Raw genomic sequence first — 288358 nt, 5'->3', positions numbered from 1 at the left:
TTAAAAATATTGTGGTCAAATACATGTAACATAGAAATATACCTTCTTGTAAGAGCAGGACATGTTGAAGTGAATGTTTTCTTTTAAAGATACAGCATGACTAAGCCCCATACGAATGTATTCTATATGTGTAGGTATGTGTAACCTCCACATGAAGTGATGCCGGATGTCCCAGACTGAGTTGAAGTCCTCTTGTTTGTGTCTTTTCTACCCTCGTTGTGTCTTGTGCAGACCTTATTTCGCTGTGTCATAATTGTTGATTTTCTTCTATGTTTTTCCCCAGTAGATCTGGAAATCCTTGAGGGAAGAGCTTATGACTCCAATATTGTCTTACCTTTAGTGCCTGCTACAGTGGTTGGTGCAAAGTAGGCACTTAATAAACCAGCAAAGGACTGAATTTGAGGCACAAGATAGTGTTCATAAAGTGTCATATTTTTCCATTTTATTTATTGATACTCTATATACTTTAAACCAGAAAGTGGAAATATTTTTAAAATTTATTTTTTGCTCTGCTGGATCTTCATTGCTGTACAGGCTTTTTCTAGTTGCGGCAAGTGGGGGTACTCTCTAGTTGTGTGCAGGCTTCTCGTTGCAATGCCTTCTCTTGTTGGAGAGCACAGGTTCTAGGCACACAGGCCTCAGTAGTTCTTACACAGGGGCTTAGTTGCCCTGAGGCATGTGGAGTTTTCCCAGACCAGGGATCGGAACCCGTGTCCCCTGCATTGACAAGTAGATTCCTAGCCACTGGACCACAAAGGAAGTCCAAAATATTCTTTATTTCAAAATATAAGCTCATAAAAGACAGAGTTTATTAATATACTAATATTGTTAGAATATAAATACTGTATCTGTAGTATCAACATCCTATACATAAATCCATTTATTTGTAACTAATCATAGACAGACAGCACAGTATCATCAGGAGTGAGGATGCCTCCATTTGCAAGTGCCTGCAATGTCAGGAGATTTTCTTCTCTAAAGAGCAATGGAATCTGGAATTAGACCATCTATCCTTTTATTTTCTAGCTATAGGACCTTGAGCAGGTCACGTAACCTCTCTTAGTTCAGTTTTCTCATTTGTAAAATGGGAAAATAAGTGTACCATCTCTTTGGATTTTGAACTAAATTTATACACATGAAGTCCTTAGAACCAGCATCTGGCACATCATCAGGGTTTGGTAAGTGTTAATCCTGTTAATATTAATTAGGTTTTTGTCTTAGAGTTTGCAGCATTCTCCCAAAGTTAATTGTCAGTGACCAACCCAGAAAACTTTACTGTCTGAGTAATGTATTCACTTCTGCTTTGTAGGAGAGGAGATGATAGAGTTGTATTGAAAATGAAGGACACATTTAACTGGTGTTCAGTTGAAATTTTTTTTTTTCCCAGTTGAAAATCTTTGAAGGAGAAATTAAGTCACTTCTTCTGTAATGTTAAGGTTTAAAGAAAAAGTGTTTTTTCATATTTTTGGCATCGTGTGACAGTGGTAGATTGAGTTTAATATATTTTTTAAAATAGGGGGGATTTAAATGACAAGACTTTTGGAGCTTTAAGTGAAAATTTAAGTTTAAAGAAGTTTAAAAAACTTGTGAACTTTAGATCACAGAGCTATGGTGTTCAGATTTGAATGTATTTATCTTGAGATATATTGTTGGGTTTAGATGTGTAGATGTGAAAGAGAAAGTCGCTAAGTCGTGCCCAACTCTTTTTGATCCTATAGACTATAGCCCGCCAGGCTCCTCTGTCCATGGGATTCTCCAGGCAAGAATACTGGAATGGGTTGCCATTGCCTTCTCCAGGGGATCCTCCCAACCCAGGGATCGAACCCAGGTCTCCTGCATTGCAGGCAGATACTTTTACCCTCTGAGCCACCAGGGAAGCCAAAGTAATACAGTGAAATTGTCATAACATTTTACACAATTAGACGTGACCAGGTATTGAAAAAAAAAACCTACAATAATATTATCAAAACAAAAGAATCTCTAGAAGGATGCCATCTGGAAGAATAAATATTCGAAAGTGTTTTTCTTTATGTTGAAATTTAGTATTTTAGAATGTAATAATTTGGGAAAGTAAGATGCTTTTGTAGAATGACTGTTTGCTGAATTGAAAACAATGCCTTTTGGACTTAGTTTTCCCCAACACAGATGCTAAAAATAGGAGGAACAATTTGGCCCATCCTGTCTTAGCTTCTGCCTCATGTCACCACTGTGGCCCTTGCTGTTTTGAACAGAGGCTGTTTTGAGTCTATTTTTAGTTAATCAGAACCGTGAGGGTAGGAAATACTGCGTCAGAATAGTTCCAGGGAAACCTCTATTTATTTTACCTTTTTTATCCTTTAAAAATTTTATTATTGGTTTGTTTTTTTTTTTTTGGCTGTGCCACGTGGCTTGCATGATCTTAGTTCCTCGACCAGGGGATAGAACCCCAGGCATCCTGAAGTGGAACCCTGGCCCTCAGGAGTGAAAGTACTGAGTCCTACCCATTGGCCCACCAAGGAATTCCTGGGAAACCTCTATTTTAATGTCATTTGTGAAATAAGAACTGAAACAGTCAAGACAAGAAAAACTAGGAATGAACTTTCATGATCAGTATGTTTGGGTGTGAGTTGTGGTTTAGGACACAAGTTGAGGAATTGGAAGTTCCTTTTTATGCTTTTGGGTTTTTTCTGTCTGTGACATCTAGGAAAGCAATTCTTTTTAAGCAAAAGACCCTTAACTTTAGAGAGAGTATACCAGTCTTGTGTGCTTATATATAAAGTAGAGTAAGCAAAGAGAAAAACGTTTAATAATATTTTGGTGTGTGGCACTATTTTTAGTTTTTGTCTCATATGTTCTTCTTGTGATAAAAGTGAGGTCACATCTCTTAATAGATTAATTAGGCTTTCATACCTGTGATTGCTCAAAGCCATTCTTTAGGAGGAAGTCTCCAGTCCAGATATTCTCAGGGTCCTCAGGTTGCTAAACCAGTTCAGAGCCACCACCATGGTGGAAGGTGGCCAATCCACTGAAGAGCTTCGTCTCCTACTGAGAGTGTTGCTGTGTGGCCGCCCAGAGCACTGCCCCGGCATGGCTGTTTCGTCGCTCCCCAGCAGGTCTTTAAGATGGGAAGTCAGGACAGGTTCTGCCAATCCTTTTCCAGCTCATGTCATGGGTGGACCTGCCCCTTCTCCTTCCTCCACTCCCCCCTCTCCCTTAATAGTCCACAGGCTATTTCACAAAGTCTTCATTCTTCTTCTTCCTTTTTTTCAAACCTGTGTTTCTGGAATGGTACTGGGGAGGGAATGGGGAAGGCAGCACAGTGGAAATCTTTCTTCTTTGGAAAACTTCCTTCAAGCCCTTATTGCAGTGAGTCAGGACATTTGTGCTATGTTTATAACACGGAGGAGAACATCTGAATTTAACATCGCAGGCTGAACTTGGCACCCAGATTTAAAGTGGCTTTGTGATTTTTCTAAAAGCTGTGTGTGTGTGCTTTCTCAGAGGCAATATTATTTTTCGAATAATAGTAAATTTCATGTGCAGTGCATTTTCTAGTGTATTTCATTTATGCTTTCATTAATTCACCAAATATTTAAAGGGTACCCGCTATGTGCCAGGGCCTTCCCAGGTGGCACTCTGGCTCAGTAGTTATGACTCCTGGGCTTGGTTGCCCCATGGCATGTGGGATCTCAGTTCCCCAATCAGGGATCAAACCCACATCTGCAATGGAAGGCAGATTCTTAACCACTGGACCACCAGGAAAGTCCCCAAATCACTTTTGTTACCATGTCTTAAAGGTAGCTGCCCTGGGATTTGCAGCCCATGCAGGAGATGTAAGACCTAGTGCTCTGTTTCATGGTGGTGTATGCCATCTAGAAGCTGACAGCTCTCAAATTGTCATCCTAACCTGCCCTCTGCCCCACACATCAGATTATGTATCTTCATGCCAACTCCATCTGCCTGCTTGTTCATAATCTTGTGTCTTAAAAGAACTATTTAATCTCTCCCCACCTCCATTCTTCTTACTGTCTTTACTTTGTAAACTGATGTAATAAATTGCTTGGGCCCAAAACTTCAGTGTCATCTTTGCCCCCTCTAGTTTTATCCTCCCCTTCACCTAGATTTAAAATAGCTTTATATTTTTTCCCCCAAAACCGTATGTGTTCTTTTTCAAAGGTAATAACTTTATTCCATAAACAGTATATACCCCACCATTTCTCCCATCAGTAGTGTGTATAATCAGCACCTCCTGTGAGGTTGAACTCTGTTTTCAAAGTATACCCACTAATTGACCACCCGCCATCGTCTTCACAGCTATCCACCCTAGTCCAAATCATCATCCATCTTCCCATAGATTATTCCAGTAGCCTCCTGAGTAGTCTCTGCCTACTTTCATTCTCCTCTACAGTTTATTCTCCCCAGCAGCCAAACTAGCAATTTTAAAATGTAGGTCAAATCATGTTCTTTTTCTGATCACAAAACCCCCTGGTGGCTCCCCACAGCCAGTCCTCTTACATTGGCCCTCAAAGCCTGCCTCTTACCTCCGAAAACCTCATCTCCTGCTCTTCCTCCCCTTGCTCATTCTGCTGTAACCACACTGCCCTTGTTGACCTTGGACTTGGCATGCACAGTTGCACCCCACTTCCCAGAGACCCACATGGCTTGCTTCCTCCCTCCCTTCAGGTGTTTTCATGTGTCCCCCTTTATCAGAGAGGCTTCTCAATCCACCTTATGTAAAAATTATGTTGCCCTCTCCCTAGCATGCCTGACTGTCCCTCCTCTGCTTTATTTTTCTCTAATGGTGCTCATAACCACTTGGCATCCTTTTTGTCCATTTGACTGCTGTCCTTTGGACCACCACTAGAATCTTAGTTCCACGAGAGCAGGGACTGTTCTGTTTATTGGGGTACTTGATGAATGAGGTTGAAGGAGGAGTATCTGAAGAGGAGTCAGTATCAGAAGTCTGAAACACTGTCTGGGCTTTGAATATTCAGTGAAATATTCTTGTGTGTGGCTTCAGTACTCCCTTCCCTCTGTGTATTTATTTCTCCTTTTGTCCTGGGTATAAAGACATGTTATGTGTCAGGAAGTTTCCTGGTAGCTCCGATGGTAAAGAATCTGCTTGCAATGCAGAAGACCCACGTTTGATCCCTGGGTCAGGAAGATCCCCTGGAGAAGGGAATGGCTACCCACTCCAATATTCTGGCCTGGAGAATTCCATGCACAGAGGAGCCTGGCAGGTTACAGTCCATGGGGTTGCAAAGAGTCAGACACAACTGAACAATTAACACATGTGCCTGGCACTATGCTCACTGCTGGGGATACAGTGGTAAACAAGTAGACATGATTTTCTTAAGGAGCTTCTGTTCTACTAGGGAAGTTAAGACAGTGAATAAGAAATAAGCAAGATATTTTGGACCGTGAAGGTTGCTAGAAAGATGTGACCAGAATATGAAATGAATGTGGTAGGGAGGGCTGTGCTCAATAGGATGGTCAAGGAAGTCCTCCAGGAGGTGACATTTAAGCTGAGAATGGAAGGAAGAGAAAGAGCCAGGTGGGTCAAGAATTAGGGAAAGTGCTCCTAGAATAAAGGAATTCGCGAGTGGCCAGAGGCAAGACAGTAGAAATGGAAATGGCAGCACACTCCAGTATTCTTGCTTAGAAAATCCCATGGACAGAGAAGCCGGGCGGGCCGCAGTCCATGAGGTCGTAAAAGAGTCAGGCACAGCAACTAAACAGCAAGAGGCAAGGTAGAGCTGAGATGATCTAGGAACTGTCCGAGGGCCAGAGTAGGACACCGTGACCCTGGAGGAGCACTCTGTAGAACATGGTAAGGATCTGGGTTTTATTCCAGGTTCAGTATGACTGGCTTATTTCACTCAACGTAACGTCTTTGGGGCTCATCCGTGTTGCAGCATGTGTCAGAATTTCCTTCCTTTTAAAAGCAATCCATTTATGTGTAGACCATGTTTTATTTATCTGTTTATCTGTTGATAGCACCTGGGTTGCTTCCACCTTTTGCAAATAATTCTGCTATGAACATGGGTAAACAAATAGCTGTTTGAGTCCCCGCTTTCAGGTCTTTTGGGTATATACCTAAAAGTGCAATTACTGGATCATATGGTAATTAGATTTTTAATTTCTTAAGGAACTGCCATTCTGTTTTCCATAGTGGCTGCACCATTTTACATTCTTACCAACAGTGTGCAAGTGTTCCAATTCCTTTATACCCTTGCTCGCAGTTGTTATTTTATGTCTTTTTGGTTTGATAGTAGCCATCCTAAGGTGCCTGTGAGGTGTTAGCTCAGAGACCCTGTCTCTTGTGCTTTTAATTTGCATTTCAGAAATCTAAAGCTTTGACGGGCTTCCCACGTGACGCTAGTGGTAAAGAACTCACCTACCAGTGCAGGAGACAGAAGAGACTCAAGTTCGATCTCTGGGTCGAGAAGACTCCCCTGGAGAAGGGAGTGGCAACCCACTCCAGTATTCTTGCCTGGAGAATCCTTTTGACAGAGGAGCCTGGCAGGCTACAGTCCATAGGGTCACAAAGAGTTGGACACAACTGAAGCGACTTAGCACTCACAAAGCTTTGAAAGTGTTTGTGTGCATGCTGTTTCTCAGTCCTGTGTGACTCTTTGCAGTCCTGTTAACTGTTGCCCACCAGGCCGGATTGGACCCAGGTAGATCCATTAAGAAGCTTTTGCAGAGGTCCTGGTAAGAGAGGGTGGTGGCCTGGAGAAGATGGTGGCAGAGGAGCTGAGAACAGAAAGTAGACTCATGTGGAAGGAGCAGGACTTGGTGGTAAATAGTTAGGGTTGAGGAGATGAAGGGAAGCTGAACACAGACCCTGTCTCTCTGGCTTGCTCACTGGGCTGGGAACAGTTTGGGGCAGGGGTGTTTTCTGGTCCACCTCCCCCATCCACTCCAGTGAAGTGTTCATGAGAGAACAACTTTGTTAGTTTCTTGAAGTTTTTCTTTCTTTTTATTTTTAAGACAAATATTCTTATTTCTGTTAAACTGGATATACAATTATTGTTGCTAGGCAACCAACGTTTAACATATATATAACTGCAATTTAATTTCATGTTAGCAAGACACAGCTGTTGAAAAGATAACTTTGGGTGGATCTAATCACAGTAATAAATAATTTATAGGGAATTCCCGGTGGGCCATTGTTTAGGACTCCATGCTTTTTACTGCTGAGAGCATGGGTTTGAGCCCTGGTCAGGGAACTAAGTTCCTACAAACTGTGTGGTGGGGCCAAAAAATAAATAATAATTTCTACTTTTTTTTTTTTTTAACTTTCTTACAGGGGTCATGGGCTTCTCTTGTGGCTCAGCTGGTAAAGAATCTGCCTGCAATGCAGGAAATCTGGGTTTGATTCCTGGGTTGGAAAGATCCCCTGGAGAAGGGAAAGGCTACCCACTCCAGTATTCTGGCCTGGAGAATTCCGTGGACTGTCTATGGGGTCACTAAGAGTCAGACACGACTAAGTGACTTTCACTTTTACACAGGGGTCATATTCATTAAAGCCCTAGAGGCTAATTTTGCCTTGACCTTCGCTAGTACAGAAGTGACTCTTGATTTGTTTCCTTTCATTACAGAAGCAAATTTTGTTTTTTTAAGTTGCCTGAGAGGGAGAAGTTATATTACACCCCTACCAGTTAATGCACTAAGTGAACAGCAAACTGATCCTCTCCTCATTATTTCCTGGGAAATTAATACAGCAGAACATGTCAGAAAAGCACATGGCATGTGCTCAGTCACGTCCAATTCTTTGTGACCCCATGGACTGCAGCCTGCCAGGCTTCTCTGTTCACGGGATTTCCCAGGCAAGAATACTGGAGTGGATTGCCACTTCTTGCTCCAGGGCCTGGTGTAGGATAGGCAACTTGACTTCCTTTTCGTGTTTAGTTTTATTTCAGAGTGCTAACTTTGTAAACTGATGGCAGTGGGTTCTGAGGGGGGTGAAAACTCAGTGGGAATGAATATTACTGCTTTTAAAACAGTGGTTAAGCTTTGGTGATTATTAACTTTTTCAGCTAACGTGAATGAAATTTTCTGCTGACAAGTAACACTAGTCACTGGGCTCTTTGCAGTGCTCCATCACTGAGTTTTTCATCACAGAACTGGTGACAACTTCCACTTCCAGTCCTCCGATGAGGACTGGTGATGACTTCTGCTTTTCCCCTCCCCTGTCCAGTTCTGGCTGGTAAGCACTTATAGAGACCGGATGCCAAGCTAGGTTTTAGAGCGATAAAGATAAGTGAGCAAGAGGCAGCCAGGGAAGTGTAACCATTCTCAGAGGTTTTGGTCTCAGGTCTTCTTTACACTTTTAGAAAATATTGAGGCTCCCAATGATTTTTTGTTTAGGTGGTTTATATACATCAGTATTTTACCATATTAGTTTGGTAAGAGTACCTGGAGAAGAGAAGGGCTACCCACTCCAGTATTCTGGCCTGGAGAAATCCATGGACTGTATAGTTCATGGGGTCACAAAGAGTCATACATAACTGAGCGACTTTCACTTCACTTCAGAGAAGTGAAAACTGAGAAATTTAGAAAAATATTTATTAATTCTTTAAAAAATTAATAAAAGCCATGATATGTCAGTAGCAGAAAATGAAGAGGAACTGAAGAGCCTCTTGTTAAAGGTGGTAAGAGGAGAGTGAAAAATCTGGCTTAAAACTCAGCATTCAAAACACTGAGATCATGGCATCCGGCCCCATTGCTTCATGGCAAATAGAAGGGGTAAAAGTGGAAGTAGTGACAGATTTTATTTTCTAGGGCTGCAAAATCACTGCAGACAGTGATTGCAGCCATGAAATTAAAAAGAAAGCTTGTTTTCCTTGGAAGGAAAGTTTGACAAACCTAGATAGCATATTAAAAAGCAGAAACATCACTTGCAAACAAAGGTTTGTATGGTCAAAGCTATGGTTTTTTCCTTTAGTCATGTACAGATGTGAGAGTTGGATCATAAAGAAGGCTGAGTGCTGAAGAACTGATGCTTTCAAATTGTTGGCTGGAGAAGAATTGAGAGTCTCTTGGACAGCAAGGAGATAAACCAGTTGATCCTAAAGGAAATCAACGCTCAATATTCACTGGAATGACTGATGCTGAAGTTGAAGCTCTAGTACTTTGGCCACCTGATCGGAAGAGCTGACTCATTGGAAGGGACCCTGATGCTGGGAAAGACTGAAGGCAAAAGGAGAAGAGAGAAGCAGAGGTTGAGATGGTTTGATAGCATTACCGACTCAATGGTAATTTGAGCAAACTCCAGGAGATGGTGAAGGACAGGGAAGCCTGGCATGCTGCAGTCCATGGGGTCACAAAGAATTGGACTTGGTGACTGAACAAACAACAGCAGTGTTAATATCAATAACATGTTTTTAAATGAAAATAACTGACTTCCTACTTTTGCATTCCAGTCCCTTATGATGAAAAGGACATCTTTTTTTGGTGTTAGTTCTAGAAAATCTTGTCGGTCGTCATAAAACCGTTCAACTTCAGCTTCTTCGGCATTAGTGCTTGGGGCATAGACTTGAATTACTGTGATGTTGAATGGTTTGCCCTGGAAATGAACAGAGTCATTCTGTCATTTTTGAGATTACACCTAAGTACTACATTTTGGAGTCTTGTTGACTATGAGGGTTACTCCATTTCTTCTAAGCGATTCTTGCCCACAGTAGTAGGTATAATGGTCATCCGAATTAAATTCACCCAATCTAGTCCATTTTCATTCACTGATTCCTAAAATGTCGATGTTCACTCTTGCCATCTCCTGTTTGACCACTTCCAATTGACCTTGATTCATGGACCTAACTTTCCAGGTTCCTCTGCAATATTGTTCTTTACAGCATCAGACTTCATCACCAGTCACATCCACAACTGGGCATTGTTTTTGCTATGGCTCTGTGTCTTCATTCTTTCTGGAATTATTTCTCCACTCTTCTTCAGTAGCATATTGGGCACCTACCGACCTGGGGAGTTCATCTTTCAGTGTCATATCTTTTTGCCTTTTCATACTGTTGATGGTGTTCTCCAGGCAAGAATACTGAAGTGGTTTTCCATTCCCTTTTTCAGTGGACCACGTTTTGTCAGAACTGTCCACCATGACCCGTCCATCTTGGGTGGCCCTACACGGCATGGCTCATAGTTTCATTGAGTTAGACAAGGCTGTGGTCCATGTGATCAGCTTGGTTAGTTTTCTGTGATTGTTGTTTCATTCATATGTGGCTCAGATCATGAACTCCTTATTGCAAAATTCAGACTTAAATTGAAGAAAATAGGGAAAGCCACTAGACCATTCGGGTATGCCTAAATCAAATCACTTATGATTATACAGTGAAAGTGACAGATAGATTCAAGGGATTAGATCTGATCAGAGTGCCTGAAGAACTATGGACAGAAGTTCGTGACATTATACAGGAAGCAGTGATCAAGACCATCCCCAAGAAAAACAAATGCAAAAAGGCAAAAGGGTCATCTGAGGAGGCCTTACAAATAGCTGAGAAAAGAAGAGAAGCTAAAGGCAAAAGAGAAAAGGATAGATACATTCATCTGAATGTAGAGTTCTAAAGAACAGCAAGGAGAGATAAGAAAGCCTTCCTCAGTGATCAGTGCAAAGAAATAGAGGAAAACAATAGAATGGGAAAGACTAGAGATCTCTTCAAGAAAATTAGAGATACCAAGGGAATATTTCATGGAAAGATGGTCACAATAAAGGACAAAAATGGTGTGGACCTAACGGAAGCAGAAGATATTAGGAAAAAGTGGCAAGAATACACAGAAGAACTGTACAAAAAAGATATTAATGACCCAGATAACCATGATGGTGGGCCATAGGAAGCATCACTACAAACAAAGCTAGTGATGAGGTGATGGAATTCCAGCTGAGCTATTTCAGGTCCTAAAAGATGATGTTGTGAAAGTGCTGCACTCAATATGCCAGCAAATTTGGAAAACTCGGCAGTGGCTTCAGGATTGGAAAAGGTCAGTTTTCATTCCAATCCCAAAGAAAGGCAGTGCCAAAGAATGTTCAGACTACCACATAATTGCACTTATTTTACATGGTATCAAAGTTTTAAATTACATGCTCGAAATTCTCCAAGCTTATCTTTAACAGTGCCTGAACTGAGAACTTCCAGATGTTCAAGCTGGATTTAGAAAAGGCACAGAGGAATCAGAGATCAAATAGCCAACATCATTTGGATCCTCAAAGAAGCAAGAGAGTTCCAGAAAAACATCTGCTTCTGCTTTATTGACTACACCAAAGCCTTTGACAGTGTGGTTCACAACAAATTATAGAAAATTCTTCAGGAGATGTGAATACCAGAGCACCTTACCTGCCTCCTGAGAAATCTGTATGCAGGTTAAGAGGCAACAGTTAAAACTGGACATGGAACAACAGACTGGTTCCAAATTGGGAAAGGAGTATGTCAAGGCTGTATATTGTCACCCTGTTTATTTAACTTATATGCAGAGTACATCATGAGAAATGCTGGTCTGGATGAAGCACAAGCTGAAATCAAGATTGCTGGGAGAAATACCAATAACCTCAGATATGCAGATGACACCACCCTTATGGCAGAAAGTGAAGAGGAACTAGAGAGCCTCTTGATGAACGTGAAAAAGGAAAGTGAAAAAGCTGGTTTAAAACTCATCATACAAAAACCAAGATCATGGCATCTGGTCCCATCACTTCATGGCACATAGATGGGAAACAGCGGAAACAGAGACTTTATTTGCTTGGGCTCCCAAATCACTGCAGACAGTGACCGCAGCCATGAAATTAAAAGATAGCTGTTCCTTGGAAGAAAAGCTATGACAAACCTTGACAGTGTCTCTGCTTTTTAAAGCAGAGACATTACTTTGCTGACAAAGGTCTGCCTAGTCAAAGCTATGGTTTTTCCAGTGGTCATGTATGGATGTGAGAGTTGGACCATAAAGAAAGCTGAGTGCAGAAGAATTGATGCTTTTGAACTGTGGCGTTGGAGAAGACTCTTGAGAGTCCCTTGGACAGCAAGAAGATCCAACCAGTCCATCCAAAAGGAAATCGGTCCTGAATATTCATTGGAAGGACATGCTGAAGCTGAAGCTCAGCATGAATACGTTGGCTACCTGATGCAAAGAACTGACTCATTGGAGAAGACCGTGATGCTGAGAAAGACTGAAGGCAGGAGGAGAAGGGGATGACAGAGCAGGAGATGGGTGGATGGCATCACTGACCCGATGAACATGAGTTTAAGCAAACTCTAGGAGTTGGTGAAGGACAGGGAAGCCTGGCGTGCTGTAGTCCATGGGGTCACAAAGAGTCAGAGACGTCTGAGTGACTGAACTGAACTGTACGAAAATAACTACGTTTTCCAGAACAAATTCAGTGACACTGTTTTTACTTTCGCAATTCTCTTAAATGTCTAATTTAATGGAAGACAGCTGGAATCTCATTAACTTTTTTATCTAATTTGCTGTAGCACACTTGTCATGTAGCCTCTGGAAAACTCCACTTGACACAGGGGAATGAGAGTGAAAAAGGCAAATGCCTTAATGTTTGGCTTCACAGACCCTCTGAAAGCGTTTTTGAGACCCCTGGATATGGCCAGCTTTAGTGATAGGAGCACAGACACTAAAGCTAGATTTTAGTGAGTTCAGATTCCAGCTTTGCCACTGACCCGTTAGGCAAGACATCTAACCTGTCTGTACCTCAGTTTGCTCATATACAAAATGTACATAGGTACCTGCTTCAGTGGGTTATTATGAGGATTAAATAGTAAGGTGTAAAGTACTGAAAACATTACTAGAAGCATCAGTTTTTATTTAAATAAATAAGCCCTGTTAATAATTCTTTTCATCAAGGAATTTAATCTAGTTAAGGAGATAGTTGAAAAACCAAACAACTTCAGGATTTTGTATAAATTCCTTGATAGATACATTTATAGGAGAGGCTTCTCAACTTTGGGGCCAAGAGTCAGGACATTCCTGTTGTCTAAACCATGGAAGGTGCAGATTTCCACCAATGTTAGAATGAATTATAAATTCTTACTTCAGACAGTGTCCATCCCCATTAACATTTGCTGTAATTTAACTTTTTTATCTTCCTTATTCATAATGGAAAGAGTGTGAGCAGCCTAATTGGTTTGCTTCTCTGATGCCCACTTAGAGCCAGAAACTTTATCATAATTGTCAGATATGCCCACTGTGTGGGAGGGCCGGTGCTCAGAGTTCATTGCCTGATTATGAATTAATGACAGTCAAAATGTGGGAGAACCATTTCTGTGATCCACTGGGCTTCTGTGGTACATATTTGTAATCACTTGGTAACTCTGGGATATAATTGTAAGGAGGAAATTATAGATAATATTTTTATTGAAAGTTAAACCTAATCATTTTGTTCTTAAAAATGAGAGTAAAATCTCTTAATGTAACTTTTGTTATTTTCTCATTGTTTTAGGGAATTATATTGGATATTTATTATATTTTTAAACTTTAAACTTTTTATTTTGCATTGGGATATAGCCAGTTAATTAACAGTGTTGTGGTAGTTTGAGATGAACATCTAAGGGACTCAGCCAGACACAGTGTATATTTGTTTTCAATTCTATTTAAAATGACCAAGTCTGTGGATTTTATTACAATAACAAGGAGCTGTAATGTGTTGAAAAGTTTAGTATGCTTATTGTAAATTCACAGTGTCACTCAAGAAGGTTTGATAAACAGCTGGTAAAAAAATTAAGATGCAATTTTTAAAAAGTTAGTTGGTAACTTATAAAAATACTGCCACACAGAGTTATCGTTTGTCTCAAATGAGTCCTTTTTTCTCAAGGCATGTTTAGTTTTTAATGCTCAGGTATGGTTATTGATAACGTTAATATTGTTATTCTCATGCAGAGTTGTTTCTGCTGTTTTTCACAGAATCCTCTTTCCCCCTCATTGTAGATCCGACGGAGGCGCCTTGCACGACTTGCTGGTGGACAGACCTCCCAGCCTACCACCCCTCTCACTTCTCCCCAGAGGGAGAACCCCCCCGGGCCTCCTATAGCAGCATCAGCTCCAGGCCCCTCCCAGAGCCTTGGTCTCAACGTCCACAACATGACCCCCGCTACCTCCCCCATTGGTGCATCAGGTAAGCCTCACCTTCATACCTGGGAGCTTTCTGTTACAGTTGTGACATTTCCACGCCAGGATAAAATGAACAGCAACTTTTAAAAATCCTGCAAGCAGTGGTTCAAAGATTAAGGTCATTACAGTGTGTTTTGTTAACGTCTGTTCATTTTGATGTTTTGACAGTGATGTGTTGAAGCTGACTGTTTTCTGTAACTTTCATGCTTTTTTTCAGACAAGGCCAGGTCTTTGTCTCTGATGGCAAGCAGCTTAAGACTAAATTTGGTTCTGCAGATTTTATGACTTTGGTTGATACTTTTTTTTTTAAGATAAAATATTCTGCAAATGCAAGATTGAAATAATGGTCAGAATAATGCCTCTGATTATGGATTTCATTGTCTTCATTCTATATTGTCATAGACCCTTTTCTCTAAACTTTCAGGGTATGTAAAGTTCGCCTGGGGAATTCCCTGATAGTCCAGTGGTTAGGACTGTGTACTCTCACTGCTGAGGGCCTGGGTTCAACACCTGGTCAGGGACATAAGATCCCATAAGCCTTGCAATATGGCCAAAAAGAAAATAAAATAGAATGAAAGTTTGAACTCTTAACTACAGAAGTATTAATATAAATGAGCCATAATAAGTTCACCTGATATGATGTCTTATAACTGTCTCATTGATAGTTTAACTGTTGTAGAAGTTAATTTCTTTATAATTAACGAGCTCATGGTTGATATCCATGGTTGTCTTTGTTGGGAAATGTATCTTTTAAGATATCTGTCTTTTTGCTAAGTGAACTTTTCTATCAAATGTAATAATTATTGACTTTATAATTATTATAATAGTTAAGATTCCAAGTAGGAAAAAGCAGGTGCTAAGAGACCTGCATTGATCATCATATCATCTAATAATGTAATATCTGATTGTCAGCTCTGCTCTTGTTTAATGCACTGTCACCTCTGAACAATCCATCTTCATGATCTAGGATAACTTGTCGATTAAAAGTTATCTGCGGAGTTTCTGTTACTACAACTCTCGTTAGGCATCATTGTAGGCCCCTCCTAAGGCAAATATAAATGCTTCTATGTAAATCTGCTACTTATTAAATGAGAGAGGCTCAGGCCAAAACATGTTAGTAATAAACGATGCCTGTGTCTGAAATGTTTCCTGGTTACACTGCTTAGAGAAGCTGTGGTGATCTACTAGGAGAAAGGTTCAGGATTCCAATTGTGTTTTCTCCTTTTTCTGCCTTTGCCTATGGTGCCACCGGCAGTGCTGCTTGTCTCACCATGATCAGACCCCACCTGGGATGCTGGAAAGTGTCCAGGGAGGAGCTTGTGGGATGGGGAGGGACTTAAAAACTTCGCTGCATCAGCAAAGTGTCCTGGGGACTTGGAACCCTGCCTGCTCTCAGCAGGCTCCTGCTGCTCCTTGCTACAGCAGGTCGTCTTGGCATGCCCCTTAGGCCCGCTCATGTCAGCCACCCTGTCTCCTCCTGTCCTCATGCCTCGTCTCCCAGTCTCTAATCCTTATGTGGCTTGTCACATGTACCTTTCCTTCCCCACGTCCCTAAATTCTGAAAGCCTTGTGCCCAGCCACCAGCAAAATCACACTGTGTCAGCGTCCCTTCCCCTTAGTGCTCTCACTGGATCTGACCTCTTTCTCCATTGCTTTCTCGTTTCTTCTTCTAGACCATTCCTCTACCCTGAAAACACATTGGTTTGAATCTTGTGTCACCTAACAGTATTCTCCACTTCTCTTCCTTGTTGAGGCTTATATTCCAAAGCCTGCTCACCCACAGGACTCGTTATGTCCGCTATTTTTCTGTCCAGCACTGTTTCTGTCTTAATTTGTGATGATTTCATTAGCTGTGTGGGATGATCCTTCCAGAACTCCGACCTCTCTGTTTCTTGAGCTCCTCCCCTTCAGTGACCTTTCCTTCCCTCTGACTCCAGCCACTCACTGCCACGGTCAGACTCTAGATTTTTCAGTCTCAGCGACTTTCTGACCACCACCTTTGGCTTTTTAGCTCACCCCTCTGGGCCCAAATCCTCAGTGTTCCCTCAGGGCTACAGTCCGTTGACCCATCACCTTTTTACTTTCCTCGTGTTCCCCCTCCTCGTGTCCTTACTTCCCTCCTCAACCTGCGGAAATTTCATGGCCAGTCACTGCTGTCACTCCTTCTCTGGCCTCTCTCTCGCTGTCTTCGTCCCTTAAAGTATGATCCTCGTCTTAAGTCCCAGTCCCCTCCTGTTCTTGGTCTCTTGCTGTGAAATAGGGCTAGAGAAAAACCATACTAGCAGTCTCATTTCAGAGCCATCATCACAAACTCAAGTGGGCCCTTAATACTAGTGAGTAATTGTGCGGTATTTCCTGTTCCCTCTCCCACAGTCTGTTTCAGTCTGTTTCATACCTTCTCTAATCTGTAACACCTCTTCTCCATGTACACTCTTGGCTGTGGCTCAGCTTCCAGTTTTGTGGAGAGAACAGACGCAGGCAGAAGGGAACCTACCTCCTTCAGCTTTGATCCTGCCTCCACTACCAACCAGTATGTGCGGCCAGTTTTTGTCATAGTTGAACTGTCCCTGCCCTTGCTGCCGTCTGTACCCTGGATCCCATCTCCTCTCACTGCCCAGAGCCATTGCTACAGCAGTTCCTGTCGTCTCTTCTGCTTCATCTGGTTCTCCATCTCAAGTGGAAGCCTTTTATTTTTGTTTAAACAGCCATTGTACATGCTGTTCCTTCTCGCATCATGGGAGTAAATGAAAAAGAACTCTCTTGATCTCATATCCCCTGCTGACTTCCACCCCACTTCTCTGCACCCATTCACAACAGAATTTCTAGAATGAGTTGTCTATCTTTAGTCTCCTCTTTCTGTCCTTGGACCTTGCTGAGTCGAATCCCATCAGGTGAGGCCTCCTGTGGTCAGCTCTGAGTCACCGTCTGGTCTGACCTGTCAGCTCCTTCCATGTGGCTTTGGTCTTCTTCTTGAAACACTCTCTCTTCAGCTTCAGAGCATTACACTCCTGATTTTCATCCTGTCTCCATCTGTTCCTTCTTAGTTCTTTGTATGAGTCTTTTTCATTTTCCAAGCTTCTAAAGGTCAGGGTTCAAGGGCTCAATATTTAACCTCTTTTCCTCTCTATCTCTATGCTTTATTCTCTTATTAATTTTATCCAGTTTCCTGGGTTTGATTAGTATTTCTAATTTAACGAAGTTGGTACCTGTTAGTACCGGAGTTGGCCTGTTCTTTGAACTTCAGTGTGAAGTTCATCTGATACACGTCTCACAGTTAACACATTCAAAATCAAGTTCGTGATATTTCCTTACATCTTATTTTGTCTTAGAACCCTATCTCAGTAAATAATAACTCATTTTTTTTTCTAGTTGCTTAAGCTTAAAATGGGCATCCCTGGTGGCTCAGATGGTAATGAATCGACCTGCAGTGGAGGAGACCTGGGTTCAATCCCTGGCTAGGGAAGATCCCCTGGAGAAGGGAATGGCAACCCACTCCAGTATTCTTGTCTGGAGAATTCCATAGACAGCGGAGCCTGGTGGGCTATGTAGTTTGTGGGCTTGCAAAGAGTTGGACACGACTGAGTGACTAACACTTCACTCTTCTTCAAGCTTAAAACATTCTCTCTTCTTTTTACCTCATATTCTAGGTTGAGAGTCAGCAAATTCTTTCTTTAAAGGGCCAGTTAGTAAATATTTTTGGCTCTTCAGGCTGTGCAGTCTCTGTCACAAACATTCTTCTCTGCCCCCTAGCACAAAACAGCCATAGACTTTGTGTCAACTGATGAGCATTGCTGTGTTTCAATAAAACTTTATTTACAAAAATAAGTAAGTGTGGCCTGTGGACTGAGGTTTGCTGACCTCTGTCCTAGGTCCATCAGCAAAATTTAGAACCAGACTCAATTCTCACCACCTCTTCTCATCTCACCGCCTCTCCTGCTACTGCCCAGGTTCAAGGCACTTGCGTATCTCGCCTAGACTACTAGAGTGGGCTCTAGACGTGTCTCTCTGTGCCTTCCCTGGCTTTACCTCAGTCTGTTGTTCATGCAGAGCCAGACTGGTTTCCACTGAAGCAAGACTAAAGCACTGCAAAGCATTATTCTTTTCAGCAAGGAGGATAGTTATTGTCACAACAGTAACCAACAGACTTGGGCAACTCTGAATGGTTCATTCTTGGCAGATGCACCTCTATGCTGTTAAGTCACCATTGTGTTTCTCGTAATCATCATTATTCACAATCACAAACAGGTAGATATTGTTAGCCATACTCTTGGCAGATTGGATAAACAGATTTTCAGGAAGTGAAGTGAAAGTCACTCAGTGGTGTCTGATTCTTTGCAACCCCATGGATTATATACAGTTCATGGAATTCTCCAGGACAGAATGCTGGAGTGGGTAACCTTTCCCATCTCCAGGGGATCTTCTCAACCCAGGGATCGAACCGAGGTCTCCTGCATTGCAGGTGGATTCTTTACTAGCTGAGCCACAAGGAAAGCCCAGATTTTCAGGAACTTACTTAATAGATTTAAGTGAAACAGAAAATAAACCCCTCCTAAGACAGGTCACATCATCTTCTGTTGTCTTCTGGCCTCAATCGAAATGAAAGTCAGAGTCCTTACCTCGACCTGGGGCTGCATGAGGTCCTGCCCTGAACCTGTCCTCGTCTCTCTTTGCCCTTCTTCCTCCTTCAGCTACAAATGTGCTGGCTTCCCCTCTGTTCCTGGGACATTCCAGACATGGTTCCTGTTTGTGTTTGTTTTTGTGTGTCTGTGTGTGTTAGTTGCTCAATCCTGTCTAACTCTTTGAGACCCCATGAGCTGTAACCCGCCAGGTTCCTCTGTCCATGGGATTCTCCAGGCAAGAATACTAGAGTGGGTTGCCATTCCTTTCTCCAGATCTTCCCAACCCAGGGACTGAACCCGGGTCTCTGGCATTGCATGTGGATTCTTTACTGACTGAGCCACCAGGAAAACCATGGTACCTGCTGGGGGTTTTTATGTTTGCTGTTTCTTTGCCTAGAATGCTTATACCCTAAAATCCACACGGCATTTTCCTTCTACTCTTCATATGTTTACCCAAATGTCACTTTTTCAAAAAGGCCACCTTGTCTACACTTGATCTTAGCCAAAAGGCTGGGAAGCGATGACCACCTTGTCTAAACGTTCATCCTGTATCTGACATAGACACTTTTTCCTCGAGCTCTTGTTGCCCGCCAACATAGCATGTGTATTACTTGTTGTTCTTCAGTCATGTTCGACTCTTGCGATCCCATGGACTGCAGCACACCAGGTTTTTCTGTCCTTCACTGTCTCCTAGAGTTTGCTCAGATTCATGTTCATTGAGTCAGTGATGCCGTCCAACCATCTCATCCTCTGTCGTCACCTTCTCCTCCTGCCTTCAATCTTTCTCAGCATCATGGTCTTTTCTAATGAGTCAGCTCTTTGCATCAGGTGGCCAAAGTATTGGAGCTTCAGCTTTAGCATCAGTCCCTCCAATGTATATTCAGGATTGATTTCCTTTAGGATTGACAGGTTGGATCTCCTTGCAGTCCAAGGGACTCTCAAGAGTCTTCCTCAACACCACAGTTCAAAAGCATCAGTTTTCTGGTGCTCAGCTTTATGGTCCATCTCTCACATCCATACTTGACTACTGAAAAAACCATTGCTTTGACTAGGCGCACCTTTGTCAGCAAAGTAATGTCTCTGCTTCTTAATATGCTGTCTAGGTTTGTCATAGCTTTTCTTCCAAGGAGCAAGCGTCTTTTAATTTCATGGCTGCAATCACCATCTGTAGTAATTTTGGAGTCCTGGGAAATAGAATCCCTCACTGTTTCCAGTACTTGTAGTGTATCCTGTTTTCTCTGCTTCCTTTCCTAGTGTGAGCTCCATGGGGGCAGGGACTTGTGTGCATTTTATTCATGAAAACAGTGTGAGTAGTTTCCATGAGGATGATGATGCCTTGTGCTTACCCTCTGTGGTCCTAGATGACAAACATAGGGCCAGTTGGTAGCTTTATTATCCATTGAGTGTGAAGGGAAGACTTCTGTTCCAGAATGAAGTGCTTCTTGGACAAATACTCGGTTGGCTGCCACCCGTGGTAAAAGGTTCTGATCCGGTAGTGACCAGGCAGTTATTCTGCAGTCTTCTTATTGCTTAACCCTTGGATTGCAAGGAGATCCAACCAGTCAATCCTAAAGGACATAAACCCTGAATATTCATTTGAAGGGCTGATGCTGCAGCTCCAGTGCTTTGTCCTCCTAATGCAAAGAGTCAATTCATTGGAAAAGACCCTGATGCTGGGAAAGATTGAAGGGGGCGTCAGAGGATGAGATGGTTGGAATGACTCAATGGACATGAGTTTGAGCAAACTCTAGGAGATAGTGAAGGACAGGGAGGCCTGACATGCTACAGTCCATGGGTTTGCAAAGATTCGGACGCAACTAAGTGACTGAACAACAATTTCTTAATCAGGGTGCTTTCAGTACAAGTGACAGAAGCAAGGGTTCGGAAGTTGGTTGTGAGTCCTGTGGTTGCTTCTCCCATCTGGCCCCAGCTTCTGCAGTGCCACCTACCTTTAATTAGTTTCCTGAGGCCATCATAGCAAAGTATCCAAAATTTGATGACTTAAAACAATAGAAATTGTCCTCTCACAGTTCTGGAGATTAGAAGTCTGATGTCAAGGTGTCGGCAGGGCTGTGCTCCCTCTGAAGGTTGGAAGGAAGAATCCTTGCCTCTTCTCACTTCAGTTGGTTGCTGGCACTCCTTGTTTTTCTTGGCTTGTGGCAGCATCACTCCAGCCTCTACTTCAGGCTTCTTGTGCCCATGCCTCTGTGTGGCTGTGTTCAAGGTTCCCTCCTGTTTTGGGGTGAAGGGACTGCACTACATGACTTGTAGTAGCTTCCCAGGTGGTACTAGTGGTAAAGAACCTGCCTGCCATTGCAGGAGACGTAAGAGACTTGGGTTCCACCTATGGTCAGAAAGATCCCCTGGAGAAAGGAGGGAATGGCAACCCACTCCAGTATTCTTGCCTGGAGAATCCCACGGACAGAGGAGCCTGGCAGGCTGCAGTCCATGGGGTTGCAAAGAGTTAGACACGATTGAAGCAACCTAGCACACAATATAATGTTGCTTCTGCCTGTCTTAAAGCTTTATAAACATGATGAATGTTTTTCTCACACATGATAGCTGTTTTTTTGGTCATCATCATTGATAATGTTGCATTTACATTTGAGCGTATCCAGTGTTTACTTAGGGCTGTTGCAGGTCAAACACAGTGCTTGGTTATGGAAGCACAGAGATGGAGAGAGACTCATTTTCTTTCCTGGAAGCGCTTACAGTCCAGCAGTGGCGAAAATGTTCTTTAGTTTCCTTTTAAAAATCTGTGCTTGTTAAATTCCTGGGACGAGAGACTGGTTTTCTTGGTTCCTTCCCCCATCTTGAGATCGTTCTATGATTACCTAGTCTTCAGAAATTCTTAGCCCTCTGGGGCTTTTATAGTCTTGTTTTGGAATTATGCTTATCTCCCCTCTGTTCCCTCTGTTGTTTACCCATCGGACATCTTGAACATGTCCAATAAAGCCTCACCCTCCCTGGCTGTCATGACCTCTCCCAAGCTGTGGTCATTCTTGCTCAAGAGTTCCCCTGTGAATCCTTTATCAAACAAGTTCCATCTTGACAGAATGATTAGGTCTGGTGGAGCAAGTTCTCTCGTTGCCTTTTTTGTCCCTAGTCCTGTGTTTCTTAACTGTTGTCATTCCATTGCCCTTTGGCAAACTGGGGATAGCCTTCTCAAAAAATACTTTTAAATGCATGTATCATTAAAACATGAAGGTATACGAAGGAGACCAATTATATTCAAATATAGTTATGAGAATAGTTTTAAAAATTATGATACCCATACTTTATGTGTTCCTCAATGAAGGACTTCAAATAAAATATCTGGAAGCTAGTCCGAGAGCTACTGTCATTTTGACCCCCTCAGTTGTGTCTCCCTGTGTGTGTGGTCAAGATCTTCTGCTCTGGAAGCAGAAATGAGCAGCCAGGGCCTGTTAGGAACAACCAAGAAGCCGTTTGGCTGGCCTCCCGGCTGGTTCCGAGGACTGGGTTAGAGACAGAGTCTCTTTTCTCTAACTGCTAGTCTTTAATCTGCTTAGTAATAACCTACATTCTTTTTTAGCATGATTCTTGCAAATGGCCTTTGTCATGCTTCCACTTGTGCATATGAACACGTGTTTAATGCTTTCTACCTGCAGGCACTGTCTTAGGAGCCAGGGCTGCAGAGATGGGCAAGTCTCAGTTAATGCATGCAGAAGGGCTCACTGTCTAGTGGGAGGAGGTGGGCCTGTGAAGGGTCCTCCATGACAGGGAGGCCCACAGTCGCTCCCTTAGGCTCATGACTGTGGTGTTTAATTTGTAATTATGATTATTAGGTAATTTTGGGTTGAAAAACCCAAATGAACTTTTTGGCCAACCCAATATGATATATTTTATGTATATTTTTAGTTATTCCATTTTTTTAAATAAAATTACTTTTTAGATTTATTGAAAAGTTACACACACACTGAGAGTCCCCTTATGTCCTTCACCCATTTTCCCCTAATGTTAATATCTGGTACATTTATCAAAACTAACATTATCCTTAGTATTTTATTATCAACTAAACACAAGTGTCCTTAGTCTCATTTAGTCTGTGACAGTTTTCCAGCCTTTTTGTGTTTTTCATGATTTTAGCAGTGGTGAAGAGTACTCTGTAGAATTTCCTCACTTTGGCTTTATCTTGGTGTTTTTCTCATGATTAGACTGGGATTTGGGTATAGGAGGAAGACTGTCGTAAAGGTGAAGTTTCTCATCAGGCATCTCTGGTGATGTTGATCTTCATTCACCTCCCCATTAAACTGGGGTTCACAAGGTCTCTCCACTCCTTTTCCAAACTCGTTTCTTTGGAATTGAATTCCTAAGTTCAGCCCAATTCCTAAGTTTTACATCCTGGAGGGGCAAGTATGTACATATATTTTAAATTCTTCTATAAGGGACATTTGTCCAGTTATTTATTTAATCCTTATTTACATCAGCATGCTCAGCATGCTAAGTTGATTCAGTTGTGTCCAACTCTTTGGAGTCCCATGGACTGTAGTGCTCCAGGCTCCTCTGTCCATGAGATTTCCCAGGTAAGAATACTGGAGCGGGCTGCCAGGCCCTCCTCCAAGGGATCTTCCTGATCCAGGGATCAAACCCACATCTTGTGTCTCCTGTGTTGGCAGGTGGGTTCCTTACCATTTGCATTACCTGAGAAGCCCACATCAGCATGAACTCATGTATATTTATTTTATTCTTTTGAGCTGTAATTCATATTGCTATATCATTTATTTCTGCAATTTTTAAAAATGCAAGTTGTTCCAGTTTTGGCCATTGGGAACTCTTTCATGTTGACTTCTTTGCTGACATGCTTATCCTTTTAGGTTTTTGAGTACTGTCTTTCTGGCATTTGTAAAACACTCCAGGCTCATCTTATATTTTCTCTGCCCCAGCCATAGAATCAGCCATTTCTTCTCAGAGCAGTCATGGTCTTTTGATTCCAGATGTATGATTCTCTGCATGATTAGTTCTATGGAATATTCAGAACAAATTATAAATGTCATATTTAGAACCAGTCAAAAATATCATATTTAGAACCAGTCATAAATATGAAGATCAAAGCAATTTTCCAATTTGAGTTGTTGGTTTTCTTGTCCCAAGATTTTCGATATTACTGTTTTACTTTACAGGTTTGAAATTCCATTTCATTTGTGTTTATTCATGAGAACAAACTTGTTTCACCAGAAAATTAGCTGATGATCAGATATGTCATTCTGCTTTATGTAATAGAATATGTTCATTTTAATTCATGTTGGGGGTGATGTTCATATTGGCCAATTAAGATAGAACTATACTTTGTATGTTTCATGAATGTTAACCAGTTAGCTAAGTTCATTGTCAAGGTCTGTGTAAAATGCTTTAGAATTTTGATTAGCAGTGGAATGAATGATTCCTTTTATAACATTAATGTCTTTTCAAGTTTTCTTTTTTAATTTTAGAAGGTATACAACATATATAGCTTTGGTTTAAAGTAGCTGTGATTGAAGACCTGTTCAGCAGTGTGGGGTAAAGCAAACTGCAGCATTTTCTGTGGAGTGAGAAGTCCTGAGTTTTAATCTTTGTTCTATTTCTGACTTGCTGAAGTTCCTAAGGGAAGTCTTAGACTTAGTGGATCTCAGTATTCTTATCTGTAAAAGAGGATTGGGCAAAAGCTTTAAAGTCACCTCACCCCGCTTCCCTTCCTTTTTAATAGCTCGATTGAGGATTTAAGGCTCATTTTGGTGACCCAGTGCTTTCTTTTTCAATTAAAAAATTTTTTTTTTATTGGAGGATAATTTTTCTCCGATAATTGTGTTGGTTTCTGCTGTACTACAACGGGAGTCAGTCCTGGGTATCTATGTATACCCCCTCCCCCTTGAACCTTCCTCCCAGCCTTCGCCCTCCTCCCCAGCCCTCCCGGTTACTGCAGAGTGCTGGGCTGGGCTCCCTGTGCTGTGCAGCAGCTTCTTGCTAGCTGCCTGTTTTACACACGGTAGCGTATGTGTCCTCGCTGCTCTCAGTTCGTCCCACCGTCTCCTTTCCCCGCTGTGTCCGCAAGTCTGTTCTCTGCATCTCTATTCCTGCCCTGCAAACAGGTTCATCAGTACCATTTTTCTAGATTCCATACATATGCATTAATATACTGTATTTGTGTTTCTCTTTCTGACTTACATCACTCTGTATAACAGCCTGTAGGTTCATGTACTTCAGTTCAGCTGACTCACATTTGTTCCTTTTCATGGCTGAGTGTGCTGCTTTTTATACTAGGGTTGAGCAAGCTTGTGCATTTGTGTGTGTGTGTCTAAAATCCTGGAACAGATCTAGTGTTATAGCTTGAAAGTAGTTAATCTGGTCTAGTGTGTACCTGAAAGGGAACGTCACTCAGGAAATGCTACAATATTCGTAGGAAACACTTACAGAAATAAAAATCCTTATTATTTACTTTTTTGTAGAAACAAATTCATAGTTTACTTTTAACAAGTTCTCATTATTCATAAAAATTGGGGAAAGCTGCCATCTTCAAAGGCTGTAGTTCATATTTTATTAAGTACATGTGGTTTCCTCCATTCTGTTATGTACACTTGTACTTTTTAAAGATTTGTTTTTTAGTTGCCATGTAGAAATTTTACTCATCTTCTAAGAAAGAATCAGAGGAGTTTATGTCTGTATTTTAGTTCTTTAGTGTCTGGCTTTATGGAGATGAAGACTGTGGGGAAAAAAAAATTTGCATTCCTTGAAATGGGCTCCCTGACAGCCATCCCTCAAGTTAGAAGGGGAAAAGAGTGAAGATAACAAAAGACTTGTATGATTAGAAGATAAAGTAGTATTTTGTGCTATTGTTTTGATTTTAGTTATAGTATTTGATTTATATTGCTTCTAAATTAAGTCAGAGACCTTCCTTTTTAATTTTTATTTATTTATTTATTTGATTTTGGTTGCACTGAGTCTTTGTTGCTGTCCAAGGGCTTTCTCTAACTGTGGTGAGCAGGAGCTACTCTTTGCTGTGATGTTCGGGCTTCTCATTGCATTGGCTTCTCTTGCTGTGGAGAACAGGCTACAGGGCCTTCGGGTTTCAGTAGTTGCAGCACACGGGCTTAGGTGCCCCACAGCATGTGCAGTCTTCCAGGACCAGGGATCGAAACCACATCCCCTGCGTTGACAGGTAAATTCTTAACCACTCGACCACCAGGGAAGTCTGAGACATTCAGTTTTTTAAGTTTTAAGACAGCAGTGGGGTCCCTCCTAGATTCTAGATGGTATGTAGAGATTGGGGAGCATTAGCAAACATAAATTCTGGGGCAGATTTGCCCTGTTTGACACTTATGAATGTCATGTGAAAGGTTCAGGGAAAAAAATCAGATGATATTCTTGTCTTATAAAAATAGTGCAAATAGATTGTATTATGCCATATGGTATACTCTGACACTCTATATGAGTATAGGATTATTATACTCATAGTATATCATAGTACTCATGGTACACTGGATTATAAGTACAGTGTTTTAAACAACTCACTGTAATTATTAGTTTAATTTTAGAACTGATTTTTATAAAGTGGAGATTTAAAGGCTGCTAAATTGATATCCCATAAAAATTGTTGAACTTTATTATTTTATTAAAAAGTTGTCAGGTAAAATGATATTCTCTTAAGAACATTGTTGATACTCTGTTATTTGCTCCTTCAATAAAGATCTGTTGGGAATTTATTTTGGATTGTTGTTGTTCAGTCACTCAGTCATGTCTGACTCTTTGCCACCCCATGGACTGTAGCATGGCAGGCTTGACTATCCTTCACTGTCTCCCAGAGTTTGCTCAGACTCATGTCCATTGAATTGGTGATGCTTATAGTTGAATTAATTATTTAAAGTTTTACAATATTCTCTAAGCTTATTTCAGAATTCTCTCTACATCAGATGATTTTAATGTTTTACTGAAATCTACTTCTGAATAGTTAGTTCTAGAAGGTCTTGTAGGTCTTCATAGAACTGTTCAACTTCAGCTTCTTCAGCATTACTGGTTGGGGCATATATTTCTTTATGAAAGTGAAAGAGGCAAGTGAAAAAGTTAGCTTAAATCTCAACTTTCAGAAAACTTAAGATCATGGCTTCTGGTCCCATCACTTCATGGCAAATAGATGGGGAAACAGTGGAAATAGTGGCTGACTTTATTTTTCTGGGCTCCAAAATCACTGCAGATGGTGACTGCAGCCATGAAATTAAAAGACACCTACTCCTTGGAAGGAAAGCTATGACCAACCTAGACAGCATATTAAAAAGCAGAGACATTACTTTGTCAACAAAGGTCCGTCTAGTCAAGGCTATGGTTTTTCCAGTGGTCATGTATGGATGTGAGAGTTGGACTATAATGAAAGCTGAGCACCGAAGAATTGATGCTTTTGAACTGTGGTGTTGGAGAAGACTCTTGAGAGTCCCTTGGACTGCAAGGAGATCCAACCAGTCCATCCTAAAGGAGATCAGTCCTGGGTGTTCATTGGAGGGACTGATGTTGAAGCTGAAACTCCAATACTTTGGCCACCTGATACGAAGAGCTGACTCATTTGAAAAGACCTTGATGCTGGGAAAGATTGAGGGCAGGAGAAGAAGGTGATGACAGAGGATGAGATGGTTGGATAGCATCACTGACTCAATGGACATGGGTTTGGGTGGACTCCAGGAGTTGGTGATGGCCAGGGAGGTCTGGCGTGCTACAGTTCATGGGGTCGCAAAGAGTCGGACACGACTGAGCCACTGAACTGAACTTATGACTAATAAAGATTTAGTTTCTCTTTCCCTTCTGAGTCCTGAAAAAGTTTTAATAAACAGATACATGTTAAAACCCTGCTATCAGGAGTGGGTAAAGTCTTCAAAGAAGAGAGATATGAAAGAGTAGTAAGTGGATTTTCTTGGGATGCTAGGAGGGTTAACATTTTAATCCACTTGAAAGTTGTTTCACCTACAAGTGATAACTCAAGTTGTTTTGTTTTTTAAAACATGAGCCATTTTCCTTTCAGTAATATAGTATGCATTGCCTGAAAATGCCTGGGTGAGCTTTTTTTTTGTAGAAAGATTAAACTCATGGAGTTAAAGTAAATTTTGAAATTCTATGAACAACCTGGTTTTGAAGATTTTGATAGGAACACCATGGCCCTGTGTGCCTGGCTGTGGTTCACTGCACTCTAGGCTCTGTGAGGTCAGGGATGGCAGGATGTTTGTTTTTCCCAAGCTATTGCAAGATAAGATGTTCAGTCAATAAATGGGTTGATCTGTATTTAAGGAAATGGCTTAGATGGATCTATTTGTTCATTTTTAATATCTTCTTATGAAAATTTGAAGTGCCCAGCAAAGTAGAAGGAACTTGGCACTGAATGCTTATATAGTAAGTGCCCTACACACAACCCTTCAAGTTGGGAACTTGCAAAGAGCCAAACATGAGTTTGCATGTTCAGTCACATAAGTTGGTTAACATGTCTGGTGTACATTGTCACGGGTGTGCATCCTCCACAAATGGTTGTGCTTTTGTGTATTTTACTGTACAGTACGGTGTAGAGTACAGCAGTACTGTATCTATTTAAGCTCAGGATGTCTGGAAACAAGCATAAAAGCAGCAGTGATGTAGCTGGTACTAGTGTACTTTTCAAGGTACTATTGAGATTAAAAATGTTTGATTTCTTGTGTTTGTTTTTTATGTATTCTTTGTGTGAAAACTATTACAAATCTATTACAGTACAGTACTATATGGCTCGTTATGTTAGGCTAACTTTGTTGTACTTAAAAACAAACTGGGCTTAATGAGTGCATTCTGGGAACAGAGCGTGTTCATATGTAGGGGACTTACTGTATACCTATCGCCTAGATTCTACCATTATCATTTTACTCTGCTTGCTTTATCACTCATCTCTCCGTCTGTCTTCCTATCCATTCAGTAACGTATCTTATTTTTGGTCCATTTCAAGGCTATTTCTGGACTGTCATGAAAACTCATTTGTACTCAGGGCCCATTGTCTGAATTAATGAAAGAGAAGGTGATGAGGAGTCAGTTTTAGGTATCAGATGTAGCTGTTGTTACTGACCTCATATGATACTTATTGATAAACTGGTTTCCACTGATGTTGCTATGACTTTAATGTCACTTCGGTCTTCAGTACAGTCTTGATAGAAATTCCTTAGCGGACAGCTTTCTCGATGGTATGAATGCCGATTGTGTGTGTTTACTGTTGCCGTTACAAGCAGCTTTAATGTTATCTCACGTGAGACTTCCTCTTTTATGTCTCTTTTGGTTAGGAGTAGCGCATCGAAGCCAGAGCAGTGAGGGAGTCAGTTCTCTCAGCAGCTCGCCCTCCAATAGCCTTGAAACGCAGTCCCAGTCTCTCTCACGTTCCCAGAGCATGGATATCGATGGAGTCTCTTGTGAGAAAAGGTAAAGTAAGCCAGTTTTCCAATAAGTTGCTTTACTGATAGAAAGGGAAAGGTCCATTCACTTTTGTGTTTAGTCCAGTAGTCTCAAATGCCAGCCCAGAGGTCCATGCCAGCCCTTAGCTTGATTAGCACTCAGTTTATTAAACTGAAGGGTCTTTGTATTATTCTGAAGTGATCTTTATACCTTTTTTAAGTTTGGGTGCTGAAATGTCTTTTATGAAATATTGGTACAGGTGGTTAAAAAAAAATTTTTTTTAATGTCTTTATTTTGTAAGTACAAAGGTGGCAAACATAGATCAGCCCTTAAAAATTTCTTCAAAGATTTACTACTTGGTAAAATTTTTTTTTTTAACTTGGTAAAAAAATTTTTTTTAACAGTTTGAAAGGATGTAGGCAGGTAAGCAAATGTTCTAGGAGCTCCATGAGGATCAGGGTGCCCTGGAGTAGAGCCATCCTGTGTTGCACAGGTGTGCAGGTATGCTGTGAGTAGATGACAGAGTGGCTGAGGGGTTGATTCCCTTACTCCTTGGACAGCCAGACCCCCACGACGTGGCTCCTCTGCCTTCACGCAGCCCCCTCTGTTTCTGTTAGTGGGCCAGGCAGATAACATTTTCTAGGTGTGTTAGAATACTGGGGTGTTGTGCACTTTAGGTTGGGATGAGGAGCCAGATCAGAGATCACCCTACTTTAGGCAAGAATTCAGAAAGGACTACACTGCCAGGAAAAAGATCAAGTAGAAAAAAATCAACCACATAGGGGAAAAACAATTGTGTTCTTACTACCTTTGCTCTGAGTGGATGAATTTTTTAAAACTCAAGTCAACTCTGTAATTTCATGGCCAGTGGGTAATTTTCATGTGGGTTTAACACCTAAATTTACACTTAACTGTTGTAGTCTGAAAAACCTCAGGCTAAGAACTGTCATATACAGTGGACCTTTTCATGTCTTTAAGCATCTAGCAGAAACAAACAAATTATCCAAGTGTTCAGAGAATTTCCTTAGAAAAATTTCTAAGAAATATGAACTCATGGTCAAAAATTAAAGCACACTCAGCGACTCTCTCTCTTGAGTCTGCCCGTGTGTCTATCCACACGTAGTCCTTCTGTTAATAAATACTTTACTTATTTCACTTTAAAGAAAAAAAAAAGCATACTAGAAAAAAGCCACCACATGTAAGAGTCTGTAGAATCAGTAACAATAGAATTATTAACCTAGACTCATTGGGGTTTTGGAATTGTCAAACAGAGAACATAAAATTTGTATTAACTAAATTTTAAAAAAGACTGAAAATGTGAATAAGAGGCAAGCACCTATAAAAACAACCAAGCGCATTTGAAAAAGAACCGAATATAATTTCTAAAAATGAAAAGATAGTAATACACAGTGGGTTAAGATACCTAAAGAGAAAATTAACAAATGCAATGATAGAGCTGAAGAACTTACCTAGAGTGTACCACAAAGAGAAAGAGAGATGAAAAATATGAAGGATGTTTAGAAATACAGAGCACAAGAGGACACAAATTTAATATATAGCTAACAGAAGTATCAAAAGGAGAGGGCAGGCACACTGGGAGATTTCTCACCTCTCTCCTTGTTCCATTGTTTCTTCCTCTGCTGATTTGAAAGCCATTATCAAAATGATAAATGGCTGAGAGTTGATAAATATTTGAACCTTCAGGTTCAGGAAGCCCTATAACTTGTGAGCAAGGTAAAGAAAAGGAAATTTGTATCTAGACATTTTATAGTTAACTTGCAGAAAACCAAAGACAAAGACATTAAAAGCAGCCAAGAGAAACGAGAGATTATCTACAAAAGGACGATAGTTAGATATCTCAGTGATGGAGGGCAGAGGACTATGGAATCAGTGTTAAGTGCTGAGAGAAAGTAACTGTCAGCTGGGAACTGTGTGTATTTGTGGAACTGTCTTTTAAGAGGAGGGGAGAAATAAAGATACTTATAGATATAAAAAACAAATGTGAACAACTGATGGTCTGCCACAAGAAGACCCCAAATTTTAACAGATGCATTTAAGAAGGAAAATGTATATGGCTGATTCACTTTGCTGTGCAGTAGAAACTAACACAACATTGTAAAGCAGCTATACGCTAATAAAAATTAATTTTTTAAAATGCTACAAGGATATATTGTACAGCACAGGGAATACAGCAAATTACTCTGTAATAACTCTAAATGTGGTATAACCTTTAAAACTTGGAAATCACAACATGGTACACCTGTAATTTACATAATACTGTGTACCAACTATACTTCAAGAAAAAAAAAATTTTTTTTCTCTAAAAAAAAAAAAAAAGGAAAATGAACTCAAGACTAATTGTCTGAGATGCAAGGAGGAAAGATGAGTTAAGAAAAATAATAAATATGTGCTAAATCTGAACACTGATGGTTTAAGACAGTAATAACAGTGTATGAAATAATGGAGAGAGAAGTAAATAATCTGATCTTAACACACTAGCAACAGAATAGCAATAGTAGATAAAGCTGGAAGGGGAGTGATTGTCTACTTGGGAGAGGGGTAAAGATAGTGGCAAGCTCTTAGACTTTGAGTTAAGAATACTTCATAAAATTTCAAGAATAACCACTGAAGGAATAGAAAGAGTGTATTTTCTAACCAGTAAAGGGAAAATATGAAACAAGGTTGGGGAGGGGAGGGAATTTAAGTCAATTCAAAGAAAAGGAAGAAAGAAACACAAATTTTTAAAAGAGGCAAACAGCACAAAATAAGATGGTTATAAAAGAAATGAAAATGTCAATAGTCACCGTAAGTCACAATGAAATGTCATAGACTGGATTAAAAACAGAATATAACCCCAGGTTTCTTTTTGTTTACTGAAGGTAACACTGAAACACTAGTGTTACCTGAAACACTAGATTAGAGAAAGCATGAAACTGAAAGAAAGGGAAAAATATACTAGGCAAATACTAAACAAAATGGGGATAAGTGTATTAATAAATTAAACTTTAAGTTACAAAATATTACTAGAAGTAAGCACTGTATAATGATAAATGTTTAGTTTACCAGCAGGATATAACAGTTTTCAAAATATTTATATGTACTTAGTAATATAATAACATATAATAAAGCAAATCTTGATAGAACTAGAGGATATTGACACATACCTAATATAATGGGAGATTTTTAACATATCTCTTTCAGCCATCAATAGAGCAAAGAGAATGAACAGCAGTAAGCACATGGACAAATTAAATAACACAGCTAACAAGCTTAATCTAATGAAGGATACCGAGCTTTGCAGTCTACAATTAGAGAATACACTTTTTTTTCTGATACTCATCAACCAGAAGAGTTCAGGAGTCAGAATCATACTGATAATGTTTTCTAACATTAGGTTAGATAATTCATGTAGGGTTAAAAAAAAAAATCATAAATCTGAAAATTAAAAAAAAAACAGCATGCTTCTAAATACAGGTCAAAGAAGAAATCATGATGGAAATCTGAACTGAACGATAACAAATATTATATACCGTCATTTCTGTGTCACAGTTAATGGGGTCCTTGCAAGAGACTATAAAGCTATATATATATATATATATAAGTTAAGTTGCTCAGTCGTGTCCGACTCTTTGCGACCCCCTGAACTGTAGCCTACCAGGCTTCTCTGTCCATGGGATTCTCCAGGCAAGAATACTGGAGTGGGTTGCCATTTCCTTCTCCAGGGGATCTTCCCGACCCAGGGATCGAACCCAGGTCTCCTGCATTGCAGGCAGGCACTTTAACCTCTGAGCTACCAGGGAAGGTTCATATATATATATATATATATATATATATATATATATATATATATACACATATATATATATATAAAATACTGAAAAAGAAAAAGAATATAAGTAAATACTTGGAATTAAACCCCATTTCTTGGGATATGTTTCCCCTGAATATGTGCGTGGCTTGCTGCTGCTGCTGCAAAGTCGCTTCAGTCATGTCCGACTCTGTGCGACCCCATAGATGGCAGCCCACCAGGCTTCCTCATCCCTGGGATTCTCCAGGCAAGAACACTGGAGTTGGTTGCCATTTCCTTCTCCAATGCATGATAGTGAAAAGTGAAAGTGAAGGCGCTCAGTCGTGTCCGACTCTTAGTGACCCCATGGACTGCAGCCTACCAGGCTCCTCTGTCCATGGGATTTTCCAGGCAAGAGTACTGGGGTGGGGTGCCATTGCCTTTTCCAGTGCATGGCTTACCTCCTTCCTATTTTTGCCTAGGTAGTATTTCAGCGAGGTGACCTCATTTAAATGGGAGAGCCCTGCCTTCTCAATTATCTTTTCCTTGCTCTTTTTCCTTTAATTTTTATATAGCATTTATATATACTCTATGCTTTGCTTATTATATTTATTATCTTTCTCCCTTTAATTGGAACGGAAGTTCCATGGCACAGAAAATTTTTTTGGTCTCTCGTCTGTTGGCATCTCAAATACCTAGAACAGTGCCTGCCTAGGCTGGGCACTCAGTAATGCTTGTTACTGAAAAAGAGAACTCTGTGAGAATGTAAATATGCAGGATGCAGATCAGTTTGAAAATCTGGATAAAATCAGACTCCTCAAAGATCACAATTCTCCCAAAATTGGCTTAGAAAGAGAGAATCTGAATAATAATAAAAAAAAGTTAAATCGAATCAGTATTTTACAGTTTTTCCAAAGAAAGCATCTTGCTCATATGATCTTATGGGTACTCCCACCATCCCAACTTTGCACACATTTTTCAGATAATCTTTAAACTTCCCAAGTCCATTTATGAGGCTCATATGACCTTCATATACAAAACCAGACAATACTAATATCAAAGAAGAAAATTAATTACACGGTAATCAATAAAATTGGTAAAAATTGCATGGTTATGAACATATTTGGAAAACTCTGAAGACATTGGCAAATCAAATAGTGCATCACATAGAAAGCAGGCAAAACATCTCCGGGTCTGGTCCGGGTGTCAGGATGGTGGTTACTGTGGGTTAGCATGGTTGTTATTGAAAGGGTCCTGGGGGGGGGGGCCTTTGGGGTGCTGGAAATGTTCTGTTGCTTGATCTGGGTGCTGATTACAGTAGTATGTTTCCTTAGTGAAACTTTATTCAGCCAAACACATACCATCTGTGCACATTTCTGTATAGATAATTCCATTAAAAGATTAGTTAAAAAAATAATATAGCATGACTTCCCTGGTGACTCAGACGGTAAAGCGTCTGTCTACAATGCGGGAGACCTGGGTTCGATCCCTGGGTTGGGAAGTTCCCTGGAGAAGGAAATGGCAACCCACTCCAGTACTCTTGCCTAGAAAATCCCATGGACAGAGGAGCCTGGTGTCCATGGGGTCGCAAAGAATTGGACACAACTGAGCGACTTCACTTTCACTTTCATGACCAACTTGGGTTTATCTTAGGAATGTAAGGGTGTTTTAACATGAGAAAGTCTATAACTATTATCCACCCCATTGTATATTAAATAGAAAAGCTCAACATCAATTCAAGATAAAAATCCTAGCAAACAGGAGACAGAAAGATGCATCCTTAAACTGTAGGGCACAGACAGAGTTTACCAAGTACTCCATGTGCTCCCCTGAATGCCCAGTTAGATTGGGGCTGAGTAACTAGGTCTGTCCCGTAGACTTGAAGTGACATGCGTCACATCTGGGTGAAGGCAGTTGAGCCGATGTTCCTCCTCCATCCCTCTCTTTTCTTGCTCCAGTGACCTTGGAGGCTGTGTATTGCAGATGGCATAGATTAAAGATGGAGTAAGGATGCTTCACTCTCATCAGACTTTGCGTAAGCAAGAAATAAACCCTTATAGTGTTAAGCCTCTAAGATTGCAGAGTGTATGTGTTATTACACTGTAGCCTCTTATTCTGACTACCATAAAGGACATCTGCTGAAATACTACAACAACTCTCGTACTCAGTGGTGAGAAATTAGAAACATTCTCTTTAAAGTCAGAAATAAGAGCACAGAAGACTGCTATTTCTGCTTCTATTCAACATGGGACCCTACCCAATGCAGTAATTGAAGTTAGGATTGGAGTGCAAGAAATGAAAGTTACTATTTGGAGATAAAATGATTATCAACCTAGGAAGTCCACTACATAAGTAAACAAACAGCTTATGAGAGGTTTATATCTAAAATTAGTTAACATTACTATGCACAAGCAACAAAAAATAAGAAATCTTAGTTTTTAAAAAGGTACCAGTCAAGTCACAATTTTATTTTAAAATATATGGTGCCTAGAGATAAATTTAGCAAACGAAGTGAAAGACTTATGGAGAAAATTAGAAAAGTTTATTGAAAGAAAACCTTAGTTATTTGGAGAGACATCCCTTGTCCAAGGATAGATCCATAGCATAAAGATGTCATTTCTACCCCGTTTGATCTTAAGAGTCAGTAAAGCTCTAGTCAAAACCCCAACAGTATTTTAAAGGAACCTGTCGAGATGATCATTAAGTATGTGTAGAAGAGCACAGGACCAAGAATGGCCAGGACTCTTTTGAGGTAGAAGAGCAAGGTGGAGGCATTGACCTAGCAGACACCAAGGCTTATTAGTGAAGGAGTAGTGAGTATGGCTTAGGGACAGACAGATTGTCTAATGGGGTGGAAATTAGTATCCAGAAAGAGACCTGCACACAGCTGGACTCAGTATGACAACTGGACATATGACATAAGTGGTTTCATATTACTGTAAAAAGAACGGTCCTTTCAATAAATGATGCTAGGACAGTTATTTAATGTGAGAAAAAAAATATATGTACTTAACTAGATTTTGCAATCAGGCTCTGCTTGATTGTGTATCATTTAAAAGTAATATGTATAGAAAATTTCCTCTAATTTTTGTTTTTGAAAGTGAGCCTAAGGAAATGACCACTTGGGAAAAATATTTTCAGTAAGTATGATAGATGGAATGTTTATATCCTAGTATATGAAGAGCTCTTAATAATTATTGAGAAAAAAGATGAATCTTTATTATTTAACTTTCCTGACTGCTCTTGATTGATGTTTTAGAACTTTTCCTCAGGGGATTCCCTGGCGGTCCAGTGGTAGGGCTCGGTGCTTTCACTTCTGAGAGCCTGGGTTTGATCCCTGGTTGGGGAAATAGGATCCTGCAAGCCTTGCGGTGCAGCAAAGATAACTTCCTCAGCCAGCAGCTGTGATATTGGGGTGGGTTTATCAAAGGTAAAAGACTGATTTGTCTTTTATACTTAAAGCATGTCCCAGGTGGATGTGGATTCAGGAATCGAAAATATGGAGGTTGATGAAAATGACCGAAGAGAAAAAAGGAGCCTGAGCGATAAGGTTGGTAAGAGATGAAGCCCTTGCTTCTGTTTTTAGGTACGGTTAATGCCATCCCAGGTGGCACAGGGGTAGAGAATCCACCTGCCAATACAGGAGACGAAAGAGATGTGGGTTCGATCTCTGGGTTGGAAATATCCCCTGGAGCAGGAAATGGCAACCTGCTCCACTCTAGTATGCTTGCCTGGAAAATTTCATGGACAGAGGATCCTGGCAGGCTACAGACCATGGGGTCCCAAAGAGTTGGACATGATCCAGTGACTAAGCACGCACTCGCATGCACAGTATAAATAAGCACTGCTTCATGTCTTGTATCTGTAAAAGTCTGTTAGAGAGGGCCATGCCAAACCAGCAGATCCTATTTAGGTGATTTTTTTTTTTTTTCCTTCTTTTGAAGAAATATGGGTAGCCTTGATCACCCTTAGTGGAAGTATAGCTTAGTCCTTTCACCTGATAAAAATCCTTCAGTTATCTTTGTTTCAGGTGCATTTTTTATCAGTAAATGATAGCAATGAATTTAGAGTTTCTTTGAATTTTTTCTGTTGATTTTTAATTGCTTAAGCGAGTAAGTCATTCTGAGGAAGATGATCAGGAATTAAAGCAAAAATGAGTGGAAACAGGAGGTTTTTTGTTACCGTCTGAACTTGAGTTCCCCATATTTAAAAGAAGACATTTTTGGTTCTTGTGTGTGTGTCATGGTATAGTACTGGCATAGATAATTGCAGCCCTTTCTGTTGAGTAAGTTCTTAGTGTTCAGCAGCTGTATTAGAAGTTGGACTATAGCCTCTTAGTGATGCAGTGCTTTATTTTGTGGTGTTTGAATCTTACAAAGTTCTTTATAGATGTTATTTCTATCTATGGTGGAAAATAGTGAGAAACATTAAAATCTGGAAAAATTTCTAGAGAAAAATCGGTTATATACCTAAAATGTCAACCTGGTCTTTTAGCATTCAGAAAAGGAAATACATGGGACTAATGGGAATAATAAATGGGAAATAAATGATGCATCCTTCATCACATGTCTTCCTTGGCAATTCCTGATACCAGTCCTGCTGTTTTGTATTCCCTGCCATATGATGTGTTATAAGCTCATGAGACCAACAGGTTATAACTTTAAAGTCATAGTAACAAGTTTATTTTTCCTTTAATCAGTAGGTGTATAGTTGTCTGTATTTCTAAAATATCCTTATTTGTGAATGAATTAAATCAGAATTAGGTATTTCTGTTAAAGTCTAACTCACACCTCCTACTGCTTGAAATTAACCCCCAAATCTTCTTCCCCACAAGGAGCCTTCATCAGGTTCTGAAGTGTCTGAAGAGCAGGCCTTACAGCTGGTCTGTAAGATTTTCCGTGTCTCCTGGAAGGACCGGGACAGGGATGTGATCTTCCTTTCTTCTCTTTCTGCACAGTTTAAGCAGAACCCAAAAGAAGGTAGGAATCGGGCTCAACTGTCTCATTTCAGAGCCCTCCGTAGAAAAACAGAACGTGAACTCTTGTCTTTCTCTGCTGTCGACATACCTTGTCTTGCTCTGCAGTTGTATTTCTGATTACAGGGATACTTCTTGATGAAGACTGCTGTTTGTCTACTTTCCACTTACTGATAAATTTTTAAAAAATGATTTCTCCAAAGGAAAACTGTGTATCAGTTAATAGTCTCCATTGTCTCAGGGCTGAAGTTTTTTCCCTTGCAATAAGAAGGTGCTTAGAGAGAGCATTAGGGCCTCTTATATTCCGGGCAGGAGCATGCGGGGTGGTCTGCAGGGATCCTGAGAAGGTGACCGGTACCTGTTGTAAGTGCCTCCCGGGTCATACGTAGACAGTGGAGTAAATGTGCTTGGGTTAAACTGCTTTAGCAAACTAAAACATACTGATATTTTGCAGTGTTTACAGGATTCTATTTTAAGAGGCTATACTAAACCACACTTGAAGTATTAAAACTTGGCAAGAGATCAGCATTGCAGGGCACTCTTCATTCTTCTCTATAGCAGTCTTCTGGAGCACTGGTCCCAGCCTTTTTGATACCAGGGACTGGTTTCATGGGAGACAGTATTTCCACAGATGAAGTTGTGGGGATGGTTTTGGGACCATTCAAGCAAATTACATTTATTTTGCCGCTGCTGATCTGACAAGAGGCAGGGCTAAGGTGGTGATGCGAGTGATGGGGAGTAGCTGTAGACACAGATGAAGCTTCGCTCACTGTCTATTGCACACCTCCTGCTGTGCAGCCCTGTTTCTAAGAGGCCACGGAACATATATCTGTCCGTGGTATGGGGGACCCTGCTTTGGAGTACAGAAAATGGAGGGGAAGTTCATTGGAGTCTTCTTTTGCATTTTACTTGAATACAGCCTCCTTGATGGTGGGATTTTTGTCTGTTTTGCTTCCCCATGTATTCGCAGTGCCTGCCCTTCATAATCCTTCAGTAGATACACTTTAAATGAGTGAATGAATGTCAAGGAGATTGCATTTCCTTTTCCCTGCTACCTATCTTTCACAGCAAACAAAAAAAAATGTCTCTTATGTTCCAGGTAGATGGATAGTTTATTTCTGATTTTACTGGGTTCTTGTTAATTGTGACTGTAGAGTTGAGCTTAGCAACCATGAGTTTCAAAATCCTGCCACTTATTATTGTAAATCTTAGGATTCTCAAATCTATCTGATAATTTTTAGTAACAAATCAGGTAAGATTTACATGGGTTAGACATTTTATTTATTGAGTGATATTTAATATGGGCTTTCCTGGTGGCCCAAGTGGTAAAGAACCCACCTGCCAATGCAGGAGACTCTGGTTCAATCCCTAGGTTGGGAAGATCCCCTGGAGAAGGAAATGGCAACCCATTCCAGCATTCTTGCCTGAGAAATCCCGTGGACAGAGGATCCTGGTAGGCTGCTGTCTATGGGGTCCTAAGAGTCAGACACAACTTAGTGACTTAATAACAACAAAAGACCTATAACAATCGAGACCTGCAAAGAATAAGAAGGAGGCTAGAGAACAGAATCTGCTCCAGAAGGGCAGGTGGCAACTAAATATTAGACCCTTGAACTTTGTACTTCATATTTCCAGTGTGATAAACTAACCTCTGTAGTTGGGAGTAGCTTCTTTTTATAGCTAATATATATCAGCAGTGACCCTCATAGACTGGGCTCCAAAATTTTTTTTTTAATAAGCTTTCTGTTTGAAAACATTTTAGATTTACAGAAAAATTATAGAGCTAGTGCAGGTAGTTCCTAGGCACACATCACTCAGTTTTCCCTAATGTCATCATCTTCCATAATCATAGTATACTTGTCAGAGCTAAGATATTACTGTTACTCCAGAACTTATTTGGACTTCCCCACATTTTCTACTGGCGGCTTTTATTACTCAAGAATCCAGTCCAAAATAGCACATTGCACATCTCTGGCTTATGCTGGCTTATTCAAGGACCGTGTGTATGAAGACCCATGTATAACCTCCTCTTTATTCTGCCTTTCCAACAGTGTTCTCTGATTTTAAGGACTTGATTGGCCAGATTTTAATGGAAGTGCTAATGATGTCTACTCAGACCAGAGATGAAAACCCGTTTGCAAGCTTGACAGCCACCTCTCAGCCAATTGCAGCGACAGCTCGGTCACCAGACAGAAACCTCATGCTGACCACCGGCTCCAACCCAGGAACGAGCCCCATGTTCTGCAGCCTGGGTTCCTTCGGGGCCAGCTCTTTATCTAGGTCAGTGTGGTTCTTTCTGCACATCTCACTGGTGGTAAAATAGCCATGAAGTGCGTAGGAGAAAGGAGCATTCATTCAGGGGCCTGAATCACGCAGATTATGGCATGTCTTATGTTTGGGGGTGTGGTTAACTCACTGAGGAGACATGGTCTTTTCCAGATGGGTCTCTGACTTTCCATGGTTAGGCTGTTGGTAAATAAAATTTTAGAAACAAATAGCTGCATAGAGTATGTTCTTTGGAAAGAAGGCTTTCTCATATTGTAAGTCTGGCTTCTAAATCAGCATGGCAGTTAGATTACAGTTATTTCTATGAGTCTCTAAAAGATCTGTATACTGGAATGCTTAGAGATATGAGATTGTAATTATACAGTTCTTTAAAAACATGCTATTTTCCATTTTAGTTATTTATCTCAAGCGGTTCTTCAATTTTCTCTTCTTTCTTCCCTTTCTCAAATCATTTAGCCTCTATGAGACTAGCCCAGCTCCCAGTACCAGTGTCTGGAGCTCTGTGCCAATGATGAGTCCGCCTCTGGCCGCCCCCTCCCGGGCAGCCAGCCAGGCGGCTGCGCCTCCCGCTTCCTCCCTCTGTCCGCCTGGCCCTGCGGGGACGCCTGCGGGAAGCCAGCCCTCGTCTCCGCGGTACCGGCCCTACACTGTCACCCACCCCTCGGGGTCTGCATCTGCTCCTGCCTCGCGATCCTTGGGCACCTCCATCCTGTCTAGCTCCCCAGGCCTGTCCGCCCCGGCCAGTAGCCCTGAAGCCGTGCCCACCAGCTCCTCCCGACAGAGACCCCCTGGCACAGGACCATCTTTACTCTCCGTCTCCCCTGGTGGGAGTGCCCCCAGCAGACGGCCCTCCTTCCTAAGGAACTCTCCTAGGTATTTATTTACGCAGTAGGAGAGGCGGGTGCGTGTTTGCAGTGCAGGGAAAGGAGATTAACACAGTTTGGAAGAACTGTCATGTGATGCTGACCTCAGTTACCTGTGTTTCTCTGTTTGGGGCTGTTAACCCATGTGTCTAACTAGTTGGGTAGGCTCATGCCCCGAGTCCGTGCTCTGCCAGGGTTCTGTCACATCAGAAAGTATGGGTGGCTCAATTATCAGGCCCTTTCTTCCCCTTCACTTTTCCTCCTGAAAATAAGAAGTCACTCAGTTTTCAAAATCGAGGGCACATATCATTCCTCATAACAAATGAATTTCGGAGACTGTGGCAGCTTATATTTGAGAGCTGGGGCTCACAGAACCACATTTCCACTTTGTGTACTGTTAACTGATCATAGTTGAGATACAGCCAGACCAAGGGGTCGAGTGAGCAGATACCTTACCTCTGGCCAGTAGTTACGCCCTGACACTTTCTTTTCAGCCCCTTAGAAAGAAGCAGTATCCAAACTCCATTAATCCACTGCCCTCCTTCCCATCAAGTGTTTCCTGGCCTTTATATAATGTAGGTGAATTATTTTTCTGCATATCAGTAGACAAAACTTGTAGCCTACGATTTAATTAAAAGGCCAGTGGTTGTAAAAGCTTTCCTCCTCCTTGTTTTCCTTTGTTCCCTGATGACATTTTTTTGCTTTTGTTACGGTAGTATGTACGACAGTCCTTTCTCCTTCCTCTTCCTCGCACTTTCTGGTGACAGTAGTGATGAAGATGAAGAAGATGATGATGATGGTGGTGATGATGAAGGTGGTGGTGGTGGTGATGAGTTTTCTTGTGTCCAGTTTGGGTCCAGGTATCAGAGGAATGGAGTCTTACCTCTGCATGTGCCTAGGTGCTTAGGAACTAACGTTTATAAGTCCTAATTAGAGGCGTGCTCTGAATCCATACAGGGTAGAGTCAAATGAGGTGCCCTGGTGAGTCCAGATGTGAGAAGCTCCACATGTACTCAAGCATTAGGAACTTCTCATGAGGGTAAAGTGGCACGTTTTCATAGTTGTTGCCTGGCAAGTTTGGAGAACAACTTAACGTATAATCATTTGTCAAGAACATGAACAACAGGTTAGACATCAAGTTCACCTGCCCTAAGATCTAAAATAAGAGACCCTTCATTTATTTTATTAGGAGAGTGTTCTTGCGGGCTACCAGATATAAGCAACATGTGCTCTGGGAGGCGTGTTTTCTTATGTACAGTTGCATGGATTGCTGCTTTTCAGGAATGGCGCAGGGGCTGGGACTTGTGTGTGTGTGTGTATGTGCCCCTCTCAGCTCACTCCGGGCCGTCTGTTGAAGAGCACATGGGGTCGTATTCTCTCTTTTATAACTGTGATTCTGCTTTGACTTCTAATCTTTATTTTTTGGCTGTGCTGGGTCTTCGTTTGCTTCAGATCAGCTTTTCACTAGTTGGCAGCGAATAGGGGCTGCTGTCTAGTTGAGGTTCTTAGGCTTCTCACTGTGGTGGCTGCTCTTATTGCGGAGCACAGGCTCGAGGGCTAGAGGGCTTCAGTAGTTGCAGCTTCCAGGCTCTAGAGCACAGGCTTAATAGCGGTTGCACACGGGCTTAGTTGCTGTTCACCATGTGGGCTCTTCCTGGACCAAGGATTGAACTCATGTCACCTGCACTGGCAGGCGAATTCTTTACCATTGAACCACCAAGGAAGCACTCTTCACTGCTAATCTTAAACTTCGCTAATCAGTCACTTCGCTTCCCTGATCCCAGTGAAGCCAGACCCTGTTTGTTTAGACAACCTAGCCTGAGGAATGGCTGCAGAGGCTAAAACAGAGCTCACAATGTTGCTGAAGTTTCACCCCTGAAAACAGAGTGGAAAAGATGGCTTGGACCTTCTAGGTGACTTCGAGCAAAAAAATATAATAGCACCTTCTCTCTAAGCCTCTGATTCATCGTCTTACAATTTTGCTCTTAAATTGAAGTTTCATCTGGACTGAGTTGGTATTTGTGCCCAGCAGTATTCAGAAATAACTCCAAGCTATAAATAGAGATGGTGGTAGGGGTGCGGCACACTACATTCAACTCGACAGTGTTCAGAAAAATCATTAGAGAGGTCTATAAAGAGAGAGAGGGATATTGACACAGGGTTGAATATTGATTTAGGAAGGTTGATAGTTGTATTAGGTTGAATGTTGTATCACTATTTCTCAAGTAAATTTCCCAAAGGTGGAAGTGTCTTTTTCATGTAGATGGCTCAACAGTGAAAAATCCGCCTGCAGTGCAAGAGATACAGGAGACTTGGATTCGATCCCTGGGTCAGGAGGATCCCTAAAGGAGGAGATGGCAGCCCACTCCAGTGCTCTTGCCTGGGAAATCCCGTGGACAGAGGAGCCTGGCGGGTTACAGTCCATGGGGCTGCGGAGTCGGACACAACTGAGCGCGCATGCACAGACACCTTCTCTCATGATCATGGTAGTGCAGCAGCCATCCTAGTTAGGAGTCAGTTCCTATACGTGATAAAAGTGCTTTGTTTTCTGTTTTACTGTAAGGTATCTGTGGGGGAAATACTGTCTCTCCCTTGCCTATTTAATTCCAGCTTTCTCTAACAAAGATATTAGATTACATGCTGCTTTACCTAATTCCTCTCTAGACTTCTAACATCCAGCCTTGTCTCAGATCTAGATTTGACACCTACAAGGAGAAACAAAACTTACTTACTGATTATGTACTCACAGCTGCGAATAGTTATTGAGCATCACGTCCCAGGTGCTCTGTCAGCTGTGTGCATACGTTATTCCTCTGATCCTCACAGCAGGGCCTCTAGTTACTGCAGGGAAATGTGGGCAGGTTCAGGAAGGTGGTGGTTGTTCACTCGCTCAGTCATGCCCGACTCTTTGCGACCCCATGGAGTGCAGCACACCAGGCCTCCCTGTCCTTTACCATCTCCCAGAGCTTGCTCAAACTCATGTCCATTGAGTCAGTGATGCCATCCAACCATCTCATCCTTTGTTGCTCCGTTCTTCTACTATCATCGGTCTTTTCCAGCGTTAGTATCTTTTCCAGTGAGTCAGCTCTTCGCATCAGATGGCCAAAGTATTGGAGCTTCGGCTTCAGCAATAACCTTCAATGAGGTTAGTCTCATAACTAGAAGAAGGCAGAGCTGGAATCCAGATCTCACATGCCACCCAGCATACTGAGTTGCCTCTGACTTCTCTGTGTTTGCCCAGTAGGACTTGGATTATTCTCATTTCTTAGCAGTTATTTCACTGCCCAGAGTTTATGCATGTGTTCTTTTCCTTGGCAAGAAAGTGCCAACATTTTCCTTCTTAATTACAAAATTCCACTCCAGTTGGTTGGCAAGTACTTTGCTGCTGCTGCTGCTGCTGCTGCTGCTGCTGCTGCGTCGTCACTTCAGTCGTGTTCGATTCTGTGCGACCCCATAGACGGCAGCCCACCAGGCTCCCCCGTGCCTGGGATTCTCCAGGCAAGAACGCTGGAGTGGGTTGCCATTTCCTTCTCCAGTGCATGAAAGTGAAAAGTGAAAGTGAAGTCGCTTAGTCGTGTCCGACTCTTAGCGACCTCATGGACTGCAGCCTACCAGGCTCATCCATCCATGGGATTTTCCAGGCAAGAGTACTGGAGTGGGGTGCCATTGCCTTCTCTGGGCAGGTACTTTGCTGGCTGTTAAAATGAAATCTCATCTGTCCAGGTTTTAGAAATTATAAATTCCGAATAGACATCAAAAAGAATGTAAAAGGACAGGGCATAATCATATTTAGCACATGAAACAAATAGAGAAGAACGTGAGAATGCATGTAGGGTCAGAACAGAGAAGTAGCAGAAAAAAGATTCTTAATAATTTGGGTGATCAGCAAAGAGCTTTTTCTTTCCCCCTGTCTAATTGATCTTCTCAGAATTTTATTTACTAGGAAGTAAGCAATTTTAACACCTTCTTCTCATCCAGTAGGGTCAGTGCTGTAGAAACAGCTGCCAACAGGGATTGTATTGGTCTCCCCTTCTGCTGGCCCAGTGCAGTCAAAGGCTTGTTCATCTTTTGAGAGGTAGTTGGGAAATACAGCCCTGTATTAATTCTTTATAGTGGTGATGATAAGGATTAATAAAAGAAAAACAACATTCCTTCTGGAATGTTTCGTAGTACTCTGAAAAAAGCTATATGAGTTATAAGGAGCTACTTCTTGAAGGAATGAAAATAAGTGAAATGAGAGTTTTCTTGTAATAAAGATAACAGAGGAAAAAAGAAGATAAAGTAATTATTCTGAGGAAACGTTTTCTTATTGTTTCCTAGGAAGTTGATGACTAGAAAGACATTTTTCTTTTTCTTCTGTTTATTGGGATTCTTTTTTCATTGCTTAGATATTTCAGTGAAGGAGATTAGATCTTGAACATCATGAGCCTGTGTGAATAGAAAAAGAGTAAACTAGCAAACGGACACAACTGAGTGACTAAGCACAAACTGCCAAACAGTGAAAAATACTGATATTTCTCCTCTTATTTCTACTGGTCATAAGTCAGAATCTTTCCACCATGTCTGTCCTCCAACCTCCAGTGATTCCCTTTCTCCCACAGGGTTAGACCCAAAGCCTAGGACCCTACATCTCCTGTGTATACACATACACATGTATCTCCTGTGTGTACAGACACACACACTGTTCCTGCCTCTCTCTGACATCTATACTCATTTCTTCATAGCACTTCTATATTATTTTTTTAAAAACTACCTCCCCTCAGGGGACTTCCCTGGCAGTCCAGCCTTGGCTTTACAATGCAGGGGTATAAGTTTGATCTCTGGTCAGGGAGCTAAGATGCCACATACCTTGGGACCAAAAAACCAAAACATAAAGCAGAAGCAGTGTTGTAATAAACTCAGTAAATACTGTTTAAAAACCTGTCTGCATTATAGAGGGTGTAGTTGCCACATAAACAGGGTCTTGATCAGTTTCATCAAGGTGCTGCCCCCATGGCCTTCAACAATGCAGACGTTTGTTCAGGGGATTTACATCGCTTACCCCTGCCCAGCTCTCCCTTTCCTTGCATTGAGAAAATATGCCATTCCAAAGTCTGCGTCTTAAAAAGAAAATGTGGAGTGATTATTTCCATCACGGAAGAAAAGGAACTGCCACAGAATCCTTTTAGGAAACTAGGTTTTTTGGTCCATTTAAAATGAGATTCAGTTTGCACAGATCTGATACATATATAAATCTCCAGATGTATTTTCCTTGTGTTTTCAGAAGGATTCCACTGTATTTACATCATGTGAAGTAATTACATTATTCAGTTGGATTGTTGATGTAGTTATCAGAAAATGGTTCCTGTATTCTCCCAGAAGGAGGTATCATTTTCTAGATACCCTTAGGACTTAAACACGGCAGATTTCCAGTGTCATATTCCACATGTCACAGTGGTAAAGGCATCATGAATTTTGTAGCAACATTTTTAGAGAAAAAATGAAATAGTATTTTAAAACATATTTTTTACATGTCTGTTGATAGCATAAATTTAATGTGTTTAAATTGTGCACACCTTTTTCCTCCAGGATCACATTTAGAACCTGAGTTCAGCTCTCTGAGTTTGAATCTAGAGACCCCTGTAAACCAATTTTAACCATTGGCAGTCATGCCCAGCACTGGTGAGACTGACCGACTGCCTTGCTCGCGATCTACTTCAGCATCCTTGACTGATCTCATAGTTTGGAAACTTTGATGAATACTGGGTTTTACTCTGTGTTTACTATTTGGTTAAACTCTTGTTTCATTTCTTTCTTTCTCTTCTCTTGAAAGTCCCCTGGAAGTGTTATTTGGTGCCTGACAGATGATCACAACATACATCAACCTCTTTCAGCTTTGAAAATTCTCTGATAGATTCTGAATGTCTGTCTTTGTCTTGCCTGGCAGTCCTCTGCACACATCATCATGTCTTTTCATGTCTTTGCAAAATGCTTGTGAAGGCATTTTGGTTGACTTTGAGGTGTTCAACTCTAAGTTAAAATGAAAGGGAGTGTGTTGGCTAAGGACCGAGCCCAGTTTCTGTCAGCAGCCACCGTCGATGCATGCTGACTCCCGCTGTTGATCAAGGGCACTGCGTTAGACTGGCTTGTTGCAAACAGCAAGGACCTATTGACATCAAATATAAGATGCTTTCCATTTCAGAAATGAAAACGTGAGAAAGATGGAGCTTATTATCAGGGAAATATTGTTTAAATATTTCATTTTCAACATGAGGAAGGTCTATTTTCATTGCTTCTTTGAGCGCTTCTCAAAGGAAGATGAACCTTAACTGTATATAGCAAATTGTGTATAGCAAACTGTATATAGAAGCTTTTATCAGCAAATTTCATCTTTGGGAAGTGCAGGGAATGGAGTCACGAACCTCAGATGGAAGAGGGAAGGATGGCAGATAGCTTGAGAGCGAGATGGCTGCAGGAAAGACCAAGTATTTTTCCCCCCCTTTCTCCTTCTGTGGTTTCACCATACTTCTTGTATTTATGGGTGGGTTTTTCTGTCTTGTTAGAGGGTTTTTGTTTTTTTGGTTTTTTTTTGCTTTGCTTTATTACCATCCTCATCTTTCTGTTGTCTGGCCAACGAACAGATGCCAGATCTTACATTAATTCATGAAGTGTATCTCTAACTGATGTGAAGGCACAAGAATTAATCGTTTTGGGGTTTTTTTTTGATGTTTCCCACCCTGGACTGCCCGTCTTTGTTTCTGGTGCGGCACTTTGAGGGTGGGTCCCTTATCTGCCCAGTCAGAAGGGTACTGGCTGCTTCTCAACCTCCTGTCCTCTCCTCCCTCTATCAGACTTGCGTAGGAAGTAAGTTGTAGATTTACAGGTCTCTGGCCTGAGAGCCTTGGATTTAAAGCCTTGCCATTGTTTTCATCTTTTCATTTATTTACTCACTTATTTAATTTTTGGCTGCACCTGGTCTTCATTGCTATGGTTGAGCTTTCTCTAGTTGTGGTGAGTGGGGGCTGCCCTTTGTTGGGGTGCTCCGGCCTTCTCATTGCACTGGCTTCTCTTGTTGCCAAGCATGGGCTCTAGAGTGTGTGGGCTTCAGTACTTGCGGCGCATAGCTCAAGTTGCCCCTTGGCATGTGCAGTCCTCCTGGACTAGAGATTGAGCCAATGTCCCCTGAATTGGGAGGCAAATTCTTAAACCCTGGACCACCTGTTTTCATCTTTTTTAAATGAAATATTCCAATACCATTCCAAAGATTCTTTTTTTTTTTTTTTTAATTTAAATTTTATTTTTTTACTTTACAATACTGTATTGGTTTTGCCATGCATTGACATGAATCCACCACAGGTGTACATGAGTTCCCAACCCTGAACCGCTCTCCCACCACCCTCCCCATATCATCTCTCTGGGTCATCCCAGTGCACCATCCCCAAGCATTCTGTATCCTGTATCGAACCTAGACTAGCGATTCATTTCTTACATGATAGTATACGTTTCAATGCCATTCTCCCAAATCCCAAAGATTCTTTATCATCTTTCACATGTAACTTTTTTTGTTGCTGTAGTTAAATTTATATCTTTTCATTCCTCTTCATTTCAAAATTCCTATGCCGTGGTTAATCTTTTTGTATCTTTTATGTCTATCAAATTTGTGAGTTGAACATCACATTTGGTATTTGACCTATTGATAAATCGATCTAAACTTTGTTTTCCTAACAGCTAACCCTTATGATATGGAGAAGGCAATGGCAGCCCACTCCAGTACTCTTGCCTGGAAAATCCCATGGACGGAGGAGCCTAGTAGGCTGCAGTCCATGGGGTCGCTAGGAGTCGGACACGACTGAGTGACTTATATTTCACTTTTCATGCATTGGAAAAGGAAATGGCAACCCACTCCAGTATTCTTGCCTGGAAGATCCCAGGGACAGGGGAGCCTGGTGGGCTGCTGTCTTCGAGGTGGCACAGAGTCGGACGCAACTGAAGCGACTTAGCAGCAGCAGCAGCAACCCTCATGATAATGGTCTCAGAGAATAGTTTTAATAGAAACAGGGCCCTCCCATTGTATCCTGTCTGTATTTGAGAAAGCACCTCCACATGATTTCACTTAACCTCAGTGCAGGTGAGATGGAAGTTCTGGGTTCAAGTAACAAGTACGCAGTAGAGCTGGGGATAGAATGCAAGTTTGGATACTCCTAGCACAGGGTTTTTGTTTTGTTTTGACTAATACTACTTTGTCCCTTTCACTAAACATTTTGGAAAATTTGTATTGATAACAAATATTTTCACGTCTCCTTCTAACTGGACAGTTTTCCTAAGTTCTGGTCCTGTTGCCAAATGCTGCATAAAGGCTTTGAGATGTGTGCTAGACATTAGGAAGGAGGGAGGGGTGTTTTGTCAGTCCCTTGTAACTTCACTCCTAAAGACTTTGCTTGCCTAACAGCACAGGCTGGCTTTAACCTGCAAGTCAGCCCGAGCACAGCTGGCCAGTTGGATTTACATACGTGTGGTATCCCTTCAACTTCCTGGTGCTTAGTACCAGTTCTTAGTCCTCCTGGTTTTGTAAGGTGCTGTTCCTGAAAAGATGAGATGCTGGATTTCTGGACAGACTTTCTTCATAGGTCAATATAATGTTTCCTAAAAAATCTCTGTTGTTGGACTCTGTTGTTGGAGCAGGTGAAGCCAGCAGTCAGCTCCAGGCGCAGGCGCATGGGGTCTGTGCTTTGTCCTGGGTGTGGGGACCCTAACAGGCTTTCTGCTACAGCATTGCGAGCTCTGTCATGTGGTTTACTGAGAACAGATCAAAACCATCCCTTTTCTTTTCTCCAAAGTCTGGGAGCCTCTGGTGGGGCAAGTACTTGGGATTCCTACAGCGACCATTTCACCATTGAAACGTGCAAGGAGACAGACATGCTGAACTACCTCATTGAGTGTTTTGACCGAGTTGGAATAGAGGAAAAAAAAGCACCAAAGGTAATATGAAATAGATTCACTTAAAACCCACAAAACCTGGCTATATATTGGATAAATAATTGTTTTCTAAGCCCTTAATTAGATTCATTTTTTCAATCAGTACAGTGCTTACTGAGCATGTCATAGGCCGGGCACTACAGTAGAAGCTAGGCTGGATTAATGAACCAAACAGATGAAGATCCCAGTGCTTCTGGAGCTCATGTCCTAGTGGAGGGAAGACGTGACAGGGCCAAATGCTACTATCACCAATGACTTAACACTATGATAACTTCTCATAGTCTGTTGTAATCATAATAAAACATTTATAGAGTACCCGTCAACCATCACACACTTTGCTAGGTCTCCATGAACTTAGGTTTTCACAGTTGTTCATTAGGCCGGTGTAATATAAGTATTAAAAAGGGGGTTACCTATAATTGTCCAGAGTCACATAAATTGAGAAGCTGGTTTAAACTCAGAAAGCTACACTTTTTCTACCGTTTCATTCTGAATGAATATCTCATTTCAATCCTGTTTCCTTTTCATTCATTTTTTTTTTCCTTAAATTTTCAGTGACATATAGTGGCTCAGACAGTAAAGATTCTGTCTGTTAATACTGGAGACCCAAGTTCAAGCCCTGGGTGGGAAGATCCCCTAGAGGAGGGCATGGCAACCCACTCCAGTATTCTTGCCTGGAGAATCCTCATGGACAGAGGAGCCTGGTGGGCCACAGTCCATGGAGTCGCAGAGTTGGATATGACTGAGCACCTAACACTTTCACTTTCATAGCTGATTTACAATGTTGTGTTAGTTTCAGGTGTACAGCAAAGTGAACCAGTTATACATACACATATATCCACTCTTTTTTGATTCTTTTCCCATATAAGTCATTAAGAGTATTATGTAGAGTTCCCTGTGCTATACAGTAGGTCCTTATTATTATCTGTTTTACATATAGTGTGTATATGTCAATCCCAGTCTCCCAGTTTATCTCCCTTCCTTCCCCATTCATTTCTAGTTCTCGTTTTCCATTAGAAATTAATCCAGTTCTCTACATGTTAGTTCGTATTTGTGAAGGGCCTCTTAGAGTTTTTTGCACTTAACCTTAGCAAAAGCAAAGAGAGTGGGCCTGTTTTTGTAACCCCTGCGTGGTCACCTCAAGCCTCTGCTTCTTCTCTAACTGTAGGTTTTAGCAGAGGCAGTATGCTTGGATGATGCAGTTAATCTAGTTTGTTCATCATCAATAAAGGAAGAGAAAAAGATGCCTTTTCCTGCACAGCCATCTCTTCTGACTCTTCTGTCAGTTTTTAACTGCATGGGATTATTCTGTTTGTCTTTGTAGTCCTCACCCCGACCTGTCTTTGCAGATGTGCAGCCAGCCAGCAGTCAGCCAGCTTCTGAGCAACATCCGCTCACAGTGCATATCCCACACTGCATTAGTACTCCAGGGGTCCCTCACACAGCCAAGGTATGAGCAACCAATGTGTGCTTGCTGTTTGCAGCGAGAGGGCCTCTCCTTCCGTGGACACAGGCTGCCCAGCCGTGTTGCACCACATTGCCTAGCTCACTTCCTCATCTGTGAAATGAACGGTTGACGAGATGGTCTCTGAGGTCCCTTTGTTTCTCTAAGATACTATGAAAATAAAACATTTCGTGTGCTTTATTGCGATAGATTGTGTTGTTGAAATGTGTTGACATCGGGGTAAGAAATTACTCACTTAGTTTAAAAGCAGCTGATTGAAAGCAGTACAGATACTTGGAAAAAAAATACAGAGCCTCACTTTCCATGTGTCATACAATCAATTTCTGTTATCCAGCAATAAAGAATGATGGTGGAAGAGGTAATATAGGGATCACCCACAATGTCCTACATTATTAATTTTTGTTTGGAGGATCCCATAAAGTTTCAAGTTTAATAAAAGAGTATTTCTGTATTTCATTTCTCTTATGAAAAATATCTGAAGGAAAATTGGCACAGTTGCAGTATTTATTCATTCTGGATCACCTTGTATTATTTTCTGTATCATAACCATTTTTGAAATGTGTCAGAAAAAAGAAAAAAAGATACATATATACTAAAAACACTATCCCCATGGTTAGAGTTAATAAGAGCTTAAAGAAGTCTTCAGCTTGCTAATCTCCCCCCCGCCCTGTATTGGATGAGGCATAAAAGAGACATACAGTACTTTGGTTTTTCTAGTGCTTTATTCTTAAAGGGCCATATGGAGAAAAAGATGCATTCTTTGAAACTTTCTGTAGCTTCTCACTGAAGAGCCCACAACGTGATTGTTCTGACAGTAAAAAGGGTGATCTTTTGCCTCAACTATTGACTATCTATTGTGTGGCCTATTTGGGAGATCTGAAGCTTGACCTGTGATTGTCAGCCGCATGGCATTTTGTGTGTCCTGTAGTTACTGAGTGATGAGTTGATTCATCAGAGCCCTTGACTTTCTGGATCCGCAGGTCCCTGCAGCAGCCGTCCTTCCTAGTGCCGTACATGTTGTGTAGGAACCTCCCGTATGGCTTCATCCAGGAGCTGGTGAGAATCACTCACCAGGATGAAGAAGTGTTCAAGCAGGTAGGTTTTGTGTATTCACTATTGAAACATTTGGCTTAGAAGCTTTTCTGCCAAGGTAGATTTCTAGAGACAGCATATATTGAAATCTTGGGTTCCAGAATTTGAACATACGCACGTTATTTGCTCAGAGAGCGCTCCTCAAGGTTCCTGCCTTGAGATCAGATTGACAGCTGCATTGTTCAAATCATGTGTCCATTTCAGCTCATCAGTCAAGCATCAAAATATTTTAAACACAGTCTGTGCCAAGTACTTTAGGAGGTTAGAAGAAATATAAGGTCCTGTCTCTGATTTCAAGCTTTTAAAACACTACCAAGAGATAGTATAAGACATGATGTGTGTAAGTAGTGTTAAAAATTAATTCTATGAATTTACAAAAAAGATTAATATTAAATCAGAGACCTAGCTGATTTAGCTGATTAGCTCAGCAGCCGTCCACATGTCACATAGAATGTCTTCTTGTTATTGGCCTGGAAATGATATCTCAGATCTTACGGATTACTTCATTCATTAAGTATCCATACGTTTTTTGGTATCCCACTGTGTAAAGTCAAGTGGAAATGAAGATATGCAATATTTAATAATAAAGCTTAATAATAATAATAGCTAATAAACTTAGTCCCAAAGGTTTCTTCCCTGATGGCTTAGCTGGTAAAGAATCCTGTGATGCATGAGACCTGGGTTGGGACGATCCCTTGGAGAAGGGAATGGCTCACCCACTCCAGTATTCTGGCCTGGAGAATTCCATGGACTCCATGAGGTCGCAGAGTCGGACATGACTGAGCAACTTTCACTTCACTTCACTTTAGTAAATTTAGTCTCAAAGGTGTTTTCCAAGGTGAAACTTTGGCATGAATGTTGATTACTGGCCTGTGGCCTCTGTTGTAAAGTAAGCACTTTGCCACAGCAGTTGCACAGAGCTGTTTCCCTTGATGAAAGGGTGTTTATGACTTTCTTACAATTTGCTGTTTGGTGATTTCTTTTTTTGCTTCTAGAAGGAATAAGAGAGACAATAGCTATAAATGATATGATTCTTTTTGGCCTTTTTTAATACCTAATATTATTTGTAACTATTCATCTTAAAGCCTTTGAATTCTCTGGAAGTATGTTTTCAAAATACTAGTAAAAGAAGAATCCAGCAGCGCAATTTCCAGTCGGTGTTGCGTGCTCCATACTTGGAATTTATCGCCTGCAGACACAACTTAGTGACTGAACAACATCTTAGATGATGGTCTTACTGACTTACAGGAATATTTCAGGCATTAGAGATTTCCTCTTCTAGAAAGTTAAGAGAACTCTTGATGAAAATACATAGCTGTATTGGAAGGTTGAAGTGATACATTATGCTTTATGTGTAATATGCTTAAATTAGAATACTTTTGCTTGAAAAGACATCATTTGAAGAATCCAGAGTAGCTTTAACTGTAAAAGCCCAGGGATCAGCTAAAAGAGGTACCTTATACTATTTTATTCATAGAGAAACTTACATAGAAGCTATGAAATGACCTCTTTTTTTTTAGTTGAGGTGAAACTCACGTAATATAAAATCAACCACTAAGGTGCCCCATTCCGTGGCACTCAGTACCTACTCAGTGTTGTGCAGTCTCCGCACACCTGTTTATTTTTAACCACAGAATTCTGATCCCTTGTCTTATCTTCTCTGTCACCATTTGTTTTTCCTCAGGGATGCCTCCAGTGGAGTTGGTGACCTGAAAAACAGCATTTTAGCTTTTTGTCTTGAGATTGTGGTAGATCTGAATTATTAAATCTTTGGATTGAAATTTCATTCTGCCTTTAATGTTTGAGATGTTCACAGATAAACAAATAAACAGTAGCTAGAATTTAGAGTTGGTGATGAACACTTGGAGCATTTTTTATCAGTGCTGGGAGGTATTTATTTGAAAATAGAATTACTTAAAATGGTTAAGTTACACAGACTGTTTGATATTTGAAAAAATATTATGTTTAGTAATATTTTGACTGCTAGTTGTAAATTGTGCCCAAGTTTTACTTAATAGCATTCCTGGGGAAAAAGACTTTTCTAGGTGATCAATAGTGAAATTTATTTTTGGTAATTCTAGAACTACTGTTTGTTTTTTTCCTTTATTTCTTTGGCATTTCCCACCCCTCCACCTCAGCATTACGTCTCCATTTTTAGCTCACTTACGAAAGCACATTACTTCTACCCTGATTGTTTGAGTTGTAAGAACTAGAGTGATCTATCTTCAAGAGATGTGTTGCTATCTCAAGACACTTTCTAACACAGGGCACCTTTTTTTTAATACTGTGCTCCTTAAATGACACAGGTGTTCCAGACAACAGGATGAAATTAGAAGGAAAGAGAATTTTTCAAGTTTTTCTAGTTGCTTTTTAGCAACTCCTTTTTTTGGTTCCTTGATATTCAGACTGTCAGCTGTTGTTTACAACATTATCAGCTTAATGTTATTAATTGTGAATCCCAGTCAGCTCCCTGCATGTGCTGCTCAGTGAGTGTACTGTGGAAGTTAAAGATGGGCTGTGCTGAGCAGATTCTGCAGGGTGTCCCTGTGCCCTCGTATTAATGATGAACTTAAACATTCAGATTTCAGTGCCCTTAGTTCCAACACCAGGTTACTGTATCAGTTACACCTTTATGGAATTAAGGCATTCTAATACAGTTTTCTTTTTTAATTTCAACACTTACCAACCATGTTTTCGTTATACATAATTAAAGTTGAGATAACAGCCATTGTTGGTCTGTTTTTCTTGTTCTCTTCATAATAAACAAGGAAAGATGGAAAGAATTAAATGTAGATATGGGGATAGCAACAAAAAAATTCTTAAAATGTTGACAGAGTTGAGAAAATGCTGGAACATTGAGTCCAGTTTCTTTATAGGCTGTAGATGCTTGGTAATTGGAAACATATGCATTGCTGAGATGTGCAGCGTTTAGTTGATTGGAGCAGGGAGCCCTGCAGAGTCCTAGAGCAAACTCCAAAATTGTGAGTTTCTGTTAAATCCCAGGGAGTCTTGTCAGAGGTTTGGGGTTCACCAAAACCTGTTTCTTCTGGAGGATTCAGCTATATTACTTTAAGATCAGCCTTGCGAAAAGACAAAACAACACCCTGTGGCTGGATTCTAGGCTCCTTTCTATGCAAAACAGCCTTTCTTTGGGGAAGCTGTACAAATTCCTGGACTTGCAGATTTGGCACTTTATTTGACATGCATTTTCTTAAACTTACATTTATGATTTTTTTTTTGTCTTGTAGATCTTTATCCCCATTTTACAAGGCCTGGCTCTTGCTGCCAAAGAGTGCTCCCTGGATAGTGACTACTTTAAATACCCCCTCATGGTAAAGCTTTGTTCTTTTTCCTATAACCCATTCAGTTGATGTTTTTCTTCCAGATGATTTTAACGTCCACTTCTCTTCCAGGTCCTCGATCAGCCTTGTTTTCAAATGTAAAACGTGAAAGCGTTGTATTGGCCATGCATAGTGTTTGTTGGGCAGTGAGATGCATCTGTAAAGACTGTTAGCAGCATGGTACCTATTGCACCATCAGAGTCCTAGACAGGAGTCAGTGATGGAGGCATTTGAATGTTCTTCACCTTAATCATTGGTGATAACCTTCTGATTGTCCTAGCAATGAGCATAATGTATTTGGGATGAAATTTTGTTAATTAGGGGGAAAAATAAAGGAACTAAGACAAATGCAACTAAAAAGAGTTAAACTAAGAAAAGAAATACAATTTTATCTTTATGTAGTGACTTTGTACAGAAAATCACTGAGTGATTTCTCTTGTTCATCTTCCCTATTTTCTGAGGCTGTGCACTTCCTTTCAGACTTTACTTGAAAAACCCAGATCTTCTCAGCTCCTGCAGACACTTAGAGCAAGCGTAAATTGTGGACAGAACTTTCGGCTGGATTCTCACCAAGGGTCTCCACTGTCATGAAAACATTACCACCAGAAAGAAAATAAGAGGCTTTTTTCTTCTCTGAATTCACTTCTTTAAAATTTTGTGAGAAAAGTACTTTGAAGCCTTACTGAATAATTTTCGTTCTAAAAGTATGAAGGAAAAATATCAAAACATTAAATCAGTTAACTCTGGGAATAAATACAACTTTGTGTAAATTAAGGCCTTGTTTAAATTAATGTGTTTCGCTGCTTCTGTTCCTTTTACTCATTCTACTGACTTGATTCCATCTTGCCGTTAATCTTTGCTTCCTGAGGGCCCCCACTGTGCCAGCCAGGGGACACAGGAGCCCATGAGACAAGGCGCCTTTCCACACAATGCTCAGTTTAGTCGCTCAGTCGTGTCCGACTCTGCGACCTCTTGGACTGCAGAACACCAGGCTTCCCTGTCCATCATCAGCTCCCAGAGCTTGCTCAAACTCATGTCCATCGAGTCAGTGATGCCATCCAACCATCTTATCCTCTATTGTCCCCTTCTCCTGCTTTCGGTCTTTCCCAGCATCAGGGTCTTTTCCAGTGAGTCAGTGCTTCACATCAGGTGGGCAAAGTATTGGAGTTTCAGCTTCAGCATCAGTCCTTCCAGTGAATGTTCAGGACTGATTTCCTTTAAGATTGACTGTTTTGATCTCCTTGCAGTCCAAGGGACTCTCAAGAGAGTCTTCTCTAGCACCACATTTCAAAAGTGCTCGTAATCTACTGCAAAAATCAGGACCCCAGCAACACAATCAGATATTACACCAAGGTCAACGTGAACACAAAAATGTATTTATCTATTTCAGAAAATCAAAACTGAGCTAAGAGGCTAAACATTAACACAACAGTGCGGAAGTAGAAAGTGAGGCAGGAAGTCGTGGTCTGAAAAATAATTTTGAATGATTTATGTCAGCGTTCTTCCCACTGCACGTTACTCAGGTTCCCCAAGAAATTCTATGAATCCTCATACATTGTTCTGTCTGTGGCACATAAAAGGAAGTAGAATAATCTGATGATTTGAGTTTAGTGATGAAATCTTTCAGTTCACATGAATTATCACTGTGTTATGTAAATATTCCCTCCTGGAATTGTTGGCTTTTCTGTTGTGGTTTGAATTAGCTTAATGTTTCAGTAAGGAGCTTTTAGTGTCAGATATCAACAAAATGTTCTTCTGGGTTGAAAGACAAAAGCCTCCATTATGACAGACAATAGTTTTATTTTGTGTCATTATTGGTGCTTGTGAAGCAGGAGAGAAAGGGCAGTAATCAGAGTCAGGAAGAGGAAAACCCTTGGAGCTAGGATCAGAAAGAATCACGGTCATTATCCTATAGGTCAGTGGATCCCAGCTTTGCTGTACCGTGGAATCACCTGGGTATCTTTTTAAAAATACCTCTACCTAACGCTCAAGCACTGTGATTTAGTTCTTTGGAGATGTAGTGCGGGTATGTCCTGGCATTGGCCTTTCAGAGGTTTCCCAGGTGATCCTAACAGTGCAGCTGAAGTTGGGAACCTGGCTCCGGGCAAGGCGAACATTTCTTTCTCAGAGATGTGTCCATGCCTGCATGCATTGACTCAGAAGCTTCCAGCGGTTGGTTTAACAGCTTTCATAAAAACGTCCAAATCACAGAGGGAATTAAGATTCACTGTTAAAATGGTTTTAGTATGACTGTGGCATAGTAAGCTGTGTTTATGTGCCTAAAAACTATTTTTCCTGATTCTCTAACATGAGAATGATCGGGTTCCCAAAGGAAAATGTTGAGGTTCTCAAAAAACCAGGGATCTTGAAATCAAAGAATACTTTCAGTTATATTGTGGATCCGGTAACTTAGTAAATTTTAATTGTTTATAACCCTGTTTAATACTGGCAGGACTAGCCATCTAGTGTTATGACACATATCTTTTTGATATAGAAAGATGTTAAATAAAAAAACCATTTAAGAATATACTAATTTATCTCTATGTGTGTATGTTAAAAATATGTCTGGAAAGCTGGTAGCCAAAATAAGAGGTTAATCTCTGAAGGTAAAGTTCATGAGTGATTTTTAGTTTCATTTTTTAACTTCGTTTATCTGAAGTTTTTTTTTTTTTTAACAACAAGCATGTATTTATGCATCAGAAGAGCACTGAAGGTATAGTACTTTGTTGGGAATGCATACATATTTATAGCAGCATTAAAGCTATGTCTCGATACACACGGCAGTCAGTTTAGGATGAAATACACTTAAGTGACCTTTTCTGATCTTGTCTCTAGGCTTTAGGTGAGCTCTGTGAAACCAAGTTTGGAAAGACACACCCTGTGTGCAATTTGGTAAGTGCCACCCCGATGGGCTTGCATGTTTTCAGTGAACACATAGCATAGAGGAGATTCCTTAAGTAATGGTATCTGAAAAATCTCTCTTGAGAGATTTTTTGTGAGATGTGGCTATGAGTCATCCATGCGGGTGACTCTGAACTGCTACATTGTTGTCACACCCATTATTTCCCCGGGGTGATATTATTTACTTTCTTTTGTGATTTTTTAGGGGGTAAGTATTGTGTAGCTAGAATAACACATCCTATTAGAAACATTTCCTTGAGTCCTTTGAACAATGGCTCATTTGAATGATATCAAAGTATATCTTGAAACACAGGAATGAGAAGGATATCTTGTAGGGACTTCTCTGGAGGTCCAGTGGTTAAGAATCCTCCTGTCAATGCAGGGATGCAGGTTCAACCCCTGGTTGGGGAACTAGGATCCCCATGCCGTGGGGTCAAAACAAACAAAAGAAATGGCATCTTGTAAAGATGTAGAGGGTTTTCCTCCATCTGAAATGAGAAAAAATGGATTGGGATCCTAACACATCTGTGACCCTTGTGTTTTTGGAGGTCACATGCCAGCTATTTTGCCGGTGGCTAAGAACCACTGAACAGGCTGGCTGCTTGAAACTCCCTTTGTCTCTAGTTTACCTCCCTTGCTGATTCACTGGCCTCTTCTGTTTTCCTCCCAGGTTGCTTCTTTGCCGTTGTGGTTGCCTAAGTCTTTAAGCCCTGGCTCTGGGAGGGAGCTGCAGAGACTCTCGTACTTGGGGGCTTTCTTCAGCTTCTCCGTCTTTGCAGAAGATGATGTAAGTATAGCAGCCTCTTGCACTTTGCTGCTCTTATGTTCAGATTCCTTCCCAAATGTACGTTATATGTGGATTGGATTTCTGCTTTCTCTTTGCAGGCGAAGGTGGTGGAAAAATATTTCTCAGGGCCCGCCATTACCCTGGAAAACACTCGAGTGGTGAGCCAGTCGCTGCAGCATTACTTGGAGCTGGGAAGGGTAGGTGTTCAGAAAATGAATCCAAAAGATGAATATGTTTTCAGTTCCGGAAGTTAAAAGCAGCACAGTTAGAGGGTAATTGCAGTGTAATTCAGGTAATTTGTTCCTATCCTGGAAAGGAAATAGCAGAGACTATTTTATTAAAGCTGCAACTGCTTCCCTCCTCCACTCCACATTCTGCTTTCATGCCGATCCTCTGGACACAGTAGAATGTGGACTTTTCTCATGTTCTTGTAGTCAGGTTCTTTACAATGAGTGGACGTGGGCGAGGAGAAAAAGTGGGAAGGAGTTTAGCTTTCCTCGAAGTCAGAAAGGAACCGTTTTTTAAACAAAGTTTTCATTTTTTTTCCTTTCCTTATAAAATGAATTTCAGCAAGAGCTTTTCAAGATCCTTCATAGTATCTTGTTAAATGGTGAAACCCGTGAGGCCGCTCTTAGTTACATGGCAGCTGTCGTCAATGCCAATATGAAGAAAGCACAGATGCAGGTAAGATTCCTTAAGACTGCTTTTATTTATTGGTTAAATTCATTCATCTAACTCATTCATTTCCCACCCAGCCTTGTTCTAGGGAATGGAGATACAGAGAGACAAGCTTCCTGCTTTCATGGAACTTATGTTCTATAGGGTCAGTGAATAGACATGTAAATATATCATTTCAGACTGTTGTGGAATCTATGAAGCCAATAAAGGAAGCTAGAGGACTTGAAAGTATCTGTTGGGGCACCAGAAGGAAGGCATGGGAGTGTCCAAGGAGGAGACATTTGATTAAATACTTGGCTGAGAAGGAAGAGCCATCGAGGACTTCTTCCCTGACATCTTAGTGGTTAAGACTCCATGCTTGCATTACAGGGGGTGCAGGGAACCCTGTTGGGGTATCCCTGGTTGGGGAACTGAGAGCCCATATGCTGGAAGTAATGGCCAAAATATGAAATTAATTTTTTAAAAATCCTGCATGCAGATTAAGTTTTAAAAATAGAAAGAAGGAGCTGGCCATCCACAAGGCTGAGAAAAGAGCTTTCGAGATTTGGGTGATGCATGAAGGTAGGAATGAATCAACTTTAGAATGAGCTCCACTTTCAGGCTTTTGTGACCGAAGGATAGTGAATAGGAAAGAAGCTGGGGAGTCATGGGCTGGAGGGGCGGGCCGCCGTACCAAGGAGGATCTTTGGGAAGGAAGCCATCAAGGCTGCTGCCTGGAGGGTGGGCTGACGTAGGACAGGGTACAGGAGCCAGTCCCAGGAGACCCAGTGTAAGGACACAGTTCCTGATGAGGGACTGGTGACTGAGACCACTTCACCAGAGTGGAGAAGTTAAAAGGACATCCTTGCTGTTTTATTCATGAGCAACCTGACATTTCTACTCAGAAGGAAAAACAGAGAAGAGCGTGGACCTGGCATTAGACCACCTTGATTTCCAGCTGGGGCTCCATCATCAGCCAGCAGTGGGACAGTGGTCCTCTGTGCCCCTATCCCCTCATTGCCAAGTGAGGATAGTAACAGTACTGACTCATGGACTTAGTGTATATGAAGCTGTTCGAATTGCACCCAGTGTATCATGAACACTCCACGGATGTTAACTATCATTATTAGAAGTGCTGTATTCATGAAGCAGGACTGCACTAACACTGTCAGCCCGAGAAGCTGTGCGTCTGGTGCTCATAGGAAAACTAGTTCTGATGCTTTTGAGAAGAATAAAGAAGAGAAAGGAGACAGCATTTATTGTGTTTCTCTTTACTGATTTTGAGGATCTTGGGTAAATCATGTAAATTTTCTGACCCTTAGTTTCTTCCTCTGAAATGTGAATGATATATCACTCAGTTCTGAGGGCTGTTGTGGAGATTCAGTGGAGGACACCCCTTCACATACAGCTGTGCTGTGTGGTTAGTCACTCAGTCATGTCCAACTCGTGCAACCTCATAGACTCTAGCCTGCCAGGCTCCTCTGTCCGTGGGATTAACACTCAACAAATCGCACCTACCAGCAGAGCTCTATGACAACGTGGGTGTCCCCTCACTGACTTCAGGATGAAAATCTGCTCTTCTTTCTTATAAAATTGTGCCAGAATTTCTGTTCACGTCATGACTGTTCGGTACTTTCTGTTTCACAGACAGACGATAGGTTGGTGTCAACGGACGGATTCATGCTGAATTTCCTTTGGGTACTGCAGCAACTTAGTACAAAGATCAAGTTAGAGACAGTCGACCCCACGTACATTTTCCACCCAAGGTGTCGGATCACGCTTCCCAACGACGAGACCAGAGTGAATGCAACAATGGAAGACGTGAATGACTGGCTGGCTGAACTTTGTGAGTGATGTGTTCACTGTTAGGTCATGAAAACATCACCCTTCTGTTTTCTTTTAATTAAAAAAAAAAAGAATAGATTACACATCCTATATGAGAAGGATCCATTTGGACTCAGCAGCATTCCACAGTTTAAGTCTGACACCTGCTAGAGCGTCCCTGTCTGTCACCTCCCAACTCCCCGCAACCGCTAACTCCCTCTTGCCCTTGCTCCTGTTCTCCATTCTTAGGGTCAAGTTTCATTGACTCCTGTCCCCCTAAAACTGCTGTTACAGGATTATCAGGAAGAGAGCTTTAATATCTGAATAGCAACTGTGCTATTCCATACAAGTTACATACAAGGAGACTGAGGTTCCAGAAGGTGCCCAGCTCACCTAGGCTGTCAGTCAGCAAATTGCAGCCGCTGCTCAAGTGTTCCGAGCTGAGCTTTGGGCTCTCCTTACTGTAGCACACTCCCTGATCTGAGCTCTTCCTTCCAGGTGTTTAGTTTGGCTGCAGTTTCTCATACCTGTCAGTAGTAAAGGGAGCATGCTCACTCTTTAGGGAAACAGAAATTTAGAAAACAGAGAAGTAGAAATGCGAGAGAAATGGGTAGCATATTTTATGTTGCCAGATACTGGGCTTGAAAGTGATTCCTGAGTAGAGGGAAAAAAATCTGCCTAAATAAGTCCAACACTGGCTTATTTACATGATTTAGTACCATTTTGAGGTTGAACAATGATGTGTTTTTTTAATTTTATATATTTTTTAATTGAAGGATAATTGCTTTACAGAATTTTGTTGTTTTCTGTCAAACATCAACAAGGTCAGCCATAGGTATACATATGACCCCTCCCTTTTGAACCTCCCTCCCATAACAGTGATGTTTGAATAATAGAAATGTTTATATAAAAAAACACCAGGAAGACACATCACAAAAGATCATTAGTGTCCATCTGTGTAAACATTTAATCAGATGGAGCAGAGTACAGGACCATTAAATGTAGCTCACAGGAAATCTGTTTTTCTTAAAATAATACTGTCTAATTTTTAAAAGTGTCCTGAAACTTCTTGAAAATTCAAGGGTAATTTTGTCTTCTTAATTGCACTCTTCGCTAATAGTCATGTGATAGATATTATTGCTGGGATTTTGTGCTTTTTCCTAGATGGAGATCAGCCTCCATTTTCTGAGCCGAAATTCCCTACGGAATGCTTCTTTCTCACCCTGCACGCCCACCACCTCTCAATTCTGCCTAGCTGCCGTCGCTACATCCGCAGACTGCGGGCCATCCGGGAGCTCAATAGGTATGTGTGTGATGCCATGTCCTGAGTCTGCCTGAGTCACCACTCATTCTCATAAGCACGCAGTTCCTTGTGACCAGTAGACTTGAATGTGAGGGGCATGTATGTTACAGTACACCATCTGTCTCTCCTACCACATCCATGGTCCTTGGTTGGCCAGAGTTCTTTACAAGTTAAGTGACCCAGACTTAGATTTCTTAGAGTTCCCAACCCTTGGAATGTGGTTGAGACTTCTGTGAACTTTTTCTAATGGGCACCTTATTATCAGAAGACACTTTAAAGGATCTCTTCGGTCCTAGACATACCCTTCTTTCCCAGGACTGTGAAACAGTAATTCTGGTTTCCCTTAATAAACAAGATCATTTACTCATACCAACATTGTAATTCACTTTTTTGTTGCATGTTGTCCTGTGGCATAAGAAGTCCAAAATGGCCAGATAGTAGCCTCAATTTCCCTTTCATTAACATCATTGTTATTTTTCTTAATCTGAGCATTTCTCTCCATGGATCAACACCTGCGAACAAACCAAAGCCACAGGAACAGGAGGCAGACATTTTTTTGAACAGATCATCTGTAGTAATAATGAAGCAGCCACTTCCACCGTTTGTTTAGTCCAGGAGTGCTGTAGTAGTATCTGTATCTGCCTTGAATTAAAGTAGAATTAATCACTTACTAATTCTGGTCATTACTGGTAGCTTTCTAAAGTGTTTTTTCCCGACACATAGTCGTGCTGTCTGTGCATGATGACTGCTGATGTCATGCTGCACGTGGGCTTTCTGTAGTTGCAGCTAGTAGAGTCTACTCTGTTGTCGCCTGTAGGCTTCTCCTTGCAGCGGCTTTTCTTGTGGAGCACGGGCTCTAGGCTCACAGGCTTCAGCGGTTGCAGCACATGGGCTCAGTAGTGGCAGCTCCTGGACTCTAGAGCACAGGCTCAGTAATTGTGGCTCGTGGGCTTAGTTGCTCCGAGGCATGTGGAATCTTCCAGGCTTCTTGGACCAGGGATCAAACCATGTCCCCTGCATTGACAGGTGGATTCTCATCCACTGTACCACCAGGGAAGTCCTTTTCTTTTCTTTTTCCTGCCTCACTGCCCTGGCTACAGTTTCTACTACAGCCTTGAGTAGAAATATTGATAGCTTTCTTGAAATTGTTTATTCAAGTTAATAGGGGAAGTTTATTGGACATCTTCTGTTACCAGATTAAAGAAATTCCCTTTTATTTTGTGACTTTCTAAAAGTTTTTTGTTCTTAACTGGAGTTGATTTTTATTAAATGCATTTTCCATCTCTTTGAGGAGGTCAGATTTTTTTCCCCCTTTATTTTATTCATGTGGTTGAATTATATCAGTTGGCTTTCTGATATCAAACCAATCTTACATTCTTGGGAAAAAACTCAACTCTGTGTTACTGCTTTTATATTTCATTGGATATTCAGTTGCTAATATTCTGTTTAGGGGTTTTGAGCCTATGTTCAAAAAGAAGATTGACCTATGACTTTATTTCTTACTAAGAATTAAGTGAAGTCTCTCAGTCATGTCCCAACTCTTTGCAACCCCATGGACTGTAGCCCACCAGGCTCCTCTGTCCTTGGAATTCTCTAGGCAAGAATACTGGAGTGGGTTGCCATTTCCTTCTCCAGGGGATCTTCCTGACCCAGGGATCAAACCTGGGTCTCTTGCACTGCAAGCAGACTCTTTACCATCTGAGCCACCAGGGAAGCCCAAAAGTGAGTCCTTCTCAATTTTTTTTTATCAACCTTTTGCTTGCCATGTAGAATGAATTCTGAAATATTCCCTCTTTTTGTATTTTTCGAGGTGTTTATTGTATAAGAATTATTTTTTTCTTTAACGTTTGGAAGCATTGATGAAGCTATCTGGGCTTAGAGCTTTCTTTGTGGGAAGTCTTCTAAGTTAGGTATTTTATTGTTAATAGATATAAGACTGTATAGATTTTCATGTCATCTTGCGTCAGTTTTCCCGTGGTATCTAAAAGTTTCAAAACGCTTAGGCATTAAGTTGTTCATAGTATCTTGACATGTGGATTATATAAAGATAGCTTTTTTTTAAGTTTCAGATTCCTGGAGTATTTGTGCCTTTATCTCTTGTTATTGATTTCTAGCTGATTTCCGCTGTGTACTTTGTACTTTATTGATATCTACTTTGTAGCCAACATTTAAATTAATAAGAGTTCCATAGAAGAAAAGAACTTGCAGGAATTCCCTGGCAATTCAGTGGTCAGAATGACTCACTCTCACTGCCAAGGGCCCAGGTTCAATCTCTGGTCTGGTCAGCGAACTAAGATTCCACAGTGCAGATAATAAAAGTAAAAAGACGAAAACTCACTTTCTGTGTCATTTGTTGCAGTGTTTTACATATATCAATTGAGTCATTTGTTTATGTTTTGTTCAGATTTTCCTTATGTCTGCTGCTTTTATCAGCTTACTATATCAGTTATTGAGAGACTTATAAAAATTTCAAACTGTGTTATGTCTGTTCCTTCATCCTGAAATGGATGGTATCCTGTGGTCCCACCATTCTCACCGACTCTGGAGGATATATTTTCAGTGACCCCATCTGCCACCTGCACTCGCAGCTTACAGGGGGAGTGAGTGCCTTTCAGATGTTGGTGTTTCCCTTACCTGTGTATTTTTCAGTGCTGTGATACAAGAAGTGTCTTCCAGGACATGGTTAGGGCATGTGTGTGTTTTGAGAGGGCGGTTTTCTGAGCTAGTCATATATAGTAAATCTACATTGATATTCCCATCTTCTTATATTTTTAACTCCTTCCTCTGAATTATCTCAAGGAATTCTTGACAACTTCATTTAGCAGAGGTCACTGTGAATTCTAGGTTTTAGACAACCAGCTGGGCACACAGAGCCTGTCCTGGTTACTCAGAATAAGACTGAATCCAGAGCCTCTGGGAGTTGTATTCATGTCGATGAATTTATCCCCACATAGGAGTTTGTTAGCATGATGCTCTATTGCTGATCAAGGATCTTCAGAATCTATTCCCCACTAACTGCTGAATTTCTGTTTCTGCATATGTAGTAGTAGAATAATAGTGTCCTAAAGATTTTCACTGGGCTTCCCAGGTGGTACTAGCGGCAAAGAATTTGCCTGCCAATGCAGGAGATGAAAGACACGGATTTGATCCCTGGGTCATAAAGATCCTCTGCAGTAGGAAACGTAAACTACTCTGGTAGTCTTGTCTGGAAAATCCCATGGACAGAGGAGCCTGTTGGGCTATAGCCCATAGGGTCACGAAGAGTCAGACGTGACTGCATGACTGAGCACACAAAGGTATTTACATCCTGTTCCCCCAGAACCTGAGACTGTGTCACCTTGCATGGTAAAGGAGACTTTTCAGATGTGATTGAATGTGAGATCTTGCGACAGGGAGATTTTCCTGGATTATCTGGGTGGTCCCATTATATCACAAGGGTCCTTTTAAGAGGGAGGCAAGGGGGGGTCAGAGTGAGAAAGGAGATGTGATGACAGAAGCAGACATCAGAGCGGTGTGGGTCCACAAGCCAAAGAGTGCGCACCCCCTCTGGAGGCTGGAAAGAGCAAGGAAGCACTCGCCCCTAGGGCCCCCAGAAGTAATGTATGTCTGCTGACCCACTGGAGATTTCTGGCCTCTGGAATCCTAAGGCTGTACTTGTGTTGTCTCAAGCCAGTAAGTTTGTGATAATTTGTTAGAGCAGCAACAGGAAGCTAATATAACATATTAGCAAGTCTGTTTTTTTTTTTCTTCTAACATAACTGTAATTGGCTCTTAAGGACAGTGATCTCATTCCAGCTGTGGTGGAAGCAATGAAGTATGGTGGGTTGGGACCTTAGGGAAACTGGCATCATCCTGCAGTGTGACCACCTCAGCTACAGTCACCACAGGAGCTGCTGCTGCTCTCAAACATGGCTCAGGGGACTTGGGTGGGGTTGGGTGCTTGGAGTCTCCAGAACCCCTCCGTTTGAATTCTTGGAATCCCGGCCTTCCCTCTGATGTTCAGATAAGAGATCCAGTGAGGTTATGGATGCAGTCTGTGTTCTAATCTGGTGCTCTGTATGGACCAGACTCTGCTTCTTTATGGTCATCCTGGAAACGCCCTGACTCACTAGCTTTTCCTTGAGGTGAGATCTTAAAACCTGGAACCTGTAGTTTCCTCGTGTGAATGCTCCAGTGTCTTCACACATAGCCACTCCATCTCTTCATTCCCAGAAATCAGTAGCGATTGTTCATGCAGCTGTTTTTCCACCGAGAATCTTGGGCCTCCAGTGTTACGTCCTCAAATGCTCACTGAATCTTTACCACTTTGAAAGCAGCCCAGTTGAAGAACTAGTAATCCCAGAGCCTGTTTTCCTTGAGGGTCTGTTATCTGTAACCTCTTCCTGCCAACAATCATACAGCTTATGTTAGCTTCTTTTTGTTGCTCAGATTATCACGACCTTCATGTGTTAAAATAACAAATAACCGTCTTTCTTAGGGTTTTGGGGATCAGAAGTCCTAAAACTGAGGCTGCATTCCTTCTGAGGCTTTAGGGAAGAATCTCTTTTTTTTTTTGCCTTGTCTAGCTGCTGGAGACCCCTTGGCCCACAGCCCCTTCCTCCATTTTCACAGGCCACAGGAGCCTCTTCAGCCTGCTCCCTCTCCAGCCTCTACTTCACTGGTCACCTCTCCTCTTCTCCCTCTTCTCTGACTCCCTCTCCTTCTCTTCACTCAGACCCTTTGTCGACATGGGACCCACCCAGACAATCCAAGATAAGCTCCTCATCTCGAAGTCCAAACCCTTAATCATATTTGCAGGGTTCCTTCTGCCATGTAAGGCAACATATTCGCAGGTCCTTGGGATTGAGCTGTGACGTCTTGGTCATGGTGGTTGGGAAGCTGGGGGGCCGGGGCACTAGCATGTTACTCTGTCTGCCGTTGTCATGTTCCAGCTGTAGACAAAGGAATCCACTTTAGCTGAGGTTAGCAGAAAGAGGGTTATTAAAGGCTGTTACCTGGTGTATTGAAGGAGGCCTGGAAAAGAGGACTCCCAGAGCTCTCCTTTGAACCGGGCCTGCCAGGAAGCTGCTTCAGACTTTAGACTCTGCCAGCATTTCAGCTAAAACCCTTCCACACTGTGCTCCCAGAAGACCCATATGGCCGTCACTTCACTGTGTGTACTTCCGCCTCCAATGAGGGCTCACCTCTTGGTAGGAGCTAGGACATGTGCAGAAGTACTGGCCACAAGGGAGTCTGGGAAATAAATATACTTTTGAAAAATATATCACTGGACTTCCCTGGTGGTACGGTGGATAAGAACCACCTGCCAGTGCAGGGGGCAGACGAAGATTCCATATGCCGTAGAGGAACTAAGCCGGTTTGCCACAACTACTGAAGCCCACGTGCTCTAGAGCCTGTGCTCCTCAACAAGAGAAGTCACCGAAATGAGAAGTTACGCACTGCAGCTAGAGAGCAGCCCCTGCTCGCCGCAACTAGAGTAAAGCCCGCATGTAGCAACGAAGGCCCAGAGCAACCACACATTAAAAAAATATATATGTATCAATGATACGAAAATGTGTATATATCATTGTGTAGTTTTCTACATAATGTTTTGATAGAATGGGTTGAAATGTGTTAAGTGAGCCAGCCTTTAAAATATGCAGCGTATTCCATGATCAGGGAAGGCTCTTCCTCAATGACAGGTGATATTTGAGGAGACATCTTAAAGAGCGTGAAGGAGTAAGTCACAGAGCTAACCTTAGAGAAGAACATTCCAGGCGGAGGGAAAAATGCCTAGTCGAGTTGTCTTTTGCTTTGGGTAATTGAGTAGGCATCATAATCTTGAGTTTTCTGGAGACTTCATTTTCTCCCTCCCAGAAAAACAAGAATATTTCTTTCCAAAAGTAATAATTACTGTATTTCACCAAATCTAAAATGCCATGCACTTTAAGATATTACGTTGGGAACCAATAAAAAAGATGAATGCTGCCAACATAACCATAACTTCCCATCGGTTTTGGTGATGCTTATGTAGTGTGGGCGGCGAGAGGGGATATGTGTCTGAGAGTCAGTGAAGTTGTGAAGATAAATAGGTACAATGGAGATGGATCTGTGTGTCTTCTTTCATTTAACTGTTAGTCTTTAATTTTAGAACTGTGGAAGATCTGAAAAATAATGAAAGCCAATGGAAAGACTCCCCACTGGCAACCAGACACCGTGAGATGCTGAAACGCTGCAAAACTCAGCTTAAGGTCTGTATAGTTAACTGGGTAATTTATGGATCAGCCTCACAATAGGAATTTTCCCACCAGAATATGAGCCTTGAATGAACAGTTTAATGTCCTCATTTTTTCCTCATTATTATTTCCCTCAAGATAAAAATAGTACATTTAAATGCTTGTTGATCGTTTCTATGTATACTTAAATCTCAGGACTGAAAGTGTATACGCCGTGTGCCAGTAATGATAGGAATTCTTAATGGGTTTTATCATCCTTGAACATCATCTCCCTTTCCTCACCTCATGCAAGATGTTCCCCCTCTACTAACCCTGACTCCACACCCAGATACACACACACTCCAGTGTGTCCAGCCACGCATCTTCATGTTTGACAAAGTGGAATTGTGGTAGTGGAAAGCTGTCTTTCCTTTGCCCCTCATTCTTCGTTGAATTGAAAATGATCCATTGTATAGAACCTAACTGTAGACGGGAAGATTTCTGCTTATAAACATGGTGGTGGTGGTTTAGTTGCTAAGTTGTGTCTGACTCTTGCGACCCTATAGACTGTAGCCCACCAGGCTCCTCTGTCCGTGGGATTCTCCAGGCAAGAATACTGGAGTGGGTTGCCATTTCCTTCTCCAGGGGATCTTCCCGACCCAGGAATTGAACCCAGGTCTCCTGCATTGCAGGCAGATGATTTACTGACTGAGCTGTGTGGGAAGCCCTTATAAACATATAAGGAAGCTTATAAACATAGCTAAAACAAACAGTAGCTAAAGTTGTACAAGGGAAGCACAGACAGCAAATGTACTCATTTTTCTGTGTTTATGTTCAGATTACAAAGCTGAATGTTAGCTGTGTTTTCTGTTGATTAATAGGATGATATGTAGAAATTTTACCTGACTTAGATTTCTGGTACAAGTTAAAAATTTCACTTTTATTTACTAATGGAGTAGAAACCTCTTTGAGAAGCAGAATAAACCAGGGACTCTTTTCTGGGGTCTATAGACCCCTTAAGCACTCCAGAGAGAGGTTTCAAGAAGTCTGTAAACTGTTGACATTTATATGTAATGTGTGTGCACGTGGATGTTTAAACTCACAGCGATCCTCTGAGATGGGTGTTAAACCCTGGGTGGACGAGCATTTTGCCCAAGATGAGCATAAGTACTGACCTGGAATTTAGATGTGAATATGTCAGGCTCCTTCTCAGTAACCACCACTGACTTCCAAAGGGTCTCTCTCATCAAGCTTTTCAAATATGACAGTGATGACTTAGTCTTTTCAGCACTAAACTATGCCCAGTGGTTCGCATGGCGCACCTTCTTAGAGCAGAGGAAGCTCTTGAGACACAAACAGCATCTTACAGCCTGTTAGTGCTAATGCTCTGGAAGCCCTAGAGCAGGGGTCCCCAACCTCCAGTATCTAATGCCTAATCTTAGGTGGAGCTGATGTAATAATAAACCTAAAGTGCAAAATAAATGTAATGCACTCGAATCACCCCCAAACCATCCCCACCCCACCACATCCCACTCTGTGGAAAAACTGTCTTCCACGAAACTGGTCCCTGGTGCCCAAAAGGTGGGGGACCGCTTCCCTGGAGCCTAGATTTCCCATCTCCTCGCCCATGCCCTGCCTGTGACCACACATAGGAACTTAGCCACCAGCTAATCTATGAATGGGGTCATACCTGCTTCCACAGAAACTGGTACGATGCAAGGCCTGTGCTGATGCTGGCTTGCTTGATGAGAGCTTTCTGAGAAGATGTCTGAACTTCTACGGCCTTCTCATTCAGCTGCTGCTCCGCCTCCTGGACCCTGCCTACCCGGAGTGAGTTGCTCTGTCTTCCTCCCCCGTCTCCATTCATCCAGGCCGTGTTGTCTTTATTGCTCTACAGAGCTGACACCCAAAACTGTGACGGGGGATAATGTAATCAGGAATGCATTTCCAGATTGTACTTAGATAGACTATGAAAGTAGTAATGTTAATAGCTGTTTTCTCTGAAATTAGTTATAGTAGTGAAGGACTGTCAACACTTCTTAGGTTAATTTTGAGAGAGTGCTTTTTGAAAATTGGCTATAAAATCTTTGATGAAAAAGAAAATCTATGAATCGGAAGTGAAAAGTTGGGATTAACAGGATATTGGGTCCCCCCAAGCACTGGTTCCAGCCTGATCCCTAGTCAGTTCCAAGAATGAACCGAGAACATCATGGATCTCTTTATCATCACCTGGACAGCTCCTCCATACAGCCATTTTTGTTTGGTTTGTTACAATTTTATGGTTATTATGAAATCTCCAGATCATTAATGTTGGGGAGGTTGGCTGAAGCCTGCTGCAGGAATGGAAAATAGTATTTAAAGTAAAAATGTCCCCGATGGTAAGAATTGGAATTCTAAACCAGTTCTGCCAGTCCTCAGAATCTATATTCGTTATTGTTTAGTCTCTTAAGTCGTGTCTAACTCTTTTGTGACTCCATGGACTGTAGCGCACCAGGCTCCTCTGTCCATGGGATTTCTCAGACAAGAATACTGGAGTGGGTTGCCATTTCCTTCTCTAGGGGATCTTCCCGAACCAGGGATCAAACCCAGGTCTCCTGAATTTGCAGATGGGTTCTTTACCACTGAGCCATCAGGGAAGCCTCAAAGTCTATATAGGTATAGATTATGGCATTGATTACAATCATTCATATAAAGAATTGTGGAAAAGAAAGAAGAATATATAAAGCAGATGGCTTCCAAAGAATCAGAAGTTGCATTTTGCCTCTAAATGCGAAAGCAATTTATGTGCAGTGTTAAAGATGAAATTCAAACATATAAAAGCAAAAAAAAAATGTGTAGCCGTATTGTCTTAAAACAGTTTGAGCTGCATAAAATGCCCAAACATGACACTTTTATTTCCTTCACATTTTATTTATTGCATTAACCTTAACAGGAAACCAAGAAAAGGAACAACATTCATGTCCACCTTTTACATCCCCAGCTTCATGATTCCCTGTTCATTTCTGGGTGCAGTTTCTTTGCCTGTGCACTGTTTATTTAGTTGTTTTATAAAATGAGAGCTGTTTCCGAATGAACCACTTATTGTAATTGTAGTGTTCTGATCCTCATAATTTGATGTGTCACTGTTTCACTTTGTAACCTGTACTTTTCTCTCTTTGACAGTGTAACACTGCCTTTAAATTCAGATGTCCCCAAGGTATTTGCAGCATTGCCTGAGTTTTATGTAGAAGATGTTGCTGAATTTTTATTTTTTATTGTACAGTAAGTCCCATTCACATATTGCATATTTCTGATATGTATTTATATTTGATGTACACATTGTATTACAAACCTCCATTTGATGCCATTGAATGCTGCCCAGAGACTGGAAAAATAAATCTAGCTGTGGCACCAAGCCAATTCCAATAATATCTCAAGACAGAAGCAGGATTAACAATGCTAGTAATAATATACTCTGTGAAAATTGAGTTGAATTTTTAATAACTGAGTATGCGTTTCTGAGAAACAGAAGGAGAAAACAGTTTATAAATATCTGAGTGAACATTCAAAGCCAGAAATACCCACATCTGTATTTTGTACCAATATTTTTCTCAACTGTAAAATTAGAGAAAGCTTACAAAGAAATAAGTTGAGTTTATAAGTAGTATTTGAAATCTGAAAAAATAAAAACTCCATCAAAATATTTTTTTAAGTCTTTTTGGTTGTGAAGATCTTTTGTAAAATTATGGTTTAATTGTAGCTTTGGTTTATTTTCTAAGACGTAAATTAATGTAACATGCTGTGGCCAATAGACACAATGGGTTTGAAATCCTACCCAGTTATAATGTGAATAGTCACCTTAAAATCAACAAGTTAAAGGAAATTAATCAACCTGGTTCCTCGACCTTGTCCCCTTCCTCGCCCAGTCAGCAGCATCCACCCACGTTGAGCCTCTCGAAGCTTCACTACCTGTCCTTCTCGCCTCTCTTCAGATACTCTCCTCAGGTGCTTTACGAGCCCTGCACTCAGGATATTGTGATGTTCCTTGTCGTGATGTTGTGTAACCAGAACTACATCCGAAATCCATATCTGGTGGCCAAACTGGTAGAAGTCATGTTCATGACCAACCCTGCTGTTCAGCCACGGACCCAGAAGTTTTTTGAAATGATCGAGAACCATCCCCTCTCCACCAAGTTGTTGGTCCCTTCCCTGATGAAGTTTTATACAGGTAATGTTTCTGGTGTGTACAGGTGGGCAGGATTGTCTAAAACCAGCAGGTGAAGTTGTTCTAAACCTGCTACCTAATCTCCTAGTGTCCACATAGAAGTATCACCTGCTAATCCACCGTCAGCAGTACAAAAACTGTTGGTTATTTTCCGCTCGAGTTGTGGAAACATTACACTGACCACATACTAGTCACTGATAATTCAATGGAATCTATAAAAAGGTAGAGGGGTTACATTGAGACCAAATTGACGTTTTTATCTGAAATTGCCTGACTCGTTTTATGTTTGACTGCGCTAGGTCTTCATCGCTGCACACAGGCTTTCTCTAATTGCAGCAAGTGGGGGCTGCTCTTTACTGCGGTGCTCAGGCTTCTCGTTACAATGGTCCCCTTGTTGTGGAGGGGCTAGGGCACACGGACTTCAGTAGCTTCAAACCCATGTCCCCTGCATTGGTGGTGAATTCTTAGCCACCACCAGGGGAGCCCCACCCGGTTCATTTTAGTTTCTAACTTACAACATTAGTTTTGCAAACAGAGTTTCAAAACTGTGGGTGAAACAGGGAGCTGGTTAAAAGTGCTTATTCTTGGGACCTCCCCCAAACCAACGGAAGGAGGATCTCCGGGAGTCTTCACTGATTCACTAATTCTATACATTTATCGAATGTCTGCTCTTTGCCAGGCACTGTCCTAGGTGCTGGGCAGCACTGGTGAACAAGATGTGAGAACGTATCGGACAGTCTGCAAGGAGGTCTTCCTCTTCTGGTTGAACTATGTTCTGAGTTTCCATTCGTAGTTTGGCTTTTCGACTGCAGATGTATTTTCATAAAGCCAGTTAGTTACCTGTGGGCTGCATTCACCTGTTCTCTACCAAAGGCACATGATTGTACTGATGGGACAGTTTTTCTCCAGTTGTATATTTCTCAGGAAAAGAAGTGTGTGCTGTCTGCCTTCTTACCTTCTATTGAACCTAGCACGCTCTGGGCACTCATTTAGCAGAATATGCTCGCCTTGCTCTTGAAAGAAACCCCAGCCTCCATGAGCACAGTCCCTTGCTGTTCACAGAGGCAGTAGGGGATTGAAAGTTCTTCTGTGTTCAGTGACAGCCATCCCTTCTCAGTTGATCAAGACCTGCTCCTGCTTATTTTGAGATGGTGCCCATACTTCTTTCTGCTTCTAAGGCTCAAGAGTCTGTCTGTCTTCTTCCACTTCGTCACTATTACCTTGTGTCATCTCTTGGAAATTTCTCTCCTTCCCTAATCTACCTGTATCCTCTTGAACCTAAAGAAGTCCACAAACCCCTTGAAGTTTTGTTAACATGCTCACCTTGGCAACAGCAGAGAGCACTCCTGGGTAAAAGGCCCTTGCTTGGTTTGCCTGTCCTTCTCTTACCTCCTATCCCTGGTAGGAGAGAACCATGGGCCATTCAGGTACAATTGGTGCATCAGCTTTTTACAGAACGGGACCCCATATGGTACCCTGCACCGGTCAGGCTTCACTGAATTGAAGGTAATCCTAAATTTCTTTAAAAAAAAAAATGATGAGGTACCTCTTTTCACCTATCAAACTTGAATACCCAGTGTTAAAATGGTTTTAGGAAAATAATCTGCAAAAGCCTATTTCAGCCCTTCTGTCACTAGTATGCAGAATCAATGCTGTGAAACTGAGAATGTAAGTTGGTAAAGCCTTTCTGGACGGCAAATTGGCCATCCACACCAGACACTTGAGTATTCCTATCTGGGGACCTCCCTGGCAGTCCAGTGGAGAAGATTCTTTGCTTCCACTTTGGGCAGCACAGGTTCAATCTCTGGTTGGGGAACTAAGATCCCACATGCTGTGGGGCACAGCCGAAAAATAATAGTAATAAGGAACATTGGAGTAACAGATTATCTGTGTTGGAAGCAGCCATTCTCTGTCCCTGGGGCTGGGGGAACCAAGGGAAAAGGCTTGGGGTTATTGGAATCTGGTTGCTCAAATGATTTCCTAAAGGAAATCAACTCTGAATACTCAGTGGAAGGACTGACAGTGAAGCCGAAGGTCCAATACTTTGGCCACCTGATGGGAAGAGCTGACTCAATGGAAAAGGCCCTGTTACTGGGTAAGATTGAAGGTGAAAGGAGAAGGAGGTGGCAGAGGATGAAATGGTTAGATAGCATCACTGACGCAGTGGACTTGAATCTGAGCAAACTCTGGGAGACAGTGAAGGACAGGAGAGCCTGGTGTGCTGCAGTTCATGGGGTCGCAAAGAGACAGGACTTAGTGACTAAACAATAACAGCAGCAACAAATAGTGAAAGTATTAAAAAGAAATTCCTGCCAGTGGTAGGTCAGTTAAGTAAATTATCATTTATCCATCCAGTGGGTCCATGTGAGCCATAAAAAATAGTGTTAGTTATATTAAATGGTTAAGTAATAAAAAGAAAGTGCCATTAATGGGACAGTTTGTCAACTGTGACCACCTTTTGGTACACAAAAATATATTACAGATAAAAGTGTGGGAAGATATGCACCAGCATGTTAACAGTGAGTTGTTTGTTTTTGAATGGTTAAATTCTGGGTGGTTTTATTTTTCTGTTTTAAAAAGTTATCTAATGTCTTCATTATTCTACAGTAAACTTGTGTTGTTGGTATTGAAAAGACAAGAAAGATTTTAGTTAAATGCATTTTGTACTCAGTGCCCTGGGCTTGTCACTGTGGCTTTGGGATAAAGGACAGGGCTAGGCCTCCTGCCTGTGAGGCCCAGGGTGGGGGCGGGGTGGCAGGGGGGTACCATAAAGATTCCAGGAGTGGGAGGATGGGTGGGTGTCCTTTCTCCCTGGCCACCAACCAGCATGCCCTCTGGCCCTGGGCCACCTCTGTAATCACGAGTAGATGATAAGATGATACCCGTGCTAATAATAACCACTGCTTATTGAATATTTACTGATCCTTTCACTTAATCCCCACAGCAGTCCTCAAGATGGGTGCTATAAATATCTCCCTCTTACAAATGAGGAAACTAAAGCTTAGAAGCATCTAGAAGCTCACTGAAGGTCAGCAGCCAGTGAGTGGCAGCGACCTCAGCAGTTGGGCATTAGCGCAGGTGCTCCACCTGTTCCCCAGGGCCGGCGCCTGGGGAGCCCACAGCGGGCATGGCAGACACTCCCCCACGTGTCCAGCAAATCCACATCAAGTCCTGCTGGTTTAGGTCCTGGCTCCTGAGCACAGCCAGCTCTCAGACATGAATTAGAGCTTGATCTCTAAAACACACTCCTCTTTTACACCCCAGAGAGGGTCTAGCTCAGATAGTGCTTAAGGTCAAATGTTTGTTCCAGAAATAAAACTGAGTTTCAGAATGTGTGTGAGTGTGCTCAGCCGTGTCCAACTCTTTGCAGCCCCAATGGACTGTAGCTCTCCAGACCCTCTGTCCATGGGATTTTCTAGGCAAGACCACTGGAGTGAGTTGCCATTTTCTACTCTAGGGGATCGTCCTGACCCACGGATCAAATCCACATCTCTTACATTGCAGGCACATTCTCTACCACTGAGCCACCAGGGAAACCCATTTTGAAAAGAAGAATATTTTATTTGTACTAGAGCAAAGGTGGTACTTAAGGACTAGCACTCAAAACGTGGCTACTCAGAACCAGGAAGAACACTGATAACCAAGACAACTTCAAGACCATTCCCTTTCCCAAGCTGATCTGAGTCAGCAAAGACAGTGTTAGCCCAAGTAGACTTAATCACCAGCTCAGCAAATACGCATGGAGCTGCTACTACACGTCAACTCCCGTGTTGCCACTTGGGCCTAGCCATGCGAACGCCAAAACCCCTGTCACTGCCAGTTAGGCATTCTGGTGTGAAAACAGATGTGGAACCAATAAATAAGATACAGAGAGTGGGTGTGAGAGGAGGGCCTGGTGCTACGTTTTTTTTGGGGAGATGGGTACTGCACTACTTGGCATATGGGATCTTAGTCCCCCGACCAGCGATTGAACCCACCGCTTCTGCAATGGAAGCGTAAAGTTTTAACTGCTGGACCCCCAGGGAAGTGTCGCCAGCCTGGTGTTACTTTTAAGAAGCACAGTCAGGTCTTCAAGGAGATGACTTTGGAGTGATATTGAGAACAAAACCAAAGAGGGAACCCTGAGAAGATCTCAGCCACAGTGTGGCAGGCAGTGAGAACAGCACACGGAAAGGCCCTGAGGGCCCTGGCGGCTTACTGAATCAAGAAGGCTTGTGAGCAGGAAGCAGAGATCTAGATCTCTGTAGGCTTTCTAGAAATAGGACTTGGGACAGACAAAAAAGGAGAAATACCATATGATATTCCTTATATGTGGAATATAAAAAGAAATGATACAAATGAACTTACAAAACAGAAGCAGACTCACATACTTAGAAAAAGAACTTATGGTTGCCAGTAGGGAAGGACAAAGGGAAGGGATAGTTTGGGAGTTTGGGATGGGCTTGTACACACTGCTTTATTTAAAATGGATAACCAACAAGCTCCTACTGTATAGCATAGGGAACTGTGCTCAATGTTATGTGGCAGCCTGGATGGGAGGGGAGTTTGGGGGAGAGTAGACATATATATGTAGGGCTGAGTCCCTTTGCTGTACATGTGAAAATGTCACAGTATTGTTAATTGGTTATTTTCCAATACTTTTGGCCACCTGATGCGAAGAGCTAACTCATTGGAAAAGTCCCTGAAGCTGGGGAAATTTGAGGGCAAATGCAGAAGGGGGTGACAGAGGATGAGATGATTGGATGGCATCACCGGCTCAATAGATATGAGTTTAAGCAAACTCCAAGAGATAGTGAAGGACAGGAAAGCCTGGCATGCTACAGTCCCTGAGGTCACAGAGTCGGACCCGACTTTGCTACTGAACAACAATACAAAATAAAAGGTTTAAAGTTTGGGGAAAAAAAGAACTAGGACTAGGAACTGGGGATTATATCTTGGACTGATGCAATTTTGAGGGAACATTAGCAATGAGCTTTTTTTAATGTTGGAAGAGATGTATGAGTCCTAAGTTCACGGTCATTACTTAGTCTGTGCTGTGTTCAGGATACAGGACAGGTGTTCTGGGCCATTTAGAGCATAGGCGAGGCTCTGTGTCAGCCCCCTGTGTGTTTCTCCCTTAGACTCCGCTAAGTCAGCCCTCCATACTGCAGTTCACACTTCTATACAGTTAATAAAACAGTGCTTAGTTCAGCTTAAAGAAAGGTGCTTTTAGATCTTCATACTAAGGTACTATCCTTTTATCTTTAACTTTTTTTAAGTCCCTATTAAGTGTTCATTGGGAAATACAGAAGAGAGCAAAGAGAAAATAAAGCTCTTTGATAATGTCTGTGTTCAGAATCTCTGTTAACATTTTGCTCTGTGTCTTTCCAGTCAGCTTGCATCTCGCGCGTGCGAGTGTGTGTATTTGTTAATATGATTGGTCTCAGACTGTATTTTCTTTGCTGGCCTGTGGCTTTATTTGTGTGTGCATGTGTGTGTTCAGTCGTGTCTGACTCTTTTTGATCCCATGGACTGTGGTGAAGGAATTTTCCAGGCAAGAAGACTGAAATGGGTTGCCATCCCCTTCTCCAGGGGATCTTCCCAACCCAGGAATTAAACGTGTGTCTGCTGCATTGACAGACAGATTTATATCACAAATACCTTTTTGCGTTCTCCCTTGGGCGTTGGATTATTTATATTTTCTTCCATATAGATAGTACTTTAATGAATATCCTGGGAGATCAGTCTCTGAACATGTTGTGTTTTTATTCCCACGTGGGTTTGTAGTGTCTTGCATCTTTTCCTTAAGTCCGTTGTCTTTACCTGGCAGTTTTCCCTCTTTTTAAAATTTGTCATGAGTTCAGGAATTTCTCATGCTTAAGCTATTTGTCTTTTTATAGGAAGTTTGATCTTTGTTCCATTTTAAAAGCTACGGGGATCATGATAACTGGTAAATGAATGATGAGTATATAGAGATACATAGAGATTTACTGTGCTTTTCTCTAGTTTGATACATGTTTTAAAATGTCAGTTATACAAAAATAGTTAAAGTGATAGTCACATTCAATAGATATGTTACCCTTAATAAAATTTAACCCAGTTGTTTTTACCCGCTCGGGGAAGTGTTGTGGAGTTCCTATAAACTAGTAACAGTTGGGAGAGGTATGGTAATTCAGCTCTGGTCATTGGTGATGCTAGCCCAGTGATGCCCATCGATTTTCCCAGACCAGTTCATTTTGTTACTGTGTCATTGCCCTCCTTCACTGTGAAGGTCTGTCTTTAAAACCACTTATAATTTCTCTTCTGCCTTAGGTATGAGATAGAAACAAAATTGTATCACATCTCTGATTTTGCAGATTCATATTATTAATGTCATAGCACTAATAGCTGCTTTTAGAAAGGTAAGAAAGTCTATATCCTTCAGTCCCTTGTCTTTCTTCTTCAGACGTTGAGCACACCGGCGCCACCAGTGAGTTCTACGACAAGTTCACCATTCGCTATCATATTAGCACCATTTTTAAAAGCCTTTGGCAAAACATAGCTCACCACGGCACCTTTATGGAGGAGTTCAAGTGAGTATTGGGCCCCTAATCTCACCACTTGCCTTCTTGCAAATCAGAGGGCGAACAGCCACTTAAAAGCTTTCCCAGCTGGTTCTTGTAGACTGTTTGGTTAGTCTCCTCTGAGTTTTCCAGATGGTTCTGCTAAATGTGAGCAGGATTATCAAATTTTCTGTCTGCCAGACTTTGCTGAATTTTAGATTTCTCAAGATACTTTGGGCATAGTATACATGGAGACAGAATCTATTCTGAGATGAAGTGTTGTGTTTTTTGGTCTTTCTTGATTACAGTATTACATGAATTTGCAGAATGGCTGAAATGGGATCTTCTAGCAGTCTTTGAATATGTTGAAATCAAGCTTTAGAGTTAGAAGCGTTAGGAGGACTTCGGGTTCAAAAGCAGCTAGTGTGAAGGCTGTCATTTGAAATGATGTTCTTTGTAGGGAGGGCCTAGACCTTGATGAAGTTTGTCTCATTACCAATCTGAAGTTTCAGTGACTGCTTAAACCTGGACATGAGTAATGCCATCTAAGTTACTTAAAGGTGCAGCAGTGGAGTCACAGACACAGAGAGCAGACTTGTGGACACAGTTGGGAAAGGAGAGGGCGGGACAAGTTGCGAGAGCAGCATTGAAATACATCCACTGGCACGTGTAGAATAGATGGGCAGCGGGAATTTGCTACGTTACGCAGCAAGCTCACATCTTTGACGCAGGGAGCTCAAATTGGGTGCTCTGTGACAGCCTCGAGGGAGGGGGATGAGTGGGAGGTGGGAGGGAGGTTCAAGAGGGAGGGCACATGTATATACCTGTGGCTGATTCATGTTGCTGTATGGCAGAAACCAATACAACATTGTAAAGCAATTATCCTCCAATTAAAAAGAAAAATTTTTAATGTGCTTTAAAAGTAAAAGTAGATGAAAATGTTGATCTCTTGAATTAGTCTTAAGAAGAAATTTTATCCCATCTACTCTGATATTTGCAACTCATATTCAATCCTTGATCAAGCCTAGTTGTCACTTGTTAACTGAATTACCATTTAACAGTGGAAGTATGGCCAGAGGAGTAGCCATTTCTTTGATAGTTTCCTACAAAGAAAGCCCTTTAGGTTAGTTCTTTCTTTCCATGAGCTGCTCTTGTTTTCAGAAGTATATGCCAACAAAAGCTTGCAGTGAGCTTAGGAGACCAGGCGTGCCTACAGCTCAATCTGCATGGTGCTGATTAGGAGTGTTCATTCTGAATTTCCAGTCTCCTGATATTCAGGCCTCTGCCCTTGTTAACAGGTACTTGTCTTCCCAAGGCAAGGCCCTGCTGCCCTCTGATTTCTCAGCAATAGATCCTGAAGAGTAGTTCCTCTTTTCTCTCCTAATCTGACGGGTCCAGAATCTAATAGATGGACCAAGCCATCTCAGCTCACCAGGTTGTCTGTCCATTATAATAGGATTTGCAGGACAGTTCTGAAGATTGGAAGCTTCTGTTTCTATAAAGAACGTTAATATCATACTTTAACTGTATTACAGCTTCCAATTTTTCTTAAGTGTGTCTTTCTTTATAAAAATGATTGATTGTGTCACTAGTTCTCTTATCTCTTATATGTGGGTATTTGTGCTTTCCTTATATCTTGGTGAGCTTGAGCATATTTTTTCTAGCCTGGAAGAGTGTTTTCTCTACTTAAAATTATTTAGGGAATGAGCCAGGGTAGTGCTGGTAACCCACTCTCTGGAGCTGGGGGTGCTGGAAGTCAGCACTTGCTGGTTTTCCAGGGTGTAAGTACTTCCAATGATGCCAGAGTTGAAGCTGCCAAGGGAATTTGCTCACAGAATTCTAGAATGTTATTAGCAATGATTCTGAGGAACCATGCCAGGTGGCTCCAGCACATCACTGGAATGAACTTACACAATTAATATAAAAGAATCACAAAATCTAAGGGGAGATGCGGGGTTCCCAGCATCGAGTTGTGTCAAGGCTGGTGGCTCTGTGCAGCGATGTGGGTAGCACTTGGGTGGAGGCCATTTTTCTCTGGGACCTGCCGCCACATTCGCTGCCAGTAAACGTGTGACTGTGTCCCGTGTAATTGCTTTTCAGTTCTGGGAAGCAGTTTGTCCGCTATATAAACATGCTGATAAACGACACAACGTTCTTGCTCGATGAGAGTCTGGAGTCTCTGAAGCGGATCCACGAAGTGCAGGAGGAGATGAAGAACAAAGAACAGTGGGACCAGCTGCCCCGGGTGAGGACACGGTGCAGGGGCCCAGGCGGAGCCCCGCGCAGACGGCTGCCTCTGCGGGTCTCAAGGCTTACATGCAACTGGCTGGCCAGCACTTGCTATCTCCCTCCTGTGGGCTTTTGGGAAATTCGAGCATGGGTTTTGAGTGGGAGAGACCTTAAGACATGACTTAAAGCCAGACAGTGAGCCGAGAAGTCTTTCAGAATGTGTCCTGGAAACTTCCTCTGCCTTTTTAACTGTAAAGGGCTTTTTAGGGAGAAGAGCTTTTGTTGTTTGAATATGTTGATGAATATTTAGGAAAGTAACTAGGGAATAAATCTCTAGAATTCTGTCTGCTAGAAAAGAATTTGATTTGATCTTCTGTAGACAACTGTGTGAACAACCCTGAAGGACTCTGATAGAGTGTTTTTCCTTTCAATAGATCTTGCTTTTTTTACGTTCAGTTATAAATAGAAAAGAGGCTTGTCTTGCCAGGTTCCATGAGAAATGCTTGCTGTGCTGGCGGCCGCCTACTACCGTCTCCTGACATTTATTGCAGTCGTTTAGGTGGTTCTCTGGTCAGTTACTAGGCCCTTGACAGTTATCGGTTGCCTCATATATTGGCTATTTCTGCTCCTGGTCTTGTTAGATTCAAAATCAGAACTGCTTTCCAGAAAGTAGGGAGAGCTACTTTTTCTTGACTGTAAGCAGCATTCTCAAAATGAAAAAGCTACTGAGGTTCTGAAGGCGTAGAGACAACACTGTCTTGTGGTGGTTCAGTCGCTCTGTCGTTTCCGACTCTGCGTCCCTGTGACTACAGTCCACCATGCCCCTCTGTCCTCAAACGTCGAGTGTTGAAGCACATTAAGGAAGGTTTTCATTCCAAGTATTCTCACAGCTTTGATAAAAATTCTATGTCTTACTCTAGCCAAAGTGCTTCAACTACAGACTTCACCCTTTTGGGGGGCTTCACCCAGAGTCCATGATTTGTGGATTTGTCTGGAGTCCATGCCAACATGCTCCTCAAGCCCCTCTAATTGTATTCGTGAGAGAATGCAGCGGTTGTCGTCTTTTTCCACCCTCTAGATATACTTTGTCCTTCTCATCACTCTCATATTCATTTTTAAACACACCTTAAACTGTCTTGCTCTGGGGCCTCCAAAACCTTCCTCCTCTGCTCTCTGTTTCACACAGGCTGCAGTCAGCCCTGCGCCTGAGCCTCCACAGCCCCAAGTGGCTCTAAGCCATCCTCCGAAGCTTACCAGTCCTTCGACTCCAATCTGGCCCGGTCCCCCAGTCCTTGCTGAATGTGCCAGGGAGACTGATGAGCTCTAGTTGAAAGAGCCCCAGCTTTGGAATCCAGGGCACCTGGGTTTGACCACTGGCACTGCCACTCATTGAGTTCATCGTCTCTGTTTCCTGGCCCGTGAGTCAGAGGTGGTGCCTTCCTTAAGGAAAACTGTGAGGAGAGATGGTGGATGGCAAGGACTGGTTCAGGACCAGCCCGGAGAATGCGCTCAGGATGTGCAGCTTCCCTGGTTTTATTTGCCTTGAGACACTCCTGTCCAAAATGCTGTACTTTCTGCTGTTAGGTATTAAACTCTTACCCATCCTTTGAAAGAGGTCTTGTCCAAATACTCCCTCATAGTGGGCTCCTCATTAGGGGAGCGGCAAAGTCTCACCTTTCTCTCCGCTCCTGTGATGCCCACTTGATGTCGCTCATGATGCCATTGCTGGACCAGCTTACGCTGTCGATGTTGGGATGTGGCTCTGCAGCACATTGTCTTGTCCAAGGCCAGTGCTTATCATAAGAGCTTTTGTTTATGAGGCAACTGAGCACACACTATTGATTTTTTCCTGTGCTAATGGATGGGGAAAGGGCATAAATAATCCCTGACGAATGCTATTTCAGAAATCGGTTCTACTTGGCTTTGAAATCACTTCCTGCCTCCCCTCTCCCTGCCTGCTCCTCCCCAGTGCTCAGACCTCAATTGTCTTCTCTTCTCTTTCCACACACGACTTTCCCTAGGTCGTGTGTTCCTTGGTGAGGGTGCTGGTTGGAGTTTTGACGTAAGAGTAATTCTTAGTCAGGAGAGACTGTTCCAGATGCTGCAGGGCATCTCCAGCTCATGCCCATTCAATGCCAGTGATGTGTCCCTCCTACTTCCAGTTATCAGGCAACCAGAAATACTCCCACACAGTACCTGATGCCCCTAGTTGAAAACAGCTACAGGCCGATCTCATCTATTACAAGGCTTTAACTGTCTGTATTCTAAAGACTCCAAAATGTGCCTCCCAAGCTCGGCTCACTCTTGATTCAGGCTTATATAAGTTGATTCAGGCTTATGTAACCAGCTGTTGACTTGCCTCTGCCCGGGGTCCTAATAGGATCTCCACTTGTGTCCAGAAGTTGTCTTCTGGATCTTCTCTGCCCTGTCTCAGAAAATGAGGACTGCATTCTACTCAGTGCTCTGGCTCAGCACCTGTGGAATCTTCTTCGATTCCTCTTGCTGTCTCAGCAAATGCCGCTAGGCTCTATCTCAAAATATATTCATTGCCTGACCTCTTTCCTCTTCCTCTAGACCACTACCGTCTCTTACCTGGAGAAGACTCCCCTGTGGCCTCTCAGCCCTCACCCTTGCTGATGCCCACTCCAGAAGGATGGTGTTAAAATCTCAGTTGGCTTCTTTTTTTTCCCCTTCAGCCGTGCCTTGCGGCGTGTGTAAATCTTAGTTCCCCAACCAGGAACCAGACCTGTGCCTCCTGGATTTAAGTGCAGAGTCTCCACCACTGGACCACCGGGGACGCCCTCGGTCAACTTCGCATCGCCGCTCTGCTCAGAGCCCTTCCAGGCTTCCCGAGTTCTCCCTGGGCATGCACTATCGGCCCTACCCTTGTCCCTTCACTCCTCTTCCCAGGCTACGCCTGCCTCCTTGCTTCTCCCCCAACCAGCAGGGCCTTTGCACCTCCACCTGGAGTGCTTTTACCCTGGATTTTTGCTGACTCATTTCCTTTAGCTACCTTCTTAAATGTCACCTCCTCAGAGAGGCCTTCCCTGACTACCTTTTCCAGAGTAGCACCCTGACCCCAGCACATTCTTCCTCCTTGCTATCCTGCTTTATTTTTCTTAATCATTATCAGACATATTAGGCATCTGTTTGGGCGAGTGTCTGTTTATTGCTTGTCTCTCTAACTGGAATCTAAGCTCCATGAGGTAGGGAGCCTTCTTGGTCGTATTCTGTGCTCCATCCCCTAACAGAGGCCTGGCCTGTGATTGATAAATGAGCAAGAGAGCCAGACACACACTAAGGTGGTTCTCACTCTGCTGTTCCTCCAATCCCCCTGCTTTACCTTTTTGGTCCTGTCCAGAGGGCCCTGGGCAGGTCATGCAACAATGATGCAGGTTCTCCTGCAGGCACTTTCCCAGGGTGTACAGGTGTGGCTCCATCAGCTGTTGCAGCTATTTTCCCTCCCCCAACACAAAGTGAGCTGGCCTCTGAGCAACTGTAAGAATATAAACCCATCCTGATATTTCTATGTTTTATTCTTGCAGAGCCTTCTCTGCTCCATCTTACTTTACCCATGAGTCAAATCCACCTTGTTATCTCATGTTCCAGCCTCTTGTCAGAGTAGGAGGAGGAGGATGGAGCCTGAGGCAAGCACGCTGACAGTGGCAAAGGTTGACAGCCCGACCGGTGTGGAAAGACATGGTTCAAAAGCTTAGCCATCTCCAGGCCCTTGGTGTCATGGCAAAATCTACAGACTTCAGTGTCAGAACCTAACAGATCTCATGTTTTCAAAATAATGGTGACTAAGTGAAGGTTGTTATTAAGGACAATGCATGTCCTTTATTAGGCCCCAGTGTGTATCAAGTACAACATCACTTATTTCATCCTGCATAGAGGTTGATGGCAACTTCTTTTTGTCATTGAGAAAACTGAGTCTTGTGTACATTAAATCATGTGCCAGGGTCGCCTTCTTCAAAGTCCTAAGAATGTCTGATGCAAAAGGAATAAACGTCAGTAATCTGGAACATTTGCCGTACAGGTGGTTCTATGATTCTCCAAGTCTGTTGGCTGTGTAACACACTTCCCTAGTAATGAGCTGACTGTGTTTTTCCCTTGCACTTGGAGCTTGGTGAGCTGGTGACTAGTACTGAGATGTGTCTGGCATCTGTTCACTGTTCCCCAGGATCAGCAGCAGGCTCGCCAGTCCCAGCTCGCTCAGGACGAGCGCGTTTCACGCTCCTATCTTGCCCTGGCGACGGAGACGGTGGACATGTTCCATATCCTCACCAAGCAGGTCCAGAAGCCGTTCCTGAGACCCGTGAGTAGAACCTTCGGGGTATTTGTTTTGTCTGTTGGATTCAACATTCAGAGCCTATCAACTTAGAACTAAATATAATCGTCATTGAAATTCTGGGTGTTTTAGCATCACAGTCACAGATCAGTTAGATTCTGTCACTGAGTTTGTTCCCAGTTATGCTGATTGAAACGCCCAGCACTCTACTGATACACTGAAGTCTGCAGGCGGTCACTTCTAATTCACTTTCTGCTGAGACAGCACATTGGATTATTAATGTTGAAGCTGTGACATATTTTTATCATTATTGGTTCCTGTGTTTTATTTATAAAAAAAGTATAAAGTGACATCAATTGGAAATTAGAGTTTATTAAGTAGAAATAATCGACAGTGTGTAAGATCTTTGGTTCTCTTCAGTGTAGCTTTGTTACATTCAAGAAGTCAAAGTTGGATGCACAGCACAGCATGTGGGATCTTAGATCCCCAGGGAACAAACCCATGCCCCCTGGCATGGAAACACAGCCTCAGCCACTGGACCTCAGGAAAGTCCCCTCCCTGTTTACGCTTACCTTCAGGATTATCACCACACTCTGGCCTGGGAGCAGCTCACGAGATGGGCCCCCTCCCCTGTCCGCTTTCCATTTCATGTCTTTTCATAAATAGATGTCAGCACAGGAGCAGCAGAACATGAAGCAAACAGTGCATCATTAAAAGCATAAGAACATGGCAACTCATTTAGACAAGGTACTTCAGACACTTGCTTCCCTTAAAGCCTTGCAAATGGAGTTTCTATAAACTTTTTCTGTAAAGGCCAGACAGTGAATAGTTTATATGTTGTGGGCCACACAGTCTGTCTCAGCTACTAACTCTACTGTTGCTGTGTTCCAATGACTGCCTCAACTGAGGCATCAGGCCAGATTTGTCTTACAGCCCGGAATTTGCCAGTCCCTGCTCTAAGTCATGTTGTATTTTATGTTCAGGTGCTCCAAAGGCAGGGCCATGTGATTGTTCAGAGGGTCGGAAACTGTAAAAATTATTCGAGGGACTTCCCCGGTGGTCTGGTGGCCAAGATTCCGAGCTCCTGATGCAGAGAGACCGGTCAGGGAACTGGATCCCCCATGCCCGAACTAAGAGTTCACATGCCTCAACGAATATCGAAGATCCCTTGTGCCACAGCTAAGACCCCACACACCCAAACAGACAAATAAATAAAAAGAAATATTTAAAGATATCATTTGAGACTAAATTATCATAAAGCCTTCTGTTAGCTCCAAATTCTTCATTTTTAAAGGAAATTATTGAAAACTAAGTCTAATATTTTCATGTCAATTAAAATTAATTTTTTTCAAGATCTGCTCACTGGTCGGAGCTGTCCACACACAGAGGTCATGGTCTCTGCCCCCAGTCTTTGCCTCTGCCTGCCATCATCTTTCTTTTTCCTTTGCTATACTCTTTTCACCTTCTTGGCTGGTCAACACAAAACTCTCCCACTTCAGAAAGAAAAATGACCAGTTATATTCTATTCTTAATCACTCTTTTATCTCACAGTTTGTTAATAATTAAATATAGAATACGGTGGGGGAAGGAGGCGCAAGAGGAAGAGGATGTATGTATATGTATAGCTGATTCATGTTGTACAGCAGAAACTGACACAGCGTTGTAAAGCAATTATCCTCCAATTAAAATTTTTTTTAATAATTTAAAAGTTATGGCACCCCACTCCAGTACTCTTGCCTGGAAAATCCCATGGACGGAGGAGCCTGGTAGGCTGCAGTCCATGGGATCACTAAGAGTCGGACACGACTGAGCAACTTTACTTTCCCTTTTCACTTTCATGCATTGGAGAAGGAAATAGCAACCCACTCCAGTGTTCTTGTCTGGAGAATCCCTGGGACGGGGGAGCCTGGTGGGCTGCCATCTATGGGGTCACACACAGTCGGACACGACTGAAGCGACTTAGCAGTAGCATCAAGACATAAAATATTTGGAAATTGTGGATCAAAAATGATAGTGTTTGTAGAATAATAGCATGGATATATTCATCTTAACCCAAGGGATGACATTCCATCATACTTCAATAGAGAATAGTAGATTAAAGAATATATATTTATCAAACAAAAAATACAGAGTACTTTTCTTTATGCAAGAGTAGGTCCTTTAAAAGCCAAGTTTAAGTTGAATTTGTATAGATCCCGTCATTAAATTTAATGAAAACCTTGTTCCTTAAAGAGAAGCCTTCAAGACTCATGGCCACTGTTTAATACTCTCAAAGTGAGATTTTCCCCTCTCAGGTTTCCTTAAAGCAGTGCATGCCCACTTACAGTAGTGCTGTATCATCCAGTGGGGTTATAGCAGGTTACTTCATACTTATCTTCTAGTTGTTTCATTTGTTTTGTTTCACCAGCTTGATTTTAAAACTATTCAAGACAGATTTTATCTTCTCTTTTATATTTCTCTGCTCTTTGCATCTGATAAATGGGAATGGTGCATATTGTCTAAACTGCCAGGAACATTTGAAATTTATAAAAAGATAATACCTAAAATGATGGCTGAAAGAGCAGACACAAACTTTTGTGACTTGTTTCTCAGCAAATTCAAAGTGATTGTTTTTATAATTAAAAACATGAATTTAAAGAAAAGGTTGCTTTTTTTGGTATTTATAAATATTTCATCAGGCTGCAGCATTCTATTAAGCATTAGAATTGTTGGCTTAGAAATGGAGAGTAAAGAGAAGGCTGAATGGAATGTCCTTCTTCAGCTTATATGATGTAGCACAGGTAAGGGATTCTTTGAATGCCTATCCTGCCAATTCCTGGCCCTGAAGTCGCTGAAAGGGGAGTGTTTGGTCCTCCTTATTTGGCTTGACAGCTTGACTTGTCCCATTATCCTGTGATTCCCTAGGAACTTGGACCCCGATTGGCCGCGATGCTGAACTTCAATCTTCAGCAACTCTGTGGCCCGAAGTGCCGTGACCTGAAAGTTGAAAACCCCGAGAAATATGGCTTTGAACCAAAGAAGCTGTTGGACCAACTGACCGATATTTACTTGCAGCTGGACTGTGCCCGGTTCGCTAAAGCCATCGCTGACGACCAGGTCGGTGCCTGGGGGGTGGGCGACTTGAGTTTGCTTCCTTGTGGATGTTCTGGCAGACTCTGTGCACATCCCTCTGTTTCTGGATTTTCCCCACTGGAAATCAAGGAAGGGGACACTTAGCAAAATGTAGCTTTGAAAGTTTTTAGGATGTAAACAAATAACAGCCACAGCGGCAAGGGAAACTTGTCTGGTGTAAATGGAGATGAACGGGTTATTTTGCTTTGGATGTAAAGAGCGGATTTGGCTCTCAGATCCGTTTCCAGTTGAGTTTGCAACCCGTCATGTTAAGGGCCTTGCTTGACAAATCTCTTAAGCTCAAAAGAAACCCTGTTTTCTCAGGGAGTCTCTTTAGCTTCAGTGCTGCTGTTAATTCTGTGGTTCCAGGTTTCAGACCTTGTTTGTTGTTTTTACATCCTTCCCTCCCTTATTCCTTGGGTCCTCGTGATCACATCCATTTTGTGGTTTTCATTTCCACAGCTTCCAATTTAGTCCCAGCAACCCCAGTCCAGCCTTGATTTTTAATTTTTCAGAATCCCCTACAGGGCTTCTCGCTCCACATCCCTCTGTCCTGCAGCACCTTCAGCACCTTAGTAACTAATGGTTATTAACCACATGTCAGGGTTTAACCACCTTTCATGTTTTCACTTGTGACTCTCACAAAATCCTGCGATACAGGTTCCCTTGGATTCCTCGTGCCCTCGGAGGCACACAGAGGTTAGAGAGCCACACGGTTAGCATGGGGCAGAGACAGGGCTCCTCCCCAGTGTCTGCCCTGAGTCCCTGTCCTCAACTTCTCTGCTCTCTGCTTAAAATGCCCCAACGTTCCGTGTTCGTTTCCATCTTTCCATCTTTGTTCACATTGTTTTTCCAGATATTACTCACCTCTCAGGGTAACTGTCACTAGGAATTCCAGAAGGTTTGTTGTTGTTGTTTATTTATTTATTTACTGGCTGCCCTGCATGGCATGTGGGATCTTAGTTCCCTAACCAGGGATCGATCCTGCATCTCCTACATCCCTGCAATGGAAAAAAAATACATATGTCTAAAGCAATTTTTCCGGAAAAAAGTAGTGGTAAAGGAACAGGTTAGGTGTTTGCAGTTATTTTGAGGAGATGCTAAAATGATTCTCCCGTCTGCGACTGTATAATACTGCGTATATTGAGAAATAGAAGATAAATGGTAGTCTTAGGAGGGACAGGAAATGGAAACGCTCACCATGTGAGCTCAGGGCATCTGCCTTGGGCAGCAGGCTGACTAGAACGGGGCCTCACAGCCCAGGCAGACGTCAGGTGTGAGAAGTCCCCAGGGACTCTGCCACTCTTACAGTCAGGGACTCCAAAGGGTCATTAGCCTGCTCCCTCTTCTCCTGGTAGGTTTTACTGTGGCCGCCACAACACAAGAAATTAATTTAACACAAAGTTTGCAGTGTGGATGAATGCAGCATACCCCGTGAGACAGTGAAAACCAAAGGGGTGCCTCCTACTGCCTTCCTGGTTGACCAGTAAACCATCCACACTCCCTGGTAACACCTGTGGATTGTGGTGATGGCCGGTGGTGGCACTCAGGTCTGCTTGAACGTCTCAGTAGCCCTGTTCTTCCAGACCCTTGACACAACCACACAAGTGCTGGTGACACCATGGAGAGAAGAACGCTTTTTAAGTGGGTTTTTTGCTGCGTTGTACAGTATGATGTTTGTCTTGATTTTTGGACACTTTCCATTTATGTTGGCTGTAAGCCAATGACCTGCCAACTGGATTGTTTTGGAAGAGAGTCTGAGTGGCAGGGAGGGGCAGAAGGATGGGAGACGGGAAGGCTCCAGGGAGGTGGTAGCACTTTGTTGTCTGCTTTGGGGGCAGTGCTGTTGATTTGCTCTGCTTCCGTCTGGTGTGTCTTATTTTCCTGGGAAGACAAAAGGAAGAAGAAAGTGGCTGCCGAGCAAGAAAAGAAGCAGAGAGCCTTCCACGTATGAGAGCGGGTGGAAGACAGGTGCCCAGGACAGGTGACAGGAGACACCAGTACAAGGAGCCGTGAGCTTTACACTCATGTCTGAGCAGAGCGCCCCTGGCCAGGGTGGGAGGAAGCGGGGGCAGCTGTGCCCAGAGTCTGGAGAGCCTAGAAGAGAGGTCCTAGCCTGACGTGGGAGCTGTGTCCGGGGCTGCATCTCCCTGTGCTTTCCGGACAGACGGATGGCAATCCGACGCTCCTGGAGCACTGTCTGTTAACACCATGCTTCGTGAAAAAATAATGACAGTGAAGAGCCCACCTGAAATCTCACTTCTCCCATGCACCTTTTTTTAATTGAGGTGAAAGTCACATAACACAAAATGAACCATGTTGAAGTGTACAATCCAGTGGCATTTATTATATTCACAGTGTTGGACAACCCTCCCCTCTCTAGTTACAGAACATTCTATCACTCCCGCAAGGAAGTCTTGTATCCATTCAGTAGCCACTATCCCATCTCACCCCAGCCCCTAGCAACCACTAAACTGCTTTCTGTCTTTATTTTACCTATTTTTATATTTGTCTATTTGCCTATTCTGGATATTTCATACAAGTGGAATGATACAATGTATATAACTTTTTGTGTCTGGCTTCATGTAGCATGTTTTCAAGGTTCGTCTGTGTTATACATGTATCAGTACCTAGTTCCTTTTTTTTTTTTTTTTAACATTTATTTATTTTTGGCTTTGAGCTGTCTTCACTGCCACACACGGGCTTTTCACTAGTTGTGGAGAGCAGGGGCTACTCTCTCATTGCAGTACACAGGCTTCTCATTTCAGTGGCTTCTGTTGCTGCGGAACATAGTGACACGTGGACTTAACGTGTTGCAGCACATGGTCTGTTGAGCGCAGGCTCGTTGGTTGCGACACATGGGGCTTAGTTGCCCTGTGGCTAAGGGATCCTGCTGGCCCAGAGATTGAACCCATGTCTCCTGGTGGCTCAGACTGTGAAGAATTGGCCTACAATGTAGGAGACCAGGGTTTGATCCCTTGGTCGGGAAGATCCCCCGAAGAAGGAAATGTCTGCCCACTCCGGTGTTCTGGCCTGGAGAATTCCATGGACAAAGGAGCCTGGTGGGCTACAGTTGATGGGGCTGCAAAGCAGTCAGACAGAGTATTTGTGTGAATGCCTATTTTCAATTCTTTGGGACATACTTAGGAGTAGAATTTCTGAGTCATATGGTAATTCTGTGTTTAACAGTCGCACAAGCCCACGAGAAGTGTACGAGCGTTCTAATTTCTCCACATCCTCACCAACACTTGCTATTTTCTGGTGTTTTTTTGTTTTGTTTTGTTTTTAATAGACACCCTAGTGGGAGTGAAGTGCTATTTCAATGTAGTTTTGATTTGCATTTCCCTAATGACAAGTGCTTCCTGGCCATTTGTGTATCTTTTTTGGAGAACTCTATATTCAAGTCCTTCATCCATTTTTTTTTTTTCCTCCTTAGCTGCACCAAGTGGCTTGTGAGATCTTAGTTCATCAATCAGGGATTGAACCCAGGCCCTGGGTAGTGAAAGCATGGAGTCCTAAACACTTGACCACCAGGAAATTCCCCTTTATCCATTTTTGAAATTGGATCCTTCCTATTTTGTTCTTTATATATCCTGCGTGAGTTCTTTAATACTTTCTGGATACTAGACCTACATCAGATACATGACTTACAGATATTTTTATATCTAATTTTGTATTCATTCTGTACGATCCTTGAGGTCAAGGACAACATCTTTGCTCCCTCTCCATCTCATCCACGCTGAACTTGAAGCAGCAGCTCAGTAATCTATATTTGTTTGATTAATTGATGCTGCTGCTCTTTGACACTGAATGCCATATCCCCTTATCTTAAGTGCCCTTTGATTTCTGATAATGTTTATCCACTGCTATAGCTTAGAAGTTGACTCAACAGCAGGCACAAGTCAGTCAGTTAAAAACTCAATCATCTTTTTTGGGAGGGTGCCGCGTGGCATGTGGGATCATAGTTCCCCGACCAGGGATTACACCCATATCCCCTACATTGGGAGCACAGAATGTTTAATCACTGTACTGCCAGGAAAATCCAAAATTTCTTTCGAGAAATAGAGTGGGTGATGTTTTCAAGAACACCAGATGGACTGAGGCACTCAAGGTGAATCATCACAGTAGTGTGGACAGCAGCAGCCACCCTGTGCGTTTTTGCCCTTTCAGCATCTGACTGTGAGCTTCTGGCCGTTGATTTCCCTGTGACGTGAAAATCACTCAGTCGTGTTCGACTGTTTGCGACCCCATGGACTGTACAGTCCATGGAGTTCTCCACGCCACAATACTGGAGTGGGTAGCTGTTCCCTTCTCCAGCAGATCCTCCCAACCCAGAAATCAAACTGCAGTCTCCCGCATTGCAGGCAGATTCTTTACTAATTGAGCTATCAAGGAAGCCGTAGGGGATGGGGATGGTGGCTTACCTGGCTCGTAGTAAGTAGATACCAAATAAAGTATCTGTTGAACTAAAGCTAGTGGCTCAGAGGTTAAAGCGTCTGCCTCCAATGCGGGAGACCTGGGTTCGATCCCTGGGTCAGGAAGATCCCCTGGAGAAGGAAATGACAATCCACTCCAGTATTCTTGCCTGGAGAATCCCGTGGACGGAGAAGCCTAGTAGGTTACAGTCCACGGGGTCGCAAAGAGTCAGACACGACTGAGCGACTTCACTTTCACCTTCAAAGTAGTAATTTAGTTTCAGAAAACTATAACTATTATTGCTGTTGCTACTGCTAAGTCGCTTCAGTCGTGTCCAACTCTATGCGACCCCATAGACGGCAGCCCACCAGGCTCCCCTGTCCCTGGGATTCTCCAGGCAAGAACACTGGAATGGATTGCCATTTCCTTCTCCAGTGCATGAAAGTGAAAAGTGAAAGTGAAGTCGTTCAGTCATGTCCGACTCTTAGCAACCCCATGGACTGCAGCCTACCAGGCTCCTCTGTCCATGGGATTTTCCAGGCAAGAGTACTAGAGTAGGGTGCCACTGCCTTCTCCCACTGTTATTGCTAGGCCCAGGCAAAAAGAAAAACACTTGGTCCTTTGATCTTTTCCCACATGGATTGAATAAGGGACATCGGTGTGTATGGAGAGAGAAAGTGAGCATGTGCACTTATTTAGAAACTGAAGTTTAAAAAAGGATAGAAGGAAGACTGAGGGCTTTGAATCCAGCATTCTGAGAAAACGCAAGTACTAAGATGAATTCATCCCACAGATGTATTTTCTTTTGAATCCTCGTTTAGAAATCACAGGTTACTGATTTAATCATTCCCCGCCTATCTTTGTATCACTAAAGTCGCACGTGGCCAGTGTTTTTGCCTAAAAGCCAAATAATGATATACTTTGCTCTTTTGAAATGGCAGTGATTGATATAAATTAGGTACCTGTAGGGTAGATGTTACTACCAGCATTTTACACCCAAAGAGACTGCGGCTAAGGAGAATTAGAGCCTTGCCTAAAACCACACAGTGGGTAGATGGTGAAGCCAGGTTTGAAGCCCAGGGTCACCTGGATCTGTGGTGGGGCTTGCCCTGCAGGTCATCCCTCCCACTCTCACAGGCATAATCCCTGTCTGCTCCCCTCCGCAGAGCCTCTGACATTTAATAGCATTAAACTAAAAGATCTTAAAGAGCCATCAAAGAATGGGAGAAAGCTCCTGTTGATTATGATCTCTGTTTGGGTTGTTTTCACCATGTTTACTTTAGGGAAAAGAACTGAACTATCTACCTCCCCTTGCAGGGTATTGGGTCTCTGTGTGCTGTGCATAGTCCTTCAGTCATGTCCAGCAGCTCTTTGCGACCCATGAACTGTAGCCTGCCAGGCTCCTCTGTCCATGGGGATTCTTCAGGCAAGAACACTGGAGTGGGTTGCCATGCCTTCCTCCAGGGGATCTTCCCAGCCCAGGGATCAAGCCGAGGTCTCCCACATTGCAGGCGGATTCTTTACCATCTGAGTGCCTTACGGCGACTGAACTAGACTAGATTTCCTTTTCTTTTTAATATTAAAATTTTAAGAGAAATGCATGTTTGCTGTAAAAGTAATTAGTTCCTCTGATTTGCCTCAGTCCTAAAGCCCCTTCCAGAAGTAATGACCTTGTACAGTTTGGTTTGGATTACCCCAGGCTTTATGTATTTATAGCCATGTCAAAGTATATTTATATATGCTTATAATTTTAGGGCTTTTTTAGAAAACAGAGCCTACTTTGGATATTTTCTGCAGGTTTCTTTTTTCCATTTATATTTACGTCTCACGTTGTCTTTCCTCGTTTGCAGAGATCCTACAGCAAAGAGTTGTTTGAAGAAGTTATTTCAAAAATGCGGAAGGCGGGAATTAAATCCACCATAGCGATAGAGAAGTTCAAGCTTCTGGCCGAGAAAGTAGAGGAGATTGTGGCTAAGAACGCACGTGCAGAAATTGACTACAGTGATGCCCCAGACGAGTTCAGAGGTGAGTAGAGCCACTTTCTTATACCAAATTCTTTGATTTAACGTGAAACCTGTAACATTAGAAGATGTTCTGTGCTCTGCTTGCTTTTTGAGACTTTTGGTCTGAAATTGAAATTACCGTTGCCTAATTTTAGTTCATATTATAAATGACAAGGGGAAAAAATCCTTAGCCTTATTTCAAACCAGGTAACAGCCCTGGAAATTCTAAGGTCAGCCTTGCCTTTGCAGGCAGGGATTCGTATGTTCGAATAATTGTGAGGAATACAAGGAGGAAGGGTTGATTCTAGCCTGCCACCTTCGCTGCTTGCTGCTGTGTCTGTCTTACTGTCTTTTTTTCTCTAATCTTTCCTCCCAGTAGCTGACAAAAGGGTACTTTCCCCTCTGCAAAAGGCCAAGTATGTGCTTTTATCTAATGCTGATTTCCTTCTAAACTTGGGGACCTGGTCTGGGCCATTTGGTTGCTGCTCTATTTTTCACTGGTAGGAGGGACTTTGTTTTGTATTCTTTATAGGAGGGACTTTGTTTTGTATTCTTTTTCAGTTTTAGGTGCTATTGTTTGATTAGAATTCGCTTTGCTTTGTCTCTGTAGACCCTCTGATGGACACCCTGATGACTGACCCCGTGCGACTGCCCTCTGGCACCATCATGGACCGCTCCATCATCCTGCGGCACTTGCTGAACTCCCCCACGGACCCCTTCAACCGACAGACGCTGACAGAGAGCATGCTGGAACCAGGTAGAAGAGGGCAGAGCTTGAACCACAATGCCTACACCTGTCCCGAGCAATGGGGCCAAAAATCCTGTATCAGAGAGTAACCAAAAGGGGGAAATTTAGCAAATCCAAACACTCCATGGTTTCTGACACCTTGTAATGGAAAAGACACAAAACATTCTTTTCTCTTTTTCACTATAGAATTCCAGTCTTTACTGTTCATGTCCTCTTCGTCAGTCTTCAGTTCCATGAGGGTATAAATGCCCTTTCTTTATCCTGAACTGCAGGCATCATCTCTCAAGAAAAGCCCATCCAGGGCATTAATTCTTTCCTTTTCTTTTCTCAGTGCCAGAACTGAAAGAACAGATTCACGCCTGGATGAGAGAGAAACAGAACAGTGATCACTAAACCACCTGCCTGCCCACCTTCTGCTGGAAACAGCCAGGGCCAGCGAGGCAAACCGGAGCGATGGTGCACATGCTGTTCGAACATTGGAGGCAAAATACACCATGAGCCCACCCAGAGCGACCAAACAGTGGAGACCTGAAAGGACGTGAACAAGAGGAGGAGCCCAATTCCTGTACATATATTTAAGTGACAAACGTGGTCAGAAGCTTGAAGGACACACTTGATGATTGCTTGTGTAGTAGAGCACGTCCTTCATATGTCACAATTCGGGGCTTTTGCAGCAGAAGTCTTTTAGTGATTGATGACGAATGGGTCTGGGCAGCATCCCTTTCATCTTTTTTTCCCCCCCACTAAATCCAGTATCCGTTGATTTTGATTGTGATTAGAGAACCTTGGACATTTTGCTGCTAAAGAATCTCCCCTCTCCTACCCTCTTCCTGATCCTACTTGCACTGCTGTGGATTTTTTTTTTAAGTGAAGCAAAAACAAAAATAAACTCCTTTCCTTGGCCCTCCAAACATATATTCTGTGAGATAACTGTGCCTGCAACAAGTGTTAATCCCGGGATCGTATTTTTATATCATATTCACGTATTTGTTTTTTTAATTGGTGTTAGATGACATGATTAATAAAAGAGGCAAGATATTTTCAGAATTTGAATTTTAGTTTTTATTTTTTTTTCTTTTGAAATGTCCCTTAATTTTTTTTTTCTAATTATTCTAAACAAAATGAAGAGTATCTTATTGCTCTGGTCCTTGTAGTAAGCCCACTATCAGGAATCTGAGGAACAGCTGCAGCAGAGGAAGCATTTAAGTGTATCAGGATTTCATGTCTTATGGTTTGGGTGTTGGGGCGTTGGGTTTTTCTTTTAATGCTCTGTGACATTTCTAAATCTCTACAGTTATTCTATGAGGGTAAATAAATTCCTCAACCCTTGAGTCTCTGAGTTCAAGGCAGGGTTGTTTGTATGGATGTGTCCTGTGGGGCTTGGCCTTACCAAAGCAAAAAAGGGTGCGAGAAATGTGGAAGTATGTCTGCTTGTAAAACACACACACAGACACACACACACACGCACATAAACATAAAAGACTTTTTGTATTATTGCTCCCCACTTACCATACTTGAATTCTTGAATTTCCTTTGGGGTAAAAGAGAATTTTGAAACCATAAAGTGTTTTGAAAAAATGAATTCTACAAAACATACTTTCTTTTCCTTTTCCTTTTTCTCCCCCTGCCACTCCACAGACAATGTCCTCTGTTCAATTCCTAACGCAAACTACAATAAATGGTGATACACATTCAGAAGGCGTCTTCTTTGAGTCTCTTCTTTTTGTGGAAAACAAAGGGGTGGGTGAAGAGCAAGAGCCAAATGTGTTCACATGTGGTGCATGATCTTTACCAGAGCCAGTTGCTATTTTTAAAAGAAACCTCTCCAGTGCGTCAGTCTTGGGGCTCCAGTTGGTTCTCGTGCCACTGTTTGCTTGTTCAAGCGGGTTGTTCGAGCAGGTTGACTTTGCAGTGTTCAGTCTCTTTGGTTCTCAGGTGATTACTCTATTGCAAATATCTTTTCACTGACCTTTAAAATTTTTCTCCTGTGCTAACCATCTCATGAACATTATCTTAGGTACTACAGTTGATAAAACTTTGCCTAACAGCTTGTGAAATAAGAGAACACATTTCTGCAAAATTTGCTGTGTGCCAAGCTCTGCCAAAGCCTATATGTTGATGGTTTCATTTTCTAAGATGATACCCTCATCTTTGTTTTTTTCCAGCAGATCAAAGTGAGGGGTGTGGAGGGGTTAGGTCATTTGCCAAATGTCACCTGTTCAGTTAGGAGAAGAGCAGTTGTCCTGGCTCCAAAGTCCTTGCCGCCCACACCCCCCGCCTCCCCCGCCCACTGCCACTTTTAATGTTATCCTGTTTGTCTATCCTTGGACAGCTATGACAAACCTAGACAGTGTATTTAAAAGCAGAGACATAACTTTGCCAACAAAGGTCTGTATAATCAAAGGTGTGGTTTTTCCAGTAGTCATGTATGATGTGAGAGTTGGATCATAAAGAAGGCTGAATGCCAAAGAATTGATGCTTTTGAACTGTACTGAAGAAGGTTCATGAGAGTTCCTTGGACAATACAAAGATCAAACCAGTCAATCCTAAAGGAAATCAACCCAGAATATTCACTGGAAGGACTGATGCTGAAGCTGAAGCTCCAGTACTTCGGCTACCTGATGTGAGGAGCCGACTCATTAGAAAAGACCCTAATGTTGGGAAAGATTAAAGGCAGGAGGAGAAGGAAGTGACAGAGGACCAGATGGTTGGATGTCATAACCAACTGAATGAACATGAATTTGAGCAAACTGGGAGTTAGTGAAGGACGGGGAAGCCTGGTGTGCTACAGTCCATAGGGTCACAAAGATTCGGACACGACTGAGTGACTGAACAACAATGTCCTTACAACAACAACAGTTCTATCTTGTGAAATGGCTTCTCATATCCCTCTGATGATATTAGTGGTGGCTTTTGGAATTTTGTATTACTGTGTAGTTTCTCTTCCAAGTTCCTTTGGCTTTTGTTTTTCTGTTTTTCGTTTGTTTTTTAATATTTATTTGGCTGTGCCAGGTCTTAGTTGTAGCATGTGAGATCTAGTTCCCTGAGCAGGGATCAAACCCGGACCTCCTGCTTTGGGAGGGTACAGTCTTAGCCACCGCATCACCAGGGAATTCTCCCTTTGGCCTTTGTTTAATCTTTTTTATGTTACAGGATTTCCTCAAACACATAATGCTATTTATCTATCTGTATTAATAGAGTGGACTGAGAATCTGGGTTAACTTTTTGTATGCCAATTGGTAGAACTTCTTCAATAATAGTGCTCACATTTCTTAAGCTTTGCTGGGGATTGCAGCATAAATCATCCCCTTCTGTGTTTTCCTTACTTTGGGGTTAGGTTTCATCTTCCTTTGGTTGTTAAAGTTGTTCATCACTTCTTTTATTTTGGCCGTGCCCTGTGGAGCATGTGGGATCTTAGTTTTCTGACCAAGGGTTTAACCCATGCCCCGGCAATGGAAACGTGGAGTCTTAACCGCTGGACAACCAGTCCTTGTAGCCACGATTCTACCACTTTTGGACTAAATAAACTTTTTCTAAAAAATAGATTCACATTAACAATTTCAGACAACATATATAAAAGAAAGCCAAAACCACCCATAATCCCACCATATAGATGATTCTGTTTATATTTTTTAACCAAGTTTGTATACGCTTATGCCTATACAACTATGATGCATATTGACATCTGTGTCAGTTTTATTTCTCCATCTCGTGAATGTGTGCTATTGTCTTCTCCCCATCCAGATGATAAACTCCTGAGAGGTGCAGGTTCTGTCGTGTTACTTGCGTGCCCCACTCCTTCCCATGGATGTAATACAGTGCTGCTTTACCCATTCAGATGTATTCATCATTTTGAAAATTCAGAATTCGGAGGTTTCAGGGAGCTTCTCTTGGATACAGCATGTCTCCTGCCTCTACTGTCTCTAGAAGGAAGATGTTTGGGATTTCTGTCTTTAGCGTAAGGGTTGCTGTTTTATAGAAACTTGGGATTGCCTGCATTCTGTTCATTATAGATATTAAACTACAAAATATTTTAAAAGTATCAATAGGTCTTGCCTTACAAGGAAGCAGGCCAAATAGGAAGGAGGACTTGAGAATCAGATGAGCAGAAGAGACATGATCCTAAAGAAAAAGATTAAAATAACTTCTTACTCCTTTTGTGACTCACTCCTGTGGGTTTCTAAAAGGAGGAGTTGATAGAATTATCTTTTGGAAAAAGTAGCCAAGCACGTTACTTTGTTCACATTTTGTAACCTTTGGGTTTGGTAAAATAGTACACTTCACAGTGTTGTTACTGAAGTGCTATAGAAAGATAAATAGGCCCTATTTATTCATTGATTTTTGGCTGCACTGGGTCGTCATTACCACAGTGGCTAAAGTTTCTCTAGTGGAGAGTGAGTGAGTGAGAGCTACTCTTTCATTAAGTGGTTCACGGGCTTCACATTACTGTGGCTTCTCTTGTTGCAGAGCACGGGCTCTAGAGCGTGCAAGCTTCCGTAATTGCACATGGAGGCTCAGTCTTTGGCGCATGGAGCTTAGTTGCTCTGCAGTAAATTGGATCTTCCCAGACCAGATCGAATCCGTGTCCCTTGCATCGGCAGGTGAATTCTTAACCACCGAACCACAAGGGGAGTCCCTATAGGTAAGCTTGTTTTGGGGGGGGGTTTCGTTTTATTTGGAGTATGGTTCCTTTACAGTATTGTGATGGTTTTTGCCATACATCAATATGAATTGGCCATAGGTATACATGTGTCCCCTCCATCCTTATCTCCCCTCCCCCCTCCCTCCAGGCTGTCACAGAGCACTGGACTTGGGTACCCTGCATCATACATCAAACTCTCACTGGCTATCCATTTTACGTATGGTGATGTATATGTTTCATTGAAGGAAACAGCCATAGTATGAACCTGATTATTGGGTCAGCTGGCACTGGGCTGAAGGAATCCACCCTTGGTTGATAAATAATGGGCGTTTTATGATCATGTTCTGTGTACAAGCCACCCTCATATATATTAACTCATTAAAATACCAACAGTTGTATAAAGGGTCAGGGAACTGGTGTATGAATCAAGGCCATCTGGGCTTCCGGGTCTGATCCCTTCACCACTCCTGTGTGGCAGTACAGTGGTCCATCAGTATTTTTAGGGGTTTGGTTTCAGGACCCCTGCAGATACCACAGTCTGCACATGCTCAAGTTCCTTATATAAAATGTCGTAGTCTTTGCTTATAATTTTCCCATGTACTTTAAACCATCTCTAAATTACTTACAATATCTAATGTAATATAAATAGTTGTAAATACAATGTAAATAGTTGATAGTCATTCAGTTGTGTCCGACTCTTTGGAACCCCGTGGACTGTAGCCCATCAGGCTCCTCTGTCCTTGGGATTCTCCAGGCAAGAATACTGATGTGGGTAGCCATTCCCTTCTCCAGGGGATCTTATCAACCCAGGGATGGAACCCGGGTCTCATGCGTTGTGGACAGATTCTTTACCGTCTGAGCCACCAGGGAAGCCCTAAATGGTTGATGGCGTGGTACAAATTTAAACTTTGCTTTTGGAACTTTCTAGATTCTTCAAATCATGATTGGTTGAATCTGTACGTGGAACCCAAATATACAGAGGGCCAGTTGTACTTCAGAATGGTCCAAGTTCATAATGGCCAAGGAGATATAGAGAAGCAGCCTAGCATTCCAGAAGGGGCTTTGGCCTTGGGGTCAACTCTAGACTCACCCCTCATTTTATTTTTAAAAGAATGTAAATTTTAATTAAGAGAAGTCCACAACTTAGTTCATCAATTTATTTATTTTGGGGGCTGCAACCAAGACTTCAGCTCCACCATAGGGGATCAAACCTGTGCCCCCTGCAGTGGAAGTGTGGTGTCTTAACCACTGCACCACCAGGGAAGTCCTCAACCTGCATTTTAAATGGTTAAATAACTTTAATCTCACAGCTTTCAATACTAGCTACTCACTCACTGTTGACCCCCTAAATTTGTGTCCCCAGCGTCTCTTCTGTACTGGTGACACTGGACACCTCATGTCTTAAAGGCTCGGAATTGTTGTTCAGTTGCTCAGTTGTGTTTGAATCTTTGCAACCACATGGACTGCAGCATGCCAGGCTTCCCGGAGCTTGCTCAAACTCATGTCCATTGAGTCGGTGATGCCATCCAACCATCTCGTCCTCTGTCATCCCCTTTTCCTCCTGCCTTCAATTGTTCCCAGCTTTAGGGTCTTTTCTAATGAGCTGGCTCTTCATATCAGATGACAAAAGTATTGGAGCTTCAGCTTCACCATCAGTCCTTCTGATGAATATTTAGGACTGATTTCCTTTAGAATTGACTGGTTTGATCTCCTTGCAATCCAAGAGACTCTCAAGAGTCTTCTCTAACATCACAGTTCAAAAGCATCAATTCTTTGGTCCTCAACTTTCTTTACGGTCCAACTCTTAACATCCATACAGAACTACTGGAAAAATCGTAGCTTTGACTAGATGGACCTTTGTCAGTAATGTCTCTGCTTTTTTAAATGCTCTCTAGGTTTGCCTGGCTTCCCTAGTGGCTCAAACAGTAACGAATCAGCCTAAAATGCAGGCGACCAGGGTTTGATCCCTGAGTCCGGAAGATGCTCTGGAGAAGGAAATGGCAACCCACTCCAGTATTCTTGCCTGGAGAATTCCATGGACAGAGGAGCCTGACAGCCTACAGTCCATAGGGTGGCAAAGAGTCGAACATGACTGAGCAACTAACATACACTAGGTTTATCATAGCTTTTCTTCCAAGTAGCAAGTGTCTTTTACTCTCATGGCTGAAGTCACCATCTGCAGTGATTTTGGAGCCCAAGAAAATGAAGTCTGTCGCTGTTTCCATTGTGTCCCCATTTATTTGCCATGAAGCGATGTGATCAGATGCCATGATCTTTGTTTTTTGAATGTTGAGTTTTAAGCTAACTTTTTCACTTTCCTCTTTCGCCTTCATCTAGAGGCTCTTTAGTTCCTCTTCACTTTCTGCCATGAGGGTGGTATCATCTGCATATCTGAATTTATTGATATTTCTCCCTGCAGTCTTGATTCCAGCTTGTGCTTCATCCAGCCTGGCATTTTGCATGATGTACTCTACATATAAGTTAAATAAGCAGTGTGACAATAAACAGCATTGACGTACTCCTTTCCCAATTTGGAACTGGTCCATTGTTCCATGTCCAGTGCTAACTGTTGCTTTTTGACCTGCATACAGATTTCTCAGGAGGCAGGTAAAGTGTCCTAATTAGTCCCATCTCTTTAAGCATTTTCCCCAATTTGTTGTGATCCACATGGTCAAAGGCTTTAGCATAGTCAATGAAGCAGAAGTAGATGTTTTTCTGGAATTTTCTTACTTTTTCTATGATCCAGTGGATGTTGGCAATTTGATCTCTGGTTCCTCTGCCTTTTCTAAATCCAGCTTGAACATCTGAAAGTTCTTGGTTCACGTGCTGTTGAAGCCTAGCTTGGAGAATTTTGAGCATTACTTTGCTAGTGTGTGAAATGAATACAATCATGTGGTAGTTTAAACATTCTTTGGCATTGCCTTTCTTTGGGATTGGAATGAAAACTGATCTTTTCCAAGCCTATGGCCACTATCAAGTTCTCCAAATTTGCTGGCATATTGAGTGCAGCACTTTCACAGCATCATCTTTTAGGATTTGAAATAGCTCAGCTGGAATTCCATCACCTCCACTAGCTTTGTTCCTAGTGATGCTTCCTAAGGCCCACTTGACTTCGCACTCCAGGATGTCTGGCTCTAGGTGAGTGATCACACCACCGTGGTTATCTGGGTCATTAAGATCTCTTTTGTTTAGTTTTGTGTATTCTCGCCACCTCTTCTTAATATCGTCTATGTCTATTAGGTCCATACCGTATCTGTCCTTTATTGTGACCATCTTTGCATGAAATATTCCCTTGATATCTCTAATTTTGTTGAAGAGATCTCTAGTTTTTCCAATTCTATTGTTTTCCTCTGGTTCTTTGCTTTGATCACTGAGGAAGGCTTTATATCTCCTTGCTATTATTTGGAACTCTGCATTCAGATGGGTATATCTTTCCTTTTCTCCTTTGTCTTTCACTTCTCTTCTTTTCTCAGTGATTTGTAAGGCCTCCTCAGACAACCATTTTGCCTTTTTGCATTTCTTTTTCGGGGGGATGATGTTAATCATCGCCTCCTGTACAGTGTTATGAACCTCCATCCATAGTTCTTCAGGTACTCTATCAGATCTAATCCCTGAATCTATTTGTCACTTCCACTGTACAATCTCACCTACTTTGAGGACCTAAATCTTGGTGCTAAACAGATTCAATGGCTTAAAATAGTTATTTTTTTCCCAACGAAACTCTCACACGTTTATTACTAAGCCAAAGCAGTAGTGCAGAAACACTGACACCAAGAGAAAAATTATTTTCCCAATAAAACACATCCAGCCATTGAGATAGTAGTGCTGTTCTCAAAGCGCTGCGGTACATATGCTTGTACTACTTCACATGCAAGGCTCCTTACAGACCCAGCTTGGTTCTTCTCCATTGCCTTCTCTTCGAGTTGTACCTGATGTTATTACCAGTTTTCATTCAAACCCAGTAAGGAATGGGACTATGCTGGTTTTGTTTCTTGGCCAAGAGTCACTTGATCCTGAAAGTCATGTGAGAAGACATGGAGAGGAGCAAATTCAACTGCACATAGGATGACAGAGAAGAGAAGAGAGTGGCTGTGATTTAATGATCATCTGTAATGGTCCTGGCTGTGCTGACTCAGCAAAGCAGTTCTCACTCAGAGACTCTCAGCCCATTGCATTCATAGTGGCTGAGCCTGGGGTCATTGCAAATTCTTCTTGTTCACATCTGGCTGTTGGCTGGGACCCAGCTGGGACTGTTGGCTGGAAGACCTACACGTGGCCTCTCTGGCACTTTTATCTTCACATTCTAGGTTCTAAGAGCTAACACTCCAAGAGGACCAGATAAAAAGTTGGTCTTTTATGACCTAGCAGTCTCAGAAGTCACACACTTCTGCTGCCTTCACGGGCCTGCCTGGGTTTTGGGGAGGCAACACAGACCTCATCTTTCAATGGGAGAAATTCCAATGTCACATTTAAGAACAGTGCGTGGGGACTTCCTTGGCAGTCCAGTGGTTAGGACTCTGTGTTTTCACTTAGCTCCCCAACCAGTGAAAGTGAAAATGTTAGTTGCTCATTTGTGTCCAAGTCTTCACAACCCCATTGACTGTAGCCCGCCAGGCTCCTCTGTTCACGGAATTCCCCAGAAAAGAATACTGGAGTGGGTAGCCATTCCCTTTTCCAGGGCCTTGGTTCAATCCCTGGTTGGGGGACTAGATCCTGCAAGCCACATGGAGCAGCCAAAAATAAACAAGAAAGAAAGAAATATGAACAAACAGTTCAAAATACAAGAAATACCAAAGAATATTGAAAGAAAGGATTGCCTCCTTCTTCCCACCCCAGTCTTCCAGCCTCCCAATACCCCTCCCACCCCTGTTGCCAATTTTCTTTTTCAACAGAAATGGTAGTTCTACACTGTCTGCTTCTTACTTTTTTTCACATTAAATATACTTTGTAATCCTTTTTTTTTTTCTTCCAGCAGCACAAATATTCTATTATTACCAAGTCATCTACTGATAGCACTTGGACTGATTGCAGTCTGGGTTACCTCAAGCAGTGGAGCCGTAAACAACCTTGTAAATACATCATTTTGTATGTGTGCAAACATACGTTGATATATTCCTAGCAATGGAATTAGATAATCAAAGAGTACATAAAATTTCAATTTTACTATAGATAGGGATGTACCATTGACATTCTGACCAGCAGTATATGAAACATCCTTTTGCAAGGTGGTCAGGGAAGGTCTCTCTGATAAAGTATCATTTAAAAATCTTGAAAATGGGAATTCCCTGGCAGTCCAGTGGTTAGGGCTCCCCAGGCAGCGTAGTGGTCCTTGCCAATACAGGAGACACAAGAGACTCAGGTTTGATCCCTGGGTCAAGAAGATCCCCAAGGAGGAGGAAATGGCAACCCACTCCAATACACTTGCCTGGAGAATCCAATGGACAGAGGAACCTGGTGGGCTACAGTCCACAGGGTCACAAAGACTCAGACACGACTGAGTGCAATGAGCGAGTATGCAACACCCCCCCACACACACACACCACACACACACACAGTGGTTAGGACTCCTTGCTTCCACTGCAGGGGGCCCAAGTTTGATCCCTGGTTGGGGAACTAGGATTCCACAAGCCTTGCGGCAAAAAAAAAAAAAAAAAAAACACACCAAACTTTGAAAGTAATGGAAACCTGCAAAGATCTGTGGGAAGAATGGCCCAGTTGGTGGAAACAAACAGATGTGGAAGCTACTACGACAGTTCCTCTTGATATGTTTAAGGAACAGAAAGGAGGCCAGTGTGCTAGAGAGAAGTGAACAAGACTGTAAGTAGTAGATGAGGTTAGAGAAATTGAGAGGACTGGAGAGGTGGTGGCTCCCATGACAGACTGCTGCAAAGACTACACATTTACCTTGAGTGACAACGGCGGCTATCGGAAGGTGTAAGCACAAGAGTGACACCACTCAGCACCCATTTCCTGTTATCCACTTTGGCTACTATGGAAAAAAGGTTGAAGTGGGGATGGGCTTCTGTATTAAAAACACGGAAATGAAAATACCAGGTGGAAGACTCCTGCAGCAGTTCAGGAAAGAGTGATGGGAGCTTAGATCAGGGCAGTGGCAACAGAGGGGTGAAGGTGGAGATTCTGGAAATATTTTGAAGGTAGAGTCAAAGGATTTGCCAATTGCTTGGATGTGAGAATGAGAGAAAAAAAAGGGAATTAAATTTGGCCCTAAATGGGTTTCCCTGATAGCTCAGTTGGTAAAGAACCTGCCTGCAATGCAGGACACCCAGGTTTGATTCCTGGGTCAGAAAGATCTGCTGGAGAAGGAATAGGCTACCCACTCCAGTATTGTTGGGCTTCCCTTGTGGTTCAGCTAGTAAAGAATCTGCCTGCAATGTGGGAGACCTGGGTTTGATCCCTGGGTTGGGAAGATCTGTTGGAGAAGGGTAAGGCTACCCACTCTAGTATTCTGGCCTGGAGAATTCTATGGACTGAATAGTCCATGGGGTCACAAAGAGTCAGACATGACTGAGTGACTTTCACTTTCACTAAATGTTTGATTTGAACAACTTGAGATATGGAGTTTCCATTTACTTACAAGCTGTGCTTAGTCGCTCAGTTGTGTCTGACTTTTTGTGACCCCCTGGACTGTAACCCACCAGGCACCACTGTCCATGGGGATTCTCCAGGCAAGAACACTGGAGTGATTTGCCATGCCCTCCTCCAGGGGATCACATTGCAGGTGGATTCTTTACCATCTGAACCACCAGGGAAGACCAAGAATATTGGAGTGGGTAGTCTATCCTTTCTCCAGGGGAACTTCCCAACCCAGGAGTTGAACCAGGGTCTCTTGTATTGCAGGTGGACTGTTTACCAGCTGAGCTACTTGGGGAAAGACTGAAAGAAGAGGAATGTGTGGATGGGGAAATTCAGTTGCTTCATTTTGGTCACTTTAAATTGAAGGTGACTTTAGTCATCCAAGTGGCTATGTCAAATAGGTACTTGGATAATTGAGCCTAGAGATCATGGCAGAGGTCCAGACTAGAGAAATTATTTGGGGAATCATTCTTATACTTTAAAAATGTTTGATTGTCTTATCTATAAGCTTAGTAAATTTCTTTTGGTTTTAATATTGCACTACAAAAATTAAAATTTTTCTCTGTTATGGTTTTGTGCATGTTAGTTTATTTCCTAATTAGTTTAGCCAAATTTTTTATTTTATTTATTTCTTTTTTTTTTTTTTGACCATGCTGTGCAGCTTGAGGATCTTAGTTCCCTGACCAGAGATTGAACCTGGGTTCCCTGGCACTGGAAGTTCAGACTCCTAACCGGTGGACCACCAGGGAGTTCCCCCTAATTACTTTAGTGTTCATATAGTTTTATAATGGAAAAGATATCTTTTCTATTATATTTTCTAGTTGGATATTATTGTTGTGGAGATACGAGTTTCTGAAGTGTATCTTTTGTCCAGCAATCTTATTTCTATTAGTTGTGGGATTGTGATGGGGTTTCCTATGTAGATAAATGTATCGTCTGCAAATAAAGATAGTTTTGCTCTTCCTTTCCAATTTTTATACAACTCACTTTTCTTATTACATTGGCGACAGCTTTCGGCACCCTGTTGAACGGAAAAAGTCAGGCCAGGCATCTTTTAAAAAATAAATATATTTATTAATTTGGCTGCATTAGGTCTTAATTGCGGCACACAGGCTCTACAGTTTTGGCTCACGGGCTCCAGTGCACGGGCTCAGTAGTTGTGGTAAATGGGCTTAGTTGCCCTCTGGCATGTGGGATTCTAGTTCCCTGACCAGGAATCAAACCCACATCTCCTACACTGGAAGGCAGATTCTTAACCACTGGACCACCAGGGAAGTTCCCAGACTAGGTATCTTTGTTCCAGAATTAAATGGGAGAGCATATAAAAAATTTTGTGTGTATGATTTTTTAAAAATGATTTTATGTATGTGCTTTATTTTTGGCTGCTCTGGTCTTTCTTGCTGATGGGCTTTTCTCTAGTTGCAGCTAGCAGGAGCTACTCTCTAGTTGTGGCCCCTGGGCTCAATGTTTGTGGCACACGGGCTTAGCTGCTCTGTGGGATGTGGGATCTTTCTAGACCAGGGATCGAACCTATGTCCCCCACATTGGCAGGCAGGTTCTTTACCACAGAGCCACCAGGGAAGATCAAGGTGTGTGATTTTTTTTAAGGGAGGTTTTTGGGAGATCATCTGTACAAGCTGTGCCATTTCCTTCTATTTTTTTATTTTAAGAAAATTTCTGGACTTCCCTGGAGATCCAGTGGTTAAGACTCTAGGCTTCCAGTGCAGGGGGCAGAAGTTCAATCCCTGGTCCAGGAACCAAGATCCCATGAATTACTTGGCCAAAAATGAAAAAAAGAAAATTTCTCTGTTAAATAGATACTGAAAATTATCAAGGGTTTTTTTTTTTTCAATTCCTGTGATTTTACATGGAGACTACTATTGCTGAGAATTACACTGTTAAATATTTTTCTCTTAAACCATTCTTGCATTCCCACATGATTAGTTTCAGCTACCTAATATTTTATTTAGAATTTTTGCTCTAACTAGCAAAAATGAAATGACCCTATGTTTTCCTTTTCTACCTTCATTCTCATCCAGTTTTGGAATTAAACAATTTATTGGCATCACAAAATTAGTTGAAGATAGTTTGTTCATTGAATAAATATTTCAAAGCTATTCACTGAGAACCATTATGTGACAAATACTATTCCAAATGCAGGAAAATAAAAATCTTGTCATCATGGAATTTATGTTCTAGGGAAAGAAAACAAATACAAAAAATAAGTAAAATATATAGTATATTCCCTAGTGGCTCAGCAGCAAAGAATCATCCTGCCAATGTAGGAGACACAGGTTCAATCCCTGGGTCGGGAAGATCCCCTGGAGAAGGAAACGGCAACCCCCTCCAGTATTCTTGCCTGGGAAATCCCATGGAACCAGGAGACAGGCAGTCTACCGTCTGCTGCTGCTACTGCTAAGTCACTTCAGTTGTGTCTGACTCTGTGTGACCCCATAAACTGCAGCCCACCAGGCTCCACCATCCCTGGGATTCTCCAGGCAAGAACTCTGGAGTGGGTTGCCAGTTCCTTCTCCAATGCATGAAAGTGAAAAGTGAAAGTGAAGTCGCTCAGTCGTGTCCGACTCTTGGCGACCCCATGGACTGCAGTCTACTGTCTATAAGGTCACAAAAGAGCTGGACACGACTTAACAACTAAACAGCAACATACAGTGCAATGAATGGTGGTAGATGCTAAAAAGAAAAATAAAATAGCAAAGAGGGAGGTGAGTGGGTTCCAGTTTTATTTAGGATGAATAGGCAAGACTCCTGAGATGACATTTGATCTTTCCCCCCCTTTTTTTTTTGTTTGGTTTTCTGGAACAAACTTAGATGCTAGGGATCATATATATTTTGAAAAATTGATGGAATGTTGCTAAAATAATCTAACCCTGGCACTTTTTCACTGTGGGATACAGTTAGGGGTATTAGGGGCATCTAAGGAACCTGTCACTTTCTTTAGTGGTGGTTGTAGATGAAGAGTTCAATATAATATTCCTTTTTATTATATTTGTGTCTGTAGTTAACTTCCCTTTTCATTGTGAATAGTATTTATTTACGTCTCTTTGCTTTTTCTTTATTATTCTTACCAGACATTTCCCTGGTTTATTACTTATTTTTCAAAGAACCAGGTATTACATTTCTTATCAAAGCACAATGTACATATAGAAAAGCACACTTCTACGTCAGGAGCTCCATGCCCCTTCAGGGACCCAACCGTGCAGTCAGCGCCTGACCAAGAAAAGACATCACCAGGATCCCAGAGACCCTTCCTGTTTTATTCCAGTTACCATTCTTCCCGGAGACCCTGAGAGGGACCTCCATCCCGATAACTAACTTTAGGTTAACTTTGTTTATCATGCTTTTGTTCTTAACCTTTTTATGCCCTCTCTGGACTTTGGGTTTACACTTGTTCATTTTCTAGCCTCTTGAGTTGAACGCATATATTTTCTATTTTATTTTCTGGTAAATGTACTTTAAAGTTATAAGTTTTTCTGCAGCGCTGTTTTCTGTAAAAGTAGGTTTATTTATTGGCTGTTCTGGGTCTTCGTTGCTGCCACAGCTTTTCTCTAGTTGCAATGTGTGGGCTTCTCATTTCTGTGGCTTCTCTTGTTGCCGAGCATGGGCTCCAAGGCGCTCGGGCTTCAGTAGTTGTAGCACATGGCCTCAGTTGTTGCGGCTCGAAGGCGCTAGAGCACTGAATAGTTGTGGCCCATAGGCTTAGTTGCCCCACAGCAAGTGGGATCCTCCTGGACCATGGATCCAACCTGTGTCTCCTACACTGACAGATTCTTTACCACTGAGCCATCAGGGAAGCTCTACAGTACTATTTTAACTGTTTTGCACCAACTTGGACATGTAGTGTTTATATTGTTATTCATTTCTGTCTCTTATGATCCCTTTATGATTTTACTTTCAAGTGTTACTTAGCAGTATTTTTAAAACTTGTAGACATGCATCTATAGTGACATTTCGATCAATTTAAAATATATTTCTCATTTTATCGAATTGTGCTCTGAGAACAATTGTCAGAATGATGTTGATTCTTGGAAATCTATCAAGGTTTCTCTGAGACCTTGTATATGATTAAATTTTGTAACTATTCTGTTATCTCAGTGTGTTTTCTCTGAGAAAGAAAAATTTCAGGTGTGAAATTCTGTGTGTACTTATTGTGTGTGTGCTTAGTTGCTCAGTCATGTCTGACTCTTTGTCACCCCATGAACTATAGCCCGCCAGGCTCCACTGTCCTTGGAATTTCCCAGGCAAGAATACTGGAGTGGGTTGACATTTCCCTCTCCAGGGGATCTTCCCGATCCAGTAATTGAGCCCGCATCTCCTGTGGCTCCTGCATTGGCAGGCAGATTCTTTACCACTGCACCACCAGGAAAGCCCATATGTATTTATTACATCTAATTTGTTAATTATGTTATTTAAATTTTCTCTATCTTGGCTAACTCTTTTGTCTGGTTTCTGGGGACTCTGTTTATTCCTCAAACATTTGATAAAATCTCTATTCCCATTGTTGAGTAAAGATTTTATTTCTCTCTGTGGTTTTATTAGTAATTGTTTTATATCTTTTGAAGTTATGGTGTAAGGAAGATAAAATCAGTTTTATATTATCTTGATTATCTTTCTTTTTGCCATCTTTTTGTCTCTTAGGAAGTTTTTGTGTATGTATGTGGACCCTTTTTTTTTTTAAAGAAGTCAGAGGTGGTGTTTTTGGTTGTTATTTAGTTATTTATTTTTGGCTGCACTGGGTCCTCATTGTTTCTCTTTCTCTAGTTTCAGTGAATGGGGGCCTCTCTGTTGTGATGGTTGAGCATCTCCTGGCGTTGACTTCTCTTGTGGCAGAACACAGACTCTAGGCATACAGGCTTCAGTAGTCGTGGAGCACGGGCTTAGATGCCCTATGGCATGTGGAATCTTCCCAGACCAGGGATTGAACCCACACCCCCTGCACTGGCAGGCAGGCTCTTAGCCACTGCACCACCCCGGAAGCCCCATGGACATTTTTGAGAAGAAAGTTGAGCTGGATGCAGTGACTGTGGGAAGGAATAAGCCTTTCTCCTCCCCTGTTCCCTGACTGTTTTCTCCTCTGTGTCTATCTGCTTCTCTTAGGAAATTTTTCATATTAATTTATATCTCGTGTGGGTGTTAGTCGCTCAATCGTGGCCAACTCTTTGCAGCCCCATGGACTGTAGCCCACCTTCCTCCTCTGTCCATGGGATTTTCTGGGCAAGAATATTGGAGTGGGTTGCCTTCTCCAGAGGATCGTCCCAACTCAGGGACTGAACCCAAGTCTCTTGCATTGTGGGCAGACTCTTCACCATCTGAGCCACCAGGGAAAAATCTTATCTAATATTAAAATGGTTTCTATGGTGTTGGTTTGGTTTATAGATTTGCCTAGTATGTCTTTCTTTTTCCTTGTTTTTCTCCCTACCTTTTTATTATGAAATATTAAAACTATTCAGAAAAATCCATAAAACATAGATGTACAACTTAATTATTATAAAGTTTATACTGTGTAACTACATCAAGGCAAAGAAACAGAACATTCCTAGTGTTCCAAAAACCTATTTAGTGCTGGTTCCTCATAACGACACTCTTGGGACTTCCCTGGTGGTCCAGTGGATAAGCCTCCATGTTCCCAATGCACCGGGCCTTTCGTTCAGCTTCTGGTTGGGGAACTAGATCCCACATGCCTCAACTGGGAAAAAAAAAAAAGATTCCACATGTTGCAGTGAAGATAGAGGATTCTATGTGCCACAGCTAAAATCCAGTGCAGCCAAATAAATAAAATTTTTTTTAAAGATAAATACTCTGAAAAAACTCAACATTCCTGACCTCCATCCAAAGGTAAACATTATCTCAGTTTCTAAGACAATCACTTCCTTACTTTCTGGTTTCATCACTGAGGTATGCATCTGTACACACTAGGATTTAATTTTATCTGTCTTTTATATTAATTATTTAATTATATTTAAATTAATTCAATATTAATTTTATATTAGTTTATATAATATAGATCATATAATTTTATATTAATGTATTCATAAATTTAATATACTTATGTATATTAAATTTTTCTTGATATTTCATCATAAAAATAAATGTAGTCAGTATTACTGTATTACCCATGATTCATTCCTTTTCATTGCTATATATATATCACTGTATAAATATACCAAAACATTTTTTATCCGTTTTCCTCTTGATAGACACTTGTAGTTCCAGTTTGGAACTATTACAAATAACTTAGCTGTGAACAGTCTTGAGTAAGTTTCAGGGCCCATTTGATGTTAGATTTTGGATCCTGGAATTTTGTCAAATGCATTTTTCTGCATCCATTGTGATGTTAATGTCATTTTTTATTTTAGGTTGTTAATATGAATTACACTGATGAATTTTTTAAGGTTGAAACTTGCTGTTCTGGGAATAATCTCACTAAGAACATCATGTATTTTTCTTTTTATTTGTTGTTTGACTCAATCTGCTAAAATTTTGTTAAGAGTTTTTACATTTCTTTATATCTAATATTTATATTGGTTTGTAGTTTTTCTTTTCTTGTAATACCTTTTTCTAGTTTTGGTAACACCCTCCTGACTTTTTCTCTGGATTTGGGATGCCAATTTTCAAAGTCACTGTGCTGTATGAAACAGTGATTCAGCATTATCATCTGTGATGCCATTGCTCTCTTTCTCTGTAAATGAATACACATATTTTTGTAACGTTTCCTCTTTTAGTCCCTTCTTGGTGTCTTCTAGTGGGATTTCTCAGTCTGGTCTTCCTACTCACTAACTCCTTCTTTGTATGCATTTTCCTGTTGGATCCTCTATCTCTAATTAGTTTTTAAAAACTGCTTATTTCATTGTGTGTGTGCTCAGTCACTCAGTCACGTCCAGCTCTTTGCAATCTCTTTGGACTGTTGCCTGCCAAGCTATATGCCATGCCATGGACAGAGGTCCATGGAATTCTCTGGGCAAAAATACTGGAGTGAGTTGCCATTTCCTTGTCCAGGGATCGAACCCATGTCTCTTGCATCTCCTGCACTGGCAGACAGATGTTTTATCACTGAGCCACCTGGGAAGCACTTATTTCATTAATTACTACCAAATAGCCCATCTCTTTGAAGATACTTATTATGCCTATTGAAAATTTTTGTTGTGTTTTAGTCCATTAATTCTGCTTCGTCTGATATGAGTGGTTCAGTTTATAGTTTCTGATTTATGTTTTAGCTGTTTTGCTCCTTAGGCGTACATTATTTTCTTATGCGCTCACCTTCCTCTGGGCTCTCTTAGTTACCTGCATGGTAATGGTAGTGTGTAATGAGCAGGAGCTAAAGCTCAAGGTCTAATGTGTGCCCTCCTGGTGAGTATATGTATGTGCACACATGTGTATGCTGGAGGGGTGCATCTAAGAAGGAATAATTGCTGACATTATATTATAGGTCTCATGAGTCCCCATTTGTGATCCCAGCAAGTCACACTGCCCTTTAAGAAAACTCTTCCTGGGAATTCCTTGGTGTTCCAGTGATTAGGACTCAGCACTTTCACCAAGGGTGTCCAGATTCAATCCCTGGTGGGGAAACTAAGATCCCACAACTGTATGGCATGGCCAAAAACACAAAGAAAGAAACCTTTCTGTACCTCTTCCCCAGCACTGTTCTTTTCCAAGAGCCTTTTGCTGTGGTTAGTATCACCTGGTCCTTGAGGAACTGGGGAGGAGAAGGAAATAGTGGGGTCAGGCTTCTGTCTCACAGCCTAACTACCTTGTGTCTCCTCACGGATTTCTGTTTTTGTATAGTTTCTCAGTCTCCACCTCACTTTCTACCCTGGCCTCTCCATGGCTGGGTTCAGTGGTATACATTACACCATCTAATTCATCCAAGAACCCTTCTGGTATTAATAGATAGTACCGTCATCACATGCTATCTGCAGGGGATTAGTTCCAGAACCCCCGGAATACCAAAATCCATGGATGCTCAAGTCTCTTATATAAAATGCTGCAGTGCAGCTGGCCCTCCTTCTCCCTGGATTCCACAACTGTGGATACAGAGGGCTGACTGAATTATCCTCTCGTTTATTCTGGCCTAGAGAATTCCATGGGCGTATATAGTCCATGGGGTCACAAAGAGTTGGACACGACTGAGCGACTTTCACTTTCTGTGTGCTTAGTCACGCAGTTGTATCCAACTCTTTGTGACCCATGGACTGTAGTCCAACAGGCTACCCTCTGCATGGGATTTCTCAGGCAAAAATGCTGGATTGGGTTGCCATTTCTGAACCAGCGTCTCTCGGGTCTCCTGCATTGCATGTAGATTCCTTACCCGCTAAGCCATCAGGGAAGCCCTCCCTCTCATTCTACAGATGAGGAAACTGAGATTCAGAGGAGTTACATTACCTGCCTGCAACCACACAGCTGCTAACTAAAAACACTGAAGCTCATCTATTTCTTCTTGTAAGGTACTCTTTGGAATATTTTGTCTCAAAAAATAAAGAAATATGGGCAAGAGCTTTGCTTCAGTCATTTTGAAGCCCCATGGGATCCTAGGATAAAATAAAGCAACGTCAGTGCTGCTGACAGCACCAGCAGGACACAATCTCCTTTAAATCTTCCCTTCTTTTGTATCGTGTATCACTTTTTATGGTGTTTAAAATTGTTTGTACTCTTTTGTTGAAAGCTAAGCACAATTAATTTTTTGATAAATTGCCACTGATTGAAAGGTAGAAAGTGGACAGGCAAACTAGATTGTGATTAAGAAACAAAAACAAGGGACTTCCCTGGTGGTCCAGTGGTTAAGACTCCACGCTCCCAGTGCAGGGAGCCCAGGTTCAATTCTGGGTCAGGGAACTAGATCCCACATGCTGCAAGAAAGATATTCAGGGTGCAGCAACTAAGACATGGTACAGCCAAATTAAAAAAAAAAACAAAAAACGTGGCATCTCCAGTCCGGTGATAGCTTGAAGCTCTTTTGGTGCAAGGTGTGTGTGTGTGTGTGTGTGAAGGAGAAACAGAGACAGACAGATAGCGAGGGCTGTTGTCAAAACTTGTCTGGTCCCCAGACCTGTCTACTCACTTCACTGCTGGGTTGATAGACTCGGGAGATTATTTCTGTAGCTTTCCATGTCCTTGTAAAACAAGCATGTTACCTGTCAGCATTACATGGATGGCAGAAAATTGCTGATGTAATGACTTAAAAAAAAACAACTTGAGCTCTCAAAAAGAATAGCACATTATGAATAAATAGGGTTAATTTTGAGCCATAAGTACAGAGTCAGTTTTTTCATATAAATACCAAAGATCTAAATGCTTAGCTTCTTCCTCAGAGACACCTTGTCTTGTAGGCTGTACTTTATCATCCTTTCAGACCACAACCTACCTAGTCTGTCTCAGCAATGTGAAAACATTTTTCTTTTCCAGTTGGTTTCTTTTGGATGACTGACAGATACTATAGCAGCCAAGAGGAGCTCATGCTCAGTTCTCTCCATGCTGCCTGTGTTGCGCCCATAAATCTGGGTCAAGAAAAATATTTAATTTAGAGTATTGCAGACCATGGGGCTTCCCATGGTAAAGAATCCACCTACCAGTGCAGGAGACATGGGTTCAATCCCTGGGTTGGGAAAATCCTCTGGAGTAGGAAATCACAATCCACTCCAGTATCCTGGCCTGGAAAATCCCACTGACAGAGGTGCCTGGTGGGCTACAGTCCATGGGGTTACAGAGAGTCGGACATGACTGATCAACTGAGCGTGCATGCCCAATGCATGCACTCACAGACCATATTGCGATTTTGACCATTTACTTAAAAACCTTGAGCATATCCTTTTAAATGGCCAAAAGAGAGGAGAAGGGAGGTAAGAGGAATGACTGGTGAATTTGGCAACACACACTGATGACTATAAGAGGCTCAGAATATCAACTAGAAGTTTAATGAGTGTTAAGAGATGAGGGTCTCGGACTTCTCTGGCTAGTAGACTTCCTGGTCTAGTGGTTAAGAACCTGCCAATGTGGGAGACATAAGAGACTCGGGTTCAGTCCCTGAGTTGGGCAGATCCCTTGGAGGAGGGCATGGCAACTCACTTCAGTATTCTTGCCTGGAGAATCCCATGGACAGAGGAACCTGGTGGGCTATGGTCCATAAGGTCACAAAGAGTTGTACACAACCGAAGTGACTTGGCATGCATGCAGACACTTAAGACTCCACACTTCCAATGCAGGGGGCACAGGTTTGATCCCATGGGTTTAGTCAGGGAACTGAGAACCCACATGCTGTGTGGTATGGCCAAAAAAATTTTTTTAATTAAAAAAAATTATTGAAAAGAGAGATGTTCTCGTTCCTACAGAGAAAAATGTGCGCTCAATGTAGATTAGGGTTAAATTCAAATTGGGGTTTCCCAGGTGGCTCAGTGGTAAAGAATCTACCTCCCAGTGCAGGAGACTCAGGTTTGATCCCTGGATTGGGAAGGTCCCCTGGAGAAGGAAATGGCAACCCACTCCAGTATTCTTGCCTGGAGAATCGTATGGACAGAGGAGTCTGGCGTGCTACAGTCCATGGGGTCACACAGAGTTGGACTTGATGACTAAACAATTTTTCCATTAGCTGATCTGCCTGAGAATTCCAACAGTCGGGAAGGTAGCAAGTGAAAGAAATGAAAATCTAGTTATTAGTCCTTGTGAGTGAAGTGAAAGTTGCTCAATCATGTTCAACTCTTTGTGACCCCTATGGATTTCTCCAGGCCAGAATACTGGAGTGGGTAGCCTTTCCCTTCTCCAGGGGATCTTCCCAACTCTGGGATCGAACCCAGGTCTCCTGCATTGCAGGCAGATTCTTTACCAGCTGAGCCACAAGGGAAGCCCTACTAATCCTTACCCATTTTCCTTTTGAGAAAATTGAAGACAGCATCCCTGTTGAAGGAGGAAAAAGGAAACAAACCTTTAAAAAAGATGAGGCCCCTGTTTCTCTGATTGCAAGTGTGGACTAAGAGGCTGAAATTGCTGCCAAGTAACCTCTTTAGCTATAAACTAAATATATCATCTCTTCTCTTTTTACAAATTGTATCTTCTCGTTGAAGTGCACACATTCTTGGCTATGATGCAGGAATGACCTAATTTCGATGTAAAGTGTGGAGGAGAATGAACTTTTAAAGTCAAGCTTCTAAAGCTGAGATGTTTGCAGCAGAGAGAATGGATTTGGTTGAATCAACCAGAAGGCCACACTGCTTTTAAAGGAATTCCAATTTTCCTTCTTCATTCTTTTTTGATATTTAATATTTCGTCAATGTCTGTTTTACGTATTATAAGGAGTGTACTGTACCATGCTGTGCTGAAGAGCATGAGTTTATTTTTGTTTGTTAAAGATTTATTTATGGCTGGTTCTTTGTTGCTGCTTTCTCTAGTTGCTGCGAGCAGGGGCTACTCTTCATTGCAATGCACCGGCTTCTCATTGCAGTGGCTTCTATTGTCTCAGAGCACAGGCTCTAGAGCACTGGCTTAATAGTTGTGGCACACGGGCTTAGCTGTTTCTCGGCATGTGAAATCTCCCCAGACCAGAAATTGAACCCATGTCTCCTGCATTGGCAGGCAGATTCTTTACCTCTGAGCCACCTGGAAAGCCTGATCACAGCGTTTGGAGCCGGATGTTCATGGATTCTACCACCACTTATTAACTGTGACCATGAATACATTACTTAATCTCTATATGAGTTTTCTGTGGCTGCTATGACAAATTACCATGAACTGGGTAACTTAGAATAGTCAAATTTTATGATCTCATGTTTCTGGAGGCCAGAAGTCCCAAATCAGTATCATTGGCTGAAAAATCAAAGCCTTGGCCAGGCCGTGCTCCTTTTGGAGGTTCTTGCCTCTTCTGGTTTCAGAAGGCTGCCCTCTTGGCTTGTGGCTTCATCATTCCAGTCTTTGCCCCCATGGTTGCACCGCCTTCCCCATTTTTGTATATGTGTGGTGTGTGTATGTATTTTTTTTTGTCATGCCCCCAAAACAGGTGGGATATTAGTTCCCCAACCAGGGATTGAACCTGTGCCCCCTGCAGTGGATTCTTAATCACTGGGCCACCAGGGAAGTCCCCCTGCTTTTGCATGTGTTGTCAAATTTCTGTCCGCCTCTCTCTTATAAGGATACACAGGATTGCATCTAGGGCCCATGTTTGATCATCTTCTCATCTCAAAATCCTAAATTTACATCTACAAAGACCCTGTTTCCATATAAGGTAGTACAGTTTCCAGGGATTGGGATGAGGCATACTTGGGATGCAAACTCCAGGAGATAGTGAAGAACAGGGAAGCCTGGTGTGCTGCAGTCCATGGGGTCACAAAGAGTTGGACAAGACTTAGAGACTAGACGATGAACAAATAGTTGGGACACAACATTCCAGCCTCCACAACCTCTCTCTGAGTTTCCTTGAATGGGAATTTGCAACAGTAAAAGTACCTATTTTATAGACTGTTGTGAAGATCAAACAAAATAACTAATGTGGAATGCTTAATATAGTTCTTGGTTTATAGTAAAGGCACAAGAAATACCAACTCTAGGAATTCCCTCCCTGGTGGTCCAGTGGTTAAGAATCCGCTAAGATCCCCCATGCCATGCAGTGCTGGCAAAAATAAAATCAGCTGTTATCATCACTATCACCATCATCTGTTGAAGTTCTTTGTGTCTGGAGAGGAAAGAAAAAAAAAAAAACACAGTAAGTACAGAAATCCAAGACATTAGAACCTGAATGTTCTTTAGAACTCACCTACTCTAATCACCTTATTTAATCATCAAAAAATAAAGTCTAGAGATATGGACTTGCTCAGGATACCACAGCTAGGATGAAACAGATGTATTTCTTTATAACATTTTTGATACTGTGATTCTATAATCAGTAGATAGGAAAACAAAGGAAAGGAGGAGCAAGATCACTTATAGGGAGAAACAAGAAAAATTCATTAAGCTTGTTTTCAGCTTGATGGGACTATGGCTTTGTTATAATTACTATGACAGCACACGGGACATAGTGCCTTACACTCAGGCTTGTTTTTGGCTGCTCCGCTCAGCCTGAGGAATGTTAGTCCCCTGACTAGCGATTGAAACTTGGCCCTCAGCAGTGAAAGTCCTAATGACTGGACTGCCAGGAAATTCCCTACATTCACATTCCAACTTGATTCGCACAATGTAAAGAGTAAACTAGGTATTATCTTTACTTCCATTTTATTTTTCTTTAGTTTTCGGTTGCCCTAGGTCTTCATTGCTGCCCTCGGGCTTTCTCTAGCTGTGGCAAGGGGGAGCTACTCTTCCTTGCAGTGAGCGGGCTTCTTATTGCAGTGGCTTCTCTTGTTTCGGAGCACAGACTAGGTGCGTGGGCTTCGGTAGTTTGGGCACATAGGCTCAGTAGTTGTAGAGCATGGCCTTACTTGTTTCTCAGCATGTGGAATCTTCCCAGACCAGGGATCAAACCTGTGTCCCCCTGCATTGGCAGGTAGATTCCTATCCACTGCGCCACCAGGGAAGTCTTTTACTCCCATTTTAAAGATGAGGAAAGCAAGGGTTATGTGCTCAAGGACATGCAGCAAGTGACAGAATACAAACATTTAGATTGTAAAGGCCAGGTGCTCTCAGCCCATCCCTGCTTCTTCTTTCCTGTAGATGCTTTCTTTCTGTATGAATTATTTGTTCATCTCAAGTGGCTGTACGCTAAACAAGGGTGAAGTAAAAGTGTTAGTCGCTCAGTTGTGTCTGACTCTTTGTGACTCCCTGGACTCTAGCCAGCCAGGCTCCTCTGTCCAGGTGATTCTCCAGGCAAGAATATTGGAGCGGGTAGCCATTCCCTTCTCCGGGGGATCTTCCCGACTCAGGGACTGAATCCAGATCTCCCTCACTGCCGGCAAAATGTTTACTGTCTGAGCCACCAGAGAAGTCCCTAACGAGGTGCAGTTCCCAGGAGGTGCTGTCTAAGAGCTGGAGCTTTAGGGCAAGCTCTGCCTTCAGGAATGTTTCCTTGGCCTGCGGATTGGGAATGATGGCGAGGAGGGATCATCTGATGTGTCATGACTCTGCTGAGCCCCATTCCCCTGCACTGCACTCCCAGCTCTGTTATGCCTGGATTGTCCCCAGTCCTGTGTCCTAGCATCCCTCCTAGCAGCTCGACTCTCTCTGGAGCTGTAGGGAGCCAGTTTCAGGCTCCATCTTCTTCCCATGTGTTCTGGGGCCATCTGTCCCTGGCACAGCAATTTCCAGAAACAACAATTTGGTTTCTTTAATCATGGCTTTAAGACCAAAGTTAACTGATACAAGGTTGTGCCTAATTAGTAAAAATGCTTGTTACAGAAAAATGATACGTAAACTGCAATTCAGAAGATGGGGAATCTATGCAGAGGATTCTTATTTGGCTGAAATGATGGATCCCCAGTCAGGACCAGGAAAAAGCCAGACACACTGATTACAGCTGACTGTTTTTGTGAAGAGCCAACAGCTGATTAAAACAAAATCTTGCACTAATCACTGGGAACAAAGAGAACATACTAAATTAAAATTTCCCTGAGATGGAGGAGGTGGGAGAGAGACAAAAGAGAGAGGGGATATATGTGTTCATATAGCGGATACACATTGTTGTGCATTAGAAACTAACACAACATTGTAAAGCAATTATACTCCAATTAAAAAAAATTTTAATAAAATTTCCCAGTGTTTTTAGTTTTAACAAAATTATTTGTGCTTGATTCTTGGCATGGATTGTTTGGTATTTACTGTGTGACCCTCAGGGCTGGGGTGATCTCAGCAATAGTGCTAACCTGCAATGTGTTGTATATATTACTTATTAAACTGATATTCATTTCATATTTAAATGAACTGATCATTGGAGAAAAAGCGGGGGAAATCACACCAAATAATTTTGCTGCTGACTTTAACATCTTTAGAAAACGTGTCACTTTTGGGGCCCTACTCAACATGTTTTTGAAATTACTTTTCTAGAATGATGTTTATATGCTGCAGTATGATTCTGACAGCTCTAGACAATAACAGAATTCAGTTTTTGTATTAGTTTGGTTTTTGGAGATAGAAGAAAATCATTTAGATCCAAATGTTATCAGACTGCCAGGTTTTTTTGAGATCTTACATATGCTTTTCAAAATTTTAATCCTTGTCGTAATAAGCCTCACTTCTAGCATTGGAATCTCCCATTTCCAATTTGTTCCCACCAATTTCATTAGCTAAATAAAAAGTCAGGCAGTAGAGCTTGTTAGAATTAGTGGCACAACATATGTAAAGAGACACTGAAGGCAGGCCTGAGGAATTTTCTAGTGGGTAAGATATTTTTAGTTTTATAACATCTATATTTGTTGGTTTTCTTTTCCTTCCTTCTGGATTCTGGGTAGTTGAAGCTATCAACAATAACAACTAAAAATTAAGTCCTCAGCAAACTAGAAGTCTTGCTGTGCTCATTGGTTTCCTGATGTGGTGAACTAACCAGTTCTAAAATATCTTCCTGTTCTGTTTCTCGGATTCCAAATAACCTCAGCATAAGTGGTATCACTGTATGTGAATATTAATAAGTCGAACTCAACTTAATTCTATCTATGAAAAAAAGCAGAGCACTTATTGATTTATCTTGAACTCTATATTTTTGTTATTTAATACAGTGTTTAATATGCCAGTCGCTACTATCGATTGGATGGTTTAGTGAGGCCCTCAGATCAGCCCCGCTGGGGTCGGCCCATGGCCCTGGAGGAGCACTGAGAAGATGGTCGAACTTGACTATATAGAGGAAGTAGAAGTCGTGACAAGGTTTCGTAGGTGAACCTGCGGAAGGATCATTAATGTGGTAATCCTGGGTTGGGAAGATCCCCTGGAAAAGGAAATGGCAAGCCACTCCAGTACTCTTGCCTGGAAAATTCCATGGACAGAGGAGCCTGGTAAGCTACAGTTAATGGGATTGCAAAAAGAGTATCAGTCAGTTCATTTCAGTCGCTCAGTCGTGTCTGACTTTTTGTGACCCCATGAATCGCAGCACGCCAGGCCTCCCTGTCCATCACCAACTCCCAGAGTTTACCCAAACTCATGTCCATCGAATTGGTGATGCCATCCGGCCATCTCATCCTCTGCCGTCCCTTTTTCCTCCTGCCCTCAATCCCTCCCAGCATCAGAGTCTTTTCCAATGAGTCAACTCTTCTCATGAGGTGGCCAAAGTACTGGAGTTTCAGCTTCAGCACCAGTCCTTCCAACGAACACCCAGGACTGATCTCCTTTAGGATGGACTAGTTGGATCTCCTTGGAGTCCAAGGGACTCTCAAGAGTCTTCTCCAACACTATATAGTTCAAAAGCATCAATCCTTCGGCACTCAGCTTTCTTCACAGTCCAACTCTCACATCCATACATGACCACTGGAAAAACCATTGGCAAAGTAATGTCTCTGCTTTTGAATATGCTATCTAGGTTGGTCATAACTTTCCTTCCAAGGAGTAAGCATCTTTAATTTCATGGCTGCAGTCACCATCTGCAGTGATTTTGGAGCCCCCCAAAATAAAGTCCGACACTGTTTCCCCATCTATTTCCCATGAAGTGTTGGGACCAGATGCCATCATCTTCGTTTTCTGAATGAAAACTAAGTTTTCATGCCAACTTTTTTACTCTCCTCTTTCACTTTCATGAAGAGACTTTTTAGTTCCTCTTCACTTTCTGCCATAAGGGTGGTATCATTTGCATGTCTGAAGTTATTGATATTTCTCCCAGCAATCTTGATTCCAGCTTGTGCTTCCTCCAGCCCAGTGTTTCTCATGATGTACTCTGCATAGAACTTAAATAAGCAGGGTGACAATATACAGCCTTGACGTACTCCTTTTCCTATTTGGAACCAGTCTGTTGTTCCATGTCCAGTTCTAACTGTTTCTTCCTGACCTGGTTACAGGTTTCTCAAGAGGCAGGTCAGGTGGTCTGGTATTCCCATCTCTTTCAGAATTTTCCACAGTTTATAGTGATCCACACAGTCAAAGGCTTTGGCATAATCAATAAAGCAGAAATAGATGTTTTTTGGAGCTCTCTTGCTTTTTCGATGATCCAGCAGATGTTGGGAATTTGATCTCTGGTTCCTCTGCCTTTTCTAAAACCAGCTTGAAAAAAATAAATAAATAAAATAAAACCAGCTTGAACATCAGGAAGTTCACGGTTCACGTATTGCTGAAGCCTGGCTTGGAGAATTTTGAGCATTACTTTACTAGCGTGTGAGATGAGTGCAATTGTGCGGTAGTTTGAGCATTCTTTGGCATTGCCTTTCTTTGGGATTGGAATGAAAACTGCCATTTTCCAGTCCTGTGGCCACTGCTGAGTTTTCCACATTTGCTGGCATACTGAGTGCAGCACTTTCACAGCATCATCTTTCAGGATTTGAAATAGCTCAACTGGAATTCTATCACCTCCACTAGCTTTGTTCATAGTGATGCTTCCTAAGGCCCACTTGACTTCACATTTTCCACAATGTCTGGGTCTAGGTGAGTGATCACACCATCATGATTATCCGGGTCATGAAGATCTTTTTTGTACAGTTCTTCTGTGTATTCTTGTCACCTCTTCTTAATATCTTCTGCTTCTGTCAGGTCCATACCATTTCTATCCTTTATCGAGCCCATTTTTGCATGAAATGTTCCCTTGGTATCTCTAATTTTCTTGAAGAGATCTCTAGTCTTTCCCATTCTATTGTTTTCCTCTATTTCTTTGCATTGATCGCTGAGGAAGGCTTTCTTATCTCTTCTTGCTGTTCTTTGGAACTCTGCATTCAGATGCTTATATCTTTCCTTTTCTCCTTTGCTTTTTGCTTCTCTTCTTTTCACAGATATTTGTAAGGCCTTCTCAGACAGCCATTTTGCTTTTTTGCATTTCTTTTCCATGGGGATGGTCTTGATCCCTGTCTCCTGTACAGTGTCACGAATCTCTGTCCATAGTTACACATACTTATATTAGGTAGATGTTGTTGACAGATTAACATTTAAAAGGACTTTATATAAAAACAAAGGTCTTTTCTGCTTCAACACGGCAACCTCCTAAGTCCAAGAATATAAGCAGTTTCTATTTTCCAATGTGCAACACGATCTAAGACTTAAGTACATATGTTACCTGATATTGGTTAAAATAACCAGAAAATAATCTCTTTGTGGACTTGGATAATTCTGCCGAGAACTGCAGTCTGAATTCTCCCAGAAATGAAAATGGGCTCTTCCTAGATTTTTGTCAATGCAAGTGCTGCCATGTGCATGTTTTGAGTGAATATAGACTCAGTCAGGAAGGCCAACTGTTTGGCTAAGAAGCCAGCTGTTTGGCTAAGATGAGGTGGCCTTTTACACTGCAGGCTGTGGGATCATTGCATCTTAAAACCAGGTCAGAAAGAGGATTATGGCTTATGGCCTCCCGCCCACTCAGCCCTTCATACTTGGTCCAGCTGCCACCAGTCAGTCCCTCTGATCCAGGTGCTGACCCAGCCTGCAGAGAATTACCGGTGGGACCACAGCTGGGATGCCTTAGGACAAATACTGCCTTTTTTAAAAAATTGGAGTATAGTGTCTTTACACTGCTGTGTCAGTTTCTACTGTACAGCAAAATGAATCAGGCATACATGTAAATACATCTATCCCCTCTTTTATGGATTTCCTTCCTGTTTCGGTCACCATGGAGCACCGAGTAGAATTCCCTATGCCATATAGTAGGTTCTCATTAGTTATCTATTTTAAACATAGTAGTATACATATTGGAGAAGGCAGTGGCACCCCACTCCAGTTCTCTTGCCTGGAAAATCCCATGGACAGAGGAACCTGGTGCGCTGCAGTCCATAGGGTCGCTAAGAGTCGGACACACTGAGCAACTTCACTTTCACTTTTCACTTGTATGCATTGGAGAAGGAAATGGCAACCCACTCCAGTGTTCTTGCCTGGAGAATCCCAGGGATGGTGGGAGTCTGGTAGGCTTCCATCTATGGGGTCGCACAGAGTTGGACATGACTGAAGCGACTTAGCAGTAGCAGTAGCAGTACACATAGAGCGCTACCCTGGTGGCTCAGTGATAAAGAAGCCACCTGCCATTGTAGAGACATGGGTTCGATCCCTGGGTCTGGAAGATCCCCTGGAGAAGGAAACAGCAATCCACTTCAGTATTCTTGCCCGAGAAATCACAAGGACAGAGGAGGCTGGCGGGCTACAGTCCATGGGGTCGCAAAATGTCAGACATGACTTAGTGACTAAACAACATCTCGATTTTTCAATTTATCCCACCCTGCCCCTCCCCCCTTGCTATCCATATGAAATATTTTGCAACAGGCAGTAAAAAATAGAGACTAACCTTAATGGTACCCATTCATATATACACCATTTAACTCTATCAACATCCTCATCTCAGATCATTTTTTTCCTAAGAAGTAAAATATTACAGGTAGAGTTGATGCTTCCTGTGTCCTGCTTCCTGCTTCTCTTCTCTTTCTTGGGATAACCTATATTCTAAATTTGGTAATTATCATTCTCACATGTATTTTCGACTATCCATGAATATAGTCCTATAGTGTTCTTCTTCATATTTTCAATCTGTATGTATAAATGACATTATACAGCACACTTTTTTTTGCTCAACTTTACGTTTTTAAGATTAGCCATTGTGCTGTTTACCTACTGTTTCTCAGCCCTGTACCTACCCTTCTATAATCTGTATTTCTCAAGCTCCTTTGCTAGTTGGTTTCCCTTTGGGTTCTGCCAGTAAGAGGTATTGAGGTGAGTAGAGAACTCATAGTTTTTCCTTTATTTCCGCCCTTTCTTCTGGTGCTTTTTCCTGCTGCAGCAGCCTCCCTTCCTCACCCCCAGCCCCAGTCTTGGCCCCTCGTCAAGTCTCCTAGCTTTGGTAAGACCCCTCCCCATTTTTGCCTCTCTGAATGCTATGGGTGTAGCACCTACAGTTTCTAGTATCTGATTTATATTATCGTTTGTTTTTTGTTTTCTCTTTGAGCCTGGGAGCATCTGGATAACCATTTCTTCTATTAAATCTCCTGTGTTTGTAATAACCATCATGGTTTCTGTTTCCTGACAGGGTCCTGACTGCTGTAGGTGTGTTGTTAAGTGTAGCTCTGGCTCTTTTGTTTTTACTTCTGCATAGTGTCCTTGCGTATACTCTGTACATCGTACATAGTGATATAATTATCACTACATCACAATTTATTCATCCATTCTCCTGCTGTTAGACATTTCCACTTTTCCTTAGTGCAAACGATATTGCAAACACCATTTTTAAAAAACGTATTTATTTATTTTTGGCTGCACTGGGTCTTCGTTGCTATGCGCGGGGTTTCTCTAGTTGTAGTGCTCCGGCTTCTTTTGTTTCAGCTCGTGGCTTCTAGAGTGCAGGCTTAGTAGTTGTGGCACTTGAGTTTAGTTGCCCTGAAGCATGTTGAATCTTCCCGGACCACGGATCAAATCTGTGTCCCCTGCACTGGCAGGTGGATTCTTAATCACAGAACCACTAGGAAAGTCCCTCAAACACCATTCTTGTACCTGTTTCTTTAGCAACCTATGCAGGAGTTTCTCTAGGAGATATACTAGAAGAGGAATTGCTGGGTTAGAGGACTGTGCTCATTTTCCAATTGTCTGGTTGTTAACAAAAGTTGTACCATTTTACTCCCTGACATTACTTGGTATCACTTTTCATTTCTGGTAATTGGATGGATGTGGTATCTTATTTCCAGCGAGTTACATGTCTTTTCATACCTTCCTCTGTGAATTTTCTGCTTCGTTCCTTAAAAAAAATTTTTTTTGGTCACACTATTTGCACATTTTTTTCCTGGTACATTATTTATATTTTCACATTGATTTGTATTATTGTAAATTGATTTGATTTCTCTGTATATTCTGAATGCTTCGTTGGTGAAATGTGTTACAAATATATTTCTCCAATCTAAGGTTTGTTGTTTTATTGTATTTTTTGTTATATAGGAGTGTTTTTTTAAAAATTATAGTTAAATTCACAGCCTTTGTGATTAGTACTTTTTTTCTTTTTTTGTTTCAAGGTGATAGCAATATTTATATTTCTTACTAAAACATTTAAACCTTTGTTTTTCTGATTCAGGCTTTCAGTCCACGTGAAATTTATTTTTTGTACGGTGTGATGTAAGGGAGCATGTTTTAGCTCGTGGGTTCTAGAGCACAGGTGTAGTAGTTGTAGCACTCAAGTTTAGTTGGTCTGAAGCATGTGGGATCTTTCCGGACCAGGGATCAAACCTGTGTCCCATGCAGTGGCAGGTGGATTCTTAACTACTAGACCATCAGTGGTTTGCTGCTGCTGCTAAGCCGCTTCAGTCGTGTCCGACTCTGTGTGACCCCATAGACTGAAGCCCACCAGGCTCCCCTGTCCCCAGGATTCTCCAGGCAAGAACACTGGGGTGGGTTGCCATTTCCTTCTCCAATGCATGAAAGTGAAAAGTGAAAGTGAAGTCACTCAGTCATGTCCGACTCTTCGCGACCCCATGACTGCAGCCTACCAGGCTCCTCTGTCCATGGGATTTTCCAGGCAAGAGTACTGGAGTGGGGTGCCACTGCCTTCTCCGACCAGTGGTTTACCACATACTAAGCAATTATCCCACATCATTTATAGTTTATCATTTCTCCACTGATTTTTAATGCCAGTGCTGTCATATGTTATATTCCCATATGTGTGTGATCTGTTTCTGGACTCTACTTTGTTCCATTTCTGTATTTGTATATTCTTGTGCCAATGCAACAGAATTCTAATTAGTATGATGTTACAGAAAATCTTGTTAACTTATGAGCAAGTCCCCATACCTCATTCTTTAAAATTGTCATGGATACTCTTGGATATGTTCTAGCATATTAATTTTTTAAAATGGACATAGACTAGATTTATTCTTTGAATTTTACTATCACTTTGTTAAATTCCATAAACAATCCTGTCGAAATATTCATTGAAATGACTAAGTTTATAGATTAACTTAGAAAGAACTGACATGCTAATATTTTCTTCCTGCCCCCAAATAAAGAACACCTCCATCTTTTTAGATCTTCTTTAGTATGTTTCATCATCTAATTTCATACTACCCTGAACACACCTATCTCATCAAATGTGTTTCAAAAATATAGTTGTATAACTTTTTTCCATATGGGTCTTGGTTATCTTTTGTCAACTTACCCTTAAATATTTAATAGTTTTGTTGCTATTTTTAACAGAAGCACTTTAAATCACATTTTCTAGTTAGTCTTTCCTAATGAAAAGGAGTACTTTGGATTTTTTTATATTGATCTTGTATCTAGACACCTTATTAGTTGTGGTAGCATGGCTCTGTGCATAACATTTATAAATCTTTTGATGTTCTTTCCTTGTATTCCAGGGATAACTATTGGGCCATGACTAAATTCAATTTTCTAGTACTATCCGACTTTTGAGAGGTGACTCTGTACAAAATCTGTAACCTGAGAAACTGAAGGTCTCTGCAGAGCGATTTCATTTGTCAGAGGGGCAAAAAGCTTAGGTAGAGCATGCTATTTTGGTCTTGAAACCTAGAACAGTCTTATCTACCTCTCTTGATCCTTCTTTGTGTGCTTTTGCTTAATTTGTCTAGGGCTGATTACTACCACATTCCCTTCACTGTTTCACATTCTTTTTGATTTGAACTCCATTGAGAGCTCAAACAATACTACCATCCAGGTTTTTGTAACTCTCCATGGTGCTTACCTGAGTACTTATGCAAAGAGCTTTTATTTTTTTAATTATGAAAGTATAACACATTTACAGGAAACTTGGAAAATACAGAACAAAGTTACATATAGTTCCACTATATATTATGATATTTTTTAAGTAGATAAATTAAGAGTTTTAGTTGGTATTTCAATATCAAACTCTCAAAAATTAATAAATAGAAAAGAAGGCTATACCAAGTCTGGAAAGTGCTATGAACCAATTTAACAAAATTAAGATTTATACAAGTTTCACACGACAGCAGGATACATGTTCGACTCAAGTTCCCAAAGACTATAAACCAGGAGACGCTGGAACATATGCAGGGATATAACATAAGATGAAAAAATTTCATGGGCTAGAAAGCTGTTTAAATCATACAGTGTCTATTCTCTTGTCACTGTGGAATTATGTTAGAAATCAGTATCAAAAGATATTTGAAAATAACCCACATGTTTTCAAGCACAATGTGTCATTTACCAAGAGAGATCTTTGACTTAAGAGATTTTCTTTTTCTAAGGAAAAGGTTGGTGTCTACTAATGAATCCATGAACTTCTATTAACTCACTGTAATTCTATTTTTGTCATGGCCTTCAGGAAGCTACCAGGTGGGTTTTGTGCTCAGTGGTGGCACATTCCCTTGACTGTATTTTTAAATATTATTTTTCTTTCTATGCATTCCCCTTTTTCAGACAGCCCTTTCCCCTATACAGACTTTATTACTTAAAAAAAATTAACTTTACTCCTACTTTAATGCTATACAGTTTTATTGCTTGTGTGGTTCAGTGTAAGCTATGTCAAATCCTTCTGTGGATAGGTGGAGTTTACATTGTATATGAAAGGTTCAATAGCTGTTGGCTGGATGGCGAGTATGGAGGAGTTTAGCGGTGGTGCAAATCTTCTGAAACCCTTAGTGTAGAAATTTAATTCTGATGTTTTAGCGTCTCTGCTTATACAGAGGCTTTTTAACATCCAATTCTGTATTGAATTCAGCGGAGGGGTGGGGGGAGGAATCAGATTTTATTTTAAATTTCTGCTAGTAAATCAAAAAGTATATCATAACCTTGTAAAATAGTGATGCCTGGCATGATAATTACCCATATTACTGTAGAATTAATATTTTATTAAGTACAGAATTGTACCTCACGTGAACAGCTGTGTACTTTTCTTTAGACCTGAATCTAAATCTGATTTTTAAAAATAGCTAGCAGAGCGCGTGTGTTCTCCGGTTTCTGAATTCCAATAACCCTCCTTTAAGGGAATCTCCCTGGGGGGACCTCGGTTGGTTAACTCCGGGGCGATACAAAGCATTTTGTTCGTTTACTCACGGCCCTTACTCGGTCTCCCAAGGAGACAAGTTGAATGCCCACTAAGTCATGCTTTTCCATTACTCATTCCGCCTTTTTTCCCAAGGTGGCGTGTGGGAGGTGTTGTGCTCGGGCTCGCTAAGAATAGGCCGGTAAGCTTTCTGCGGGATAGTACACTCATCCTTTTGCGTGTTTCAGCTCCGACTGCGCAGTGTTTCGCGGCTTCAGCGTGGTGAGATGTTTTCCAAACGGACAATGACTCCACACTCGGCTGCCTCCCACATTCGTTTCTGCCCCTCCGCAGGCGTCGGGTCCCCACAGTCCCGCCCCGCCCCACTTAGCCTTGCTTTGTCCCCTTACAAGGCGGATCACCGGGTTAGCCCGGAGCGGCTGCTGCCGGCTAACGCCCTTCGGGGGTCACCCGGTAGGGGACTCTGGGCGCCGCCTTCCCCCACCCCGCACCCCCACACACCAGCTCCGGCTTCTGAGCCACCAGGGGGCGCCCAGCCGTCTCCGCCTCTCTCACCGCCCCTTCACCAGCTCCCCCTGCGATTGGCCGGCCGCTCGGAGCTCTGCACCCCGATTGGTCGCTGCCCGCGTCAGTCGCGGGCGCCAAGGCGGACCGAGGTGACGCACGGCGGCCGGGCTTCGGGCGGTGTCCTAGGACGGCGGCAGCAGGCGGAGCTTGGAGAGGACGGACGCTGAGCAGTCTGACGGCGGCGGTCCTGGGAGGTGCCAGCGCGGGGCTGAGCCGCTCTTCGCCGGTTGCCGTGCCCGGGTCTCCTGGACTCCCGCCCTCCGTGGCCCTTGATGCCGGGCTGGCCAGCTGTGTGATGGGGCTGCCGAGCGGCGCCCTGCGGCTCTCGGCGGCCGCTGCTCGCGCTAAGGAACGTCGGTGCCGGGTTCCCCGCGCCCCCGCGAGCCGCGGCTCTTGCTGACCCGGCCCTCCCGCCCGCCTGTCAGTCTGTCCGCAGCGCGGCTGAGGTAAGGCGGGCGGCGGTTGGCACTGCGCCGCCAGCCTGAGAATGGGACCGCCCGGGGGGAGGGGCGGCCAGGCCGGGGTCTGGCGGGGTCCGAGCCGGGGAAGCTCCGGGCCGGGCCGGAGCCGCGAACACTGAGGGCGCTGCCCCAGCGGGGCACCGAGTGGGGCGGGGCGGGGTGGGGGAGTCTCGGCCTCGCGAGTGGGGGACAGTCCCCGGGCCAGCAGCGAGCCCCGGGCTTGGGCCAGCGGCCTGCCGGGTCCCCCGCAGTGGCCCGCACCAGCTCTCCGCCTCCCCTGAGCCGCCAGGTTCCGGCTGTCCCCGGCGGTCAGCCGAGCCGCCGCTGCCCCTCGGTTACCCGGGCTCTCTGCGCACATTACGGCTCTCTCTGCTCCGTGCTGAAGCCACCCTTCTCATTTACCCCCATCCCCTCTCCCCCGTTAGGGTTGGCATCGAGGCTTCGGCTAGGAATGTGGTTGTGCCCTTTTGCCAGATGAAGGCAGGCGCGGGCATCGAGTGGGAGGGGGGAGCCGCTGTCGCAAGGACTGGAGAGAAGCGCGGTGGGAAGGGAGGGGGCTTGCTGGATGCTGGCCATCCGTGGCGGGGGCTGGTGTGGTCTCGGCGGTCGGCAGCCTGGGTTTACTCTGGCAGCCATATTGGGAGGATGATCTGACAAATCCTTTAGGAGCCAAGTCCCGTTGCTGGAAGGCACCGAGTGGCAGCCCTGGCAGCTTTCAGGGTGACTGGCCACACCGAAGCCAAGTTGTGGGGGTTGGGAGGCTGCTCCAGCGAGCTAGTCATTGTTCATGCAACACAAAACATTCCGGGCCCTAAAACCAGAATGGAACTCCGAAATCACTTTTTTTTCCTCCTTGGTGAATCGCTAATTGAGCTTCCAAGGCAAACTGCCTTCAAGATTGCATTCTCTTTGGGGTGAAATGATGCATTTCTGTGTTCATCGTCTATGATCAGGGCTATGGACACAGAGGGATGGTGATGCCTCACTCGTACAGAAGCAGATCTGAGGATTGCTAAGGCCGGTTTACCAGGGTGGAGGCCTGGAATTATCAATAGTACATTGCGACGCCGGATGGATAGATTTTCAGAGTAGCTCAGTATGCACAGGTGAAGTCAACTGGAATATTCTAATGATGGGAGAGGGTTGCAGCAGTATTTTTGAGGACGCAGGTTGTCATGTTTGTGGAATCTCGAGGTGGCTGAAATTAGATTGTCAACAGATCCCTTGCTCACATATCTCTTTACTGTTCTAGGCAGCTGTTGTGGTGATACTGAACATGTTGCTTTGTGTCTTAAATGGGTCTTTCCCAGCCCCCTGAAAGTGTAGTGGCTGGATTCAGATAGCTCTTAAGAGGTGATATCATGGTGGATATTTTATTTAAAGGCTGGCATTTTGTCAGCTTAGCTTAGTCATAGTAAAATCTTAGCTTGTGTTCTCTAAGAAGTGAGGTGATGCTTTCTAATTAACTTGGTATGGCTGTTGGATTATGAGGCAAGTGAAATGGGTAAGGTACCACTTAAGGATGGAATATGAAGAGTGCACACATGTTAGCGTTGTAAAAAAAAGATCTGGATAGGAGCAACAACTGAATTTAGTGTGAGCCTATAGATCTGTCTTTTCCTACATACTAGGTGTGGACAGGTTCTGGAGAATGGCATACCCACCTTTTTTGTTCTGTTGCTTTCATTCAAACTCCCTTTCTTAATGAATAAATTCCTGTCACTTAAGTGGAACTACTTAAACATTTTCAGGTAAGGTTTTCTAAGAAAAGTCTTAACACTTTATTTTTTATTTTTATCATTAAGCTTTTCTTTTGAAACTTGGTTGAAATTTTAAAAAAAATGACTTCAACAGAAACTAGTGTTTTTTGCATCTTATTAATAATGAGAGAAATACAGAATGTCTTGTTTTTAAATTCCATGCCCCAATTAAGAAATATTTCTTAGATGTAAGTTTTTACATTTATTTTATTAGTAAGCAAAATCTGAAGAATGGTGGTTAAATGTAGTCTCAGCATGTGGTAAAGTCAGACCGGACTGGGAGTCTGGGAGGCAAGATTTTGTGCAGCTCCACTGTGATGAATGTTTTTCCAAAGTTTATCCAATCAGGTATGACTTCTGAGCAGACTTTCCTTTTCAAGACCAGATACGAATGCAGTTTTCCTTTTTTCTCTGGTTCCTTTTTCCCACTTTGAATTTGTGCTGGAAATAAACTGCCAGGAGAAGTGCCAACAGAGGCTCTCCAAGGCCAGAGCTTTCTAGCTCACTTCCTGCTATGATCATGTCCTGGGTACAGAGGGAAGGACAACAAAAGGCCCCTGCTTTGTTTGTAAATGCTTCCCAGGGCTCTGAGCACAGCAGGTCTTTCTCAGGAGTAAGGTAGCAGTTTGGTCTTACAAACCCATGTGATATAATTTCACAAGGCTCTAAAGTGAAAGGTATAGCATATTTACTTCATGCTGTTCTCTTTAAAAGGTGGTCTTGCTCGAGCAGATACTGGTGAGTTTCTGGAGTTCATGAAAGCATGTGGATAAATACACGTTTAGAACTTTTTCATCAGCAGAAGGTAAATGAAGCAGATGCTGCTGTGACAGGAAACACCTGCAAAGGATGCTTTGGGCTTTCGACTTGGACTTCTTGATGACTGGCCCAGCCATTCATTTATGCCCACTTTGACAACATTCATTCCCAGTTGAGTGTGTGTAGAGATGTAGTTCTTTACTCAAGGAACTTATGCTTTATCCTGTGTCTGTGGATGTGGTGAGATCAGGTTAACTCCAGCACCTTTCTGTTTTAATACATATGGTTTAGTGTATCACTACCCTTGCCATGGCGGTTTCTATGGTTTTCAATCAGAGCCTCTTTCCTTTCTGTGTTGCAGTGTAATATGTATTACTCAGTCGGTATTTTTGTTTTGTAGTGATTTGTATATTTGTTATAACTCACAAGATTGTAAATGGCTGATTTTAGAATATTTTTTACATTTAATATCAATTGTTTATGCCAAAGTGTATCATTCAATTACACTGTCCTCTACCATTGCTCTATTTGAAGACATTGGTATGTGTCTTAGTTCTTCCTTCCATCCGAATTTCTGACATCATTCTGGCAGATGTCCATAACTGTATAAACAACCACCATCACAACAATAGTGATAGAATAGCTTACTCCTATTGAGCTCTGTCTGTGTGCCAGGCTCTTTTCTAACCATGTTATGTTTACTCACTGAATCTTTATAACAGCCATATAAAATACATACTGTTATCCCCATTTTATAGGTGACACTGAGACAGAGGCTAAATGATTCCCCCAAGGTCACTAGAAGTGGTTAGTGTCCGCTAGGCTGAACTTCCTTTGTAACTACTCTTAACTGTACAATTCCTTAACTTCGGCTCAAAGGTAAGGTTCGTTCTGTTCCACTAACTCATATTGTGGCCGTATCTTGTAACATGTCATCACCTTCAGATCTTAAACTCTGATAACGTACAGCTCTCACGTTAGTAGTCTCTTGCTCTGTGTTCCCTACCTCAGGTCTCTGGTCCTATTGGCCCCTCTCAGATTTTACTTCTTTGTCTGCTGTTTCTCCACTGTCGTTTCCAGGGTGCATTGCCTCAGCCATTTTCTTACTAGTACTTGCAGCGTTTATTTCTTCTCATGCCAGTCTCGAGTCATTCCCATCATCCTTAGCCTCCCTTTTTAACTGTGTCGTGGAGACCCCTCACACAGTGTGGTCTCGGGTCTCCCCTGAGGCTGTCTCTGGTGCCCATCAGAGCGTTTCTGCTCAGTCCCCTCTCCCGCTCTCCACAGTGGCCTTTCTAAAATCTTGACCATTTTAGTTAGGCCTGCTTACTGCTGCACAGTGAGGCAATCTCAAGGGAAAGGTTCCTCTCTTGACTTCCACTCACCCCTGGGGTTGTGTTTTGGATATCATTGCCTTCTTTTCCTTTGGGACTTGCTGTATTGGCTGCTTCCCTTTCCCTCTTCTGCTGTTTCCCCTCAGTTTTCCCCTTGAAAACAGCAGACACAGTCGTACATTAGGGCCTTTACCGTGACTCTTTGTGCTACTTGAAACACTGTTCCCCTGAAATCTGCTTGGCTAATTCCTTCACCTGTTTCAAGTCTTTGCTTGAACTTAAACCTCACTACCTCAGCAAACCTCTCCTGACCTCATTCATGCATCTGCATGGCACCTCTTCCCACCACACTCCTGATCCCCCCAACTTTGCTGTAATTTTCCTCCCTCATAGCACTATCACCTCACATTCTGTGTAACCTACTTTAATGTCCCCTCTGGCCTACTAGGGCTTCCCTTGAGGCTCAACTGGTAAAGATCCACCCGCAATGCGGGAGACCTGGGTTCGATCTCCAGGGTTGGGAAGGTCCCCTGGAGTAGGGAACGGCTACCCACTTCAGTATTTTGGCCTGAAGAATTCCATCAACTGTATAGTCCATGGGGCCGCAAGGAGTCAGACATGACCGAGAGACTTTCACTGCCCTACTAGAATGAAAACATCTCCATGGCAAAGGTGTTTGTCTGTTTTGTTCACTGATTTATCCCAGACTCCTGCAACTGCCTGTCACGTTGTAGGCACCCCATAAATAGCTGTTGAATCAAGGATAGAAACAAAAAAGTCTTTTGTATTAATGAAATGGGGTGGGCAGGGGAAGCATTCTTCGTTCCTGTTCCCTTCTGGCCATCTCTCTGCTCTCAGGTTCTGGAAGCAGTGAGGATACTTGCATTTCCAGTTCTTGCCTCCTCATTACTCCCCAGCCCACCACAGACTGGCTTCCCTGATCCCCCGCTTCACCGACACTGCTGGCGCTCTGATTTCCAGCCCTTTGTTATGATAGCAGGGGGCACGCTGCACGCCTGTGCAGTGCTGGAAGTACTGCTCACTTCACTCCCTCCTTTGTCTGCTTCTGTTTTGTGGGGCTGGTTTCAGTCTTCTGGGCCTTGTGCTTTTCTGGCCACTCACACGCCTATCATTTATTCAACACAAATTTTTGTATAATTTTTAAAGACTGACTTTATTTGTTTTTAAGAACTAGAATTTTGACTACATAACATTTTCATTGTCAAATAACAGATTAAGCATTACAGGAAAGTTTTATTTAGTTATAATTTATATCACTTACTGCTTTGAAAAAGGTTTTGAGCAGCTTACCAGAATACTGTAGATATGATGAGGCTGTTAAAAACAAAAATCTATATGACAGGAGGAAAAAGTAAATATACAAATTACAGCAGTTTGTGTGTGTGTGCATGCATGCTCAGTTGTGTCCGACTCTTTGCAACCCCATGGACTGTAGCCCGCCAGGCTTCTCTGTCTGTGGAATTCTCCAGGCAAGAATACTGGAGTGGGTTGCCATATATTTAAAGTGTATGATATGTTATTGTAACTTAGGCTTGAAACTTTTGAAAGTCAGATAAAAAGGAAAAAGGAAATTTTACAATTTTAAAAAAGTAATCCACCTGCTTTCCACAGTGAGTGTACAACATTAAAATATAACTTAAGTCTTTTCTGTGACTAATGTGGTTCAGGTATATAACTTTATGTAAAGATAAGTCTGAGTATCCCAGCAGAACACTCATTATTTAATAACTCTGGTGAGAACCTGGAATGCTTGTATTCTGTGTTGTCATCTCAATGAAACATACCTATTAAACTTTGGGTAGTGGTTTATCATGTGGCAAGACTGACACATTGTTGCCACACGGAGAAGTCTGACCTGCATTCTTGCACAGCTAAGGAGCTACTTACCAGGCAGGTAGCTGCAAAGGTGTGGTCACAGGCAGATTTCAGACAGAAGCTTGACTCATACCAAATTTGAATTAACCTCTGATTGAAACTTCCATTTCTACATCATAGCCAAGCTGAGTTCATTTTAACCTGGACAGTTACCAGGAGTAGCTGTTGTCATCCACTTTAACAATAGAACTTCAGTGGAATATTGGGTTTTGAGTGACAGAGTTCCCAGTGGATCTGTAAAATAAAAATTATAGGATGTGGTTTTAGTTATTGGATTGAATTGACTTACTAGATAGAGTTTAGTGTTAGCCATCCAAACAGTGAAAAATAAGAAAACAATGAAAAACTTTCATTTAGAATAGTTTATTTTAAGCCATAGGCCATAGGAGCTGTCGTTTCTGGATGGACCTCTTGGATTATGAGAATCAAATCATGTCATCAGTAAAAAGGAAGGTTCTTTTTTTTTTTTTTAATACTTTATTTATTTATCTGGTTGCACCGGGTTGTAGCTGCAGCATGCAGGATCTTTTTTTGTTTGTTTTAGCTGCAGCATGTGGGATCTTACTTCCCCAACCAGGAATCGAACCCAGGCGCCCGAATGCAGGCCCCCTACATTGGGAATGCAGCATTTTAGCCACTGGACCACCAGGGAACTCCCAAAGGAAGGTTCTTAATTGCAGTGACAAGAAGACACGTGTCTAATCTAAAAATTGTTTTGGCTTATTTTCATAAATGGTTAAAACAGTTGGGTAGCCTAATTGAGCTAGTTTAATCTCATTTGAAACTGAAAATCTGATCTGTCAGGAAACTCTTCCTGTGCAGTCTGATTCTTGTCATTGGGTTAGAATGCAGAAAGAAGCTTTCCTAACATATGATCCATTTTGAGCTTTTGCAGCCTGGCTCATGGCTGATTTTTATCCATAGAGTCAAAGACCAAGAATAGATATACATGCATACACAAAATACATATACACACAAAAATGAATTCTTACATTTTGGGGGGCATTTTATCAGTACAGCCTTGGTCAGTAATAGATCCTAAAGCCTGCTTGGTCCTCCTCATGGAAAGTATTCAACCAAGAAGGCACAACTTCCATAATAAGGAAATTCTCACACCTTCCCAAAATAGGCTCATTAGCTGCAGATACTTATTTTGGGGGTGTCCACTTATTCTTTGTTATCATTCATTCTTTTTTTTTTTGGCTGTGTCACTGAGTTCCCTGACCAGGGATTGAACCTGGGTTTCTCGGTAGTAAAAGTGCCCTAATCACTGGACTGCCAGGGAATTCCCTAATTTATTCTTTAAAATGTAATTCAGTAGAAAAGATTATCTTTTAAATAGATTGCTTGTTGATATTCTAAATTTGTGGGAATATAGCAGATTGTGTAAATGTTGAATTTAAAAGATTGCATTTCTTGGTTAAATTCTATTTTTAGTTGTGAAAAACATACTGAATAAAGTAGCAATGTACGCAAGTTAACTGCTGGCTGCAACACAGGGCAGAAAGAAATAAGTAGAAAAATGAGGAGTCAACACAACATTTTTAGGGAACAATGAGATAGAAGGTATGACTTTTAGCTTAGAAAGGGGGATGTTAAGGAAGATATGACTTAATGCTTCCTGTCTCATGGTGGCCTTGACCTTGTCCTCAAAAGATATGGACTTGTAATAGGTTGGAAAGGAGATTGAGCTTCTAAGCATTACATGTTCGGTGTGATAAGGATCTTGGTGAAGAAGGTTTCAAGTTGGACAGTGAAAACTGAGACTGGAGAAAGAGGTTGGATTGTGGAGGCCTATCAATTTTTAGGTTGTTTTCTGAGGCCATGGGAACCAACTGAAGGCTTTTAAGAAGAGGGAATGACATGCATTGACCTCTGTTTAAGGAATATAATCCTGGCTGTTTTCTGTAAAAAAAAAAAGGGGGGGGTAGTGGTATTACAAAACCCAGCCAACCAAAAAACTAAGATTATTTCGTTCTTTGTTCCTTTTGCTGAAAAGTCAGTTTGAGAATTTGTCTTAGGCTCCCAATAATCCGGAGTGCTTCTGAGGGCACGAGAGAATTGCACAAGATCAAAGTTAAGCAATGGGGCAAAAATTTAGAAAAATTCAAATGAAATTAAATCTAAATGTTTTATTATCCCTTTATTGTTAGTGAACGCTTCTGGAATTTTTGCTCCATTAGAAGCTTTATAATGCTTCTAATCATATGTCATAAGGAAGGAAAACTGGTCAGAGGAACAGTCTAGAACTGAGGCTATTAAGAGATTTAGAGTATGTATGGTTGCCTTTCCTACCTGCCTTTGGCTCTTTAAAACTTGGAAGTGTATTTTAATTTTTATTGTTTTCCTATAACTTCCTAAAAATATTCTGTAATTGTTATTTCTCACTGAAATTTAAAACTTGATTTCAGATTTACATAATTGGTAATTTTTTTAAAGGATCAGGAGGTTTTGAAACTAATTCTTTGATGGACATCCATTATAAAAGAGATACTCTTTTTATGTAGGAAAGTAACAAAGTAATACTTGCTATAGCCCGCTTAACTGTAGTTTCTTATTTTACTGTATAAAATTTTAACTTACTTGTGAAGATAGTTGCAATTTTACAACAGGACAGTTAAATCAGAAAAAAAAAACATGTTTAGGTTCAGGTTGTTTGGGGAAAGTAATTTTAAAATGTACATATCGCTTCCAAAGAAGAATGACTGTTAAGCTGTTTTAATTGGGGAGGAGTATGAAATTAATTTTATCCTTTTTCTTTTTCATCAGTCCATCTTTCTCTATTTTGAAACAGCTTGCTTTTTTCTTGATACCGTTCCAACATCAGTTTGTTGATACATGGTTGTTCAGTCACTAAGTCATGTGCAACTCTTTGCGACCCCATAGACTGTGGCACACCCACTCAACCAAAATATTTCGACTCCTGTATTCAAGACCATGTGATATATGGGATTAGAAACATGACTAAAATTCTGTCTTTTCTTCAAGGAACTTTAAGCTGTTTTTCTTCCTTGCTACAAAACAGCTAATTCTGCTCTAGATAAGGTTAATAGTTGAGAAGTATTAAGTGGAGAAACATTTGCCTTTGGTTTACAAGAATTGGAGAATCCATGAAGGCTTTAAAAATAGGTAGCGTATGAGAAAGTCCTGGAAGAAAAATTGGGTTTTGAGAACAGGGGAGGTGGAAGAGTACACTGGGTAAAAGGAGCTTTGGAGCAAAGGCACAGGCACAGAAAAACATGACATGCTCTCAGAAAACCCTCTCGTGGGTGGTTGTTAAGGAATGTGGATGGAAGGCAGTGTTTTGTGGGCTTGTAAAAATAGGTGGTTTATGTTACAGAACACATTGAATGCCAGTGTGGGGAGTTCAGTCGATCCTTGGTAGGCAGTGGAGAAACTTTGAGGATTTTTAAGTGAAGAACCTTGTGCTTCAGGGGTATGACACTGACAGCTTTGCACAGTGTGGATGGAGTAGATGAAAATGGCAGTGTAGTGTAGTGTGGTGGGGATAGGAGGAAGGAGGGGACAAAGTGCTGAGGACAGTTAACAGTCTTGGGTAAGATGTATTCAAGGTGTAAAAGGGGGTGGTATGATGTGATGAGAGAGATTTTATAGGTGAAAGCCATGTAATTTGGCATTGATTAGATGGATAGGGGAAGCAAGCTCTTTGGCCTGTGGGAACAGGAGAATGGTGAGAACACTAAAAGAAATAGAAAAGAGCTGGGGGAGGTGGAAAGATATTTGAGGTTTGGGTGTGTCAAGTTGAATGGAATGCTGGGAGGATAGCTGGGTAGAAGGGTCAAACAACTGATGAAAAGTGTGTGTATGGGGACATTCTATATTAAAGATGTTCGTATTTTGGTTCCTAAGTACTTTATATCGAAAGTCAGCAAGGAGATTTGTTGTTTATAAGTCAGTTAGTAGCATTCAGCACTTCGGTAGGCCCTGGGTAGAACACAAAAGAAGAAAGTTTTTGTTTTTTTTTTTAAATTTAAATATCCACAGTATTCGTTAATTGTCAACATTTGTCTCTTTTACTACTGCCCCCTTGCCCATCATGCTATTTAATTAAAGTTACTGGGTGTCTTGAGCTGTAGAGTTTTCTCCACTCTGGGTTAGGCTGTGATTGTATCTTCTGGGTATTGTTTACATTGTTTCTTTGCTCCACATGTGTCCTATAAATGAGGCTTGATTCTGTGAGTGTTTTTTTTTAAGGGAGTGGGGTAAGAATATGTGCTAGGAGGTACTGTGCGTCTCCTGTTGGAGTGTATCAGGAGGTGTAGGCCACGTTGGTATCCCACTTTTAGTGTTGTTAAGGTTGATGATCCTTTGGTTCAGATTATGTTACCCTAATTCATACAATATAATCTTCCCACGTCAATCAGCCTTTCATTTAAGGCTTTTTTAGTAGATAGTGATGGTGCAGAGAACCTTTTTGTTAGTAGGGGTGGGAAATGATGACTTTCTATTTCTGTCATTTCTTCTGCATTATTAGCTGGACTTTTTCCATAGAAAAGAACTTGCGCTCATTGACTATTTGACTCTCCTGGAACATAGTTTATACAGGATACAGGGACTGGATGCATGCTCCATTCCTTGTTTTATTTGCAGTTTTCAGAATAATGAGATTTTTGGAAGTATTGTTATGAACTTATGAATTTATATATTAAATGTTTTGCAGTCCATATGCAGTGTGCCTGTATGTATGCATGTATTTTTATGCTCCAGTTATCCCGTCTTTGTCCAGTGGGGGCCCCTTTCAGTTGGCAGCTGTGTCTTTTCACCGTGACCCCATTCATCTTTGATTTTATGCTTATGGTCATACTAAATGTTCCAGAATCATCCTGAAATTTCTTGCCCAGACTTGGAATTTGCCAGTTTTTCAAGGAACCTCAGTTTCAAAGAGATTTTGAAGGAATAGTACGTTCACTTTGGGAAGCTATTAAAGAGCATACAAGCTGGAATATAGTCATGTAAAATGATAGCACTGTTCTCACAGTGCATTTGGGGTTGGTTATAAGTGCTGTAGGAAATACCAGTGATTCCTGGAATGTTTGGGTCCTCATTTGAAAGAGGTAAGACTAGAGCTCGGCCATCAGCTAGAGGAGAAAATGAAGGTTCTTGGGGGAGAAATTGTTAGATAGAACACATGAAAGAATGTGTGTGGGAGAGTGAAGGCACTTCACCAGCCACAGAGTACCTTGTCTGGTTTTGTAAGCACTGGGGAGTAAGAAAAGTTTCTTGGATTTGGAAGTGAAATTGAAAGTCATGCTTTAGAAAGGTTAATACTAAAGTAGGGTTAAGCAATTGCATAAAGTTGGGTTCTCAGCTGGAGGTTTACAACATAATTTTTAGAAAATGAAAAAAACAAAAAACAAAACAAACCTAGCCATACCTGGGCCCTATCTCAAAATCTGAAGTCTAGGCTCATTTACTCTTCTAAAGATCCTGTGTTTGTTTTGTGCAAACCCCGTACCCCCATTTAAAGACATGGATTAAAATTAAAAGCTCAAAGATTAGTTTCTCTATTGCATGTATGCTAGGCATGAGGTAGTAAGGACATGGATTAAGGTTAGGGCAGAGGAAATGAGAGGAGGTAAGGGATAGAAAAATGGAAATTTATGTTTTAAAAGTTTTCATGTGGTATTTCATGAATAATGTTACCACTAATGAAAGGATTCAAAGAGAAGGAAGCAAAGATGACTCCTAGGTTTATGGTATGGGGCCAGATAGAAATGGGAAGATTGGCAGAGATTGCTAGTTTTAGGGAGAAGATAATGGGACATATTGAGTGTTGAGATGCTGGCTGTATATTAAAGTGGACTCTGAGGAGTTAAAGTGTGTTCTGGGTCTTGCTTTTTGTGGATGCTTCATTTACTCTCTTGACAGAGTACTCAGCTACTGACTATAGATCATGTTATATAGATTGGAAGAGTTAATAATTTTAAGCTTTCATTTAATAAATTTAATTAAAATAAATGATGTACTAAAAAAAGAACCATCTGTTTATTGTAAAATAAAATGTGAAACAGACTGGAAAAAACATCGCAGCAAATATAAAAATTAATATCAATAAATATTGTAATCATTTAAAACATAAAAAAGTAAACCAGATAAAGGATAATTCTTACAATTGGGAAATATAATTCATTAGTTCATTCCTTCAACAAACATGTAGTGAGCTCTTTCATCAGATACCATTTTAAGTGCTAGTAGACAAGATCTCTGAGCATTCTGGTGGTGGTGTGAGAGACAGACAACAGACGTGTTCCCAAAAGACAAGAAATAAGATGGAGTATTTTTACCTTTTCCTATGGAAAGCATTAGTTGTACAGCTGGAGGTGAGTGTTCTTAACCGTTACTTAATTATGTGGAAAAAACTGGTCAGGACCAAAAATTTGGTCTCTGGTAATTGGACCCGTAAGTATTTTTCTTTTTTAGTTTTTTCTTTTGTTCAGTTCTTCTTGAAGATGTTTATATAACAGAGTACAGATTGAGATCTGTTGTTTCTTGTGGAAATTACTTATGTGGGTTCTTTTCACTGAATAGTGTTCGTTTTGTTCTGTGGGGAGAAAAACTATTCCTCTAGAAAATGTTCAGTTTTCCCTGTGGCTTCATTCAGTAGTGAAATGTAGTGAATTGATTCTGCCATGGGTCAGAGGATAGAACTTGGGTCTCTTGGAACTGTCTCTGATTATTGTACAGGATCGTTGTGAGGGCGAAATGAGATACTTATGAAAGGGGTCATCAAAGTTAAAGGAATTCCTGGATACCTACAGGTAAAGAAGCTAGCTGGAGATTATCTCTGTCCTTTGCTGTTTAAATATACACCGTGTAACTAGATGTTTCAAATTGAAATTAAAATATAAAAAGTTCAGTGCATTTCTTTAAAAGGAAGTAATAAGTTGTTTTGCAGATGGGAAGTTTCTTGTGTAGGAACCCTCTTTAGCAGATAAACATTTTTTTCCATATATTATTGGAAATTGATCCAGAAAAAGAGAGAGTAAATAAGATGTTTGTTATTTTGCAGTTAATATTTTTTATCATTAAGTCTAGGGACTTTTTAGGTATGGTAAAGAGATAATGGAACAGGAAAACAAATTACAGTCTTTAACTTTCTATCTGATAATTTACTGTTGAGAATATAAGATCTGTGGGCTTCCCAGATGGCACAATGCTAAAGAATCTGCCTGCCTATGTAAGAGAATGCGAGTTCAATCCCTGGGTTGGGAAGATCCCATGGAGGAGGAAATGGCAATCCATTCCAGTATTCTCACCTGGAAAATTCCATGGACAGAGGAGCCTAGTAGGCTACAGTCCGTGAGATCACAAAGAGTCAGACAAGACTGGTGACTGATTTATTCATGCACATATACAAGATTTATAGGGAAGAAAAGGGATGAGATTTTTGGAAATGGAAACAAATAATACTAAGATTTAATAGCTCTTCTGCTCAAATTAGCCTTGTTTTCTTTAATTCTGCCTATCTTACATGAACTTTTTTTTCTTTTTTAAAGGAAACTTGAACATAACTTCCTGAGAAGATTTGATTATTTCTGGACTTTGTGTATATAACAAGACCATCAGAATGTCGGGAGCCTCAGTGAAGGTGGCTGTCCGCGTTCGGCCCTTCAATTCTCGAGAGACCAGCAAAGAGTCCAAGTGCATCATCCAGATGCAGGGCAACTCAACCAGTGAGTGCATGTTGTTTTCTGTCAGTCCTGTCTCAGCTTCCTGTCCTTCCCCCCTTTCCTTCTTGCTGTCATCACAGTAAATGAACATGTGGCTAGTAACACTTTGAACTTTGCTGTTCTGAATGTTCCACTGAATGTTTCCCCCTGTGATTTTTGCTGTAGCATATTTGAATATTGGCTGTTTATCTTCTTTACAATTGAGAATTCCCTAGAGAACTGAGTGAAATTAGCTAGTGTTATTAAGTTGAAATCTTAATGATAGTGAAGGTGTAAGCAGTGATGTTTAGTAAATGATGCTGTGAAATATACCTTATTGAGGGTGCAAAATTGCTTTACTTCCTTGGTTTTCAATAGTACTTGAGCTTGCCAAGATGGTCTTAATACTTACACTGCTTCCTTACGATGATTCTTTGAGGTGAACAACAGATGTAGCTAAAGCAGATAATAAACTTGTAAATTATTACTAAAAATGATCAGTCATTGCTTCCTGGTTTGTTTCTCTGAACTGTTCCTTAGGTGAAAAATGACGGAAGCTGGAGTTTTTGGTACTTGCGTTAGTTGCTTGATGTGGGTCTGTAGGCAAACTATTACTTAAATAATGGTAAGTTTTACCATTTTAAAACCTGTAAAAAAAAATAAAAATAAAACCCGTAACTTTGGGATAAAGTAGAATTGTTGTTCTTTCAGACCCAAGTTAATGCTAAATATATGAGGAAATATGCTTATCTGTTTGTGGGCCAGTGTTCTGTGTAGAGGATTCTCCCAGTGGGAAATAAATTTATATGTTATATTTGAGGTATACAATGTGGTGCTTTGACATGTTTATACATTTTAAAATGATCAACACTATCTAATTAGCATATCTATCACTTCTCATAGTTACCTTTTATTTTAAGGTAAGAACACTTGAGATCTACTCTTTCAGCAAATTTTACATAAACATCATTAACCATAGTCACCATGATCCACTTTAAGTCTCCAGAACTTTGTACCCCTCGATCAATGTCTCCTTTCTCCCCCAGCTCCCAGCCATCATTCTCTATTACTGTGAATTTGCCATATATATATATATACACACACACACATATATAACTTTGAACTTTCTTTTGCTAACACATTTTTCTGAACTTGCTAAATAGGACTTGGAACATTCTATTTTTTGAAAAAGGGTCAAATGTTGAAGTCTAAACTGCTGTACCATTGTTTGTGTTTTACATTTCCTTGTCAGTTGTGCCAGTGATTCTGTGAATTATATATCCTATGAATAATTGTAAAAGAAAGATGCAGAATTTGGTATTATTCTCTAATGTTATATTCTTAAATGTCACTCATCGAAGCTATGTTCTTATTTCTATTTCATTTTAAGAATTAAGTTTTACACAGTATATAACTAAATTCTTGCACAGGGCCTTGCTAGCTTTCTCCATATCATTCTGGTTTTAGTATAGGTGCTGCTGAAATGAGCACATTAAATTCTGATTATTGAGCCGCTTGTTTCTTTCTGAAAAATACATTTATTTATAACTTAGTATGGAGGCATTTTTGACTGTTGGTGTTGCCCCTAAATGTCTTGTTATATATCACAAGTTCTTTTAAAGGGTGGACATTAGGAAATTCTGGATCAGGAGCCAGAATTGATTCCAAAAAGGTCTACTTTTCTCTGATCAGTTTTGCATACTGACTATCCAGGAGAAATCCCCAGTGTCATGGAGATGGAGTTTCACTCATGGTTGGGATGTTGTACTTTCTTTGTAGAGTTGGAAATCTTATTAAAACTTTTAAGTAGAGAGTGAGTATTAAAAGATATCCATGAATGCAAAAGTCATATAATAAAAATAAAGGAAAATGCTTACTAGCACAAGTAATAACACTAATGTTTTTCCTTGATGAGTAATCATTTTAGAATTCCCACATCTTACATGGATTATATGTTTTTAGTTTTGTCAAGGTCAAATAGCATTACCTAATTTCCCCCCAATTTTGATTTATTTTTGTGAATAGGTAGGACATTCACAGGGTATGAATTTCAAAAAGTATGAAGAGTATACAGTACAATCATTCCTCTTACCCCATCACATAGGCAACCAGTTCCTCTTTCCAGAAGTAACTTCAAGGGGAGATTTCCTTTGAGAGATGGTTTAATTAGTAGCAGGTGTAATAATAACTTTTCTTTCAGTTTTGACTGTATTGTAAACACACGAATAAAACTTCATATTTATATCTTATCAAATTTTTTTTTTTTGAGATTTTGGCATGAAAGGATATCCAAAAAAGTTAATAGATTTTACTTACTAACAAATATCTACTGTATGTGTAATGATATGCTAAGTATTAAATAGATATAAAAAAGCTAATCTATTGACTGTTCAGAAGTATGTAGCAAAAATAAAATTTTCTGTAGTTCTGGATAGTTACGTGAAATGGATTTGGGTCCACTTGATTTTCTTTGCTTTTTTTTTTTTGATCATCTAGGTTAAAAACCTCACTGAGTTTACTGATGGCTAATAAGGTATTAGTCTTCATTGTATTTAAGATATATGGCTGCCTTTTTTAGTTTATTATTTTGATGGTATAGACAATAATGTTAGTTTGAGGGGAAAAGGTAAAATTACCCAAATACTGATATTCACTCTGGATGAAAGATTTCAAGTGTTTTGACTGGTAGATTGCAAACTGAAGAAGGAAATAAGATTCCTAGTTGAACATTTTCTAAGGATAGGGCCATAAATTTTGGAGTTTTGTTTCCTCATTCTTGTTTGTTTCCTACAGAGATATCTCCTGAATTATTGAAAATATTTGTCTTTTGATAAAATATTCAAGAATAAATGCCTAGTTTTTGTTAAAAGTAATTAATATGGTTAGAATAGACTTGGTAAAAAAAAAAAGTAGACCTGGGCATATTCTTTTACTCCTGTGAAAACCAGCCTTTGGACCAGCTTAAACACCATGCTGAACTACCAATGGTTTTTCCATCATATTTTGTCCACATCCTTTCTAGACAGCAGTCTGAGTGGCTCTGATCTGCCTTGCTCTTTCTCTTCCTCTTTAATACATTAAGCATGCATGCGTGCTCAGTCACTCAGTCATGACCAACTCTTTGCGACCCCTTGGAGCCCTGCCAGGTTCCTCTGTCAATGAAATTTTCCTGGCAAGAAATACTGAAGTCGGTTGCCATTCCTACTCCAGAGGATCTTCCCCACCCAGGAATCTAACCTGTCTCCTGAGTCTCCTGCATTAGCCAGTGGATTCTTCACCACTGTGCCACCTGGGAAGCTCCTGTAACACATTGCCTCTTTGTATTTAAACATTCTCCAGGAGAAATTTGTGACTTTTAAAACAATATTATTCTCCTGAAACAAAAATCCCTCATTAGCCTTAGAAAAAGTAGTGTTAGTTTTCTAGCTGAATGCTTTGTCATGATTTAGTAAGTTTGGGGTAATTTTGGTTCCTCTGAAAGGTGTATTTTCTTCAAAAGCTAATTCACTAATTGTATCAGAGACATTTTCCTCTAGAATTTTTGGCATTTTTCAGTTTTCTACTGTTTTCTATTTTTTTTTCCCCTACAATTTTATATGGCATTTTCTTAGTAATTTGACTACTATGTAATCCAAATAACTTCTGAGTGAGAGATTTTACGTGAGCCAATTTGTTGTATTTAGAAAGTATTAATGGCTTGTTTTTTTAAAAAATTGGGCTTAAGATTGGGAGAGAGCATGGATTTGGAACCTCGAATTGTTGCAATAAATGAAATGAATTTGCTATAGCCACATGTGTTAGCTGCATTAAAAGACTGCTATGCTGGCAAGCTGGCCTGGACTGCTGCTCACGGGGATTAAAGCTGATTGTAGATGGAATACAGTGGAATGTTCCTGCCATAAGGTCTCTTATGAAAAAGCAGAAGAGGGTGAAGAATACTTTAGGGAATGTGCCAGAGTTGAAAACTGAGTAGTGGCTGTTTTATTCAAGCACTTTCTGGTCTCAGAGGGAGTGTTTTCCATGGCACAGATAAAGGTTACTGCCTTGACATTTTGAAGACTAGATTGCATACAAATAGCTTTGTTTAATAATACCCCGTTATATTCTAAGTTTCTCCCACTTTGGAAGCATTTTTTATTGTCTCATTACTTTAAAAAAGAAAAATGGGAGAAAATTAATGCTCTTACTGCTCACATTTATGGTTAGGTTATATTTGTAAATCTGGAGACTTTGAAACTGCATAAATTCCCCTCTGATCTTTGGCTTTGTTTTTAACCATAATAGTCTATCTTTAGTAATTCCCCTTCACATTTTTATTGATCTTCCTGAGCCTAGGGTCTTTTATTAATTTTTTCTGTAGGCCCAGGTATTAAGGTAGGATAAAAGAAATCTTGGGTTTTTAATTTTTTCTGCTGATTACTTACATTGTACATTTTAAAAGGCTTTTTCATTCACACAGGTGCATTTCTAAACCACATGCTGCACATCACAACTGATACAGAGAATGACTTCATGTCCATTAATGAAAATCTGGAATGGGGGAAGGACTGGAACAAAAGGGAGCTTGGAAAGGAAGACTTTTGAAAGGAAGATTTCAAAAGTCTTTTAAAAAAGATTTTAAAAATCTGTGTGCTTTTTCTGGGATAAATTAATAGAACTGCACGAAAATAAATAGGACTTGCCTGGTAGTCCAGCAGTTAAGACTTTGTGCTGCCAGCACAGGGGGCCCGGGTTTGATTCCTGGCCAGGGAATGAGATCAGCTTGGGTACCAGTGGCATTAAACTTAAAAAAAAATTCTGACATGAAACACTTTTCCTGTGGTCCAGACTTGGCGCTAGGCTCCTCCTCACCAAGGGGGACAGCCACACCCTTTCTCTCTGGGTGTGCATCTCTGCCTTTACTCCTAACTGAATAAACCACTTCTCTGCGTGCTCTCCTGCTAGTTGTTGTAGTGTGTCTCTAATAATAGACTTTGTACCTGCAAAAAAAGAGAGAAAGACTTGAAGCTATAGCAGTGACCTTTCATTGTGTGTGTTTGGGATGGAGAAATAAAGGTGCCCCTGACATGGTATTATATTTACTCAGTTGGGGTTGATTGAAACCAGTTTTGCCCTTTAGAATGACTTTTGGAATGAGTTGATAAAGGGAAGGTCCAGGTGCTGCACTGTCTGTTGCCTTCTCACAGTTCTATTTGGTATTCAATGATTTCTCACATGGCAACTTACTAAGCTGACCTTTTTGAAATGTATTCCTGTTTCTTAGGTTTTTCTTATACTGGATAAAGTTTATGGTCTTAAGGAAGGGCATTAGATTGCACCCTTTACTAGATGAGATTAATTTTTCTGTAACTTAGTGAGCACATTTTTTTTCTTTTTAATTGGAGAACAATTGCTTTACAATGTTGTGTTGGTTTCTGCCATACATCAGCATGAATCAGCCGTAGTATGCATGTCTCCTCCTTCTTGAACCTCCCTTCTACCTCCCCGCTCCACACCGCCCTCTAAGTTGTCACAGAGCACCGAGTTGAGCTCACTGTGTTATACAGAAACTTCCCACTAGCTATCTATTTTACCTGATGCTGGGAAAAATTGAGGGCAAGAGGAGAAGGGGATGACAGACGATGGGATGGTTGGATAGCAACACTGACTCAATGGACATGTGTTTGAGCAAACTCAGGGAGAGTGATGGACAGAGAAGCCTGGCATGCTGCAGTTCATGGGGTCGAAAGGAGTCGAACATAACTTAGTGACTGAACAGCAACAACAAATATATATGTTTCAGTCCTACTCTCTCAGTTTGTCCCACCCTCTCCATCCCCCCATGCCCGAAAGTCTGTTCTCTATGGCTGTGTCTCTATTCCTGCCCTGCACATAGGTTCATCAGTGCCATGTTTCTAGATTCCATATATATGCATTAATATACAATACTTGCTTTTATCTTTCTGACTTACTTCACTCTGTATGGGGCTTTCCTTGGGGCCCATCTGATAAAGAATCCACCTGCAATGCGGGAGACCAGGGTTTGATCGCTAGGTTGGGAAGATCCCTTGGAGAAGGGAAAGGCTACCCACTCCAGTATCAGGTGGCAAAGAGTCAGACATGACTGAGCGACTTTCACTTTCTTTCTTTCTTTTCACTGTGTATGACAGGCTCTAGGTTTATCCATCTCAGTAGAACTGATTCAGATTTGTTCTTTTTATGTTTTGTTGTTGTTTAGTCTCTTGTGCCTGACTCTTTGCAAGCCTATGGACTGTTGCCTGGTAGGTTCCTCAGTTTATGGGCTTTCCCAGGCAAAAATACTGGATTGTGTTGCCATTCCCTTCTCTAGGGGTTCTTCCCCACCCACGGATCAAACCTGGGTCTCCTACATTGCAGGCAGATTCTTTACTGTCTCAGCCACCAGGGAAGCTCTTATAGTCAGTAAGAACAAGACCAGGATCTGATTGTGGCTCAGATCAGGAACTCCTTATTGCAAAATTTAGGCTTAAATTGTAGGAAGTAGGAAAAACACTGGACCATTCAGGCATGACCTAAATTAAATCTCTTATGATTATACAATAGAAGTGACAAATAGATTCAAGGGATTAAATCTGATCGAGTGCCTGAAGAACTATGGATGAAGGTTCATAGCATTGTACAGGAAGTGGTGACCAAAACCATCCCAAATAAAAAGAAATGCAAGAAGGCAAAATGATTGTCTGAGGTGGCCTTACAAATTGCTGAGGAAAGAAGGGAAGCAAAAAGCAAAGGAGAAAAGGAAAGATATAGCCAATTGAGTGCAGAGTTCCAGAGAATAGCAAGGAGAGACAAGGAAGCCCTCTTAAGTGAACAGTGCAAAGAAATAGAGGAAAACAATAGAATGGGAAAAACTAGAGATCTCTTCAAGAAGATTGAAGATACCAAGGGAACATTTCATGCAGAGATAGGCACTATAAAGGGCAGAAACGATAAGGACCTAATAGAAGCAGAAGGTATTAAGAAGAGGTGGCAAGAATACACAGAAGAACTGTATTAAAAAGGTCTTAATGACCTGGATAACCACCATGGTGTGGTCACTCACCTAAACCCAGACATCTTGGAGTGTGAAGTCAAGTGGGCCTTAGGAAGCATTACTATGAACAAAGCTAGTAGAAGTGATGGAATTCCAGCTGAGCTTTTTCAAATTCTAAAAGATGATGTCAGCAAATTTGGAAGACTCAACAGTGGCCACAGGACTGAAAAAGGTCAGTTTTCATTCCAGTCCCAAAGAAGAGCAAAGTTAAAACTGCTGTACAATTGTGCTCATTTCACATGCTAGCAAGGTAATGCTCAAAATCCTTCAAGCTAGGCTTCAACAGTATGTGAACTGAGAAATTCCATATGTACAAGCTGGATTTAGAAAAGGCAGAAGAACCAGAGATCAAATTGCTAACATGTCTTGGATCACAGAAAAAGCAAGGGAATTCCAGAAAAACATCTACTTCTGCTTCATTGACTACACCAAAGCTTTTGACTGTGTGGATCACAACAAACTGTGGAATATTCTTAAAGAGATGGGAATACCAGGCGTCCTTACCTGCCTCCCACGAAACCTGTGTGTATGTCAAGAAGCAACAATTAGAACTGGACATGGAACAATGAACTGATTCAAAATTGAGAAAGGAATTCATCAAGACTGTATATTGTCACCCTGCTTATTTAATTTCTAGGCAGAATACATTGTGCAAAATGCTGGGCTGGATGAATCCCAAGCTGGAATCAAGATGGCTGGGAGAAATATCGACAACCTCAGATATGCAGATGATACTACCCTAATGGCAGAAATCGAAGAGGAGCTAAAGAGCCTCTTAATGAAGATGAAAGAGAAGAGTGAAAAAGCTGGCTGGAAACTCAGCATTCCAAAAAATAAGATCGTGGCATCCAGTGCTATCACTTCATGCCAAATAGATGGAGAAAAAGTGAAAACAGTGGTAGATTTTATTTTCTTTGGCTATGAAAATCACTGTGGATGGTGACTGCATCCACAAAATTAAAAGATGCTTATTGTAATTCAACTATTCTTCAATAAAGTATATATATTATGGGGGAAAAAAGGTACTTGCTCCTTGGAAGAAAAGCTATGACAAGCCTAGACATTGTATTAAAAAGCAGAGACATCAATTTGCTGACAAAGGTCCATATAGTCAAAGCTATGGTTTTTCCAGTAGTCATGTACTAATGTGTCAGTTGGACCAGAAAGAAGGCTGAATGCTGAAGAATTGATGCTTTTGAACTGTAGTGCTGGAGAAGACTCTTGAGAGTCTCCCTGGACAGTGTGGAGATCAAACCAGTCAGTCCTACAGGAAATCAACCCTGAATATTCCTTGGAAGGACTGATGCTGAAGCTGAAGCTCCAGTACTTTGGCCACCTGATATGAAGAGCTGACTCATTGGAAAAGACCCTGCTGCTGGGAAAGATTGAAGGCAGGAGGAGACGGGGATAACAGAGGATGAGATGGCTGGATAGTATCATTGACTCAATGAATGTGGGTTTGAGCAAACTCTGGGCGTTAGTGAAGGACAAGGAAGCCTGGTGTGCTGCAGTGCATGGGGTCGCAAAGAGTCGGACACAACTGAGCAACTGAACAAAAACAAAACAGTTTTAAACATGATATCACATTTTAAATTTTTTGCTTGTTTATTTTTTACGCTATGCTGAACCTTCAGTGCTGTTGGGCTTTGCTCTAGTTTTGGCGTTGGGGCTGCTCTCCAGTTGCAGTGCTCGGGCTTCTCTGGTTGCCGAGCACGGGCTCTAGGGCACTCGAACTTCAGTTACTGCAGCACATAGGGCTCAGTAGTTGTGGCTTCCAGACTCTAGTGTACAGGCTCAGTATTTGTGGTGCGTGGGCTTAGTTGCTCTGCAGCATGTGGGATATTCCCAGATCAGAGATCTAACCCATATCTCCTGAATTGGCAGGCGATTCTTTACCACTGAGCCACCAGGGAAGCCCCGTCAGATTGTTTTTTGTGGTTGCCTTTGGTACCTAAATTGTTGTATTCGATGGGAATATACATTTAAAGGCAGACACAGTTGAGCCTGTCATTAAAGGAGGAGGCCATTGGTATTATATATTTGGAATTGCTTTTTATTATAATGTATAATTCAGAGTTCTTTAGTTATCTAAATAAGTTGTTGTCACATCTAGATTGTGAAACAGCAAAAAGGGAAGACTGAAATAAATCTTTTAGGAAACCTGCTGCTTTGCATTTTGCTGTTCTAGTCTTTTGAGGTTGTCTTGATTAAATCCAGACTATCCTTCAGGTGGCCTTTTTATATGCATTTGTTGCCTTTTTCAAAGGGGAAAACAACCATGCCCCTTTTTTTTTTCTCCAATGCCTTCTTTGTGATTCTCGAGAAATATTTTGGAGTTCATTTTTTTGTTTTAGTTCATTTTTGAAAGTCTGTGCCAACATCAGAGTGCTTACTGCTTTTGGTAGCTGCCCAGTGAAGTGTGAAGCACTGCAGTGAGAGCTAGGAAGTCCGGAGAGTGGTTAGAGAGACTGAGAAAGGAAGGGGCTGCTGCTGCCTGTCATCTAATGGGCCAAGTTGATTTTTGGAGATTTAATTTTTGGTCATATATCAGCAACGTGCTTATTTTATGAAAACGTTTCTAGTGGGGTAAGAAGTGTTCTTGGCTGTACTGTGTAGAGATGAATGCATTGTACAATAGGTGGTAAGAAAGATAAGAAAAAGAAATATGAATTAGGTCCTTGAGAGCATCTGTGGGAATTGAGATTTTTGCTATTCAGCAAGCATAGGCTTGGAGACAACTAGGGACCCAGAGTGTGTTTAGTCTGAGAGTTAAGTGATCAAAGCAATGTGGTTACCTTTATGAGGCTTTAGGAGAGAGATCTGAATAATTGAGAGGCAGGGCCAGGAAAGACAGAGAATGCTTGGGAAGCCTCTTTTGTTTTGGCAGAACAGAAAACTGTAGGGCTGGAATTAGCAGAAGCTGTACACATGAGGAAATGATTTAACTACAGTTACTGTTTCCCTGTGACATTGTTCAGGTCTGATTCCAGAGTTCCTTTTGTAGCTGTGAATAAAATAGAGAAGATAAAATTGGTGAAGGGGAAAACAAAAGCAGCTTTTACTTTTTAAATTGCCTTTTAGTGGGGGAAAAACCACCACGATTACCAGTTAACACAATAATAAACATTTAAACTGTGTCAGCCACAGTTAGGCCCTTACAGACTAACTCATTTAATTATCAGAACAGTTCTATGGCAGATATTTTTATTTTCCCCATATCACAGATGAGGGCATGAATTCTGGTTAACTTGCCTGAGGTCTCACATCTAGGACTGAGAGAAATGGAAAATGAACTGGTGCTGTCTGACTCCAGAACCCTCATTTTTTTTCTTTTAATTGAAGTATAGTTAATTTGCCAACATCTGCTGAATCATAGAAAAGGCAAGGGAATTCCAGGAAAACATCTAATTCTACTTCCTTGACTACGCTAAAGCCTTTGTGTGGATCACAGCAAACTGTGGAAAAAAAATTTTTTTTTTTTTTTTGGAAAATTCTTAAAAGAGGTGGGAATACCAGATCACCTTACCTGCCTCCTGAGAAACATGTATGCAGGTCAAGAAGCAACAGTTAGAACTGGACAAGGAACAACAGACTGGTTCCAAGTATGTCAGGGCTGTAGGTTGTCATCTTGCTTATTTAACCTATATGGAGAACACATCATGAGAAATGCTGGGCTGGATGAAGCACAAGCTGGAATCAAGATTGCCAGGAGAAATATCAATAACCTCAAGTGCAGATGACACCACCCTAATGGCAGAGAGTGAAGAGCAACTAAAGAACCTCTTGATGAAGGTGAAAGAGGAGAGTGAAAAAGCTGGCTTGAAACTCAACATTCAAAAAACTAAGATCATGGCATCTGGTCGCATCACTTCATGGTAAATAGATGGGAAAACAATAGAAGCAGTGACAGACTTTATTTTCTTGGGTTTCCAAATCACTGCAGATGCACTGCAGATGGAGACTGCTGCCATGAAATTAAAAGGTTTTTGCTCTTTGGAAGAAAAGCTATGACAAACCTAGACAGTGTATTAAAAAGCAGAGACGTCACTTTGCTGACAAAGGTCCATCTAGTCAAAGCTATGATTTTTCCAGTAGTCATGTATGAATGTGAGAGTTGGACTGTAAAGAAGGCTGAACGCTGAAGAATTGATGCTTTTGAACTATGGTGCTGGAGAAGACTCCTGAGAGTCCCTTGGATTGCAAGGAAATCTGCTCTGAATATTCATTGGAAGTACTGATGCTGAAGCTGAAACTCCAATACTTTGGCCACCTGATGGGAAGAGCCAACTCATTGGAAAAGACCCTGATGCTGGGAAAGACTGATGGCTGGAGAATGGGACGACAGAGGATGAGACGGTTGGATAGCATCACTGACTCAATGGATATGAGTTTGAGCAAACTCTGGGAAATAGTAAAGGACAGGGCATCCTGGAGTGCTGCAGTCCATGGGGTCACAGAGTCCAACACAACTGAACGACTTAGCAGCATAGTTGATTTACAGTGTTAGTTTCTGGTGTACAGCAAAGTGATTCTGATATATATATATATATATATATATATATAAATATATATCTTCTTATATCTATTTTCTTTTTGATATTCTTTTCCATTATGATTTTTTACAGGACATTAAATAGAGTTCCCAATGCTCTGTAGGACCTTGTTGTTCATCTACTTTTATATATAGTGGTTTGTATCTGCTACTCCTGAACTAATTTATCCCTCTTCTACCACCTTTTCCCCTTTGGTAAACATAAGTTTGTTTTCCATGTCTCTGAGTCTGTTTCTGGTTTGTAACTACGTCCATTTGTGTCATATTTTAGATTCCACATATAAGTGCTATCATATGGTATTTTGTTTCTCTTTCTGACTTACTTTTTAATACTCTAAGATTGAGTACATAGTTGACCCTTGAATATCAAGGGGGTTAGGGTGGCGACCCTCTCTCTGCTGTTTAAAATCTGCCTGTAATCTGTAGTTGACCCCTTTGTATCCGTGGTTTGCATCCATGGATTTAACCAACCCTAGATTGTGTAGTACTGTGTATTTACTATTGAAAACAATCCACATATAAGTGGACCCATGCATTTCAAACCTGTGTTGTTCAAGGGTCAGCTGTGTAGTAAACACATACAGTACATTTATCCTATTTTATAAGATTTAAAATCTAATTTTGTTATTTTAAATGATTAGGAAATTTTATGATTGTCGATCTTTTGCTCAAATCTACTTTATGGTAATATACTTTATACCATTTTAATATATTTTGAAAATACACTATTCTAAGTTGGGAAGAAGCTGTTTATGGGGTTTAGTTTTATGGTTTTGGGTATAAATTTAAGAAAAATGCCATATTTCTTAAATTTGGATATAGAAAGCTTTTGGAAATGGAAGTTGGTGCTGAAGGTATCACTGGGATTTTTAACAAGCTCAAAACATGCTGTTTTAGAAAAGTTAATTTAAAGTTACACTGTTGCCACAATGATATGTTAATTGTAGTTGCAGGCAAAATCTTTAATAGTTTGCCAACAACAGTGTAATTGCTACATAGAGACTTTGAGATATTAGATAAACAAATTTATTCTGGAGAATAAAAGGGCTTTTTGAGTACAACTCTTGTTTTGACTGCCTTGTTTTCTAGGACTTAGTAATTAAAACATTATTTCTGCATCTTGATGCTGAAGTAACCAAGTTGGAAAGAAGGCAAGGGAAAAAAGGGGGTTAATTTGGGGGACTTAGCAGTCTTTTAAAAGCTAATTTTGACTTGAAGGGACTCCAAGAAAGAGAAGATGGTCTTATGTTTCATCAATAAACTAAAACCTATAGAACATTTTATGGAAATCATTTTAAAGGCATTTCCATTTATCTTGGATAAGGGTCTTCAGGCCTTTACATGAAAGATGCTACCCTGTTCACTCTTCTCTAGGTCTCCTAAGGTAAGGGATATCAGCAGGAAGAAAAAAAAGTTTGAAGACAAAAGGGGCAAGGTATGAAAGTTGCAGGGGAGGATAAATAAATGTGAAGCTATCTACCCTGTGGACTTGGGGAACATACAGTCAAATCAGACCTTCAGTTCTAAGGCTGCCTTTCTGATTTATGAAGGGAGACTTAAGAAAACAGCCTTGAAGCCAGATGAGATGTGGATGGTGATGGGAGCCAAGGCCCAGAGGTGAGGATGAGCAGAGTGAGTTATGGGGACGTGAGTAGATCGCCTGAACAAAAAAGACTCTTCCTCTGGGGAGTCCAGAAGATGGTTATGATGATAAACACTAATGACAGTAGCTAACATAGCCTGGCTTCCTTTATCTCTTGTCTCTCAGGATCCTGTGCTCTCCTGATTGCCTGCCTTCCTCATGTGCCATTCTCTTCTCTTACCTTATTTCCTGTGTTGAAAGTACACCAGGACTTCGTTTCTTTGATATCTTTTCTGTCTTCAGAGAAGACAGACTCCCTAGATGATTTCATCTAGGCTCAAGGTTTTAAATGTCTCTGAAGTGACAGTAATTCTCAAACTCATTTCTCCAGCCTGAACCCCTTTTTAGAACTCTAGACTTGTCTACCCAACTGCTAACTTAACTGTACTTAAAGGTCTAAGACGTTATCTCAAAATCAGCATGTTTTCAACAGAACCGATTTCCCCTCCTCACCCAGCTAAAGTGGCTCTTCCTTCATTCTTCCGATTCTTTTAGTTTCTTAGACCAGAAATATAGGAGTCACTCTAGTCTTCTCTCTTTTTCTTACAGGCCACGTGTAATTCATCAGTAAATCAATTCTGTTTTCTCTGCTTTAACCATCTCTTCTGAATCTGGTTACTTTTTATGATTTGCACTCTTGTCCAAGAACACTCCAGTAGCTTCCTGTCTTTCTCCTTCTGCTTTTGTTCCTATGCAGTAGCCAGAGTCCTATTTTAGACATGGCTTAAAACTCAACATTCAAAAAACTAAAAGCATGGCATCCAGTTCCATCACTTCATGGCAAATAGATGAGAAAACAATGGAAACAGTGACAGACTTTACTTACTTGGGCTCCAGTATCTCTGTAGATGGTGACTGCAGCCATAAAATTAAAAGATGTTAGCTCTTTGGAAGAAAAACTATGACAAACCTAGACAGTGTATTAAAAAGCAGAGGCTTTACTTTGCCAACAAAAGTCTCTAGTCAAAGCTATGGTTTTTCCAGTAGTCGTGTATGGATATGAGAGTTGGACCATGAAGAAAGCTGAGTGCTAAAGAATTGATGCTTTTGAACTATGGTGTTAGAGAAGACTCTTGAGAGTCCCTTGGACTGCAGGGAGATCCAACCAGTCAGTCCTCAAGGAAATCAGCTCTGAATATTCATTGGAAGGACTGATGCTAAAGCTGAAGCTGCAATACTTTGGCCACCTGATGTGAAGAATGGACTCATTGGAAAAGACCCTGATGCTGGGAAAGATTGAAGACAGAAGGAGAAGGGGGCAACAGAGGATGAGATGGTTGGATGGCATCATGTATTCAATGGACATGAGTTTGAGCAAACTCCAGGAGTTGGTGATGGATAGGGAAGCCTGGCATGCTTCATTCTGTGGGGTTGCAAAGAGTGGGATATGACTGAGTGACTGAACTGAACTGAAACCTCATTGTTTCACCCCTGTGCTTTAAATCCTTTTTTGGTTTCTTGTCACTTTTAGAATATAACTAAAGATTCTCACCTTGACTGTACGATCTGGCTAGCTCTCTGACTTCACAGGTCATTATTGCTTATACTGGTAGTCCTGCAGTGCCCTAAATGTCCTGCAGATCCCTGCTCAAACATCATCTTCTCAGACATGGCAGTCTGCCTATTGTCATCACTCCTCCCACCTCCATTGCCACTTTGTATCTCCTAACTCTTCTTTAATTTTCTTCACCAGGTTATACTATCTCTCTTAGTTAACTGTCTGATTTCCTGGTTAGAATGTAAGCTCCTTCAAGGCAGGAACTGATTTTTCACTGGATACCTTCTTGTGTGGGGCATGGTAGGCACCCAAATATTTGTTAAATGAAAGAATATTGTGAATATTTACTTTATGCTAGGTCCTAAGCTAAAACTCTTGACATTGATTGGTATCCAACAATTCTATAAAGTTAGGCTCTATTATTATACCTAGTTTACAGATAAGAAAATTGGTGCTTACTGTTTATTATGTGCCGAGTTATAGATGAACCCTAGAATGATATTGGATACTCACAGTGGGGTTAGATCAAATCTTCTATAGTATTCTATTTTCTTCACTGTTAAAATATTTAATAATATCTTCTAGAAATATTTTCTAGATCATTATAGGTTTTGATTATTGAATATTGGGTCAAATTGTAAAACAAAATTCCATTTTGGATCAAGAAACACAATGGTTTTGATATAGACCTTTCTTTCTCCTGGCCCCCACAAATGCCACACAGGGGAACTTATGGGTTTCTGATGCCTGATGCAGTTCTCATGGGAGTTTTTATGTAAATGGCAAGCAGAAGTTCCCAAATGTTCTATAGTGGTGGTTGTGTTCTGTGTAATTGGTCTCCGCACTTCCATTCATGCTTTCTTCTAGTCTTTTCTCCATGCTATAGCTCGTCCCCATCACTGTAACCAAGTCACTCTAGTGGCTTCTCATTGGGCAGGGATTCACCCACTCCTTGGAGTCTACTCATGATCCTGAGATTTTAGTGCTTTTCTACTCTTTGCTGCTCACTGCACGTGAACTTCACCTGTTAAACCAGTACCTGCGATTCACATGCTTCTTTTTGCCCCAGGGCTTCTTAGTGCACTTCCCTGGCCTGGGATACACCTTGCCAGAGCCTTGGAGCCAGATGGTCTAAATTCCAGTTCAGGCTCTGGCCTTGGGCAGCTCAGGTGCTCCGAGCGTGAAGTGGAGATGATGATTGCATAAGGTTATTGTGCGGGTTAAATGAGTGAGTCCATGTGATGTGTTAGCACGGTGCTCAGGACATACTAAGTGTTCATGCTCAGTCGTGTCCAACGCTTTGTGGTCCTATGGATTGTAGCCCACCAGACTCCTCTGCCCATGGAATTTTCCAAACAAGAATACTAGATTGCCATTTCCTACTCCAGGAGGTCTTCCTGACCCAGGGATCAAACTCTCGTCTCTTGTGTCTCCTGCATTGGCAGGCAGATTCTTTACCCCTGTTGCCTCCTGGGAAGTGTTAGCTAACATTATCAGCACTGTCTTCTACTTATCCTTCAGCCTGGCTTTCTCTTTGAGCAAGTCAAAGTCTACTGACTACTAAGTGTCTGTTTTTGTATATTTCCTTTTATATATTCCTGTTTATATGTTCTTACAGGACCCAGTGCTTGGGTAGCATGGATCTTGCCAGAATTTGAAAGCAAGTATTTATTTTGTGGGATTGTATGTCTGTCTCCTCCATTGATTCTGAGCTCTGGAAGGGCAGAAAGAACTCTCTTGCTTGCCGTCCCATCCCTAGCCCAGTGCCTGGGACATAGTTTGTATTACATAAATGTGCTCAGTATATGTGCCCAATGAAGAAAGGGCTGCTTAACTTTTCCTTTGTTCAATTAGGATCTTGGAATCTTCTGCAATAACCCTTCCTTTGAGAAAGAGTAATGATAGTATAGAAACTAGCTTTGTTTCAGACTTGGGAGCTCATTGGGTACGCATACGCAGGGCAGGGACCACTGGAAGACAGGCAGAAAAATCAGGAGCATGGGCTTTTCCGGATGGATGCTGTTGGAACAGTACTTTTGTTGAAGGGCTTTGAATGATGCGCCATTCTGGTTGTAGCTGTGATGCTCAACAGTGATTCAGTCACTTCCTGTTGAGTCTCTGCTCTGTGCTGGGCATTGAGCCAGATGCTGAGGCCTCACCCTTCTAATTGAATGTATGTTTCAGGGGAACTACTTGGGAAGGTGGAACTACTTGAATGCAGAGAACTTAGCATTTATTTACATCTCCTAGTGTTTATGATAGGGCAGTGCCTCTAGGGTGTGTGCTTTGTGTGTGAGGTCAAGAATGTGTTTCATACCTACATAAGAAGTCTCAGGCAAGGCAAGCTTATCATGTCTAGACCACAGGAGAAAATTCTGCAGCAATAGATTTCAATGGTAAGATACCTCTGTCTGCCAGGAAATTCTGAATTTCCTGTGAAATACAAACTGTAAGTTGTTGTTTTTAGTGTCTAAGTGGTGTCTGTCTCTTGCAACCCCATGGACTGTAGCCTGCCACACTTCTCTGTTCATGGGATTTCCAGGCAAGAATACTGGAGTGAATTGCCATTTCCTTCTCCAGGGAATCTTCCTGTCTCAGGGATCAAACCTGAATCTCCTGCTTGGCAGCGGGGTTTTTTTTTTTTTTTTTTTTAAATCACTGAACCACCAAAGAAACAATTCTGAAGACCTGGGGAAGAAGAGGGTTTTTCAATACCCATTCCACCCTTGTGCCTCCAGCATATCCTTGCCCTTCCTGCTGTCCTCCATCAGTACTTCTTCCTATGCCTATACTATTTAAAACGTGGTCATTTTTCCTCTTGTTCCTGGTTTACCTACTACTGCTGTTTCTTAGAAACTGTATTTCTGTTATCTGGGTTGAAATTTAGATACCTCCTTCCCAGAGATTAATGATTCTTGCCAAAAGCTGAACACATTGGCTACTCAGGGAGAAGACTCAGGAAGCAAGTGGTGTTCAGAGAGCTACCTTCCAGTTCACACATAAGCATCACCTACTTACCAAGTCAGCACTGTGAGTGATATAGAAAGAGGAGTTATGGTTTCCAGCCACAAAGAAGTGACAACCTATGAGGAAAGGTAAAACTAACAAATTCATTGGCTCTTTGGTATATATTGAGTATCTTCCATGTGTAAGGCACTTTCCTGGTACTAGAGAATAGAGCAGTGTATGAAACAGAAATTCTGGTCTCATGGAACTTACTTTCACCTCAGTGACTCATAGGTCAGGTACTTGTGAGAGCAATGAAGAAAAATCAGGCAGGGTAAGAGGATGGAGAGTGAAGTGAATGCTGATTTAAATTGGATGATCAGAAAAGGGCCCTGTGATAAAATGATGTTCAGTTGGAGACCTGTGTATAATTGGGGGCGTGTGCTGGTCAGATACCAGGAAGAAAGCACTCCTGCAGAGCAGTAAGTATGGAGACCCTGAGATGAGATTGTGTGTCTAGTAAGAAGGCCAGTGGGACTGGAGTGAAGGGTGCCTCCTTGGAGAGGAGGTTGCTGAAGGAGTGGAGTTTTGTTCAGTGTGTGATCGGAGGGTTCCCTGGAGGCTCATCTTGGAGCTGGTCTGGATTGCGTCTGAGAGGTTCATTACCTGCAGCTTGGAGATGAGCCTTTTCAGAGGCCCAAAGGATAAGTGGGGAGTCCAGTTAGGAGGTGTTGCAGTCATCCAGGTGGGAGAGAAAGTGGCTTGCACTAGGATGGTGATAATGGTGGTGGTGACAAGTTGTGGGATTCTCAGTACATTTTCAAAATAGAACTGACAACATAGATGAGATGTGGAGGGTGAGAGAAAAAAGTCATAAGTGATTCCATGATAGTCTACAGGCAATTGCTAGTGGAGGTGGGTCCAGATCTGGAGTACACAGTGTGTCTAGAGAAATCTTGATAAAAGAGGAGGCCTCAGGTGCAGAAGGAATCTTGAAAAGCTGTGTGAAATAATTTTATATGAAATAAAGCACCATGAAGTATATTGCAGCACTTCATAAAATAGAATTATATATAACTCCAGTCCTCAAAATATACCAGGAATCCTTTCCTTGAAGAAGAAGTATTGATTTATCCTAGAGAAAGCCTGTACACTGATGATACTTGACCCCTGGGAGGCATACTATATTTGTAATACCTTTTGCATTGGTGAAGATATGGTTTAAATGTTGAACGTATTCATTAATTGCTATAGTTCCATTCACATGTGAGTGCTTTTAGTTCAGTTCAGTTGCTTAGTCCTGTCAGACTTTTTGCAACCCCAAGGACTGCAGCACACCAGGCTTCCCTGTCCATCACCAACTCCCGGAGTTTGTTCAAACTCATGTCCATCGAGTTGGTGATGCCATACAACCATCTCGTCTTTTGTCGTCCCCTTCTCCTCCTGCCTTTAATCTTTCCCAGCATCAGGGTCTTTTCCAATGAGTCAGCTCTTCACATCAGGTGGCCAAAGCATTGGAGTTTCAGCATCAGCCCTTACAATGAATATTCAGGACTGATTTCCTTTAAGATTGACTAGTTTGATATCCTTGCAGTGCAAGGGACTCTCAAGAGTCTTCTCCAACACCACAGTTCCAAAGCATCAATTCTTCGGTGCTCAGCTTTCTCTTTATGGTCCCACTCTCACATCCATACATGACTACTGGAAAAACCATAGCTTTGACTAGATGGATCTTTGTCGGCAAAGTAATGTCTCTGCTTTTTAATATGCTGCCCAGGTTTGTCATAGCTTTCTTCCAAGGAGCAAGTGTCCTTTAATTTCATGGCTGCAGTCACCATTTGTAGTGTTTTTGGAGCCCGAGAATGAGAGACAAATTAAAAGCCCTGCACACTGTGTTTTGGCTCATTTGACTTTGATACTGGAATCACTGTTCTAAATATTGCCCAGTCTTTTCAGTGATAGAGTTCTCTCTCTATTTGGTGAAAGTTGATAAAATTTATTGTTTTTTTTTTTTTTTAACTACTGGTATTTTACATGTATACTATATAGGTATATACTGTTTTGGGTTTTCTTTTTTGTTGTTTTTCATGAAAATGGTGCAGGATTTAATGAAATTAAAATTATATGTGACCCGTGGAGGACATTCATCTGAGTGCCTGCTTGATGTAGGGCAGCACAGAGGATCCATAAGACATGGTCCATGTACCGAAGGGATTTTTAATGGGGTAGGAGCACCAGAGATTTGATGTAACGTCTCAAGGACTCCAATATAGTATTGATTCATTGACTCTTGCCAAGAAGTTGAATTCTTATATTATGTATTAGCTTATTTTACCAGTAAACTTTTCTCATAGAATATGGGTTATCATACCCATTGAGGGAATTTAAAACAAAATAAAATACTGGTTTGAAAATTAGGATTTGTGTAGTGCTTTCCTCATTTAATCCTGTGAACTAAGTATTACCTCAGTTTTAGAGAGGATACGAAAGTGTAACAACACCCAAGGACATAAGAAAATCTAAAATATTTCTTGTTCTTACTGATGCTGGTCCTCTGACTACAAGTCCTATATCCTTAACACGTGTACTCTCTCCTCGGAGAAGGCAATGGCACCCCACTCCAGTACTCTTGCCCGGAAAATCCCATGGATGGAGGAGCCTGGAAGGCTGCAGTCCATGGGGTTGCTGAGGGTCAGACATGGCTGAGCGACTTCACTTTCACTTTTCACTTTCATGCATTGGAGAAGGAAACGGCAACCCACTCCAGTGTGTTCTTGCCTGGAGAATCCCAGGGATGGGGGAGTCTGGTGGGCTGCCGTCTATGGGGTCGCACAGAGTCGGACACGACTGAAGTAACTTAGCAGTACTTTCTCCTCTCTCCCCTCTTTTATTAATGGTTGGAGACATCCTGTTTCTTAGTCGACTTGAAGTGAGTTAGATTTTAGCTGTTCAGAAAGAAAAATCCTCTGGCAGGTCCTTTCAAAATGTGAATTCATTGTCTATGAGCTCAAGTGCTGTCATTAATGTTTTATCTTTATCACAGTTTTTTCTCTTTACAGAGTTCTGGAGTCTTAAAATTTTTTGCTGGTAAATATTTAATATAGTCAAGATAATATTTAGGTAATATATATGTAAATATAAAGAATAGTATAAAATAACTCTTTAACTGCTGTCCATTCTAATATATAGAAATAACTTATGCCTTCTGAGTCTGCCCACACTCTCCCCCCAATAGGTAACAAGAACATTGAATTTTGCGTTTTTCTAAGGAGTCTTGTTTCTTTTAGCAATTAAAAATTTTTAAATAGTGTGGGTAAATTTCATCTTGCTTGACATAACTGTTAACATAAATGGCTCTTTAAAATTCTGTTTTAATTTATTTATTTATGTTCAAGTAAAGATACTTTTGTTAATAAGGCAGTTATTTAAAAGGCAGTTTGATGTAGAGTATTCAGAAGTAGAAATAAAATGTTCTACATATGAACTTAATCTAATGTTTTAAACCAGTATTACTTCAATAAAATATAAACATTCAGTAGAAATTTGAAAAAGAAAAGGTGTATCTTTTTTATCTTTCTTTGTATACCAAATGCAATACACAGCAAATGTGCCCCCACCCCCGCCAAGGTTTGTTAAATAAATTCATGCATCTGTGTGCTGAGTGGAATACATAATAGCTGGAAAGCAAAAAAAATAGATAAAAATAAAAAGCAGCTTTATTTTGAAGCTGGAAGTTAGGAATATTTATTAGTTTCAGAAGTTTCAAAGATCAGGGAGAAGGGTCTGTTAAGGAAGAGGAAAAGGATTTTGTGTGATTCAAGGAAATTATTCGCTGAAGTAGTTTTTCTTTGCTTTACTACAGAAAGGAGAGCAAAGGGGCAGGATTGGCAGACTTGCCCTTTCTTAAGTTGTTCTTGGTAGATTAGTGTTGCTGGTGAGTAGCCTAAGAGTGGATAAAATATGGCTTAAAGTTTTATGACAGCAGGTGTTCACCATGGTTTTGAATGGTGACGACTACTTCATAGGTCATTTCCTTTATCTTGTGATTTTCCTTTTTGCTGAGCCACTGAAACCTGGACTCTGGTTCACCAAGGATGATGCTGATTTCCGTTTTCTTGGTGGAGTTTCTGTGTGGTCTTTCGGGAACTGTAACTCTCGTAGCTCCTTGCCTCATATGGATGAGGAAAGTTCTGAAGTGCCCATACAGTCTGGGTCTGAGGTGGCCACAAGTGTGCCTGCCCATGCACATGCAGAACCACATGCGTAGAAGGGCCTTACTGTGTTTCCCTTGGTGATCACTGCTTGTGCAGAGTATTTCAGTGGTGGGTGTCTGGGCTCAGGAGCTGGACTTCCCAGATTCACATCCTGAATTGCCGCTAGCTAGCCCTGTGGCCTTGGGTTTTCCTTAACCTCTTTGTGATTTTTGTCAATTGTGAAGTCTCTCAGTTGTGTCCGACTCTTTGTGACCCCGTGGACTGTAGCCCACCAGGCTTCTCTGTCCATGGGATTCTCCAGGCGGGAATATTGGAGTGGGTTGCCATTTCTTTATGGTTTCTTTATAAAATGGAGATAATAAAACATCTGCCTTATTAAGTGATTGGGAGGATTAAATAGGTTTGTGCATAGAAAGTACTTACAGCCAGATTAAGTGTTCCATGAACATTGGCTGCTATTTAAATCTTGCAGGTAGGGCCTTTTGTTTAGAAACATACTTCTTTGCTTAGATTACCATTTGTGTGTGGGGGAGATGTTCTTTCTAGAACCATGTCTCCTTGTCACATGATTATGTGCTGTGAGCCTTATTAACCCTCTGTCAGCATTTGAGGTTGGAACATAAGTGTGGCCATACCCTGTGGAATCCAGTGAGAGAGAACTAAGCACCGTAGCAACTGTTGCTATTTGTGTCCCAAGCAGCAGCTGCCCGGGGGACAGATTTATTTTTTAATCCTGATCTCACTGATAGCTTGGGATGTGGCCCTGCCTTAGAGAAGTGGATTGGTTGAGATGCCTGGTCTTTGAGGCGACTTCATGGCCACATGTTACAAAGATTCTATTCCATGTGAAATATGAGGTAGTAAAGCTTTGTGTATGTGAAGGAAGAAGGAAGGCCAAGCCTCAGTATTCAGTCTAGTCCCTGAAGTATGTGACCGGATTAATTACCCAAGAAATCACTTTTGATGTAAACAGTGATTTCAGAAATAAAACTATCCTTCCAATGAATGCTTCCTTACTAAATGCTTTTCTTAAATAGATAATAAGATCTTTAAAAAGAGTTTGTTTCAAGAAGTGGTTGGATTAATTCAGTAATTTTTCTATATTTTATTTTTAATGTGTTGATATATTTCAAGCCTTAATGAAGTACCTTGAAATGGTCCCATGGCCCATTTCCAGATTTTTTTTCTTCGAACTTACCTAGATTCAGTCACAGAATATTTACTGAATACCTATTATATACCAAGCTCTCTTATAAATCCTCGTGACATCTTGTAAATGTTGTTGGTCTGATTTTTTTTTTTTTGCGTTCTATATATAGACCCTATCAAAAATTTGATTGATTTTGTTTTTCAGTTGTTCTACTGAGATTCAGTTGTATGAGTTTACTGATTATATGTTTTGAGCTTACTGCATAATATCATGTTGAACTAACATTTAATTGAGTGACTTATAAAATCAAAACATTTTCCTCCTGCAGGTATTATTAACCCAAAGAACCCAAAGGAAGCTCCAAAGTCTTTCAGCTTTGACTACTCCTACTGGTCTCACACCTCGGTGAGTGTACCCGTGGTGCAGTGTAGTAGAACATTGTGGGTTTTAAATGGTTTGAAGGAACCTGCAGGTCTACAGGGAAAGCAGAGATTACCAACATCTAGGCAAATGAAGAGTAGGACCTTTTGCAGTGTGCCCTTACTTATTATAGGACCCCAAATCTTGCTGGCTTCTAGTGATTGTTCCTAGAGTTTGCTTCTGCATCTCTATTACACATTTTTGTTGTTGTTGTTGTTGTTTTCCTGTTTTGCATTAGAGTAGATGTTTTAAACTACTGCAAAGCCTAATTGCCAAGGGAAGAGTCAGTGAAAGGGACTGGAAAACATTCTCCAAAAGCTGTGTTTATTGAGAAATAATGGCACTACCTGGAGCGAGTTCAAAGAATTTGTTGTTGCTGCATGTGGGATGCATTTGTTGCAACTTGTTGCATTTGGCATGTGGGCTCTTTCCCAAGCAGGGATCAAAGCCATGTTCCGCTGCATTGGGAACACAGTCTTAACTACTAGACTTCCAGGGAAGTCCCCAAAGAAGTCTTTTTATATGTGGACTTGATCTTTGATTTTCTAGTCACATTTCCCATTTAAGAAAATTTTCTTGGAGCTCCCTATGAATGGAAGAGTGATACTTTCAGGGTTATGGAAAATGAAATATAATCATGTCAGATAATTTCATGTAAATATTTTTATATATGGGTGGCCTGAATGTCTAATAGTACCTGTGTGTGTGTGTTTAATAAGAAAAATAAACTATATATAAGGGGGCACTATTCTGATTTGAAACACTTGTTTATTATAGAAGTAATTAATAAGCATAGGAAAAAGTATGAATGAATGCCATTTATTTTTCCTTTTAATCTTTACAGCCTGAAGATCCCTGTTTTGCATCTCAAAACCGTGTATACAATGATATTGGAAAGGAAATGCTCTTACATGCCTTTGAGGGATATAATGTCTGTATTTTTGCCTATGGGCAGACTGGTGCTGGAAAGTCGTATACAATGATGGGTAAACAAGAAGAAAGCCAGGCTGGCATCATTCCGCAGGTGAAAAACACAGCAACAAAAAACTTCTGTTCATTATTACTCTTAGTCCTTAATTACTTTAACAGTTTTTATTTAGCAAAAATTTACTCAGGGACTATCGTATGCTGGGCACAAAGGTAAATCACCTGCCCCTTTCCTTCAGAGGAGCTCACAGCCTGATGGAAAAGACTGATATGTATTCAGAGTCTCTCTTTATATCCAGTATCATGTTACTTTATCTTTTGAACAGTGTTATCAGCTTCTTTTAAACGTGATGGTAAGTGCCACGTTCTGTTCCGAATCCTAGGAACACTTAGTGAGTGTTGTTGGCCTGATATTTTTCCCCAGTTCATGTTTCTTAACATTATTAGCACCCAGATCACTTTTTAGGAATATGATTATTTTTGTTTTTTGATTGCCTTCTCTTTTATGTTATTAAATTAATTCTATCACTTAAACTTTGAACAGTCTGAGATTTTTTTTTAAGAGCAGTTAGTCTTGATTTTGTATTTTGTTTGGGAACTAAAAAAGTTGTTACATAGGTATATTCTTTTGCTGATAGGTATACTTTGCTAATAGGTATATTCTTTTGCTAATAGGTATACTTCTTTTGCTAATAACAGGAACATGGTTTGCTTTTATTAGTGATATTTTGAATTAATTTTAATATGTCTTTTTACTGTAGGCCTAGCATGGCCATTGCTGTATTCTGAAAATAAAATACATAAGGAGAAATAGCTACTTTTTTTGAAAGGATTAATAAGATTTATACTTTTGAATTCAGCTATATAATTGAAATTATTAAAAAAAGATTAGGCTATTTTCAGAAAAAATTGAAGATACTAGCATACTTTTTTCTGTAAAAAGTATATGTCTGAATTAAGGCATATGTTTGGGAACTGTCCTTTATGTATAGTAATGGTAATAATTACAATACTAGTTAGAGAAAACATTATGAGCACTCATCATGTGCCAGGCACAGGTCTCGGTTCTTTACGATTCTTAGCTCATCTAATCCTCTTCCTGTGACCCTGAGAGGCCAGTGCCCTTGTTTCCCTCATTTACAGATGAGAGAACTGAGGCATGGAGAGAGCGTGTCACCTGCGCATGTGCGTGGCAGATCTAGGATCCACGAGGAGGCAGGGTAGTGCTGGAGTCTTTGCTTTTACTTCTATGTAGTAACTTTTTCAGCAGTAAAATAATCATTTGTAGATTATAGCAAGTAATATGAGTCATTTATTTTATCCCATTACCACACTTAGTTTCTCCTTCTCTTTTGTTTGTTTGTTAATGTAATTCTTGCATGGTTACATATGCATCTCTTTTCCTGATAAAATTTTGGAATATTTTAATGCCAAAGCATGAATTTTTAAAAAGATTAAGTTCTAGAAACTGACACTTACATTTTAAGTTCTGTTTGAACTTCTAGAGAATCATGAACATATAGCTCATTTTTCAAAGGTATGTTGACTGCTTTAATACGAAGCATTTGGCACATGAAAATTCGGTGGATTTTTATTAATTATTCTTATTTAAAGCATCACATATTTTAAGTAAATTAAAGGATAGGGAGATTAAAATTTTACAATTTTCCTGATCTAGAAAAATTAATGTATTCCACCAGAAATGTGACTGTGTAATGGACTGGCCTCTCATAACAGGGGTTGGAATCTTAAGGCAGAGGTAAAGGGGAGAAATTATAGAGTCAAAACTCTTCTTGAAAATACCTTCATTTATTTCCTTCAAATACTGTGTGTTTTCCCTATACATGTATGTGTGTATGTATAAATTTACAATATATATAGTAACTGATAACATATAATAAAATTTATATATCATGATAAATAAGTGTGGAAATTAGTTTAATAGTAGTTTTACTTCTACAGTTATAATGCTCACGGTAGAGTCACAGTTAATTCTAGTATGATATGAAGAGTTGAATTCCCATGAAGCGAAATCAATGACATAACGATAGAAGAGACAATTCTCTTCACCTAAATGTGGCTTTCTTTCTAAGGGAATGTTGAGGTGATATTGTTGAGGGGAAATAGAGATTAGCTGAGAGGAATATTCCAAAATAGAGATTAGCTGAATATTCCAGACTTTCCTTTTATTTCATTCAAAGCATTTACCCTTGATGTTGATGCCATTAACATTTTGAAAAAGAGAAAAAAAATCTTGCTAATTCCTTTAGCACTCATGGGTAAGTTCTGACTTCCGCCTTTCGTTCTGCTCCTACAGTTATGTGAAGAGCTGTTTGAGAAAATCAATGACAACTGTAACGAAGAAATGTCTTACTCTGTAGAGGTGTGTATAGCTGTGGATTAAAAACAGTCCTCAGTGCTCCATTCCCTCAAATGCTACTTTTAAATAGTTCCAAATTATGACAGAGCTATAGATCACTTAACTATTTCCCCACTTCTGTACTTTAAGGCTATTTCTAAAGTTATGGTTAATATGAAGAATGTTGCAATTAAATCTTTGTTCAAAAATCTGTGGCTTATGGTATAGTTTAAATTCAAAGGGTAGGGAACATGACAATATGATTGAAATTTTCGAACTTATAGGTAGTAGAAGAGGATGCCATTTTCTTTCATATTATACAGAGTTCACAGGCCTTTTTAGAGCATAGGGTGGATCCCTGGTTGATATTTTGTTTTTCTTTACATTGGTGGGATCCCTACCCCCTCTCCTGTTTCTCTCCCTTGTTCACTCTGTTTCAGCTGTTTCTGGAACACACCAGAAACATTTCTATCTCAGTGCTTTGTCACTTACATTTCTTTTGGCTGGAAATTTTCTTTCCAGGGTATCTTTTTGACTAAGTTTTAACACTACTAGAAATCTTATTTTCAAGCTTTTGAAGTAATTGTAATCCTCAGTTATTGACATCATACATTAGAAAAAAAGCCCTGTGAATAACTGATTTGTTATTGTTTAGTCACTAAGTTGTGTCTGACTCTTCTGTGACCCCATGAACTATATGTAGCCCACTAGTCTCCTCTGTTCCTGGGATCTCCCAGGCAAGAATATTGAAGTGGGTTGCCATTGCCTTCTCCAGGGGATCTTCCCGACCCAGGGATCAAACCTGCGTCTCCTGCATTGGCAGGCGGATTCTTTACCACTGAGCCTCCCGGGAAGCCCTAATAACTGATTACTAAAAGGGCTTTGCAAGTGGTACTAGTAGTAAAGAATCTGCCTGCCAGGGCAGGAGATGCAAGAGACATAGGTTTGATCCCTGAGTTGGGAAGATCCTTTACCACCAGTACTCAGTTATAACTGTGCTACTGGTGAGAGAATAAAAGGAACTGGAACTATGGCATTTCACATTGTAAAGGCTACTGATCACGAATTGTAGAGCTTTTAATAAAAGATGCAAAAATGAACATATTCCTAGGTGAGCTACATGGAAATTTACTGTGAAAGAGTACGAGACTTGCTGAACCCCAAAAACAAGGGTCATCTGCGTGTGCGTGAACATCCCCTTCTTGGCCCTTACGTGGAGGACCTGTCAAAGTTGGCAGTCACTTCCTACACAGACATTGCTGACCTCATGGACGCTGGGAACAAAGCCAGGTATGGGAGGAAACAGACTCATGATCGAGGTTTTTGGTACATTTTGAGTCCCTTGGTTCCTGGTTAAGGGTTTGAAACCACATTTATAGCTGTGGAAGTTGCTTTTACCGTGGAGTGCTCTGATCCTTTGGCTGTGCTGGGAAAGCAGTGGTCTCAGCATATTAGGTGTTCTTATCCAGCAAGCACACTACTGAACCACATTAGAACTTTGGTTAAGTTCTGTTGTTAGGTTTTGATCAAGTCATGGTAAAATGTTGGTCATCACATGCCTATGGGAGTAATTGGTTTCTGGAATAATTGAGCACTTAATGAACAATAAAGATCAGATACCTTGGTGCTTTCTAAAGGTAGAGCTGCAGTATGAAAAATGATTCTGATGGGGTACCTTTGAAGTTGAAGGTAGCTTGATAGGATCACAAAATGTATTCAGAGCAGTTTTGTGGAAGTGGCAGGCAGTCTTGTAATATGAAGAAGTTTAAAACTATTGCTTGTGATTGTTATGCTTATAATTTGGAGGCTGCTGTCATTTTAACATTCATCTAAGGATTCCATTATCATGTAATCACCTTTATATTTTTTAGGACAGTGGCAGCTACCAACATGAATGAAACAAGTAGCCGTTCCCACGCTGTGTTTACCATTGTCTTCACCCAGAAGAAACATGATACTGAGACCAACCTTTCCACTGAGAAGGTAGGAGAACATCAGTGTCTGGGCTTGAGTTGTGTGGAATGGAGGTTTTCGTAACCCCTTCCTGCTACCTTTGGATTTTGTGGAAGGGAGGAAAGTGCCCTTTTACTTAGTGGAGGGTATCTTATACTTTATGCTTGTCATTTATATTCCACTCTATACCAGTTCCAAGTGTGGGTTTTTAAGTGAAATTGCAAGGTAGAAAATAAGAAACAAACCAAGATACTTGAGTCTCAAAAACTACTCCATGCAAGAGGGTTAAGCAGTTCTGTAGGGAAGAAAATCCTTCCTTTGTTTCTTGATTAGAACCTCTCAATTACCTTACTAACATCTTTGGCATATGTATTTTACTTTTTTGAGCTCTGATAATATTACTGTGGAATTAAACTGTTTAAACAAACAAGATGTGTCTAATTTTTGGGGATAAAAATAACTATACCACATTTTTGATGTTCTTCAAATGCCTGTGCTTGTTAATTTCTCATTTTCTATAGTGGTTGGCTAAATATAGTAAATTGGAATTAAATTGCTTGCTTTGGATCTTGGTTCTTCCATTTTTCAGCAGTGTTATGTTGGGCAAGTCATTTAAACTCTTTGCGCCTCAGTTTCTCTAACTTCATAGAACTGGTAAGGAGGAGTAAGTATTAATGTAGGTTAAGTGCATATATCTAATGCCTGGCACAGCAGAGCCATTTAATAAATGTTAATTTTATTGGCATTACTATTAATAATATACTTATGTTGACTTCTAGTCTGCCTACTTTCCTAAGTAGCATGCAGCTGGATTTTTAAATCTGAAGTTAGTTATTATACTGGCTCTTATGAAAGATCTTGCCTGAGAACTTTGTGAAGTCAATATCATTAAAAACTAAAATCACCTTTTACTTGATGACTTGTTTGTTTTTAGCTGAAGATTATTTTTTAAAAATATACTCTTCATATAAGTAATCAAATAGCTTGACACTGCTTAGCCAGAGGTTCTGTATTAATGTAATTTAGTAGTGTTTTTCTGAATGGCACCAAGGAACATCCTGTGTGAAAGCATTTTTTTCTTTTCTTCCATGATGTCAGCTCTACAACAGTAATGATATTAACCCCATAATCATAGCTTCCTTGACAATCCATTTTGGATACTTTCCTGAAGCATTTTTAAAAAAACAACTTTATTAAGGTATTATTGAAGTACAATAAACCACACACATTTGGAGTATAAAACTGGATCAAATATATATATAGTAAGCCTCCCTCCCCCCATCTGCAAGGGATACTTTCCATGACCCTCAGTGGATGCCAGCAACTGCAGATAGTATCAAAACCCTTATATATGTTGTTTTTTTCTCATACATGTATACTTGTTGTAAAGTTTAATTTGTAAATTAGGGACATTAAGAGAGTAACAATAGCAATAATAAAAATAGGACAATTATAACAGTATACTGTATATTGATATGTAAATGTTGTCTTTCTCACCCTTAAAATATCTTTTTGTACAAGCTTAGTGCCTTTTCCTTCTTAACAAAGCAGTTATCACACAGTGTGGGCATAACTTTTGCAGCCTGAAGTTCAGCAGTGAAAATTAACAGGAATTTCTTTTTCCCTTTTTACAATTTCATGATTAGAAGATTTATTGCTACTGTAGATAGTAGCAACCTCAGCATACACTTAAGAGAAGCTCTGTATTTATATGTCAAAGGTTTCTTTTTGGCATACCTGAATTATCAGTATTACTGCTTTTGTGTTTTGGGACCATTATTAAAATAAGGGTCACTTGCACACCAGAACTGTGATACCCCAAGAGCTAATCTGGTAACTGAGATGGCTACTAAGGTACTGATTAGTGGGATACGCTGGATAAAGGGGTGGTTGCATCCTGGGGGATGGAGTGAGATTTCTTCATGCTACTTAAAATGACACACAACTTAAAACCTATGAATTGTTTGTTTTTGGAATTTTCCATTTAATACTCACCAAAGATCCACTAGAGAAGGGATAGGCTACCTACTCCAGTATTCTTGGGCTTCCCTTGTGGCTCATCTGGTAAAGAATCTGCCTGCAGTAAGGAGGACCTGGGTTCAATCCCTGGGTTGGGAAGATCCCCTGAAGAAGGGAAAGGCTACCCATTCCAGTGTTCTGATCTGGAGAATTCCATGGACTATATAATCCATGGGGTAGCAAAGAGTCGGACACGACTGAGCGACTTTCACATAGTTGACCGTGGATAACTGAAACCATGGGAAGTGAAATGAGATATAAGGAGGGGGCTACTGTACACCTGTGAAACTGGTACCACAGTTCAGATCATGAGAATTTCTGTTAGCCTAAAGAGTTGCCTCATGCTCCTTTGTAATCTCTTCCACTCTCATCCTCAGGCCATCTCTGATTGGCTTTTTGTCACTATAGATTAGTTTATACTTTCCAGAGTTTTATATAAATAGAATCATATGGTATGTATTATTTTCAGCCTGGCTTCTTTCAACTTAGCATAATGGTTTTGAGATTCATCCGTGTTGTTGTATGTATCAGTAGTTCACTCATTTCCATGACTGATTAGTATTCCGTTGTGTAAATATCTCACAGTTTGCTCATTAATTCATCTGTTGATGGGCACTAAATTGTTTCCAGTTTTTTTATCATTACAAATGAAGATGCCATAAACATTTGTGTACATAAAAGTCTTTGTGTGTGTGCTTGTTTTTTGTTTTTCTTGGTAAATAACTAGTAGGATAGTTGAGTCTTACGGTCAGTTTTTGTGCAGATTCTTAAGACTCTGCCAAACTGCTTTCAAAAGCAATCATATCATTTTGCATTCCCATCAACAGTATGAGAATTTTAGTTGCTAAAGCTTTGTTTTTAATATGTCACTTAATGGGTTAATGAGTTTTATGTATTTTTATGACATAGCATTTTAAGATGTGTTTATTCTGAAATTCTTTTAAACCAAGATAATTGCTGTGAACTTTTTTTGCATGCTGTTTAAATTGACTGCCATATATTTGTCTTCCTGTGCCACATATGAGGCCTAATTAATCTTTTTAGTGTTCTCTATGCCTTAATCTTTTAATTTCTTACCTCTAAATGTTTTCTGCTTCTCCCTTGCTTATTTTTTAATTGCCTCAATGTTCTTTACCAGGTCAGTAAAATCAGCTTGGTGGATCTAGCAGGAAGTGAACGAGCTGATTCAACTGGTGCCAAAGGGACTCGATTAAAGGTATTTATTTTATCAAGTAAATAGCCTAGTCAATAAATGCTCTATGACACAGGTTAGCAAGCTATGGCCAGTAGGACAAATCTAGCCCACTGTCTGTTTTCATAGATAAAATTTCCTTGGGACACAGCTGCATCTATTCATGTCTGTGGCTGCTTTCGTGCTATAATGATAGGGTTGAGAAGTTGCAGCAGAGGCTGAGCGGCCCACAAAACCATTGACTCAAGAAATTTTCTGACTTCTGACTTGTAACTTCAGTGCAAGATATGTTACATGATAATAGTTAAGGAGGACTTCGTAGTCAAGGTGAAAATTGAATTGTATTTTGAGGAATGGTTAGAATTTGGTTAGATAGAAGTAAGGGACAATAATTAGAAAACGATACACAAATCCAGAGGTGAGAACAAGCATGGTCTTTTCTAGAGATTTGCTTAACAAGAGGAGAAATTGCACATCAGTGAGTTGTGGGAAGAAGGTGCATCTGTTTTTCAAGCACAGACATCATAATGATAATTGAGGACTGTGAGTTAGGCATGTGGTCTTGGCCTGTCAACAAGTGGAGAGGAGAAAATATTGAGGGTTAAAGAAGGTTTTTAGAACTTGTGGTCATAAATAGAAAACAATGCTAGCATATGGCTAGCTGTATTTTATGTTATCATGTATGATGTGGCAATAGTTCTTTATCATAATTCTTTTATATTTGATATTGATTTCAGGAAGGAGCAAATATTAATAAGTCTCTTACAACTCTGGGTAAAGTCATTTCAGCCTTGGCAGAGGTGGTAAGTGTTACACTTCATTGTAAGGGAAAGTTGGTCTACTCAGCAAATGTTCTTGACTAATATTTTATGATTGCTCATAAAGGGTATTACCTTTTTTCCTTTTATGTAATGTCTTTCTCTTTTTAGAGCTTTTCAGATAAGATAGTAGGTATGGCACACTTTGACTTTGTACTAAAAATAAAAGCGATTAAGGCGAATCAAAGTAAATGTAGATCTGTAAAGGCTAGAATTAAACTAGGTCTTTGCAAAGATCTAAAGTTTGACTGCTTGAGCCTTATTTTGTAGCTCCTGTAAGAGCAAGTATATTTATTGCATATTATTTTCTATGTGATCTTTTCTAAATAGGACACTGTACATTTTGGAGTATTTTGAACAATTTTCCTTGCAAACGCTGTTGATTTGTGGCCCTATAAACTATTTTTAAAATAGTTTTATTTTTTATTTCTTAGAATTAAAACGAAGCCCCATATACAAAAATAGTTAAAACAATTTTTGTATAAGGGGCTTCGTTATTTAGGTTAGAAGCTAAAGAAGTGCTGGTTACTTTATGCTCTAGTACCTCATTTGAATCTCTAAAAAGGATTAAATGTTTTCTTGCTTGTCTCTGAGAAGTGATATTCAATTTACAACTTAAAAAATTTTTTTTAATGACTTAAAATATTTTCTGTTTGGAGGCTTATCCTGTGTTCTCATTCTCTTTTAAATGCTTTTCCCTGTAGGATAATTGCACCAGCAAGGTATGGTGGGGCTTGGTAGAAATGATCTAGCTGTATAATCAGTTGCTGATTTTAAATCCTCAGCAGGATGCTTGCAGGCACAAGTAGGAATGGAAACTTCAAGAAGCATTATATTTGTTTTCTAGCTCTGGAATTTAGAATTGCTATTTAGGGTGACTGTGAATCATGAGACAGCACACCAATACAGAGAGGTTTAAGAAAAATGTAGCTATCATTTCAAGAAGCCAGCTATGTTTTAGAATGGTGCCCATAAAAATTTTATTTTATTACTCTTAGGAGGCATATCGGAGAAGGCAGTGGCACCCCACTCCAGTACTCTTGCCTGGAAAATCCCTTGGATGGAGGAGCCTGATAGGCTGCAGTCCATGGGGTCGCTAAGAGTCGGACACGACTGAGTGACTTCACTTTCATGCATTGGAGAAGGAAATGGCAACCCACTCCAGTGTTCTTGCCTGGAGAATCCCAGGGACTGGGGAGCCTGGTGGGCTGCCATCTATGGGGTTGCACAGAGTTGGACACGACTAAAGTGGCTTAGCAGTAGGAGGCATATAGGTGACTGCCATATAGGTTTTATACCATGAAGAGTCATGGATTATTTACATTATTAAATTTTTTTCTTATTCTTTGGTTATACATAAATTGAAGGCTCTAAGATCAAATTAAATTTCTAACTGTTTTTAACTGTTAAATGTTTCCAGAAAACATTGTTTGCATTCTTATTAATCCAGATACAATAGATTTTTCTTTTCTTCATATTTCTATAGAGATATTCTAAAATTTATTAATACTCTTTTGCATAAATAATAGGGCACTTAACAGTTTGATCTGAATCACGAGTATCATGGGGGAGAGGGGCAGTGTCTGCTTTGAAATATTTTTAAATATATAGATTTGCATATTCTCTAGTTCTATAAAAATAATTTTAAAAGTGCTGGTTTTCTCGGTTTTTGCTTTTTGTTTTGTTCTGTTCATTGGACAGAGCTGCCTGAGACTAAAACATCTCTCTGCTATTTGATATAATGCATGTGTGGATATTCTTCCAATGTCTGATCTAGGTCCTGGAACAATGAAAACTTAAAATTTAGTGATTATTCTAACTTGTCCTGTCCATTTGATCATCTGTTTACATCTGTATCAACCAGAGGAAAAGTTTACAAAGTATTTTTTCCATGATTTCCCTCACTGATCTATGTCACAAAATTTTGCAAATGATCTTTTATAATCTGTTTTATAAAACCCAGTTTAGTACTCTGTGTCTGTGTCGTAAACTGTAACAGGTCAGAAATAAATGTTAATTTTTATATAACAAGCATGATTTTTGGTGAATTAAGATATATCGTTATTTTCAATGGGAAGAGAAACAGGATTATTTCCATCCATACTTAAATAGTATTTTTTAGTGAGGTTAGTGATCTAAGTAAAGCTTGTTATGTAGTGGCTGAAACACTTATTTTTTTAAAAAATTGTGGATGTGAGAACAGGAGATTAATTTGTATGAGAGTGAGCAGAGAAGAAATGGCTAAAGTTCTGGGATATTTTTAAATGGAAAAGATTGAAGTGCTATTTTTACTTCTTCATTTAGCTACTCCTTCTTAGTTTAGCCTAATTGACAGAAATGAATATGGAACATTTTAGAATCTGACACTGCTTACTTATTTTTACAGTTCTGTTGGCAGTCATTGTAATTGGAATACTTTAAATCTTGCAGCATTTTCAGTACTAAGGATAGGCAAAGTGAAGTGTTTAGATGCAGTGGGGAACGGAGAGGATAAACTGAGGTTTCAGGCCCCAAGAATTTCATGTGGAATGAAAGTCCCACTCAGCTATGAATGACCGAGAGGATTAATTCTCCCTAAAGGTCTGTGTAACTTAGAAATATAACCTGCTGTGGGAAATGATATCCTCACAGGTGAATGTGTTTGTGGGTGGAGCTGGATGGGATGTTCAGTCACTAAGATGACTTAGCCTGACTCTTTGCGACCCCATTGACTGCAGCATGCCAGGCTTCCACCTGTCCTCTATCTCTGGGAGTTTGCTCAGGTTCATATCCATTGAGTTGGTGATGCTGTTCAGCCATCTCAAGATGTAGGGGACATGTTTGATGAGATGGAATTCAAGTACCAACTTGCCTACTTCTTTTCCTTCCAACAAATCAGAAGTCAGCTACTTAGTACTGTTTTTCTGAATACCCAGGATTTAGCAAGAATTAGATCATGCTCAATAACCTCAGATATGCAGATGCACCACCCTTATGGCAGAAAGTGAAGAGGAACTGAAGGAGCCTCTTGATGAAAGTGAAAGAGGAGAGTGAAAAAGCTGGCTTAAAACTAAACATTCAAAAAATGAAGATCATGGCATCTGGTCCCATCACCTCATGGCAAATAAATGGGGAAACAATGGAAACAGTGACAGACTTTATTTTCTTGGGCTCGAATATCACTGCAGATGGTGACTGCAGCCATGAAATTAAAAGACGTTTGCTCCTTGGAAGAAAAGCTATGACAAACCTAGAAAGCATATTAAAAAGCAGAGACGTTGCTTTGCTGACAAAGGTCCATCTAGTCAAAGCTATGGTTTTCCCACTAGTCATTTATGAATGTGAGAGTTGGACTAAAAAGAAAGCTGAGTGCCAAAGAATTGATGCTTTTGAACTGTGGTGTTGGAGAAGACTCTTGCGAGTCCCTTGGACTGCAAGGATATCAAAGTAGTCAATCCTAAAGGAAATCAGTCCTGAATATTCATTGGAGGGACTGATGCTGAAGCTCTAGTACTTTGGGCACCTGATGTGAAGAATGGACTCATTGGAAAAGACCCTGATGCTGGGAAAGATTGAAGGCAGGAGGAGAAGGGAATGACAGAGAATGAGATGGTTGGATGGCATCACTGACTCAGTGGACACGAGTTTGAGCAAGCTCCAGGAGTTGGTGATGGACGGGGAAGCCTGGTGTGCTTCAGTCCATGGGGTCACAAACAGTCAGACACGACTTAGTGACTGAACTGAACTGAGGTCATCCTTAGTTTAATATGACCTCAGATTATGCTAGGAATAGATTATTAAACTGCTGTTACCTGGAAGATGCCTATCAGTGAAACCTGGCTTTCCCCTTAGTAACGTCTTTAATTATCACCACACAGTAGTCAGCCAGCAGATGTTGGAGTAGCCAAAGCATTTGCATTGTGTTTTACTTTCAGAGGGTATAATTTCCTTCATCTCAGCACTGGTTTTGCATTGGTGTCTTTTGCTATATCCTGTGATAATGAGATGGGCCATGGAGAGAGCAGTACAAGGAAACTTTTTATAAATGTAGAAACTTTATCTTGCAGTCTCTCTAAATCTCGTGATCTGCAAATTGCATCGCTTTCTTAGACCGTTTCACTTTGACTCCTAATTCTAATGGTCAGATTTATTTTTGACATAATTTCCTTTTAAAGAAACCTAGTATGTTTTACAATGTAATAAGAGTTATGAGATATGCAATAACCACCTTGATGATTTGGTGGTTGACCAGATAAATTTATTAAATGAGTTGCTGCTACACATCCAACCTGGAATGCACAAGATTCATATTTGCCCCTCTGTAAAAGTAAAAATTATTATTTGAGGTTTGCTATTAGATGATATTAAAAAAAATCATTGTTAATTTTGTTAAGTGTGAGAGTGGTCTTATAGTTACTTTTTTCTTTTTTGTTAAGTCTTTCTCTGTTAGAGATATGTACCTGAAGTATTTTTAGGTGAAATGTGGATTTGCTTTAGAGCCCTACACAAGCTATAAATGACAGGATATTAGATAATAGTGTTATATTGGTGTTAAATTTCCTAACTTTGGTTATTGAACTGTGGCTGTGTAAGAGAATGTCCTTGTCTGCTGAAGTGTTTAGGGATAAAAGGGCATAGGGTCTGTAGTTTCCTCCAGAATGGTTCAGAAAGAAAAAAATGTAGGAAAGACTTTCAGTGAAATTGAAATGTGATTGGTGAAATATTGATAATGGTCAGAGCTGCGTGATGGATATATGGTAGTTCATTAGGGTAGTCTCCAAACTGCTGTGAATACTGTAAATTTTTCAGAATAAAATATAATAAATAATTATTTATTGAATGAGCTTTGGGTTTTGTGAAGAACTGAAGCTGTGAGTGTTAAATTTCAACGGTGATGGAAATTTTAGTCTGGTTTGCCTTCCATCTGAATTATTCCTATCTAACAATGCTAAGAAAGGCTAAGGCCATTTCTTTCTGTTTAACAGAGTAAGAAGAAGAAGAAAACTGATTTTATTCCCTACAGAGATTCTGTACTTACTTGGCTGCTTCGAGAAAATCTAGGTATGTAATCATCTTTTTAAAGGTGTGAAATCATCCTTTTGAAGCTGTTTACCAATTATCTTTGTGGTTCGTTTTGCTGTGTGTCTGCTTTTTGAGAAGAATAATCTGTTACTAACTTGAGTGATCTTTCTCTTTTTTCATTTTTACTCTTGATTTAAGTTGGTTGAATTTGCTTACCTTAATTGTATTTATTTATTTATACCAGTTTTTTTTGAGATATAATTGACCATACAGAACTGCATAAATTGAAGGTATGCAGCATAATGATTTGGCTTACATACATTGTGAAATGATTATCACAATAAGTTTAGTGAACATCCATTATCTTGTATAGATTAAACAAATTAAAGAAATAGGAAAATAATTTTTCTTGTGATGAGAACTCAAGATTTACTCTGTCAACAACTTTCATATATAACATGGTTGTCGTTCAGTCGCTTAGCATGTCTGACTCTTTGCAACTCCGTGAACTGCAGCACACCAGGCTTCCCTGTCCTTCATTATCTCCTGGAGCTTGCTCAAACTCATATCCATTGATTTGGTGATGCCATCCAAACATCTCATTCTCTGTCATCCCCTTCTTCTCCTGCCTTCAATCTTTCCCAGCACTGGGGTCTTTTTTAATGTGTTGGCTCTGTGCATCAGGTGGCCAAAGTGTTGGAGCTTCAGCTTCATATATAACGTACTGCAGTGTTAATTATATTTATCGTGTTGTAGATTATATTCCTAGTATTTATTTATCTTATAACTGGAAGTTTGTACCTTTGGACTACATTCATCTAATTTCCCCTCTGCCCTAACCACTGCCGCTGTAACGAGTCTATTCTCTATTTCCATGTTTGTTTGTTTGTTTTTGAAGTATAGTTGAGCTACAGCACTCTGTTAGTTCCTGCTACACAAAAAACAATTTGGTATTTCTATGCATTTCAAACAAATCACCAATAAGTCTACTTAACGGTATGTTACCATACAAAGATGTTATGTAGTTATTCACTGTATGTCCCAGCTGTACATAGCTGTCTTTATATGTGGATTATGTTGAATTATTGATCTAAGTTCATGCATTTTAACAACCCAGCCTTTTTACTGCTCCTCCGACTCATGTTTAATGTTTTAACACCATATTTTATATCTTTTGTTTTGTGTATCCCTTAACTCTTTATTGAGGGTAGAGATGATTTTGCCACTTTCGTCTGTTAACCTTCCTACTTGTTTTATACATGACTGATTTACTACCTTTACTGTATATTTGCCTTTACCAATGAGATTTTTCCTTTTGTAGTTTTCATGTTTTTTTGTGGCCTTTTCTTTTTTACTTAGAGAAGTCCCTTTAACATTTCTTATAAAACTGGTTTGGTGGTGCTGAACTCTTTTAGCTCTTGCTTAAATGTAAAAATTTTGATATCTCCATCAAATCTGAATGAAAGCCTTTCCAGCTAGAGATGATTAGTTGTAGGTTTTTCCCTTTCATCATTTTAAATATGTTGGGCCACTCCCTTCTAGAGAGTTTCTTCTGGAAAGTCAACTGATAGCCTTACAGTAACTTGTTTCTTTTCCCTTGCTGCTTTTAATATTCTCTCCTTATCTTTAATTTTTGCCATTTTAATTACAATGTGTCTAGAGTGATGCTCTTTGGGTTGATCCTGTTTGGGACTCTCTGTGCTTCCTGGATGTCTTTTTCTTCCCCAGGTTAGGGAAGTTTTCATCTATTATATCTTCAAATGTGTTCTCTCCCTCTTCTCCTTGGGCAGCCTTGTGTTTGTACACTTGTTGTTGTACCAGGGGTCTCTTAAACCATCCTCATTTCTTTTTATTCTTTTTTCTGTTCAGCCTTAGTTATTTCCACGATTCCATCTTCCAACTCCCTGATCCATTCCTCTGTATCATCTAATCTACTGTTGATTCCTTCTAGTGTATTATTCATTTCAGTTATTCTTCATTGTTTTTTTTTTGTTCTTCTTTATATTTTCTAACTGTCGTTAAAAACTTCTAACTTGTTATTCTGTTCATTTAGTCTTCTCCCGAGTTCTTTGAACATCTTTACAATCATTACCATGAACTCTCTATTTGGTAGATTGCCTTTTCCACTTAGTTCTTCTAGGGTTTTATCTTGTTCCTTCGTTTTGAACATATTTCTCTGTTGCCTCATTTTGCCTAATTTATTGTTTTTATTTGTGTGTATCAGGTAGGTTGGTTAGGTGTCCTGACCTTGGAGAAGTGGCCTTTTTTAGGACATGTCCTGTGTATCCCAGTGGTGCACTTCGCTCTGGTCACCAGAGCTGTATGCTCTAGGGGTGTCCCATGTTTGGGCAGCATGTGTCCTTCTGTTGTGGCAGGCTGGCTGCTGTGGGAAGTCTGGGAGGTGTGGCTGACCCCTGTTCTGGTTGGTTTCTGGGCCCTGTGTTGTGTGGAGGCTGCCATCCATTGTTGGGTGGGGCTGAGTTCTGGAGTGGGTGGTTCCAAGGCTGGGGCCCTGCTGGCAGTGTGGTCAGTCTGCTGGCAGGCAGGGCCAGTTCCTGACAGGATGCTTGCAGAATCTGGTGTTCCAAAGCTCATGTTGGCATGCCGGTGAGTAGGGCTAGGTCCTAGAGTAGCTGCAGGGTCCAGGGTGTCTTGGAGCTGGTATTGGCCTGCTGGCAGTTGGGACTGGAGCCCAGGACATCCTGGGGCTAGTGCCAGCCTGTTGGTGGGCAGAGCTGGAGCCCAGGTCTCTGACTGTAGGGCCCTAGGGGTCCTTGGGGCTGGGGCTAGTGCCAGTGTGCTGGTGTGGGGTAGGGCGCAGGTCCTGGGCACTCAGGTAGACAGGACTGGGTGGCTGTGGGTTCTGGGGTCTTAAGACAGCAGACCTGTTGGTGGGTAAGGCAAGTCCCAGCACTTATCAGCTAGAGGGAGAATTCCAAAGTGGAACTTTCTGTGCCAGTGTCCTTGTGGTAGAACGAGCTCCCCAAATTGGCTGCCACCAGGGAGCACTCCTGCCTCTTGTCCTCCAGGATCAGCCCAGGGGTCTGACCTAGTCTCCTTTCAGGTTACTGCCTCTGCCCTGGGTCCTGGGGCACGTGAGATTGTGTGTGTGCTCCTTAAGAGTGGAGTCTCTCTTCCCACAGCCCTCTGGCTTTCCCAGAAGTAAGCCCCGCTGGGCTTCAAATCAAACTTTGTGGGGGCTTATCTTTTGGTGCAGGAGCTCATGCGGAGCTTGGACCCCTTGCTCTTTGCAGAGAACCTCTGCAGTTGTCATTATCCTCATTTGTGGCTCAACCACGTGGGGCTGTGGGTCTTGACCGTTCCATATCTCTACCCCACCTACCTGTCTCCTTGTGATTCCTTCTTTAGTTTTAGGACTTTCCTGCTAGTCGTTTGATTTTTCTTACCAATAGTTGCTTTGTAAATAGTTGTTATTTTGTGTGCCTGTGGAAAGAGGTGAGCTCAGGGTCTTCCTGCTCTGCCATCTTAGCTAATAGAGTAACCAGAGTGCTACTTTTAGTGAGCATTTTTAATATCTTTCCTGTGATATTATTGCCCACCTTTAAATCAGGGTTTGCTCCCATGTCTTGTTTACTTTAGGACATGAACTGTGTAGTAGTTGTTTATCTGACCACACACCTGCTTCAAACTGTTGTTCCTTTTTGAAAACCCCATGCTCCTTTGAGAGAGAGGCACGTAATCAGATGTAACTCCTCTTTGCTGATGTTTTTGGATCTTTTATCTGTCGTTCACTGTTCTTTTAGCCCCTTTCCCTCTTTCTTGATAAGGAGGGAGTGATTAGCTGTGTTACATGTTGCTGATGGAAGGAAGTGGCTGAGAATGGCTATTCATGTCACCAGTGACTTTCATATCATTAAGAGTGGCTCTAGTGGAGTGTCTAGGGAAACTGGACACAGTACATCCAGACACCAAGATTTACATGTAACGATGCCTGGCCTGGGGACATTTTAAAAATTTACTGATTAAATCTTAGAATCTGAGGTTTTGCTGTCTGACTGGACACATTCAATGAAGTTTTTTTATAAAACAAGTATGATTTGAGATAATCATGATTCATCTTTTTAGGTGGCAATTCTCGGACTGCAATGGTTGCTGCTCTGAGCCCAGCTGATATCAACTATGATGAAACTTTGAGCACTCTGAGGTACTCCCGTTTGATCTCAATAGTTAATGAAAACACAGTGTTTCCCATAAGTCATCTTGTTAGGCCATGGGTTGTCTTATGCTGTGTGGGTAGTTGCTTGAGTAAACAATGACCCATCCCTTTTATAACAGGGAACACACATACACACATACAAGCCTATTTATACTTTTCAGTTTCATTGAGAAAAGCAGGAACTTTTTCATAGGAAAGATATTAAATTTGCTCTAGTGAGATTTTGGGGGGTAACTTTTAGATAATAGTAAAAACTTCTTAAAATATTTTCTATAGAAAGAAGTGTCCCCTTCTCATGTTTGTCATTATAGAAGTGCTTACTCACATCATAACAAATAATAAAGTTATGAGTACATGTAATATTTTAAAAATTACTGACAGAATGTTCACTAATAGGATAGTTTTGTATGTGATTAGGTTTAATTACATTAATCTGGAATTTTCAACTTTTCTCTCATCAAAAACATTTTTGATATAATGGAAGAAATACTATATAGTCTAATAAGTTAGTTTTGAGATATATTTTGATATTAGTCTCTGATATTTATTTCCTTTGTGATCTTGAGGAAATCACTTAGATTCATTGAAGCCTTTTCCCACATCTTTATAAGGTATAAAAATAATGCTTTCTACATATGTATTTTTACTAAGGCTCATAAAAATGTGTAAACACTCAAGCTGTTTTTAGAAATAATGGTATGTTACTTATGAGAAGTAGAGCATTTAAGGAATGGCAAAAATGTGTCTTCTTTTTGGATCTAGATATGCAGATCGTGCAAAACAAATTAAATGTAATGCTGTTATCAATGAGGACCCCAATGCCAAACTGGTTCGTGAATTAAAGGAGGAGGTGACACGGCTGAAGGACCTTCTTCGTGCTCAGGGGCTGGGAGATATTATTGATAGTAAGTGAATTAAGGACCAGCACAAAATCTATTCCTTTCTAGGGCTCTTAAACTTAGAGTTAAGGAACTTGGTGACAAATAGTTTTTTGGGTTTTTCTTAGCCTTTTAAGAAGTCAATTGAGGGTAGTTCCCTGGTGGCATAGTGGTTAGGATTTTTGGCTTTTACTGCCATGGCCCAGGTTCAATCCTTGGTCAGGGGAACCAAGATCCCACAAGCTGTACAGCACGCCCACCCCAAAAGCTCATTGAAAATGATCTCAGAATTTCTTTTATGTACCCATGTATCAGATTTTGAACTCATGAAATTACTTTTTAAAATGTTATATATCATTACTTATATTTGTTACTGGATTTCTATTTTAGATCAGCAGTGAAGTTTATTAGGAATGTTTATTCTCACTGTGAAGTTAATCACTTCATAAAATTGTTACTTCAATTTTTTGTTTTTTGTGTTTTGGGTTTCTTTGGATTAATGTAGTAGTAATACTGAATATATTTGTAAGAGACCCACCATTCCAGTCTCCTTTCTGATAAGATTTACCTTTGAGTGGTTAAATGCCCCCCAACTCACTCCTTATAAACTTACGAAGGGGCAAATAACCAAATCCTGTCAAGTTCAAGAACTAGACTTCCAGAGAGTCTTACAATGTTGTCTTAAAATGACTCTCTAACCTCAGTGATCTGCCTACAAAATGTCTAATCAGAAGTTCTCCTGAGGGAGTTAACTAGAATATTCAGTATAATGGTATATGAGTTTACTTAATAAAGCATATTTTTATTTTTTGAGTTTCAGATTAATATTATTATTTGGCATTTTAATAAGATTTTCAAGGCCTCTTCTAGTTTAGTTCTTCTTACTGATTAACACCTGAATTTAAATGAATACATACTGTTTGTAAAATGGTAGTATGTTATTCTAAGTGTTAATTATTTTCAGCTTCCCAAATACCAAATACTGCTCTGTTCCCTTTCTATGTCACTACTGAACCTGAACTTTGACCCTTTTTGTATTTTCCCTCTTGCTTACCTTCAGTTGATCCATTGATCGATGATTACTCGGGAAGTGGAGGCAAATGTGTGTATCTCATGTATTGGTGGTTTCCAGTACTCTGACTTGCTACTCTGCCTCTGCTGGCTCAGCCTTAAGATGAGCTTTGCATGTCAGCGATCCTAACAGGGAAATCCCAGACAGAGCATAGTAGATTCAGAAATTATTCCTATTTTTGTACTTTTCCATTAGCAGAGCAGACTTTGCTGAATTTCAGTCTGTGGCTTGAATTAGGTCAAGAGGCTTAAAAACCTCTTGTTGCTTTACTCTTTAGTTTTTCCACTTTAGTTTTGTGTGATTAAATTGAATCCAAACTCATAGATGGTGATGGTAGTGATGACAGCAGCTCACATGTATTGAGTGTTTATAATGTGCCAGGACCTATTCCAGGTATCCTGAATATATTATCTCTTTTAAACCTGTCAGTGACTTGCACAAAGTTCGTTTTTCACCTGTTTTGCCAACGAGGACACTGCTGCCTCAAATGGCTAGTTTGCACTAAATGAGATCCCGTGGTTTCTATGTGGTCAGACTGGATAGTGTAACTAAAAGCCCTCATTTTTAATCATTATGGCACTTTTTTGGCCTCTTGATCCCTCGCGGTCTGATTACTTATTAGAAAAATCCTTTTAAAATAGCTAACTCTGAGCCTTAGTGTATATATAATTGAAAGAAGTCACTTCTAGTTGGCCAAATCTCTGGGCTGGAGTAGCTCTGTGATGTTGGATTAGCACTCACCTGTGCTTATGCCAAGCATATTTCCTCCAGATCTTGGACCTCAGCTTACTTAATGATTAGGTAAACTTTTTTACTCATTCATGAATTACAAATTAAATTTTTTAAAACTTGGGTGTCAAAAATGTGTGCTTGAAATGAGGACTTTTTATAAAGGGATCAGACCTCATTACTCTCTCCATATCTATCACTCTTTTAATCCAACTCATAAATAACTAATAAATAAATGAAGAATCTTGATTTGGGGGTGATTCAGTTTTAGATTTTTGTTGGTTTGTTTGTTTCTGTGGTAGGTCATGTGATAGGGCTTGGCAAACACAGGAGAAGCCCAGTGCAGCCCTGGCTGCTGTCTTGAGTTTCAGCCTCGAAGGCCCTGTAATGTCCTAACCCACAGCGACTCTTGGACTGTAACTGCTCTGTCTGAGATTTCCGAAGCCAGCTGGTTCTGGTGTGGGAAAGACACCCTTTGTTCTTGCTTTTGTGTTGCTGGTGCTGCTGCTGCCAGCTTGTTGCCTCACTTTTTCTGAGCAGTTGTGGCATCTCCCAAAAAGCTATGCATGACTGAGTTTTAATTCTGTGTCCATGCAGGAGAGCAGCCCTGACAACTGAGTTTCCGTTTCGATCGCTGCACTTAATGCCTTATAGGGCTTGCATGTGTCAGCTGGACCTGCCAACCTGTTCTTCCCTACCTTGCTGCTACCACCTGGTGGCTAATTTTTTGCAACATTTCCTACCCCTTCTCCCTTTTAAAATTTGCTTGTTTTCCTATGTTCTATTTTTGCAGATGGTGGTTCTCAAACTGTCTTGAAGCAACCACTGGTTTTAAGGGGATTCAGGAAATGGCTTTGATTAAGTTCACATGGGATAGACTCAGGGAAAACTAATAATATTTTTTCTGACTCTTTGTATTGACTCATATCCTTTAAGGAAAATTTACTTAGTTTTGATATGAATTTTGAGTAGTATAGATTTTCTTACATATAAACATGAGCTAATTTAAAAATAAGAACACACCAGTACCTATGGATTTCCTCTGGTGCCTACTGGAGAAAGATGACTGATGAAGAAAAGTACAAATGGCAATTTAATGAATTTGTTGTTTGTGGCTCTTTTTACCAAAACTAAGTTTAAAAGCAAAATTCAGAATTCTGTTAAAGACTTAAGTAAATGAAAGTATCTCCCTAAAACTTGCATATCATACTAGGAACTCGGCTTCCCCGTGGCTCATGGTCATTCTGTTAGGCAAAGTGAGAGCCTTACTTAAATTAGTAGATAATCAGCTTTAATTTTTGCTTGCTCCAGTAGATGAACGTGAGCTACACCGGATTTAATAATTGGCTCATTGTTCACTCATTGTTCATCCCTGTTGAGGTAATTAGCTCTGAGTTCTTAGCCAGGACTTATACAAGACTCCTGTAGTTTCTGCACTTACCTCTTCTTTTTTTAAAAGCTATATTTAAAAAACCCTTGTTAGCATACAAAGAACACTACTAAGTGCTCAGAGTTTTGTTTTAATGTAACAGTTTCTTGGGAGTTTTTCCTGAGTCCCTTAATATACTGGGCCAGGCTGATGTGTATTGATATTGACAGATAAATGTTAATTTTTTTTCCTTTGCTGTTAGAACTACTGGCAGTTGTGTTAACCTAAGACATTACAGATTTGGAGCTGTGGACAGGATGGAAGGCAGGTAGCCTGGTTGTGTGGGGACAGGGCTTCAGCCGTGTCCTTGGAGGTTCTGTGCCCCTCTACCAGATGCAGTGTTAACCCACACTGGACTTTCTAGTTTCTAAATTTAGGAGTAGTTCTTAACCTCTCCAATGCCAGTATTAAAAACAAAACAGTTATGTTTGAGAACTGCCATCTAGAACAATTACAGCTTGTCTTTGTATCATAACTTGTCTTTGTCTTACCGCTTTAATGCTCTCCTTTCTTACACTGGTGTTCCTTCCTGTCTTTTTCCTTCTGCTGCTCCTTTCCTCTTTTCTACTTTTTCTGCCTTTCCTTCTTTCTATCTCCTAGATCTGAAAGATTTTCAGAACAATAAGCATAGGTACTTGCTAGCCTCTGAGAATCAACGTCCTGGCAATTTTTCCACAGCATCCATGGGGTCCCTTACTTCATCTCCATCTTCCTGCTCACTCAATAGTCAGGTGGGCTTAACATCTGTGACCAGTATTCAGGAGAGAATCATGTCTACACCTGGAGGAGAGGAAGCCATCGAACGGCTGAAGGTAGGTAGTACCTACTCAGACTCAATGGAAGGTATTCTGTGTCATTCTACAAGACAGAGTAAGGATAAGAAACCATTGAGATGTTGGTTCAGGACATGAAAGAACTTTCTGACTCTCAGAAGTGTCCTGAAATTACTGCTTTGTAAGGTGATTAATTTCTTTTCACCAGAATGCTTGAGTCTGACATGGCTAGGCAGGGATGGGAGGGAGAGTTGCATGGGCAGGTCAGAGGTTGGCCAGGCAAGGTAATTGATAAGTAGGTGTGTCCATCTGTCATGTCCATAAGTAGATATGTCCATAGTTTATAAGTCATGGTGAAATCGTTTAGTTAGAAACTTCATTGGAAACTAATTAATTAAACATTTGGTTTCTTTGGAAGATGAAATTCCACAAAGCGCAGAATCTGCTTCTGTTAGTAAAATATGTAATCAAAAGAAGGTTTGCACATTTGAGTAGCTATACCAGCTTTATTCAGAGACACATGAAATTATATTTTCTGGGAGTTCATGGAAAGCCCTGTGATCACTGCAGTGGAAGGGCTGCCCCTCCTGTGCAGGTGCACACAGGTCACGGATATTAGTGCTGGTGCCATGTACTGGAGTCCCATGTGTGCAGGTCACCCGGTATGTCACCCAGCGGCTGACTCTTTGAGGTACTTTCTTGTCTCTCTCCGTGAATATGAATGTTATTCCCCCTCTGTGACTACAAAGAGAGCAGACAGTTGTCACCTGTGGTGCCATCCATCACTTCATCATGACAGCAACACAAATGCCTTTTCTTTCCCTGCTTGTCACTTCCAGGATGAGAGTTTGATCTGTCCCTTGTGGCCTTGGTATTCAAGAGTCCAGGGTGGGAAAAGCAAGGAGGGCAAAGAAACTGTAAGGAGCTGGGGGGTTGCAGCCCTGTACCCAGCGAGCGGTCCTCGTCGCGTGGACTCAGCATTCTTCACCACGGCTGCTCATTCAAGGACCGTGGAGAACAGTGACACACTTTGACAGGTTAACAATAGAAAAAGTTTGCTGAACTTTTTTGCTAAAGGGGAGTTTAGCTTGATAATTGTTGATGCTTTCATTTTGGCTTGCAGATGAGGCTGCAAAAAATGTTGAAGAATTGACTTCTGCCTCTCAAATCAGCCTGCCTTTTCTTTGGCATTTCAGTCACTTCTAACGTAAGGTGCTTCAGAAACAAAAGTAGTGATCTTGCTGCTTCCTTCAGGATTTGTTAGTGGAAAGGGGGGGAATTCTGGAACACCTGACAAAGGGACAGGGAATGAGAAATCTTTTCATTAAATCTTGTAAAGAAAAGGATAATTTCTGCTACTGTAAAATTGACTTTGGAATTTTACTGAAGATGTTAGTGAAGGCCTATGCAAGAATTGTTTTTTGTTTCTGTATTTTATCACGATGGGCATCAGTGACAAAGTTGCTGTGTAGGGTTCTCTTCAGGCCAGTGGCAACATGCAGGGATTCTGTGGAAGGAAGCATTGAATCTGTCATTTGTTATAAAATGTCATTTTTCTTTGGGAATTTGGAGTCTTACTATTTGAATCTTACCTTAATGTACAAACGAGATTACACTTCCTTAAACACTTCTTGATATATAAAAAATTTTCTTCCCAACTGCTTAATGGAACCAACTGAAAATAACGTTGAATATTAGGAGTCAAGATGTGGACCAGATGCTTTAAGTGTTAGATCGCCCAGTATCTTCCAGATAGTTTCCAGGGAATAACACTGCCTTTATTCAAGGAACCCTCTCCCCAGCCTCCGTACTTCCCACCCAAAACAAAACTGTTTTATTGCTTTTAGCAGAAATAAGTTTCTGTGTTTTAATTCTCCTTTAAGCCAATCTAAGTGACATTTCTTTTTTTCACTAGCTTTAGAAAATAGTTTCTTTATGATTTTGCATTCAGTCTTGTTTTTTAATGCAGCATGGTAGTAATGTAAGCACCTTAGTTCTGCTCCTAGTTTGTGAATGGTGAGAAATCCATGTCAGCAGACATGCATTTTAATGCTGCAGGCAGATGACATCCTGTGTTCACAGGGCAAGGCAGTGGTTGTACGATAGAAATGCTTGCAGATTTCTCATTTTGGAGACTGTTTCATTGTTCTGAATGTGAAGGAATGGCATTCCTAAGACATGACACTGTAGGAGAAAAATACTGTAATGGAAAACATTAATGCAGGAGGGTCATTCATTTTCCTAACGTTTTATGTCCCTTTGTTTCTCTTTACTTTTGACTTTTTAAAAAAAGCGTCAGTTGGTAGAATACTTTTACACAGGGCATTACTATTGCTTCATTCATTGAATATTCTGTTTCCATGTGGAAGAGACCCAGGTTATCCATCATAAATACCCTGGGCCCTCTGCACATCTCTGGCAAAGAGAGTAACATGTAACTGCTTTCTGTTTTTAGTTGCACCTCAAAGTGAGTCGACATGTTGTATCCTTGATGTGGATTCCGACTTAAGAAGGTTTTCAATATGTAGCAATGGCTACTAGGTGGTGCCTCTGGTGTTTATTAGTCTGGCATCAGTGTCAGCACTCTGAGTGCCATTGCTCAGGCTTTTAGACTATAAATATCCACAGATATCCATTACAGAAGCACGCAAGGGTAAATGCTGTGCTTGGCAGCCCGAGGGCCCCACACTTGGAGCTGCTCACTCACGAAGCCGGCTGCATTCAGTACAGTAAAACTTCTCTGATGGCTTCAAGGAATGTTCCGCGTAGTAAGCATTTAACTATTTAAATATCTCAATCTAAACTATAATTTTTTTTTTCTGGGGAAATGTTTCTGACTTGTTCTGTGGACTTGTCTGCCATCTTAACTGATCATGATGATTTATTTGTGTTCAGCATTATGAACTGACTTAATAGCCAGTGCTATACAGGTAGCCAGACAGACATGATGTGAGATCAAAGGTAAAAGATGCCTGAGCCCAGCATGCCTGCGAGCTTAAAAAATGATCCTGATGTCACTCTGTTTTTCCAGGATTTTTTAATGTACAGTACCTGTAGGAAAGAAGACCTTTGAAGAGTGTCTCCTTAACTCCTCATTTCTAAAGCATGAATTCCAATTCAGTTTAATCTTAAATTCAACTTATAGAATAAGTTATAGGCAGTGCTGGACCCCCATGTGCCATGCCTGCCCACAGAGTTAATTGGTGACTCAGACTGAAAGCTACTGTCCTATTGGCATCTTTGTTTCATTTATACTAAGTTTGACATTTAGCCTTGAAGAAATAATATTTCTCATGCTTTCTTAATTTATGGTGAGCTATCTCATAGAATATCCTATTTAAAGCCTGTGGATTCTGCCTTAGTTGGAAGAAGAACACACAGGAAACACAGCCATAGACCTGGCTCTGTAAGAAATGTGGCCTGAGGATAGTCACTTAGTTTCTCTGTGTTTCTAGAATGTCTCTGAAATAAGTGACTTTTTCCAGGGCTGAAGTTTTGCTAAATGACACTCAACATTGTTTCCTCAGAGTTAAAAAAAAAAAACTTTCTAGACAACATAAAAGTTGCAGCTTGAAGCTATAATGAAAGAATGAAGGTAGTACCTTCCTCAGCTTACTCCTTAAATCTCTTTTCTACAAGGAGGTCATATTCTGACTTACCCTCTAGGTAGTGAATAAAATTAGAGAGGTCACACCAGAGTTGGCAGCAAGATGGTAAGAGGATTCCTAGACAGTATTGCTTCCTTGGGATTAGTTTACAGTTGCCCCAAAATATCAGAAGAGTAGCTTTGACAGAGCCAGATAAACCTCAGCTCTGACATACACCTTCTCTAAAAATAACCAATTGAAAAAATATGTATTTCAAGCATCTCATGGATCAGTTTGTATTTTATAACTGACATCAGTATGGCTTGTGGACCACAGTATATAAAATAAGCCCTAGTGCAAGTGCTGTGGTTTGGGCATTGTGTTATCCTGTGCCTTTGTTTTTGAAGTTGCCACTTAACGTGAAGGTTTCTATCCAACTCTCTTTAGTAAGCCTGAGACTCTTACAGGTTATGAGGCCTGCTTGTATTGTACTTGCCCTTTGACAGTCATTTGCAGAAGCATTAATGCTACCCTGTTTGAGCTATTGAATAACTTTGATGGTGAGTTAGAGAGGCCATTGACCACTTGGTACTCGGTACCCTTCCTTTCCTGCCCGTCCTCTTTCTGAATTGTGTGCCTTTCTTGGCTGCTGCCCCTCTCTGGTGGCTTGTGGTTCCTCACTTGGCTGTGGAGTGGCCTTTGCACTGCAGATTGTTCATTCCTGTTGGAGGACTGTAGGGATGCCGTCATCCCCTGAGTGTGTTCAGGGATTAATGAGAGCCAGTTCAGATGATTTTTATCTCTGCCCTCCTGCCTTCCACTGTAGGCTGGCTGTAGCTTCTTGCACTTTTGTAACAGACTCATTTCTGAGTACCTGCTACATGGCCCCCTTTCTGTCCACCTCCCTGATGCCCAGGCCTTTTCTGAGCGTTTTAAGTTTTGTTCTTTGTTCGTTGTTGCTCCTCCGCCGCCGCCATTATCATCACCCTCCTCCTCATCATGCCCTCCTCTGTTTCTTCCGGCTCCTGGACTCCTTTGCTTTTGCAGTTGCTTCCATAAACATAAGGACTCAAAAGCAACATAAGTTGCTTCCAGTCTTTACTCTGGGCTTTTACCATGCTCTCTTCCTCATTCCAGAACACCAAGTGCCAGGTGCCTTAGGGTGTTATCGTATTAAATTTTCATAGTTTCTTTCTAAAAACACCAATACAGTATACTAACACATATATATGGAATTTAGGAAGATGGCAATGACGACCCAGTATGCAAGACAGGGAAAGAGACACAGATGTGTATAACGGACTTTTGGACTCAGAGGGAGAGGGAGAGGGTGGGATGATTTGGGAGAATGACATTCTAACATGTATACTATCATGTGAATTGAATCGCCAGTCTATGTCTGACGCAGGATGCAGCATGCTTGGGGCTGGTGCATGGGGATGACCCAGAAAGATGTTATGGGGAGGGAGGTGGGAGGGGGGTTCATGTTTGGGAATGCATGTAAGAATTAAAGATTTTAAAATTTAAAAAATAAAAAACTAAAATAAAAAAATAAATAAAGATAAGAGAAAAAAAATTTTTCATAGTTTCTTTCTATGTAGGTATTAATACTTCTCTACATTAACTGTTCTACTCTTCTACAATTCTACATTAATTATATTAGTAGTCATCTACATTAACTACATTACATTTGCCAGAATGGGCAATGTTCAGTCTACCGTACAATTGTGCTCACTTCACGTCTAGCAGGTAATGCTCAAAATCCTTCAAGCTAGGCTTCAACAGTATGTGAGCTGAGAACTTCCAGATGTTCAAGCTGGATTTAGAAAAGGCAGAGGAACCAGAGATCAAATTGTCAATATCTGTTGGATCATAGAAAAGGCAAGAGAATTCCAGAAAAACATCTACTGCTTCACTGACTATGCTAAAGCCTTTGACTATGCAGATCACAGCAAACTGGGGAAAATTCTCAAAGAGATGGGAATACCAGACCACGTTACCTGCCTCCTGAGAAACCTGTATGCAGGTCAAGAAACAACAGTTAGAACCAGTCATGGAACAACAGACTGGTTCAAAATTGGGAAAGGAGTACGTCAAGGCTGTATATTGTCACCCTGCTTATTTAACTTATATTTAGAGTCAGTACATCATGTGAAATGCTGGGCTGGATGAAGCGCAAGCTGGAATCAAGATTGCCGGGAGAAATATCAATAACCTCAGTTATGCAGATGACACCACCCTTATGGCAGAAGCTAAGAAAGAACTTCATCTGCTTTATGATGGTGAAAGAGAAGGGTGAAAAAGCTGGCTTAAAACTCAACATTCATACAACCTTAAGATCATGGCATCTAGTTCTATCACTTCATGACAAATAGATGGGAAAACAGTGGAAACAGTGAGAGAGTTTATTTTCTTGGATTCCAAAATCACTGCAGATGATGATTGCTGCCATGAAATTAAAAGACGCTTGCTTCTTGGAAGAAAAGTTATGATGAACCTAAACAGCATATTAAAAAGCAGAGACATTACTTTGCCGACCAAGGTCTGTATAGTCAAAGCTATGGTTTTTCCAGTAATCATGTATGGATGTGAGAGTTGAGCCATAAAGAAGGCTGAGCACTGAAGAATTGATGTTTTTTAACTGTGTTGTTGGAGAAGAGTCCCTTGGACTGCAAGGAGATCAGACCAGTCATGCTAAAGGAAATCAACCCTGAATATTCATTTGAAGGGCTGTAGTGAAGTTGAAGCTCCAGCACTTTAACCACCTGATGTGAAGAGCCAACTCACTGGAAAAGACCCTGATGCTGGGAAAGATTGAAGGCAGGAGGAGAAGGGGATGACAGAAGACAAGATGGTTGGAAGGCATCACCGACTCAATGGACATGAGTTTGAGCAAGCTCCAAGAGATGGTGAAGGACAGGGAAGCCTGGCATGCTGCAGTGCATGGGGTTGCAAAGAGTCAGACACAACTGAGTGACTGAGCAACAATTATTAATAGTTATGTTGGGGGATCACAGAGGCTTCATAAAATAGCCTGTTAAATGAATTTGAAATATTTTTTGAGCTATGAAGACTTCTCATCCTGAATCACTACCATTACTGTTACCTTGTCATCATTATCATCTGAGTTTCTAATTTTGTATCCATGACTATCATATTCTCCTGCTTTTTGCATGTGCTCATCTCCCTTTTTGGTATCCCTTCTTCCTCCATTTTTTTTTTTTTTTTTTTGACCTGAACAGTTCCTGCTTGTCCTTCATTCACAATATGAGTATCACTCAGCCTTGACTCATCCACCTTCCGGCAGACCTGTGAGCGCTTCAGTTCCAACAATGAGCAGACTGCCTGCTGTTCTCCTAACATTCCCATCACAGTCCTGCAACATGCTGCTCTAGCTTTGCAGTTGTTCCTGGAAAATGCTAGACATTTCCCACCTATTCCCTCACACACCTGTTCTCTTTCCTTTTGTCTGCTCGTGTAGAACCTTGTCAATGAGCCCAGTTCTGACAGCCCCACTGCAGATTGCTTTCTCCCCCTACATTCTCTTTTTTCTTTGCTTTGTTTTTCTACGAAGCTCTTATCACAGTCTGGCATTCTATAAACTCAACTTATTGATTAAAATGGATTGATTACCTCAGTCTCTCTTCTGGAATATAAGTCTCATGAGAGGTAGGAATTTTGTTCCCTGCTGTATCTTTAGTTACCTAGAACAGGGCTTGGCATGGAATGAGGTTATATATGATTACTGAATGAATGACTAATGGTTACTTCTTTCTCTCCCTAGTATACAGTAAGCTCCTTGAAAACAGGAAACATGTTTTAGTCCTTATGTTTCTGGCACATAATGAATACTCAGCTGGAGATGGAAAATTGTCTCACTAGTGGCTACATGCCTTCAGATGAGATTAATATGAAGCCTTTCTATGTTGGGAATTGGGCTGTGTTCAAGGGAGTACTCGGAGAAAGCAATGGCACCCCACTCCAGTACTCTTGCCTGGAAAATCCCATGGATGGAGGAGCCTGGTAGGCTGCAGTCCATGAGGTCGCTAAGAGTTGGACACAACTGAGCGACTTCACTTTCACTTTTCACTTTCATGCACTGGAGAAGGAAATGGCAACCCACTCCAGTGTTCTTGCCTGGAGAATCCCAGGGACAGAGGAGCCTGGTAGGAGGCCATCTATAGGGTCGCACCGAGTTGGACATGACTGAAGTGACTTAGCAGCAGCAACAGCAGCAAGGGGGTATTATGTTGAAGGGGAGGAAAAATATCTTTCCTTTTACCCTTCTAGGTTCTTGGCTGGGGCTTCTATAACAAAAGGCAGATTAACAAGTGAAAAGCCTACAAATTTATTTAGTATTTGTTTACATGACAGTAGCTCAGTGGTAAAGAATCCTCCTGCCAAATGCAGGAGATGGAGGTTTGATCCCTGAGTTGGGAAGATCCCCTGGAGAAGGAAATGGCAACCTACTCCAGTATTCTTGCCTGGGAAATCCCACAGACAGAGGACCCTGGTGAGATACTGTCCATGACGTCACAGAAGAGTCAGACATGACTTAGTGACTAAACAGCAACAACTGTGACATGGAAGACTTCATAAGGAAATGAAGACCCAAAGAAGTGTTAAACGTGAGCATTTTTATGCTAGGGCTTCCCTGGTCACTCAGACAGTAAAGAATCTGCCTGCAATGAAAGAGACCTGGGTTTGTTCCCTGCATTGGGAAGATCCCCCTGGAGAAGGGAATGGCAACCCAGTCCAGTATTCTTGCCTGGAGAATTGCATGGACAGAGGAGCCTGGCAGGCTCTATGGTCCATGGGTTTGCAAAGGGTTGGACATGACTGAGCGACTAAACATACACACTTGGTGAAGTGTGAAAAGTGGTGGAAAAGTGTGATAGAACAAGGAGGAGGTGAGCTAAGAGTATTGGCACCTCAGAGAGATTGCTGGTTTACTTCCAGAGCTCAGCAGTAAAGCAAATAGCACAATAAAGTGAGTCACATGAATTTTTTGGTTTCCCAGTGCATATAAAAGTTAACTTCACATTATACTGTAGTCTGCTAAGTGTGCTGTAGCTTTATGTCCAAAAAAAACCTATGTGCATACCTTAATTGAAAAATACTTTATTGCTAACAAGTGTTGTCATCTGAACCTTCAGCAGATTGGAGTAGTGACATCAAAGATTACTGATCGCCTGTCACATAACAAATGTAGTAACAGTGAAAATGTTTGGAATATTGCAAGAATTATCAAAGTGTGATAGACATGAAGTGAGCAATTGCTGTTGGAAAAATGGCACCAATAGAATTGCTACATGCAGGGTTGCCACAGACTTTCAATTTGTAAAAAACGCCTAACATGTGAAGTACAATAAAGCCAAGCACAATAAAACAATGTCTGTAGCAACCTGGGAGACTTATCGAGGTTTGTCTGTTCAGATTCTTCTTAGTGTTCCTTCATCTTCTAGAAATAAGAATGCTGCATTCCTCCAGGGGTAGGAAGGTTACATCTCATGAGGGTCTTACGACTAGCTTTAGGAGGTCAGAGATTCCTTCCTGCTTGTACCATTTCTTAAATCACTGGGCTTAAAATAAAAACTCAATGTGCCAAGATATCATATTTTAGTGGAGCATATTCTAAACCCCTTCAATGTTGTGGTGAAATTATAGTGAAACAAAAAGCAATGAACACCTTGCTGCTGCTGCTAAGTCACTTCAGTCGTGTCCTACTCTGTGCGACCCCATAGATGGCAGCCCACTAGGCTCCTCTGTCCTTGGGATTCTCCAGGCAAGAATACTGGAGTGGGTTGCCATTTCCTTCTCCAATGTATGAAAGTGAGAAGTGAAAGTGAAGTCTCTCAGTTGTGCCCGACTCTTAGCAGCTCCATGGATTGCAGCCTACCAGGCTCCTCTGTCCATGGGATTTTCCAGCCAAGAGTACTGGAGTGGGTTGCCATTGCCTTCTCTGAATGAATACCGTAGAGAGCTTTATTCATTTGTAGATGTAGCTGTTAGAAATAGTGCTTTGCATTTGGAGATGTAGTATTACCTTTTCTTCTACACACACACACACACACACACACACACACACACACACGCGCGCATATACCTTCTCTTTCTCTCTCGAGCACTGTAAAGGTATTTTTGTTAGAACTTAAAGGGAATTAATATATCAGGGGCAGGAAAAAAAACCCTCATTGTATTAGATTCTGCCTCAGATCCTCTGTGGGCATCATCTGCTTCTTGGCCTCCTTCCTAGGCACAGAAGGTTAGCTTATAAGACTCTGACACTGTAACTATGGACTTCCTCCTTAGGAATCAGAGAAGATCATTGCTGAGTTGAATGAAACCTGGGAAGAGAAGCTACGTAAAACAGAGGCCATCAGGATGGAAAGGTCAGGAAGTTAAACTCTGCAATGTTTTTAAAATATCTGGGGAATTTGGATTACATTTATAGTAAGAAAAGATAAAATAGAAGTTAAAAACAACCTTTCCTCCCCAAATACAGAACCAACAAACAAAACCTGTGTGAGAATTCTGGCCAGATTCACACTCTGAAAGTGAAATTCAGATATTTGAATGTTCTCTAGGCAGTCTTGTTCTTAGTTACCTACTACATGTTGCTAGGGAGCCATATAAAAATGGAAGATATTGAGGAATGAGTTCTTAATTTGCAAAAAGATTGCCCTTGATAAAGGCCCAGAGGAAAAAAGCTGTTCTGATTATTGTCTTTCAAAGTGATGTTTCCTGAAACCTCTTTGGTAAGAGGTTAGGTAGTTTCAGTTGCCAACTTTTAAAATCTGTGTTTTATCTTAACCTGATTCTCTACCCTAAGAATGAACATGACCTCAAATAATACTTTTTGCTATTGGAATAAATAGATATTTTTTAGGGACTTCCCTGGTGGTGCAGACTTTAAGACTCTGTGCTTCCAATGCAGAGAGCATGGATTCAGTCCCTGGTCAGGGAAATAATAACCCACATGCTCTGTGGCATGGCTAAAATATAATAAGAATAAAATCATTGTTAAAAATATATACATTTTAGTTAATGTTTGTTTCTTGCTTCCTGGAAGATGAGGTAGAAGTGAGCACTAATGTGTTGATAAAGTGAATGTATGAAACAGAATTTTCTTCTTTATTGTAGAGATTTTAAGCTAAAATTGTTAAATCAATGTGATGGTAGGCATGGGAACATGACATTTGAGAAAACCACATTTATAGATAGTATTCCCCATATCAGAGCTACTTTCTGACTGCTTTTGTTGATTTTTAAGAAATGGTTCCTTGAATGAGATATATTGCCTTTAGGGCATATTCCTTTCTTCCTTTTTAAAATATTAATAAACATATTATTTATGAATCATTTTCTGCTTCCAGAGGCAGATGTGACAAAGTTCCTATTTGGGTAAATACAGCTTTACGTAAGACAGGAACATAATTTATTTTGAATGTACTATTTTCTCTTAAAGATAATTTCTGTTTGATGAAGGGATAATAGATTCTTTCACATTTGTGTTACTGACTTTAAACATAGGTAATTGTTTTTGCTTTGCTTGCTTTACCTTCCAATTCATGTTAGACTGATTTACTTGTCATTTTGTTACTGTGATTCTGATGTGCTTGTTGCTCTTTCTAGAGAAGCCTTGTTGGCTGAGATGGGAGTTGCCATTCGGGAAGACGGAGGAACCCTTGGGGTTTTCTCTCCTAAAAAGGTAGGAAACAGTGTTGTGAAGGTGAACCAGACTGAGACACGTTTTGCTTGTCTTGGTCCGTGAGGTACTTCATGTCTTTCAGGGCTGGCTCCTCTTCCTTTTCTTTTAAACCTTGAGACATGGCTTAACTTCTGATGTTTTTTATTTCATCTTACACTGCAAGGCCAACCTGTTTCTCAAATGCTTTCAGAAATGTTTACTGTTTATAGAAATAAAATCCAAGGCAGTAAATCTGTAACTTTTGGTCATTATTCAGTGTGTTTGCTCATCTTAATGGTTGCTTTCTCTTAAATTCCTGGCCTAACCTAGCACATCTTGCCTCAGTTTGGCTGCTTTTTCTATGTAGATTTCCCCACAGGTACCAGCAACCCTGAACTATAACTCTTTGGAAGCAATTTCAGCTGTTCAGGTTTGTGTAGAAAAATACCACTTCAGTTTGCTTCTACACTTTGTGTGACAGCCACTGTCCTGAGTAAAGCAGTTTCTGTGCTCATCCTTCTAGCCTCCTCTGCTCCCTTCTCATTTTATTTTTTTTTAAACTCCAGTAGTTACCCTCCTACTTCTTACATGGTCATAGTTGTTAAGTAGTAGATACCTTTTAGCTAATTAGAAAAACAAGTTTTTTTTTGTTTTTTGTTTTTTTACTAAGTTGCTTTTTAGTTATTAATAGACACTGGGAAGCTATTATGAAATGGTTATTTTGTGTGCTTACTTATCTATTAATAATTGAACATATATTGATGTACATAGCATAAAATTATACTAATAAGAAATGGTCTTTCATTTCAGATGACTTCAGATTGGCTACTGTATAGTTAAACTTCTTCATGCAAGGGTCTGATGGTGGTCTCTCTAGGTTAGCATAGAACAGGGTGTAGAGTTTTCAGTTGGTACTTTTGTTTTATTTGATATGAGATACTCCTGTGGTTTTTGTTAGTATATATTTGGTTAGGTTTTTCCTTTTTTTTTTGTAATAAATTCTGCTGTATTATTTTCATCGAAGAAGATTTTTGTGCTGTACACCTGGAATAGTAATAACAGTATTTTATATGTTTATATTGCCAAAGGTCAGTGATTTTCACAATTTAATAATTTTTCCTTCAGTAAGACACTGTTTTATTCAGATACATTATTTGTGATTTTAGAGTTTTTAGCAGTTACAGGCTTAATAAAATTTAGATTGTGCCTTTGCATATATCTAAAGTTATTTGTTAACATCTTTTAGTGTTACAAACACTACAAAATTTTTGCAACAGCTTAAATAACTTGAATAAGTACTGTGTTATAAACAGCACAGAATTCCAAACTGAGATACCTGTTTCTAGAGCTTTTTCTTACTTGCTTTAACTTTCTAGACTTCTTCAGGAAAGAAAGGGATACCACCAACCACATCCAAATTCAGTTTTAGAACCTGTTTTTGATGTATTAACTTGATTGATAATCCTTACACATGTATGTATCAAATTGACACCTTTTGCAGTCACATTATACAACCTAAATATATGTAGACTGTCATTCATATCCCAAAAGATCTAGGAGAAAGTACTCTTCAGGCTAGAGAAAAAATGAAAACCTGTTCTTGAGGTTCTGGTTTCCTTAGGCCAGTGCTATGCTGGGTTTTCAAGAATGTTGCCCAAGAGGGTTTTGACTTTCTCAAACCAGCTACAGAGACATGTTAGTTGGAAAGATATAAAGGTTTTCCTAAATTTCTTTTAAATGATCTTTTGCACTCCCTTTTCTTAACCTGCTCATCTGACTCTCCTTTCATTTTTCCACATTTGCTGGCACTGTATCTTGAGTAGATTTTGACCCCAAGACCATGTGACTTATTTTTGGATCCCAGTGGGGTATTTTCACCAAAAAAGGTTGGTTTTTAAAAGATTTTAGAAACATTAAGAGTTAGATGAAGAGGATTTTATAAGATGTGTTATTGAATGTCAGTAATTTTTAATTCTTCTTTAAGATAAAGAAGGTTGGTTTTTAAAAGATTTTAGAAACATGAGTTAGATGAAGAGGGTTTTATAAGATGTGTTATTGAATATCAGTAATTTTAATTTCTTCAAGATAAAGACTGACAAACTAAAGACAATAACTGGGACCATGGAAGAACTGATAAAAAGTATAGAGGGAAATGACAGGGGATGTGGGAACATTTTTATGATGTAAATGAAAAATTACATATTTCTTGGCAGTTATAGGGGATGAAAAATAATTTTTCCTTTACCCTTCTGAATTATTGAATGAGAATAAAAGACAGATTAACCAGAGCGGGGTGGGGGGGGAATTTATTTAAACATGTGTACCTCATGTATACATGGGAGAACCCCATGGGAAAATGAGTAACTTGCTAAGATGATTTAGAATTCTGGCTTAAATGCCATTTTAATAGGGAAAGGGACAGGGAGGCAGGCCTCTCAGGGGAGGGTAATTGGCTTTTAGGAAGAGATGAAGGAGCCGTTTGAAGAGCAGATGGGAGATTTGACAAAGTTTTTTGGGTGTGGTGTCAACTTCCACTTTTCTCTCCTGGTTGTTAAGACTCCAGGAGGGGATTTCTAAGTTCCTTTTGGACAATCTGTGTTTAGGCAGGAAAGGGGATTCAGAGGAAGCCTCTCCCTGCCTGTGCTATTGTGTAACAATTCAAAATAATTAGTATGTCAAAGTGGAATATTAGGAGTGGCAAATTCTGCTGCTCTTCAAGAATTTTGAACACTCTTCAAGTGTTGTAAAAAATTATGTTTTTTTTCCCCCCGAGAATCAGCCTGTTCTGATTTTTCTATTGTGTTTTCCATGCTTTGACCTTATTAAGAATGGGATATTGTTCTTTATCCCAGAGCTCATGTTTTTAAATAGAATGCATTAGTGTGGTTTGGGAAGGCCTGAAGAGAGTTATTTTCTGTTTATCATGGAATTGCAACTAAGAATGAAAGGAGTCCTGCTTCTAGGCACCCTGGTAATCTAAGGGGCCATCCAGCCTCCTCTGTGCCCCTGCCACTCTCTCAGCCCTCTCCGTGGTGCTTGTTCCACGCTGATCAGCTCTAACCTTTTTCAGACACCACATCTTGTTAACCTCAATGAGGACCCTCTGATGTCCGAGTGCCTGCTTTATTACATCAAAGATGGAATTACAAGGTACATTTGTTTCTTCTTTTGGTCACTCAGTGCTTTCTTTTCTCTCAGAATGATTGCATAGCTAAAGGGAAGTTGTTTGGTAAAAAATTTCTTTTTATTAATTTGCTGTTTTTCTCATCTGAAATAGTTATAAACTGTCCTCTGTACTCTTTTCAAATCAGTGTTTTAACCAGCTGAATCAATTAGCATGTGTAGTTTTAGAAGACTGTAAGTAAAATTTATCCTCCTAACATCTTATATGAATTTTTTAAGGATATTAGTTTACTGGTATCTTTCTATGATGTTCTGAGTTATTTGGTGTGTGTGCCTCTTCATATCTTTTTCTCATGTAGGGAGGTTGATCATATATGAAAAAAGAGTTTGCAGTTCACAGCCTCTGATTAAAAAAAAAAAAAGCGGTACCTTTTTTGTACGTACCAAAGAATATTCTTTGGGAGAAAGAGGCTCATTGTTTGTGGTGCTTTCTGTGTCTGAATTTCCCTGGGAAACACTTTCCCTTGTGTTCAGGGTTGGCCAAGCAGATGCTGAGCGGCGCCAGGACATCGTGCTGAGTGGGGCTCACATTAAAGAAGAGCATTGTATCTTCCGGAGTGAGAGGAACAACAGCGGAGATGGTGAGAGTTCTCAGCTCAGCTTTTCCAACAACCTTTTCATTCTATATTATGAGAAATCCCCAAGACTTGGTATTCCTTGTCTCTTTCAGTGATACTTTCTTATACAATCTAATATTTGAAAATGAGGGGACCTGGGCTGCTTATGAATGCAGGCATGATCATAGCTACTTTACATGAAAAAAGCCTGGACAAAAGCAGCACTTTTGTTACCGCCAAGAATTGAGTAAGACATAGGCAATTAGGCTTGGTCTTGAATCTTAATTATTTAATAGACGAGTAAGAAGGGAACAGATATCCTGGGTAGTGGGAGATTTGAAGGGCCTCTAGTCTTAATCCAGTACAGTTTATTTATACCTAAAAGGGAAGAAAAAGTCAATCTTGATTTTTGCCCAGGTTATTAATGAAACAATAAACTAATAGTGTTTTTGTGCTATATAATTTCAGTTCAGTTCAGTCGCTCAGTTGTGTCCGACTCTTTGCAACCCCATGAGTCGCAGAACTCCAGGTCTCCCTATCCATCACCAACTCCCGGAGTTTACTCAAACTCATGTCCATCGAGTCGGTGATGCCATCCAGCCATCTCATCCTCTGTTGTCCCCTTCTCCTCCTGCCCCCAATCCCTCCCAGCATCAGGGTCTTTTCCAGTAAGACAACTCTTTGCATGAGGTGGCCAAAGTATTGGAGTTTCAGCTTCAGTATCAGTCCTTCCAGTGAACACTCAGGACTGATCTCCTTTAGGATAGACTGGTTGGATCTCCTTGCAGTCCAAGGGACTCTCAAGAGTCTTCTCCAACACCACAGTTCAAAAGCATCAATTTTTCAGGGCTCAGCTTTCTTCACAGTCCAACTCTCACATCCATACATGACCACTGGAAAAACCATAGCCTTGACTAGATGGACCTTTGTTGGCAAAGTAATGTCTCTGCTTTTGAATATGCTATCTAGGTTGGTCATAACTTTCCTTCCAAGGAGTAAGTGTCTTTTAATTTCATGGCTGCAGTCACCATCTGCAGTGATTTTTGGAGCCCCCCAAAATCAAGTCTGACACAGTTTCCGCTGTTTCCTCATCTATTTCCCATGAAGTGATGGGACTGGTTGCCATGATCTTCATTTTCTGAATGTTGAGCTTTAAGCCAACTTTTTCACTCTCCTCTTTCACTTTCAACAAGAGGCTTTTTAGTTCCTCTTCCCTTTCTGCCATAACGGTGGTGTCATCTACATATCTGAGGTTATTGATCTTTCTCCTGGCAATCTTGATTCCAGCTTGTGCTTCTTCCAGCCCAGCATTTCTCGTGATGTGCTCTGCATAGAAGTTAAATAAGCAGGGTGACAATATGCAGCCTTGATGTACTCCTTTTCCTATTTGCTATATAATTTATTCCTTGCTAATTAAAATATTGGGCTTCCCAGGTGGCTCAGCAATAAAGAACCTCCCTGCCAATGCAGGAGACATGAGTTTGATCCCTGAGTCAGAAAGATTCCTTGGAGAAGGAACTGGCAACCCACTCGAGTATTCTTGCGTAGGAAATCCCATGGAGCCTGGCAGGCTGCAGTCCATGGGTTTGCAAAAGAGTCAGATATGACTTAATGACTGAACAACAATAGCAATCAAAATATTAGCCTTTGGAGACTTCCCTGATGGTACAGGGAAAAAATTCCTTCCCAGATGCTGGGAAAAATTAAGAGCAAGAAGAGAAGGGGGCAACAGAGAATGAGGTGGTTGGATGGAATCACTGACTCAGTGGATATGAGTTTGTGGAAACTCAGGGACGTAGTGTTGGACAGAGAAGCCTGACATGCTGCAGTTCATGATGTCGCAAAGAGTTGGACAGGACTTAGCAGCTGAACAACAACAGCAACAACTGATGGTCCACTGACTGGGACTCCACGCTCCTAGTGTGGGAGCTCAGGTTCCATCCCTGGTCAGAGAACTAGATTTCACCACAGCCAAATAAATAAAATATTTTTTTTAAAAAAGAAACAGTATTAGCTTTTGATCATAATTTTCTGATTATTACCTATATCTCATACTTAAGATTTCTGATGGTTTTCATTTTTATATACTGAACTATCCACGTATCATTGAAACTAACATTTCCTGTCTTCTTCTGAAGTTTCTCAAATTCTTAAGTGAATTTAAGTATGTTTCTATCTGAACCACAGTCCTGGTCCTGGTGCCTTAAAGTGAACAGTTATATAGACACTGAGCCACTTGATTGGTTGCAGAAATCTATGCTAGTCACCTTGAGTCCTCAACTGCTTCCTATTGTTTTCTTCCCATGGTCTGTGATGCTAACATTAGTTTGCATTCCTCTTAGTTATTGTGACTCTGGAGCCCTGTGAACGTTCAGAAACCTACGTAAATGGCAAGAGGGTGACCCAGCCTGTTCAGCTGCGCTCAGGTGAGAGTGGGAGAGGCTTGAAGTCTTCAGAACACATGGCTTGCACAAGCAACTTTTTAATTTTAAAATCTTTGTCTCAGGTTGAAGTGATAGCATTAGGATTTATGTTCTTGTAAAACTCCAAAAACTGCTCTTTGCTTTAGGGAAGGTGAGGCTATTAACCAAGATACAGTACATTTAAAAAGTGATTTCTTAACCCTATTTCTGTTTTGTCCTAGGAAACCGTATCATCATGGGTAAAAACCACGTGTTTCGTTTTAACCACCCGGAGCAAGCACGGGCTGAGCGGGAAAAGACTCCTTCTGCTGAGACCCCCTCTGAGCCTGTGGACTGGACATTTGCCCAGAGAGAGCTTCTGGAAAAACAAGGAATTGATATGAAGCAGGAGATGGAAAAAAGGTAATGTACAGATGCAATGTGGCCCACATGACTTGCACTTCTTTTCAGCATTTAGTAGGATTCCTGAAACAGCTCTGTGATTTTACAGTTTCTTTTCTCTCTTGCTCTTCTTTTCCTTCTAGGCTACAGGAAATGGAGATCCTTTACAAAAAGGAGAAGGAAGAAGCAGATCTTCTCTTGGAGCAGCAGAGACTGGTAGGAGCCCATCCTGCATCCTCCGTTAGGAAAGGGCAGCTTGCTCTCATGTCCCACCTTCCCCGTCCCACAGACGAGCACTCGCCCGTTGCTTCTCCTGCTCTCACTGACACCATGTGCTCTTGTCTCGTGTCCTTCGTGGAGAAGGACCTTCCATCTCCTGGTAGCCTTAGCCTGAAATACTGTCCTTAAAGGTACTACTTCTGTGCCTCTGTGTCTTAAAGTCACATCTTCTATCAAAACCAAGAGCTTTTTGAGGAAATACTGAAAGCTTTTCTGGTAGCCTTGGCCTCTTGATAGTGGTTTCTTAATATGCACCAGGGGTGACTCTCTCAATAATAATTACTCTGAATATTGAATTTGATGGGTGTTTGCCTTGGTTTTGTTTCTGATCACCTGATAGTACTAATTCTCTGCTCTTGGGCTGACTTGGGGATTGTTCTTATGCTGGGTGGACTTTTTTTTTATAAGTTAAACTGTGTCTAAAAGTGTTGCTGCACAGTTGCATGTGTTAATCCTTTTCTGTTCCCTGCATGGAGTCTGAATTCTCAGTAAGGGTCTCCATGGCATGTCGGGTGACAGTGGAAGTAGGGGCTGCCCAGCCAACTCCAAGAGGAGAGAGGGAAGTCTGGGTTCTCTGGGTTGAGAAAGCATTTGTGTGAGTAGCTGAGAAATCAGTTTCAGGTTGCAGCTTGTGATGCTAATGGTGATAGGATTTTATGATGTTAATTGATTTTCTATATTTTATAGAAATTGAATTGCATGAATAAATAAGTTTATCCATTAGTTAGATTTTCATGTTTCAAGCCATCCAGTTTTAGATTACAAAACCCTGGCTATAGGAAGCTTCTAGGCATTCATTTGGTATATATTATTGAGAAAAAGGCATAACAACCTTTGGATACTGTGGATGCAATATAGGAATTTTTAATTTTTTAAGATTGATGGACTTCTTAGAGGTATTAGGGAGAAAGGGGGAACTGGTTGAGGAGGCATTAGTGAGAAAGCTGGGATACTGGTTTCTTCCCTTAGCATAAAATACAGCATATAGAATACCAAGTGTAAACTACAGCATGTAAACCATAGCCTTGCAGCTGTACTGTGCTTTGAAAAAGAGAGGCTGTTGCTAAATGAATCAGAAAAGCCAAGGACTTGTGCAAAATCAGTCTTTTCCAGGGCAGCTCGATTCTCACGCTTGGTAGTGCGTTAACTCAGTTAGTTATCTTGGAAATTATAGTAAAGCCCAGAAAAGAATGGATTGCAAGAATAAATCAAGTGTTTGGGGCAAGATAATAGCAGTGTAATAGATAGAGTCTCTTTAGGAGGCCTCTTTGGCATTTAGTTTGTAATGAAAACACAAAGATTCAACTACAGTGTGATTAAGGGCTTGAAAACTTTGTGACGCATGAAGGAGCCTTTAACAGTAGTGTCTTGTATTTGTATACAGCTTTATAATTTACAGAGAGTTTTAACATCCATCATTTTTCTGATTTCCAAAATAACCCTCTTTAGTTGCTATATATGTAAATAAGGTGACAGATATTTCCTCCGGTTTATAGTTGAGGAAGCAAAGTCCAAAAAAATGCTACCTTACCCATTCTTAACTGATGGGTCTGAGGCTTAAACATGAGTCTTCTGGCTTTCTTTAGTGTTCTGTCCAGAAGAGCAGTGCTTCTCAACATCTTGGGAGTCTTGTAAAATGCTGATGCTGATCCTGTAGGTCTAGGGTAGGACCTGAGATTCTGCATTTCTAAGAAGCTCCCAGGTGATGCCAGTGCTGCTAGGACCATTTGAGTCACTAACCAGGTGTAAACGAATAGTGATGGCTGGTGATCATTCTGTGCTCTGAAATAAAGACAGTGACTATTAATAAACAGAAAGTAAATTCAGATAGTAAAGAATCTGCAATGCAGAAGACCTGAGTTCAGTCCCTGGGGAGGGAATGGCTACCCACTCCAGTATTCTTGCCTGGAGAGTTCCATTGTCAGAGGAGCCTGGTGGGCTACAGTCCATGGGGTTGAAAAGAATCAGACATGACTGAGTGAATTTCACATCAAACCAGATGGCTCCAGGACACATTTAGTTTCCAGAGGACATACTTAGTTTGCAAGTAATCAGGTTCTGATTGTCGATTGCTCTGTATCTGAAAGCAGTCTAGGATTTTAAGAGCAGCTCCTTAAAGCAAGGAGGTTCTTTCCTCTCATAAATCCAACTGTCTGTTCCACTTAAATTTCTCGTCCTCAAAAGGAGTTGATTTCTAACACTTCAGCCTGAGGAATATTTAGCCATTAACAGTACTGAATTAAAAATGTATTTTTATGACCCTATATTAGTCAACCAACAGATATGTTTTGAATGCACCCTATGGATAAATACTGAGAGGATACAAAGAACTTAATACTCAGTAAATGTTTATTATTTATTGTATGTGATTATTTTTGCATAATAACAGCATTACAAAAAATGGAATTCAGGCTCATGAGTTTTTTATTATAATAGTTCCCCCACTGTGTCCCATTGTTACATTGCTGAACATTCTTTTTTAGTTAGTGCTTGATCGTATGCCTGGTCCTTTCTATGCTTGCTTTTTGACACATATTTTGGGCATCTTCTCTCCTTTCTTTTCATAGTCTTCAGGCAGTCTCTTCAGGAGGCCTACCTTCCATTTGATATTTAATCAAAACAGAAGAATCATTTAGTGACATGTGAGTTGGACAGAGCTGAGTAGTTTTTCCAGCCCTGTAATAAATGAATCTAAATATCTTAAAATCTTTTTTTTTTTGACATAAGATAGGATTTGAATCTTGGCACATAAGTTTTGCAAGAGTTTTCAGTATTGTGGCCAGTAGTAAGTGATAGGGGTGATATGTTTGAGCTTTAAAGAGAAACATATTCTACAGAGGCAATATGACCAGTATTATAAAAAGAAAGAAAATTATGGCCACTTGATTTAATTTAGTTCTTTTGAATTTATGTAAACTCATTTAATTATGTTTTATTTTAGAGTTTAAAGGCGTAACTTTTATCACTTAAATATATTAAAGCAATAATTAGAATTGTTATTTCCTTAATTAGGTATTCATTTCATCATTAGGCAATTTTTAAAGAAAAATAAAAGAACCCCAGAGGAAAAAACTGATAGTTAATTATGTAGAAAGAATCAGAGCGAATTTGTGTTATATATAACTCAGTTTTTGCATATATACCAGAAAACCTTTTTAGACATCAGACATACCTTTTTTCTCTAATGTTTATTAATGTCATCATTTATCACTTAAGATTAGATTTTATTACTTAAGATTTTCAAACTAAAAAGGAAAAGGAAAAAATAGTGTAGAGTCTACAAATTTAGCTTTATCTGTTTTTTGTTGCTAAATTTTCAAATGAGTAGGTATTATAAATGGTTTAGTATCTATTTATAGGCAAATGTCAGTAATACAAATCAGTAGTAACATCTCCAAATTCAGGGGCCAAATTATTGCTATTATTGTTAGGGGTTATTTTTCCATTCCCTAGAAAGTAACTGTACATACAGACATAGAAGTCTTTGGTCTAGAGAACAAGATACTATTTATTAGTTTTAATTCTTTATTTTTTCTAAACCTTTCCTAGAGATGATTATGGTAACCATAGCCAAGTCAAAGAGACTATTAAATAAGAACATTTTCATTTACTAGACTACCTTGAACTACCCTTTAGTGAGTAGTTTCTTTTCCCAGTAACTTTTATCTCTTGAATAGAGAGCCTTCCTTAATCTTGTCTGTCATAGGGAGTTCTAAATCCAACCCAGCTTTCATTTAGACCCATGTTACCAAGTTTGCTTGTGTTTGTTAAGAATAATTGGTTATTATCCAAATAGCCATTGAAATTGCTTAGTTGTAAAGTCAGACTGCTGTTTTAAGCCTAAGTAAAGTTGTTTGAAAAAGAGGTAATGGTGCAAAAACAGCTGGAAAGACAGAGAGTTGGAAATAATGTTTTAAATAGCGTAAGCAGAATACATAAGCAGAATATAATCTTTTGTGTTTTACATGTTGATAGAGTTGTCAACTTAAAGTAATATACCTCAAAAAACTAGAAACACCATAGGTTTTCATAGATGAAACAACAGATGTCTAGATTGTATTTATTAAAATATTAGTTTGGCAATTTTGAATAATGTTTAAATGAAAGTATCTTTTCCTAGCTTAGTTTATGTTCTGGAGATTTGTTTCCTAAAATTTTGGTGATAAGGTATTTATTGGTTTAAGTGTGTGGAAAACAAAATAGCAGACTCACTATAAAGATCCTTTTTTATGTGTCCTTATTGTATGGATAACAAACTTTAATTGTCACAAATGAAATAGATCAATTTGTCATGACGCAGGAAAGGAGCAAATCTGATGTGTGCTCCTGGAAAGACTAGTTTCAGAACCCTCTTACCTTCTAGCAAAAAAACAATTTGGTTGATAAGAATCTCTCATGGTCTGCTAATAGGGATTCTTAGCATTTTTAACATCCCTGTTTGACTGCTTCTTTTTCTACTTTCTCATCTTCTAACTTTTTTCTAGGGCTGCTCTTTTTAGTAAAGCTAAACAAAACGTGGCATTCTCCAGCATTACTAACCTTTGTTAATCCGCCTGCTCGTCACATCTTGTATGGCATCTGTGCTCACTCATGGGGGAAAGAGTTTCTGGAAGAAGCAACAGCAATAACCAAGGCAAATGTGGGGAAGTGGCTGCATGGGTGTTAGCATGTGTGGGGTGAAGGTTTTAGTTCATTCTCTTGAGATAGTGGAGATGTTATTGCACACCATTTTGTTAATAACTTCATGTGACCTTACAGTGAGAGACTTTCTCACTGTTTCAGCCCTCCTAAGAAATTTGATTGCAGATTCCATCACTTAAGCCACAAAGTGGAAATTTGGATTAATGTTACTAGGAAAAAAAAAAAGCAAGTCTTCTTGATGATAATCTGCATAAGCATATGTCTTAATAGACTTGCGCATTATCTAGGGTTTTTTGTTTGTTTGTTTTGTTTTTTTTTTTAACTTTTTTGGTTTCATTTTTAAATTTATTAGGGCTTTTTTGCTTGCTTTTTCTTCAATTTGAGTTTCCTTTTTTACATTTTAATTTTGGTTATTTTGGGGCCATTTTTGATTTTGTTTTTCCAAAGGACGCGGATTCTGATAGCGGGGATGATTCTGACAAGAGGTCCTGTGAAGAGAGCTGGAAACTGATTACTTCTCTGAGAGAAAAGCTGCCTCCCAGCAAGCTGCAAACCATTGTTAAAAAATGCGGCCTCCCCAGCAGTGGGAAGAAACGGGAACCAATAAAAATGTATCAGATCCCCCAGAGAAGACGCCTGAGTAAAGACTCCAAGTGGGTCACCATCTCAGATCTTAAGATTCAGGCTGTGAAAGAGATATGCTACGAGGTTGCTCTCAATGATTTTCGGCATAGTCGCCAGGAAATTGAAGCCTTGGCCATTGTTAAGATGAAAGAGCTTTGTGCCATGTATGGGAAGAAAGATCCTAATGAGCGGGACTCCTGGAGGGCAGTGGCCAGGGATGTCTGGGACACCGTCGGTGTAGGGGATGAAAAGATTGAGGACGTAATGGCCAGTAGTAAAGGCGGGACTGATGTGGACGACCTTAAGGTTCATATAGACAAGCTGGAAGATATTTTGCAAGAAGTCAAAAAGCAAAATAACATGAAAGATGAGGAGATAAAAATCTTAAGAAATAAAATGCTCAAAATGGAGAAAGTCTTGCCACTGATTGGGTCTCCAGAACAGAAAACCCAAGGAAACCAAAAATCAAAGGAACCCAGTGGCGCTGGTGCCAGTAGCAAGCCTGAGAATGATGTAAGTAAAGGCGACAGCGGAGACCTTGGGAAAGAAGAGCGTGTCTCCCAGCTGATGAACGGAGACCCAGCTTTTAGACGTGGACGTCTGCGTTGGATGAGGCAAGAGCAAATTCGGTTCAAGAACCTGCAGCAGCAGGAAATAACAAAGCAGCTTCGTCGGCAGAATGTACCTCATCGCTTCATCCCTCCGGAGAACCGGAAGCCTCGGTTTCCGTTTAAGAGCAACCCTAAACACAGAAACTCATGGAGTCCCGGGACACACATCATCATCACAGAAGATGAGGTGATAGAGCTTAGGATTCCCAAAGAGGAAGACGGAAGGAAAGGAAATAAGCCGGAGAACCAAGAAAAGGGGACTAGAGCAGCTTCTAAGGATCCCCAGTTACCATGGGGCCCTCAGGGCACTCGAAGTCAAGATCACATTCAGGTTAGCAAGCAGCACATTAATAATCAACAACAGCCACCTCAGTTACGCTGGAGAAGCAATTCTCTCAATAACGGCCAACCGAAAAGCGCTCGCTGCCAGACGTCTGCTTCCCCAGAAGTGCTCGCCTCCCACAGTGGCCTCCCCACCGCTGACCTGCAGACTTTTCAGGCGAAACGCCGCATGCACCAGCACCGTCAGGCTTACTGTAATTACAGCACTGGAGCTCAGGTGGAGGGCGGTGCAGCCACTTCTTGTCAGAAGCAGACTGACAGACCCAGCCACTGTAGCCAGCTTGTGACACCTCCGAGAATGAGGCGACAGTTCTCGGCACCCAATCTCAAAACTGGTCGGGAAACTACAGTCTAAATTACTGGACAAGCTTGAATTCTTGGTGGAGGAAACAGGCGATGGTAGCTTATGATTTGAGTTGGTTCTAGCCTTGGCCTTGAGTTCTTAGCATTTACATTGTGATTGTAATGTTGTGTTCCTAAAATATGAACTGATTTTGTTGTTAAAACATTAGACACTGGTAAATGTTTCAACACCTCCCTGTTGTTTGTATACCGTGAGTGGGCAGTTTCTGGAATTTTGGACAAAACACTGAGACCTCCCTTGTTTTTCTGAGACTGTCGTCCTCTCTTGGTGCATAGATAATATACTTACTTACCCAGACTGGTCTTGTTTTGGTGTAAGTTTGTTATGTTTTTGTAAAACCTATAAATTTATCTGATATCCAGAAATAACCTGCCTCTTGGTTTATGCAAACATTCTAAAGAGGAATTTGAGATGTTGAATTGAATGTCTATTATTTCCCCATGATTGTTAGACATTAGTTTAAAAATAAGAACATGCAGCTGTGGACACAGCTTTGGATTTCCTATCTATGTCTGTTTCTTTAAATATCATTGGAAGTTTTCATAAGCCAGAACTAAATGTCTTTGGACATATTTTATAGTACACAACTTTGCATCTTCTAGGGAACTTCCACATCTTCTTACTCAGCTGTGTTTTGCATAGAAGTGATTCAGTAGGTTTTTTTCCCTTTTGAATACATCAGTGTATGTATAAATTCTGTCATAATACTGAAATCTTTTAAGTTGGCACCTGCCTGGATTTCTGTTTGTGGTTTGCATTTTGAAGCTTAACATCATTTCTCACACAAATACATACAGAAAGACACTGAACTATTCACCAATGTCACGCCAACAGAAATACCAACAAAATACTCATATGATGCTTTGAGCAGTACATATAAGTTTATTAAGGAGGTTATTTGGTGGAGAGAGGGAAGAGGTGATACATGGGGAGAAGGCTGCAGCCTTTGGCTGTGTGCTGCTTGTTTTCAGTAGGTGATGAAATATTAAAATAAGTTAACTTTGGTCTGATTGAGAATAAAGGAGATGATGTATAATAAACTATTTTTTGGTCAGCAGCAGTAATGCTCACAGATACTCAAGCAAGGAAAGAGACGTCCTGATGAACAGTTACTGTATCAATACCTCATTTTACTATGTTGTGGTCTCAGTTTGCCTCACTGGAGAATCCACTAAAAAAGATGGATTTTGATGGGAAGAAAAGAATAGTTTTCTACATCCTTCATTTCTTGAACTTGTCAGAAACTTTTTTAAGAGGCGATGTGAAGAGCCAGAGATGTCTATGAGATTGCCTGACACCACGTTGTTGAAGATCCCCAAGTCACACTAAGTCACCTGTCAGACGCTTGTCTTCCAGATGGTGTGAAAAATTACATCCAGTATAGCAGTTAATGTTCAAGGAAGCCTCACAGATTGTGGTTATATAGGATGTTTTTCCTTTGTGTGTGGGCACTATGCTTTATTAGAACATTGTTTTTAATCATAGTATTTTTTTTTTCTTTGCTTCTAAGAAAATGCTTTCATAATGCACAAAAAATTGCTTCCAGTTAACTTCGGGGGCTATTTTTGCTTTCATAGCTAGAGCAGTCCTAGTCTTTAGCTGAAGCTTTATGGCAGATTAGACAGGAGTGATGTTTGTAATGAACTGACTTAGTTGAGATGACAGTGTCCTGTACCAGGTGGTTTGAATGTACTTCGTAGGCTACTTCAAATCAGTCACTTCAGTGCATCTTGTGTACTCCCCATTTGTCCTTCTTAGGCATAGTTTTCTATTTCTTTCTTGCAAAAAGTTCATTTTCTAAAACTAATAATAACTCAGCTTTTAACTCTGTATCAAAAGTGGGCTCTCAGTTTTCCAACTTGAGATAACATAGGATAGACCTATGTATTTTCATTTTTATGGTAGCCTTTTTAATCTTCTTATGGACAGGTATCTCCCTTTGGCACTGAGCAATGGAGTGAGTTTCTACTGGTGATCAGGAGGCTGTAGAATGAAAAGAAATACAGTGTTTTCATTCACAAATGTGGGTTGTGGTAGGCACTATACCCACACTTGATATTCCAAAGGATTAGATTTATATTTGTGCTTCATCTGCTGATCCAGGCACCCTGAGATTACTGAAATGTTTAGATATCTAAACTAGCCCTTAATTTCAGATGACCAGAAAGAAATAAACCAAGGTTTGATTGATTGATATCTATGTCCCTTCATGTATTTCAGAGCAGATACTTATTTTAGAAAATAACTATATGAATGAAATTACTTTATTGACTCTCACTAAAGAAGTAACTAGTACCATGATGTTTTTGTGATTGGTTATATTGCTTTGTTTTGTTTTGTTTTTGAATTTGACAGTAGCTGTTCCCAAGCTTAAATCCTACAAGACCAAAGGTAAATGGTCACCACTAAGTCATTATTGTATTACTGAAATATCCCTAGCTGTTATCATGGTGCAGTTTTTTAAGAAAAGTTTGCGCTGTTGAAATTACATAATGATCTGACAATAATAGACGTTGAGTCCTAATCAATTGGTTCAGTTTCACAAATCAAACGACACACTGTGGTATTCTTTGCAGAGTTAGTTTATTTATCTAACAAGTCTAAACCAAAGGGCTTTTCCTTTATTTTTACTTCTAATTCTTTCTGGTGCTTCTCTTTTCACTGGAAATGCATTGAATGGGAATTGTTTATTCCATTGAAGTGACTCGAAGTGACCTCTTGTGCTTTAGGTGCAGATTTATGCTGGGAGAAAAAGGAAACAGGACAAAACACAGTTTGCCCCACCAATGTCTGCATTAAAGGCTGTCAGACTACAGGAAGTTATGTAGGTTTCCCCCGGTCAGCTGCTATGCCCCTGTGCCCTCCTGGTCCTTTGTAGACTTGCCTTAATGATATACGCAAAAGACTGGGAGTAGGGGAAGCTGGCATACCTTAATGAAGATGCCTTCTTAGGTGCAATGCAAAGCAAGTACTTGTTCTATGCTGTCAGAGCCAGAGTCTGTATTATGAACAGTTTTCATAATTGTCCACTTTATGTCTTCTTTATGAGATTTAAAAATCTGCTCTAGATATTTAGTTTGAACCACTGTAGTTTGTGAAGTGTATTGGTTTCCTCCCATCATTACTGTAAAAAGAAGTTGTGAATCTTCTTGTTAATGAACTATGGATTTCTCCCCCAGTTTCTTTTTAAAAAAATGCTTGAAGATTGGTCTTTGAGTGTAAGATCTACCTTTTCAGAAAGGGAGAGTTAGTTTGTAATGTTAAAAAATAAAGTCCTCATTCAATAAAAACTGAAGTTACCTTTTAAGAGTGTGGTTTGTCTCTGATGTGGGAGGAGGGGAGCGGGAAACAGCATGATGCTGATTAAACCTGGGCTTGACTCCTTATTGCTTGTTCATCTGAAGATGGTTACAAACCATATCTTTTTAACAATAATTTTACATGAACTTCATTTGTTTAGAGCTTTTGCTTTTCTTACCCTTTTTGAGTTATCAAAATTCTGTCTTAAATGAGATCTTTAACCCTTATTTTATGCTACCTTTTACTTAAATAAAAGCTTTTCTACTTTTGATGATGAATGAGGATATCAGATATCCCTGTATGATTTCTCTGAGTTTACCTTGAGCTTATTTTTTCTATGTTTTTACTATGTAATTTTGATTTAAAGTTTTCTTTAAATGAAATGGTAAACTTCCCTTCATATATATAGGTAGACATGAAATTTCTAAAAAGCTTTGAGTAGCTCTATTTAACTTTTCTTTTTTTCCTTTAACCATTGCTTTTCTCCACCCAGAGTATTGGGGATATGTTAGAGGTGAACAGGACAAAATGGAAGATTTTTCTGGAATGGACCATCAGTCTTATTGAACATTTGGACATGCATTATTTTTTATGTTGATAAAGAACATAATCATACATAAGAGAGTAGAATACAACATCTACGTGGGTTTTTTGTTCCCCCACCATGAGTTTTTAATATGAAATCTGGAGCTTGAGGGAAACATTAAACTTGGGTTGGTTTGCTTCAGGCTTTTTTTCTTTCCCTTCAGGTACTTTGTATCTCTCTACTGTCAGTGAAACTGGTGGAAAAGTGGCCAATATCTGACCATTTCTAGGACAGGACAGACGATTCCAGTGTAGTATAATATGTGTAGTGATATGCACAGAGTGAGCGTGGGCAGAGTGGGAAAAGGTTTCTGAAAGAGGAAGCCCTAAGCCAAGAGCAGAATCCCAAAGCACAAGTGCCAGTGTACCAAGTGAAGAATGGCAGAGGGAAGGAGGAAGCGTGTCAGGCCCAGGGACCTGCAGGTGACTTGGGGGTGGTTGGAACACAGCTGTGTGTTGGAGGGTGATGAGAGATGAGTGGACCTGGGGAGAGGGGGCAAGGGCCAGACTGGCATGCTGGGTTAATGGCATCCCATGCCATGGCTTGGGATTTTGTCTTGAGTGTGATGGAAGCTAACACATATTCTACAGGGAGATTGCATTGTCAGATTAACCTTTTAGAAATGGCCAAAATTTGGGTGGGAGGATGAATTGGAAGAAGGCAGATTCAGAGCCCAGTGCTTCAGTTGGGAACTTGCTGGAGGAACTAAATGAGAAATGATGCTTTCCAAGCAGGCAGGGAGAGAGGGTGTGACTGATAGATTATTTGGAGATAGACTTAATGAATCATTTTGTGGTGGGGATAAGCCTGTGTATATATCTCATGAGGTGGTGAATGGCTCTTGCTTGAACCGTGATTGGAAAATAAAGTAAATGAGACCAAAACAGGCCTGAGAGATAGGAAAAGACAGGGGCTGCACAGGTCTAAGAACAGGTGCTATGGGGCCCCCAGAGGCATAGATCTGAGGCTGTGTCTGCATGGTGCTGCCAGTGGTGAGTAAATTAAGGTGTTGACAACAACTGGAACATGGATGTTTCCCTTCTAGCTATTGCTTGCTAATTATAATCCACCGTGAAAAGAGGAATGCAGTATTAGCAAAAAGAGCCAAGCCTCTAATGTCAAAAGCAGCCTAACTGGAAAACCCAGAATTATGACATTCATTTTTACCTTCAATGCCATCTCCTCAGAGATGCCCTCATCGTGACACCATCGTCTCTCACCAGTAGTACCGCAGTAGCCTCCTAACGAGTCTCTTCTCTCCCGTTCCTGACCTCTGTACACCATTGTCCACACGGCAGCCCACATCATCCTTTGAAAACAAGTCAGTGCCAGGGGCCTCCAGTGGCTTCCCATGGTGCTTTGTAGTCTCCAAGGGGGTCTGTGTTTTGGCTTCTTGCCTGCCTCTCTGACTTCATGTCTTAACATTCCCTCACTGTGCAAGTACTTTGTTATTTGAGCTTGCCAAGCTTGTTCCCACCTCTAGGCTTTGGCACTTCCTCAAGACTAGAATCCTTTCTCCTTGTGCCTAACTCCCCTTCCAAATCAATGCTCACGTGCCCCTTTTCCTGTTGCAGCCGATCCCAGGACAGCCCACTGTTTAATATTAACTCTGTGCGCTTATTTGGTCCTTGCATGAAAACGTAAATTCACCTAGAATAAGTACCTTATCTGTCGTGTTTTCTTCACCATCCATCTGTGTGTGTCACCCAGAAGAGTGGTTCTCAAAACTGTCATGTGCATGAGAAGCTTCCGAGGGGCATGTGAGAACATAGAATGCTGGGCCCACCCCCAGAGTTTCTGATTCAGGAGGTCTGCAGTGGGGTCTGATAATTGTGTTTCTGATAAGATCTCAAGTGATGCTGCTGTTCCTACTGCTGCTGGATCAGCATCTGTCTTTGAGAACCACAATCTAGAACAGAGACTGGTAAACCTTTTCTGTAAAGGGCAGGGTAGTAAATATTTTAGGCTTTGTGGGCCTCATATGTAAGTGTTAATCACTCAGTCATGTCCAACTCTGCGGTCCCATGGACTGTAGCCTGCCAGGCTCCTCTGCCCATGGGATTCTCCAGACAAGCATACTGGAGTGGGTAGCCATTCCCTTCTCCAGGGAAACTTCCTGACCCAGGGATTGGACCCAGGGATCGAACCCAGGTCTCCCGCATTGCGGGCAGATTCTTTACAGTCTGAGCCACCTGGGAAGCCTCCTATGAGCCTCATGGTCTTTATCAAAACTGCTCAACTCCCCTGTTGTAGCACAATAGCAGCTATAGATGATACGCAAAGGGATGGATGTGGGTGTGTTTTGCTAAAGCTGCTGTATTTATAAACACAAGTGGTGGTCTGGATTCAGCCTGCAGATTTGCCAACCCATGGACGCTTCTGAGAACTGTTGACTAGAAGATCAGCACACAACTGTGTATCTACTCTAGAATCTAGACAGACAAGTGCCAGATGCTGGTGATTCAGTGGTGAATGAGAGGCGGTTCCTGGCCTCGTGAAGTTCACAGAGTCATGGAGGAGATAGCCATTAGACAGTCACACCAATGGTCATATAGTTTGTGACAAATGCCTTGAGGGAAAATCACAGGATGCTCTGAAGGTTTACAACCAGGCGTCTCAGGAGATGAAAGATGGCCTTTTTTTGCTCTCAGCTGCTTACTTTCATTTTGAGAAAGAGAAGGAATCAGGAAGTTTTTCTTTTCTTCCCATGTCCAGGTCTGCGTGTGTCCATGCATCCATACCCATACCTGGCCTTCCCTCCTCTTGGTGGAAGAACTGTCTGTGCTCCTGTCTTAGCCCAGCCCTCGTTCCCTTCATTCCGTTTTTTGAGGGACTTACTGTACACCTACCCCTTCTCTTTCACAGCATCTGATTTTCTCCTTCTACATTATTCCTGTCAGCATGCAAGCACCAGTTTCAAAAACAGTTGTGTTCCCTGTGATCTGCCACTGTGTTTGTATGTTCCTTTTTCTAGAAATACTCCTGAGAGCGTTTTCTGTACTTTTCCCCATTGGCTACCTTCTTTGTCTTGTCTCCTCTCCCCATTCTTGAACTCAGGCCAGTCAGACTCATTCCCACCTCACCGCTGCAGCCAGTCTGGTCAGGGTCACCAGGAGTCTCCTTGATGGAAAATCCAGGTGTTTTCTTAGTCCTCGTTTTACTAAATCTCTCTAGCATCTTACATGGCTTGCCTGCTCTTTACTTCTCGAAACCTTTGTTCTCTTGGCTTCTGATTTTTCTTTCGCTGCTCCTTCATGGTCTCTGTGGCCGCAGACATAGGTCATTTTTTTTTTTCCTGTATCTGCTCTTTCCTCTAGGTGACCTCACACATATCTGTGGCCTCAGCTTCTGTGTTCACACAGGTGATAATGAAGACAGCACCTCCTGTTGAGCGTTTACAGTGAACCTGTGAAAGACACATGTTTGACCTGCATGGGTCCACTTAGATGTGGGGTTTTTTTCAGCGAATACGTACCACAGATCCACATTTGGTTGAATCTGCAGGTATGGGACCTTGGAAACCAAAAGCCAACTGTAAAATTATGTGCAAGTTTTCTACTGCGTGGAGGGTCAGTGCCCCATCCTGTATTGTTTAAGGGTCAACAGTACTTGGACCAAATACATATAATACATTTTACATGTATTAACTCATTGAATCCTCCTAGCACCCCTCCTCTGTGAAGTATAGGTGTTGTTAATCCCATTTTACATATTTTCCCATCCTCGCACAGTTGCTCAGTGGAATCCAGGTCCAGTCTCAGGCAGGCAGTCTGTCTGCAGACCCCTGCTCTGCCTCCCTCTCGGCTGACTCTCAGAGATACTCTCTCCAGCCTGGGCCTTCCCCAGTCTCTGGTCACGAACACACAACTGTGACCTGACATCCAGAGAGTTAACTGGCATCTCACATCTGAACTATCTAAACCAGAGCAGCTAGCTCAGACCAGAATTCAAGCGTGATCCTCAGTTTCCCTTTCTCTCTCACACCCCATGGTCACATCTTCATCTGTAGGGCACACTTCTTCTGCCTCTAAAACATACGCCAGCTCCATTTGCTTTTTGTCACCTGCTGAGACCCTGGACCAGGCCACTGCCGTCTCCCTTGAAACGGCAGGGGCAGCTTCATGGCTCCTGGCCTTGTTCCAAGTCCACAGGCAATTCTCCATGGACATTGGTATTTTTACTACATCTGCTAGATTTCCTGGCTCTAGGCTACCAGTGACACCCTTAGAATAAAATCCACAGTCCTTTCCGTAGCCTGTAAACTTGTCCACAACCCAGTCCCTATCTGACAGTTGTCAACTGCTTCTCCAACTCTTCTCATTCCTCCAGTCCACCCGCACCGGTTTTCTTGTTTTTCCTTAAATACTCCAAGCTCCACATCAGGGCCTTTGTGCTTGCTGTCAGCTAAATTTGACTGGAATAAGAAACCTTCACCAAAGATCTCAGAGTGCTTGCTTAGATCTCTGATTAAATGTTATCTCTGCAGAGAGACCTTCCCTGAGCACCTAATCTTAGCTTTCCTCCACCTATCTCGTCTCTCTATTGGCCTCTGATAACTCCCTTTCTTCATAGCATTTCTCTCTCCTGAAATCATAGCATGTACTGTGTCTGTTTAGTGTTTATTATATCTCCGTCACCAGTGGAACTTTTGTCTTACTGACCACTCACTATATCCCTAGCATCTGGCACATAATAGGAGTGAAGATGGTATTTATTTGTCAAATGAATGGATGGATAGTGGTTTTTCTTTGAAAAAGATAGCATGCTCTGAGTCCAATTGCTTGGGTTCAGGTTCTTTTTCTACCACTTGCTAATTTTGATCTTTGGAGAGTTACTTAATTTCTTTAAGGTTTTTCTTCTTTTTTAACACAAGAATAACAATAGAAACATTTTCATAGCATTATTGGGATGCTTGGAACAATCCATGTTAAACATTTAGAACAGTTCCTAGCACAAAGTAAGCTTGAAAACAAAGATAGTTGGGTGGGAGAGAACATTCTAGAAGAAGAAACAGTCAGTGCAGTGCCTTTATAAATATGGAGCATATATTCAGTTAGTTGGAACTTTTTATAAACAGAGAAGACTATTGGTAAATATATTATTTTTTTAGCATGTTTTCTGTAATGATTCTAATTTTCTCCATGAAGTGGACAGAACAGTAGTATCTGAATCTCTTTATCCATTTATTGCAGGAAAATCCAGGGCTTAGTATTTTTCTGGTTAACAATCAAAATATCCTTGTTGGAAGCTCATATGCAGCCTGGTTTGGGGAAGAGGAGGTCAGTTCAAGAATTGGTATTGACATTTGGGGGCTTCCTTGATAGCTCAGCTGATAAAGAGTCCACCTGCAATGCGGGAGCCCTGGGTTCAATCCCTGGGTTGGAAAGATCCCCTGGAGAAGGGAAAGGCTACCCACTCCAGTATTCTGACCTGGAGAATTCCATGGACTGAGTAGTTCTTGGGGTTGCAAAGAGTCGGACATGACTGAGTAACTTTCACTTTCACTTCACTTTCATTGACATTTGGACTACCAACTGCTTATAGAAATTTTTCCTGGTCAAAGTGCAGTTAAAGTTTTAGGTCTATATTATTGATGGAGAAGGAAATGGCATCCCACTCCAGTGTTCTTGCCTAGAGAATCCCAGGGATGGGGGAGCCTGGTGGGCTGCAGTCTATGGGGTCGCACAGAATCGGACACGACTGAAGCGACTTAGCAGCAGCAGCAGCATTATTGAACATCTTTTTATGTCAGCTTTGCTGCCACTAAAGCACAACCACAGCTTTTAGGAAAAGTCACTCTTTTAACTGTCAGAATCTAAGGATTTTGTCTTCATTTGGTAGTTTGACCAGCTTGTAAACTCATTCTCTTTTCCTTTTTTTTAAATTGAAGTATAATTGCTTTCCCATGTTGCGTTAGTTTCTGCTGTACAACAGAGACTCGGTTGTATGCATATACATATCTCCTCCCTCTTGAACATCCCTCCGCCTCTCCCACCCCACCCCTCTAGGTCATCACCGAGCACCGAGCTGAGCTCCCTGTGCTGTACAGCAGCTTCCCACCAGCTGTCTATCTTACTCATGGTGTAATCCTGTTCTTGAGGAAATCCTCAAAAATAAACCAGTCACAAAAAGTCACAAGCATACATGATTCCACTTATCTGAGATACCTAGAGTAGCCAAAATCATAGAGACAAAAGGCAGAATGGTGGTTGAGGGCTGCAGGGGTGGGAGTTAGTATTTCATGGATGAAAAGTTTCAGTTTTACAAGATGAAGAATTCTGGAGCATGGACAGTGGTGATGGTTATACAACATTGTTAGTGTATTTCATGCGTTAAAATGGTTAAAATGGCAAATTTTATGTTGTGTGTATATTGCTATAATTTAAAAATTGGGGCAAAAATGAAAAAAAAATTCTCAAGCTAAAATATTAACATTTTTTTCCATCTGATGCTCTTTAGGTAAATCAACAGTCTCTTTTTGCTGAGAGAATCTTATGTCATACATAGGTTTTTTTTTTAAAAAGCTCAACCTCTTATTTTGGAAAAAAAAAAAAAAAGAGTACAGTGAACCTTTGTATACCCATATGTATATACTATTTCTGAATCATTTGAGAATAAGTTACAGATACCATGTTAGTTTACTCCTGCTGCTGCTGCTGCTGCTAAGTCGCTTCAGTCGTGTCCAACTCTGTGCGACCCCATAGACTGCAGCCCACCAGGCTCCCTCATCCCTGGGATTCTCTAGACAAGAATACTGGAGTGGGTTGCCATTTCCTTCTCCAATAGTTTACTCCTACATACACATAAATATCCTAAAACCAAGGATATTCTCTTAATACCATTATCCCATCCAAGTATTTAATACTGATTCAAAATCATGTAATATACAGGTAATTTTCAAATTTCTATAATTGTCTAAATATAAATGTTAAAAGTGTGTACATTTTTTTTAATCCAAGATCCAATCAAGGTTTATTAATTGCATTTGGTTCTGGTGTTTCTTTTATCTTTCATTACATAGGTATTTTTGAAGAGTCTAGGTCACTTTCTAATTTGATTATTTCTTCAAGATTTGATTTAGGTTAAACATTGTTAAGAATGCTATAAATGTTATATTGTGTGCTTCCATCTGCTTCACATCAGTAGATGTAAAATGTCAATTTGTCCTATTTTCAGTAATGTTTAATAAATTTAGTTAATGTGTTTTTTCCTAGTGCTTTCTCATTAATAGGCTCTTGTGATTGTGTGAATATTCTGTTTTCCATTCTGTCAGTTGTGGTAGCTTGTATTAATGATCCTTGGATGATTCAGTTACTACATCTGGGGTTACACTGTAGTAGTGATTTTCTGTCATTCCCTCTTCATTTATTAACTGGCTTTTTGTTTTGTTTTTTGGTAAGGAAGAGCTTTCCCTTTTTTCTCTCCATCTTTCAGTATCACTGTGGTCTCATGAATTCTTTTTATACTCAACGTGGTATATATTCTTTTCCTGTTATTATCATTTATTGACCAGTGGGAGTCTTCGTCCTTTTGAAATGGTCCTGTTGGTCTTTGAGTACTCTCTGCTTTCTGGCACAAGATATTCTGGGGTTACCTTGTATTTTCCTTGCTCCAAATCCGAAATCAGTCATTTTCCTAAGGAGCCCTGGTTTCTGTTACTGGAGAATGGTATTTAGAAACCAAGATGGAGGGCTGGATGTATGTAGAAAAGAAACTTTCAAAAAACGCTGCTTGTCATTTTGATAGTATGTTGCCATTTAACAGGACTTTCACATACATTTTTAAATGGTTTGTCCTTTCATCCTTCCTGCAGTCCTACCTTAAATTTAGGCAGGTGGAATAATAAAATCTTCATTTTAAAAAAAGGCCAAAATGAGGTGTTAAAAGGATTAACTTTCCCAGAATTATAAGACTAGTAAGATCAGGTTCCAGGAGCAAAACTGACGTCTTTACACCTGGTACTTTACATTTTTCTTTTTCTTTTTTCCCCACAGTACATGATATCCTAAAAAGCATGTTTCAGTTCAGTTCAGTCGTGTCCGACTCTTTGCGACCCCATGAATCGCAGCACGCCAGGCCTCCCTGTCCATCACCAACTCCCGGAGATGTCTTTAAAGAGCTATTTCGCTGACTCTTGGTCACTGCCAGCTCCACTAAAGAGAGAAAGCTTCCTTTGTGAGACCAAAGGATAAATGACTAGAGCCTGGAGAATATTTGCATCCTTCTTAGCATCACCATTGGGAGCCCCTTTTGTGATGAAGTTTGCTAACTGGGCTTTCAGTGATCCTCTTTATGCATGGAATATTTGATTTGTGACTTGGAGAGCTTTGTTTGAAAACAGTACATGGTCGTACCTAAACCTTCTATCTCTTTACAGCCTGTAATCATGCCACTCCTAGAGAAGTAGGAAGCCTAATAGTTTATTTTTTAAATGCTGTGCTTAACCCTGTGATTTGGTATTTTACTGTGTGAAGGTCTTTTTCTTCACTTGTTTTGTTGTCAAAAAACACAAGCTTTTTTTTTCATGAACACGCCAAGGAAGCGTTTTAGACATTTTTTTCCCTCTTCTCTCCCCACTATGCCATTTTAATACCTCAGATATACAAGGTATCAGTTTACATACTGTGTGTATATTTGTGTTTTATACATTAAAAAGTTTTTCTTAGTCCCCCAAGAACCATTTTATTTTTCACTAATAGTAGCAATATCACACTTATTGAGAGTGCATGGAAACAAGGAAGAAAGGAAGGATGAATATGATTTGTAATATAATAGTACATTTTATATTATAACAGTATAATTTGATATAAAATTTCTTTATTGAATAAGTAATTGCAGCATGTCGATTATTTCAATCCTAATAACACTGTGTTCTTTCAACACTGAGGTTCCCTGAAAGCTAAACTTATCCTACATCTGCAAAGATAGTAATATTTCATCCATAGAGAGTTTCAGAGTCTACAATCTGAATTTTTTCTCCCATCCAAACAGATAATTGGAACTCTTAGCAATATTAGTGAACTTAATCTTTTCCAGTATTGTATTTCTTTGGTATTTTTGGATGTGTTAAGATACTATTTAAATGCATTTTAACCTTTAAGGGACACATGCATTTTTTTTTCCTTGAAAATTCCCCCTTTGCTCTACTGTAATCCCAAATAAAGAACTCTTGAGTCTAAGGAGTAGAAAGAGAGACTACAGTTAAATTCCCTAGAATACAAGATCTTTTAAAGCATTTACCCAGTGCAGACTATTTTGGGTGCTTTATGGCTTTGTTCAGAAGCATTTCTCGGTATGTCTGTCTTTTTATTGTTGCTTCTTGCCGCTGTCTTCTTGTTTCTTTGTCTTTTGCTGTCTCTCCCTTGCCCAATCTTCCTTGCATTTCTCTTTTCTTTCCCTCCTATTTCCTCTCTCTCCTACATGTTATCTTCTTTGTTTTCGTTCAGGACTATGAGAGTAAATTGCAGGCCTTGCAGAAGCAGGTGGAGACGCGATCCCTGGCTGCAGAAACAACTGAAGAGGAAGAGGAGGAGGAAGAAGGTGAAATCTAGAGACTGAAACTTTGCTCTGTAGATGTTCTGAATCTGTGTTGTCAAATTCCTGAGCCAGTTTAAAGATGATTTAAAAGATGCTCAAGGCTAAGCGTCCAAGCTGTACTCTGTGAGGTGGGGTTGGGACTAATAGTCTCTTAGAACCCAAGGTTTCTGAGCATAGTCTCTGTAGAAATCTCTTGGGCAGTTTACATAAACTGTCTCATATGACCATACATATGAAATTTATATATATGTGACAAGCAGATAAAGAGCTTAATCTTTGTTAAGATGCTCTGTTTTACAGATTCCCCTGGTGGTCTAGTGGTTAAAATTCCACATTTCCAATGTAGGGGGTGAGGGTTTGATCCTTGTTTAGGGAACTAAGATCCCACATGCTGAGTGGTGTGGCCAAAAAGAACAAAACAGGATGCTCTGTTTTATTTGCTGGTTTATGTCAGGGATTTCCCCGTGAGGACTTTGGAATATAGAAGCGTGTATTAAATCTCTTTCTGGCAGATTGCTCATCACATTGTTTTGTCATACCTACCTGTCTTAAGTTTTCTAGAATTTCTTAGTTGAAATTAAAATGCAGTGTGAACATTCATCATATTTTATTTTTTCACCCAACCTCTTCAGTAATCTCAAGGCTTCATAGTAACTTTAAAGAAACTCTTTAATTTGTACACTGAATTCTTTATTTTTAAATATCTATGTGAAATATGACCTTCTTTTTCCTCTACTAGAAAGGAAAATAGATCTGTTTCAAGTTGTACAACAGACTAAGGGTTTTTCTTTATGATAAACCACACAGAGCTGTATCTAAAAGAAAAGAAAGAAAAACTGGAAAGTAACTTGATTTTTTTAAAAAGCTGAGGTATAGGAGGGATGTAATTTCTACATAGTTATGCGTCCACCATTAAATACACCTGGTTTGCTCTTTCAGTTCCGTGGACACAACATGAATTTGAGCTGGCCCAGTGGGCCTTCCGGAAGTGGAAGTCTCACCAATTCACCTCATTAAGGGACTTACTCTGGGGCAATGCCGTTTACCTAAAGGAGGCCAATGCCATCAGTGTGGAACTAAAGAAGAAGGTAATGGAGGTTTTGGGAACAGGGACCATCCCGAGGCAGAGCTGAGCCTGATGGGCTTCATGGTCCTCGTTTTAAGGTCACCTTTCCCTTTGGTGAACTCGGCAGCTTTTTGCTGTGAAACAGGTTTATATATGCCTTCATTTAACATGTGCCTGGAATGAAGTAGGTACTAGTTGTTGTTCAGTTGCTAAGTCATGTCTGAGTCTTTGGGACCCTATAGACTGCAGCACACCAAGCTTTCCTGTCCTTCACTATCTCCCAGAGTTTGTTCAAATGTCCATTGAGTTGGTGATACTATCTAACCATCTCATCCTCTGCTACCCTCCCCTCCTCCTGCCTTCAGTTTTTCCCAGCATCAGAGTCTTTTCCAATAAGTCTGCCCTTCACGTCAGATGGCCAAACTATTGGAGCTTCAGCTTCAGCATCAGTCCTTTCAATGACTATTCAGGACTGATTTCCTTTAGGATTGACTGGTGATCTCCTTGCAGTCCAAGAGACTCTCAAGAGTCTTCTCCAGCACCACAATTCGAAAGCATCAGTTCTTCAGCATTCAGCCTTCTTTATGGTCCAACTCTCACATCCAAAATGACTGCTGGGAAAACCATAGCTTTGACTATACGGACATTTGTTGGCAAAGTGATGTCTTTAAGTATTTGTTAAATGAGATTTTTAAAATAACATGTTTTCTAGCCTGTTTTATATATGAGGAGACTGTATTCCTGATGAGAGTTAAAGAAGCATACCAGTAGAAAAATATTACTCTTGGCTTCTGGAAATCTCAGTTTTCCTTTAGTTCTCTTCCATTAAGTTGGCACCTTTAAGTCCTCTGTGCCTTCTCCTCTACTAGGCTCTGAGAGGCAGTTTTGTGTAATGGACAAGCACATGCATTCTGCAACCAGACAGCCAGGTTCCTACCCCAACTCTCCCAGTTGTTTAACTCTCGTAACCTGGGCCTCTAGTCCCTCATCTGCAGAAGGAGTTTGGCAACTAGGCCTGCCACCCAGGGTTTTTGTGATTTCCTGAGGGGTGAGAGAATGAATATACATACAGTGCCAAAATAGTGTCTACGCATGGTGATTGTGATGCCAGAAACATCACACCGCAGCATAGATTCATTGTTCTGCGTGTCCCTCTGTTTGACAGTCTCCTGACTGCTAAGATTACGGGGAATAGGATGAGGGGGCAGTATTGAGAAGTAGGTAAGATCTCACACTGCCTGACTTTGGGGAAAAATCATTCTGTTTTTCCAGGGCTGTATTTTTAGTTTCATGAAATAGGAATAAGACCTCTTATTCTTTTGTAACTCCATCTCATTTTGTGCTTATATATTAACTATTTTTCTCTTTAAATAGATTAAATGATGGCAGGGGCTAGGTCTTTTTTTCTCATAGCTGTACCTAGCATTTCATTAATGGTTGGTTAAAAAAAAAAATAGAGAGTTACCAAGAAATAAATGACATGATGAATGCAAAGCACTTTTGTGTAGTAAACACTTTTAAGAGTAACAGTCATAATCCTCTGAATTTAACAGAAAACCTTAGCACATGTCTACCTGCTCTCATTTGGAGATGCAGTCCTGGGTCCACCTTCTGTTCTCTATGGAAGTCTTTGTTCAGTTAACCAGGATATATTTATTGAGATTTTAGATTGTGCAAAAACACTGTGCCAGGCCAGGAAAACAAAGACTGTAAATAGCTAAATGATTAATATATAAGTAGCCACGTTTCTCACTTAATCAAAAGCTGTTGACCACATGCTGCTGTTTGACGTCTTTCCCTTTGGGCCTGATTATGTTGCCTTGTTTCTGAACATCACTTGGAAAAACAAAAAGCCTGTTTGTCCATGGTTTCTTCTGTCCATTTAGGTGCAGTTTCAGTTTGTTCTGCTCACGGACACGTTGTACTCCCCTCTGCCTCCTGAACTGCTTCCCACTGAGACTGAAAAAACTCAGGAAGACAGACCTTTCCCTCGTACAGTGGTAGCTGTAGAAGTTCAGGATCTGAAAAATGGAGCAACACATTATTGGTCTTTGGAGAAACTTAAGTATGAAAACATTACATATAAAGCCAATTGTTTTATTTAGAAAATAATAATGAATTGCTCACGTGGGCTCTTCTCTCTGTGATGTTGCCATTGCTTCCTTTTTGTGCATCTAAGTGCTATTGCTGATGTTGGTAATAGCACTGTCCATTCGTTTTCTTCTAAGTGAACAAATCGTGCTCTGTGAATATCTTTGTCATTTGTAGAGGTGATTTACATTTACCCTCCATAATGTTCCTTTGGCAGCGTGTATACTAAATTTGAGATGACAAAGGAAAGATTACATGGCGCTTGTGCAAAGATGGCATGCAAATTTGGCAAGGGGGTGGAATTAAAATTAATTAACCCTCGATAGACCCTCTTATATTTTAACTTTTAATTTTATAATATCTGTTTCTGTCTTAGATCTAGTAATTATTCATCTTTTCTGTCCTGGATCTCATGATGATGATGAAATAGCATAGCTTCCTTTACCTTTAGTATAATGAGGTATTTTGTGCTGTTTCAGTATGTTTGAGATACCATATGCCATTGAACTACATTTATCCTGGGACTCAGTAGAGATTAGATGGCCATTCTTGACTTTCTTGATGGCTTCTCTCTAGATTCTGACACTTTGGATACTGAGTGTTAGAGTTTCTGTGCTTTTTGCCTTCATTCTTTTTTAATATCATTAAATGGTGGGAGCAGCTTTATAAAACCTTGCGTGAAAGATCCTTCCAGTGTGAAATTTTGATGTGACCTTGTGATACTAACCCAGTGCACTTTACATTTACTGTCCAGGCAGAGGCTGGATTTGATGAGAGAGATGTATGACAGAGCAGGGGAGATGGCCTCTAGCACCCAAGATGAAAGTGAGACCACCATGACTGGCAGCGATCCATTTTATGATCGGTTCCATTGGTTCAAACTTGTGGGAAGGTATGTGATGATTTTATTCTTTTCAGGTAATGGTTTTAATGGTTTAAAGCCTCAAAGGTATTACATAAAGTTAAAGAAAAAAAGTACAAAAAAGCCCCCATTTATAATCTTATTCACTCACACATAGCCACTGTACCATTTGGTATATTTTCCTTCCCTTTTATCCAGCTGGCAGGTTTAAGTCTCAGACTTTGAAACAAAGTAGCTGACAGTTTTTCCTGCCTCTCAACTCATTCACAAAATGTCTTACTCTTGACCAAGATAGAATTAAAAGAAAAAGAAAACCTGTGTCTGTATCCAACATGGTTCAGAATCACAGTATGACATGCAGTTTATCAGACTACCACTTCTCCATGACCTGCTACGTCCTCACTTTAATTTTTAAAACAGTGCATCTCAGTTTAGTCTTTACCAAGAGTGAATAGTTGCACACCTGAGTAGCCCACTTGCACCTCTTTTATGTATACCTTAGTCAGCATTGAATGTGAGTCCATGTTTGTCAAGTTCTTAGAGATTTGGAATTTTAAAAGCAGAGAAATATAAGTTTTCACCTTAATGATTTCAGAATTTGAATTATTTTCTGATTGAGAAAACTTTCTGACAGTTTTAAAGGACCTGGGTTCAAAGGTGAAGCTGAAGTCGTAGTATTTTGTAGAAATGAAATTAGTCTTTTTCACTCTGCTCTGATAGTAGAGTGTGTTTTTATTTAAAGAGATGAATTGGCCAGACACATCTTACCCAATCAAGGTATATACCTACTTTGCCATATATCATTCATCCATTTTGTTTGCTGCTCCACAATGACATGGAGATTGGAATAAAGATTTAAACTCTATTATTTCACTTGATATTGAGTGGCTCCTTTGAGGCCTGGCTGCTAATCTTTTGTGTGAATAGGGGAACGTAAATGTTTTACAGCACGTTATTTACCTGGCATATTCTACTCATGTATTTCCTTTGCTTTTCTTATTCTAAGGATCAGTCCTTGTTCCCTTTCACCTGAACCAGATGATTTATGCTTATTTTGTCCTTTTGCTTTTCCACTTGCTTATTTTGTTTTGGTTCCTCAGTGGGTTCTGTCCTGTTGGCACCTGTAGCTTCCTGTTTAACCGACTGTTCCTCTCTCCTTGGCTGTGTCCATCGGCGTGTCCCCTGGTGTCTAGCTCCCCCATTTTCCACGGCTGTGTGAATGAGCGCCTTGCTGACCGCACACCCTCCCCCACTTTTTCCACGGCCGATTCCGACATCACTGAGCTGGCTGACGAGCAGCAAGAGGAGATGGAGGACTTTGATGAGGAGGCGTTCGTGGATGACACCGGCTCTGACGCAGGGACGGAGGAGGGCTCAGATCTCTTCAGTGACGGGCATGACCCGTTTTACGACCGGTCCCCATGGTTCATTTTAGTGGGAAGGTTGGTGAGGTTAAAGTGAGAAAGGCGAAAAGGGACCAGCTCTTGCTCTAAAGAGGCTCCTTATGCAATTTTGGACAATTTTGCTTTAATCTAGTTCAATTCATGATGCGGGTGAGAGAGCCCTCGGGCAGCGTCTGGGAGCTACTTGGCCTCCTCAGTGCAACATACGTGGCAGTGTGTGAATACTTTACATGGAGAATCCCTTGTCTTACATGCCTAGTAATTTTGTTCTGAAGGAGGAGACCCCAGAGGAGAAAGTAATTAAAGCCAAGAGTCACACTGTTGTGGAGTTGGAAAATGTTATTGTGGTCTGATATTTCCTCTTGTAGGAATATGAGTGAGGAAGCCTAAGGGAGCAATATGAGAGGGAGAGCAGAGCAAGTCCAATGTTAGGAGAAAGGGATTCTTGGCATCAGCAGAAATCACAGGGACAAACGCAGAGTCAGGGGTAGCATTAGGTTTATTTCTTGCATAGTCTGTGAGCCCAGAAAAAAATCAGGAACATGAAATTCCCTCTTCATCTAACTCAGATGGATACCTTTCTTTTGCAGTTTCATGGATCTTTGGCTTCTGCTAAGATTTTACCTGTAGGCATTATAATGATGAATCTCATAAAATTATCTGTTGAAACCGTCAACAATAGATATTTGTTCAGTGCTCCATGACACTGCTTTGTGTTGAGTTTAGCTGCCAAACTGAGGCATTGTCTCTGGCCCCATCTGTCAGTGATGCAGAGCTCTCATGCACATGTTCCTCATACTGGGGTCTTTGTCTACATCCTTCCAGTCTTCATGCTTAAGTAATTTTAATTACAAATTCAGCAGTGCAGCACTCACTGGATTAAAAAAAGTACTATGTTTCGAGGTATTAATTTAATTTCAGTGGTACTTTAAAACCATATTTTGTTGAACCCTTTAAAAATAAAGGGAAATTACTTCAGTGTTAATGGGTTAACACCAGTTATCTAAAAATAAACCTAAAGTGCAGCAAGTCTCCTGACCCACTAGGTGTGTAAGGTTCTAAAGCTTACCTCATAGTATGGTGTTGGTTGGTTACCTGGTGAGAATTAAATGTAGAAGATAATCAGCTTTATGGAAAGGGAGAAAATAAATGTTTTTTTGATAGAAATGGAGACCTCAGTTATAACCATGGGTTGGAATATTAGACAGCCTCAGGGTTTTATAATGGCTAAGGGGCATTTATTCAGGTTTTCCATAAATAAATGTAAAAGGATTATACAGCCATGAATATTGCCTGGTGTATGCCGGGAACAGATGTTCAGGATTTCAGAGGAGCTGATTTATATTAAAACTGAGGAAGGCAGTTCTGTGCATGAATCAAGGGGCCATAATGCATTCCTGGTTTTACGGCCGTTCCTACCCTCTTTTCTAAGAGGGTCGGAAGTTGGAACCAAGTTTTTATTGGTAAACTGCTCAGTCCTGGTGCTGGTTGTGCAGCTTCTCACCTTCTCACGGTGCTCACTTTTGTCCTGCATCATCACAAATGAAGAATAGGTGGCTTCACACTATGTGGTGTGTTGGGAAAAACCCTGACCTAACAGGGCTGACAATTTAAACTGAGGCCTGTTGGGTTCTCAAGTGTGAAATAGAGAGTTAGGTAAGAAAAAAAAAGAAAGAGCCTTATAGATCTTTTTATTCTTTCCTATTCTTTCATGCATACTAGAAGAGTGAATATTCTGGTTAAGAGTTCTGCTTGGAAGCATTTGTATTTTGAGCCAGTTGTATGGAAAACTTAAGTCAAAATCCCACTTAATGGGGAAATTCTCTGCCTTGAGATGTATGTATTTTCTCTCCTTTTAATCATATCAGATTGAAGTGTAGGTATAAGGCAGTCACCTCTACTTCAATTTTCAAATAAATTACTTGTGGAACTGTGGCTTAGGAATTACTTTTCCATTTCTTTGGGTTCCCTGGTTCTAAAACTCACTTGACTTTGCAAGAAAAGCAGTAGGGAGGAGGTGAAATCGTAGTGGTCAGCAGAGTGAAGCCTGGCTCTTTATTTTCGCCCTTGACGGCATTTCTTACCTACAGACAATTCATAGCAATACAGCGTCACCTAGTTAGGTACCGGTCACTCTCTGTGTAAGAGGAGTAACTTCTTTGCTGTTTTTGTGATTCATGGGATTAGATTTCCCCTATTGACATATAATTACAAATACAATTCACATAAAATTTCTAGTTTTTTAAAAAATTCCATTTGTAGGTTTTGATTCATGGCCTTGGCTGCCTCTGGTGAATTTTTATATGAAAATTAAAAGAGCTTGTCCCTTTAGCTGTTCTCTTATGGCATGCTGGGATGTTATGAATCATCCGTCATCACTTGGGATGAAATGTGAAGTATTTAAGCTAGTCTTCTGGTTAAAGGTCTCCTGTGTTATTCTGTGACCTAAGTACCTAAACTGACATTCTTTCTGTAACTAGGATTGTAATTGTACTGGTCTTCATTATCTTTGTGTTGACAGAATTTGTTTCCCTTTTTATGTAACCTCACAGAACTTTATGCTAATATATCCTTTACATCTTCCCCTCTCTCATCCCTCTTCTCTTTCAGTCTGCTAGATCAGGGTACAAGGATTCTCTAGAGTGAATAATAACTATAAAAATACCAGTTTTAAAAGCTTTGTAAGAGAGCTTTTATAAAGTCCAGAGCATTGATTTTGGGTTGGAGAGCCTGTGTTCTCACAGGACAAAAAGCTGTCTAGAGACTGTGGGGTTGTGTAGACACAGGGCCGATGCCCATACCACTGCCTTCGAATTCTAGAGTTCTCTCTCTGAAAAGGGAAATCCACAAGGATACTTTCTATTCTTACACATTTGAAGTAGCCATTGCCATAGATAGAAAGGGGATTCTCATCTTTACTGTGTGCTCAGATAGTACTTATTTCTTGGGATTTCCCTGGTGGTCTAGCAGTTAAGACTGAGCTTCCACTGCAGGGAGCCCAGGTTTGTTCCCTGGTTGGGGACTTAGGATCCCGCATGCTATGTGGCACAACCAAAAAGTTAAAAAAAATAATTTTAAAAAAAGGGTTCTTGTTTTTGAATAGCTACTTTTAAATATGAAAACAGCTGTATAAATTAAGTATGGTTAAGAATCTAAACGTGTCCTATATAGTTAATATCTATTATGAGTATGACTTTGGAAAATCAACCCAATATAAAGTTGAATGGTTTTGCTTCTTACCTCTGGTTAACCTGTTTTTCCGGAAAAATCTTCCACTTCTACTTAAAGACAAACAGCAAATCATTTTCCCATTCACTTATGTCCATAGATATTCAGTTATTCAACAGCTATTTTTTGAGTGCATTTATTCAGTAAATCTAGCCAGGCCGTCTGCAGACAATGGCAAGTAAATCCAGACATGGTTCCTGCCCTCACGGGTTTTCCGTGTGGTGAGTGAGATGGACAGATGATTGCATAAGTAAATGGAAATCATAGCAGTGATGGAGTTGTGTGTTACTGAGATCATAAAACATTGGAGAGACCTGTCCTAAGAGAGTGGTATTTGAAATAAGACCTGAAGATGTGAAATCAAAGGTTTGAAATGGGTAGTAGAGCTCAGAGAGGACAGCAGACAGGGATGGAGCATGTGCCATGGCTCTTTAATGGTCAAGGGATTGGAAGGGGGCAGTGGCTGGAATGCTGGCAGAAGATGAAGGTGGTCTGTATGTGTGCTGACTTTGGAAGTAAAATGATTCATTTAGTACCTTAAGCCAAATTCTTAGTCTTTAAACTCTGTCATAGTAGTTGATGTTTGAGAGTCTTGTTTGTAATCCTTTTCAGACTTTTCATTTAAAGATTTTTGCCCCATACAGCTTTTAGCCCTCTTTTTTAGCATTGCCCTCCCCCACCTTTGGAGCAGACTGAAAGGGAAGCAGATGTTTCATCTGATTCCATGTTCACTTGCAATTGTGGGGTTTTTTTTTTTTTTGGTTATACTTTCATTCATATTTCATTTATGCTCTTTTACTTTTATTAACATTTGTTTTCCTGTGGTGTTTTTGTCTGTTTTCAGAATTGTTTTCATTTCTTTGAGTTGAAATCCCAAGAATCTACTCCATCTTCCTTTGCTTTGTTTTAAAGTAGATTCAGAGCAGGAAAAGGTGCAGACATGCATACAAGCATACCTCGGAGATATTGCTGATTGGTTTCCAGACTACCACAATAAAAGCAAATATTGCAGTAGCCAGTTGCATGCCTTTTTTGATTTACCAGTGCATGTAAAAGTTATGTTTAGATTACATTTGGTCTATTAAGTGTGCAAAGCATTGTGTCTAAAAAAACAACATACATGTCTTAATTTGGACTTCCCAGGTGGCTTAGCAGTGTAGAACCCACCAGCCAGTGCAGGAGATGCAGGTTCAATCCCTGATCCAAGATTCCCTGGAAAAGGAAATGGTAACCCACTCCAGTGTTCTTGGCTGGGAAATCCTATGGACAGAGAAACCTGGTGGGCTACAGTCCATGGGCTTGCAAAAGAGTTGAACACAACTTACTGACTAAACAATGATGACCTTAATTTAAAAATACTTTATTGCTAAAAAAAAAAAAAATGCTAGCCGTCATCTGAACCTTCAGTGAAATAGACTCTCTGCTGGTAGAGGCTGCTGTTTGATAGCATTTTACCCACTGTGTTGTTGTTACTGTGGAACTTTCCAAATTGGAATCAGTCCATTCAAACCCTGCCCCTGCTTTATCAAGTATATTTATGTAGTATTTTAAATACTTTGTCACCATATCAAAAATCTTCCCAGCGGCTTCACTGGAAATAGTTTCCATCTCAGGAAGCCACTTTCTTTGCTCCTCCATAAGACGCAACCCTTCGTCCCATAAAGTATTATAAGACAGTAGTTTAGTCACGTCTTTAGACTCCTCTTCTAATTCCTGTTCTCTTGCTGTTTCTACCACATCTGCACTAAACTTCCTCCATCGAAGTCTTGAATCCCTCAAAGTCATCCATGGGGGTTGAAGTCAACTTCATCTAAACTCGTGTTAATATTGATACTTTGACTTCTTCCCATGAATCACAGATGTTCCTAATGGCATCTACAATGACGTATCCTTTTCAGATCCATCAAAGAAACCATTGTCTATGGCAGCTGTAACCTTATAAAATGTATTTCTTAAATAATAAGACTTGAAAATCAAAATGACTTCTTGACCCATGGGCTGCAGAGTGTGTGTTGTGTTAACAGGCATGAAAACCTTAATCTCTATCAGGGCTTGTGGGTGACCAGGTGCATTGTCAGTGAGTGGTAATATTTTGAAAGGACTCTTTCACTCCTGCCCCTGAGCAATAGGTCTCAACAGTGAACTTAAAATATCCCGTAAAGCATGTTGTGAAAAGATGTGCTGATCATCTAGACGTCATTGTTTCATTTATAGAACACAGACTACATTTAGTGTAATTCTTAAGGGCCCTAGGATCTTCAGAATGGTAAGTGGGAATTGGCTTCAGCTTCAAGTCACCAGTTGCATTAACCCCTAATGAGAGTCAGCCTGTCCTTTGAAGCTAGGCATTGACTTCCTTCTAGCTCTGAAAGTCTTAGATGTCATCTTCTTCCAATAGAAGGCTGTTTCATCTGCAAAGAAAATCTGTTATTTATTTTTGTTGTTGTTGTTCAGTTGCTAAGTCATGTCCAACTCTTTGCAACCCCCTGGACTACAGCATGCCAGGCTCCCCTGTCTCCTGGAATTTGCTCAAATTCATGTCCATTGAGTCAGTGATGCTATCTAACCATCTCATCCTCTGCCACCCCTCTTCTCCTTTTGCCTTCAATCTTTGCTAGCATCAGGGTCTTTTCCAATGAGTCAGCTCTTCGCATCAGGTGGCCAAAGTATTGGAGCTTCAACTTCAGCGCCTGTCCTTCCAATGAGTATTCAGGGTTGATTTCCTTTAAGATTGACTAGTTCAATTTCCTTTACAGTCCAAGGGACTCTAAAGAGCCTTCTCCACCACCACAGTTTGAAAGCATCAATTTTTTGATGCTCAGCCTTTTTTATGATCCAACTGTACATGATTACTGGAAAAACCATAGCTTTGATTATATAGACCTTTGTTAGCAAAGTCATGTACTCCTGTTTAATATGCTGTCTAGGTTTGTCATATCTTTCCTTCCCAGGAGCAGGTGTCTTTTAATTTCAAGGCTGCAGTCACCATCCACAGTGATTTTGGAACCCAAGAAAATAAAATCTGTCACTGCTTCTACTTTTTCTTCATCTGTTTGCTATGAAGTGATGGGACCAGGTGCCATGATCTTATTTTTTTTGAATGTTGAGTTTTAATCCAGCTCTTTTTCACTCTCCTCTTTCACCCTCATCAAAAAGCTCTTTAGTTATTTAGTGTTAGCTACCTTCATTAATTATCTCAGCTGGATCTTCTGGATAATTTGCTGCAACTACGTCAGTACTTCTGCTTCCTTTTGCACTTTTATGTCATGGAGACCGTGTCTTTATGTAAGCATCATGAACCAGTCGCTGCTAGTTCCATACTTTCCTTCTGCAGCTCCCTCATCTCTCTTGGGCTTCATAGAGTTAAAGGGAGAGGACCTTGCTCTGAATTAGGCTTTGGCTTACAGCAGTGTTGTGGCTGGTTTGATCTTGTATCCAGACCACACAAACTTTATATCATCAATAAGGCCTTTTCACTTTCTTATATCATTTGTGTATTCACTGGAGTAGCACTTTTAATTTCCTTCAAGAACTTTTCCTTTGCATTCACCGCTTTGCTGACTGACACACAAAGCTTAGCTTTAAGGCTGTCTCAGCTTTCAGCTTGCCTTCCTCACTAAGCTTAATCATTTCTAGCTTTTTATTTCAGGTAAGAGACATAAAACTCTTCCTTTCACTTAAACACTTAGAGGCCATTGTAGGCTTATTACTTGTCCTGATGTCAATATTGTTGTGTCTTAAGGAATGGGGGGTGGCTCAAGTGTAGGAAGAGAGACAGGGGAATGACCTGTTGGTGGAGTAGTCAGAACACACATTTACTGAGTAAGTTCACTGTCTTGTATAGGTGTGGTTTGTGGTATCTCAAAACAATTGTAGCAATAGCATCAAAGATCACAGATCACCATAAAAAATACAATGATAATGAAAAACTTTGAAATATTATGAGCATTACTGAAATGTGACAGAGAGTCATGGAATAAGCAGATGTTGTTGGGAAAATGGTGCCTTGCTGGAGGCATGGTTGCCGCAAACCTACTTATAAAAAATGCAATATCTGCAAAGTGCAAAACAGTGGAGCACAATAAAACGAGGTATGCCTGTATGTGTCACATTGGGTTACATTTGATTTCTTGATGTAAATGTTTACCTTTTGTCTTGTCTCATGTCCAAGGATCAGCATATACCAAGTGGGAAGATAGGAGCAATAGTAGGAACTAGGTTGTTTCCCATTCACTAATTGGAATAAACACCCAAACTTTGTGATCACCAGTTTGTATTGCTTAAAGAAAAAAATAAAAAGCTACAAAATTATGAAAGAAGATAAAAAGAGAACCCGTGTGATACAGCTTCGCTAGTTCATCTGAAGTAGAAAATGTTAGGTCTTATTTTGTGTATCTGATTTGTGAGTAAAGTTTTGGGCTCTGGAAGCAAAAGCTGCCCTTTGCGGATCAGTGTCTCCTTCCTTAGCAATTTTGTTGATGTCCATCCTGAATCTCCTACAAGCTCACTAACAGATATTTCTGGCTTCATAGCCTTTCTCCCCATATGTGTCAGTCACCTTGCCTAAATATAGTCATTTCTTAGGGTAAAAATAAAGACCCACAGTGTTGTGACTTGAAATCTATTTTAGAGTTATTAACTGTATTTCAGTCACATTTCTCTGGCCTTTGTTTTTTTTGGTCTCCTGATTTCTGTTTTATCTATTGGGAAAAACAAAACCAAACCTCTTTATATAGTTACATGAAAAGGTTGAATTCCTTAATGGGTTCCCTTTTCCCCACCCTTAGCAGTATTCATATCTTAGAAGTCTACTTCCAACTGTTAACGCCTCTACCTGTTGTAGTAATTTTTATAGGGAGTAATTTAGTGTAAGTTGATCTTTCACAAGCATTTGCATTTGTTTATATGTTATTTGTGCTGAAAATACATCCGGAGACAGTCTGAGAGTACAAAACAGAGCGTCAACCTTAAGACAGGGCCCAGAAGCCAGCTCACAGTTTCATGAAGATATTCTCAGTAAATCTGAAAACCAGCCTCTCTGTGGGATGCTCAGATGCTTGTCTCCTGGTTTCTGTCTCTAGGGCCTTTGTTTACCTGAGCAACCTGCTGTACCCCGTGCCCCTGATTCATAGGGTGGCCATTGTCAGTGAGAAGGGCGAGGTGCGTGGATTTCTGCGTGTGGCTGTGCAGGCCATTGCAGGTAGGTGCCCCTCTTCTGAAATGAAAGCTGTGGGTTCTTTGCCTTGAGACAAAGGAGGCCGGTTCCGTATGGGCCATGTTTCAGTTACACACTTTAAAACAAACTGTGGTGCATCTGACTGTCTCAAAGAGAGCCTTTACGGCTTCTTTTCTAACTCTTCTTCCCAAATTTCACAGGTAGATCCTGTTTGGTTTGTAGTAGATCCTACTGCTATTTTTGAATAATGAGGTGAAGGGATTTCCTTTACCATGAGGAACAACTCTTGGATTAACGTTATCAAAGTCATTTGCATTTCAAATAATGGATTTTAACTGCTTCAGGAGTAACAAGATTTTCAGACATTTTCTTGCCTACTTTTCTCTCAGGATATACAGCTAGACATTTTGTGCTTTGGCTGCAGTTTTGTAATGCGTGGATCAAGATTTTGATACTTTACACTTTTCCAAGATCCATCCTACCTTCTGAGGAAAGAACATGGCTATTCCCTGTTAGGTTTTCTGTTTTAATTTCCAAATGCTGTGCTGTATTTAATGACCTTTCAGCTTTTCCCCATGGAAATGTGTGACAGTCACCAGTGTTGACTTTATGGTGGTCTCCACAAATTCAGTCTAGTATTTTCAAATATTTATTGAGTATTATTGCATATAGTCTCACCAAGAAAAGGGAACAGTATTTCTAAGTATGATATTTGAGCAGTATCAAGAATCAAACTGATTGTTTATTAACTAGTTTCGTTTGAGCAAGGAGAGCAGTATGTTTCCCTGAGTGGAGGTGGAAACCCTATTTGATCTTACTGCTTTAGTCTCATTCTTTCTCATGCAAAAGACTTGTTCTTTAGTATATCCTCTTATATTAAATTTTTGGGACCTTAAGTTTCCACTACTTTCCTGTTTATTTTGTAATTCAATGAGTCATTTTCCCTCGGCCCCATATGTCGTCTCATCCTTGCTTTTTTTTTTCGTGCTTAGCGGATGAAGAAGCTCCTGATTACGGCTCTGGAATTCGACAGTCAGGAACAGCTAAAATATCTTTTGATAACGAGTACTTTAATCAGGTGAGAAATCTTCCAGGAAGAGAAAAACCCTGTGGAAGGAGAAAGACAGATTTGTTAGGAGGATGGATGTTCAGCATTGGAGGGAAGTTCTCCCTAGAACTAAAGAGTGTAGGTAGCCACAGGGTTGTTTAATAGAACATAGGACATGTCTGACAGTTCCCAAGGCGAGGGTGAAGGCCCAGCATTTACACTATGTAGAATTACCTTTTCTCAGTTCAGTTCAGTTCAGTTGCTCAGTCGTGTCTGACACTTTGCGACCCCATGAATTGCAGCACGCCAGGCCTCCCTGCTGCTGCTGCTAAATTCCTTCAATCGTGTCCAACTCTGTGCAACCCCGTAGATAGCAGACCACCAGGCTCCCCCATCCCTGGGATTCTCCAGGCAAGAAAACTGGAGTGGGTTGCCATTTCCTTCTCCAATGCATGAAAGTGAAAAGTGAAAGGGAAGTCGCTCAGTTGTGTCCGACTCTTAGTGACCTCATGGACTGCAGCCTACCAGGCTCCTCCATCCATGGGATTTTCTAGGCAAGAGTACTGGAATGGGTTCCCATTGCCAGGCCTCCCTGTTCATCACCAACTCCCGGAGTTCACCCAAACTCATGTGCATCGAGTCATTGATGCCATACAGCCATCTCATCCTCTGTCATCCCCTTCCCCTCCTACCCCCAATCCAGCATCAGGGTCTTTTCCAATGAGTCAGGTCTTTGCATGAGGTGGCCAAAGTACTGGAGTTTCAGCATCGGTATCAGTCCTTCCAGTGTACACCCAGGACTGATCTCCTTTAGGATGGACTGGTTGGATCTCCTTGCAGTCCAAGGGACTCATAAGTCTTCTCCAGCACCACAGTTCAAAAGCATCAATTCCTCAGCACTCAGCTTTCTTTACAGTCCAACTCTCACATCCATACATGATCACTGGAAAAACCATAGCCTTGACTAGACAGACCTTTGTTGGCAAAGTAATGTCTCTGCTTTTGAATATGCTGTCTAGGTCTGACACTGTTTCTACTGTTTGCCCACCTATTTCCCATGAAGTGATGGGACCAGATGCCATGATCTTAGTTTTCTGAATGTTGAGCTTTAAGCCAACTTTTTCACTCTCCTCTTTCACTTTCATCAGGAGGCTTTTTAGTTCCTCTTCACTTTCTGCCATAAGGGTGGTGTCATCTGCATTTCTGAGGTTATTGATACTTCTCCCAGCAATCTTGATTCCAGCTTGTGCTTCCTCCAGCCTGGCGTTTCTCATGATGTACTCTGCATAGATGTTAAATAAGCAGGGTGACAATATACAGCTTTGACGTACTCCTTTTCCTATTTGGAAGCAGTCTGTTGTTCCATGTCCAGTTCTAGCTGTTGCTTCCTGACCTGCATATAGGTTTCTCAAGCATCAGGCAGTCCTTAATCCACGTAACTTTTCAGTCACGATTATTTGTGGGGCACATAAACAGACTTAAAAGAAACGTGGGAAAAATATGTTGTCATAATACTTATCATCTACTTATGCTGCCTTGTTTTCAGAGTGACATTTCTTCAGTTGCATTGACCCGTTCTGGTCTGTCCTTGGAGGAGCTGAGGATTGTGGAAGGACAGGGTCAGAGTTCTGAGGTCATCACTCCTCCAGAAGAAGTCAACCGAATGAATGACTTGGGTGTGTAATCAGAGTGCTGTGACTGGGGGTGCTTCCCAAGAGGGGAAAACACTGACCATTGTCAAGGATGATCACTGCTTTTATCAACTAGTGATGGAAGAATACACTCTCCTCTCTGAAAGGTGCTTTGTCATTATTTGAACCGTACCTGTGTTCATTTGACCCTCTTTAGATCTGAAGTCAAGCACTTTGCTGGATGGTAAGATGATGATGGAGGGATTTTCTGAAGAGATCGGCAACCACCTAAAGCTGGGCAGTGCATTCACTTTCCGGGTCACAGTGCTGCAGGCCAGTGGAATCCTCCCAGAGTATGCAGACATCTTCTGTCAGTTCAAGTAAGCCCCACTTGCTCCTCCTTCCTAGCCATTAACCTGGATGATGACTTTTGTGCACTATAGAGTGCTCTTAGACTTGCCAGATTGTATACTCTCAAGAGAGAAATGACTCCCAGACCCTGAAATAAAATGTTTTCTTTACTCTGGTTGGGAGTAAGATGTGGAAACAGGCAGTGGAACGCAACAGAGTTAATAGTGGGAAGGAGTGTGGCCACACATCCTGCTAGAGGTTCAGTTGTGGACTGTCCCCCTCTTCCAGAAGTACAGGGTCAGATCCAGTTAAGCTCACTCATCAGCCTTTTTAATGTTCTTCATGCCAGAATGTCTTGTTAATAAACAAGTCTGAAATCAATGAATTAACCAACTGCCAATTATGCCTGTTTAATGCTTGGGAAAGGCAAAATGTAAGTCATTTAAAGAACAGGAAAATTCTATATCCATTGAAAGAAAGCTAGTAAGTAAGTAGAGAAGATGTGACAGGTTTCATTTCTCATCTGTTTAATAAGCATTTTCTATCCTGTAACCCTCTGGAGCTCTGTGCTCTAGTTACTTTTGTCTTTGACTTCCAAAAACATTTTTTGGAGAATCTTAAGTTTTAATACTCCCAACATAAATATATCTTTTGAGTACTTGGAGAGGGGCACAGTATAAGAGAAGGAAGTCTGAACTGCCCCATTCCTAAAGCCCGTGGTTTGCTGTTGGTGCCACCAAAAGGCTGCTTTAGGCTTCTGCCCTTCCTTTCCCCTGTGTGCCTTATCCTTTCTGGAGGCCTCATGCAGCTTCCTTTCTATGTAGTTGTCAGCCAAGTCCTCAATTAAATGTGGTTATTATGTAGGAAGCTGCTAATGTCATTTGCTAAAACTTAACAATTGAGGAAATATTATCCATCCAGTGTAGATTTGCCCATTTAATGTGTTTTCACTAATAGTCTCCATTAGTAGCTAACGTATTTTACGGAAAAGACCTGCTTGGTCAGCTGACATCTGAAATGGCAAGAATGGTCTATTAACTTCTGTCCCAAAGTCTCCTGCAAAGAGAGTATCATCTCCACCTGGTGTAAGCCCTGGAGGAAAAGGCATGTTGACTCATGTTGAAAGAAGACTCAGATTTTTCTGCGGTTTTTATAAACTCTCATCTGGCCTGCATTGGGAAGACACAGCTGTAGAGCACAGTCAGTGGCCTCATGTATTACCTGTGTGGGACCCCGAGATATTGGTATCTGCTCCAAGGAGAGCCTTGGAGGAGTGTAGGGCAGAGGCCAGCTGATGCTCATGCAGCCTCTGGCAGGTGCACTGTGTGGTCTGGAAAGGAAGAAATTGGAAGAAAAAGAAGGGAGTAAAAAGTAAAAGAGAGGGAGAAAGGTAAGGAGAAATGAGAAGAAAGAAAATAGGCAAGAATACGCGTAGTGTGGAAAGATGCAGTGTCACAGTGGTACGTGATTTGATTACCTGGCAAAAGTCCACCACGGTCTTTAGGCTGAGAGAATTATGGTTGACCCTTGAACAACTCAGGAGTTATGGGCATTGACCCTCCTCCACGAAGTCTGAAACCCAAGTGTATATCCAGGGTTCCTTTGTATCCACAGTTCCACATCTAAAGATTCAACCAACTGTGGATCATGCAAAACCATAAAATTTACTCTTGATAAAATCCACATGTAATTGGACCCACGCAGTCCAGACCCAGAACACCAGTGATGTTCAAGGGTCAACTGTAATATGGAAGACCAGGAGTTCATGGAAGACCTGGTCTCTCTGCCCCCTGTTGATCCCTTTTTTCTTATAGGAGTGTGGGGTATCCTTCTAGTGGATATTTCTGTCCAGCAGTACATCTTTGAATTGTGTATTCTATAATTTTCCACTTCCTTTTATTTCAGACTAATATTAGGGAGACAGAACAATAAAATCTCATTATTTATGAGAATAAGTAAACGTAGCCCAGACTCAGCAAACATTTCAGGAGTATTTTCTTTATTTCAAGCCCTGTGGGAGACACACACTCTCTTTTGGGGAAACAGGCAAATAAATACATTATTACAAATAATGGTATCATTGCTACTGAAGAAAAATAGGTCCCTGTTGCTATGGGAATGTAGAACTGTTTGAGTGAGTCAGGAAAGTCTCCCTGGAAGAGGTGACATTTGAATCTACTCCTCGCTGGTCTTAGAGAGGCTCCCAGCAGGTATGCCATCCACAGGCTTTAGTACTACCTTATAAAAGCTTCAATCTGCCAAATCTTTTCTATACAAAATGATTTCAGTTTTTATTTTCAGTAAAAACCTTCTACATTGGAATGAGAGTTCACTGAATTCACTCTTCATATGTTTTCATAGCTAAGTGGTGTGTGCTCAGTTGCTTCAGTCATGTCCGACCCTTTGACACCCCCATGGACTGTAGGTTTCCAGGCTCCTCTGTCCATGGAATCCTACAGGCAAGAATACTGAAGTGGGTAGCCATTCACTTCTTCCCTACCCAGGGGATCTTCCCTATGCAGGGATCAAACCCATGTCTCCTGCATTGCCTGCACTTCAGGCAGATTCTTTACCACTGAGCCATCAGGGAAGCCCCAGCTAAGTGGTAGGGTGAGTTGATTTTTCAGTCAGTTTTGAAGTAGAACCTAAAATGCTATCTGTGTGATATGGAACGTGTTCTCTACAGGGCAATGCAGATAACTTGTCTCAGTTAAAAACTCTGCTTAAGATGCTTCTTTCCATGGGATCCAAGAGAATCCTGATACCACTGAATTCGAAATTAATGTGGGTTTTTGTCTTTTTTGCTCTCTCAAGCTTTTTACATCGGCATGATGAAGCATTCTCCACTGAACCCCTCAAAAACAACGGCAGAGGAAGTCCGCTGGGCTTTTACCATGTGCAGAATGTAAGTCACGTGGACTTTTTTTGCCAGATGTATTACAGGTTGGTGGTACCCTGAAGCAGCTGGTGCAAGGCAGCCATCATGTACGGGCTCCCTTTGGCTTTCTCAGCCGAAGAAGGATGATAATCCGAGCTGCTATGCAGGGGGAGCTCTGTGGTAAGAGTGGACAGTGGAGGGAGCAGCCAGGGCCCTGAGCTCATCTTCAGTGGACAGAGCAGCCAGCATCTTCTCTGAATGACAGTGGGCCTGTGCGTAGCATTGGGGGTTGGTCTGCCAGTAAATTCTTTGTCATTGAACTGTGAGTTGTTTTAGTGTTTCTGTCCTAGAAAAATAAGCATGTTTAATATGAGTTTTGTTAAAGTTAATATGTTCTTTAAACCACAAGAAACAACACTGTTCGGTTGCAAATAATGTAGAAACTGTGAAATTCTTTTGTAGCTAAACTAAGCTTCAGAATCTTGTTTCCTTTCAGCTGATTCGATGATTAATCCTTTAATGCCCCTTACAGCTCTCCCATAAGTGGAGTAAGAGAACAGACCCTCCATCTCTTCTAGAAAGATTTACTTAACCCCATTCAAAAGTTTTCATTCTCATCACAAGAGCTAGCATTCACTGAGAGCTTATGTTGTGTCAGTCATTGTTAGAGGTTCCTTTTCTGTCTTAATTGATTTAATCCTTTCTTTTATGCCACATACTGTCATAATCCCCATGTTATAGTTGAGATAACTGAAGCACAGAGCAGTTGAAGTCACTCTCCAAGGTTATAAAGCTAGGAGGAGGCAGAGGTGGGGTTGAACCCAGGGAAATGTGACTCTAGCATCCAAGATCTCCATAGCTGCACAGGAAACAGTCTCATTCTCTTGCTAACCATAGTCCACTCTGTAAAATACAAAAGGGGTACTCCCTGGTGGTCTAGTGGTAAGACTCCACTTGCACTGCAGGGGAAGTGATGCCTGGTCCAGGAACCTAAGATCCCTCATGCTGTGCGACTTGGCCAGAAAGATAAAAATAAGAAAGGACAACTCCAAAAATGGAATGAGCAAACACAAAACACAGTTTTCTTTTTTATGTTTAACTGTATAAACATTAGCATGCATGCCTGTATATGATCAATATTGTCTCCTGTATACAAGGACTGTGCCTGATGCCACTGTGTGGTGGTGAGGGGGACACTTAGATGAATCACAGGGGATTATGCCTCTGAATCAGAGTTTAGAATTATGATAGGAGAAATAAAATGCATATTTATTTTATGTGCAATTTATAAAAATAGTAGTATAACTTATGGAGATATTCAAAAGGTATTCTTGAAGTACAGTGGGAATAGGAGAAGGGAGAATTTCTACTAATGGAAAGAGAATTTCATGTTACATTCTTTGTTGAGGGTGGATGGTTGGATGGAAAAAGAAGGTTGCAGAGCTCCCTGAAGGCTGTAGTGTAAATAAGAAAAGGTGGGTCACTCTTGGCCTTGTACCTGGCACATAGTCAGCAGTCCCAGTTTTCATATCGTTGTTGCAATTTGATCTGGGCCTTGAAGTACAAGGAAAACAGAGGGACAGAGAAGTGGGAAGGCCTCCTGGGCAGGGCTGCCGTCTGGGCCCACCCTCAGAGTGGAGGAGAGAACAGGAGAAGGGAGCAGTCGATGGAGTCCTCATACTGACTGAAGGACACAGAGGGGCTGGAGGTCAGTTAGGGTAGGTGGTAGAGGGTCTTGAATGCCTGGAGCTTGGTCAGGTTGCTGTAGAAGGAAAACCAGAGAAGAGCCCATCTCTTCTGGTGTGAGAGGCCTGCAGAGTAAAATACCCAGCATATACTGGGTACTCAAAAGTGCCTAAGTGCTGTTTGATGCAGACATGTGCATTTTCCTATAAAAAATCTTTCCCTAATCGAGCTTGGCTCTACTCCTTATTAGATTGCAGTGGAAGTTACGGAATCATTTGTGGACTATATCAAAACCAAGCCGATTGTGTTTGAAGTCTTTGGGCATTATCAGCAGCACCCACTTCACCTGCAAGGACAGGAACTTAACAGGTTTGGACCAAATGAACAAAGATTTTTGTTGTGATATTGTTGTTACTGTTACTTGCCGGAAAGGAAGAAATCTTTTGAGGGATTAAGATAGGTAAGTGACAGTTTTATATATTGTCCTACGTTTCCTTTTTAGAAATGTCACCATCTTTCTTCTAAGCCACCCAGTCACTAATTGTAGGAGGAGCAAATTGAGTTTTGCCCAGGGGGCCTTGAGTACCATCTTCTTGTAGGAAGAGACTTTGAATAGGATAAAGTTGAGGTAATCAAGATATAACGTGGAAATTGTGTATAATTATTCCTAACCACCTAGAACTGCATGGAGCATAGAGTCACTGTGAAACATGTGTCTGAGATGAAGACACCAGAATGAGGGAGGAGACCATGATGGGGACTCTGGGACGATGGCAGAGTGTCAGTGTTAACAGAAAAATTTTCTTACTCATTAGGCAAGACTTACAAGGGCACTTCTATTAAAATGTCTTAGTCTCAGTTGTACTGTGTGAGAATATATCTGATATCTGATAATGTGCCAGTGTTGAAAGTACAGGTGATCTGCTTCTAAAGGGGATTTAAACGTGCCATTAGTATTAGCACGGGGGTCTTTTTAGTCTTGAAGAACTTTCATCTTCCTTTGCAGTCCACCCCAGCCGTCTCGACGATTCTTCCCTCCACCCATGCCGCTATCCAAGCCAGGTGAGTGCCAGCTGGGTTCTTTATACGCTATACAGCTCTTATGCTGCATGACTTTTCAGTAAAAAGTCATATTCAAATTCCCACTCAACTTCTGTGCATACCGTGTGTTCCAGTATCTAGCAGGACCTAGAATTGTTGGTGAGAAACTCTAGGGCTCTATCCACTCCGACACTCTGGTCTTGTTGAAGATTTTGATAAACTCCCTGCTCCTCAGTCTCTCTGCTCTGTGTGTAACCCCTTTAACTTCAGTGGCGGGCATTTTTTTGCATGTTACATTTGTTGTGCATGTTCATGTATCTTGTTTTGACTTTTCTCTGTTTATTTTCATCCTTTTTCCTCATTGCCCACTTGCCACATTCCCCCCCACCCCATGCTCATTCTCCACCTCTGTGCACCTTACCTCCATCCTGCCTTCAGACCATGAGAGAAAGATTGAGCTGATCCGATTTCTCATATCTGACTATGTGAATGTGCATGTGTTGGACACATTTTCTGAGCATGCCAACGTGCTTGCCTCCTCCGCCATTGCCACCTTCCAGGATGGGGCTGACCCATCACCGCCTTTTCTCTTTCTGCCAGTTCCCAGCAGCCAGCCCGAGAGGGTACCTAAACGAGATGGTTAGTAACTAAATTAGCTCTGCCTTAGATGTAGAACCATCCTCAGGGGCCAGTCCCAAAGCCTAGCTGTCTGTGTAGGAACCACTGATGTTTCTGTTTGCTACTTGACCTGAGTGTAGAGTTCACCACATTGTCAAGGTCATGTCACATTTCCTTCAGAGAGATTTTTAAGAAGCACCTTCTCTGTTTATGCCGTTTTCACATCATGGGGGGGTGCTCCTTAGGTTTGTTGGTTTGGATTATTTGCAGTGGTATTATTAATTTGAAGGACTTTTTAATAGTAGATGGCTTTAAAAAAAAAATGCTTCAGGTTTTGCTTTCTGACCCTTAGATGCACACCAGTAACCCCTGGTTACCTTCTTGAGTAGCATCATCACCAGCTCACCTGGAATTCAGCTAGGGTGAATAATGCCGACAGGTCATGCATAGTGCTGCAAGAGTCATAAAGCCCCTTTAGATTCATTGCATCAGTGGTTTCTCACAATATCTTTTCAGATAGTAAGCTAATATTATGATCTTCATCTTAGAGGTGAGGAGACAGACTCCCAGCGGTTAAGTGACTCAAGCAGGATTTCAAAGCTAGTTAGTGGTCGAGTGATAATTAGATCCCAGGTCCCCAGACTCTCACACCACTGCTCCCAGATTCAGAGCAGAGAACCCTCTTCAAATAGCCAAGATTTCAGGATTTCTATGTAGTGTTTCAAAATGCCCACCTTGTAGAATCTGACATTCTTGGAAGTACTAGGGTTTTGGTTAATGTATTTCATCAGTACAAATAAGGTCATGGAATTTACATTTGAAGAAAATGGGTAACAGATCCTTTACAGAATCCTGTGTCTACAGGTTAGACCCGTGGTTCCCAGACTTGTCCATACACTGGAATCACCAGGGGGGCGTCAAACCTCTTGGAGGACTGAGCCCCATCCCTGGAGATTGTTCTTTAATTGGGCTACGGAATGGCCTGATCCATCTTTGAGATCCCCAGATGATGCTCATGTGCAGGAGGTTCAGGAACCACTGGGTTAGGGGACAGGTGCTCCCCACACCGGAGAAGGTAATGCACCCCACTCCAGTACTCTTGCCTGGAAAATCCCATGGATGGAGGAGCCTGGTGGGCTGCAGTTCATGGGGTCGCTAAGAGTCGGACACAACTGAGCGACTTCACTTTCACTTTTCACTTTCATGCATTGGAGAAGGAAATGGCAACCCACTCCAATGTTCTTGCCTGGAGAATCCCAGGGACGGGGGAGCTTGGTGGGCTGCCATCTATGGGGTCACACAGAGTTGGACACGACTGAAGCGACTTAGCAGCAGCAGCTCCCCACACACACCACACACAGCAAGACCCTCCCCAGCGTTGGCTCTCCCACGTTGTTATGTGCTCTGCATGCTGCAAATGTGAGAGCCGCTGCTGCTGCTGCTGCTGCTGCTGCTGCTGCTGCTGCTGCTGCTGCTGCTGCTGCTGCTGTCGCTTCAGTCATGTCTGACTCTTAGCAACCCCATGGACTGCAGCCTACCAGGCCCCTCCGTCCATGGGATTTTCCAGGCAAGAGTACTGGAGTGGGGTGCCATTGCCTTCTCCGTGAGAGCCTTAGGAAGGCTTTTTAATGGTTTTGTGAGCACATTTATGCTGCACAAAACCTGTGTTCTCATCATTGGCTATTTTGTTAAGAGGGAGAGAGGGAGAAAGATGCTGACCCTCTGTTTTCCTTGTTCCCTGAAGTTAGAGGTGCACATAGAGTTGGTTAAGTGTCTCTGGGTCTCTTGCACTGAAATCTGTCCCCTGATTCTTGCTGCCTTTGCCAAGTGTGTTCTTGAAGACTGACATTAGAGAAACTTGTAGCTTTGCAGAGTAGACTTGGACCACATGTTAACGTTTTCCAAAAACTTTTAAAAGTTCCAGCCACCAAGTTAAATACCATGAGCAAAACCAGCCTTGGCCAGAGCATGAGCAAGTATGATCTTCTGGTTTGGTTTGAGATCAGTGAACTGGAGCCTACGGGAGAGTAAGTCCAACTTTCTATATTTTTAAATATGACAATTTTGCAAAATTAAAAAATGTAATTTTGAGTCTCTTTGTCTTCAGGTTCACAAAATGTCACATTCTAGTTTTGAACTGAATTTTAGCGGTGTTTATTCTTTGAATCAGACGTTTGTCAAAGAACTACCCAGTATTACAATTTACTTTTTCAAAAACTGTTTTCTCATTTATTTCCTCATAGAACATACCATATTCTTATTCAAATGAGAAAAATCTAGGCTCAGAGAAATTAAATAATATGACCAAGGAAGCAGTAGGATGGGGTTTGAACTCAGGACTGTCAGCTTCCATAGGACATCTTCTTTTATTTCCACATTTTATAACAGTAAACAATACTTACTGAGTGATTTAACTTCTTGTTAGCAAGAGCGTGGAGATTGGCACTTTGTTACGAGGAAAGACAACCTACATACTGGGTTTTATCAGCAAACAAGCAAACGGAGTCAGAAGCATATTGTGCACAATGGGGCCAGAGACTTATATCCACATCTCACGGGCTTAGGGGACAGAACATTTCCATAGACCAGGGTTTCTCAACCTCTGCACTGTTTGGGGGCAGATGATTCCCTGTGGTTGGGGGCTGTCCTACATGTTATAGGTATTTAACTGCATCCCTGGCCTCTACCCATAAAGTGCCAGTAGCCCCCTCCCCTCCAGTTATGACAATAGACATTGTCAGATATCCTATGGGGGCAGAATCACCCCCAGTTAAGGACTTTTGGCTCCAGTCAAAATAATCAGCATCGGCTTACTCTGAGTTGTATTAGACTCAGTGGCAAATGTAATCACTGTTTATACTTCTCTCAGAAATGCTTTTGAAAAACACAAAAGAGATCCCTCTCCTGAAACAGAGAGAAGAGGCTATATCAGTTAAAGGATAGGGGATAAATGTAATCTTAACGGTCCTCTGCTTATCATGCTGGGTACCACCATCACAGTTACCTCCAGGGAACATTTATTGAGTTCCTACTGTGTGTGAGGTTTGGCTCTATCGATCCTATAGTAGTCATCAGTAGTGACAATACTTTAAGGAATTTGGCTTTCTGTAAACAGATCCATAATGTTGTTATAACTTGCATTATGACAGAGAAGTTACAATAAATGGTTTCCACTGAGTTAATTGCTTTCTGATTCTTAAAAGTCTGAAATTATCTCTTCCTTATCTCCTGACACTTGCCATGGCAGTAATACATTATTTATAGAGTATCTGTTAGACAGGGAGCTGGGATGGAGCCAAAAGGTGTTACTGCCGTTTGAACACTTCAGTCTAGTCAGGATGATGAGACATGGATACGGAGAAAGTTTCACTAAATGCAAATGACTGTGTGATTTTATGTCCACTCCAGATGACGAGAAGGATGTGGGGTCGGAGTTTAGGAAAACAGAAACCACCGAGGGGTAGCACGACCAGGGAGGACTTTGCAGGTGAAGGTGCAATTAGTTATTAGCACAAGCATCCATTTAACCTCTTTCTTTCATATTTCTTTTTTTACAGGTATATCCCAGCCGTGGTGGACCATACAGCAGGCTTGCCCTGTCAGGGGACATTTTTGCTTCACCAGGTACTAACGAAGGAGCCAAAAAGGGCCTAGAAGGGAACACCAAAAAGAGTTAGAATAAGAAATAGCCCTCTGTTTCTCTGCCTTTTTATCTTCATTTGAAGGAAATTTGGAGATTGGGAGACTTTGCCCTATCCTTTCCTTAAAATTTCTCAAACCTTGGCTTTTGTGTATAAATACATATATTAAAAGAGCCATTTTGAAAGAATTTGTTTAATTCAGTTATTAGAATGCATGCAGCTCCCCTGTGGTTTTATGCCATTTTCACTCTGTGATGTTAAGAAACTCTGCTTTCACAGCTGGAAGGTTTTAATGGAGACAGAGAAGTAAGGTTTCAGTGGACTGAAAATCCAGCCGTGAAATGCGGATCCCTCTTTGGCAAATGGAAAGTAGTTTTAATCAGTGCTCAGAAGTGCTTGTGAACCAGATGGGCTCACTCTGGGATCTACAGTCTGGGCATTTGTTCTTAAAGCTGTATCAGCACCTAGCTCTTCCTCAGTCCCTCACCTGTGTCCCTTGGTTCAGAATAACAGTGTGGACAGCACTTCCCATCTCTCTCCATACCTCCCCTTCTTGCCACCACCACACCAGATATTCCAACAAAGGGCAAACAAGAGGAAATAAGAGATGGCCCCAGCTAAATTGCAGCCCTGCTCTATTACCTAGGGCATCCAGCGGAGGATCACAGTGACCATCATCCATGAGAAGGGGAGTGAGCTCCACTGGAAGGATGTTCGTGAGCTGGTGGTAGGTGAGTACATTTCTTCAGATGAGGACGGAGCCGGGCTTTTTTAGAGATGTGATTGGTCCCTGTTTGGAGAACAGGGAGTATGTGGAAGACTGCACTGGAGAACATGACCATCAGAAGAGACATTGAGTTCAAAAGTACTCTTGTTTCCCAGCTCCCTTCGTAGGTTATGCAACTGCCATTATTTTTCTCAAGGACTGTGGGAGTGGTTCTGTGCCAAAGGCCCTGAGAAGGCCCCAGAGAAGCCTCTGCTCCTTCTGTGCTTTTGATCTAGTGAGGAACAGCATGTGTATGTGTCCAGAGCTGTTTGAGGAGTGAGTACCAAATGAGGACAACTGAAACAGACCTGTGCTAGGAGAGCGGACAACAAAAAAGATCCAAGAGGACTGGTTAGCTGGTAGGAGATGCTCTGAGTAGATTAGAGAGAAATTGGAGGGTTTTGTTTGTTTGTTTGTTTGTTTTTGCAAGCATTTGGAGTTAGAGTCAGGAATGTCTAATGAGCAAATGGCTAGAAACCTATGGCCAGAGAGGAGAGACAGAATTGAGGTCCTGTGAGAGGAAAAGATTGAACCAACAGCATCAGCTGTAGAATGAGAGGCTAAGGCAGGGGCCTGAACCTGTTTTTAGCAAAGGTGGACCCATTTGGCAGAGGTGAAGCCTCAGAATTACATTTTAAATGTAGAAAATAAAGTACTTGGGATTACTAAGGGAACTAATAATATTGAAATACAGTTGTTAAAATAATAAACAAATTTGTAACATAAGCTCTCTATTAATGTGTTAAATAAGCAGAGGGTCCAATTTGTATCATTTCAAAGTGGTAATGAGTGTCATATAGTTGACATTAGTGTGATATGGAAACGTCTGTGGTTTCTGCCTGGGACAAAGGTATAAGTACTGCTCAGTCTATTGTGGTTTGTGCCCTCCCGTTGTAATAGAAGGAATAAACAGTTTCAATTAGAGGCTCCTGAAAATAAAGTTGTTACAGTTTAGTCCTTCTGAATTATATGCATAAACCTCTTTGGTACCTGCAAACCAAATTAGGGACCTCTGGAAGGATGGTTATATACTCTGTCCTATCCAGGACAGTGATTTTCAAGCTTTTCAAAATTAATTTTTACACACAAAAAAAGAGAGATGCTTTCTGACCAGAGTGGGTGGTGAGCAGAGGCAGCAGTTATTAAGGCTTTTCTGTAACCCTGTAGCTTATTATTTTTTTAAAACAAGCATGAGATATGGCAGGTGCTTTCCTGAATGCTCTAAAAATGTTAGTTCACATAATATAACATAGCATATAATATGATCATAAAAATCTTTAAAGGGCGGACTTGTTTTTCCCACTTGGCAGGTGAGGAAAGTGAGGCTCAAAGAGGTTGAGCATATGCCCAGGCCTCACAGACAGTTATTGTCGGAGCTGAGATTTGAACCCAGACACTCCTGCTCCAGAGACCGTGTTTTGAAACTCTGTGCACTGCTGCATACCCTAGTCTTAGTATTTGAAAACAGAATTGTAAGATGTTAAACAAGAAAGTGGTATAATGAAGGCAGTGGCTTAAGAACATTATAGAAGGTGAGTGTGGGGTGGATTGACAAGGAGAGACATGAGAGCAGCTGGGAGACCAGTTAAATGACTGTTGCTTGTCTCTGATCAGAAGGGGATGACCTCCCCTGATGCGCAGGGCAGTGATGTTGGAAGTAAAAGTCGAGATGAATATGAGAAGCTCTTTGAACAATGAATAAATGTTCCCATTTGACTGAATGTGGGATGTAAAGGGGAGACAGAATATGGAGAAGAATGGAAGACTGAGAATTCCCACATTAGACTTTGAAACTACAGTTAACCAAATGACTCCTCCGGCACCTGAAATTACACAGAGGTCTCACAGTCTCATTTTGGCTTAATGGATTATTGTTTTATTTTTAAATGTCCCCATGTCCTGGTTTCTCTCTTGTCTCTCTCAGGCCGAATCAGGAATAAGGCTGAGGTAGATGAAGCTGCAGTGGACGCCATCCTCTCCCTCAATATCATCTCTGCCAAGTACCTGAAGTCGTCCCACAACTCTAGCAGGTGGGCCACTAGGGCGAGTGATGAGTCAGCCCTGGGGGTTGATTACTTCACCATTAGATTCTTCATTCATTAATGACTCCCCACCTTCTCACTTAAACTCCCTATTTCCTTCTCTGCCTACCCTGTTCTTCAGAAATAAATAACATAAACCATTGGAGATACTCATATATTATGTTACTCCCAGAGAACAAAAATATTCTTTCCTCTGGGGAGTTTGAACATTGTAGCACAATGTTAGAGAAAAAGCTGTAGCTGTAGTACAATGATAGAAAAAAAGCAGAAGAAAACTCAGCATGCCACCCAAGGGTTTACATGTAGATTAACTGTGGCTAAGACTAAATGTCTTCCTATGAAGTGATTGCTGGAGAAAGACCTCTCAGCCTTGGGTGTCATGGAAACCTGCTCTCCAAGGTGTAGTGAACTCTCTTGTGTTCATCTTTGCTGCTGCCAGTGTTGGCTCAAGGAGTTTCGCTAGTTCACTTATGCATTAAAGGCAATAGATTATTATAAACTCTTCTGACCAAGATTGGCTGCTATAGATAATGAATTTTAATTTTAAGCTAGTTTCGCCTCAGAATTCCATTTTTGATCAAATAATGACAGAATGCATAAAATACATAGCTATTCTGCTTTTCCATATCAGACTATAAATAAATCTGCTGGGGTGCATTTCCCTCCCTGGGGAGGGAGTCCCGTCATTGTGCACAGAGGCTCCATGTCTTTATGAAGTAAGGTCTGGGGGACAGGAGTGGCTATGTGTTTGCTCCATGTCTTTATGAAGTAAGGTCTGGGGGACAGGAGTGGCTGTGTGTTCTAATGTGGGTCAGAACACAAGCTTCGAATTATGGGATTTCTCTGTGGTCTGTCTGCTCCTAAAAAGTTGCTCCTATCTGTTGGCAAGCAGGAGAGGATAAATAAGACAAGAACCAGACGCAGAGTTAAAAGTTTGGGCCAGGGTTAATTTCTTTCCATTGCTCCCTTGTGTTTCTGATTTGCATAGGAATGAGGAAGAGGAAGCAGATGTGTGTTTGCTTTTTTGCCTGTTGGAGACACTGGCAGGGACTGTGGGCAGAAAGGGAAGGTGACTGAGAGGGGTATACATATGGGGTGGGGGGTGGGGTGGCAGAAATAAAGCAGGCTGCTCTGATCTCCCTTGGCCTCTTCCTAGGCAAAATCTTGAACAACACCATTCCTGTGAAGTTAGCATTAATCCCACACAGCATTCTCTCTGCTGCCAGACGTTTACAGAAAGTGTTCAGCTGGCATTCATCACATTTTCCTTGCAACTGTGAGAAACATATCTTAACCCTCCCTGTGGTACTCGGTGAAAGATAGTGAAACATGGTGCTTCGTTGATGTACTGGTTGTGCTAAACTTGCCTCCATTAGAGTAACCTTAACCTGTCCTTTGACTCATGCCTAGCAGTGGGTTAGATGTGTAGAAGATGAATTTTACTTTGTTAGAAGCAACTTACCTTGGCTTCTCCTTTGTTCAGCAATTGTTCTGCCCTTTGGAACTCAGAGAAAGTCGTGGAGGTTGGAATCTAGCCTACAAGTAATGGGGGATGAAAAGGCCTTCATTCCAAGAGCACTACAGGACCCTGCTTGGCATCACCACCACCAGCAGGGACCTGGAGTGAGAATAACTGGCCAGAGACAACCTGGAAACTAACCCCATCACCCTAAAACCCGAGACTGTGAGCCGTGTGGCAGAGCAGTCCTCCTGGGTTTCCTTACCCTGCTGATGCCCACCCTGGTGCCCCTTCCCAATAAAATCTCTTGTTTTGTATTAAAAAAAAAAGAACCAACTTATCTTTCCCAGTAGAAGCTTAGAGTTAATTAATCAAAAAAGTTGCTAAAGTCAAGAATCTTAGAAAAGTACAACTTTCCAAAACTGAACCAAGAAGAAATGGAAAATCTTAACAGACCCACCACAAGCATGGAAATTGAAACTGTAATCAGAAATCTTCCAGCAAACGAAAGCCTAGGTCCAGACGGCTTCACAGCTGAATTCTACCAAAAATTTAGAGAAGAGTTAACACCTATCCTACTCAAACTCTTCCAGAAAATTGCAGAGGAAGGTAAACTTCCAAACTTATTCTATGAGGCCACCATCACCCTAATACCAAAACCTGACAAAGATGCCACAAAAAAAGAAAACTACAGGCCAACATCACTGATGAACATAGATGCAAAAATCCTTAACAAAATTCTAGCAACAGAATCCAACAACACATTAAAAAATCATACACCATGACCAAATGGGCTTTATCCCAGGGATGCAAGGATTCTTCAATATCCACAAATCAATCAATGTAATTCACCACATTAACAAATTGAAAAGTAAAAGCCATATGATTATCTCAATAGATGCAGAGAAAGCCTTTGACAAAATTCAACATCTGTTTATGATAAAAAAAAAAAAAACCTCCAGAAAGCAGGAATAGAAGGAACATACCTCAACATAATAAAAGCTATCTATGACAAACCCACAGCAAACATTATCCTCAGTGGTGAAAAATTGAAAGCATTTCCCCTAAAGTCAGGAACAAGACAAGAGTGCCCACTTTCACCATTACTATTCAACATAGTTTTGGAAGTTTTGGCCACAGCGATCAGAGCAGAAAAAGAAATAAAAGGAATCCAAATTGGAAAAGAAGAAGTAAAACTCTCACTGTTTGCAGATGACATGATCCTCTATATAGAAAACCCTAAAGACTCCACCAGAAAATTACTAGAGCTAATCAATGAATATAGTAAAGTTACAGGATATAAAATCAACACACAGAAATCCCTTGCATTCCTGTACACTAATAATGAGAAAATAGAAAAAGAAATTAAGGAAACAATTCCATTCAGCATTACAATGAAAAGAATAAAATACTTAGGAATATATCTACCTAAAGAAACTAAAGACCTATATACAGAAAACTATAAAACACTGGTGAAAGAAATCAAAGCGGACACTAATAGATGGAGAAATATACCATGTTCATGGATCGGAAGAATCAGTATAGTGAAAATAAGTATACTACCCAAAGCAATTTATAGATTCAACGCAATCCCTATCAAGCTACCAACGGTATTTTTCACAGAGCTAGAACAAATAATTTCACAATTTGTATGGAAATACAAAAAACCTCAAATAGCCAAAGCAATCTTGAGAAAGAAGAATGGAACTGGAGGAATCAACCTGCCTGACTTCAGGCTCTAAGGCCACAGACATCAAGACAGTATGGTACTGGCACAAAGACAGAAATATAGATCAATGGAACAAAATAGAAAGCCCAGAGATATATCCATGCACCTATGGACACCTTATCTTTGACAAAGGAGGCAAGAATATACAATGGATTAAAGACAATCTCTTTAACAAGTGGTGCTGGGAAAACTGGTCAACCACTTGTAAAAGAATGAACCTAGAACATTTTCTAACACCATACACAAAAATAAACTCAAAATGGATTAAAGATCTAAATGTAAGACCAGAAACTATAAAACTCCTAGAAGAGAACATAGGCAAAACACTCTTCAACATACATCACAGCAGAATCCTCTATGACCCACCTCCCAGAATATTGGAAATAAAAGCAAAAATAAACAAATAGGACCTAATTAAACTTAAAAGCTTCTGCACAACAAAGGAAACTATAAGCAAGGTGAAAAGACAGCCTTCAGAATGGGAGAAACTATAGCAAATGAAGCAACTGACAAACAACTAATCTCAAAAATATACAGGCAACTTATGCAGCTCAATTCCAGAAAAATAAACGACCCAATCAAAAATGGGCCAAAGAACTAAATAGACATTTCTCCAAAGAAGACATACAGGTGGCTAACAAACACATGAAAAGATGCTCAACATCACTCATTATCAGAGAAATGCAAATCAAAACCACAGTGAGGTACCATTTCATGCCAGTCAGATTGGCTGCAATCCAAGCAATAAATAAATGCTGGAGAGGGTGTGGAGAAAAGGGAACCCTCTTACACTGTTGGTGGGAATGCAAACTAGTACAGCCACTATGGAGAACAGTGTGGAGATTCCTTTAGTCCAGTTCAGTTCAGTCGCTCAGTCGTGTCCGACTCTTTGCAACCCCATGAATCGCAGCACGCCAGGCCTCCCTGTTCATCACCATCTCCCGGAGTTCACTCAGACTCACGTCCATCGAGTCCATGATGCCATCCAGCCATCTCATCCTCGGTTGTCCCCTTCTCCTCCTGCCCCCAATCCCTCCCAGCATCAGAGTCTTTTCCAATGAGTCAGCTCTTCACATGAGGTGGCCAAAGACTGGAGCTTCAGCTTTAGCATCATTCCAAAGAAATCCCAGGGTTGATCTCCTTCAGAATGGACTGGTTGGATCTCCTTACAGTCCAAGGGACTCTCAAGAGTCTTCTCCAACACCACAGTTCAATACCATCAATTCTTCGGCGCTCAGCCTTCTTCACAGTCCAAATCTCACATCCATACATGACCACAGGAGAAACCATAGCCTTGACTAGACGAACCTTAGTCAGCAAAGTAATGTCTCTGCTTTTGAATATACTATCTAGGTTGGTCATAACTTTTCTTCCAAGGAGTAAGCGTCTTTTAATTTCATGGCTGCAGTCACCATCTGCAGTGATTTTGGAGCCCCCCAAAATAAAGTCTGACACTTTCCACTGTTTCCCCATCTATTTCCCATGAAGTGATGGGACCGGATGCCATGATCTTCGTTTTCTGAATGTTGAGCTTTAAGCCAACTTTTTCACTCTCCTCTTTCACTTTCATCAAGAGGCTTTTTAGTTCCTCTTCACTTTCTGCCATAAGGGTGGTGTCATCTGCATATCTGAGGTTATTGATATTTCTCCCGGCAATCTTGATTCCAGCTTGTGTTTCTTCCAGTCCAGCGTTTCTCATGATGTACTCTGCATACAAGTTAAATAAGCAGGGTGACAATATACAGCCTTGACGTACTCCTTTTCCTGTTTGGAACCAGTCTGTTGTTCCATGTCCAGTTCTAACTGTTGCTTCCTGACCTGCATACAGATTTCTCAAGAGGCAGGTCAGGTGGTCTGGCATTCCCATCTCTTTCAGAATTTTCCACAGTTTATTGTGATCCACACAGTCAAAGGCTTTGGCATAGTCAATAAAGCAGAAATAGATGTTTTTCTGGAACTCTCTTGCTTTTTCCATGATCCAGTGGATGTTGGCAATTTGATCTCTGGTTCCTCTGCCTTTTCTAAAACCAGCTTGAACGTCAGGGAGTTCATGGTTCATGTATTGCTGAAACCTGGCTTGGAGAATTTTGAGCATTACTTTACTAGCATGTGAGATGAGTGCAATTGTGTGGTAGTTTGAGCATTCTTTGGCATTGCCTTTCTTTGGAATTGGAATGAAAACTGACCTTTTCCAGTCCTATGGAGATTCCTTAAAAAACTGGAAATAGAACTGCCTTATGACCCAGCAATCCCACTGCTGGGCATACACACCGAGGAAACCAGAATTGAAAGAGACACATGTATCCCAATGTTCATCGCAGCACTGTTTATAATAGCCAGGACATGGAAGCAACCTAGATGTCCATCAGCAGATGAATGGATAAGAAAGCTGTAGTACATATACACAATGAAATATTACTCAGCCTTTAAAAAGAATACATTTGAATCTGTTCTAATGAGGTGGATGAAACTGGAGCCTATTATACAGAGTGAAATAAGTCAGAAAGAAAAACACCAATACAGCATACTATTGCATATATATGGAATTTAGAAAGATGGTAACGATAACCCTTTATGCGAGACAGCAAAAGAGACACAGATGTATAGAACAGTCTTTTGGACTCTGAGGGAGAGGGCAAGGGTGGGATGATTTGGGAGAATAGCATTGAAACATGTATAATATCATATATGAAACGAATCACCAGTCCAGGTTTGATGCATGATACTGGATGCTTGGGGCTGGTGCACTGAGATGACCCAGAGGGATGGTATGGGGAGGGAAGAGGGAGGGGGGTTCAGGATGGGGAACACGTGTATACCTGTGGCGGATTCATGTTGATGTATGGCAAAACCAATACAATATTGTAAAGTAATTAACCTCCAATTAAATAAATTAATATTAAAAAAATTAAAAGTTGCTAAAGTCAAGAATAATAACAAGATACAGTATTTTAAAGATACAGTGTTTTAAAGTATTTAAATGTACATAAATTTGTCGAGCTCTTGCTGTAGGGCCAAGGCCTTTTCTTTAATTGTAGGCTCATTTATTAGACTTCTGACTGTCTTTGTGACAAAGCCACACCCATAATTTATCATCTATAATTTTCAGTTTGGTGGAACTAGAAACTTATGAAGAAAATCTAAAGTGCAAAATCCTTTAAACTTTTTATCATGTATCACCAAAATTTTATTTCCCTCTTTCTTTCACATTTATCTCACCCAAACTTAATTGAACAGCTGTTTTTTTTAAACAACTCACCATTATCAAGTCTTTTAAAGACATTCAGTTTAGTTTTCACACTTAGTTTTGTTTCACACTAAACAAACATTCTTATTGCTGTTATGTTTCAGTGATTTATCTAATATTTAATTAAATTAGATCATTGTAATAACAAACACAACTGCATAGACAGGTTTGGGACCAAATACTACTGATACTTGAGAAGCACAAAACTCAGCTCTTTGGAGCAAATTGTCTGGGCCTATGCATGTATACTAAGTCGCTTCAGTCATGTCCAACTCTTGGTGACCCCATGGACTGTAGTCTGCCAGGCTCCTCTGTCCTTGGGGTTTCTCTAGGCAAGAGTACTGAAGTGGGTTGCCATCTCCTTCTCCACTGGGCCTATGAGCTACCTCTTTATTTTAGAATAATGCTCAATGAGAAATGGATGTCAGTCTTTACATTCTAGGGTTGTGAAGAGCATAAGTTCATATGGTGAGTGGCTAAATGGAGTTTGGTTAAGAGAGCTTTTGTTCTTTCTACCTAAAGGTTTAGTGTTTAAAGCTGAACTTACAGAGCTCCAGTTGGGTGTATTAAGTATACATGATTAGAGGGCACTTGTGATCCATTGATAACGGAATGCAGCTGACAAGACATTGCTCCTTTTCTTCCCGATCCTACATTTCTCTTACCTAATTGGTTTGGTTTTCTCATAACTCCACAGCAACTTCCTACCATTTCCAATAGTAAATCACCTCCTAAAGGGAAGTTAATCAAAACTGTCTCCCTTCCACGTCCAGCATTTCCTTAACACAACGTCTCAGGAGAGGGACGTTGCCATTGTAAGCCGTTTATCAAACTGTGTCCCATGAAATTCGTTAATTGTCCACTTGAATTCACTTTGCTTGTCAGCAAATATGTGTTTTATATCTGTTTTTTTCTCTCCTCTCTCTCTCCCTTTTTTCCTTTTTTTATTTTTTTTACTTTTGCTGTACTAACGAAAGTTTTTTCTATGTTTTTGCAGGCTCTTTCTTGATAAGGATATTCCTAGGTATTTTCTGTTTGCTTTTTTGCACATAAAGATTCTGTTTTATCAGAATGCTTTATGTCTTCTGTTGCTTTGACTGCTATTGTAATTTAGTAGTTTTCCCCTGTGTAAACTTGCACCCACCTAGGAATAGAGCAAGACCTCACTCTGCACCGTTGTGCCCCAGGTTTTTCTAATGCATGTGTAGTCTCACTTGTAGGCTCTTGAGTAATCTGTAGAGTTCATAATTATGCTCTCGTTCCATTTAGTAAACCTGCTCATTTTATTCTTATGCCGTGTCAAGTTTTCCCTTCCACATTGCAAAGTAGAATGTTACTGCCCTCATTTCACATGGAATCTCAGGCTTTTGTGATTGTTTACCTTTTTCTTTGTTTTGTCCTGTGTAGTATCAGAGACCAGTTCAGTTCTTTGGGTAGCTGAGTCTGTGAGAAATATTTTTTATTTTTAAACATTTCTCTTTGTCCTGTCAGGACTACTTGTCTCATTTATTTCTAGTTTGGTAGTAAAGGAAATTTCCTCCCATCTCTCTCTTCATCTGATTGAGGAAAGAAAAATGCTTGGGGTTGGTGCATGGGGATAACCCAAAGAGATGTTATGGGGAGGGAGGTGGGAGGGGGGTTCATGTTTGGGAATGCATGTAAGAATTAAAGATATTAAAATTAAAAAAAAAAAGAAAAAAGAAGATCAAAACCTCTCAAATATTAAAAGTTTTATATTTTAAAACAAAAAAAAAAAAGAAAAAAATGAAGGAAGTGACACATAACGGTATAGGCTAAATGTTTGTTTAAGATGCATGTATACAAACACCCACACAGCACATAAACACACACTGCTTTTGTTTCAAATACCTTGAGAAACCAACCTGGGGTTATTTCCTGACCACCTTAGAGCCATGCAAGACAGCATGCTTTAGGACTCAGCCCTGTTTCTAACCGCCAGTTCTCTTGCTCGCTTGAGTCCGTTGACATTACTCACGCATCTTGGTTGTAGTTTGTATGACCTCTTCTCAAGAACTGCCACCCTTGGTGAGTATTTTGGAAAAAAATGTGCAGCCGTAACTCCCAAGCACCAAACAAATCAAACCGAAAAAAAAAAAAAACCCACCTTTTTCTCCCCATCCCAATACAGGGAGATTTTAGTGATGTAAGAATTTTTCTATGTTAGCCAAGTTTCTATCAGAGAAATTTCTTCTTTAGGTTAAATGAAAACCAGACAATAGGAATGTGAAGAGGCTTTTGCACACTCATTCAGGACACTTGTCTCATTTGAGAGGGAATCATGAACCATAAATCCTGGCCCCAGGAAGCGCAAGTTCTGGTTCATTTCTTAATGAGTCACAGGTCCAGGCAGCAGGACTAGGAACTGTCCGGTGTCTCCAGGGTAACACACGCCATCACCCTACAAAGGGGCTTTACTTCACCTCAGCACAGGCGGGCCCAGACTGCAGGGCCACAGGTAGGCCCCATTCCAGGTCCCTTGGCAGACACTGGGACGCAATAAAAGAGCCGTCTCGAGGACAGAGCCCTCAGGTGGCTCCTCTGAAGTAATGGATTCCACCACCCAATGTCAGAAGCTAAAATTTAAACCAAGCTAAAATTTAGATTCGATCAAAACAGGGTTCTGTGGGTGCATAAAGGGCTCTCTGGTGAGCCCAGGGGCAGGGGAGGGCCTTGTATCATCCTCCGTGGTTGCTGTTTGGGTCGCTTGGTTGCTTCGTCCATCTTTGTCTTGCTGTCTCTCTGTTCCTTTGGTACCTGTGTAGGGAATTTTCTTGACCCCTTATGCACTACCTTAAGAGCTAGATCTTTGCAAGAGTATCATGTACAGCTGATGACCCTGGAACAACACGGGCTTGAACTGTGTGGGTCCACTTACATGTTGATTTTTTTCAGTAGTAGGTACCACAGCACTCCATGATCCATGGTTGGCAAGTTGTACGTAGATTTTTCTCTCTTTTTTGGCTGTTCTGGATCTTCATTGCTACGCAGACTTTCTCTAGTTTGGGCGAACAGGGGCTACTCTTTGTTGCGATTCGCACTTCTTACCGTAGTGGCTTCTCTTGTGGAGCACAGACTGTAGGCACTCGGGCTCAGTAGTTGTGGTGCCCTGCAGCATGTGGGATCTTCCCAAACCAGGGCTGGAACCCATGTCTCCTGTGTTGACAGGCAGATTCTCAACTACCGGACCCCCAGGGAAGTCTTATACATGGATTTTTAAGAGCATGGAGGCTCAGCTCCCTACCCCCTGTTGTACAAGGGTCAACTGTACTTCAGTATGACTTACAACTGTACTTCTAGAAGCAGCTACAAGATGTAATCATCAGGCTTCAAACACTAGCACTCAGGATGAGGTGTGGTTATGGAATTCATTTAGAAGTATTGTTTTCTTTTATTATTTCTGGAGAAACAAGCACAGAGGTGTGTTTAGAGAGAAGATATGCCAACTATTTGCCAACATCTAGAAAAGACAGCTGCAGTGAGATTACCTTTTGGTAAGGAGCGAGGTGGAATATACTGAGCAGGGAATAAAGTGCACAAACTCCAGTTGTATCAGGTGAGGTGTGTTTTATGTCCAAAGAGCGTGGTGCTGGACAGCCCACTCTTCAGGGGTGGACAAGGTGTTTTCCCTGACAGTTCTCTCGGGGATTGAGTTGGGAGGTGATCTCTGACTCTGCTGTTGAACTCAGGATGGTGTTTCAGGTAAGACCTGCTGAACCAGAAGGTTTAATGTCAAGTAAGGGCTATGGTGTTTTTACTGGGAGGAAAAAAGAAAGGTATTAGGACAGTTTACAAAATCAGTTTATGGGTGTTTATTAAATAATCAAACTTATAGTTGTTATTTTTTTTTATAGTTGTTATTTGAATGTTAGATTCTTATGTGGATTTTTGGAAAACTGATAAATAGTAGTTGGCTAGCTCTGGTACTAAAATCATTTTCTTTTACTGAAATGTCAGCTAAGAATAACCTCATATTTTATTTAAAACAAGTTTCTCTATGCTGTCTCTCTCATCAGTCCTCCTAGATGTGTGTGTGATGTTTCTGAGGTTCACCAGGATGGAATTGACACATGAAGAAGGCTGCTTCAAACGATTGATCCTCTATTTCCTGCCCTGGTCACTGACTCACGGAGGAGCTCACTTAGTCTTTCTTATTTTAGTTTCTGTCCATACTCATTTCTGCTTTTCATCTTAATTCTTTTGATTGATCTCACTATGTTGATGCTTATAGGCAGGGAGAAAAGAGGCTGGAGGCTGACCTTTTTCTCCCAGGAGATGAAGGTTCTACTCTATTGACAGAGTTTGGGAAGTTAGAACTGTGGGTCACTGTGGTTTCTGCAGCATTTCTGATTGTGGCATTACCTGGCTAAGATGACTTCAGGGCTCTACAGCGTTTCCGACTGTGGCAGTACCTGCACTGAGGTACCTGCAGCTTTAGGTGACCCCTCTTGCCTTTTCGACCGTAGGACCTTCTATCGTTTCGAGGCCGTCTGGGATAGTTCCCTCCATAACTCCCTCCTTCTGAACCGAGTGACACCCTACGGGGAAAAGATCTACATGACCCTGTCGGCCTACCTGGAGGTGAGAGAACCCGCAACTTGAGTTACCGTGACCTGCCAGCCCTGCACAGTGGGCAGGTTACAACAAGGAAATGGGGAGGAACGATGTGACTGATTGTGTCTTCCTTTCTCCCAGCTCATCTTCCCAGCTCATCCTTAAGTTACTTACTATATTATACTTCGCTAACTACTCTGGTTACATTAGGTTCTGTTCCCAGTCTCCAGTTAACCAAAAAGTCGTATAACTATTTTATTCACAGTTTTAGTAGCCTAGTCCCCATCCATCAGAGAATACATAATTTTAAGAAAACAGCCTCTTGTTTTTAGAAGTTGTGGATGGAGCCTAGTAGTGGCTAACATCGCAGATGCTAGATCTAGCCTGTCTGAGTTTAGGTTCCCTGTGCTGTCACTTAATTGCCCTCCTGTCCTTGGACAAGTAATTTCTCCTCTGTGCTTCAGTTTCCTCATCTCTTGGACAAGGGTAATGATAGTATTAATAGCATTTACCTAAGAAGGTTGTTGAGAGGTCACGAAAAGGGATTTAAGGCAAACAGTGCTGGGCATATGACAAATAATAAGTATCAGCCATTGCCTACAGAAAAAAACTTTGAAAAAATTTTGAGAAAAGTAAATGCACCTACAAGGAATACTGCCTGACCTTACACATATTGTCTGATTTTCTGTTGAAATAAATTGTTGGTAGAGCTGAAGTCCTCTACCCACCACGTCTGGGACCAGCTTTTCAATGCCATGGTGCCCAGACTGTGGTCATAGCTGTTCCATCTGCTTTCAGCTGGATCACTGCATCCAGCCCGCCGTCATCACCAAGGACGTGTGCATGGTCTTCTACTCCCGGGACGCCAAGATCTCACCGCCACGCTCGCTGCGCAGCCTCTTTGGCAGTGGCTATTCGAAGTCACCAGACTCGTAAGCTTTGGAAATGTCGCCTCGGGTTGGTGGGCCCCATACAAATGAGCAGTCTCAGGGTTCTCAGCCTATAAAACCATTTGGTAGCTGACACCTGGAGTGCAGTGAGGTAGATGTTGGCATTTAGTAAAATATTAATAGATGGATGAGTAGTAAAGGAAGGAAGGCATGTTCCATTGTCAACACTTTGCCAACAGTGTTGTAGGGACTGAGTGTTGTTTTAAATGTCATTATTATTATTTCTAACAGCTTACTGTTGGGACGTTCTTATTCTTAAGATTTATTTCTGTTTTAGATACATAAATGTACATTGAGAATAATACAGTGACTACCTGTGCATCACCACTGAGCTTAAAAATGGTTACTAATGCAGTAGAAGTTTCAGTCCCCTTCCTAACCACACTCCCTAGAAGCTGGTGTTTATCATTTTCATTCTACTCAGACCTTTACCCCTTCATCTCTTCTTTCTTGTAAGAAAAGGCAAAATTCAATTTTCGCATTTGTATTATACATTTTCCAGTTTGTCATTCAGTTTCTTCCTAAGTTCACAAAAGGAGAAGAACAGCGACTGATGAGAGATTCTGTAATTTTGCAGACATCTGAGGGTGGGTTGCAGTTCCAGCACAGGAGACAATATTTTAAGCAGAGAGAATTGAGATTCTTCCTGTTTTTGTGCTGTTTGAAATTAATTGTTTATTTGTTTTAATTTACATAGCAATCGAGTCACTGGAATTTATGAACTCAGTTTATGCAAAATGGCAGACACAGGAAGTCCAGGTAAGCTCTGTGGATCAGGGAAGGGAGAGTTACCTTTGCATTTGACTGCAGTACACTATATCAAAAGTTTATCCCACCCATGCAGGATGGATATACATTTTTGAGACACCAGTTATATTTTACAAGCCACTTCGGTGGTGATGGTAGGAGTTACCATTTTCTGAGTTACGACACTGTTTGCTTTATGACATGCTATACAGTTATAAAAACTGTATAGAACAGATTGTTACTAGGCTGTGGAATATTATCAGTATAACAAATTCAAGCATATTATGAGAATTCCCTGGTGATCCAGTGGTTAGGACTCAGTGCATTCACTGCCATGGCCCCAGGTTCAGTCCCTGGTCAAGGAACTAAGATCCTACAAGCCCTGAGTCATGAACCCCCTCCCCACCCCCTCGCAAAAAAAATTAAAGGTATTACAGTGAATTTGGTTTGGAAAACTTCAGAACCATTTCCCTTCCTCCCTTAGCCCCAAAGATAACTTGACAGTGTGACTTTACAGGTACCGTCAAACTAGAATTTGAACCTCCTATGCTATGGAAAGACAAATGATTAATATTAAGCTGAGCTTGTTCTGTGTCCCTTTTTATGTCTCTGTGGAAAGCTGTTATTCCTCCATTGTGGTGGCCTTAAACAGCCCTCTGCGTTTCCATGTTTGTGAAACTGGAACAGGGACAAAAGTATGGGTTTTTCAAAACATTTAGTGTAAGTTTGAATCATTTTGGAGAAAATATGTGGAACAGAGACTGAGGCCCACATGTAAGAATGGAGATAAAAGGAAGATTCTGAGTATGAATCTAAGTCCCATAGCAGCTAATTACAGTGTCTAGAGAATTCCTTCATAAATTTTTAAATTAACGTAAGTTCATGTCTTTTAAGGGCTTCCCTGAGAGCTCAGTTGGTAAAAAAATCCAACTATAATGCGGGAGACCCCAGTTTGATTCCTGGGTGGGGAACATCCACTGGAGAAGGAATAGGCTACCCACTCCAGTATTCTTAGGCTTCTCTTGTGGCTCAGCTGGTAAAGAATCCACCTGCAATGTGGGAGACCTGGGTTTGATCCCTGGTTTGAAAAGATCCCCTGGAGAAGGGGAAGGCTACCCACTCCGGTATTCTTGCCTGGAAAATTCCATGGACTATACAGTCCACGGGGTCGCAAAGAGTTGGACAAGACCAAGCGCCTTTCACTTTCACTTCACTTTCATGTCTTTTAAATTTGAAACCAGTTCAGTTCAGTTCAGTCACTTAGTCGTGTCCAACTCTTTGCAACCCCATGAACTGCAGCACGCCAGGCCTCCCTGTCCATCACCAGCTTGCAGAGCCTACCCAAACTCATGTCCATTGTGGCGGTGATGCCATCCAACCATCTCATCCTCTGTCGTCCCCTTCTCCTCCTGCCCTCAATCTTTCCCAGCATCAGGGCCTTTCAGATGGCCAAAGTATTGGAGTTTCAGCTTCAACATCAGTCCCTCCAATGAACACTCAGGACTGGTCTCTTTTAGGATGGACTAGTTGGATCTGCTTGCAGTCCAAGGGACTCTCAAGAGTCTTCTCCAACACCACAGTTCAAAAGCGATAATTCTTCAATGCTCAGCTTTCTTTATAGTCCAACTCTCACATCCATACATGGCCACTGGAAAAACCATAGCCTTGACTAGACGGACCTCTGTTGGCAAAGTAATATAATGTCTCTGCTTTTTAATATGCTGTCTAGGCTGGTCGTAACTTTCCTTCCAAGGAGTAAGCATCTTTTAATTTCATGGCTGCAGTCACCATCTGCAGTGATTTTGGAGCCCCCCAAAATAAAGTCTCACACTGTTTCCACTGTTTCCCCATCTATTTCCCATGAAGTGATGGGACCAGATGCCATGATCTTCGTTTTCTGAATGTTGAGCTTTAAGCCAACTTTTTCACTCTCCTCTTTCACTTTCATCAAGAGGCTCTTTAGTTCTTCCTCACTTTCTGCCATAAGGGTGGTGTCATCTGCATATCTGAGGTTATTGATATTTCTCCTGGCAATCTTGATTCCAGCTTGTGCTTCATCCAGCCCAGCACTTTCTCATGATGTACTCTGCATACAAGTTAAATAAGCAGGGTGACAATATGCAGCCTTGACGTACTCCTTTTCCTATTTGGAACCAGTCTGTTGTTCCATGTCCAGTTCTAACTATTGCTTCCTGACCTGCATACAGATTTCTCAAGAGGCAGGTCAGGTGGTCTGGCATTCCCATCTCTTTCAGAATTTTCCACAGTTTATTGTGATCTACACAGTCAAAAGCTTTGGCATAGTCAATAAAGCAGAAATAGATGTTTCTCTGGAACTCTCTTGCTTTTTCGATGATCCACCAGATGTTGGCAATTTGATCTCCGGTTCCTCTGCCTTTTCTAAAACCAGCTTGAACATCAGGGAGTTCACGGTTCATGTATTGCTGAAGCCTGGCTTGGAGGATTTTGAGCATTACTTTACTAGTGTTTGAGACGAGTGCAGTTGTGTGATAGTTTGAACATTCTTTGGCATTGCCTTTCTCTGGGATTGGAATGAAAACTGACCTTTTCCAGTCCTGTGGCCACTGCTGAGTTTTCCAAATTTGTTGACATATTGAGTGCAGCACTTTCACAGCATCATCTTTTAGGATTTGAAATAGCTCAACTGGAATTCCATCACCTCCACTAGCTTTGTTCGTAGTGATGCTTCCTAAGGCCCACTTGACTTCACAGTCCAGGATGTCTGCCTCTAGATGAGTGATCACACCGTAGTGATTAACTGGGTCGTGAAGATCTTTTTTGTACAGTTCTGTGTATTCTTGCCACCTCTTCTTAATATCTTCTTGTTCTGTTAGGTCCCTACCATTTCTGTCCTTTATTGAGCCCATGTTTGCGTGAAATGTTCCCTTGGTATCTCTAATTTTCTTGAAGAGATCTCTGCTGCTGCTTCTAAGTCAGTTCAGTCGTGTCTGACTCTGTGCGACCCCATGGACGGCAGCCCACCAGGCTCCCCCATCCCTGGGATTCTCCAGGCAAGAGCACTGGAATGGGTTGCCATTTTCTTCTCCAATGCATGAAAGTGAAAAGTGAAAGTGAAGTTGCTCAGTTGTGTTCGACTCTTCGCGACCCCATTTACTGCAGTCTACCAGGCTCCTCCATCCATGGGATTTTCCAAGCAAGAGTACTGGATGGGGTGCCATTGCCTTCTCCGGAAGAGATCTCTAGTCTTTCCCATTGTATTGTTTTCCTCTATTTCTTTCCATTGATCGCTGAGGAAGACTTTCTTATGTCTCCTTGCTATTCTTTGGAACTCTTCATTCAAATGGGAATATCTTTCCTTTTCTGCTTTGCTTTTCACTTTTCTTTTCACAGCTATTTGTAAGGCCTCCTCAGACAGCCGTCTTGCTTTTTTGCGTTTCTTTTTCTTTTTCTTGATCCCTGTCTCCTGTACAATGTCATGAACTTCTGAAACCAGTAAAACATTTTAAAAAATTAACGGAAAATAGTGGAGGCAGAACCAGTTGGTCACCTTGACTGAGCCATGAAACATGAGGGAGGTGCATATAGTCCTTTCCCACTTTTTTCCTCTGAGTGTATTTTTATATATTTGAACCAATAGTGTGCAGACTATTTAATCTCTGTGTTTCCACTTAACATAATAGCTAGCATTTTCTCAAGTTGCATTACCAGCTTCATAATTATCTAAGAATATAAAACTCTGTTTTAAAAGAAGTTCAGACAGTTGCTTTGGCACAAAAGGGATCCATTTTTATTATAATACCCCATGTATCTTGAGACACAACTGTCCTAGTGTGCCATATGTATAAATTATTCATTCCTTTTGCACTAAAATTAGACTTGGGTTTTTCTGTGGGGAAGAAAAAAAAGTGGTTTCCTCTTATCTCAGGCATGCAGCGGAGGAGAAGGAAAATCTTGGATACCTCAGTGGCATACGTGCGGGGGGAGGAGAACTTGGCCGGCTGGCGGCCCCGGGGAGACAGCCTCATCCTAGAGCACCAGTGGGAGTTGGAGAAGCTGGAGCTTCTGCACGAGGTACTGGAGGGGAGGCAGGTGCAGGCAAACTCTTGGGTGAGATGCCCCAAATATCATCTTATGCTCAGCTGCTGCCTGTGACCAGGGCTTGGCAGTTTTCCTTCACAGTGGAGGCATGATATAATACTTTGCTTATTAAGACCTTGATGAGCTTGCATTTGCTGAGGCTGTACTGTTGTTGTTCGTAGGTGGAGAAAACCCGCCACTTTCTGCTGCTCCGCGACAGACTGGGTGACAGCATCCCCAAATCCCTGAGTGACTCACTGTCCCCCAGTCTCAGCAGCGGGACCCTCAGCACCTCCACCAGCATCTCCTCTCAAATCTCAACCACCACCTTTGAAAGTGCCATCACACCCAGCGAGAGCAGTGGCTACGACTCAGCAGACATTGAAAGCCTGGTGGACCGAGAGAAAGAGCTGGCTACTAAGGTGGGACTCCCTGTCTCTGCTGAGCACTTCCCCCCTGAGGCTCTGTGAGCTGGTCTTTCTGTTTTCTCTTTTGCATTTTCATCTTTCTTTGAGGGCCTCTGATTCAGGTGCTGACACGGTGAATATAGGAGTAAAGAAGACTTAATTTCTACCCTTAATAAGTTTACAGGCGAGTGGGTGGCCAGCTTTTAATAGAGGTGTGATCTGAAATGCTGTGGGAGGCAGAGGAGAGGCCTGCCCAGGAGGGCACTCATGAGCTGACCTTGGGAGGACACACAGGCGAGAGCCAGCAATGTCCTGCATGGCCAGTGTGAGGGAATCCGCGCAGGAGAGGGACAGGAGATGGAGCTGGGGAAGCAGACCAGGGGCCAGGTCACGAAGAGCCTGAGTGCTGGAGCGAAGCATGCAGAGTGCTCTGGGAATGATCTGGGAGTGCTTCAGACGGGTATTTGTGTTTTAGAAAGACTGCTCTGGCAGTAATAAAGAGGCTACATTTGTGGGGAGGAGACTGGAGGCAGAAAGAATTCTCTATTTCCATAATCCAGATGAGAAATGATAGAGTTTTTTAACTATGGTGGGAGTATGTGGGATGAAGAGGAATCGTGAGAGAGATGTTTGGAAGGTAGAATCCACATTGTTTGTGACTAGATACCATGGGAGCGGGCAGAGGGCTTGTTTGGGATGACCATCAGGCATGTGGGTCTGGGCAACTGGCTGACGATGGAATATAAAAATAAGAGGGAGTCTGTAATTGTTTCAGTAATCGAATGGTCACCTGGATGATTTAGGAACATATATCATCTAGAAATCGCCATACCTTTTAGTACCAACACAAGTTGAGAATTAGAGATGCCATTGCATTCTTAAACACTTTAAATTGTGGTGTTTGCAGTAATTCACTTTTGCAGTTTTGAGAATGGCTTTTTATCCACTCGTATTATCATCTTTATTAGGCAGGTCCAAGGCTTCCCTTGCTATATTCCTAGCTAATTTCCCAGGTTATTTGAGTAGCACCTGAGCTCCACTGTGGGTCTTGGCATGTTATTTTCCCTCTGTGCTTTAATTCAGGGCTTTGTTTAACCATCAAAACTTGCTCTTCTCATTCTCTTCCCTAGTGCCTGCAACTTCTCACCCACACTTTCAACCGAGAATTCAGCCAGGTGCACGGCAGCATCAGTGACTGCAAGGTGAGCAGCTCCTGTTTCCTGTCCTCAGGTTCTGCTGCTTTTCGGTGGCTTGAGATGGGCCTGGTGTTATGTCTGAGGATGTCTGACATACCTCCTCCTGCATTTATTTATTTAGTTTTTCAGTCAGAACACTGACTTCTAAAGATGAACATATCTCTTTCTCTGTCTCTTAAATCAATTATCAGATGGGAAACATTTGGCTTTTCCCTGGATCCCTTGCAGAAGAATATTCTGTTGAGGGTGATACGTTATTATATGGTAGGGCACAGCAAGTTCTGAGTTTCTTAGTGGCATGAAATTTTGTTGCTCTCTATAGGTAGTGAGGTGAACACTTGAGAGAACTTCTGCTTCACTCTCCTTCCATCATCATCCCGTTTCCTGCTCTTCCCTAGCATGCCAAGCTTTCTGCCTTGGGTCTGTGTACACGGCCTGTTCATTTGTCTGGAATAGTCTTCCAGATAGTCCCATGATTGGCTTCCTTAACTATTTCATCTTTCTGCTTAGATATTGCCTCCTTGAAGTGAATTCCCTTAACCATCCTCTGTGAAGCCAGCAGCTCTCTGAAACTTTTTAACCTGCTTCCCTGCTTTCTCTTTTGCTGTAGCATCAATCCCTGCCTGACACTTCTTAAAGTGTTTGTTGATTGGTTGATTCTCTGCCTTCTCCACTTAGAATGTAAGTTTCAGGAGGGCAGGGCCTCTGCCATGTTCTTAGAATAGTACTTGTTGTTCTCAATGCTTGGCATGCATAAACAGGGTCTTTGTCAATGAAGGAGGCTGTAGCAGTATAAAACATAGGCATATTTTATAAATAGAAAAAGCAAGCCTTGCCTCTTTTGTAAATTTCTTTATTCCTATTGTGACACATAGGCCATAAAATATTTGTAGAAATTGTTTCCTTGCAAGGCCCGAAACACTGGAGATTTGTGAGCGTGAGGTCCCTGGCTGCCAAAGCTCCTCACTACGGAGTCCTCGTGTTGCCCTGGACCTTACTTGCGAGCTCTGCTTTCTTCCAGCTAGCTGACCTCTCTCCTGTCGGCCGGGACCCCTCTGTGTCCAGTCTGAGCAGTTCCACCCTCACTCCATCCTCTACCTGCCCCTCTCTGGTGGACGCTAGGAGCAACTCCCTGGATCAGAAGTAAGTACCCGGACCTCACCGAGAGAACCAAGGGAACCGCCGACCTTCTGCTCGCCCAGTGGCTCCCAGCCGAGGGCAGCACCATCTCCCAGGCAGCTCTGGGAGATATGTGGGAGCCTTTTCTGGATGTCACAGTGGCTTGGCAGGTGCTCGTGCCATCTCTGAATATCACACCTTCCTAAATCTCTGCACCATATCACTGACTCCTCTTCTTCATCCCCCTTTGCTTGATTTGTTCTTCAGTTCACAACCCCGGTTGTCTCCCCATTCATAGCAGACACAGGAAGCCCCATCTAGGGAAAAATATTTTGAAATGACTTTGGAAAAAATATTTTAATGACGCAGCCAAATATATAGGTAAGAGTAATAGAGACCAAATCACTGCTGTGCAGTTGCCATCAGTCTCCTCCGCCCTGTCTCCATTCGTTATGCTCACCTATCCGAACGCACCTGGTTATCATCCAGCTGTCTGTCTTCCTGTATCAGTACTGGAAGTGGGCTTCCAGTGGGCTGCAGAAAACAGCACAACAGGGTGATTCAGTTGAATTTCACTGCCATCAACTGTAAGACATTATTTTTATATGCCACCAGAAAAACTTCCCTGTTGGCACTAGTGCTAAAGAACCTACCTACCAGTGCAGGAGACATAAGAGACATGGGTTCAGTCTCTGGGTTGGGAAGATCCCTTGCAGGAGGGCTTGGCAACCCACTCCAGTATTCTTGCCTGGAGAATCCCTTGGACAGAGGAGCCTGGAAGGCAGAGGTTTATAGGGTCGCAAAGAGTCAGACATGACTGAAGTGACTTAACACACAGTGTGCAAGAAAGCCAAAGCACTGTCACTGCAGTGTGACATGCCATCAATTATAAGATGCATCCCAATTTGAGGAACAATGAAGTGTGAGAAAAATGGGGTTTTTAGAGTTAGTGAGATACAATTGATTAGACTAAGCTGCTCTACAAAGGTAACAGCACAGAGCGCAGGAATTGTCTCTCACAGCAGCTTTGCTCCAGACAGTCACATGGGAACCCAGTTCTTCTCATTTGTTGCGTGCTCCACTGGTCCTTCAGGCAGTGGTTCTCAGACTTTAGAGACATCAGCACCACCTGGGAGGCTTGTGAGAGCCCAGATGGCTGAGCCCCATCCAGGGTTTCTGATTCCACATGTCTGAGCTGGAGCTGGAGAATCTGAATCTCTAACACTCTTTTCAAGTGAAGTTGATGCTGCTGATCAGGGACCTCACCTTGAGTACCCCTGCCCTAGGTGGTTCCCCAGGTGTGGCCTGGGGACTAGGCAGGAGCATACCAGGGATTGGTGCTCATACTCCTCAGCCTTCTGTTCAGAGGGCTTCCAGACAAGAGGGGAGACTGAGAGACTCGCTGGTCATCAGTGAGAATTTCCTTTGTTAATAACTGCCGAAGGATGACACCCAGTGGATGTGGGATTAATTACCTTTTGGATGCCAGCTCTGCCTTCTTAGCCAGGCTCTGAGGACCTGGTGTTGGCAGGGTCCCTGGTGTTTGGGGAGAAGCATTGTTTTGTGCATTGACCTCATGGAAGCTCTTGGTACCCCCTTTCTTCCTAACCTGTGTCTCTTTTCAAGGACCCCAGAAGCCAATTCCCGGGCCTCTAGTCCCTGCCCAGAATTTGAACAGTTTCAGATTGTCCCACCTGTGGAAACGCCCTATTTGGCCCGAGCAGGAAAAAATGAATTTCTCAATCTTGTTCCAGATATTGAAGAAATTAGACCAGGGTGAGTACTGTATGGAACAGAGATGCTGGGTATTAGAAGACAGATTAGCGGGAATTCACTTCCAACTGTTCTGCTCAGGTCTAATGCAGATGGACCTGGGATGCAGGAATGGGACTGGGTTCTGCTCCAGGTGTATCTCTGTCCCCCTCACCTGGCACGGCCTGCCAAATAGATCATTGCCTGTTTCCTTCAACCTAGGGACGTGGCCTCAGTCTGTTTTGATGGCCTTCAGCTTATGATCACTTTGTTTTTCTGAGGAACTAACCTCTGCTGACCTGTCCTTTCAGCTCAGTGGTCTCCAAGAAAGGATATCTGCATTTCAAGGAGCCCCTGTCCAGCAACTGGGCTAAACATTTCGTCGTGGTCCGTCGCCCTTACGTCTTCATCTATAACAGCGACAAAGACCCTGTGGAGCGGGGCATCATTAACCTGTCCACAGCCCAGGTGGAGTATAGCGAGGACCAGCAGGCCATGGTGAAGGTCAGTCCTGCCCTCTCCGCTGTTCATTGCCGTTCACGGCCTGCCCGTTTGAGTTCTGAACCCTGTCGTGTGGTGCACAATCTCTCTTTTGTGTTTGGTGTCTCTGAACCGTCTGTGTGAAGGGCCGTGTGCCCTCTGAATGTGGCCGGTGGTCGTCGTGTTCAGTATCCATAGGAACGTTCTTGTTCTCCTGGGTCTCTTTCAGACACCAAACACCTTTGCTGTGTGCACCAAGCACCGTGGGGTCCTTTTGCAGGCTCTCAACGACAAAGACGTGAATGACTGGTTGTACGCCTTTAACCCTCTCCTTGCTGGCACAATACGGTAAGAAGCTCTTGTGTTTCCTTTCTCTCCTTAGCAGTTGGTTCCAGGGACATCAACATAAACAGGAAAGGAAGTCTTGTTATGAACACGTTTGAGTTGGAGGAAGGATAGGAGTGTGAGTGTGGGCATAGGTCATCAGGTGTCCTGAGGGGCTCAGGGACTCTGGTTACATTTGAACCCAGTTAATCTCTTGCTTCGACTTGTTCTTCTTAAGGGGGCTGCAGCTAGAGGCTGTGGGACTGAGTAAAGGAAAGACTGGGAGAACCTTAATGGTCCCCAGTGTTCAGCTGTGTGATCCAACCTCAGACCCCAAGAGGAGCCTCTGTCCCAGACTCCCCAGATGAGGAGGACTGTTGGCTGGCCTGTTTGTCCAGGGGCCTAACGACTGGGCCTGCAGTGCAGGATGGGAGGATGAAGGACATGAAGGAGGGGCACAGAGAAGCAGACCTACGGGGCAGGGGCCTCTGAATCCCAGCTTCCAACCCTGTGTTTGTCTCATCCTCTCATCCCTCTGTTGTCTGCAGGTCAAAACTCTCCCGCAGATGCCCAAGCCAAGCGAAGTACTAGGCGACTGCCGAGCACCCTCACCCGCCTTCCGAGAGATAAAGAAAGTGTTTCCCCTCATTCTCTTTGTGATCCTTGACGGTTACTCTTGTGTGTGATCCTGTGGCTTGACTACTCGTCCCTCTCGTCCAGCACTTTTTCTAGTGCTCCTGGTCCCCATCCCCATTGCTCTGTACTCTTTTCTTTTCTCCTGTGCTGAGAATCTTGTTAGAAGCATGTGGCCTAACAAAAGTGGGGAAAAAAACAAACAAACACACACAAAAACCCCAAGGAGATCCAAATTATTTTTTGGTGTACTTTGGCTTCCTTTTGTATGATAGGTCCCCATTATGACCTCTGACATCTGTGCTGCTGTTTGGATATCTCTGTCTGTTTTTCAAGACACCATAATACTACTTTCTTTTCTCTGTTTGGGATATAATTTTAACTTTTCTTGGGTGGCTTAGAGACTAAAGGAGGAGACATCTAGTCTTTTTAGAACCCGAGGGGAAAAATCTTACCCTTCCCCTTTCTGTTGCTTCTTGCCATGACTAATCCCTGCATTTTCCATTCAGGGAAACAAATGGTTGTAGTGAGCTTAGACATGGGAAGGTGTATTCTCTGAAGTTGGGGCTTATTTAGAACATAGCTATGTAATTTTAACATAGTGGAAGAGAGAAGAGAGGGACTTTTCAGCAGATTTGGGACAGTGGCCGCTATTGACCATGTTAGAAGGGAAGAGCCAGGGCTGTTGCCAGTGGGTCTCACAGGCTCTGGGGCCTTGGCGGTGGTGGTCCGGAGGTTTCCCTCACAGGAGGGCTCCTCGAGTGGTTTGTCTCACTGGGAGGGAGCCTCTTCTGAGTCCCAGTTCTGTTCTGGGCGTTAGTAATGATGGTGGCTCAGTTTGGAATTCCTGCCATGATGTCATGCACCGATGTCCCACCAGGAGGGTGTGTCTGCCTTCCTGGTGATGAATCTGATGGTCTTTGTCATCGTCATGATTATGGTAAGGACGGGTAGTGACCTGGTGATGGTCGTAGCTCCCTTTGATCAAAGAAATGTAGCTCTAGGAATACAGTTGAACAGAGGAGCCTGGCGTGCTGCAGTCCATGGGGTCACAAAGAGTCAGACCTGACTAAGCGACTGAACAACAATAAGATACGCTCAGAAGCCTCCCTCTGAATCCAGTGGCCATTTTCAGTGATCCTCGTCCAGTGGGAAATCCTGTCAGTGATACTTGTCTCCCTCCATGAACAAATAAATAAGCGAAAGTGGCAGGCTTTGCTTTTTGGACCCCAGGATTATAACAGACTGCCTCATACCACTGAAAGCAGAAGGACACCTGGGGGCAGAGAAGCAGTTCCACCTGAACCCTGGTCCCAGACATAGTTGGTTGTCTCCTCTGTGGAAATCCTGCCAGAGAGGAGAGGAGCCCACTGCCCACAGCCTCCTGCTGTGACAGAACAGGCTCACCTGCTGCCAGAGGCCTTGGCAGAAGATGCGCTTCCTCTTCCAGCTGCAGTGAGTGTCCCAGGAGTGAACAGGAGAGGAGACTCCAGGTACTTCGGTTCCTTTCCAGTTGACTTGGGGATGTCCTCTACCATCCTTTCCCGCCCTCGCTCACACCTTTCTTTCACCATCCCTCAGGCGATCAGGAAAGTGTCTGCTCACTCCCACTTTGTGGAGACTGGAGGTCCCCAGTCTCGACAGCACTGACCCTCGGGCAGCAAGGGGGAAGGGCCCATGCGCTCCTCAGAACGGGTGCTGGGCAGGCGTGTGTGTGTCAGCACCCAGACTGTGGCCTCGCCTTCCTGCTGGGGCTTATCTTCTGGCTTCATTCAAAATTACTTTGCAAAGAGGAGGAAAAGGAAGTCACTGGAGAGCTGAACAAGAGAAAGAAGAGTAATCAAGAGAAAGAAGAGTAATCAAAGGCTATGGCCTTACCTGAAAAATTATTAAGAAAAACTGTAGCAGATTTTTAAACTTTCTTCCTCTCCTTAAATGAAACATAGGTCACTAACCCTAATGTTAATTGTTTCCTAAGTGGTACTTGAGACTTTAACGTAGTTAGAGGTTTCTTATCTAATGGGCACAATATGCCCTTCCAGTGTTGACTCAAACCCAGGGTCTGTTTGTGCTTAGAGACAGCTTCCTGGGCTGAAATTAAGTAATTTCAGGGAACAAAGATGAGATTCGGAAGTTAACGTTTAGAGTTAGGTCATGGATGCTGCTGCTGTTAAAGTCTGACAGGAGGACCCATGTCTGTGGCTGAAGGAGGTGGGGAAGCGGAGGGAGAAAGAAATCAAGTCACAGACTGACATGACCTGGTTTTGCTTCTCACTTAAACAAAACTGACTGGGAAAGTCTTTGCTTTGAGATGTCAGATACTGCGACAGGCTGAGGTCAGAAGGCCTGGTGAGGCGGTGGGGGCCGCGGCCATGGCTCACCTGTACAGCCCCCACAGGGTCCCCTCTTCTCTAGGGGCCTGTTTTCAGATTAAAGCTGGAGCAAGAGTTGATGTTCCCTTTCCAGGTAGGCCCATCCCCACTTTCAAGCTCTGAGAGGGAATTTATGGCAGGAATTATGAGGCTTTTGTGGAAGAGGAAAAGTGAAAGAACTCAAATCTTTAAGGAAGCTACTTTTCAAGGTAGTGTTGGGGTTTTCTTTTTCCCCTAATGCACTCTTTTAAGCAAGCAGAATAATAACAACAAAGCAAGGAAAAACACTATACAAAGTAAGGAGAAATGAGTGCTATTTAAAAGTAACCGTCTCCTTCCTCCCCATGTCCTCCTTACTCCTGTCAGAGCAAAAGACGGCCCCATGGCTTCCACCAGACCGGCGTCCGCACCCTCCTTGTCTCTGCGCTGGCCTAGGGGTTGGGCAACTCCTGGGCTGGGCTCTGCGGGGTCAGCCAGCCCGCGCACGGCCACCAGCGCAGGGAGGGGCTGCCTCTGGCAGCTGGGTGGGAACTTGAATTCCAGTCCATTTTTATAATGTGAGGAAAGTTGAGGGAAATGATTTCTGCCAAGAAACCACTACTTTTTCCCCTTCAGCTGTATAGAACTTACAAAACTGCTCACTTGCAGTGGGGTTTTTCAGCTCTTTTAAGATGAGGGAATCAGTTAAATCACTGCAAGATCTTTTGGTACCTAAAGTAAAAACGACTTCTCCTGGCACATATATCAAAGCAAAGTCTTTATTGCCTGCTGCTTGTTGTCTAATTTACAGGGATATTTAATTTTGTAAGGTATTTGTATATTTACACAGCTGTAATTAATTGCACATTGAACTGGAAAAGCAAGGTGATGCGCTCGTAGCACCTGTCGGTACTTGGCACCTCTCATCCCAGCTCCACTCGGCTTCTCTATCAGGGCTTGTCTGTTCCTTGTTTGATGTGGGTCCTTCGTTTTTCCCTTTTGGTTCCCTTTTTAAACTGTGATTGTTAACCTGCTCTTTAAAAAGAAGAGACTAATCCTGCTGCTGCTCTCAGAAGGTTCGCTGAATGTATTTTCAACAGGGCTCTAACTCCTGTGCGCTGCAGCTGTCCCCCGTGGCCTGTGACGCTTCACCAAGGTGCGGCCAGACCGCGACCGTACAGCAGAAACGGATCGACTGGGGTTTCCTTAGTAAATAAACGGCTTGATCGGCTGAGAGGCTCCCTGCTGCTGTTGTTCAAAAGGCCATTTATGAAACTTGAATTTGAGCCCCATCAAATCTTAGGAAAGCCTCTGATCACTTAAAGGAAGGAATCAGAGTTGATACAAATTTCATGTTACAGAGTCACAGCCAAATGGCCTGTGCTCAGATAGGAAGTCCTAGCTGATATTGGTCTCTTGCCAAACCCTGGCTGTCGCGTGTTGTTTTCACGTCTTCAAGTTCATCCTTTTCATTTGCACATCCTGACATCAGTTCACCTGAGGAACCCAGCAGCCTTCTATGAGTCATCCCCAACTTGGTGGTCTGAAGCATTTGTCCCGCGAGACTTTGGGTCTCGTCACCCTCCTCGTGCACAACCATAAGACCCGTGAAGCATAAGTGGCCTTTTTGAACCAAGACTTTGCAAACTGATCTCTCCCCAGGGAAGGAGTTGAGCACATTAGCAACAATGTACATTATTAATTTCGGATTTTCATTTTCATGTTTTATTATGTAAATATGATCTGACGTTCGGAGCTTGAGTATACAGAATGTAAATATAGTTCTTGTATTTGTACTAATTCTGGTTCTTTTGCTGTATAGCCTTAGATGTGCAATGCAGACATTAACTGTGTATGTAACCTTGCATCACGGAACTATTAGTGAACGAGGTCATATTAATAAAGGTACAACCAGTGCATCAGAAGGCTCTTGATGTGCTTTTATTCTTGCACCCTTTATAAGGTATTTACACAAAGGCTTTTCTTGACTGGAAAAGCTACTGCTCTTCTGGGAAAAAGGTCACAATGCCATGACCTACACATTCCTTTCTGAGAATTCCAAACAACAGTGTTATGTAACTAGTGTGGTGCTGTTTCTTTGAAAGTACTCTCCTCCCAGGTATGGGAGTGGGTATTCTAGATGGAAGATTTGTCTCTTTTTTCTCTTGAGGCCTCTCTTTGT

At 41.2% G+C, this 288358-nt stretch overlaps 2 protein-coding genes and 1 pseudogene across 15 annotated transcripts in view; 2 read left to right on the top strand and 1 right to left on the bottom strand.

Annotated features, from left to right (window-relative positions):
* The window catches only part of UBE4B (ubiquitination factor E4B), a 120378-nt gene extending 21631 nt beyond the window's left edge, over nucleotides 1–98747 (top strand). For 2 of the 4 annotated variants that reach the window (XM_069545728.1, XM_069545729.1), the window contains 26 exons: nucleotides 13915–14101; nucleotides 28988–29123; nucleotides 36346–36433; nucleotides 37718–37862; nucleotides 39910–40138; nucleotides 49824–49965; nucleotides 51312–51412; nucleotides 52408–52522; nucleotides 55768–55851; nucleotides 58696–58752; nucleotides 59432–59548; nucleotides 59647–59745; nucleotides 60119–60232; nucleotides 61853–62051; nucleotides 63194–63332; nucleotides 69463–69562; nucleotides 71229–71356; nucleotides 72689–72787; nucleotides 73498–73733; nucleotides 80155–80281; nucleotides 82352–82496; nucleotides 86664–86798; nucleotides 89676–89867; nucleotides 96149–96323; nucleotides 96912–97058; nucleotides 97381–98747. In XM_069545728.1, the coding sequence (XP_069401829.1) occupies nucleotides 13915–14101; nucleotides 28988–29123; nucleotides 36346–36433; nucleotides 37718–37862; nucleotides 39910–40138; nucleotides 49824–49965; nucleotides 51312–51412; nucleotides 52408–52522; nucleotides 55768–55851; nucleotides 58696–58752; nucleotides 59432–59548; nucleotides 59647–59745; nucleotides 60119–60232; nucleotides 61853–62051; nucleotides 63194–63332; nucleotides 69463–69562; nucleotides 71229–71356; nucleotides 72689–72787; nucleotides 73498–73733; nucleotides 80155–80281; nucleotides 82352–82496; nucleotides 86664–86798; nucleotides 89676–89867; nucleotides 96149–96323; nucleotides 96912–97058; nucleotides 97381–97442 (3498 nt within the window). In that variant the 3' untranslated portion in view covers nucleotides 97443–98747. Of the gene's footprint in view, nucleotides 1–8078; nucleotides 8192–13914; nucleotides 14102–28987; nucleotides 29124–36345; nucleotides 36434–37717; nucleotides 37863–39909; nucleotides 40139–40600; nucleotides 41018–41723; nucleotides 41868–49823; nucleotides 49966–51311; nucleotides 51413–52407; nucleotides 52523–55767; nucleotides 55852–58695; nucleotides 58753–59431; nucleotides 59549–59646; nucleotides 59746–60118; nucleotides 60233–61852; nucleotides 62052–63193; nucleotides 63333–69462; nucleotides 69563–71228; nucleotides 71357–72688; nucleotides 72788–73497; nucleotides 73734–80154; nucleotides 80282–82351; nucleotides 82497–86663; nucleotides 86799–89675; nucleotides 89868–96148; nucleotides 96324–96911; nucleotides 97059–97380 lie in introns of all 4 variants that reach the window. The other 2 variants (XM_069545727.1, XM_069545730.1) reach the window with 2 other exon arrangements.
* A 6824-nt stretch (nucleotides 98748–105571) lies between these two features.
* On the bottom strand, nucleotides 105572–105727 carry LOC138415889 (large ribosomal subunit protein eL39-like; annotated as a pseudogene).
* A 27174-nt stretch (nucleotides 105728–132901) lies between these two features.
* Nucleotides 132902–288101, top strand: KIF1B (kinesin family member 1B). Of its 11 annotated transcripts, XR_011247513.1 has the most exons (49): nucleotides 132906–133284; nucleotides 146566–146742; nucleotides 170100–170176; nucleotides 171036–171215; nucleotides 173436–173501; nucleotides 174589–174767; nucleotides 175349–175460; nucleotides 178588–178665; nucleotides 179379–179444; nucleotides 184424–184499; nucleotides 188547–188625; nucleotides 189400–189542; nucleotides 190576–190617; nucleotides 193346–193557; nucleotides 203418–203497; nucleotides 204741–204816; nucleotides 207866–207945; nucleotides 208453–208559; nucleotides 210878–210961; nucleotides 211180–211360; nucleotides 211483–211555; nucleotides 231533–231626; nucleotides 232563–232711; nucleotides 234576–234754; nucleotides 235535–235672; nucleotides 236836–237084; nucleotides 245355–245473; nucleotides 246442–246527; nucleotides 248044–248173; nucleotides 248346–248508; nucleotides 251294–251384; nucleotides 253294–253412; nucleotides 254050–254105; nucleotides 256621–256729; nucleotides 258260–258326; nucleotides 258990–259074; nucleotides 261034–261139; nucleotides 272071–272185; nucleotides 272957–273090; nucleotides 273806–273867; nucleotides 277763–277908; nucleotides 278097–278336; nucleotides 279452–279523; nucleotides 280539–280660; nucleotides 282263–282412; nucleotides 282700–282892; nucleotides 283098–283216; nucleotides 283741–285318; nucleotides 285407–288101. XR_011247513.1 is itself a non-coding variant. In XM_069544755.1 (48 exons), the coding sequence occupies exons 2-48, from the start codon at nucleotides 146637–146639 to the stop codon at nucleotides 283781–283783; spliced, it is 5355 nt and encodes a 1784-aa protein (XP_069400856.1). In that variant the 5' UTR covers nucleotides 132906–133284; nucleotides 146566–146636; the 3' UTR covers nucleotides 283784–288101. The 11 variants fall into 11 exon arrangements, 9 of the variants coding, with proteins under 9 accessions (XP_069400864.1, XP_069400856.1, XP_069400855.1 ...); XM_069544755.1 differs by having other exon boundaries at nucleotides 193424–193557; nucleotides 283741–288101; XM_069544754.1 differs by having other exon boundaries at nucleotides 283741–288101.
* Nucleotides 288102–288358: the final 257 nt, after the last annotated feature.

Source organism: Ovis canadensis, chromosome 12 (assembly GCF_042477335.2).
Source record: "Ovis canadensis isolate MfBH-ARS-UI-01 breed Bighorn chromosome 12, ARS-UI_OviCan_v2, whole genome shotgun sequence".
Taxonomy (NCBI): Eukaryota; Metazoa; Chordata; class Mammalia; order Artiodactyla; family Bovidae; genus Ovis; species Ovis canadensis.
The sequence above is the reverse complement of the archived record's forward strand: the minus strand, read 5'-3'. Positions and strand labels throughout refer to the sequence as shown.

What these genes read in the sequence shown, in the direction of transcription:
- KIF1B (XM_069544754.1), top strand. Translation starts at nt 146,637, where the DNA reads ATGTCGGGAGCCTCAGTGAAGGTGGCTGTCCGCGTTCGGCCCTTCAAT. An exon ending in CATGCCGCTATCCAAGCCAG is followed by an intron (nt 254,106 to 256,620) that starts GTGAGTGCCAGC and finishes AACTTTTAAAAG; the next exon opens with TTCCAGCCACCAAGTTAAAT. An exon ending in GCAGCATCAGTGACTGCAAG is followed by an intron (nt 279,524 to 280,538) that starts GTGAGCAGCTCC and finishes GCTTTCTTCCAG; the next exon opens with CTAGCTGACCTCTCTCCTGT.